The sequence below is a fragment of the Eschrichtius robustus genome, chromosome 10, assembly GCF_028021215.1.
Source record: "Eschrichtius robustus isolate mEscRob2 chromosome 10, mEscRob2.pri, whole genome shotgun sequence".
Taxonomy (NCBI): Eukaryota; Metazoa; Chordata; class Mammalia; order Artiodactyla; family Eschrichtiidae; genus Eschrichtius; species Eschrichtius robustus.
The window spans coordinates 650,965-904,123 of record NC_090833.1 but is presented as its reverse complement, the minus strand read 5'-3'; the positions used below and the strand labels follow the sequence as shown (position 1 = coordinate 904,123).

General features: G+C 63.1%; 28 protein-coding genes across 47 annotated transcripts; 13 read left to right on the top strand and 15 right to left on the bottom strand.

Moving 5' to 3' along the window:
* The first annotated feature begins 15,551 nt into the window (after positions 1 to 15,551).
* PTGDS (prostaglandin D2 synthase) lies at positions 15,552 to 19,123 on the top strand. The gene is given in 8 exon segments (XM_068552679.1): positions 15,552 to 15,684; positions 15,686 to 15,781; positions 16,727 to 16,866; positions 16,978 to 17,054; positions 17,605 to 17,721; positions 17,861 to 17,962; positions 18,585 to 18,610; positions 18,977 to 19,123. Coding segments are annotated over 7 exon segments (576 nt in total). The 5' UTR covers positions 15,552 to 15,666; the 3' UTR covers positions 18,977 to 19,123.
* A 9,839-nt stretch (positions 19,124 to 28,962) lies between these two features.
* Positions 28,963 to 30,609, top strand: PAXX (PAXX non-homologous end joining factor). Of its 3 annotated transcripts, none has more exons than XM_068553726.1 (7): positions 28,963 to 29,213; positions 29,294 to 29,354; positions 29,596 to 29,645; positions 29,729 to 29,919; positions 29,996 to 30,067; positions 30,224 to 30,308; positions 30,412 to 30,609. In XM_068553726.1, the coding sequence occupies exons 1-7, from the start codon at positions 29,089 to 29,091 to the stop codon at positions 30,428 to 30,430; spliced, it is 603 nt and encodes a 200-aa protein (XP_068409827.1). In that variant the 5' UTR covers positions 28,963 to 29,088; the 3' UTR covers positions 30,431 to 30,609. The 3 variants fall into 3 exon arrangements, with proteins under 3 accessions (XP_068409827.1, XP_068409826.1, XP_068409828.1); XM_068553725.1 differs by having other exon boundaries at positions 30,408 to 30,609; XM_068553727.1 differs by lacking the exon at positions 29,596 to 29,645 and having other exon boundaries at positions 29,769 to 29,919; positions 30,408 to 30,609.
* A 647-nt stretch (positions 30,610 to 31,256) lies between these two features.
* Positions 31,257 to 33,163, bottom strand: CLIC3 (chloride intracellular channel 3). Its single transcript, XM_068553724.1, has 6 exons — positions 33,114 to 33,163; positions 32,213 to 32,322; positions 31,992 to 32,117; positions 31,765 to 31,871; positions 31,509 to 31,684; positions 31,257 to 31,415 (listed from the first exon to the last, which is right to left on the bottom strand). The coding sequence occupies exons 1-6, from the start codon at positions 33,147 to 33,149 to the stop codon at positions 31,257 to 31,259; spliced, it is 714 nt and encodes a 237-aa protein (XP_068409825.1). The 5' UTR covers positions 33,150 to 33,163.
* Positions 33,164 to 36,045: 2,882 nt separating this feature from the next.
* ABCA2 (ATP binding cassette subfamily A member 2) lies at positions 36,046 to 56,576 on the bottom strand. Its single transcript, XM_068553723.1, has 48 exons — positions 56,448 to 56,576; positions 52,688 to 52,781; positions 51,518 to 51,629; positions 51,274 to 51,437; positions 50,852 to 50,979; positions 50,611 to 50,721; positions 50,071 to 50,289; positions 49,327 to 49,697; positions 48,941 to 49,100; positions 47,956 to 48,084; positions 47,699 to 47,866; positions 47,532 to 47,628; positions 47,211 to 47,384; positions 47,037 to 47,139; positions 46,843 to 46,957; positions 46,236 to 46,426; positions 45,986 to 46,136; positions 45,705 to 45,909; positions 45,427 to 45,591; positions 45,157 to 45,337; positions 44,846 to 45,058; positions 44,563 to 44,759; positions 44,292 to 44,474; positions 43,952 to 44,136; positions 43,448 to 43,568; positions 42,935 to 43,171; positions 42,650 to 42,856; positions 42,295 to 42,397; positions 41,874 to 42,193; positions 41,588 to 41,801; positions 41,392 to 41,497; positions 41,182 to 41,293; positions 41,044 to 41,104; positions 40,788 to 40,962; positions 40,537 to 40,652; positions 40,305 to 40,452; positions 40,016 to 40,139; positions 39,759 to 39,891; positions 39,502 to 39,619; positions 39,208 to 39,386; positions 38,995 to 39,136; positions 38,791 to 38,925; positions 38,162 to 38,265; positions 37,984 to 38,076; positions 37,781 to 37,883; positions 37,501 to 37,638; positions 37,220 to 37,426; positions 36,046 to 36,799 (listed from the first exon to the last, which is right to left on the bottom strand). Exons 1-48 carry the CDS (start codon positions 56,511 to 56,513, stop codon positions 36,764 to 36,766), a joined length of 7,314 nt encoding a protein of 2,437 aa, XP_068409824.1. The 5' UTR covers positions 56,514 to 56,576; the 3' UTR covers positions 36,046 to 36,763.
* Positions 56,577 to 59,087: 2,511 nt separating this feature from the next.
* Positions 59,088 to 60,424, bottom strand: FUT7 (fucosyltransferase 7). The gene is made up of 2 exons (XM_068553189.1): positions 60,291 to 60,424; positions 59,088 to 60,171 (listed from the first exon to the last, which is right to left on the bottom strand). Exons 1-2 carry the CDS (start codon positions 60,422 to 60,424, stop codon positions 59,088 to 59,090), a joined length of 1,218 nt encoding a protein of 405 aa, XP_068409290.1.
* Positions 60,425 to 65,445: 5,021 nt separating this feature from the next.
* On the bottom strand, positions 65,446 to 71,475 carry NPDC1 (neural proliferation, differentiation and control 1). Of its 2 annotated transcripts, none has more exons than XM_068552375.1 (9): positions 71,143 to 71,475; positions 68,152 to 68,298; positions 66,848 to 66,982; positions 66,589 to 66,759; positions 66,452 to 66,518; positions 66,274 to 66,358; positions 66,103 to 66,185; positions 65,886 to 65,982; positions 65,446 to 65,817 (listed from the first exon to the last, which is right to left on the bottom strand). In XM_068552375.1, exons 1-9 carry the CDS (start codon positions 71,252 to 71,254, stop codon positions 65,749 to 65,751), a joined length of 966 nt encoding a protein of 321 aa, XP_068408476.1. In that variant the 5' UTR covers positions 71,255 to 71,475; the 3' UTR covers positions 65,446 to 65,748. The 2 variants fall into 2 exon arrangements, with proteins under 2 accessions (XP_068408476.1, XP_068408477.1); XM_068552376.1 differs by having other exon boundaries at positions 66,103 to 66,182.
* Positions 71,476 to 73,767: 2,292 nt separating this feature from the next.
* Positions 73,768 to 79,080, bottom strand: ENTPD2 (ectonucleoside triphosphate diphosphohydrolase 2). 2 transcript variants are annotated; one of them, XM_068552943.1, is made up of 9 exons: positions 78,964 to 79,080; positions 77,410 to 77,527; positions 76,707 to 76,857; positions 76,367 to 76,526; positions 76,060 to 76,287; positions 75,348 to 75,602; positions 75,138 to 75,257; positions 74,073 to 74,207; positions 73,768 to 73,971 (listed from the first exon to the last, which is right to left on the bottom strand). In XM_068552943.1, exons 1-9 carry the CDS (start codon positions 79,078 to 79,080, stop codon positions 73,768 to 73,770), a joined length of 1,488 nt encoding a protein of 495 aa, XP_068409044.1. The 2 variants fall into 2 exon arrangements, with proteins under 2 accessions (XP_068409044.1, XP_068409045.1); XM_068552944.1 differs by having other exon boundaries at positions 74,073 to 74,138.
* A 9,099-nt stretch (positions 79,081 to 88,179) lies between these two features.
* SAPCD2 (suppressor APC domain containing 2) lies at positions 88,180 to 96,090 on the bottom strand. Its single transcript, XM_068553577.1, has 6 exons — positions 95,160 to 96,090; positions 92,647 to 92,759; positions 91,920 to 92,066; positions 91,509 to 91,616; positions 91,291 to 91,413; positions 88,180 to 91,218 (listed from the first exon to the last, which is right to left on the bottom strand). Exons 1-6 carry the CDS (start codon positions 95,737 to 95,739, stop codon positions 91,090 to 91,092), a joined length of 1,200 nt encoding a protein of 399 aa, XP_068409678.1. The 5' UTR covers positions 95,740 to 96,090; the 3' UTR covers positions 88,180 to 91,089.
* Positions 96,091 to 99,943: 3,853 nt separating this feature from the next.
* On the top strand, positions 99,944 to 112,239 carry UAP1L1 (UDP-N-acetylglucosamine pyrophosphorylase 1 like 1). Of its 5 annotated transcripts, none has more exons than XM_068553703.1 (9): positions 99,944 to 100,353; positions 101,022 to 101,226; positions 101,457 to 101,632; positions 101,951 to 102,123; positions 102,328 to 102,521; positions 102,972 to 103,112; positions 103,695 to 103,880; positions 104,981 to 105,183; positions 105,588 to 108,320. In XM_068553703.1, the coding sequence occupies exons 1-9, from the start codon at positions 100,065 to 100,067 to the stop codon at positions 106,061 to 106,063; spliced, it is 2,043 nt and encodes a 680-aa protein (XP_068409804.1). In that variant the 5' UTR covers positions 99,944 to 100,064; the 3' UTR covers positions 106,064 to 108,320. The 5 variants fall into 5 exon arrangements, with proteins under 5 accessions (XP_068409804.1, XP_068409805.1, XP_068409808.1 ...); XM_068553704.1 differs by lacking the exon at positions 105,588 to 108,320 and adding an exon at positions 109,554 to 110,013 and having other exon boundaries at positions 99,945 to 100,353; XM_068553707.1 differs by lacking the exon at positions 105,588 to 108,320 and adding an exon at positions 112,145 to 112,239 and having other exon boundaries at positions 99,946 to 100,353.
* An 827-nt stretch (positions 112,240 to 113,066) lies between these two features.
* Positions 113,067 to 125,612, top strand: LOC137770799 (endoplasmic reticulum mannosyl-oligosaccharide 1,2-alpha-mannosidase-like). Its single transcript, XM_068553709.1, has 13 exons — positions 113,067 to 113,316; positions 113,719 to 113,827; positions 114,533 to 114,648; positions 116,335 to 116,489; positions 116,772 to 116,881; positions 117,885 to 118,070; positions 118,789 to 118,937; positions 119,310 to 119,498; positions 121,627 to 121,817; positions 122,572 to 122,692; positions 123,174 to 123,371; positions 123,456 to 123,587; positions 124,336 to 125,612. The coding sequence occupies exons 1-13, from the start codon at positions 113,206 to 113,208 to the stop codon at positions 124,537 to 124,539; spliced, it is 1,971 nt and encodes a 656-aa protein (XP_068409810.1). The 5' UTR covers positions 113,067 to 113,205; the 3' UTR covers positions 124,540 to 125,612.
* Positions 125,613 to 126,595: 983 nt separating this feature from the next.
* DPP7 (dipeptidyl peptidase 7) lies at positions 126,596 to 130,392 on the bottom strand. 3 transcript variants are annotated; one of them, XM_068553494.1, is made up of 13 exons: positions 130,261 to 130,392; positions 130,077 to 130,190; positions 129,852 to 129,907; positions 129,605 to 129,768; positions 129,244 to 129,379; positions 129,084 to 129,165; positions 128,822 to 128,988; positions 128,575 to 128,635; positions 128,012 to 128,160; positions 127,728 to 127,884; positions 127,501 to 127,565; positions 127,101 to 127,171; positions 126,596 to 126,976 (listed from the first exon to the last, which is right to left on the bottom strand). In XM_068553494.1, the coding sequence occupies exons 1-13, from the start codon at positions 130,340 to 130,342 to the stop codon at positions 126,796 to 126,798; spliced, it is 1,485 nt and encodes a 494-aa protein (XP_068409595.1). In that variant the 5' UTR covers positions 130,343 to 130,392; the 3' UTR covers positions 126,596 to 126,795. The 3 variants fall into 3 exon arrangements, with proteins under 3 accessions (XP_068409595.1, XP_068409593.1, XP_068409594.1); XM_068553492.1 differs by having other exon boundaries at positions 129,852 to 129,991; positions 130,261 to 130,391; XM_068553493.1 differs by having other exon boundaries at positions 128,012 to 128,130; positions 129,852 to 129,991; positions 130,261 to 130,390.
* Positions 130,393 to 137,622: 7,230 nt separating this feature from the next.
* Positions 137,623 to 147,945, bottom strand: LOC137770479 (endoplasmic reticulum mannosyl-oligosaccharide 1,2-alpha-mannosidase-like). The gene is given in 14 exon segments (XM_068553186.1): positions 137,623 to 137,703; positions 137,706 to 137,855; positions 138,600 to 138,731; positions 138,816 to 139,013; positions 139,495 to 139,615; positions 140,370 to 140,762; positions 141,648 to 141,840; positions 141,977 to 142,086; positions 142,369 to 142,523; positions 144,210 to 144,325; positions 145,031 to 145,139; positions 147,323 to 147,439; positions 147,565 to 147,728; positions 147,792 to 147,945. Coding segments are annotated over 14 exon segments (2,178 nt in total). The 3' UTR covers positions 137,623 to 137,637.
* Positions 147,946 to 161,275: 13,330 nt separating this feature from the next.
* GRIN1 (glutamate ionotropic receptor NMDA type subunit 1) lies at positions 161,276 to 183,262 on the top strand. 5 transcript variants are annotated; one of them, XM_068552184.1, is made up of 21 exons: positions 161,276 to 161,533; positions 163,705 to 163,839; positions 166,389 to 166,565; positions 168,725 to 168,787; positions 169,555 to 169,655; positions 172,637 to 172,758; positions 172,829 to 173,003; positions 174,017 to 174,161; positions 174,259 to 174,342; positions 176,778 to 176,919; positions 177,012 to 177,139; positions 177,383 to 177,547; positions 177,623 to 177,741; positions 177,865 to 177,977; positions 178,062 to 178,210; positions 178,316 to 178,473; positions 178,703 to 178,864; positions 179,075 to 179,184; positions 179,291 to 179,436; positions 180,648 to 180,758; positions 183,194 to 183,262. In XM_068552184.1, exons 1-21 carry the CDS (start codon positions 161,276 to 161,278, stop codon positions 183,260 to 183,262), a joined length of 2,832 nt encoding a protein of 943 aa, XP_068408285.1. The 5 variants fall into 5 exon arrangements, with proteins under 5 accessions (XP_068408285.1, XP_068408288.1, XP_068408287.1 ...); XM_068552187.1 differs by lacking the exon at positions 180,648 to 180,758; XM_068552186.1 differs by lacking the exons at positions 168,725 to 168,787; positions 183,194 to 183,262 and adding an exon at positions 182,828 to 182,944.
* Positions 183,263 to 184,195: 933 nt separating this feature from the next.
* LRRC26 (leucine rich repeat containing 26) lies at positions 184,196 to 186,180 on the bottom strand. Its single transcript, XM_068553181.1, has 4 exons — positions 186,169 to 186,180; positions 185,891 to 186,025; positions 184,590 to 185,619; positions 184,196 to 184,497 (listed from the first exon to the last, which is right to left on the bottom strand). Exons 1-4 carry the CDS (start codon positions 186,178 to 186,180, stop codon positions 184,196 to 184,198), a joined length of 1,479 nt encoding a protein of 492 aa, XP_068409282.1.
* A 90-nt stretch (positions 186,181 to 186,270) lies between these two features.
* TMEM210 (transmembrane protein 210) lies at positions 186,271 to 187,242 on the bottom strand. Its single transcript, XM_068552001.1, has 4 exons — positions 187,155 to 187,242; positions 186,856 to 186,991; positions 186,624 to 186,653; positions 186,271 to 186,457 (listed from the first exon to the last, which is right to left on the bottom strand). Exons 1-4 carry the CDS (start codon positions 187,240 to 187,242, stop codon positions 186,271 to 186,273), a joined length of 441 nt encoding a protein of 146 aa, XP_068408102.1.
* A 2,782-nt stretch (positions 187,243 to 190,024) lies between these two features.
* ANAPC2 (anaphase promoting complex subunit 2) lies at positions 190,025 to 200,634 on the bottom strand. The gene is made up of 13 exons (XM_068552337.1): positions 200,462 to 200,634; positions 199,549 to 200,171; positions 198,456 to 198,588; positions 197,289 to 197,463; positions 197,000 to 197,119; positions 196,578 to 196,695; positions 195,717 to 195,898; positions 195,224 to 195,365; positions 194,784 to 194,859; positions 194,498 to 194,701; positions 190,916 to 191,045; positions 190,409 to 190,644; positions 190,025 to 190,322 (listed from the first exon to the last, which is right to left on the bottom strand). The coding sequence occupies exons 1-13, from the start codon at positions 200,570 to 200,572 to the stop codon at positions 190,110 to 190,112; spliced, it is 2,463 nt and encodes an 820-aa protein (XP_068408438.1). The 5' UTR covers positions 200,573 to 200,634; the 3' UTR covers positions 190,025 to 190,109.
* A 28-nt stretch (positions 200,635 to 200,662) lies between these two features.
* On the top strand, positions 200,663 to 202,359 carry SSNA1 (SS nuclear autoantigen 1). Its single transcript, XM_068552338.1, has 3 exons — positions 200,663 to 200,792; positions 201,267 to 201,466; positions 201,810 to 202,359. Exons 1-3 carry the CDS (start codon positions 200,741 to 200,743, stop codon positions 201,915 to 201,917), a joined length of 360 nt encoding a protein of 119 aa, XP_068408439.1. The 5' UTR covers positions 200,663 to 200,740; the 3' UTR covers positions 201,918 to 202,359.
* A 1,323-nt stretch (positions 202,360 to 203,682) lies between these two features.
* On the bottom strand, positions 203,683 to 212,031 carry TPRN (taperin). 2 transcript variants are annotated; one of them, XM_068552468.1, is made up of 4 exons: positions 210,176 to 212,031; positions 204,416 to 204,674; positions 204,213 to 204,319; positions 203,683 to 204,105 (listed from the first exon to the last, which is right to left on the bottom strand). In XM_068552468.1, exons 1-4 carry the CDS (start codon positions 211,997 to 211,999, stop codon positions 204,043 to 204,045), a joined length of 2,253 nt encoding a protein of 750 aa, XP_068408569.1. In that variant the 5' UTR covers positions 212,000 to 212,031; the 3' UTR covers positions 203,683 to 204,042. The 2 variants fall into 2 exon arrangements, with proteins under 2 accessions (XP_068408569.1, XP_068408568.1); XM_068552467.1 differs by having other exon boundaries at positions 204,213 to 204,674.
* A 2,330-nt stretch (positions 212,032 to 214,361) lies between these two features.
* Positions 214,362 to 215,902, bottom strand: TMEM203 (transmembrane protein 203). Its single transcript, XM_068552015.1, has one exon. It carries the CDS (start codon positions 215,656 to 215,658, stop codon positions 215,248 to 215,250), a length of 411 nt encoding a protein of 136 aa, XP_068408116.1. The 5' UTR covers positions 215,659 to 215,902; the 3' UTR covers positions 214,362 to 215,247.
* A 35-nt stretch (positions 215,903 to 215,937) lies between these two features.
* NDOR1 (NADPH dependent diflavin oxidoreductase 1) lies at positions 215,938 to 224,189 on the top strand. 3 transcript variants are annotated; one of them, XM_068552013.1, is made up of 14 exons: positions 215,938 to 216,166; positions 216,504 to 216,581; positions 220,221 to 220,318; positions 221,364 to 221,462; positions 221,545 to 221,646; positions 221,765 to 221,974; positions 222,193 to 222,314; positions 222,434 to 222,654; positions 222,731 to 222,838; positions 223,006 to 223,120; positions 223,247 to 223,393; positions 223,479 to 223,597; positions 223,664 to 223,758; positions 223,843 to 224,189. In XM_068552013.1, exons 1-14 carry the CDS (start codon positions 216,005 to 216,007, stop codon positions 223,985 to 223,987), a joined length of 1,821 nt encoding a protein of 606 aa, XP_068408114.1. In that variant the 5' UTR covers positions 215,938 to 216,004; the 3' UTR covers positions 223,988 to 224,189. The 3 variants fall into 3 exon arrangements, with proteins under 3 accessions (XP_068408114.1, XP_068408113.1, XP_068408115.1); XM_068552014.1 differs by lacking the exon at positions 215,938 to 216,166 and adding an exon at positions 216,173 to 216,344; XM_068552012.1 differs by having other exon boundaries at positions 223,479 to 223,758.
* Positions 224,165 to 226,579, top strand: LOC137770473 (ring finger protein-like). The gene is made up of 2 exons (XM_068553180.1): positions 224,165 to 224,380; positions 224,787 to 226,579. The coding sequence occupies exons 1-2, from the start codon at positions 224,165 to 224,167 to the stop codon at positions 225,693 to 225,695; spliced, it is 1,125 nt and encodes a 374-aa protein (XP_068409281.1). The 3' UTR covers positions 225,696 to 226,579.
* A 640-nt stretch (positions 226,580 to 227,219) lies between these two features.
* RNF208 (ring finger protein 208) lies at positions 227,220 to 228,155 on the bottom strand. Its single transcript, XM_068553682.1, has one exon. The coding sequence runs from the start codon at positions 228,153 to 228,155 to the stop codon at positions 227,358 to 227,360; it is 798 nt and encodes a 265-aa protein (XP_068409783.1). The 3' UTR covers positions 227,220 to 227,357.
* A 112-nt stretch (positions 228,156 to 228,267) lies between these two features.
* On the top strand, positions 228,268 to 230,846 carry LOC137770472 (proline-rich protein 2-like). Its single transcript, XM_068553179.1, has 3 exons — positions 228,268 to 228,351; positions 228,625 to 229,388; positions 230,447 to 230,846. Exons 1-3 carry the CDS (start codon positions 228,268 to 228,270, stop codon positions 230,844 to 230,846), a joined length of 1,248 nt encoding a protein of 415 aa, XP_068409280.1.
* Positions 230,038 to 232,977, top strand: CYSRT1 (cysteine rich tail 1). Its single transcript, XM_068553628.1, has 3 exons — positions 230,038 to 230,092; positions 231,948 to 232,039; positions 232,328 to 232,977. The coding sequence occupies exon 3, from the start codon at positions 232,336 to 232,338 to the stop codon at positions 232,735 to 232,737; it is 402 nt and encodes a 133-aa protein (XP_068409729.1). The 5' UTR covers positions 230,038 to 230,092; positions 231,948 to 232,039; positions 232,328 to 232,335; the 3' UTR covers positions 232,738 to 232,977.
* Positions 232,780 to 235,639, top strand: RNF224 (ring finger protein 224). Its single transcript, XM_068553178.1, is given in 5 exon segments — positions 232,780 to 233,029; positions 233,305 to 233,429; positions 233,731 to 233,948; positions 234,194 to 234,496; positions 235,168 to 235,639. Coding segments are annotated over 5 exon segments (1,368 nt in total).
* Positions 235,640 to 236,587: 948 nt separating this feature from the next.
* Positions 236,588 to 242,659, top strand: SLC34A3 (solute carrier family 34 member 3). Of its 3 annotated transcripts, none has more exons than XM_068553664.1 (14): positions 236,588 to 236,686; positions 237,215 to 237,304; positions 237,999 to 238,122; positions 238,399 to 238,488; positions 238,875 to 239,003; positions 239,085 to 239,228; positions 239,305 to 239,416; positions 239,488 to 239,683; positions 239,885 to 239,974; positions 240,071 to 240,158; positions 240,244 to 240,411; positions 240,484 to 240,600; positions 240,674 to 240,798; positions 242,080 to 242,659. In XM_068553664.1, the coding sequence occupies exons 3-14, from the start codon at positions 238,038 to 238,040 to the stop codon at positions 242,542 to 242,544; spliced, it is 1,809 nt and encodes a 602-aa protein (XP_068409765.1). In that variant the 5' UTR covers positions 236,588 to 236,686; positions 237,215 to 237,304; positions 237,999 to 238,037; the 3' UTR covers positions 242,545 to 242,659. The 3 variants fall into 3 exon arrangements, with proteins under 3 accessions (XP_068409765.1, XP_068409767.1, XP_068409766.1); XM_068553666.1 differs by lacking the exon at positions 242,080 to 242,659 and adding an exon at positions 241,547 to 242,059; XM_068553665.1 differs by lacking the exon at positions 236,588 to 236,686 and having other exon boundaries at positions 237,301 to 237,324.
* Positions 242,660 to 246,805: 4,146 nt separating this feature from the next.
* On the top strand, positions 246,806 to 249,294 carry TUBB4B (tubulin beta 4B class IVb). Its single transcript, XM_068553667.1, has 4 exons — positions 246,806 to 246,964; positions 247,250 to 247,358; positions 247,435 to 247,545; positions 248,077 to 249,294. The coding sequence occupies exons 1-4, from the start codon at positions 246,908 to 246,910 to the stop codon at positions 249,135 to 249,137; spliced, it is 1,338 nt and encodes a 445-aa protein (XP_068409768.1). The 5' UTR covers positions 246,806 to 246,907; the 3' UTR covers positions 249,138 to 249,294.
* On the bottom strand, positions 249,287 to 252,809 carry CIMIP2A (ciliary microtubule inner protein 2A). Its single transcript, XM_068553668.1, has 7 exons — positions 252,754 to 252,809; positions 251,117 to 251,331; positions 250,772 to 251,034; positions 250,549 to 250,675; positions 250,198 to 250,292; positions 249,787 to 249,904; positions 249,287 to 249,375 (listed from the first exon to the last, which is right to left on the bottom strand). Exons 1-7 carry the CDS (start codon positions 252,807 to 252,809, stop codon positions 249,287 to 249,289), a joined length of 963 nt encoding a protein of 320 aa, XP_068409769.1.
* Between the last annotated feature and the right edge of the window lie 350 nt (positions 252,810 to 253,159).

Sequence of the window (253,159 nt, the reverse complement as noted above, 5' to 3'; positions counted from 1 at the left end):
ACCTCCAACGACATGTATATAAAACAGTAATGGGAAGAAGGAAAAAATGTGAAGGAATCACACACGTACACAAGCAGAGAGACGCAGGCCAGGCGGCTGGGCCTCACTCTGGGCCTGGTCTGGGGTGCGGCCGACACGTGGGCCCTCCTTTCTCCTCTGCCCACTCCGCCTTCCCTGCCCGTGGCCCACCACATGGCCCCTGAGGAGGATGGTGCCACGTGGCTGGGACCCCACGTGCTGAGGGGCCAGTCTAGGTGTGACAGGGTAACCTGGCGAGTCCCTCTGTTCACCCGGGCCCGGGGAGGACGAGGAGATGCATGCTCCCAGTTCCCGAGGAGTCCAGACGCCTCTGCGGGGAAGAGAGAAGGGGAAGCGTGTGTGTGGAGGGGGCTCTGTGCACCTCCGGGGGGGCCCATGGGGCAGATTCCCAGGGACCGGGGCTGGGTGAGGCCTCCAGGGCCAATCTCGGCCTGGGAAGGGGCCCCCACCAAGCTGCCCACCTCTGCAGGCCCTCTGGCCTGGCCAAGGAGCCGGGCAGGAGGGGCTTGGATCCCAGCACAGAGGGGAAGTACGGGGGCTGACAGGCCAGGCTCCCCCCGCCCCGCCCCCCTGTCAGCTGACCGGTTCCCAGGAGCCGGAGGGAGGGACAGGTCCCAGGAGGAGGGACAGGTCCCAGGAGGGGGGACAGGCCCACCACCAGCCCAGCAGGCAGGGCCCTCCTGACCCCTGCCCTGGAGCACCCCAGAGCCATCACACCCCTTCTTTCCTCGCTGGTGACCTTGCTGGAGAAGGCTTGCGAGGCCAGGGTGCCCGGCGGCCAGAGCTCAGGCTGCACTGTCCCAGGCCTGGATGTCAGGGTGTCCAGTGTCACCCACCACCCATGGCTGACAGCAAGACAAGGGGCACCCAGGGTTCCTCCCGGGCAGCCATCCTGGGCACCACCTCTGGTGTCCTCCGGGCAGACTAGAAACGGGAGTGGGCTCGAGGGGAGGGGCTCCGGCCACCGTGGAACCGGCCTGGGCGCCCGCAGGACCGCGGGGAGGGTCTGACCACCCACCTCCCTCCCCCGGCGAGGAAGCTGCGGTCCCCCAGGCTGTTGTGGGGGCGGGAGTGGGCACTGAAACGCCGTCTCTACCGTGTTCACGCACACAGACGCACGTGCACACGTGCACACTGGCCTCCGACCCGAGACACGCTGTCTCTCGTGTCTCTTTGGAAGGCTCTCCCCGCGGGGCGGGATGCTTGGAGGCTCAGGTAGGAATGCCCTGGCGGGGGCTATTTTGTTTTGAAGGAAGTTATTGGATTTCTTAGGTCTGTGCGGATTAGCTGGGAGTCAGGTTTTTTCCACTCGGTCAGTTACTGGGCCTCCGAGACCCTAGACAGCACATGTCCCCTGGAGCAACTGCACCTGAGCGGGCGGGGTCCCCTGGCTCTGTCCCGGGGGGAGGGCCGGGCTGAGTGGCACAGTGGCCCTGGGTCTGGGCTGGGGAGGCCAGCAGAAGGCCGGGACTGTCCCAGAAGCAGACCCCACTCTGGCTTGTCCGACTGGCCTGATCTCGGGGTCCCCACAACGACCTTCCCCTGCGTCTCTGGGGCCTGTGTCAGGTCTCACCTCCCACAAGGCCCCTGGGGCTCGGGGGCGCTGGTGCCCGTTGTGCCGCCGGGTCCCATGGCGCCATGGGGTGGGACCCTTGGGAGGCCACCGTAGCATCCGTGCCTACCCTGCCCTGGCCTGGCTCTTCTCGGGGCCGAGTGGGCAGGGTGGCTCCGGGGCAGGGAGCTGCCCCCGCCCAGAGCCGGCCATCTGGAGACGGTTGTGGCGGAGCCCTGGGGGGCCGGGACAGGGCGTGGGCGCAGCACGTGTGTGGGGAGCGTGCGGCCCTTCTTCTCACCCTGCAGTGCTCGTTTTGCAGATCAAGATGCTCAGAGCCCCAACCCCCAGACCTGTTTATTTCTGGGGAGGGGGAGGGGCACCCCACGCCCACCCCTCCCCTGCCTGGCTGGGGGAGGAGCCACGTCATCCTTCAACAGGTGCCCGACAGGTGACCCCCACCTGGTGGTGGAGGGGAAAGGAGGAGGGGCGGGAGGGAGGGAGGGAGGGGGCCGGCCGGCGCTCCAGGGGAAGGGGCCGGGCAGGGACAGAGGGACGTGAACCCCAGGGCTGCAGATGTGGGTAGCCCTGAGTGAAGAACAAGTGGCCGTGAGCACCTAGGTGTGTGTGTGCAGGTGTGTGTGTGTGCATGCTTGTGGGGATGTGCATGTGGGTGTGTCCCCAGGAAGGGGGCTCACGGGCCACACCTAGGTAGGGGACGGGGACTGACACGGACTCGGTTCCGAGCCCGGGAGGAAAGAAGGAAGGACCAGCCTCCAAGCCCCCAGCCCCCGTCTGGGCAGAGATGAGGGTCTCGCTCCGCCCGGGCTCAGATAGGTGCTGTGGTCGCCCACACGGGGCGCTGTGATCTGGAAGCCGTGTCTGCGTGCAGCTCCTAGTGCTAGGGGACATCGTGGCCTTCCCCGGCACTTCCCGTGAGGGCCGCCAGCCGGGCCAAGGATGAGCCACAGGGGCTGTAGGCAGAGCCCCCAACGCCGCCCCAGGGAGCCCAGGCCAGCAGCCCCTCCCCAGCAGCGGGGCCCCGGCTGGGCCTGCGCAGCCGAGCTTGGCAGGAGCCGTGGGCTGGGGAGGCCGCCCTAGGCCCGCTGACAGCGACCTTGGCCACGGCCGGCCCCTCCGAGCAGTGCTCACCCTGAGGCTGTGGAGACAGTCAGTGCCGTCACCGCCCCGCCGCCAGCCCCGCCGCCAGCCCGGTGCAGCCCCCCCCCAGGCCCCCTCCAGCCCCGTCCTTCTCTAAGTCTGGCTCTGGATGCTTGTTACAGGCCTGGATCTGGGTCTTCAGAGCCCTGGGCAAGGTCAGCCCCACCGCAGGGCACGGGGAACTCAGGCCCGGGCCTGTGAGGAGGTGCTAGAGGCCGCCGTGCAGACCCCGACCTCATCGTCTGCCAGACAGCAGGGCAGCCAGCCCTGCCCTCCACCACGACGAGCTCCCGCCCCACGTCGGACCGGCCTCAGCAGGACGGCGCCTGCAGCCCTGCCGCTTGGCTCCCTGCCCGGTGCCCACGCCACCTCTTCCCTAATCCTTCCAGCCGGGGACCCTGGTCCATGGCCCCGCCGAGCTCAGGCCTGCCTGATGCCCAGAGGACCTCGGGGCTGAGGGGCCAGCTGTGGCCGAGCTGGACGGAGCCCTGAGCCCAGGTCTCGGCCATGGGAACCCAGCCTGGGCAGTGAGGCCCCTGCTTTGCCCACCTCTCGGCCCCTCCCCTCCCGACCTGTCCCGACCCCGTCCCCTAGTCAAGCCTTCATTAGGGCCGAGCGAGCATCTCAGCCTCCCTCCCCCACGGCCAGGCAAAGTCCCACGCACAACCGTCCCCGTGGCTCTGGGACAGTGTGGGGCGGTGCCCAGGGTTCTCACACAGGAAAGGACGCACCTCTGTCCAGGAGTGGGCAGAGCCTGGGTCCCGCCAGCCCACGAGCCCCGTTCTGGGCCGTAACCTCTGTGGCCTCCCTTGACCTCAGATCCCGGTGGCTGGTCTCCTCCCCCAGGCCTCACCCCACAGCCCTCCTGGTTCCCCTCTGGCCTCGCCTCTCTGCAGCCTCTAACGAATCTGGTTCCTCTGTGTCAGGGCCTCCAGGCACAGGCCTCCAGCCGCCCCTCCCTCCCCCTATTCTGTCACCACCTGTGACCACAGCCCTGTCCGGACTCTGGGCCTGGGTTTCCAACCACCCCTGGGACCCCACTGGCTCCTTCCCCACCTGCCACTGTCTCCCTTCTGCTCCTGCCGTGGGTCAAGGGAGCCCCAGCGCCCCACATCCCCACTCCACCTCCCCTCGAGATTGGCTGACTGTCCCTCTCTAACCCAGGGTCCCCCAGGTATCTCATCTGTGAGCCACTGAAGCAGGCCCTTGCTGACCCCCCTCCACAGTGGCCTGCCACTGTCCCACCCCGCCTCCGCCCAGTGTGGGGACCCAGCTGGCTGCTGGATGGGGAAGTTCTGCCCGGATCTCTGGCACGGACTAGCTGGGGGTCAGGGTGTGCCCTGGAGGGCCTGGAACCTGGGAGCCGCAGAGCCACGGCCCAGAGGACGCTGACCTCACGTGGAAGGAGAGGAGGGTCGCCCTGGCCTCCGGGCCTGTGCGGTGGCTGGACTGTGGGTGACTGGGGGGGTCGGCCACAGAAGACGGTAGACAGGGAGCAACTTCCAGGCTCCAGCACCAGCGGCTACCAGGCCAGCGCCTTCCTTTCCCCCCAGAGAGCACTCCTGGGCCCTTGTGCGCCAGGGCCTCTGTCAGCACTGCCGCTTCCCGGTGAGGTTGCCTGGCCCCTGCTCCTCTTCCACACGCGGAGGTTCCGGCCAGGACACCAGCAGCCATCGGGAACAGACACCTTGGCTTCAGGCTTCAGGTCTCAGGACTGTGAGAAGCTCCTCGAGACCCAGAGGACAGGACGTGGCTGGGGGTGGATGTGGGCCTGGTGCGGGGCCTGTGGCCACCGTCCTTGGGGAGGGGTGCAAGCTGCCTCCCCTTCTTGTCTGTGGGGCTCAGCGTGAGCCAGTGACACGGCCACGCGGAATGCAGACTGCGATTCCCGGCTTCCCAGGTAGCCGATCTTGGCCTCGCAGCTAAGTCTAGACAGCAGACGTGGGGTGACCTTCGCATCTTCCCGGAAGCCTTCTGAGAGAGGGGCACCCTCGTCCCTGTCCTTGGTGCCGGTGGAGCCAGCAACGTGGGGCAGAGGCTAGGCATGGTGGTGACACCAGCAGGACGGCCAGCGAGCCTCGAGGCCCCACGTGGGCCCCAGCCACCACCTCTGGGCTTTTACATCAAAGAGAAACAAACTCCCGTCTCATCTAAGCCACAGTCACGCCCGGCTTTTTTTGCCAAATCCCAGCAGAGGGGCGCTCTACGAGATCCCTGCCCAGGCCTCCAAACTGTCAAGGTCAGCAAAAGCCAGGAGCATTTGAGAAACTGTTACAGCCCAGAGAGCCTGAGAAGCCATGACGACCGACTGTCGTGCTCTTCCCGGATGGGGTCCTGGGACAGGAAAGGATATTTGGGGGAAACTGAGGAAATGGGATAAAGCACGGACTTCAGCTAATCATGTGTCAACATTGGTTCATTAACCGTGACAAATGTTCCAGGCTAATGTGACATGTTAACAACAGGGCAGCCGGGTGGGGGGTGTATGGGAACCTTCACAATTCTTCTGTAAATCTAAAACTAGTCTAAAATTTCCAGTTTATGTAAAAAAATCTTATCATTCAAACACTCTGCACACGTGCAGGACATGGCGAGTCAGCGACCCCCCAGGAAAACGGCTCGCGCTGAGGGCCAGCGGTGGGAAGATTTGTTGACGGACCCTGCTTCTGCTCAGACTTTTTCTTCTTGAATCCACTTCGGTGGGCTTGCTGGGAAGTTCCCCGTGTCTTTGTGGAGGTTTCCTCTCGTTATTCTTTGGATGTCTGTGGACTTTTTATTCATTCCTGCCTTGTTTCTGTGTCTTGATTAGTCATCCCAGGCTTCTACCTCTGTCACTAGTCTTTCCCGAACCTCAGCGCTTGCCTGATATTCTGTTATTTTACTAATTCTTGGTCTGCTGATAGGACGGCCCTTCGGAGCAGCCAGGTTGCCCCTCCCCCAGGCCCACGCCTCTGGCAGCAGCCTCCTCCTCTCTGCCCCGCCCCCACTTTAGCCCCCGAGCCCCGGGGTCTGAAATCAGCCACCCCCCCGGGGTTGTCTACAAGCCCCTGTGTGTTCCCCGGAGAAACGGGACTGATAGGATACGTGTATAGATGCCTGTGAGGGAAATCTGTTTTAGGAACGGGCTCACGCGGTTATGAGGCCGTGAAGCCCCACGGTCCGCCGTCTGCGAGCTGGGGTCCCAAGAGACCGGGGGGTGCGATTCAGTCCAAGTCCGAAGACCTGAGGAGCTGGGGACGGGCGGTGTAGACCCTGGTCTGGGTCCAAAAGCCCAAGAACCAGGAGCACCGATGTCCGCAGGCAGGGGAAGAGGGTCACGGCTCAGCTCCAGCGGAGTGACTTTGCCCCCCACCTCTTTGTTCTATTTGGGCCTCCCAGGGGCTGGATGGGGCCCCCAACCCCGCTTTCCTCTGGCCCCCAAATCACAGGCTAATCTCTCCCAGAGACACACTCCCAGACACACCAGGAATGAGGTTCTACCAGCTCTCTGGGTGCCCTTAGCTCAGGCAACTGGCCTGCCTGGGGCACGGCCGAGCCCCTCAGCCCCTAGCCGGGGGGCTACAGCTCCGCACACAAGCCAGGATTCCCAGGGACCTGGCTCCCGTGAGGATCCCAGGTTCCCAGAGAGCAGGCCTGGGAGTGGGTGTCTGAGGGCGGGGGCCTTGGGTGTGTGAGCAGAGACCCAGGATCCGTGAGAAGCTCTGGTTCTGCCAGTGCAGGCTGAGCTCCGGGTGGGGGCAGGGGACCCTTTGGACTGCTCAGTCCCAGGAGAGGAGAATACCTCCCGAGGCCTTAGGGGGTCCAGAAGCCCCCCAGGCCCAGAGGGAGGCGCCCAGACCCTCCAGCCTGCACCCTCCCCACCTGCCTGACACCTCTGTGGGCAGGTCCCATGCTGAGAGCCGGGTCTGCACATCACGGGCCAGGGCTCTGTGGGTGAAGGTGCTCTGCCCCCGCCCAGGGTCCAGGCACCAAGCCCTGAACCCAGAAACTCCGGTATCCCCCCAGGCCCCCAAGAATTGCCCTGCCAAGAGTCAATGGCCAGGCCGAGTTCTCTCTGGGGGACCCCGGGCCGGGTCCACCTCACCCAGGGGCGCCCATTCAGGACTAGGCGGGTGGAAGGGTGGGGGCCACCGTGGGGCAGCGGAGCTTGCCGTGTCCAGGAAAGAGGAAGTTTGCCTGCTCCTCCAGGTCTGGGGTCGGGGGCTGCCGAACACGGTGGTGGCCTCAGACGGCCCTGGCCCAGACCGGACCTGGGCACAGAGTGGGGTCAGTGGCCGGCCAGCCTGGCACAGACACTCTCTGTCCCTCCCTGCCCTCCCTCTCCACCACCCAGCCACCTGCCCCGGGACCAGAGCACGACTCAGCCGTCTCCCAGACCGGGCAGGCAGGGGCGGGTTCCACACTGTGGGCCCTCAGCTCGGGTGCCTGCATGACGCCCCGGGCCTGGCTGGGAGCTCCCAGCAGGTGTCCTGGTCCAGGAGACCCTGAGGTCCAGTGTGGGGTGGCAGCTGCTCGGACAGTGGATACAGGGGGCCGGGGACATGTGAGTGTAAGGCCAGGCTGGGGCACGTCCCCATGAGCTGGCAGTCTCAGCAGGTGCTCCTGCCCCACCCCCCTCTGGGGCCAGGGCCCAGAACGGGGCCGGATGGGCAAAAGGACCCACTGTCTGATCTTTGCTGGGCCAAGTCCAAGGAGGGCCCTCACAGCCTCCCCACCCCAAGCCCTCCTTGGACGCCCACTCTCCCACCGCTCCCCCTGGCCCAGTTGCACCCAGGAGACAAAGGGGCAAAACCTCACCCTTCCTGGATTTGGAGGAAGGTGAGCTTGCCCTGGGGTGGTGGCCAGCAGGTGAACCCGTTAACAAGGGCTCCCAGGCCAGCCCCTCTGCCACACCTCCACCACCTGCCAGGCCAGCGGCCGCCCAGGCCTCCCACCCCATCGCCTCAGAATGGAGCCCCTGGGACCCTTGCGGGTGGCATCATCCTGCTGGGAGTGCGGCAGACCCAGGCCCAGGGCCCCGAACGTCTCCCGGGGCTTCAGTCACCCCGGGGCCCGAACTGGCCTTGCCACAAGGTCTATCCCTGGCACAGCCTGGAGAAGGTGGGCCGAGTGGGCATCCGGGGCGGAAGGCCCGGGACCCGCCTGGACAGAAGGAAAGAGGGCGGGCGCGGCCGGGCCCAGGCCGACTCCAGCCCTGCCTTAGGCCACAGCCCTCGGAGGACCGGTGAGGCGGGAACACCTCAGGGCCTCTGCACAGATGGAGAAACTGAGGCTCAGGAAGGTCAGGGTCATTCTGTCCCTGCCACACCCAAGGGAGCCTCTGGCCCCTGTTAGTGCCTCGGGGCAGGTCCAGCGCGGGGACCTCCGCCCGGTGAGAGGGCCCCTGGCTCCTGGATGCCCGGGCGGTGTGGGACGGGCCTCCTGGGGCCTGCTCAGCCCCAGCTCCGCGCAGTTCCCGGGGGGCGGAGTTCCCTCCTTGGCCCAGCAGGCAGCACCTTCGGGGAGGACCAGTCCTGATTCAGGATGACCTCGACGATCTTCAAGCTCAAGGACGACCATCGCTTTGCCATCACCTCTCTCTCCTCAGGATGAGGCTGGACACCCAGAGCCCCTGCCTGGAGGCGGGGCTGCCTGTACAGACAGGTGGGCAGGCCAGCAGCCCGAGTGAGGGCGGCCAGCACGGGCCGGGCACCCGCTCCCTCTCCCCGCAATGGGGAAAGGAGCCAGGCAGGTGCAGCCAGAGCTCGGCTGGAAGGAGGAAGGTACCAGCTCCAGGCTGGTGGCAGAGAGACGGGCCTAGGTGACCTGGTGACTTCATCTAGGACACCCTGACTTCTGCATCCGCCAGGCTTCCCGCCAGGCTCCCCTGAGGGATGAGCTGCCATGGGAAATGTGTGGGAACAGGACTGTTCCGGAAGGACCCAAGCCTCCCCGACCCGGTTCACCCACCTGCCCCGCCCCCCGTCCCCAAAGCCCCTCCAACCAGGGGCCTCCTCCCTCCTCCCTCCGCCCAAGCACTCCCCACGGGGCCCCACCCTGCGCACACGGGGTCCACACCCTGTCCCCAGGGGCGGCCAGACCAGGACCCCTCGGAGGCCTGGAAGGTGAGTCTCCCACCCAGGAAGGGTCCAGAACTGCTCCTCAGGTCACAGGGCAACCAGGGGAGGCCTGGGGGGCACCCAGAGGGGGGCTGTGATCAGCAGCCCCCCCCCACCCCAGCAGGAGGAGGTGCACGGGGTGGAGACGGCTGTCAGCACTTCTCCTTGGTGCTCCACGCGGAGGTCGAGGGCAGGTCCCAGCTCGCCCGGCCACGAGGACAGAGGCGCCCAGTCTGGAGGGAGGCGCCTCCCTCCCTCACCCCTTTCTCGGTCACAGGGCCGAAGAAGGAGCTGAATTTTGAGCTGAGGGAGAAACTTGTCACGTTTGTCCAGACCCTGGGCATCACCCGTGACCACACTGCCTTCTTGCCCCAAACCAGCACCGGAAGGTCTGAGGCGGCTGGCGCGGGGCACCGGGGCCGACACTGGGGAGGGGGCCCAGGAGCCTGAGGGGCTAAGGTGCAGGGGCCAGGCTGCAGTGTCCACTGAGGAGGGGCTGCGTGCCCAGCTGGGACAGGTACCAGACCTCAGACACGCCTGTGCTGGCCCAGGTCCACCTGGTAAGGAGGTCGTCAGGACCCAGGTAGCAAGGCTGGGGCTGGGGCTCGGGGAGAGGCTCCCAGGCAGGACCAGTCAAGCAGCAGAAGGTCGCGAGGGCAGCAGCCAAGCCAGGGCACAGCGAGGGCGGCCCTGGACCAGGGGCACGGGGGAGGGGCCTGAGGGGGAACAGCTTGTCAGAGGGGGGAGGCCAGGGCAGGGGAGGGTCACCCTGAGGGCAGAGAGGACTCACAGGGGCCCGTCTGTGTGACCAAGGGAAGGAGGGGACAGGCCCGTGGGACTTGTGCTGGGGGGCTGGGGAGGGGGCAGTCCTGAGATGAAAGATTAAAGCTACAAAGACACAATTAGGTTCAGGGCCTCAGAAGAGACCCAGCGGGTGAGACAGGCCCTGACCTGGGCCTCCTTAACTGCGTCAGGAGCATGGCGCGGAGGCCGCAGGCCGGCACCAGGACCCCAGACCCAGGCACCTCCTTTGCCTCTGCCCAGACCTCTAGGTGCCCCTGCTCCGACCACCTCCTCCCCCTCCACATGTCCCCCCTACCCCGGGCCACCCCCTCCCCACCTAGGTCCCCCTGCCCTGGGTCACCCTGGCCCCTCGCTTCAGGAGCATTTCCCAGCGTCCCTTGTGTTTCCTGCCTCTGGCCCTTTACACGTGATAACCACACGCACACACGCACACACGCAGAGCTCACAAATGAGCATATACCACTTACACACCCACACACGCACACGTGTGCACAGGGAGGATGCCCCCGGGTGCACGCACGCTCACAAGCACGTGCACACCCACTGTGCCTGGCGGCCCGTTCTGCAGTGAGCCTGGGGCCCGCGGCGTTGCCTGAGGAGCCTGGGCCGGGGGCAGGGGCTGTGCAAACAGGCGCTGCTCCTCTGACCAGCGCTCCGTCCTCACAGAGCGAGGCCTGAGGGGGCTGTGAGGAAGGCTGGGGCGCTGGGGGCTTCCTGGGGCCCAAGCGGTACCCCCTGAGGTGAGGAGGGGGCAGCCTGAGGCCCTGCCCCTTTCCCTCCCTGCCCTCCAGGCCTCTCGCTCTCCCCGCTTGCTTCAGGGCCCATCTCCCCCTACTCCTCCCTCTCTCCAGTGGCTGCCCCGTTTCTGCCTGGCCTCCCCGCTCTCAGATGGCCCAGGCCGGCTCCTCTTGTGAAATGCTGGACCCACCCCCTCTGGAGCCCAGCCTGGCCCTTGGCTGACCCCATCCTCACAGCCGGTCAAGGCCTTGCCTGTGCCTCGTCTCCCGAGGCCACATCTGTCCCCATCACCCCTCCCGCACCAGGAATAAACATTTGGTGCCCGGATGGGCCAGCAGGACTGCCCGATGACAGTGGCGTCCTGGGGCTGCGGGGCGGACTGCGGGCGGCACCCAGAGCCCCGGGTCGCAGGCCCAGGCCGGGCAGCCTGAGTGTCCTCTCTGACGTTTGTCCCCACTTAACTCTCCGGCACCCCTCCCCAAGGGCTGGGCACGCTCCTGGCCAAGGTGCCCCCTGCCCAACACCACCCCTGCTAGGTGCCCCCCTGCTGCAGGCCCTGCTCAGAGCTGTGGCTCCCACCCCCCAGGGGTCACCTTGGGCCGTGAGTGAAAGGCAGGAGCGCCCACCGCAGGAGAATACTTAGGCCCAGGTCCAAGGACCTCAGGCCCGGGCCCAAGGGGTGGCCTTGCTTCCCCTGGCGGGACCAGGAGATCCTGCAGAGCCTTGGGCCAGCCTGACATGGTCAAGTCACAGGGGCGAGAAAACTTCCAGAATCAGGAGACTCCACTGAGGCCCTGGATGAGCAAGACCCCACAAGAAACAGTCCTGGCTTTGGGGTCCTTTCGGCGGGGCGGGGGTGCCCAGCCTGGCCGCAGTGACTCAGGAGGGTCCATCCGTGGGTGCCCCCAGGAGACGTGGTGCCCGCAGGCCCCTCCTACCCAGAGACCGTGCACCCAGCCTTCCCCAGGTGAGGGGACATGCTTCAGCTCCAACCACCCCCCATCGGGCTGGGTGCTTCTGGAAGCCACCTGTTCTGGTCACCCTAATCCAGAGTGTCACACCCGTGGGAGGCTGGGGGCATGCGGGTCGTGGTGGGGGGCAGGCTGCTCTCCCCGCAGCCCTGCCAGGCCCCTCTCTAAGGCAGAATGCTGCAGCACCTCTACCTCTCCAGAGGCAGCCAGCCGGCCCTGGGCTCCTGCTGGCCAGGAGTAGCCTCGGGTTGGCCATGACCATTCTTGGGCCCCTTGGGGTCTGGCAGCAATGCTTCATCCCATCCCCCTGGCCCTTCCCCAGCTTTGGCTCCTGGACCAGCCCAAACTCCTGGGCTGGGAAAGAAGACGCCAGGTGGAGACATGGTCATCACCAGGTGTTGAGAGTGGCCAACCCAAAGCAGAGAGGGGACGAAGAGACAGAGACCAGGCCAGCACAGGGGGAAGAGTGGGCCCCCTGTGGTCTGGGTAGAAACTCAGAGAGGGCCTCATTCGGGGACACTCCGCGTCTGGGGTGCCTCCTCAAACTTCAGAGCAGCCATCCTCTGGGGAGCCCGGGCGGGGGTGTGGAGAGCTTCTAGCACCCGGAGGCGCCCTGAGCTGGCTGCCCCGTCGGTACCCAGCCCTGGTGGTCTCACGCTGCAGACCCAGCACCCCACCCCCACTTCCGGCCCCAGTGCCCCACCAGGGAGCACGGCCACTCTCCGCTTCGGCCATCTCTCCACCGGGCTGCCTCAGGTCTTTCCCAGGGCAGCCCTGGAGGTTGGACCAGTCCAGGAGCTGGGAAAGCGGGCAGGGAAAGGGGATGAGGCCTTCGGTGATTTTCTGGAGTATTCTGCCTAGCAGCTTCTAGGTGACCCCGGGCACTGCCCCTCTTCTGCTTACAATCTACTGGTTGGGGATCCCCCCATGGGAGGAGCATCCTGGATGGGGTGATCTCCGGGGCTGTGAGCCACCTCTGGAGGGCGGGGGACAGGCCTGAAGGGTGAGGTGGGGTCCAGTGGGGCCTCCCCTGCCCACCAGCTCAGCGCTCCCTCAGAGCCCCTTCCCGCAGGCTGGGGGCACGGATGGCCAAGCAGCAAGTAGGTGGGGTCCATGCGGTCCCTGTGAGTCCCCCATCCAAGACCAGCGGACACTCCATTAGCCACAGGCCAGCGAGAGGCCACCAGGTGTTGGGAGAGCCTCAGCCCTGAAGGGCCAACCATCCCTGGGGGATACTGCCTGGGGACTGGGACCCGTCACTGCCCCCCAAGGAGATCAAGCCTGGGCCTGGGCCCGGGCTTGTCTCCGACCTGCTGGGCCAGAAGCAGGGGGATGGCATCAATGAGCTCTCAAGGTCCAGGCCAACTCCTGGCATCCCTGTAGCCCAGCAGCTCGCCTCCCGGGCAGATGCCCATCCCCCCTCACGCCTGGGCCTTGGGCTCCAGGGAAACTGCAGCCTCAGCTCCGCTGACTGCTGAGCCGCCACGTCTGCGGCTCACGTGCCCGCCAGGCCCACGGGAGGCCTGAGCCCAGCCACATCCAGAGCTGCCAGCTTCTGCGATGGGCCCAGAGACGGGGAGGAACCTAAGGCGGGAACCCCAGGTCAGCCTCTCGGGGGTCTCTCCTGATGCCAGGGCTGGGAGGGGGCTCCTGAGAGGCCAGGGTCTGGCTCCCAGGCTCAGGGCAGGCACCCTGCCCTCCCGGGTCAGGGACAGGTCCTCTCAGACACCCCACCTGCCTGTCCCCCTGAGACCCAGGGAGCAGCACCTGTTCTGCCAGGACCGGGCAACTCGGCTTTCAGTGGGAGGAGCCTCACCACCCCCACGCCCAGCACGTACCCACCACCTGGAGGGCAGAGATGGCGCAGCCGGCGCTGCTGACCACACGCGGGGCCAAGCTCAGAGCAGAGCGAAGGGGCCCAGAGAGCACAGAGGGGGTCCTGGTGCCTGTGGGATGCCCCCTCCTGCTCCCGTCCCCAGCCCCCATCCTGCACAGCCCCAAGGGAAGGGAAGAAAGGGGCAGAAGTCTTGCAGGAGTTGCTAGCAATGGCCCAACCCCACCTGGACCTGGCGAAAGGTGAATCATCGGCCCTTGGGGGGCTGATGTCAGGTGTCCCCATCAACAGGGCTCTCAGGGGGACCCCTCCCCCACCTGCCGGGCCCAGCAGCTGCCCGGGCACCCACTTCCTGGGCCCTGAAATCATGCCCTGGGTCCTCTGCACCTGGGCCAGGCCCAAGCCCCCCCTCAACCCCAGTCTGCTCAGGGTCCCCTGCAGCCCGAGTTCCAGGAGGACTGGGTAAGGGGCTGGAGGGGCACCTGAGGGAGAGCCTGGGGGGGAGGGGGGAGTCCAGGGCCCCAGCCTCAGCCCAGCCCTGCCCACAGAAGGCCCCATCGCTGCAAAGGGGTTCCCAGGGTAGCCCAGGGGCAGTGCAGGGTCCGGGCATCCGTCCCCACTCTTGCCTGTTCTGATGGACTGTCCCCGCACAGCCTAGAGCATGAACAGTGCCTGAGGGGAGGGAGCTGATGGGAGGCCAGGCCAGAGGGGTGGGGGTCTCGGGCCTGCCTCTGCCCCCCTCCCCCTGCACCGTTGCCCTTCTTATCTCCACCCCATCCCCCATCATACTCCCCCCCCAGGTGCCTCCTGTCTCTCTCTGCCCCACCCTTTCATGTTGCCCTCTGCCTGGTACACCAAAGGCTCCCACAGCCCCAGCACCAGTGAGAAAGCAGGAGGACCCTCTGCACGGCACTGCCCACCCAGCAGCTCCCCAAGGCAGCCCTGCTGATGGAGCTCCCTGGTGCCCCCCCCAGGAAACCCGAGTCTGTGCTCCCAGGCCCCTGGGCCACTGGGGAGGGGAGACAAAGGGCGGTACATGCCGGCCTCACAGCCCCAGGGAGGGGTCCAGCCAGGGCTGAGGTGCAGGCACCCCTGACCTCACCAGGACCCCCGTGGGCCTGATGCTCCCCCTCCTGCCCCCACCAGATGGGTGGCAGGGCCCATGCTGGTCCCATTCAGGCAGTTGACCTGACCCACACCTCCCCCGCGATTACTTCCGGCCAGCCTTGGGGCCATTCCAAAGCCCGAGGCCAGGGGTGCCAAGAATCCAGCTCCCGGGCGGAAGGTGCCAGGCACTGGGACAGGAGCCCGCACCCTGCAGGGGGCTGGGCCTGTGTCTGGGGATGACCAGCCCCTGTCCCCTCACTGGCCACAGCTGCGTCCCCTCTGTGTCTGCACCACACACAGGACCTCCTTCCTCAGCTTCATCCCTCCCAACCCCTACCCCAGATACTCGCACCCACCCCGCTCACCGTTGTTCAGAGCTGTTGACCCCACTCAGTCCTGTGCTGAGGCCCCGGCTGGCCTGGGGTGGCCTAGGACAGGACCAGGGGGACAGGTGACACTTGCCAGATTTGAACAGGGCCCGGGACCCCATCAACCCAGAGAGGCCTCTGAAGGGAGGCGGCCCTCTCTGTAAGGTGGGCAGGTACCCCTCTCATCCACTGCCACTGGGGGGAGGTACCAGCCTCAGCACCCCAGGAAACAGGACAGGCTGAGCTCCACAGGGTGGGCGGGACTGGTGCAGGCGGGGATGCGTGGTGCGGGGGATGGGCCCACGCCCAAGGTCAGAGGGGCCCCGGGCTGAAAGGGGTGCCCAGGGGGCCCCCAGCCAGAGCCCCCGACAGCTGGCCGTGGGCGGGGAAGCTGTGCCCAGCACACCTGGCCCTCGGGCTCCGCTTCGGGGGCAGATTTGGCTTCGTTACCTTGGCCCAAGTTTCCCGTCATCCCCGGGCCTGCTGGGCCTTTCAGGATCAAACTCATACGGTGCCAACGGGGCCCTCGCTTCCCCTCCCAGGGTCACCAGGCTTGGAGACGGAGCAGTGGTAGGGCTTGGGCGGGGGGCGGGGGGGTTCCCAGTCCCCGGTGGGAAGTGACCAGGGGCCCCAGAGGCAGGGCGGCACCGAGGCTCTTGCCCCCTGCCCCCCATCCAGGCTGCTGCGGCGGGTCTTTCTGGGACTGGAGAAAGGACCAGCCACGCAGGGGCCTCTGGCTGCCGCCCCCGCTCACCCTGCCGTGGACGCCCAGGCCTGTCCTAGTCAGTGCCTCTTACATAAGCAGCCCTGCGGGGGGCTCAGCTGCCGCTGGGCTCAGCTGCCCTGTCCTGCCCCCAGCATCACGAGCCTCCAGTGGGGCTGTCCTTGTGCCCTGGGTGGAGGCCAAGCCAGGCCCATAAATAGGGGTCTCCCCGGTGGCCTCTGCGCCTCCTGCCCGCCTCTCTGCCTGCGCTGCCTGCTCGGCTCTGGGAGAATGGCCGCTCTGAACACGCTTGTGGACAGGGCTGGCCCTGCTGGGGATGCTGGCGGTCCTGCAGATCCCAACCCAGGCCCAGGCCGCCCTGCAGCCCAACTTCCAAGAGGACAAGGTGAGGGGCTCCGTGCCTGGTCCCAAGGCGGGACAGGGCCGTGCAGGGAGCAGGGGTGTCCTGGGGCCCAACTTTCTCCTGGGAAGGGGGAGCTGAAGGGAAGGAGGGCGGGACCGGAGGAGGAGGCTGACCACGAGAGGCCTTCCCGGGCAGTTCGCCAGCCAAGATCCGGGTACATTACCCCCGACTGGCAGGGAAGAAGCTGGGTCCGCGAGCGCCCACACGGCACATGCCGACACGCGGGTCACCTGCGTGCCCGTCATCCCTGACCCAACATGGTTAGCCCAACGAGCTCACGACGCCCAGGGAAAACAGGCACACCCTTCCACACCTGGGTCCTAGGACACACCTCCGCGCGAGCGCCAAGACGGGGATGCTGCACGGGGCGGCGCCAGGGGACGGCCGCAGCGATCGAGTGCGCGCGCGCGTTCGCGATCCCCCCCCCACTCCCCGCGCGCGCACGCGCACACACACACACGCACACACACAGCCACACACACACACACACACACACACACACACACACACCCGCCGGCGGCGCGGCTCCTCCTGGGGGGGGGCTGCGGGGAACAGTCCGAGTGGGTCTCCCAGCCCCGCGCCCTGCTCCGACCCCTCCAGGGACGGCCCCGGCGCCCTCTGGCGCCAGCTCCACGGCCAGGCAAGGCCGGACCCAGTGGAGGGGGCGGGGCCGGGCTGGAGAGGAGGGGGAGGGGAGGGGGAGGGCAGGGGGAGGGGAGGGGGAGGGGGAGGGGCAGGGGGAGGGGAGGGGAGGGGAGGGGGAGGGCAGGGGGAGGGGAGGGGGGAGGGCGGGGGAGGGCAGGGGGGTGGGGAGGGGAGGGGGCAGGGGGTGTGGGGAGGGGAGGGGGCGGGGGGGAGGAGAGGGGCGCCCACCCTGGCGCGTCCGGGAGGGTCCCGGCCGACCAGGGTGGGGGCCGTTTGCCGCAGTTCCTGGGGCTCTGGTTCACCTCGGGCCTCGCCTCCAACTCGAGCTGGTTCCTGGAGAAGAAGAAGGCGCTGTCCATGTGCAAGTCGGTGGTGGCCCCCGCGGCGGACGGCGGCCTCAACCTCACCTCTACCTTCCTCAGGTGGGCGGCGGGGCGCGCTCTTTGGGGCCGAGAGCTCCCCGCCCATGGTCGCGGTCTAGGGACAGCCCCCACCCCCGCCTGACCCCTGACCCGAGGGTGACCTGCCCACAGGAAAGACCAGTGTGAGACCCGGACTCTGCTGCTGCGTCCTGCAGGCCCCCCAGGCTGCTACAGCTATACCAGTCCCCGTGAGTGGGGCCCCTCGCCAGACCCCGGGGTCAACTCGGGAGTGACACCTGCTGGTCGGGGGACTCTGGGTGACACCCTGCCCAGCAGTACATGGGGGGGATGATGGCTGCTCCGCCAGGGTCGGCCTGGATCTGCCCCGGGATGGAATCTCCCCAGCTCTCTGCTGCCCTGTCCTGCTGCCCCCAAGGCGTCCCCCACACCTTCCGCAGCTCTCCGCCCCAGGACCTCGGCCCTCCTCACTCCCTGCCTGGGAACGACCTCCCCACTGGGAATCTCTTCTCCTCCGGAGAGGAGTTTGGCTGCAGAGTTTGTGGCTGTCCCATGAACTGATTTTCTGAGCCTGTGTGTTTGCTGGGCCTCCAGGACTTCTGGTTTGGGGACGCCGGACTGTGCGAGGGCTGTGCTGGCAGGAAGCAGGGGGCTGGGGAGGGGCAGGGAAGGCAGCTAGACAGAGGGTGGAGCGTCCAGGGCCCCCTCCCGCGCCAGCCCACGGAGGGCGCCCCTCCCCAAGGGTCCCCGACCAACCGGGGCTGTCTCCTGGGCTCCCAGACTGGAGCAGCAATCACGAGGTGTCGGTGGTGGAGACAGACTACGAGGCCTACGCCCTGCTCTACACCGAGAGCTTCCGCGGCCCAGGCCAGGACTTCTGCATGGCCACGCTCTACAGTACGTGCCCCACGCCAGCTCCCACCGCCCGGCCTGAGGCCCGACCCACGGGGCAGCTCGGGGACTCCCCGAGCCTCGGGGGTGGGGGCCGAGCAGGGGTCTCCCGGACGGAGGCCAGCGGCTTCTCCTTCTGCCCCAGGCCGCACCCAGGCCCCCAAAGCTGAGATCAAGGAGAAATTCGCCACCTTCGCCAAGGCCCAGGGCTTCACAGAGGATGGCATTGTCTTCCTGCCACAGACTGGTGAGGGGCCGCTAATCTGACGGGAGGGGATTAAGGTCAGATTAGAGGCAGACACACAGTCTCCTGATTCGGGGGCGGCTGAGGCCTGGGGTTCATCCGGCCGACCGCCCACTGACCGGTACACGGCCTCCAGAGTGTGGGCGGTCTGTCCTCAACACCGTGACCTTGGCCTTCAGCCCCTGGGCCGGGCACAAGAAGGTACTCCTCCAGGAAACACCCCCTCCCCGGGTTCACCACGCACCCACTGTGTGCCAGGCCCCGGGTCGGCCCCCAGGATACATAGGTCCCCAGCCTGGTGGGGGGCAAGCCCTAGAAACAAAACCGGCGGGGTGGGTGTGCCCATGGGGACGCAGGGACAAGCGCACTGGGACTCAGCACGGGCTCCCCGAAGCCTCAGCGCCCACGGCCTCCCTGGGGCAGGCAGCCTGCTCTGGGCCCAGGGAGGGACGGGACCCCCTCTTTGTTTGGAGGAGCAGGGCCAGGGGTGGGGGGTGTGTGATGCAGTCAGCAGTTTGAGGGTCAGCCAAGATGCTCTCCAGGGCCGCGGGGGTTGGGGACAGGTGGGGCGGGGGAAGTGGCCCGGCCTGGGGCGCTGACCGCCGTCCCGGGCTTTTCTTGGCAGACAAGTGCATGGAGGAGAACACGTAGGTGAGTGGGGTGCTGGGGGCTGCCTTCACGCAGCAGTGCCCACCCATGTGTTCCTTCACTCACTCGTTCACTCGGTGCGCGCTCACCACAGCCCCACCCACCATGCGGGGCTGGTCCAGGCCCACGGGGCTGCTCCGAGGAGGGGGCTCCACCGGGGTTCCGCGAGGTCGCTGGGGTAGGAGGAGCTGGCGGCTGGGACAGGAACCGGGAGGGGAGGGGAGGGGAGGGCAGGGCGGGGAGGCCCCCATCAGGGGCTGGGGGCCCTGGGGCGGCCATTCCCCTGTGGCCTGCAGCCAGAAGGGGCCTGGGGGCCCGGGGCCGGGAGTGCGGTGTCTCCACACCGACAGGTCCTGCTCTCTTGGCCAGGTGACCCCAGCCCTCAGGACCTGGCCATGCTGCCCTGCTCAGCCTTTTCCTTCAACACCCCAAGACCCCAGCCCCGGCTCCTGCGCCACTGGCCCTGCCCCCTCGGGCTTTATCCCAGCTCTGAGAATAAACTCCGGAAGCAAGTCAGCAGCCTGGCCTCTGTCTGTCTGTCCTGCAGTCGTTGCCCCCCTGGGCCTGGCTTTGGCAGGCCCCCGGGACCCCACCGCCGCCCTCGTGGGTCTCCCTTCCCCCTCTGTAAAATCTTGGATGCTGGCTCTGCACGACACCCCCAAGGGGTGAGCAAGGGCCCGCTAGCCTTGCTCCTGGTGGAGTGGAAGACGCGGCTGGGTCAGAAGCCAGGACAGCTTAGGGGAAGCGCCGACGCGTCCCTCACCCGCCTCACTCGGGGCCCTGATCTCACCACAGCCTCTCGAGGCACAGCGGCAGCTGAGCCGCTTCTGGTCAGGTGCCCACAGCCTGCCCCCTGACCCCCGGCCAGGAGAGGCCCGAGGCCCAGGGCAGTTTCTGAAGGCATGGGATTAGTGCACTCAGGCTGGGCAGAGATACGGGTTTGCGGGGACAAAGAGGAAGGTGGCCGGAGTGTCCGTGCCCCCCTGGACTGGGACAGACTGACTGACTGGGCTGGAGACAGGCCACCCTCCCATCTCCCATGGCTACCTGAGAGCCCCCAGTCCCCTGGCCTCTGGCCTGGGCCTCAAGGGCACGGCCCTGCCCACTCTCCAGGCCTCTGGCACCAAAGCTGACCCAGAGCCCCGGAGCGTGGTCTCCCCTCTGCAGTCCCTCACCTTTGCTAGCCCCCAGATTCCCGGCCGGCGTGGCCATTCTCAGGCCCCTGTCCTGGGCCCTCCTGGCTCACAATGTGCAGTGCCCACTGCAGCCTGCCCACCAGGCCCCACCCAGGCAGACCTCAGCCAGGCCCTGCCCAGGCACCAAGGGTTGTGAGGCTCAGAGGTGAGGGTGAACTTCTGGGATGCTTCCTGGAGGAGGGGGCCTGAGGCTGTGCCTGGCCAAGGGCTGGGGACCATGTCCCAGAGGGCCTGCCGGGCCTTCGCCTCCCCTTGCTTCGGGGCATACGGCCCCTCCCCAGGAGGAAACACCTGGGCTGGCCGGGGTTGGCCGGAGGCCACCGGGCCAAGGTGCTCCAGGGTGCACCCCGATCGTGAGCCCATCACAGTGGGCTCTGTCCCAGCATGCCAGCGCCCCAGGGTGTCTTGGGGGCCTGAAGGCGCAGTGGGAGAGGCCACCCCAACTCTCCTACCCTGCTCCTGAGCCTGTGCGGTCGGCAAGAGACCCCCTCCACCATGCTGCAGATGCTGCGGATTGGCTGGACCCCCGCCCTGCTCGCGGCCTCCCCAGGCCAGGCCCAGGTCCCCGCCCAGGCCAACCTTGACACCAGCCAGGTGTGTCCAGACTTCCCTAGGCCAGACCTGCTCCTCACAGACAGCCTCTTTCTGGCTGCGTTCTACCCAGAGAGGCCGGAGGGCTGGGGCAGCCCAGCCCAGCCCTGCCCATACCCTCTCTGGCCCAAGCTTAGCTCACGTCCGGGGACAGGGGACAGAGCTCGCGTCCGTCTGCGCGTCCAGCTTGGGGTGGGTGTGCTGCGGGGGACAGCAGGCCCCTCAGCCCCGCCTCTGGGCTGTGCTCACTGCCCCTCCCCAGGCCTCAGACCGGATGAGTGGCAGCTGCCCCCGCCCCCCGATTCCAGGTCAGGGAGGCTGTGGCACAGGGGCGGCCCCCCAGCTCTCCCTGTCCCCTCCCTGCAGTTCCAGGGCATCTGGTACGTGGTTGGGGCGGTGTCGGATGACCAGGGCTTCCTGGACTCCAAGGACAGCGTGAAGATGCCCGTGGTCTTGGTGACCCCCTTGGCCAACGGCGACCTGGGCCTCAAGTTTGGGTACCCCACGTAAGTGATCCCAGGAGCTCCACCTCGGACTGGCCGTAGGCCCGGCCAGCGTGAGGTCATATGTGAGCCAGTGGGAGCCAGAGGTGTCCCTGACCCATCAGGGAGCCAGAGCCAGGCCCGACCCTGCGCCAGGCTGCCGGGGCCATTAAAGCAGCAGCTGCAGCTCGCCTGCTCCCCGGAGGGGCCCGCCTGAGGCCTGGGCGTGGAGGAGGAGCGTCCTTGTGCGTGTGTGCGTGTGTGCGTGTGTGCGTGTGTGTGTGTGTGCGCGCGCGTGTCTGCGTGTATGCGCGTGCGTGTGTGAGTGCGTGCGTGGGTGTGTGCGTGCGCATGCACGTGTGTGTGCGTGTGTGTGCGTGTGTGTGTGTGTCTGGAGGGGAGACCGGAAGGTCCCACAGACCCCGCGACCCCTGGCTGTGTCCCCCTGCCCCCCAGGGTGTCTCCTGACCTGTAAGTGAATTATAAAGCACCTGCGTGATTAAGCACCGATGTGACGGCGGGGACAGGTGCGCCCTGGGCAGGCTGGACACCACCGCCCACGCGCGGCCGTCAGCAGCACCTAAGTGGCAGCCGTTTGTGTCGTGGTCGGGCGGCGTCCTCAGGGGGCCTAGCGGGGGCCGCAACGGCCTGGCAGGGGCTGCTGCACAGGCTGCTGGGGTCCTCCTTCCCAGGCCCGATGGCGGGTGCCAGAAGATGGACGCGACCTTCACCAAGGATGCCGTGGACGGGCATTCAGCGGCGCGGGTGCGGCGGGCAGTGCCGGGAGGGAGACAGAGGGTGGGCAGCGGCAGTGCCGGCTCGGCCAGGGCCGTGAGGAGGGGACGGGGCGTCCTGAGCCAGCGCCCAGCTCAGCAGGCTCTCGCTTCCCCAGCCATGGCCCAGACCAACATCGGGGTGGCTTTCACCGACTACAAGCACTTCACCATGTTGTACTCCGAGACGCAGAAGGGGGACGTTAGGAACGTCCGGCTGCAGCTCTACAGTGGGTGGTGGGTGGTGGGTGACCCAGCTTGAGGGGCAGCACTCCTGATGCGCCCCTCAGCCCATCACGGCCTTCTCTGGGGGCCACATGCAAGGTTTGGTCTGTAGTGCCCACGTGCCCTTCCCAGCAAGCTCTGACTCGGTGGCAGGTGGAACCACCATCTCCCAGTGTCTCCTTGGGGTCCCTCCCCGCCCCCTGCTCCCCACTTCCCCCTCCACCTCCCAGCCCTGCCCCTCTGCTCACCGGCCCTCCCTGCTCTCAGCCCGGGCCCCAGAGCTATTTCCTGAAGATGCCCAGAAGATGCAGCAGCTGGCACCCCAAGCGGGCTTGAACCCCAGCGAGGGCGCCCTGCTGCCCAAGTCAGGTGAGCGCTGTTCCCCCCGCCGGCTCAGGGCTGCAGGAGCTGAAAGACCCTAGACCCTGACGGGGGGCTGGGGGGGAGCCAGGCCCCAAGGCTCACTCCACTGGCCCCGGACCCAGAACAGGAGGACCAGGGGAGGGTGGGCGGTGCCCTGGCCAGGTGCCCCTCCGGAGGGGGTCACAGGCCGGGAGGCTTGGCTACTCCGGGGAGGGTGTGGAGCCTCCGGCCCGGGGAGGGGGCACTGGGTGTTTCCTCGGGCCCTGCTCTCTTCCACAGACCAGCGTGCCGGCGCCCTCGCCTAGGTGAGTGCGTGGGGCTGGCCCGGACCCAGCGCCCTGCTGACCCAGGGAGGCCCCTCCCGGCCAGAGGGCTGCACTCTGGGGGTCCTCCGTCCTGGGGCAGCGGCGGGGAGGGACAGAGTGGGGCCCTGGGGTGGGCCCAGGGAGGGCAGGAGGAGGTGAGAGGACCCCGCCCCTCCCAACAGCTGCTGCCCGGTTGGTTTGCAGTGAGGGACCCAGCCCAGGGGTTGGAGAAGAGGGCCGTGATGCCGGGGCTCCGGGTACCCAGCCCTCCTCAAAGAGCGGCGGCCTCCCTCCACCCCCAGGCCCCAGCACCATAAACAGTCTCGAAAAGCCAGCGCTGTGCTTTTCTTGGGTGGGGGCAGGAATAGGGGGATGGGGCAGAGGAGCCGTGTGGACCGGGGCAGGGGCGCTCTGGGTCCCCCTGAGGCCTGGGACCCGCCCGGATAGGGACAGTGCGGGGCTCAGGCTCCAACCCCGCAGGGCGGCCCCTCCACGGCTGGTTCCAGGGGCCCAGAGGGACTGGAGCGGGACCCCTCGCCAGGGCAACCCTGCCCCGCCACCCAGGCAGGCGTTAGGCCTGGGAGGGGCCGAGGCTTGGCTCCACGGGTGGTAGGATCCTCCAGCGGTTGGACAGGGCATCACAGTGTCTTCTCTGGGTCCCCTGCTGACCCCGGGCGCCAGGCCAGGGGTGCTGCCCTCGCTCCGCGGCACAGACCTGCGTGCAGTTGCCAGACAGAGCCATGCCCGACCCACACCCAGCGCGTGCCTGGGTTCCTCGGGCCCTGGGGTCCTCCCAAACCGCAGCCCGAGGGGGGTCTGTGCTGCTTCTCACCCCAGGCGGCCTTCCGGCACCCCTTCTCCCTTGACCCCCGCCCGCAAGGCAGAGCTCTGTCCTGCCGTTGTGTTTATGAGGGAAATAGCGTGGTCCTTCACGGACTGGTCCTGAAGAATTCGAGGGTAAAATGGCATAATATCTGTCACGTTAACTAGTTCAGAAAAAAATCATACCAGATGTAAATGTGGCAAAATGTTGATCATGGTTCCATCTGGGTGACGGTTTGTTATACTACCATTTCTGCTCTTCAGTTGGTTAGACAGTTTTCCTTAGAAACACAGCCCTGTCCTACCAGACGGTGAGGTCACCGGGAAAAAGAGCCCCACATCCCAGGGACCGCAGACAGCCCCTCCATACCTGCACCCAACACCTGGAGGCCCTGCCGCTGCCTCTGCTGCCTGGCCGACCTGCCAGCCTCTGGCCCTCTGCAGACACTCCCCCCTCCCCCCAGCCTGACACCAGTCCCACCGTGTGGGAGCAGGCGGGAAGGCCCAGAGATCAGCGCCTCCCACCCAAGATGCCACCTGCCAACCAGCAGAGGCATCTGCGGAGAGAGGCTGGTGAAGAACCATTCATCTAGTCAACTTGCTTTTTTTTTTTTCTGCCCTTGGCCGCTGTGTGGCTTGTGGGATCTCTCTTCCCCAACCAGGGATCAAACCCGGGGCCCCCGGCAGTGCAAGTGCCGAGTCCTAACCACTGGACCGCCAGGGAATTCCCAGTTGATCTATCGATCAACTGATCTATCGGTTGCCATTCAGCTTCCACGCGGAACAAGAGAAGATGTGGTGGAAATTGCCCAAGAGCAGGGATTTAAGGCGGGGCGGGATGGGGGGAAGACTGACTCTCCAGCAGGCTCTCGGCCCCTTCCTTCCCCACTAACTCGTCCCTCCCGTGTACCCTGGGAAGGATCTGGAGTGAGGAGATGCAGTTTGCCCTTCACGGCCCATTGGGGGGCAGCCCCCCAGGGCCTCTCTGGACCCAGGAAGGGTCATGCCCCTGGCACCTGCGGATCAGCCCAGTCCTGCACGCCCTGCTCCGGCCACACGGGGGCAGACTTTATCCAGTTCTCCACCCGGAAGCCCAGGGCTGCGTGTGTAAGATCTGTCAGCTGGCACCCTCCTCTGCTCACAACTGCTCCAGTGGGTCCCATCTCACTGAGAGTAAAGGCCAAAGTCCTTAGGTGGCCAACAAAGGCCCCCCGATCGGCCTTCTTCTGACCCCACCACTATGACTGCAAAGAGCCGGGTCACTGGAAAAAAGATTGTCCCAAGCCTGGGTGCTTCGGGTGCCTCCAGCCCTCGGACCAGCCTTTCCAACGCCCTCCTGACCCCCAGAGATGGGGCTCCGTGGAACCACGGGAGCTCTTCCCAAACCTCCCTCTTTTTTTTTTTTTTTTTTTTTTCTTAAACTGTGTCTTTTCTTTCTTTCCAACCCTCCCTCTTAATCAGCTGAGGATGGTTACTGATTATTTACATTGACGAGAGGAAGAGACAAGTTTTGTTTGGGCTAAACTGAGGACTGCAGAGCAGGAGACCCAGATTCAAGAAGCACTTGAATTGTGTTCCCCAGGCTACAAAATGGGGGAGGCTTATACAAGCAAAAACTGCAAAGTTACATAAATTGTCAAGAATTAGGATTGGAACTGGCAATAAGGAAGGTGCTTGTAAAGCAAGAATTGGTTGGGCTCCAAAATGCATAGTTACCAGGAGAGATCTTGAGATTATAAGGTTGCTGGTGGCAGCGACTAGCAGATACTATTTTGAGAACAGTTGGTCATGACCTTGAGTCTGATACAGTTTAGAAAATTCAAGTTCCCAGTGATGCAGGAACTGTCTGAAACCACATCCGTAATGGCCACCCGGCTCCAATTTGGATGCCTGAACCACAGTTTAATAACTTGTCAGAACAACAAACATCAAACATGACAAGGGTACATTTCTGCAAGTTTTCAAAACAGATTAGCAGGTACACAGAAAGTCAGCATGACCTTGGCATCTGGGAAGGGAATCTCATCTTCGAAGGAATGCTGGCATTGGTGTTGCTGGGGAAGGGGCAGCAGGCAGCATTTATCCCTGTATTCAAAGTGGACATTCTAAACAATCAGGTAATGCATTTTTCTCCTCCTCCTCCTTATTTTTTAATGGTTAAAGCAGATATACAGTTTATGTTTGACAGGCCATAAGACAGACTGTTCTAATTAGCATAAAGTTCAAGCCAAAGTATGTATAATCCAGAATAACTTCCCCATACCTTAATATGTGAAAATTTCTTTCATCAACTGTGTCTCCCCAAAGTGCTTGTTTAATTATTTCTGCGTTGAGGGTGCTCTTGCTGTTTTCACTGTTTCAAGACACAAACTTTAGATGGGAAATTCCTGAGAGATCTCTCTCCTACCCCTCCTTGTTACGTGAATGTGACCTCAGTAGGTTTCCAATATGTGCACTCTCCCTTCCACATGCGACAGGACACCCAGGAAAGGTCCTCCCTGGCATCAAGGGACAAAAGTTGCTGAATCTGTAAAAAACCTGACCGTTGATCAGCAATGCTTTTAGAGAAAGCATGTAAAGATTAATAAACAGAAACCTTATTTAAAATAGAGTCAGGAGGCCACAAGGGGGAGACCTCACCCCCTACTGTGCAGCCTCAATTGCAGACCAACAGGAAGGTTACTACTTACTACCCAGCAGGAGGAAGGAAGATTTTTCTTCCCGCCCAGCAACAGCCCAGCCAATGAGAGACCAGCACAGTTCAGCCAATGAAAAGCCACCACACTTCCAACTCCCAGTTTCCTCCAATGGACTCTTCATTTAGAACACCCCCCCCTCCATTCCCTCTTCTCCTCTATAAAAGAATTTCCTGTCTTTTGGTCTTCAGATTTGCCTGTGGTTTCCCCTAGATTGCACGTACTGAATTGTGATTCTTTGCTGTTCCCAAATAAACCCACTTTGCTGGCAAAATAACTGGCTGTTTTATTGTTTTAGGTCAACACGTATAAGATAACCCTCACAAGTCCAGGGATTAAGGACCTGATATCTTTAGAGGTCATTAGTCAGCCTACCACATTCTACCTAGAAACAACTTCCTAGAGCCTGAGCACTGTGCCTGGAGGGACTAACGTTTAAGGCTGTCCCAGGGGCTGGTGACTCCACACTCACATCTCTGGGCCTGATCCTCTAGACTAGAGTCTTGTGTACACAGCAGCTTTCATTCATCTCCATCAGATATACAGCCATATCAAGAACTCATAAGACAAAGGAGAGGCCCCCATGTCCTCTCCAATCCTGCCTTAGCCCAATTATCTTGGAAAGGGCATTTCTTTTTTTTTTTTCGGCTGCGTCAGGTCTTAGTTGCAGCACGCAGATCTTTCTTTGCAGCGCACGGGCTTCTCTCTAGCTGTGGCGTGCGGGTTTTCTCTCTCTAGTTGAGGCGCACGAGCTCAGTAGTTGTGGCGCATGGGCTTAGTTGCCCCTCAGCATGTGAGATCTTAGTTCCCCAACCAGGGATCGAACCCGCGTCCCCTGCATTGGAAGGCGGATTCTTTACCACTGGACCACTGGGGAAGTCCCGGGAAGGGCATTTCTACTCTTCCTAAATGCAGGGGTCATCCATGATCCCTCCCCTCCTCCCCCACACCTCTCTCCAACTCCACTCTGAGCCCTTGGCCCAGTCTTCATCAGCTCTGTCCTGAGGAACTCAGCAGCCCTCTACTATTCTCCCTGCCCCCCTCATCTCCACTCCCACAGCCCTTCATCCCCTCACCTCATGGCATTCAACATGGGCTTTATACACATAAATCAGAAGTGCCACTCCCCACCCCACCCCCACTTAACCCCTCCAAAGGCTCCCCGCTCTGCATTCATTTATTTACATATTTATTGAATATCTCTATGTGACAGCCACTGTTTAGACACTGAGGATACAGTGGCAAATAAAACAGACAGAATGCCCTGCCCTTGTGGACCTCATGGGGAAAATTGGCAATAAACAGGATAAATAACTATATTAGTCACCTACTGCTGAAGACCAGATTACCCCAAAACTCAGTGGCTTAAAACAACAGCATGTATTGTCTCCCAGTTTCTGAGGGTCAAGAATCTGGTCCTGGGTGCTCTGGACCCTCTGGCACAAAATCTCTCGTGAGGCTGCAGTCGAGCCACTGGCTGGAGCTGTGTTCTCATCAGAAGGCTCAGCTGGGAAGGGGTCTGTGTCTCAGCTCTCTCACTGGTTGTTGGCCAGGCCTTGGTCCTTTGCCACAGGACTCCTCATGTCATGGTGAGCAATTCCAGAGAAAGAAAGAAGTGACAGCCTGTCCTCTCTGCCACATTCTATTGGCTAGAAGCTAGTTACTCAATCCAGCCCGCACTCAGGGGAGGGCTACACAAAGGTGCAAACGCAGGAGGCACATGGTTGGGGGCCATCTTAGAGGCTGCTGTCACAACACGTAAATCAGAATGTACTTTATATAGTGACAAGCTGGAAAACAAGTAGATAAAAGAGGAGAGAGGACATGAGATGTTGGGCAGGGTGCTGAAATTGGATATAAAACAATAGGGAAGGCCTCACCAAGAAGGTGACTTTTGAGTAAAGACCTGAAGGGAGTGAGTGACTCTGGGGAAAAGGGGTGCCGGGCAGAGACAACAGCGAATGCAGAGGTCCTGAGGCAGGAGCCTCGTGGGAAGGGAGCTGAGGGTTGTCAAATAGGAGACAGTAAGCAATGAGGCAGGCCTGGCTGCAGCCATACTTGAAATACATTAGCACAGCCTACAAACCCACCTGCCGCCCTCCTATGCCTCGGTGCGGGTACCCTGGCCTTCTTCCAAAGCCCTGAGCAGAACTGCTCTGTGTTCACTATGGGGCTTCTGCAGAGGCTGCCCCCTCTGCCTGGTACCCTCTTTCCTGGCATGCTCCATCCCTCTCTTCTTCCAGGTCACAGGCATTTGGCACGACCTGAGGATTGCAAGTTTCGTTTGTTTATTTGTCCATCCCATGAGCTCTCACAAGTTTCAGGAGATCAGAGACCTTGTCTCTTGATCAAGGTGTGCCCAAGGCCCGGGACAACACGAGGCAAAGAGGTGCTGGGTAAACATTGTGGGATGCATGAACGAGTGGCGGAAGCCTGTTGCACCGGTTACCGTACTTTATTCACTTCTGTATTTTGACTTGTTTCAGTTGACGATAGGAAACTGGGTGCGAGGGGGAGGCCGCAGGGATCAGCGAGGGGGTCAAAGCAGTCTGAGGCCAGAGCAGTGGCCGGCGCGGCCTGCGCCCAGTCAGGGTTTGCGCGAAGCGGGGGAACCCCGGACTCAGCGGGGACAGCGCAGGGGGTAAGGCTCAAAGAGACCCCCAAGTATGCGCAGGATCCCGAGTCCCGGACCGCGCCGCACAGCCCTCGTGCCGGGAAACAGCGCTCAGGACAAGCCAGCCCAGCCCGGGAGCCCCGCCCTGCGCACGAAGCTCCGCCCCCACCGGTGCAGGCACCGTCCCGTGACTAAGCCCCGCCCAGCTAGCCCCGCCCCGCGCAGGCCCCTAGTCACCGCTCGGCTCTGCCCCCGCCACCCCCAGCCCGCCCACTGGCAGGGGCCCTGTCCCCGCTCCGGAAGCCTTCCGCCCGCGCAGGCGCCCTAGGTCCCGAGGCGGCCCTAGGTTTCGAGGGGGCCCTCGGTCCCGAGGTGGCCCTGGATCCGCCGGGTCCCTCCGCCTGCCGAGGTGCCATGGTGCCGCCGCCGCTGTCGCCGCCGCTCTGCACGCTGCCGCCCGGCCCCGGACCCCCGCGCTTCGTGTGTTACTGCGAGGGGGAGGGCAGTGGGACGGGGGAACGCGGCGGCTTCAACCTCTAGTGAGTAGCGGGGTCCGCAGGGCTGCGAGGGGCGCGGGCAGCTCTGCGGGCGGTCCCGCCTGACAGCCCCTCCCCCGCAGTGTGACGGACGCCGCGGAGCTTTGGAGCACCTGCTTCACGCCGGACAGCCTGGCGGCCCTCGTGGGTAACAGGGCTCCTGGGCGGCCGGCAGCCTCCAGCACCCCACGCCTGCAGCGCGGACGACGTGTGGGATCGAAGGGGGCGGCCTGGGATTCCCCGGAAGGGTCAGGACACCCTTCCCACGGCTCTGTAGCTGTAGTCCTAAGATTGGTCCCGGGCGGCTCTGGGTCGGGCAGGTTTGGGGTGTCCCCAGTAGTCCTAGGGTGTCAGGCACCTGGTGACCAGTCCCTGTGCCCTGTAGAAAGCCCGTTTTGGCCTGAGTGCGGCTGAAGACATCACCCCCCGCTTCAGGTGAGCCCCTGAGCAGGGAGGCAGGAGGGATGGGGAGCGGCGAGTGGGTCTGGTCACAGCGCTCAGCCCGCCTCCTTTCCCAGGGCAGCCTGCCAGCAGCAAGCTGTGACTCTCACCCTGCAGGAGGACAGAGCTTCCCTGACCCTTTCAGGGGGGCCCTCGGCGCTGGAATTTGACCTCTCCAAGGTGCCGGGCCCAGAGGCAGCCTCCAGGTTGCAGGCACTGACACTGGGCCTGGCAGAGCGCGTGTGCAGCTTGGAGCAGCGGCTGGCAGGTAGGGTGGGGGGTAGGCATCTCACACCCTCACTGGGGTCCCCCCGCTGGGGCCTCCATTCCTGCTTTCTCCCCAGCTGCTGCAGAGGAGACAGCCACCAGCCCCAGGAAGAGCTCCCGGCAGGTGGGCCCTCTGCTCTTCTTACCGGGTAAGGCCTGTCACCTGTGACTTGGGTAGGGTGACTCAGTTTCCCCAGAACAAGCCTCAAGCTCCAGAGAGAGGATCTGTCTGTGTGGAGAAGGGGTTGTGGCCCTGGGATCCTGCTAGATTCAGGAGCCCCCCTCCCTCATCCTGTTTTCCCCAGACCCAGATGCTCAGAGAGGTGGCCCTGGACCTGGGGTCAAGAGGCGGTGTCCGGGAGAGTCTCTCATCAACCCTGGCTTCAAGAGGTGCCCACCCACTCCCCCGCCCTCTTGTGCCCAGGGTCCATCCCTGGACCCTGCCCGCCCTTCCACACCCCCATGGTGTCATTCCCTCTTCTCTCCCAGTAAGAAACCAGCTGGTGGTGTAGACTTCGACGACCCCTGAAGGTGCAGCAAAAAGTGTGACCGTCGGGAGGCTGCTTGCAAGGGGAGGGGCAGCCCCTGGGACCCTCCCGCTGGCACCTGCCCATCCCGCTGCCAGGCAGGAACAAGCCTGCTCCTCCAGCCCCTTCCCCATCAAATAAACATCTTCATCTGGCGGAGGTCACAGAGGTCCCGGCCAGGCTCTGGTTCCTGGGGGCTGGATCCAGGAGAGGGCTCGGGGATTGCCAGGCCTGCGGTCTGGGCGTGGGGCCGCATCAGGCTCTGCGCTCCATGGTGGAGCTGCCGACTCTCCCGACCCGCCCAGCTGTCCCTGCCTGGCCAGCCCAGGAGCCAAGAAGGCTGTGTGAGGTGGGGCTGGGGCTCTGAGAGTCTAGAACTCTGCTCCTGTCCCTCCGGGCACACGCCTCCCTGATGCAAACCCCACGTGATGACCAGGGAGATGGGGGTGGCCTGCCTGCCACCTGGGGCAGAGCTGAGGAATGTGGGCCCGCCCTCCGGCCTGGAGACCGGAGTTGCCCAGACGGGGCTCTGCTCCCCACCCTACCCAGCCATCCTGCCGCCCCGCCCTGGCCTGACTGGTTTGGGAGCCCAATCCAGTCCCGCCATCCCTGAGGAGTGGGGGAATGGACCGCGCCCCGCCCACTGGGCTCTCTGCCGGTCCTTCCTGGCTGTCATCTGGAGCTAAGCGTCTCACGGTGGGAGTTTGGGGGTGGCAGAATTGCGGGGCCTCTGGTCCTCGTATGTCCGTACCCGCTCACTGAGGCAGAGATGCCTTTCTGGGGCTGCAGACGGGCGGGGGAGGCGGGCGCGCTAGCGGGGGCGCACGGCGGGCCGGTAGGCCGCCAGGATCTCGGCGCTGTGTGGACACGTGTAGTTGAACTCCTTCTCCTGCAGGGCGTTGTCCAGGTAGCGGCGGACGCCGCACAGCTCAGCGGGGATGGGCGCCTGGCGGAAGTGCGCGCACACCGTCTGCGGGCGAGGGGCGCGGTCGGGGTCTCCTCGAGGGTCCGCCCCGCCCCGCCCCGCCCCGCCTCGCCTTGGCCCGCCCGGCCCGGCGCTCACGTTCACGATGTGCAGCTTGGGCAGCAGCCCGCAGTCGGCCAGCGTGAGCTGGTCGCCGTCCACAAAGCGGCGGCGTGACTCGCGCAGCTGCGGCTCCCGCGCCAGCTCGTGCTCCAGGGGCGCGCGCAGGTAGCTGTCCAGCTTGGCGAGGGCGCGCAGCAGATGCTGGTACAGGGCTGGGGGCGGGGAGCGCGGTGAGGAGCCGGCCGGGGCCGCCACTCCCCCCAGCCTCGCCGCGTCTCCGGACCCTCCTCACCATCGTCCAGCGCGGGCACCGGGTTCTTGATGAAGGCGGAGAATTTGTGAAAGACGTCATTGCCCGCCGCGGTGGACTCCCTGTATCTGGGCGCTAGGCTGGGGAATCTGAGGGTGGAGGGATTTTGGGTCAGACCCTTTCTGCCCCCTGCGAGGCCCCGGGCTCTGTCCTGGGGGTGTCCTGCCTGAGGGCCCCATCTTGCCCCTCCCACTGCACCCGGCCCTCACTCTGGGGGGCTTAGCGTCTCTTCCAGAAACTCCTCAATCTGCAGCGTGTCCGTTTTGGCGTCGCCATCATAGAGCAGGATGGGCAGCTGCGAACCCGGGGCAAAGTCCTTCAGCACATCTGGGGACCTGTGGGCACAAGGCAGGGGGCAAGCGGCTGGCCCGAGGAGGGCCAAAGCCAGCGAGGGGTTCCCGGGACAGGGGTTCCCGGGGCAGGGGCTCACCTGCGGGTGTCCACGGTGGTGAGTGTGAAGGACACGCCCTTGAGAAGCAGGACCATGAAGAGCCTCTGACAAGAAGGGCAGTGGCCCACGCTCTCACCGTCCTCGCTCGCCTGGGTGGGAGGCATAGAGGGGTGTCGGGGCAGGGGGCACACCCAGGACCCCCGCGGCCTCCCACTGCCAAGAGGTTGGAGCAAGGCCAGGGCTCCAGCTCAGTTGGGCATGGCCTGGACAAGCGGCCGCGAGGGCCCTTCACTCGGTCCCTGGGAGGCGGGGAGGGCTGCAGCACTGCTGAGAGCCTGGAGGCTGGGCCAGGGCACCGGGGTGAGGGGTGCAGAGGCGGGAGCCTGGCTCTGGGGCTTGGCCCCTTATCTTCAGAGCCTGGGCCGAGGCCAGGCCCCTGGGCACCAGGCCCTGCAGGCTGGTCGCAAGGGTGGGGTGGGACAAGTGAGCTGCTTTCGGAGTGATTCACCTTGCTGAACCGGGTACCTCGCTGCCCTGGGCCTCAAGGGTGGGAGGAGGCCAGGCCCTGGCAGCCCCTCACCGGGGTCGGCAGATCGAGGCACGGAGGGCTGCCTGGCACAGCTGCTCTTCTGCTGCACTGACCCCAGCCTCCACCGGGCCTCGGCCACTGCTCCCTGCCAGCTACATCCCCCCCGCCCCCCAGGGGCTTCTCCTTCAGGAGGGCTGGGCTGTGCCGGGGAGTCAAGGCTGGCAGTCAGGGTGAGGCCACCCCAAGCCCTTTGGGAATAGTTCACCGGCGCTACCCCCCCTCGCTGCCCCCACCTACGCGGCCTCCAGAGGACAGCCGGAGCCCAGCGCAGGGCAAGGGGTGCGGACCCTGCCGCGGAGACCCACCCTTCCGCCCTTCCCAGACCTCCCCGCAGCCCGGCCAGCCCGGCACCTTGACAAACAGCTGGAGCTTGGCGGTCTCAGCCATGGTGGGGAGCTTCGGACGGCGGCAGGGCCTGGGCGGGGACTTGCGAAGCTCCCTTTAAGGTTCCCTGAGCGCCCCGCCCTCCCCGGCCCGGGGGCCCGCCCAGTGGAGTCACCTAGAAGGTGCACAGGCAGCCAGGGCTCAGTGCCGGCGTGAGGGTGTGGCCGTGGAGAGCTGAGTGCTCGGACCCGGGGCGGGGGCGCCACGGCTGGGGGCGGGGGCGGGGGGGTGGAGGAGGCCAGTGCACTGGCAGGCGGGGAAAGAGGGGTGCCGACCTGGGAGGGGGCAGCTCTGGGTCAGGACCACCCCCACCGTGAGCCCAACAGCCCTCCGTGCAGTGGACACCCCCGCCGCCTGTGAGGGTTCCCAGCCCAGAAAGCCGAGGAGCGGGAGGAGAAATGAACAGCCTGGCCACAGCCTGTTTCTGCATCTGCGGACCAGGGCACTACAAGAGTGATAAGCCGCTTGGGAGGGACGCCCCCTTCCCACCTACTGATCTCCGTTAGATAGAGCCCCCCCCCCCAGGGCAGGGCCCACATTCCAAACGTGCCGAAGGGGGACGGGCCGGGCTCAGGTGTCTTTACCCGGCCGACCCCACATCCCTGCCCTCCTTGTGGGCTCAGGGCGGGTTTCTCCCTGCTCTTAACCTTTAGAAGAAAGAACCCTTGGGTTAGAAGCCACAATCTTCTGAGCCACGGGGACCTCGCCCCCCACCCCACCTCCCCACGCTGGACTGGAGGGAGAAGGCCAGAGGAGGCTGGGGGAGTTGGCAGCCTCACAGGTGTGCGCCTGCCGGCCCGCCCCGATAGGGACCACTCACCGAACTTCCCCCACTGGGGCCCAGCGCCTGCGGGGAGGGGGCTTAGGGAGGAGCCATCGTGGTGCAGCGCCACCTGGTGGCAGCCAGTGGGATCTGCACGGCGTCTTCCACTCCAAGCCCAGGGCCTCGTTCCCCTGTCCAGGCCCCCAGCCCGACAGACCCTCTCCGGAAGCAACAGTGGTCCGGGCTCCTGGCAGAGGTCCCCTGAGCCTGGGGCTGGCCTCGACATACTGTGGAGTTGGGGCCTGGGCCTCCGGACCACCTGCCACCACCACGGGGCTGCTCCTCAACAACTGGGGGGGTCACCCCACTCGCTTCCTGCTTCCCTGCCACACAAACTGCCACCCTGGAGAAGGACCAAGGCCCCTCCACACCGGTGCCTGTTCACCAGATGTCCTGTGTGTAAAGGCACCCTTACACGTCCGTTAGAAAAATGGTGACACGGACAAATGAACAGGTGGTTTAGAAAAAAGGAAATAAAACACCAACAGAATAAATGACAGTGTGTTTCATTGTACACGTATTCCAAGAACAAATCAGAACAAGATACATACGGTTTGTGGTTACAACGGGCAGAAATGTGGCCACCATATTCTTGGCAACGGTGTGGGGAAACGCACTCTGGGGGCGTCCCTGGTAAACAGCAGCTGCCATCGCGACGTCCCCATAAGTACACGAGGGACAAACGGGTGTGCAGTGCCCCAGGGTGTGGCAGAGTCCTGGTGCATCCACAGGAGAGGGCGGAGGAGGCGGGTCTCTAGCCTGAGATTTACTGGTGTTACGGGCTGAACTGTGTCCCCTCCAAATTCATATGAAGTCCTCCTCCCCAAGCCCCCACCCCTCAGAATGTGACCATATTTGGAGATGGGGTCTTTACAGAAGTAATCAAGTTAAGATGAGGTCATTACGATGGGCCCTAACCCAACATGACTGTGTCCTTATAAAAAGGGGAGGGACTTCCCTGGTGGTCCAGTGGTTAAGAATCTGCCTTCCAAAAGAGGGGACGCGGGTTTGATCCCTTGTCGGGGAACTGAGATCCCACATGCTGCGGGGCAACTAAGCCTGCGCGCCGCAACTACTAAGCACGCAGGCCGCAACTACTAAGCACGCAGGCCACAACTAGAGAGAAACCACACACCGCAACGAAGATCCTGAATACCGCAACTAAGACTTGACACAGCCAAAAATAAATAAATGTTTTAAAAATATATATATACATATAAAAAAGGAGGAGATGTGGACACACACACACACATACACAGAGAGAGAGGCCCTGTGTGGAGGCGGAGGCAGAGATGGGGGTGACGCTTCCAAAGCCAAAGGCCCCAAAGAAAACCACCAGCACCTGGGAGGGCAGGGAGCAGGCCATCCCTCACGGCCTCAGGAGGCTCCAATCTGCCGACACCTCGATCTTGGACTTCTGGCCCCCGGACGGTGAGAGTAAATGTCCGGTGTTTAAGCCGCCCCGGTTGTGGTACTTTGTTATGGCAGCCCTAGCAAACTAGGCCAAGTGGGAGAGAGAAACCCAGCAAACTGAAAAACTACCCATTAGCCTATGTCACTCTGAGCCTATGCTTGTGTGTATCCTGCAGGATGACCTCTGACATGTACAAACACAGACATTCAATTTGTGTTTTCTATCCACTTCCATTGTATGAAATTTCTACCATATTTTAAAAATGTCTTTAAAGAAGTGAGAACAAACCTATGGTCACCAACCTTAACCAGACCACAACCTACCCCAGCCACTTGGATTGTCCCTAACCAACCCTCCCCGCCGCCCCTGCCATATCCACAGAGCAGCCCCCGGAGGGCCCTTGGGGGCTGCCCACCCTCCTCCCTTCACAGTCCCTGCGGGGCAGGCTCGGCCCGAGGGCCCAGGGCTGCTGTCCTCGACCTCATCCCTGTGTTGGAAACTCTTCTCTCCTGAGCCCCGGCCTGCAGGGCGAGGAGCCCACCCCTCCTCCAGGCTGACCCAGTCACCCTCCCCCACCCTGAGCCCGGCCTACAGGGCAGGGGCTGTACCTTGGCATCCAGTGGGCCCACCTTCACCCCACACCCCACCCTACGCACGCAAGCTGGCGTGAACGTTTTTGTTTATTTATTGAAAACAAACACCTGTGCGCTCCGTACGGGTCTGGCTCCCGGGTGGGCAGGCAGGGGGCCAAGCTGGGTGGGAGAGCAATGACAGCCGGAGGGGGTGGGGAGGGGGTCCGGCCCCTCACCTGGCCGGTGGGGCCAGCTTCTCCGTTCCTGCTACCCGGCCCGCTGCCCCGTGGCAGCCCCCTCCCTGGCCCACGACAACGGCTCCCTGTGGGAAACCAGGGTGACGAGGCTCATCCTAAAGCAAAATGAACAGGCGCCTTGGGTGGCACCTAACCCCGCCCCCCAGTCCCAGGCTGGCAGCAGCCACCATCCAAACTGGGTGTAAGAGAACAGCCCTTTCAGGAGGGCAGGGGTCGCCAGGAGAAGTCGGGCGGTACCTGGCAGCCCGGGTCACCCCGTGGCCCTGGGGGTGGTGGGCAGAGCTGGGCAGGGGCGAGGGGCTGGCCAGACCCCAAGGCTTTAAGGCAGAGCAGGGTGAGGGTGTGCACAGCCCGGGGCCGGGCCAGCCTTTGGCACAATGAGGGGAGGGTGGCGCGATGGCCGAGGAGGGCGGGGCTGGAGGGGCCTGAAGCCCTTGGTCCTGGACCTCCCACTCCAGGGCCTGGCAGGCGGGCACTGGGGGCACAGGGTGGGACCTCAGCCACCGCTCGACTTCCGTTCCCACAGCGTGACCTTGACCCAGCTCCGGCGGTCAGCAGAGCGTGTCCGTGTTGAAGGAGAGCTGGGCCTGGGGGAGGGGGACAGGCCTGGCTCGGGCATCTGGCCCCACACCTGCCCCAGGCCGGCCCGCACGCAGGCTCTTCCACCTCTGTCTGCCCTGAGCTTCCTCTCAGTGGTCAGCTCCCCGTGTGGCCTGTCTCTGCCAGGCCGGTGGCTGCTGTCCCCAGGCTCTGCTCCCCCCACCTCCGCTCTGCCTGTCTCTGAAATGCCCTCCGTTTCCAAGCTGTTCTGGGGTCTGTGTGGGTCTGTCTCCTCTGCCTGTGCCCAGGCCTCCTGCGTCCGCTATAGTCCTGAGCATCACGCGGGTCCCTCTGTTCCCGTGAGCTCAGGACAGCAGGGGTCCCGGGGCCACCCCCCGGCCCCACCCGCATCCAGAGCCTGGGCTCTCTGGCCGGCTTGGCTGCCCTGACGTTAGGACCCCGCTCACTCTCTCCTCCTCGAAGCTGATGAGGCCCTCGTCCTCCGTGTCCAGGTCCTCGGGCTCGTCGGCCACGAGCGCCCGCAGCTCAGTGGTGGGGGGCCGAGGCCGGAACAGGCTGAGCAGGCGGCCCAGCGGGGACTGCAGCGCCGAGGGCGGCTCCGTCTCCTGCTGTTCCAGGTTGTCGCTCTGCTTCTTGGCGAAGTTCACGAACACCTGGTGGGCAGGGACGAGAGGGTGGGTGGGGGCCAGCCCAGGTGGGCCCGGCGGCCCCGGCCCAGAGCACTCACGTTGTCCAGGGTGGTCTGGCTGACCGAGTAGTCCTCGAGGCCCAGCACGCCCACCACCTGCTCCATCTTGCTGAACACCTGCGCCAGCGAGATGTGCTCCGACTTGAGCTGGTACTGCACCTTCGTGTGGTGCCGCTCCTGGGGGGGGCGCAGAGGTCAGAGGCTGCTCAGGCAGTGCCGCCCCGCCCCGCCCCTGCCCCTGCCCCTGCCCCTCGCCCCGGGGCCCCGCCCCGCCCCTGCCCCTCGCCCCGCCCCGTCCCCGCCCCTCGGCCCCGCCCACCTTGAGCACGGCCTCCGGGAAGTTCCTGTTGAAGAACCGCACCACGTCCTTCACGTTCTGGCTGCTCTTGGTCCGCACCGTGATCATGTAGCCATCCCCGAACCTGTGGGACAGGCCCTTGGCCCCAGCCCGGCCGCCAGGGGAGCCCAGCCTCCGCCTGCCGCGGCCCACAGCCCACCGTCCCTGCCGCCCCCGCTGCTCACCGGTTCTTCAGGTGCTGGATGCTGCCCAGACAGCGCAGGCGCCCGTTCACCATGATGGCCAGCCGCGTGCACAGCGCCTCGCACTCCTCCATGCTGAGGGCGAGACGCACAGGCTGGCACGGGAGGGGGGAGGGCCCGATGTGCGGGGGCGGGGGCGGGGGCGGGGGCGGGGGCGGACCTGTGCGAAGTCAGCACCACCGAGCGCCCTGTCTTGATGAGGTCCAAAATGAGGTTCCAGAGGAAGCGCCGAGCCTTAGGGTCCATGCCTGTGGTAGGCTCGTCCTGGGGGTGGTGCCAGGCTCAGCTGCTGTACCCGTTCACCCCAGCCTGCCCCACCAGCTGCTTCCTGCCCGGCCCCACAGGAAAACAAAAGGGGGGGGCACCTGACCCCCATCCCACCCCCGGACGCCCCAGAAAGACAAAGGCAGGGCACTTGACCCCCATCCCACCCCCGGGCTCACCAGGAAGACGTAGGCGGGGCCCTGACCCCCATCCCACCCCCGGACGCCCCAGAAAGACAAAGGCAGGGCACTTGACCCCCATCCCACCCCCGGGCTCACCAGGAAGATGTAGGCGGGGCCCTGACCCCCATCCCACCCCCGGACGCCCCAGAAAGACAAAGGCAGGGCACTTGACCCCCATCCCACCCCCGGGCTCACCAGGAAGACATAGGCGGGGCCCTGGCCCCCATCCCACCCCCGGGCTCACAGGAAGATGAAGGCAGGGCACTTGACCCCCAATCCCACCCCCGGGCTCACCAGGAAGATGAAGGCGGGGCCCTGACCCCCATCCCACCCCCGGGCTCACCAGGAAGATGAAGGCGGGGTACCCGATGAGGGCGATGGCTGTCGACAGCTTCCGCTTGTTGCCTCCGCTGTAGGTGCCGGCGGGCTTGTCAGCGTACTTGGTCAGCTCCAGCTTCTCCAGGGCCCACCTCACCACCTGGGAGGGAGAGCGATGTCAGGGGCCCACGCTACACACCAGCCCCCTCCCCCGCCGGGCGACCCTCACCCGGGCCTCATCCTTCCAGGGGATGCCGCGGAGCCGCGTGTACAGCTGCAGGTGCTCCCGGGCCGTGAGCTCATCGAACAGGGCGTCGAACTGTGGGCAGTAGCCCAGGCTCTGCTGCACCTGGAGCAGCTCCTTGAGCACGCTGGGGACACAGCGCCGTCAGCACCGGTCACTGCCGTCGCCCCACCCACCCAGACACCCGCCCGCCCACACCTGTGCCCGTTGACAAAGGCCTCGCCCCCCGTCGTGCTCTCGTCGCCTGTCAGCATCTTGAAGGTGCTGGTCTTGCCCGCGCCATTGACGCCCAGGAGGCCAAAGCACTCGCCAGGACGCACGCCCAGGCACAGGCGGTCCACGGCCAGGATGCGTCCGATCTTCCGCGACTTGTACACCTGGCAGAGGTGAGGGGGCGGCCCACTCAGCGGGGCAGGCGGGCCGGCCACCAGGCCGGACTCCACCTGGGCCCCACCCTACCCCGAGCCCCGCCCCCACCCGCCCACGGCCCACCTTGGTCAGGTTCTCGATTTTGACCATGTCGTTGTCAGCGTCCCCCCGCAGCACCCGCTGCCGCTCGCTGGCCACGTCCACGTCGTCCTCCACGGGCTTTGTCGACACGGGCATGCGCCTGGGAGGACAGGGAGGGCAGTGCCCGGCCGGGACCCCCGCCAGCGCCCAGCGCTCCCCCACACCGCGGCCACGGCGGGAAAGAGGGTAGCGCCCAGCCCGGCCCCCCACCGTGCGTTGCCCGGCGCGCCCCCACTCACTGCGGCTGCCGCAGGAAGTTGTACTGGCACATGATGGTGAGAAGGAAGCCCACGAAGCCCTCGACCGTCATGGCCACCAGGCCCCTGGTGACAATGTCCCACTCGAACGGGGACTTCATCTTGTCAAACTGGCCTGTGGGGCAGCTGGTTCAGGGCTGGGCCTGGGGCCTCAGGAGCCCCCGTTCTCCCCCAGGCCTGGAAGCCCCCTCAGCCTCCCCGCCCAGGGGCGCACGCTGTCACCCCCTGGCCGGCCTCACCGATCTTGGCGTAGTACTCGTTGATGTACTCGTTGTAGGCCATCTCCATGAGTCCGTGGCCCAGGTTGTAGTTGGGGAAGATGAGGAAGCAGCTTTTCAGGTAACTGTTGACAACCTTCAGGTCCTGGAGGGTCACGGGGGTCAGGGCACAGCCTCAGCCCCGCCGCCCCGCCATCCCAGCACCCCGCCATCCCATCACCCCGCCGCCCCGCCATCCCATCACCCCGCCGCCCCGCCATCCCATCACCCCGCCGCCCCGCCATCCCCTCACCCCGCCGCCCCGCCCCACCTTGTCACGCTCAAAGAGCTGCAGTAGGAAGGTGGCCACGGTGGCCGTGATGCCGATGAAAAGGTTGATGACGATGAGAAACACGTAGGCCGAGCTGGGCACCTCGAACCAAAAGGAGGCCGGGTACATGATGGGGGTGATGGACCACCTGCGGGTGGCAGGCGGGCGGAGGTCACTGGGCGGCCCGAGCCTGCCCTGCGCCCACTGCCCCCGCCCGCCCACTCCCCCTTACCCGTAGAGCAGGAAGAGGGAGAGCACGGCGGGGAAGTTGGTGGGTGACGTGTAGGCCGGCAAGTCAAACACAAATAGGATGATGACACAGCAGGTGGCCGGGACCAGGTAGTTGAGCTACCAGAGCAGGGGTGGCAAGTGAGGGGCCAGGGAGGGGGTGAGGCCCTGGGGCGGGGGTGGGGGGCCCGGGGGCAGAACCGGGGGCCCAGCAGGGGACGGGGGGACGGGACAGCCAGGGGTCTGGGGGCACACCATGTCCCACACGTAGTTAGCCAGCCAGTAGATGACAGGGTTGCAGCCGCTGACAAACTGCAGGTGCTTGGCCTTGGTGGACTTCTCGGCCACCAGAAAGACCACGAAGCTGGCCGGCACGAAGGACATGGCCACGATGATGAAGATGGCGATGACCACATCCGTGCCCTGCAGCCTGGGGGCGAGGCGGCCCTCAGCCCTGCCCGGCACGCAGTCCCGCAGCGGCGCCCCCGCCCCCGCCCACCCCCGCACCTACAGGTAATCCAGGGAGAGGCTAGCACTCGTCTTGTTCATGGGGTGGTTGGTGACGGTGATGCCTGTGGCACAGGGGAGGGCAGCCTCAGGGGCCTGCTCTGCGCCCAGCCCGGCCCGCCCCCCGCCCCGGCTCACCCACCATAGGCCGCAGGGCTGCCCTTGCTCTTGGGCAGGTTGGCACGCAGGATGGCATTGTTGAGGCTGTTGAGGTAGGTGGGCATGCTGTGGTAGCCCTTGTTGTTGTAGAAAACCTGCGGGGAGTACAGAGAGACCCCGAGAGCCACGTCGGCCCCTGCAGACCTCGGGCGAGGGCCGGAAGGGGCGGGGCCCGGGGCCGAGCGGTGCTCACCTGGGCTGCCCGCCGCACCGCGATCCTCCGTACCATGGCCGGGGCCCGGGCGCCAAACGAGGCTGGGATGGACTTCTGGACGTTGCCGAAGGTGATGGCCCCGTACCTGGGCGGCAAGCCGAGGACCGGTGAGCCAGGCGGGAGACAGGTGTCTCCTCCTCGCCCACGGCCGGCGCGCCCCTCCCGCCTGGCTCACCGGTGCAGCCGGAAGCGGTCGGAGGTGAAGAGCAGGTACTCAGAGACATTGTGGCCGGTGATGTCGGTCAGGATGTCACCCGTGACCACCCGCATCTGGGGCGGGTGCCCGCCCACACTGCCGGGGCAGGAGAAGCCGGTGCCCTGCCCAGAGCAGGTGCAGCGGACGGGCTCCCGCACCAGGCGTGGCAGGGAGGGTGCCGACGTCCAGTTCTCTGTGGGCGCAGCGGGCAGAGTCAGCCCAGCCCGTGCTGCCCCGAGCCCCAGGCGTCCCCACCAGCCAGTACCTGGCGAGGAGGTGGGCGGCAGGGAGGTGTTCCAGGCCTGCGGCGGGTCCTCGTCCAGGGACATGGGGGAGTCAGACGGGGCAGGCGAGGGTGGGGGCGGCACGAAGTTGGACAGCGGCAGCCCCTGCGTGAAGGACTCTAGGCACATGCTGTCGAAGAACCGCGTGGCCAGCAGGCGCGACTCACCGCTGCTCAGGTTCAGCGTGGGCCCCAGTGAGCCGTTAGCCGGAGACTTGAGCACACACGTGGCGCCCACGCCTGATGGCAGCCGGAAAGTGCTCACCAGCTGCTGGGGGCCGGCGTCGGGGGACAGCCGCAATCTGGGAAAGCACAGAGCCAGTCTGGGTTCGGGGACGGGACCACCCCTCCCAGCTCTCGCACCGGCCCCCGCCCTGCGGGGCAGCCCGTCCCACGGCCTCACCGGTACTCCCGGCGCTCCTCGTTGGCGTAGGGGATGAAGTTGCCGCGGGGCTGGGTGTAGTTGTGGTACTGGGAGGGGGACAGGACCAGCGGGGGCAGGTCACCTGGCGGGGTGCACGGGGAAGCCTGAGCAGGTTCCTATGGCCTGCCGGCATCCCCCAGGCCCGGGTCCCCTCTTCCCAGTACCCACAGGGCCCAAGCTTGGGGCCTGGACCCCAAGGAGGCAGGAATCCCAGATGAGCCTAGGCGCAGGCCCGCCAGCCTCAGGCGCAGCGCCCAGGCCCAGAGCACGTGTGGGTTCCCCACATGGCTCCCGAGCAGGGCGGACATCCTGATGCCTGGCCGGGCGGCCATACCGATCTCTGGGACGGAGAGTGCCACCGTCATAGCCACGCAGACAAAGAAGGCAGGGAGCAAGATCTGCGAGGACAGCGCCTTGGAGTTGCGTCGAGCACAGTGGAAGCGCTTCACCAGGAGTCCGTGGAACTGGCGCACCTTCAGCCACCAGCCCTCCAGCTTGCGGCTGCCCTGGCCGACCCGCAAGAGGGTCTCCGCCTCGGCCTCTGCACGGGAGGGGTTGCTGAGCAGGGGGCCCTCACCACCCTCCAGGGACCCTGCGGCCCCACCCGGACGCCTCCCACCTTGCAAGCTGACGTTGTCAGGGTCCTGCAAGCTGTCGCAGAGGGAGCGGTAGTCGCCGTAGACGTCGGTGTAGCCGGCCCCCTCGTCACCACGGGCAGAGCCCACCGAGGACGCAGACTGTAGCGACGCCTGTGACTGTGCCAGCTCTGCGCACCGGGCCAGGTTGCCAGCGTGACCCTCCCCCGACAATGAGTCCACGGCCCCAGGCAGCACATCTTTCCTGGACTCTTTCACGTCTGCAGCAGCAGAGAAGCCAGGGAAGGGGATATGGGGCTCAAGGCTGCCTGCCACCTGCAGGCCTGTCCGGGACCCCAGCCTCCACACTCACCCACCCACCCACGGCCCCAGACCCAGTCTGACCCTGGGGAGATCTGGATCCTTATTCCCACCTAAGACCCTTGGCCCCCACAGACAGAGGAAAAGTGAGCAGCCCCAGGCCCAAGTTCGGACCTGGTGGAGTAGGGTGGTGGGGGCAGGGGCAGAGCTGGGTCAGTAGCTGTGGAGCCTCTCACCTGCCTCGCTGTTCTCCAGCGACTGGTCCTCCTCCGATACCTTAAGGAACACCTCCTCCAGTGTCGTGTCCATCAGCCCAAAGCTGCTCAGGTGCAGTGCATCCAGACTGCGCTCCAGGTGCTGTGAAAGAGCTGGGTGAGGCCCACCTCAGGGTGGGAGGGGGGACCCCACAGGGAGGGTTGGGCCCACTTCCCCTTCAGCCACACCTCCTCCACTGGCCCCACCCCTGAGCCCAGCCCCACCTCCTCCAGCAGTCCCACCTCCCCTTCAGCCCCGCCTCCTCCACTGGCCCCACCCCTGAGCCCAGCCCCGCCTCCTCCAGCAGTCCCACCTCACCCTGTAGCCCCACCTCTGCTGGCCCTGCCCCCGAGCCCTAACCCAGCTCCGCCTCCTCTACCAGCCCCACCTCCTCTGCTGAACACACCTCCTGGGCAGCTCCACCTCCTACACTGACCTCTCCCCTGAGCCCCACCCCCTCCACCAGCCCAGCCCCACCCCCACACCTGAAAGAGGCGCTCAAAGGCTCCCTTCTTGGCGGCCTCGCTGGGCAGGATGTAAGAGAGCTCGGTGCTGGTGTCTGAGACCAGCAGGCAGGAGGCCACATGTTTGCGGATGAACTGGGAAACCTGGGGCTCAGAGCAGCTGCTCAGCTGGGCCCGACCTGGGGGGCTGGCTGTCAGCCCTGGCTCTGGGAGGGTAGGGAGGGCTTCACTCAGGGGCTGGCGGAGAGTGTGAGCCAGGCCCAACCAGCACCCTGGGCCCACTGGGGCAATGGTGAGGGCCCAGCCCCTCAACCTCATTGGTCTTGGGAAGGGGTCCGGGGCAGGCAGCCTCAGCACAGACCTTGGGGGTCCCCGGGCTCGGCAGGCCGCTTGACCAGCGTGAGGCGGTAGCCATCCCCGTAAGCACCCTTGAGAAAGAGCGGGGAGCCACAGCACTTGAGCTTCCCGTGGGAGATGATGGCAATGCGATCCCCAAGCAGGTCGGCCTCGTCCATGTGGTGGGTGGAGAGGAGGATGGTGCGGCCTGCGGGAGGTCAAGATGGGGGTCGGGGGGGGGGCGGCCGGGCAGGGCTGGGCAGGGGCTGCTCACAACCACCCCGCGCCCCGCGCACCTGGCTTGTACTTCAGGATGAGGTCCCAGATGGCGCGGCGTGCGTAGGGGTCCACGCCGGCCGTGGGCTCATCCAGGATGATGGCGCGGGAGCCGCCCACGAAGGCGATGGCCACGGAGAGCTTGCGTTTCATGCCACCGGACAGCGTCTGCACCAGCGAGTGCCGCTTGTTGGAGAGCTCCAGGTCCTCGATCATCCTGAGGGCAGGACAGGAGGGTGGGACCAGCCCTCGGGAGCCGGTGCCTCTGCCTGCAGCCTCGCCTCCCACCCGAGCCCCACCCACTTGTCCATCTCCTTGCGGATCTCCTCCTGGGCCATGCTCTTGAGCCTCGAGTAGAACCAGAGGTGCTCCTCCACCGTAAGCCGGTCGAAGAGCACGTTGTGCTGGGGGCACATGCCCAGGTTCTTGCGGATCTCGTCCATCTCCGTGCGGATGTCGTGCCCATAGATGGTGGCCGAACCCGATGTCGGCGGGAACAGGCCGGTGAGGATAGACCTGGGCGGGGAGGTGGGGTCACGGCCCCCACCTCCTGCAGGGAGCCCTCCCTGCCGCCCGCTCCGCCAGGAGCTCCGGGCCGACCCCCACACGCTCACATGGTAGTGGTCTTGCCGGCCCCGTTGTGGCCCAGGAAGGACACCACCTGGTTCTCGTAGAGGTTCAGGCTCAGCCTGTTCAAGGCCGGCTTCCTGTCGCTCTTGTAGACCTTGGTGAGCTTGTCCACGCGGAGCACCAGCGGCAGGTGGGTGGGCTCCTCTTCCATGCCCCGCATCTCCTCTGCACCAGGGCCGAGGGTCAGCGCCAGGGGTGCCTCCGGCCCCTAAAGCTCAGCCACTGCCCCTGTCCCCGCCTTGGTGCCCGCTCACCCAAGCGCCGGCTCTCCATGGCGCAGGCCTGGTCCTCCTCCATGACGCTGAGGCGGGGGGCGCGAGCCCACGGCCAGCTCCACTCCCACGCTTCCGTCCGCCCGCTGCCCAGCCAGTAGGACTTCTGCAGTGGGAAGTACCAGGGCCGGGGCAGCCCGTACATGCCTACGGGGTAGAGGGGAGGCTGACCCAGGGTCTGGGGTCACTGTCTGCCCCAGGCCACGGGTCCCCCTGGACACAGCCTCCTCCCCTCCCCCACCCCACCAAAGGGCTGGTACCTGGATGCACGGCCTCGATGTACCACGTGAGCACACCGTAGACGACCGCGTCTACCATCAGCATGGTGACAGCCAGGAGCAGGTTGAAGTCGTCCCCTTCCACGGGCGACTGGCTGAACGTGTGCCACTGGATGCCCACGCCCGCCACCTCGTACAGGGCAAAGTACTTGGAGCCCAGGCCAAAGGCTGTCGTGGACATCAGGGACTGAGGAGACGGCGGTGTCAGTGGGGGAGAGGAGGCTGGACACCCCCAAGCCCGGCCCACCCCCCGTGACCCTCACCGCGATGCACTTCTCGAAGGCGGTGATCTTGTCGTGGGCCACCTCCTCACGGATCGCCACGTACATGTAGGGCACGTAGCTCAGGAAGTAGATGATGCCGCCGCAGGCCGAGGCCAGCTTGGCCTTGGAGTACAGCACGGACACCAGGAAACTGGGGGCACACAGGGCCACGGGCTGTCAGCCACGCCTGAACCGCGGACCCACACTTGAGGCCCGCCCTCCAGCCCGCTGCCAGCCACACAGCGCTCACCAGAACATGATGGTGGCCACGGCGTAGACGGCCAGGAAGAGCCAGATGATGACCACGTGGCTGTGTGTGAGGACCTGGCCGTACTTGAGGATGGCAGTCAGTGCCGTCACCGAGATGGAGAGCTGCACGAAGCCCGTGATGAACCAGGCCACCCAGTGTACGGCGTTGTTCAGGCCCATGGTCTTCATCACCTGTGGGCAGGTGGGCGGGCACGAGGCCTTGGGACAGGGGCACCAGGAAGGAACACCCTGCCCCTGCCTTGCCAGCCCAGGTCTGGGGAGGGAGGGCTGCCCACAGCTACCCCCCTCACCTGTAGTCCTCCCCCTTCTCTAACCTCTATCTTTATCGCCCCCATTCCCCACCTCCATCCCTCCCCTCTTCTCCCCTCCCCCATCTCCCCCTCCATCCCCCCCTCTTCTCCCCTCCCCCATCTCCCCCCTCCATCCCTCCCCTCTTCTCCCCTCCCCCATCTCCCCCTCCATCCCTCCCCTCTTCTCCCCTCCCCCATCTCCCCCTCCATCCCTCCCCTCTTCTCCCCTCCCCCATCCCCCCCTCCATCCCTCCCCTCTTCTCCCCCTCCTCCATCTCTTCCGCTCCAGCCCCCCACCTCCTTCAGCCGATGCTCCTTCTCCGCCACAATGTGCTGAATGGTCATGGCCACAGAGTAGACCCAGGAGATCACCATGCAGAGCGGCATCATGTGCTCGATGACAAACAGAAAGCTGGGGGGGGGGGGAGGGGAGGGGCGTGAGGGTGGGGCTCCGCGCCGGCCCCGGGCACCCAGCACTCGTCCACACTCACTCATCCCGTGTGTAGCAGGGGTAGGGGAACATCTGCACGTAGTTGCCCGGCTCCACCACGTCGTGGCCCACGAAGGTGTCGATGATGGCGCGCTCCATCATGTCTGCGGTGGGGGGCAGCGGTCAGTGGAGGAGGCCGCGTCCCGCCCCCCGCGGACCCAGGGCCGGCCCTCACCCTGGATCCAGACGAAGCCATACAGGAAGTAGAAGCGGCCGCCGGTGTTGGGCCCCGGCCGCCAGTAGGCCCGGCGGATCTCATTGGTTTTCTCGGTGAAGCTGGAGTTCTGGCGGATCTTGTAGTGCACGTGGGGCGGCAGGGAGCCGTCCTTGCGGGTCTGGAAGATCACGCCTGGGACGGGCCGAGGGGCGGGGCCGAGGAGGGGGACGGGTGAGGGGCTGGCCGAGGACCGGTGTCAAGGGGTGTGGGGCGGGGAGGGACTAGGGGAGGGAGAGGCGGAGGAGCAGGGGCCGGGACCTGCCCAGGGGACTGGCTCACTGGCGAACACGGTGACGTTGTCCTGGTAAGCCTGGTTGAGGGTGTAGTTAACGATGCTCTCCTCGTCAGGAAAACCCTTGAAGATGTCCACACTCACCTGCGGGGGAGGGGGGGGTGTCCTCAGAGCCGACCCCAGGCACCAGCGGACCCGGGGCCCGCCCACCCACCTTGGACATGAACTGGATCCAGCCACAGGCCGCGTTGTCGATGGTGTCCAGCTGCCGCAGGAGGACCGAGCCATTGGGCAGCGAGAAGTTGTCCTGGCGCAGGGCAGGCGGCAGCTCCTCTGGTGACAGGCTCAGTGCCTCCGGGTGCAGCCGCAGCTCTGCCACATACTGGGGGGTGAGGGAGGCCAGCTCAGAGGGTGGCCTGAGGACAGAGCGGGCTCCGTGCCACCCCCACCCCAGCCCAGCACCCCCAGCACCTGCTGCAGCCAGCGCAGGTGTTGCTGCAGCCGGCCCTGCTCCAGGTAGCTGCGGATCTCAGCTGAGATGTTGAGCCAGACCTGGGCGTAGTGAGTCACGTTGCCTACAAGGGCGAAGGTCTCGTTGGCCTGCAGAGAGTGAGGGCAGAACATGGGGCTCATAAAAGGACCCCGGCCAGCAAGGGGGTTCTCACTCCTTGCCTCCCCCCATGGCTGGGGGCCAGCCACTGGCCAGTCCCCACCAACCACTAATCTTGGTCTGGCCAGATTCCACCTGGAAGCTCCAAGCCCTCCCCCCCTCCAGGCCTCTCTTCAGCACCTCCCCTGAAAGCCCCTCTGCCCAGCTACCAGGAAAGCACGGCCTCCGGTTCCCCCCACACACACCTTCCCTGCTCCTTTGGGGGACCCCCTCCACGCATCTCTTGGGCAGCCCTGACACTTGGTCCTCATCTTCCCCCATGGTCATCCTAGGGACCCCCCTCCACAGCCTCTCCCTTTCCTGAGCCATTTCCAGCCCTGGTTTCTACTTCTTCCAGACAGGACTTCTACCCCGGGATGGCCACAGACATCGTGCCCTCAGCTGGCCCCAAACCACCCAGCTGCGCCGCCCAGATCTCACCCACTGGCTGCTGCTCTGGACGGGTTCTGCACGCGGCCCCTCCTCTGTCCTCACCAGCACTGCCTGGCCCCAGCCGTGTCCAGCCAGGCCCGGACCCTGCACCACACCAGCCATCCAGTGTCTCCCCAAGGCAGCCTCCAAAACGTCCCTGCACCTTGAACCTGCCTGCAGGTCCCCTCACCCACAGAGCCAAGCCGGAGCTGGAGAGCCAGGGCTGCACCCCTCCCATGCCAATTCTACGAACCACACCACCTGCCCCCGTCTGCTCAGGGGTCCCCGGCCTGCAGAACCCTCTGCCCAGCTCCTCCAGTTCCTGTTCCAGACGACACATGCAGGCCAAGCACATCACACAGTGGACGCACGCACCTTGAGGATGACGCGATCTGCCTCGGAGCCCGCCGGCGCGTAGAGGATCTTGGGGTTGCTGGTCATGAGGTGCACGAGGAGGCCCAGGTTCCGCTGCTCCTTGCTCGTGAAGCCCAGGGAGCTCATGTTGCCCCTCCGCAGCGCCTCGGGCTCGATGGTGCTGGGGCGGCAGCGGGCGAGACCTCAGGGTGGCGTGGGGCGTTGGCGGGGAGGGGCGTGGGGCGGGGTGTGGGGCGGGGCTTCAGGGCAGGTGCCAGTGTCAATTGATGGAGGTGGAGTGGGGGCAGTGGACCGAGCCCAGGGAGGAGGCGTCAGAAGCAGGCCTGGGGTCGGGCCCTGCCCCCACCTGTCTTCCTCACCCCCCCCTTCTCCTGCCACCCACCTACCGGTTGTTGCCACACAGGATGGGCTGCAGGCCCGCCCAGAGCTGCACAAAGGCTGAGCACTGGCCCTGCAGCACGTCCGAGGAGGAGGCCGGGGCTGCAGCGGACGGGGCACCCTCCTCGGACGTGGTGTTGGAGCCCAGGCCTGCCCCAGCCCCGGTGGCGTTGGCTGCCCCGCCAGGGCCGCTGGCTGGGGGCCCAGGAGGCCGGCCCGTGCAGGCACCCTGAGGCAGCAGCAGGGCCAGGGCCGAGAGGAGGTCCACATCCTGCAGAACCTTTTGGGCGTCCAACAGGTCTTCCAGCAGCGCCTGCAGCCGCTGGGGAGGGGCTGGCTGCGGCTGGGGGGCGGAGCCGTTGGGGGCATCCAGGCCCAGCTGAGGGGAAACGGGGCAAGTGGGGAAACGCAGGCCCAGGGAAGGGAACAGCGTCTGGGGGCTGATCTGCAGATGGGTGACTGAGGTCAGGGTAGACTGAGGAGGACACCCCCAGGGGACACGAGCTGGGAGGAGGGGAGCAGCCTGGGGGTCAGGGGAGCACTGGCCAGGGGCCAGGAGACAGACCAGGGCGAAGGCCTGGAGCAGGGCAGGGGGCACAAGGCACAGCATTCGTAGGGCCACAGGACACCCAACCGCAGGCACACCCAAGCACAGCCTCAGGCCCAGGAGTGCCCTGTGACGCTGAGGGGCCCTGGCACCTCCTCCAGCCCAGGCAGCAGATCTGTGGGCCAGCTGGCAGGCAGGGCCTCACCTGCTGGGCGATCTTGGCCACATCCAGTTGGTTCCGGAGCTCAGCGGCCAGCCCAGAAAAGCGCTGGGCACGCACTGCATCCTGACCTCTGCAGATGGCGTCCCGGTAGCCCTGCAGCGCTGTCTCCTGACCCTGGGGCACCGTGAGGATCCGGCCCAACTCCCTGGAGCCTGGCGTGCACGTGAGCTGCTCCAGGAGGGCAGGGGTCAACAGCAGCTCCTGGGGCAGGGTGCAGGGGAACAGCTGAGAAGGAGCCCCAACCAAGAGGAAACCAAGGGCCTGGCCCAAGATGGGGACCTTACCCCACCCACTGTGCCAGGTCTGAGACCACCCAGGTTTTGCAACAACAGGCTGGGGGGGAGGGGGGGCGGGTGGGTAGGGATGAAGACGCATCACCATCCTGCCCCCTCCCTGTGCCAACCACAAACTCCTGGGGACTCTCCCTCACCCCCAAGGGGGCCCCTATCTTACCCACCCAAGCAGAGACACCCACCCAGAAGCAGGCAACATGTCTCCCATCCCACTAAAAGCCCCCCTCACCTCCATCCGGAATAGGGGATTGCTGCCCCGGCGGCTCCAGGGCTCCTGATCCCTGGGGATGCCTGACCCCGCATCCAGGGCAGGTGAAGAGCCAAAAAGCAGACGATACACCTAGAGCGTGCGGGGGTCGTGGCTCAGGCTGGGGGCTCAGGCTGGGGGCCCTGCATTCCCCACCGGAAACCAGGAGAGGGCAGAGTGGAGCGACCAGGGCTGGGAGCTTCCCCAGGAGCAGACACCTCACCTCGGGCAGGTCCACCTGGGCGGCCAGGAGAGCCTGGGCTGTGCCATCAGGCAGCGACAGGTTCTGCGTCAGGAAACGCCAGAGCTCCCGTGGGTCCCTGACCACCGAGTCCAGAGAGAAGGAGGACACTGGACAGGTAGAAGGATGGGGCTGAAGGCCAGCCCTGCCCGGGGCCGAGGTGCCCCAGACAGCCTCAGAGCTGAGCTCCCGGCATCACAGCTTGGGCACAGTGGCGGGCGGCTCGCCAGGCCCCAAGCACGTGCACCCTGAGAACTCAGAGCCAGGGTGTAGGTAGCAGGGCCCGAGGCACACGCAGGCCCAGGGCAGGAAGTGAACGAGCTGGGCTTCAAACCCAGCTGACACTAGAGCTCGGGGCTTGGCCACCCCCAGCACACGCACTGCTCCACCCACCCAGGGCGCACCTGCAGGTCGGTCCAGGTGGCTCTCCCAGGTGTCCAGGCCGGATCTGAGGGCCTCCAGGTGCTGGCGCAGCACCTCGAGCTCCGAGCCCAGGCTGGGCCTCGCGGGGTCAAACAGGTTGCCCTCCTCCACCACGCGGTTGAGACGCTCCAGCAGCTGCGTGACCCTGCACCACCACCACTGGACGTCATCCGCAGGTCACCAGGCCTGGGACGGGGGACAGCTGGGGTCCGAGGGGGCACTCACGTGGAGTTGGCGTACTGAAGGAAGCCGAACTCGTCCCGCTGGCCATCCGGGCACAGCGACTGCATGACGGGCAGGATGCCGGCGGAGGTGAGGGGTGCTGCTGTGTAGAAGGCTGGGGGGGCCGGGCAGGTGAGAGGGCCCAGGGCGGGGCGGGGAGGGGGAGAGAGGGAGGAATCAAGAAGGGGGAGGAAGACAGAGGCCGAGAAAAGAGATTTAGAGAAAGTCAGAAAGGAAAAGCAGCTTCAGGCAGCAGACAAGAAACAGAGGGCCAAGAGTTCTAGTGCAAATGACCCAGCAGGTCAGAGGTCAAAGGGCATCTCACCGTCCCTTCCCGACAACTCCCAGAGCGCCCCCCTTCCCTCAGCCAGTCAAGGCCAAAATGCTCTGACACCTTCCCCGAGAATTTGGATGCGGCACTGCCCACAGGGCCCAGGGGAGCACGGGGGCCCCTACTGGGCAGCGACCTCTGACCTCTCTGGCCAGCTGGTTAGCAGAGTGAATGCAGGAGCCCGCAAGGGTCTGAGTGGAGAGTGGCCAGGCGCCCCGGCCCAGCAAGGCGGGGCCAGGCAACCCCACAGACAGAGGGTTGACCCCGAGGAGCTTGACCTGGGAGCCACTGTGGTCCCGGTGCCTCCACCCTTGACCTCCCCCCACCCCCACCCACCGAGCGCCGGCTGCTCCTGACAGCGGGCAGGGGGCCCTGCAGGACCCAGCTGGCCAGGAGGGGCTGTTAATGCAAGCGAGCGGGTGGGGAGGGCTCAAGCTGCACCAGGAGGCCCCGCAGGGCTCCCGTGGCTGCTGCCCGGGCCGGCCGGGAGGCAGCGGCCACGCACTTACAGACTGCATGCAGGCCCGGGAGGAGGACACAGACCGTGCGGGGGAGGGGCGGAACAGAACAGAGGAGAACAGTGAGAACTGGGCGCCTCGGCCACTCACAGCCGCGTGGCCAGCCACGTCCTCCCGCCCGGCCAGGAGGCAGGGCCAGGGCCCGCGCGGGGGGACGGGCACTCAGACTGCACCGGGAGGAGCTGCGGGAGCCGGCTGACGCGCGTGTGGTCGCGTGCACACGGGACATGCGTGTGTGCTGCAGTGAGGGCCTGCCCTCCCCGCCCACCCAGCTGTGCCCCGGACCCCCGCCCCGCCCCGCCCCGCCCCCCCGAGGACCCTCACCTTCCTTCACAGAGATGGTTGGCTTCTTCTGCCGAAGCCCCAGCAGGATGAAGAAGAGGACCAGAGGGATGAAAATCTCGAAGGCCAAGACCCACTGGAAAGGGCAGGCGGAGTGAGGCCACCTGCCCAGAGCTGGACAGGACAAAGCCAAACCCTCCTCCCCCTACCAGACAGACACCACCCTCCCCGCAGGGCCAGCCCAGCCCAGCCCGGACCCTCCATGCTCCCCCAGGGGCCACAGAAGGTCAAGCCAGGCCCCCCAGGGCCACAGAGATCACAGCCCCTTCTTTCCAGGACCTCTTTGAAGAGTGAGAGGGTCAGTGTCATCCAGCTCAAGCAAATCAGGTCTCCCACTCCCAGCCTAGATTCTGCTTGTCACACTGAAGACCAGCAGACACAAATCAGCCAGCTTGCGGTCCACTCTGACCCATGTGTCTGCCCAGCTCATCTTCTCCCCCATCTGCAGGGGCGCCTGGGCAAGATCTCGGAAACAGTCTCTGGACTGGCCTGCAGCTCCCACACTCCCCCAGGGTCAGCCCTCCTTCCCGCCACTGTGGTGCCATCACACCCCCACGCAAGGGCCTAGGGGCGTGAGGCCTGGCGGCGGGGGAGGCCTGGCTGTAGCCCAGGACCCTGAGCCTCCCGGAGGACCTGGTCAGGGGTCTGACAGCCCCCAGTCCCTGAGACACAGGTCCCTCCTTCTGCCCTGGCCCCTCTCCCTCACGCCAGGTGGCTCAGGCGGGCGCGGCGGCCCTGCCTGCCGGGGGCATCAGCTCAGGGTTCGCAGGGCAGCTCTTGCCGCTCCAGGCTGGGTACCAAGGTGAGCCCTGCCGGGATCTGCTCGGAGTGGGAAAGAAGTACCAGGGGCCCAGGGGCCCAGGGGCCCAGGGGCCCAGACTTCTGTCTCACCTGGAAAACGGAAGGACTTCGCCATTCTCACCTCCACCTCTCCTGGCTCGGGCAGGGAGGAGTGCAAGGGGGAGGAGGACCTCGGGCCGGCTGCTCTTTGGGGGACCACCCCCCCGACCCAACCCTTCCCAGAGGCACCAGGGTTGCTTCACCCTCACCCCCCACCCCAGACTTCAGAGCCCCCAGTCAGTGGCGCTCCCTCTGGCCCAGGGCCCGAGCCCCAGTGCCCCGGGGTGGGGGCAGCTGCTGCCCTGTTTACTGGGCTTTGACAATAGAGCTCTGTGGTCTGGAACACCCCGCTGTGTGTCTGCGCCCCATGCCCGCGCCAGCCCGCGCCAGCCTCCACCCCCACCCGGAGTCAGGAGCCAGCCCAGGGCCAGCCAAGGAGGCACTGTGGACTGGGACGGGCGCCTGCCACACGCACACAGCGCGAGGGTGGCTGTGTGCAAGCGGCACACGGGAGGCCAGGGTCACGGCCGCGGGGCCGGCCCCAGCCGCACCCACCCGGCCACCAGGCCACCCGGCACCTCCACCAGTAACTGCAGCAACGGGCCTCGCTGCCTCCTCGTTGCTATAGCAACGGCCGCTCATGCGCTGCTGGGAGGAGGGAGGCCTGCTGCTGGGCGGGCGGGAGGCCAGAAGGGCGTCTGGTTACGGCAGGCGGTACAGGTTCAGCCCCACCTGGGCGCCCCACCCAGCGGCCTGCAAGGTGGTCAAACGTCTGTTCCTGGAGACCAGCCTGCTACCCCATGCTGTCCCACTCTGGGCCCCCTCCTCCTGCGTCAAGAGGAGAATAGGTGAGGCCTGAGAATGGAGGTGCTGCCCCCCACTCCAGGGACTTGGTGACAGTGACCTGGTCCCCCCACCAGGAGTAGCCTATGGCCCCAGGGTAGAACGATGTCCAGCTAAGAGGGCACAGGCCACGCTGACAGATGGAGAAACCGAGGCACAGAGCTTGGGAAGAGGGAGCAAGCAGGGCACAGAGATCCTTGGTTCCTACTCTCCAGACCAAGCTTTCCACAGAATACACACCCCCCCCCAAGCAAGGCACACAGCACACAGGGTAAAACCTCTGCCAGCCAAGCCCAGGGGTCCAAGTGTGAAGCCCAAGACCCTCCCAGAAAAGTGGAGGACTGTGCCCGACATCTAGCCAGCCCCAGCCCATGGCGTGCGTGGGCCCAGCAAGGCCTCAGCCACCCTGGAGGAGGAATTTCTGGTTTGCTGTGGCCACAAACCGAGAACCTCCAGACGCCTAACCATGCCCTGGGAGCGCTGCGGGGCAGGGGCAAGGAAGGTTCTGGGGGAGGTCCAACCTGGCATGCGGGGGCTACTCCTACTCCTGTAGGTCAGTGGGCACCTCCCACCTGCTTGCCAGGTACCCAACGAGCCACTGCTCCCTTCCCTGAGCCTTGGGGTCCCCAATGGATGCTGGGGCCATCATTGGAGCCTCTGCTCCCAGCCCCTGGGGGTCCTTCCTGCCAAGAACTCTGGGGCTGATACTAATGCATGCCCATGTCCCAATTCCCCTTCATCCCCGGATCCCCGCCCTGCTGTCCCCAGTGACCCAAAACCTGAGGTGAAGGAAGCTGCGCCAGAGGCTGCCCGAGGCTGCAGGCCTGATCCATGGAACCCAGTGCCAGCCAGCCCCAGGCGCCCTGGGCAGGGAGTGTACACAACCCTGGCTCCCTGCCAGGGCCAGGTGCCCAGGGGAATCCGCCAGGCCATGGTGATGATGGCCACCCTGCCCATCTGCAGGCCTGGGTTTCCCACTGTGCACTTTGAAACCCCTCTCGAGGAGGGACCCAGGCAGGAGCTGGTCAGCCCAAGGGGTCCCGGGGCCAGGGGGGACAGGAGCCTCCCAGACCCCAGACGGGCAAGAGGATGCCTCCGCCCCAGGCTCCATCTCCAGACCCTGACCTGCTCTGGGCCCCATCCTGGAAAATCCCCAGGGCCCAGCCAGGAACCCGAGCTGCCCAGGCCTCTCTGGTGCGTGGCTGCTGCCAGTTGGGCAGGCCAGCAGGAGACGCCCCTGTCCTTCCCAGGGCCAGAGCAGTGACGGTCAGCACGATGACATCCATACCACCCCAACGCCGCTCCTCACCAGGGCTTCTGCCCGACAGCTGCTGTGCCCTGCAACCTCAGGCACAGGGCAGAGAGCTGGGGTGGTCACAGCTCCAAACAGCAGGACCCAGTCCCCAGAGGAAGTTGGGTGGGGGAGATCAGAGAGTGGATCACCTTCAGGGAGGATGGCCCCAAAGGACAAAAGGATGCAGGGACTCGGGCTGCCTGAGGCTGGCACAGCAAGGACACTGCCGGTGGTGAGAAAGCAGGAGCAAGGGCTAGTGGATGTGGGCGGGGGAGCGGGGGAGGAGAGGTGCCTGCCCAAGGACAGAGGGCTGCTGCACGGAGGGGAGGGACAGGGTCCCTGCAGGGGCGCCAGGGGGCTGGGCCCAGAGACCACAGAGCCTCTGAGCTGGATCCATACCCCCAGCCAGCCTTCTGCCCCGGGAAGCAGGGCCTCTCAAGACCCCAGGGTCCCAGGGCCACCTCCCACCCCCGAAGCTGGCCCCGGAGAGCGCGCTGTGGAGGGCGCCCGCCCCGTGACTCAGCCGAGCACCACGAATGTCAGCGGACGCGGGCGGCGGGCCGGGCACTGCCGAGTCCCCTCCCCGGAGACCGGAGCGCGGGCAGGGGCGGGGGCGGGTGAGGGGTCTCCGGCCCTCCGCCCCGCCTGCCTGGGGTCTGCGCGTGCCCGGCCGGGCCGCCGCACGTGCTCGCGGGGAGCGCGCCGCTGGCCCCGGTGCGCGCAGCCTCCCGCTCCCGCAGGCCCGCGGCGCGCGGGGTCGCTCACCGGGCTCCGGCGCTTCAGCGTCACGTTCTTCCAGAGCAGCAGCTGCAGCTGGTGCAGGAAGCCCATGGCGGGGCCGCGCTCCGGCCGCCTCCGCGCCGCGGCCCGCTCCTCTGCGCGCCCCGCCGCCCGCCACCCGCCGCGCCGCTCGGCATCGCCCGCGCGGGGCGGCGTCTCGGGCGTCCGGGACCGGCTCGGCGCTGGCTCCGCCCCGGCGGCCGCGGCGACAGCCGCTCGCGCCCGCCCCCGCTTAAAGGGGCCGCCCGGTGCCCGCCGCTCGGGCCCCCCCGCCCGCCCCCGTCCGGGCCGTTCCTGGAGCTCTGACCCGTCAAGAGTGGCTTTCTGGTCGCCCCCCCCCCATCTCTCTAGGCGTTGAAGTGACGCGCCCAAGAGCCCACATCTAAACCGAGACCCCCTACTCACTCCCTTCCAGGGCGCTCTTCTCCCAGGGGCGCCAGGCCTGCGCGCAGCGCCCCACCCCCTTGAAATCCTCCTCCCACAGAGGCACCCCAAGGTCATCACTGGCCCTGGCCGAGGGCGCCCTGAGGGGATGCTGGGAGCGGTCGTCCCCCGCCAGGTCCCCACCTCCGCCTTGTCCTCGCCGCAGAAGGGCTGATGGCAGGAATTTCATCTGGACCTCAAAGACAGGTTCCAGTGCCCAGGGCACTTGGGGCCTGGAGGGAGGCAGCCGCCCGCACTTGGGGAGGGGAGCTCAGCCTTGCATGCAGATCCCACCTATGCACAGGGCGGGCCCTGCTCTCACCGCTTCAAGACTCAGCTTTCCTGCCCCACTGGGTGCAGCCCCGACCTGCACCCCTTACGAGAGGGTGGGGCTGGTGAGAGGGGCTGCAGGTGGGCTGCCCTACCCCCGTAAGAGTTTCTTGCGTTCCTTGTGAATGAGCCGCTTGGTGACCAGGTGGCAGGACTAGCCTGGCTGGGCTCGGCCAGGGCTGCAGCTCCCTGGGCCCAGCGAGGAAGGGAAGGGACCCAGAGAGAGAACTGCTCCCTGCAGGCGGGGTAGGCCAGAGCTCGGGGAGACTGAGGCTGCTCCCTCTGTGAGTGGCTCATTTTTCTCCCTGTATGAGAGGGTGAGTCTGACCTCTGCACAGGGAGTCTGGGGTCCAGTGAATTCCGCAGAGGTGGTTTGGTGCCTGCTGGAGCCAAGCGGCTGGACGGACGGAGGCCGGGTCTGAGCCGGGTGGGGCGGTCCATTCCCGGGGAGGCCAGCAGAGGGCAGCGGAGGACAGGCCGGCCCCTGCGGGGAACGGAGGCCTGGCGGTTGGTTCTGATGGCTCCTCCCAGCCTCAGTTTCCCAACTTGTGAACGGGAGGGGCAAATGGAGTGGTGTCCAGTGTCTGGGCTGCACAAAGAAGACGCACCCTAAACTGAGTGGCAGATCTGGGGGGCCGCACCTCCCCACCCCCTCCCAGCTCCTTCCGTACGGTGCGAGGCGAAGCAGTCCCGGGAGGAGGGGCAGAGCACAAGCCCCCAACCACCCCACGCTGCAGCCTGAGGACACTTCCTTCTCCTCGGCCAGTACCGGGGCTAGGGCAGGGCAGGAAGTCACCGGTGGGCCTTTCCCACAAGCCACTGCCAAGGGGGCGGGCAGCTTCCTGCCTCCACCTGCTGCCCACCCCACCTGGGGCAGGGGCGAATGAGCTCCTGGGGCCCTGTCAGCACCACCCAGAGGCTCACCGTCAGCCTCCCCTCCCCCCGCACAGCCTGCCACAAGGGCTCCCTTGGCTGCCGCAGTAACCTTGGTGCCTCCTCGATGCCCGTGCTGCCACCAGCCACCAGTCAGAGGGAACCCCACATCAAAAACCAGACCTCGTCACACCCCGGACACCCTGCAGCCTGAGAATGAAATCCCAAGGCCTTCGAGATGGGGCACCTTCCCCTGCCCCAGCCGCGTTTCTGTCCTTGGCCGCTGCTCTCCGCCGCCCCTCAGCCTTTGGGGGGTCAGGGAAGGCTCTCTGCTGCGGTGCCATTCAGTGTGGCTGAAGGAAGCTGGGAGGACAGAGGCCTGGGATGGAGAGGGCGGGATCCGGCCAGGACAAAGGCCCGTGTGGCCAGGGTGGCAGGGGGAAGCAGACTCGACACGTGCCATTCTTGTCCTTTGTTTCTTTATTGATTGGTGTCCCCCGAGGGGACTGACTGCAGACTGCCAAAAGCCCAAGAAGCTGGTTGGCTGTCTCGGGTCCGGCCACACAGGTCTGTACGCGGGGCTCCAGCCTGCACATCCCGGACGAGGGGACCGCGGCTACAGAGGTCGGGGGCCCAGGTTTTGCCCCCACAGACCTCAGGAGGACAGGCTTGACCGGCCCAAGGTATGATCAAGGTGGGGAGGGAGGGCCTCTGTAGCCTCTTATCTCTGATGGGCCCCAGCAACATGCACCCGCATTGCTCCCTCCCTGCTCACAACTCTGCCCCCAAATAGTGGCTCCAGTGCCCACCCGCCTCCACCTCCGGGCAGCCTGCCAAGGCTACCCCTGCTTCCTGGCCTCCGTCCCCAGCCCCCAAGTCAGCCTGTGGGTTGCCCATGGGGGTTGGTCGGATGCCGGTGGGTTGGATTTCAACACCCAGGCCTCCACCCACACCTCCGGCTCCCAGCCACCCTCCCCTGCCTCCTCCAGCCGGCGGAGTTCAGGCCTGGAACCAGCCCTCGAGGTCCTGGTAGACCTGGCCACGGGGCAGGTGGGGGTAGCGGGCGCAGATGGCGCAGAAGCGTTCCCGCCAGTCGCCGAACAGCCGCACTCGGAACCGGTCTCGCCAGGCGAAGTAGCGCTGATAGCGGCTCTCGTTCATGCCAGCGAGGAAGGCGGCCAGCTCGTGGGCCGAGCCGAAGTCGTCCACGTGCACAAAGGCATCAGGTGGGGCGAAGGCCTCGTAGGTGACCCTCGAGGGGCCCAGGACCACGGGCACCGCGCCGGCCAGCAGCGCGTTGCGCCAGAACTTCTCGGTGATGTAGTCTCGGTGCTGGGAGTTCTCGAAGGACAGGTAGAAGAGGTACCGGGCCACGGTGGGCAGCAGGCAGTCAGCGCACAGGGGCTGCTTGCTGGCGCGGCCGAACACGTCCACCTGCAGGTGGGGCGCCAGCTGCCGGTACAGCTGCACGCGCCGCTGCCTCTCCTGGAAGTTGCTGACCACCCAGGCGGCCACCCCGCTCTTGGCTGGCAGCGGCGGCGCAGGCCCCTCACGGGGCTCCAGGCGGCCGTAGGGCACAAAGATGTCTGAGTCACGCCGGTAGCTCAGCACCCAGTTGAAGACCCCACGGAGGCAGCCGAGGCCGCGGGTGTGGCTGGGCGACTCCATGGAGGCCCACACCCAGGGCTGCCCTTGCGGCCGCTCGGCCAGGGGCAGGCGGGCCTGCCGGGTCTGCAGCTCTCGGTGGTGGAAGACCACGGCGTTGGCGCTGGCCAGCAGGCTGCGGTCGGTGGTCAGGCGGCAGTGGGCCACACCGTAGCTGGTGCAGGTATTGCTGGGCAGCTCTGGGGGCTGGCTGGCGAAGGGCCAGTGCCAGATGAGGATGGTGATCGTGGGCTGGGGCGCCGGAGCTCCCCCAGGGGCCGACCTGAGCAGCCACAGGAGCCAGAGGGCCGAGAGAAGAGCCGCTACCGCCAGGGCCCCCAAAGCCCGAAGCCTCAGAGCGGGGCTGACCCCTGCACAGGACACAGGAAGAGAGGCTGTCTCCTCGGGCTCGCCCCAGGCCCCATCCTCCCAGCCCAAGCTTCCCCGAAGACCAGGCACTCACCGGCATTATGCATTGGCGGCTCCCAGATTAATTACTCGAGAAGCCGGAGGTTCTCAAATCACAGCCGCGGCTGCACGGGGATGCCCCGAAATCACGGCTGCGCCCCTGCACCCAGCGCCACCTGGAAACGCTGTCCTTTCATCTGCTCAGGAGGAGGCAACCAGGGTACCTTCCCGCTCCTGTCCCGCCCTCGCCCCCGCCCTGAGGTGACCTTTGGCGTCACCGCCATCCTCACCCCGTCTCCCCCTCTAGTCCTCTAGCTGCTGAGGGGAGGCGGCTACAGGAAGGGTGCCCAGCCAGGGTCCAGGACCGTGTCCCCCACCCCTGCTGGCCTCTGGAAAGGCCTGGAGGTGACGCACGGGGCAGGCACGGGAGGCAGGAGGAGGAGAGGGCCCGCGTGACCGCAGGGAAAGGGAGGCCATCCTGAGAGGAGGTGGCCCCCGCCCCAGAAGGGTGGCCCAGCCATTGAGCACCCAGCTATTGCCTGCTGCCCAGGCCTGGGGTGCCCGTGGAAAGCAGGCATGCTTCCCTCGGAGGCCACCCGAGCCCAGACCAGCACCGCCTCCCCCAGTGCTGTGTCATCACCCACTTCCCCTGCTCACCGCCCGCTCAACTCCGCCGTGGGCTCCCAGACCCTCTCGCTGCAGATGTGCTGCACTCAGCTGTTTGCCAGGAGGCTGAGGTCTTTCCTATCCTTTGCTTCTAATTGGGCCACTCCACCCCACCCCACCCCACCCCACCCCACCCCACCCCTGCTGCCTCTAGGACACCTTTGTCCTGGAACCCAGATTCCCAGAGAGGGGTTCCGTCCAGGGGTCCTAGGAGTGTCTGCCCACACAAGGCCCCAGCACATGCCCACGGTGGGCAGGTGCCAGGCTGGGCCTGGCCCCGGGGTGGGCTGCGAGGCTGCCACACCTTCTTTCCCCTCCCAAGGACCCGTGTCTGTGGAAGCCCCGGCTGCGGGGCCCCAGGTTCTGGCCAGGCTGGGAAGAGCTGCAGGAACCTGGGGTGGGAGGCCTGCCCTTGGGGGCTCCAGGTCTCTTCTTCCAGGTCCCACAGCCCAGGGTGGGAGTGGGGGCAGGGAGGGGGCTTTCCAGGCTGGAAGAGGAAGGAGTCGCTGTGTCCCTGACGTGGGCAGGGGGCTGGCACCCGCTCCAGGAAAAGGAAGGCTGAAGTCCAGAGTCCCTCTCCTCCCCCGCCGTCCGGCCAGCCCTGGAGGCCCAGGCATGGAGGTCCAGTTCCTTCCCCTTTTGCTCTGGTTCCTCGGAGCTGGACAGCCCTGGCTCCGGCCTGCACCCCACGCTCAGCCATCAGCTTCCTTCAACCTGCCTGGACATGGCTGGGCAAGGCCCAGCCCTCATGCTAGTGTCCTAAAGGCCTCAGGCCAGTCCAGTTCTTGGAGGCTGCGGGCTGGGTGTCGTGGAGGGAACAGCAACCAGGAACCGTTGGTCGGATCTGCCGCCCACGCCATCCTGGGGGCCTCCCATCACCCCGAAGTCCCTGTCCTGCTCCACTCTTGGCCTCCCGGGGCTGCTGGCCTCCCCCAACTCCTGCCCTCCAGTGAGGACCAGTCTGCCCTCAGGGCAGGAACTGGGGAGCTGGCAGCAGACCCATGGAGGGGGACAGAAGGGGGGCAGTTTGGCCCCTCTGCGGCTCCCCACCCCCTGCATAACCTCTGAGCTGCGGTGGGGCCTTGTGCAACATCAGCGGGGGGGCGGGGCGGGGGCTGCAGGATCTGTCGGAAACCATCTGGTGGCCCAAGGTGTGGATGCAGCCGCCAGGCCTGGCTCCCATGGGCCAGCGTCAGGCCCTGACCGGAGCGGACAGCTGCTGTCACCCCTGCCCTTCCGGCACCCAGCATTTAGGGAGAGGACCACAGTGGCACTGGGCCTTTGGTCCCACCTGGGCGTCTCTTCCCTGGCACGGGGGCCCCGGAGGAGACCACCCCCTCTCCCTGTGGCAGGCGCCCCTTGGGCAGTGGGGGAGAGCAGGAAAGAGCTGATCCCGCCACAGCCTGCCAGTGACCTGGCTCCTGGCTGCCAGAGCCTCTGCCCTTCCTGTTTGCACTGCCAGGCTGGCTGGGGCCCTGCCACCGGCCTCACCCACACCCGCAGCCCGCTCCCTTCCTGGGTGGACTTGAAGGAACCTCCCCCACCCTTACACGAGGTCTGCTGCTCCTAGGGGCCCCTGGCACGCCTGCCAGCTCAGGGTGGCTGCCGGGGCGCCCCCGTTCGTGAGAACCTGCTGGTGGGGAAATGGGACTCCAAGGTTGGCCCAGAGATGGGTCAGAACGAGAGGTTCTCAGGGGAAGAAGAAAAAGGTGAGAGAGTCTGAGTCAAAGGGAAAGTGGGGCCTCCTCCTGCCAGCTCAGCCCTGGGCCTTGGAGTCACTGGGATGCAGGCGGGCACCCACCTCCAGCTTGGCAGCCTGTGAGCATCTGGGACCCGGGAACACAGGGTCACTCCCACAGCCGGGCACAGGGCTGCTCCAGGGCCAACCTCCTGGCGGGCACCGATCGGAGGGCCCCCAACCTCCTGGCGGGCACCGATCGGAGGGCCCCCAACCTGTCCCCAGGGTCCCTGCTTCCCACTGCCCAGGGCCCAAGGGAAGAGGATCCCCCTTTCGGTGGCCTCCGCAATGAGAGAGGGGCCAGCGGACTGGGTCAGGGAAGGGAGGGCAGGGGCTTGGGGTCCCCCAGGGAGGAGGGCCTCCCTCAGCCCACTCACCAGGCGCAAGGCCCCGAGCAGTTCCATGCCCGCTCCCCATCTGGCTTTTTTGACTTCCACTGGCCCCAGGCGAGCTCACACAGAGCCGGCCCCTGCTCTTGGTCAAATCCTCGACCACCCTTCCTTTCACAGGCCCTGGGGTGCAGGGGGCTGCCCTGGGGCTGGAGCTGCTGTCCCCAGCCCAGGTGCCCTGTCCACGAGCACTTTTCCTGGTCACCCCACCAGGAGCCCTGAGCCCACCTGGGACTCTCACAGGCCCCGCCTCTGGCAGCCCTCACCCACCCCCACCCGGTTCTCACTAGAGGGCGTGGGGGGGGGGGGGGCCGGTAATGCATGTGTGCCTCCGCTCTTCAGAAAGCTTCCCCGGCCTGGTGTCCTCCCGAGTGTAGGTGCCAGAGGGTGACACCGCCACAGCCCAGCAAAGACCCTGGGGCTAAGACGGTGCTTGGCACAGACCACGGGGTGGGGTGGCCCCCTAGCCAAGAGCCTAGGCAGTGGGAACCTCACCAGCTGCAGACCCCGGGAGGAGATGTCCTCCTGCCAGCCTGGGTGGCTGGGCTGCTCCGGGGTTCCGAGTCCCCATCCTGCACCCCCCCCAGGGCCCTGGAGGAGCCCCCCAGCAGGTCCTGGAGCTCCCCCTGGACAGGATGTAGCCGTGCTCCCCAGCCTGGGCAGGAAGGGAAGGAGGGCTAGAGGGGCTGGTGGCCTCCAGGTGGTCCACCGGGAAGCTGAAGGCTGCCGCCTGCTGTGACCGCCCTCCGGCACTGCCCTCGTGCTGCTCCCTCAGCTGCACCCCCAACCTGGGGCGCCCTTGGCCACCTGCCAGCCTGGGCACCCACCTTCCCAAAGGCACTCCCTGAGCCCCTGCCTCACCCTCTCCCTGGGAGTAAAGGGTGCGCGGGCTCCCTCTGCTGCCTTCAGCCCACTCCTGCAAGAGCCAGTGGCTGGGAGCATGGCCACCAGGGGGCCTTCTGGGCACGTGTCCGGACTTGGCTCTGCTCAGGCCCACCCTTGGGGCAGAGAGCTGGGCAGCCAGGCTCTGGCCCTCTCTCCCTGAGGCGTCCCTCGGGCTGGGGCTGCGTGCTCCCCACTCCTGCTGCCTAGGTGCTGTTGTCTGGAAAGCGACAGTGGTAAGCACATGGGGTGGCCGCTCTCTGCCCAGGTCAGGCCAGCACGAGGTGGGAAAGGCAAGTGCCAGGAGCCCAGGGACTGACCCCAGGGCTCCAGGGGAACCTCCGGCCCTGGGTCTGCAGGGTCCAGCTGGCGAGACAGACTGGCCTGGGCCAGATCAGCCTGGGTGCCTTGCCCTTGAGTGAGAACTTAATCTCTCTGCCCCCCGTTTTCTTCGTGGCTATTTCCCCTCATGATACAGATTAAATGACAGTGGACAGCAGTCCTCGTCGCCCTGCCTGCATCCCACCCTACCCTCATTCCCAGCTCCCTGTACCCGGCCCCTTTCATCTCCCACACCAGTGCGTCAAAGGAAAACTGAGGCTTCCTGCTAAGGGCCAGCCCAAGGCCACGGCCCAGGAGTCAGGGGTGGGCTCTAGCCCCAGAAACACACCGCTTTAGGACAAGCCATTAGCTCTAAGCAGAGCCAACCCCATTTCCCCGGCCCAGCCCCACCTCAGGGACCTGACTGTCCCAAATTGGCTTTGTCCTCCCCATTCACGGCTGCCCCCATCCATCCAGGAGCCAGAGGTCCAGCATTCTCTGGACACCCCACCCTAGGAATCACTAAGGGACTTCTGAACCCAACCCATCCCTCATCCCCAGCCTTGGTGAGGCAGACAGGTCTGATACCCCCACACTGTCTGCACCAGGCCCCCGCTGCTCCTGGACCCCAGAAACCCCTCTGCCAGGCCCAGTCTTGGCACTTTTGACCACGAAGTTCGGCCACCACTCTGGGCCTTCAGCTGGAGGTCACCCTCCCCCTCCACTGGCCTCCTTGCTCCTTGGTGGGGGACTGGGGTGGACCAAGACCCAGCTCCTGACACTCAGGGCCCCTGCCACCTCTGTCCCCTAACCTGGCCCACCCACCTGTGTGCAGCCTGGGTCCCTCTGCCTGGCATGCCCCTCCACATAGGCTGCAGGGGCCCATAGTCAAGTCCTGCATGCCGTCCCTCCCCGCCCTCCAGACCACGTGGACACAAGGCAGGAAGCGGAGGCCTGGGGTGCCCGCTGCCAGGCGTCTGCAGGTGCCCGCTCCCAGCCCTTTTTATCACACAGAGAACGGGGTCTTGAAGGAGGGGCACCAACTTCAGACTGGCCTGGCCCGGCGCAGCACTCCTCCCCTCCCCGGCTCTGGGGCACAAGTGTTGGTGGGGGGAGGCCTGGAGGAGAAAGAGGTTAGGGTGGTCCTCTGCCTAGGAAAAATATAGCCTCTCTTCCCCAGCGGGCAGTGACAGGGTCTTCCCACGAAGGGCACAGAGATCCCGCCTCTCTAGGGGCGTGGAAGGAAGCCTGAGGCCCCGCTCCCGGGGTTGGGGGGGAGGAGGGAGGTCAGTCTCCAGCACACCCAGCCGAAGTTTTGAAATGTACTTTAATTGGCTTGTCTCCGGGATTCCCAATCCATGCCTTGCCTCTCGGGCTGTCTTCCTCCCCTCGACTGGGGGGGGTCCAGATGTGAGGGGCCGGTGCAAGGAGCAGAGAAGGCCCCTGGCAGCAGGGGGAGTCTCCCCGGCAAGGCGTTCCCGGCCGCCCCGGGGCCCCAGCCACAAGCACAGGAGCGCGTCAGGACACAGTCTCTGTAATGGGAAAGGCTGGGCCCTGCCCCTCCCCACCCGTGGGCAGCGCGTCCACAAGAGGGTGGGCACCAGCCTTCGGGTCACTGCAGCGGGGGCGCGGACAGCGAGGCGTGGTCGAACAGTGGGTTCCGCACCTCCATCTCTCCAGTCTGCGAACGCTGGCGTTAGGTGGGTCCAGGGCAGGGGAGGGACACCCACCGCCCACCCCCGCACTCACCGGGGCCAGGCCGGGGCACTCGTACACCGTGAAGTCGCCGTCTTCGTTCTCCTCGTCAGAGGAGGCAGAGTCCAACTCCTTGGGGGGCTCCTTATGCCTGGGTGGGGGCAAGATCGTCGGGTCCTCCCTCACCCTCCAGGTGCCAGTGGCTGGGAGCAGCGGGCCGGGGTAGGGGTGGCTGGGCCCGGGGTGGGGCGGGTCCGGTGGGGCTTCTCACCGCTCCAAGCACCGCATCTGCTGCCTCTGGTGCTGGTAGTGGTACATCTCCGCGCTGTGCGCCAGCCGCTGGTCCCCGGGCTGCTGCGGGAGTGGGGAGACAGGGTCAGGCCGAGGCAGAGGGGCGGAGCGGGACGGGGCGAGCGGGGCGGGGCCGGGCGCGGCCACGCACCGAGATCCTGGGCGTGGCTGGGGAGCTGGGCGCCTGCGGGGCCGCGTAGTCGGCCTTCTGGGTCAGGCGAACGTCTCGCTGCAGCCTGCGGGGAGTGGAGACACCCAGCACACCTGAGACCGGCGGGGTCACCGCCTGCCCGCCCGCCCGCCCGCCCCCAGCCCGGCCCCATGCTCACCGACACCAGCAGAGAACGGCCACGGCAAGGATGGCCGCGCCGGCCACGGAGCACGCCACGATCAGCACTGCAGGGAGGGGGCGCAGTGAGGGCAGCCTTTCGGGCAGGACCCGGCCTCCCCGCCCGGCCAGACTTACGGAGGGCAAGGCTGTCACCGCGCCCAGCCCGCGGCTCCAGCGGGGACATGTGCACAGGCCCAGATGACACAGTGGAGCGCAGGGAGAAGGTGCGGGGCGTGGGCGCTCCCCGCGTGGAGGGGAGGCCCAGGTTGGGGCCCCGGCCACGCTCTGAGAGCCCCAGGGTGGATGCTGCAAAGGGAAGGCAAGTTAAACGGCAAGACCAGGCTGGGGTCAAGGGGGGCGCGGAGTTGGACAGGGGAAGGGGGCGGGGTCTCACCAGCCTCCGGGAGCCGCTGTCGCCCCTCAGGCTGGGGTGGGGCCGTGAGCCTGGAGTGCCCCGCCTCCTGCCGGGCTAGCTCCTGGGCCAGGAAGTCGATCTCATCTTCCAGTCTGGGCTGGGGCAAGCCCTCCCCTGGGGAGGGTGAAGGGCCATCAGGTGGAGAGGCCCCCCGCCCCTCCCTGGCAACACCAGCTACAGGTGGCCTTCCCAGAGGGGGAGAGGGAGAGGCCCATCTGGGAGCCAGTCCCCAGGCCAAGGCCTCTTTCTCCCTACAGGCTCCTCCCCGCCACCTGTAGCCAGGGGACCAGGTACCAGCCTGCCTGCTCCTGGCCATCCCGGTTGCCATGCTGAGAACTGAGGGAGCTCTGTGTGAGCACCAGCGTTCCCAGGAAAGCGGGCAGGGGGTGGAGGTGCTATGGGAACGTGCAGAGGCCAGGAGAAGGGCAGGGGTGCTGCCCCACACCCCACCCATTACCCGCAAAGCGGTGGGAGGAGCGTGGGGACAATGCGTCACCCGGCCCACTGCCTCCGCTGCCAAGACGAGCAGGACCCCCCAAGGAATGCGGAGAAGCCCCATTCTGTACCCCCGCCCCCACCAGGTCATCAGGAGGAAGGGAGGGCAGCTGCTGGGGCGGGGCCGTGGCTGGGTCCCCCTCGTCCCTGCCGTGGGCACCAGAGTCCGGACAGAGGCTCCAAGTAGACACCGCGGCTGAGCACCCAGAGCGCAGAGCATGCGCCTTCTGCAGCAGGCCCCCGCCCCACTCGCTGCCAGGAGCATGCTCCTTCGGGAAGCCCCTCCCAGCCCACCCGACTCTTCAGCCCCCAGAGCACCCTCCGCAATGCCCCGTCACACCTGGAGTCACTCTGGCTGCCACCATCCCGACAGACTCTGGGCTCAGGCCGGCGGGCAGGGCACCGCCAGCGCAATCAAGCAGACGGGACGGGCGAGTGATGGAGAGAGAGGGGTCGCTGGGCAAGGAGCAGGGGCGGCCCAGCGGGTGGAGGAGTGGGTGCCTGAGGGGTTTGGGACCAACCCTGCAGAGACCCAAGCCTGGGGAACTCTGACCCTGCCTCTCCCAGGGTCACCCCAGCACTTCACACTGGATAACCTCTTGCCCTGGGAGGGGCTGGCTGCCCCAGGCCTCAGCCCACCACCCAGCTCTGGGCTGGTGCCATCTGGAAAGGATCACCAGGCCACTTGGAGGGTGACTTGAGAGTCCCTGGCACCCCACAAAGCGCAGGAGACCTGAGAGCTGAGGCTGGGGTCAAATGTACCAGGTGGAGGAGGGAGGAAGCCATACCCAGAGGCTGGCGCATCCTGGGCACACAGAGCCCCTGCTGGTCCTCCTGGAAGGGCTGAAGGCAGGGCCCACAGACACGTGCACCCGGGGAGCACCGGGCCCGCCTCTTCAGGGCACAGTCCAGACTCCCAGGACAGACGGCTGCATCTGAGAAGGAAGCAGAGACAGAACGGGGTCACGGCCAGCCTGACTCAGGCCCTGCACAGTAAGTAGGACTGTCCTGGCCACCCCAACCCCTCCCTACAGAGCTGGCCAAGCCTGGCTCCGGCCATTGTTCTGGGCAGGCCCTTCCCCCCCAGCACCAGGGCTCAGAACCAGGAAGACAAACAGTCCTAACACTTATCGGAACTCTCTTGCCTCACCCACTCCCCAGAGTCCACTTCCCAGGCCTGAGCCAGTTCTCCGCACAGGAACTGTCCCCTACCGTCCAGAGAACACCGAGCTCTCCCGGTTAGGGCCGTGCAGCGCTCCAAGTCCCACCTCCAGTCTCAACCTGTCCTAGAGCGAGTCTCTCACCCCTGCCCAACCTGGGAGCCCCAGAGGGCGGGGCCCAGGTCGCTCCCTCCCACCACCTCGGGGCTGTCTCCTATTTCAGGGCTGCCTCCCCCCCACCCCACCGCAAACCTCATCATGACATCCTACAGCCCTAGAGGGCCAAGCTGGGAGACAGCACGGGTCGGGTCACTGCCCCCACATCTAACCTCTGGCTTGTCGCCAGGGCACAGCCAGCCGCTGGGGCTGGGGATACTTGGGATGGAGTCTGCCAGTCTCACTTGCTTCGGAAACAGAAACCAGGCCGCCGGGGTCACTCCTGCAGCCACCACTGCCAGGGACTGGGGAGGGCCTGGGACTACAGGCCAGGCCATTTCTAATTTGGGGCCCAGACCTCAGTGTCCTGTACACGTGACCAAGGCTCCCAGCCTGATGCTGGGGGGTGGAGGGCGATGGCCCTCTCTGCCTCAGTTTCCTCTCTGGATGCAGAAGGTGAGTTGCCTCAAAGCTGGGGAATGTCTCAAGACCTGGGACACTAGCCCCAGTCACGGGACAGCAGAGCCAGTGGAGCCAGGGGGAGACCCAGCAGAACCGTCAGTGGTGTCTGGGGAGGTGGGGGTGAGCGCATCTCGGAGAACCAGGACCAGTCCCCGCTGCAGGAGGGTGACATGGGGCATCCGGGAATGCTGGCTCTGTCCTTCTCCAGACTTCGGCTGGCCTGGCTTGGTTTCCTTGGTAACCTGACACCCACAGCCTCTTGCCTGTACGCATCCCTTCAAGGAAGTTCCAGCAGCTCCTACAGCAGGTGGGCAAGTGGGCTGAGGTTCCCATCCCAGGGATCCCCCCTCCAGCACAACCTGGGTCGGCAGGCGCCCGTATCAGCGAGCTGGGCCCAGGGCTTGGGCTAGTTAAACATTAAGCCTGTGCCAGCTGGGCCGTCTGGACCCCACCCACCAGCTGGGCACCTGGGGAGCCAGGCAGTCCCGGCCCCTAGTGCAGAGAACCCAGAGTGTGCCAGAGCAAGGGTAGGGGCCTGAGTTCCAGAGCTGGCTCTGGGTTCTGGGTCCCAGGGGCCTCCCTCCACTCCCAGCCCCCCACCCCGGGAGGATGTGGCTGCTGCCCATTTAGCCCTGGGAAGGCCCCTGCTCCAGACTCACGGTGAGGGAGGAGGGCCCAGGAACAACAGCAGCTGGAGAGTGGCTGGCACCCTGCCCCGCATCTGGGCGCGCACAAAGCCGATGAGCAGCTGGGGCGGCACCTGCTCACCCCAGAGGCCCAGTACTGGGACTATAATCCATTTCCTCAGGAGGCCCCACCCTGTATGCCCTGGAGCCAGGCCATCAGCAGGCAGCCTCCACCATCCCTGGCCAGCCATGCTCTGGCCCTCAGGCCTCCTTGGGAGCCTCCCCTGGTGGTGCCAGGCCTCTGTCCAGGGGTGCTGTGCCCAGGAGGAAGCCTGCCCTGCTCTGGCCTCTTGAGGCCACACATGCAGACCACACGCACTGCCCAGGTTACCATCCTAGCAGCATCATATAGTGGTCACTTCTCTGTACCTCAGTTTCCTCATCTGTAAAATGGGCTAAGAACAACACTTCTCCTATGGGGCCGCCAGGAAAAATGAGTGAAGTCATGGGTACGAAGTCTCCCAATTCTGCCACCTGGCAGAGTGCATTTGGGGTTCTGGGTTCCTGCAGACCTTTGGAACCTCAGTGCCCATCTGGGGAGCCAAGAGTGTCTGCCAGGACCCTGGGCTCGTCCCTCTCTGCCTCAGTCTACCTTGGGGGGTGCCCTCCAACCCCAAGCACAGAAGACAAAATGGAGGGACCCTGCAGGGCAGAGGGTGAGTGTGGAAGCAGAGACTGTAAGCTCCTTCTGTCCCCACTGAAGCCAGAGCAAAATGCTAAACCTGGGACAAGCTGTTAGATGCCCAAGGAAACTTCAGACCCCACCATGGCAGCAAAGCAAGGGCCATGTCCACCACCCGAGGCATAGGGACCGACCAGCACTGCAACTCCGACTCCAGGACGGACACCGGCAGTAAGGCCGGCAGGCACCCAGGGCCGGGCCGCACCCGCGGTGCCCAAAACGCGCACAGACAGAAACGCCCACGGGACAGACTCCAGGCCGCGGGGCCACGCAGAGAGAGCCCTCCTGAGACACCAACCGACCAGGCTCACGGACCCAGACAAAGACAAGAAGCGAATCAACTTCAGGTTCGCCTCCAAGAAGCCGGGAGAAGCCCCATCCAGAGGAGCCCCTCGGCGGTCCGGTGCCGCGCCCTCCCCGCCAGGCCTGTTTACCCGACTCGGGAGAGGCGGGGCCGGCGCGGTGGCTCGCGGGCTGGGCCTGTGGGGCCCGCGGGGCCTGCGAGGCCCCGCGGGCCCTGGCGAGGGCGGCGGCGGGGAGGATGACTGCGGCGCCGCGCGGCCCGACCCCCGCCCGGCGATCCCCGGCCCCGGGGCGCCCCGCGCGCGGCCTGCGCCCAGTGCATTCGCTCACCCGGGCGGCGGGCGGCCGCACCGCGCAAGGCCGCGCCGAGGACGAGGCCAGACAGCAGCAGCCGCAGCAGCCGCAGGTGCCGCGGGGAGGGCGGAGGGACAGGCGTCGCCATCCTTCAGCGCCGCCGCCGGGGCAGCATGGCACCGCGCGGCCCGGGGCTGGGCACGGGCTCCGGGCGCCGCGTCGGCGGGGGAGGCGGCGGCGGAGGAGGAGGAGGGGGCGGAGGAGGAAGAGGAGGCAGAGGCCGAGGAGGCGGAGGATGAGGAAAAGAGGCGGCGGCGGCGGCGCTGACGCTGCGGCAAAGGATCCGGGACGGAGGCTAGGCAGCGAGAGGCGCGCGTGCCGAGAGTGCGCCTGCGCGCTCCACCTGCGGGGGCGGGACGGCGCCGTGAGGCTGCGCCCCCTCCCCCTCCCTCCAATTCTGCTCCCCCTTCCACCCAGCCAGCCAGCCAGTCCTCCGGGTGCCTCAACCTCTGCAGCCTGTGCTGCCGGGGATCTTCTCTAGGCTAGGGACTGGTTGGGGATGGGTTTCCCCGGGATGCGCTTCCCCCGGGCGCCGTCCCTCTCGGGCTGCTAACTCCCACCCCACCCCCACCCTCCTGGAGCGGAGGACCTGCCTGGACCCGGAAGGACACCAGGCGCACACAGCTGGACAGGTGCACAGAGATGCCCAGGTGTGCGCAAAGACCCACCGGGCATTCAGACACACTGTGAAGGCAAACACACACGCACAGAACTAGGTCGGTGCCGGTGGCCACTGTGGTTGCAGTGGGACGGCCGCTCTCAGGGAGGCCACCAGGGGGCAAGAGTGACCTGGAGCTACTGACGATAGCCAGCTGAGAGCTGTCCGCGGTGCCCAGGTGACAGCCTTTTAGCTCCGGGGTGCCCCACGACAGCAAGCACTGTGATGCGCCCTCTCACCCCCCACCGGCTGCCTCCTGCGAGCACCCGCACCCCATCCCACCTGGAAACCTCCCAGGCTCACGTTACTGAGAGAACAAGTGCGGGCCCCCCAGCGCGGTGCTTCCTTTCAGCCCTTTGTGTTTCAGAACTTCGAAGATGGGGCTGGCTGCCCTCATGTTTGTGAAGTGGCTGAGAAACCAGCAGAAGTGGACGTGGTGCGTGCGCTGGGCAGGGGGGTGACGAGCAGGACAAGGACCGCCACCCTCCCACACAAGGCACTGACCAGACAGAAATAGTGTCTGAGCTCACTTCCCAGAACAGGGGAGGTGGCGGGGAGATGCAGCCAAGACCACGCGTTCCCACGCTGGAGAAAACAGTGCTTAGGGCAGGGGGGCTGCAGGAGCGGCAGGTGGGGGTGGCTGATGTCTCTTGAGGATGCGGAAACCAGCACCTGGGCAGCAGGGACGCGACGTCTGGTGTGATTGCACGGCTTGGCGCCAGAGCCAGGCTCTTGGCAAGGGTCATCCTTCTTAGCAATGGGCCCTTCGTCCCTCTTGGCCCTGATCTCCACATCCCCCGACACCACCTCCTGTTGAGGGTTTGCCCCCTCACCCCAGCTCGTGAGCACTGCCTGCACCCAAGGCAGCTGCCTTGCCCACTCACTCTCCTGCCTGCCATCCGCACCCACACCCCAGGCCAGCTCGAGGCCGGGGCCCAGACCCCAGTCTGGCCTAGGTCACTGCTGCAGATCTGCCATTGCTGGAGGGGCTCTGCTGGCCAGAGAAGACTCAAGGGACTCAGGGACTCTTTTAGGCCAGCCAACTGGCAGCTACTCCAGGCCACAACCGTGGAGCAAGAGACCAGGGTCAGTCAACACCACCCCAGGTCTGGGCCCAGAGAGGAAGGAAGTAGAAACAACCGGGGTCCTCCCTCGGGACCAGGAGGGGGCCTGTGCAGCCAACACAACTGTGGAGAGGGCTTCCCTGGTGGCGCAGTGGTTAAGAATCTGCCTGCCAATGCAGGGGACACGGGTTTGAGCCCTGGTCCGGGAAGATCCCACATGCCACGGAGCAACTAAGCCCGCGTGCCACAACTACTGAACCCCGCGCGCCTAGAGCCCGTGCTCCGCAACAAGAGAAGCCACCACAGTGAGAAGCCCACGCACCGCAACGAAGAGTAGCCCCCGCTCACCGCAACTAGAGGAAGCCCGTGCGCAGCAACGAAGACCCAACGCAGCCAAAAAATTTTTTTAGAAACTGTGGAGAGGCAGGGCAGGCAACGGCAGAGACGCCCCACCCCACGAACATTCTCTCCACTGCTCTATGAAAAACTTTTTACTACAAAATTTTTACAAGTAGGCGCTGGGCTGGCTCCCAGCTTGTGGGCTCTGACCCTCCCCCTACAACCCAAGACTGGGGGTGGGAGGGGACGCTCAGGACTCCATTCCCTGGAGACCCAACCCTGGATTCACAGGCTGAGGGCTGCGGGGTGTCTGAATCCCCACCCCCAGGAAGAGGAGGAGGAGCGCTAGGCCTTGAGATGAAGCCGAGGCTGGAGTGGGCAGGAGGGGGCTGGATTCGGTTCCCTTCACCTCTCCGGGCCAAACGTGGGCGTGGGCGCTAGAGTCTTGCTCCCGGGCTTCATTAGGGACAGAGATGTGGAGAGTAGGGTGGGGTGAGGCATGGGGGACTTGGGGCTGGGGCAGCTGCCCCCAACCCGCCCCTAGATGGCGCTCGGCGACTCGGCAGAGCGCGCCCGGTGCAGCAGAAGGACGAACGCAGCCAGGGGCATGGCGGCGAAGAGCAGGAGGAGGACGACCCAAGAGCTGAAGTCTGTGCCCTTGCGCAGCCCGGGCGGGTCGGCGGGGATCAGGTTGGTCAGGTTCAGCATGTAGCCAAGCGCCCAGCCGACCGCGGTGTCCCCGGCCTACGGGCGGGAGGCGCGGCCTCAGCCTCGGCGCAGCCTGGGAGGCCCCGCCCCTCCGCGCTCGGCCCCGCCCCCCCGCGCGCGGGCCCACCGGCTCCCACCTTCTTCTGGAAGGTCACGCCTCCGAAGGCGCGCTCGTCGAAGCCGTAGCCGCGGCGCAGCAGCTGCTGCACGAATGTGGCCCCAGCGCAGTAGTCGGGCAGGCGGGCCCGCTCCCCCGGCGCCCGAGCCTGCAGCTGGAATGCAGGTGGGAGACTGTAGGGCCAGCGGCCACCGGGAGGTCTCTGCCCCACCAGGCACAGAAAGGCAATGCAGGGCTGGAGACCCCACCGCAGGTCCCAGAAAGAACGAGGCTGAGGGGGCCACCCCCAGGCAGAGCTCTTTCCTCAGGGAAGAACAGCGTGACTTCTGGATGGCAGCAAGCACCTGTGCCTGGGAGGGGGACCTCCAGGGGACAGCGGTGATGGCCGGGCAGAGGGCTGCAGCAAACTTGGCGATGGTCGGGGGAACAGGAGAAGCTCTAGGCTTGACCCCAGGCCCCTGGGCTTGCCTCCCGATCCCCACTTTCCCAGCACCCCCAAGTCTGTCTGAGACTAGCCACAAAGAGGACAGGATGGGGCCTCTGTCACCACTGAGCCCCACAGACACTCCAGTGCCTCTCCCGGAGTCACCTCTTCCTCTGCATGCCCGAACCCCTCCATCCTTCACCTGGAGCCAGTGTCCGGTCCATGGTGGCAGCCAGAAACCTGGGAGTTTCTCACTCCCCCACCCCCAGTTCTATCTGCTAAGTCTCCCCTGAGTCCTCTGCTTCTCCGCTGCTTGGCTGTTCTCCCCTACACTCTCCCAGCTACACTCCTCCCCACCCTGTCTACTCCATGCTCCCTGCTGCCCCAGGGCCTTTGCACTGGCTGTTCCCTCTGCCCTCCCGATCTTGGTTCTAGGGTCAGGCCTCAGGGAGGCTTCTGCAATCTCATCTGGCTCCCGGCCTCCTTGCCGTAGCCTGGCCACTTTTCAAGTCTGATTAACAGTGTACCCCCCGCTGCAGTGGGCACTCTGAGAGGCCTAAGACCCCCTCTACTCGTAGAGCAAATGCATGATCGGGACGCGTGACGCTGGCTGGCTGAGCCCCCTGCACAGCCCTGGAGGAGGGGGGGAGCAGGCCTCACCTCACTCCACGTCTGGTTGCAGATGGTGACCACGGCCGCCTCTAGTTGCTGCAGGGTTGCCACGGGCAGCCCCATCACAGTTCTCAGGAAGTCCACCGTGTAGAAGAAAGCAGAGAAGGCCTGCGAGGGGGGGACAGTCACACCGTGACCAGACCCCAAGCACTTCAGGGCACACCCCCATCCCCCCCACCCCCAGTCCTCTGGACTCACAATGAACTTTCCAGCCAGAGGGGGCTGGAAGATGCCGTTGAAGGAGCATCTAGAGAAGCGGCAGGAGGAGAAGTTAAAGAGCTCAGAGATGAGGCCACGGCACAGGGCAGGGTCGCTGCTCCCCGACAGGCTGACCTTGGTGCTTCTGTTGAAGGTCTGGGGCCGCTGGGCTGCAGTGCACGGCGACTCATACACATCCTGGAGCAGCACGTGAGCGGAGTAGCCCTTCGGCCAGCAGGGGTGGAAGCCGTGGGTCTGGGCAGATGACAAGGGTGTGTGTGGCAACACTGCCACTCCAAGCACTGCCCACCATCCCCACCCTAAGACCGTAGGAGGGCCTCCCCAGAGGACCAGCTGATAAATCTCCCGCAAGTTCCACTTTGGCAACATCACTTCTGAGCTCAGGAGCAATCCATGGCTCCGCCTTCTTGCTGGACAAAAAGCAACCCCCTTAGTCAGGCAGCCCAGGTCCTCTGAGATCTGGCCCTGGCCCTCCTTCCTCCCCAGCCAGCCACTCACCAGGCTCACCTCCAGCCCCTGGGCCTTTGCCCGTGCTGGATCCCTGCCCACCTGTCCTTACAGCTGATGAAAGCCCGACTTTGGTTCCTGGAGGAGCCCCCCCTCAGTATGGCTGCTGTGCAGGCTCTGCTCTGGGCCCTTGGCCCCCACTCCCCCTGGCTCCCTACCTCCAGAAGGACTCAGTGGAGGGTACCTGGAGTGCACTGGCCAGCAGCCTCCGGAGGACCTGGTCACGGCCATAGCAGAGGAAGCTGTGGGTGTAGACGCGGTAGTGCTGGCCGTAGAGCCGCAGCTGGACCTCACTGGCCGGATCCTCAGCTGGGCTGGCCGTCTCGAAGGTGATCTGTGTGGAGGCGCCCCCCAGGTCCATGGCCCCCAGCGTCCCCTTCTTTGGCCGGAACCACTGGCCCACCCAGCCGTACTGTGGGAAGCGGAGGTTGAGGTCAGGCGGTGGGTGGGCGCCCACGCCCCCGGCTCATCGGGCTGGCCACCGGACCCACCTTGATAAAGTTCTCCAGCAGGTAGTTTGCGGTCACCCAGCCAAACACCCCCTCATCCTGGGCCGAGAGGATGCGGGCACCACGGAAGTCAAAGGGATACTGGGTCAGCGTCTGCGTCGCGGCCGCGAGCACGTTGGCCGAAGCCTCTGGACTGGTTAGGCTGTGACACAGGGAGGACCCTGAGGGGCATCTTCCCCAGGTGGCCGTGATACTGCTGCTGGGGTGCACAGCCAGCCGAGGGGGCCCCAGCCCAGGGCTACTGCTGGGGACATGCGGGGCCCCCCCGTGCTGAGGCTGTCGCGGTCCCCGGGGCCAGGAGGTCAGGGGATGGCGCACTCACTGGAGCAGGCGCATGCCCGCCGTGGCTCCCAGGTAGAGGGGCGTGCCCGCGTGTCGCTCCTTGGGCACATCCCGAAGCGCCTGGTTCAGGCATTCCACAAGACTCTGCCCAGCCCCGGAAGGGCTGTCAGCATAGCTAGAGATGCCCCCACCTAGAGGGAGGCAGCAAGATGGGCCTAAGCCTGGTGGGCAGCCTCTAGGTGGACCATAGGCCAGCAGGGCGGGGGCGGGGGAGGAGGGGCTTGTGCTCCTAAACCAGCTTAGACCAGTTCAGAGACCAAAGGGCCTGCCCGTGTGCCACCCACAGTCTCTGAGCTGCCACCTGCCCAGTGGATGTGCACACAGGTGCCAGGACAAAGCACTGGCTATTGTCAACCCAGCCTAGCCTGCCCAGGGGCCTGCCTGGGTGTGCCCACTAGCTCCTCGGAACCTCTCCTGCCCTACCTGGGATGTAGAGGCCAGTCTTGGGCCAGGGAGGGCCCAAACCTTCCAACTGTTTCCTGGGGCTTCTTTTCTAGGAAGAGAAGGGGACCCAGCCTTTTCTAGGAAAAGAAGGGAGCCAGCCTGTCTTTGGGGGAGCTCCTGCAGCTCCTGCCTGGATTGGGCCCCACCTGGCGTAAAGCACAGGGTTCTGATGGCTGGTGTCTGCAAAGGCTAAGTGGGTATCCAGGCCAGGGGGCATCTAGTGCTCAGGGGACCCTTACCATGCACATCACAGGAGCTGTGCGGGCCCACGATGCCTGTGTCGTTCTCTTTGTCCGCTGGCCACTTGTAGATGAACATGGATGTGTGGGAAGAGCCAGCGTCCAGGACGATGCCATACTGGGGGTGGGGGGAAGGTCAGCCTCAGGAAGGGGGCGGGGGCCTGAAGCCATGCCCTTTGACTCTCTCAGCTCTCCAGCCCACCCCACCCCACCCTGTGTCAAGGGTGGAAGCTTCAGAATGAAGTTCTGAGGCTCAGAGAAGGCCAGGGACGATCGCTGTGACACAGCTTGGTTGGGGGGAGAATGGGAGTGGAGGTGGATGGCCCTCTGACTGCAGGAGCCTTCCTGGCAAGGGCAAACTGAGGGGCGGGGTCAGAGTCAGGGGTCCCGGGACCAGCCTTGGAACCTTGCCCGGGGGGGGCATGAGGTCCCCAGGCTGCAGGAGAAAAGCTAGCTTCAGGAAGCGCCCTTTCGGGCCTGCTCTTCCTTCCTCCCCTCTGTGCCTATCTCTCTGACCTCAGCCCAACCTGAGGATGTGGAAGTGAGGGCCTCAGGGGGAAGGCTGGACTGAGGCTGAGCTTGGGCCTGCGATAAGCAGACACCCCCTCCCTGGGCCTCAAAGGCAGGGCCAGAGAGAGCTGCCCCGGCACGGCATGGGCCTTCCAGGCAGGTCGGGCGGGTGACCGTCAGCACCCAGATTGCAAGAGCCACTTTCCAGCACCTGCCCCCAGGGGCCTGGATTCCAATAGGAGGAGCCAGGCTGGAGAGCATGCCCTCCTGAGCCGGGAAAGGGGCCGCTCTGGTCCTCCCCCTGACACAGGGAACTCCAGCAGCAGCAGGCCAAGTGGCCCGCCCCACCGCACCCCTACCGGGTGGTCGCCCTTGGCTACAGGGCACCCACCCCAGCGATCTCCATCCTGGGCTCCCGGGCCTTAGAGCACCCACCATCCACCCACGCACCAAGCCGGCCCACAAGCCCAATAGAGGGTTAGGGAGGGCGGGCTCCTGGAGGCTGAGTCTGGCGGGGATGCGTTGGGGGGGATGAGGCCTAGCCCGCTCCGACCCCTTCAGGACCAGCCAGGGCTGCCCCCGCACTGTGGGAGCCACCGGAGAGGCTGGGGACGAGTCCCTGGGCCCCAGCGCCTGTCGCACCCCATCTGGGCCAAACCCCGAGGCGATGCCTCCCTGGACGCCCAACGTGTTGGGGGCGCGGGCGGGGCCGCGGCCTGGGGCGCCCCGGGGGTGCGGAGAGACGCCCCTCGGCCGCGCCGCGAAAGGCTCCGCGGCGGGCGCGGCGAGCGGAGAGCTCCCGGGACTTCGGCCTCCCGCACCGCGTCCCCCGGAAGCGCCGCTGCCGCGCCCTGGACCGGGACCCGGAGCGCTGGTGAGGGGCCTGGGACCTCATCCCGCCGGGCCGGGAGCGGAGCGCGCGGGGTCCCTGCTGCCACGCGGGCGCAGCCTGGCCCTGCTCGGTCCAAGCCTCCCCGCCCGGCGCCCCGGCCCAGCCAGCAGCTCCCGGACTGCGCCGGGTTGCCAGGGCGCTCCAGCGTGCACCTTGAGGGCGGGCGGCTCCCGGATGTCGCGGGTGGGGACACACAGCAGCAGGAGGCCGGCGAGGCCCGCCGCGGCCAGCAGCAGCGGCGGCAGCAGCGACAGCGCCTTCCCGGCCATGCGGGCGCGGGGCGGACCAGGCGTTGACGGCGCGGCGGCGGGGAGCCGGGAAGCGGAGGTCCCGGGACCGCGGGGTAGGCGCCTGGGGCGGGGCGCGGACCTGTCCACGGCTGCCACGCCCACTGGCGGGCCGCCCCGCCCAGCTCCCGCTTGGCTCCGGAGCGCAGGTGAGAGACGCGGCGGCTGAGTCACCCGCGCTGCCCCTCCTGGCGCCCTGGTCTCAGCCCAGGCGCCCTGAGGCTGTGTCCCACCTTCCTCCTTCCTGTCCGCTCAGCCCCAAAGATTCATCCGTTCTGACCTGTCCCCCTGACCTGTAAGTGCCTGCCGACGACGCTCTGCCTCTGGGCACTCCACTCCAGCAGGACCTAGAGAACCCCCAGCCCCTCCGGCCTTAGGGCACGGCGGCAGAAGGCCTGGCCTGGGGATGGGCTGGGCTGCCTCCCAGGCGGGCACGTTCCAAGGGTCATGCCGCTGCAGAGCCGGCTTTCCCCCGGCCTGGTCCTGAAGCAAGGAGACACCGCCAGCCACAGGAACCAGGTGGGCTCCTGGCTGGGTCCCTGCCATGCCCTCCCTGCAAGAAAGGGCTGGCCAGCCCTGACCCAGTCCTGGGCTGCATGGCAGGGCACCGCCCTGGTCACCCCCCAGGACACTGAGCTGACCCAGGCTGAGCCTGCCCTGGAGGTGCTGGGACCTCAGAGCTGAGTGCCAAGCAGGGTGAAGCCAGACCTACCCCACACAGTTCCAAGGTGACAGATGAGGGCACAGGCAGAGAGAGGGAGAGGATGGCCACAGCCACACCATGCCCAGAAATGAGAGAACCCACGCTCAGGCTGGCCCACCCCCTATCCCGGTGTCCCCCTCTGCCTGGGGGGCCCAGAAGCTTGGACTGGGGAGGCCAGAGGCTTCCCAAGGGGGGAGGCGGAGCCTCTGCACACAAAGCCTCATCCTGCGGACGAGGGAGAGGGTCCCCCAGGCCGGGCTTGTCAGCACCCAGGTCCCTGCACACTGGGGTGAGCAAGTGCTCAGCTGGTCGCAGGACCCAGCTCTGCCCTTCCACCCCATGAAATGCCTGGCCGCTATGCTTGGAATCCCCATGGGCCCTGTGTGCCACCCTGGCCAAGCATCACCCCTTTCTCTGGCCAGGGGCCACCCCCATTTTGTGCAAAATGGGAATTCCAGCAGCAGGGAGCCATGTGGCAAGACCACCCAGGAGAGCCAGCAAATGGGGGCGGGGGTGGGGGTGGGGTTAGGGGACCAAAAGGAGAGCCTTTGATGCGCACAGGGTCTGGGCAATGGCCCGGCCGGCTGGAACCGGCAGGGACAATTGGGATCGCTGGGATGGCTGCCCAGGCTGAGGGTCTGGTGTCTCAGGCCCAGCAAAGGAGCCTTTCTTCCAGCTCAGGACCCCAGTGGGAAGGGTGGGAGACCCGGGACGTTGCTGGGCCTCCCCAGCCCCGCCGGGCTGGGCCCCAGCAGAGAGTCACTGGGTGCGGCAGGCCAGCACAGGGCTCCAGGCCCCGTTTTCCTGCCAGCTCTCCTCCCCCTCCCACAGGCCCTTTCTTCCACCCCAGAAAGTTCAGAGGAGCCAGAGGCCTGCAGTTTGGGCTGAAACGTAAGAGACAAAGGCGGCCCAGAGAGAGGCCAGCACATGAAAGGGCAGCAGACACTGGTGCTGCTGGCCGGCCCCTGCCCCCTCCTCACCCCTCTAGGCCCAAGGGAGCCCCGCCAGGCCTGAGAGGAGGGGCCCTGGGGAACAGAGAACTGGACCCTGCCCTGGTGCTCATGGCGGGGGCCCAGACTAGCCTGGGGAGAGAAGAAGGGAAGAAGGCAGGGGACATGGGACAGCCACGGCGAAGACTGGGAGTGAGTTCTCAGCCAGGGAGACCAGGGCGGGAATGCCCCTCTTGGCCCAGAGACTTCCTTCGACCGGACCCTGGAAAGGGGGCTGGGGGACAGGTGACAGGGAGGCCCTGGCAGGAGCCCACCGGCAGGAGGGGGCCCTGGCGGGGCAGCCCCAGGCCTCGGGCCTCCGGGAACCTCAGCAGGGGTGGGGCTCCAGATGCGCTGCACATGGCTTGGCCCTGGCTCCAAGCAGAGGCATGTGGCTGCAGAGAGGTGCCAGGAGAAGGGTCCTCAGAACCGTCCTCCCCCCGACAGGATCCAGACCTCCCAGGGAGGCCGGTTAAGGTCTTGGCTGCCCCTGGCTCAGTCTCTCCATCGGAAGCCACAGTGTCTTGTGGCTGAAACATCTCCTTCACTCACTGCGCCCTTTCTACACGTGCTCATCAAGTCATTCAACAGACGTTTGCCGAGCACCTCCTATGGGGCCAGAGGCATACCAGGCTCCGTGCACGCACAGTGAGCGAGGAATGCTCACAGCCTCCATGGTATGTGGGGGGACCCACCACCGGTCCAGGGGAGAGCAGGCTTGTCAAAGGCTCCCTGGGTCAGGGGAGGCCCGTGCTGCCTCGTGAGATGCAGCAGACAGACAGGAGAGCAAGTGCGGCACACATGCCCTGTGGAAAGAATCACAGTACAGGAACAGGCATATCAGAGAGCCTTCAGTGGTCCTGACCAGAGGTGTCTACTCTCTTGACTTTGGTACTTGCTACTCTCTTGCTTTTCTTCATAGTTTTCCATCTCTCTAAATAATATATCGTGCTGTTTCTCCTGTGTTTTTTTTTTTTAGAATTTTATCTTTTATTTATTTTTGGCCGCGTTGGGTCTTCGTTGCTGCGCGCGGGCTTTTCTCTAGTTGCGGAGAGCAGGGGCTACTCTTTGTTGTGGTGCGCGAGCTTCTCACTGCAGTGGCTTCTCGTTGCGGAGCACAGGCTCTAGGCACGGGCTTCAGTAGTTGTGGCACACAGGCTCAGTAGTTGTGGCGTGCAGTCTCAGTAGCTTTGCGGCATGTGGGATCCTCCCGGACCAGGGCTCGAACCTGTGTCCCCTGCATTGGCATGCAGATTCTTAACCACTGTGCCACCAGGGAAGTGCCTTTTTTTCTTTTCTTTTTTTTTTTTTTTATACTGGAATACTGTTCTGGAATTTGCTTCTTTCACTCCCATTGTATTTTTGAGATTCAGCACGCTGACTTGTGAAGCTGTAGATGGTCCGCCCTGTTGCTGCCTTGTCCTCTGCTGTGAGTGTTGCAAAGCTCACATCTCAGCTGTGAGTGTGTCGGGGGTCCTGGCTTCAGGCTGTTTTCACTAAGATTGCTCCTGTGCACATTTGCACACGGGCAAGCCTTTCCCTGGGGAATAGCCTAGGAGCTGGTGACCAGAGCGCACGTGTGTGTTCAGGTTCACCTGCAAATAACTGTATTGTTTTCAGGATGGTGGCGCCACCTGGCGATCTCAAGAGCACACACCACCATTTTGGTTGGTATTGTGCAACTCTTGGATTTTGGAGAAGCTGGTGAAAAAGAAATCTCTTTGAGCTTTTTTTTTTTTTTTTTTTGGCTGCGTTGGGTCTTTGTTGCTGCACGCGGGCTTTCTCTAGTTTCGATGAGCAGGGGCTACTCTTCGTTGTGGTGCACACGCTTCTCATTGCAGTGGCTTCTCTTTTTGCAGAGCACGGTCTTTAGGGCATGTGGGCTTCAGTAGTTGTGGTCTGCGGGCTTCAGTAGTTGTGGCTCGCGGGCTCTGGAGCACAGGCTCAGTAGTTGTGGCGCACGGGCTTAGCTGCTCCGCGGCATGTGGGATCTTCCCGGACCAGGGCTTAAAACCCGTGTCCCCTGCACTGGCAGGCGGATTCTTAACCACTGTGCCACCAGGGAAATCCTCTCTTTGAGCTTTTAATGTCATTTCCTTGATTACTAAAGAAATGGAGTCTTTCCTGTCTTCCATGAGGCATCTTTTCAAATCTTTGTTCATTCTCTAGGGATTGTTTATCTTTTCCTTATAGATTTGCAGGAATTCTTTATGTATACTGGGGACATGAGTCCTTTGCAGTGAAATCATGGAAGTGCTTTTTTAGTCCAGATGTATCCGTTTTCTGCTCTATCATTTGCTCCTTTTGGGTCCTGCGTAATCCACGTAATCTATGCGTAATCTACCATGAGGTATTTATCCACCGCTAATGGATTGGCATAATCTTGTTTAAAATATCCTGTTAGTGGGAATTCCCCAGTGGTCCAGTGGTTAGGACTCCATGCTTCCACTGCAGGGGGCACGGGTTCAGTCTCTGGTCGGGGAACCAAGATACCGCATACTGTGCAGCAGGGCAAAAAAAAAAAAAAAAATCCTATTAGCATCTGCGTAATTTCTGCAGCATATGTTGTTATTTTTTTAATTGCTAACATCATTTTATTTCTGCCTTATCTCTTTTATTCTTCACTAATCCAGGCAGATGTTTCTGCACTTTGTTAGTTTTCTCAATCAAGTTTTTGCCTTTATGGATGTTTTCTACAGCATGTTTGTTTTCTATTTCACTAATTTCTGCTCTAACCTTTATTATTCTTACTCAAATATAACTTTATGTGAGCAGGAGTTTTCGTGTCTCTTTTGTTCGGATATTCCCCAGCATCAAGAAAAGTGTCAGGGAATTCCCTGGTGGCCCAGTGGTTAGGACTCCACACTTTCACTGCCAAGGGCCCGCATTTGATCCCTGGTGGGGAAACTAGGATCCCAAAGCCACGTGGCATGGCCAAAAAAAAAAAAAAATTTTAGGGCTTCCCTGGTGGCGCAGTGGTTGGGAATCTGCCTGCCAATGCAGGGGACACGGGTTCGAGCCCTGGTCTGGGAGGATCCCACATGCCGCGGAGCAACTAGACCCGTGAGCCACAACTGCTGAGCCTGCGCGTCTGGAGCCTGTGCTCCGCAACAAGAGAGGCCACAACAGTGAGAGGCCCGCGCACCACGATGAAGAGTGGCCCCCGCTTGCCGCAACTAGAGAAAGCCCTCGCACAGAAACGAAGACCCAACACAGCCATAAATAAATAAATATTAAAAAAAAAAAAAGTTTTAAATAAAGTGTCAGGTACATATATATACTCAATAAAAATATTTTAATATAATGTGTTATAATTTCTTTCTTCTATATTCTTTGTATTTATTTCTGCTATTTCTTTTTCCAACCTCTGAAGTTCAATGCTTAATTCATTATTTACAAGGCTTTCTTCTTTCCTAATGTATCTAAGTGTCTATATAAATTTCCCTCTGGTCTCTGCCTTTGATGCACACTCTTTTTATTTTCATTTAGATAATTTTTTTTCATTTTCATTGTGATTTTTATTTGACATATGAATTGTTTAGATGTGGGTGTGGGTTTTTTCTTTTTTTAATTTATTTTTTCCTGTTTTTTGTTTTTTATTTTTTGTGCGTTTTTTCTTTTTTTCCCCCTTTTGTTTTTTGTTGTTTCTTTTTGCTTTTGTTTCTTTTGGTTTTGGTTTTTGGTTTTTGGTTTTTGGGGGGAGGTGTGTGTGCTTTAATATCCACAAGTCTGGGCTTTTTTCTAAGGTACCTGCATCCTGGTTACATCATGTAGTCTGCATGAGAGCAATCTTCTGATATTTGTTGGGTTGCCTTTTGGGCCCAGCATGTGGTCATAAATAGTTATAGATGCTCCCCGTGTGCTTGAGGAGAATGTGTATTCTCCAATTAGTGAGTGTCTTGGTCTGGATTTGTCCATTAGATCAACATTACCAATAATGTTCAAATCTACTATATCCTATGAATTATCAAGAGATATATGTTAAAATTTCTCATTGTGATGGTGAGTTTGTCAATTTTTCTTTATAGTTCTGATAAGTCTTGCCGTGTGTATATATATATATATATATATATATATATTTTTTTTTAACATATCGTACAATAGCAAAACCAAGAAATTGACATTGGTACAACCTAAGGGGCTTACTTCTATTTCACTGGTTTTACTTGCACTCATTTGTGTGTGTAGCTCTCTGCAATTTTACCACACATGTAGCCTTATGGAACCACCACGACAACCAAGAAATTCAATTGAACTAGCCCCACGAGACCCCTCGCACCACCCCTTTAGCCAACCCACACCCTCCATCTCCATAATCATGTTATTTCCCAGTTGGTACGTGAATGGGTCACACATAATGTATCCTTTTGAGATTGGCTCTCACCACCCAGCATAATTTCCCTGAGGTACATCCATGTTGTTGTGTTATCAATAGATCCTTCCTTTTCATTGCTGATTTGCATCCCGTGGTGTGGATGGACCATAGTTTGTTCAAACAGTCAGCCATAGAAGGAAGGACATTTGAGCAGTGTCTAGTTGGGAGCTACTACCAGTGAAGCTGCTATGAACAATCATGTACATGTTCCTGTGTGAAAATAAGTCTTCGTTTCTCTGGGATAAATGCCTAAGAATGCAATCGCTGTGTGTATGATGTGTTAGGGTACTCCAGAGAAAGGAAAGAGAACCAACAGGAATATATATATGGGGGTGGCAGGGAGGAGAGAGGGAGAGAAACAGATTTATTTTAAGGAATTGGCTCATGCGGTTGTAGGAGCTGGCAAGTCTGAAGTCTGCAAAGCAGGTCAGCAGGTTGGAACTCAGGAAAGAGTGAATGTAGCAGTCTTGAGCGCAAAAGCAGTCTGCAGGCCGACTACCTTCCTCTTGGGAGATCTTAGTCTTTTCTCTTAAGGCCTTCAACTGATTGGATGAGGCCCACCCACGCTATGGAGAACAATCTGCTTTACCCAAAGCCCACTGATGTAAACGTCAATCATATCTAAAACATACCTTCACAGCAACTTCTGTGTTTGACCAAAGGATTGGGCACCATATCCTAGCCAAGCTGACATATGAAATTAACCATCACATGTGGTAAGTCAGTTTTATTTTATTTTATTGGTTTTTTAAAAATTAATTTTTGGCTGCATTGGGTCTTCATTGCTGCGTGCAGGCTTTCTCTAGTTGTGGCGCGCGGGGGCTACTCTTTGTTGCGGTGTGCTTCTCATTGCGGTGGCTTCTCTTGCTGCAGAGCACAGGCTCTAGGTGGGCGGGCTTCAGTAGTTGCAGCATGCAGGCTCAGTAGTTGTGGCTCGTGGGCTCTAGAGCTCAGGCTCAGCAGTTGTGGCGCACGGGCTTAGTTGTTCCGCGGCATGTGGGATCCTCCCAGACCAGGGCTTGAACCCGTGTCCCCTGCATTGCAGGCGGATTCTTAACCACTGTGCCACCAGGGAAGTCCCTTATGTGTTTTCTGATTTTTTTCTTTTTTATTGTAGAGTTGAACTTCTTTTCCCTTTTCTCCCCCATTTCGCTGTCCCTCCCTTCTTTGGAAGGTATACACCAAAGAGCTGTTATTTTATCTGGTTCTCCCAGCTATTGTAACCTACATATTTAATAAAATAAAATATAAAGTTAATATCTTTTCCCTCCTTATGATCAATTATACTTTATTTTTTTAACACTTGATGAATTTTTAAAATTTACTAATTAATTAATTAATTTGGTTGCACTGGGTCTTAGTTGTGGCGGGTGGGCTCCTTAGTTGCGGCATGCATGTGGGATCTAGTTCTCTGATCAGGAATCAAACCTGGGCCCCCTGCATTGGGAGCGCAGGGTCTTAGCCACTAGACCACCAGGCAAGTCCCTGAACAATTATACTTTAGAATTGTTTATCTCCGATCAGTCCTATTTTTATGCCATTATTGACGTTATTTGGGTCCTGTCCTGCTCTCCTACAAATCATCATCATCATAATTATTGTTACAACGGAGACAAGAAACGGCAGTGTTTTGCCGACAGCCGTGTGGATGTGCTGTCTTGGAAGTGGGTCCTCCCTGTCAGTCAGCATCAGGGGAGACTGCAGCCCCGGCAGATAATCTTCACCGCAGCCTCACACGATTCCAGGCCAGAGCCACCCAGCTCCTAACCCACAGAAACGGCAAGAAAATATGTTGCCTTAAGCCACTAAGTTTTAAGTTGCCTCGTTCTGCAGCCACAGATAACTAACTCATCCCGGTCTACAATTCCTTCTTGAATTTTACCTTCTCTCTGAAATCCTTCTCTGGAATTTCCTTTAGTCAAGTGCTGTTGGTGGTAAACTCTCAACTTTGTTTGAACATGTTTTTATTTTGCCCTCACCCTCAAAAGACAGTTTCTCGGGACGTGGGCTTCTAGGTTAATAATTATGTATATAATCTCAGCCATTGAAGGCATTTCACTCTCTCTGGCCTCTGATGTCACTGTGGCAGCTCTTTTGTAGGAAATTGTTTTTCTGTTTCTGGATTCTTTAACAATTTTTTTTTCTGCTTATTTTTACTTTCTCTGTTTTCCATAACAAAACATCTATAAGCTACATAAAACACACATATGCAACCCAACTAAAATCCTTCCATAGCTCTCTAACAGAGCTCAGGAAAAAGTACAAACTCCATCCATAGGCCATCACGCCCTAGCTCTACGCCTACTGAACTCTTCCTCTTCCAAACCTCTCCATTCCTGGAATGGCCCATGTGCTCCCTTGCCTCTATCTTACTCATCATCTGAGGCTTGGTTCCGGTATCCATTCACTTTTCAACTTGTCCAGAAGAGGTTTTTCCCTGAACTGTCTCTTCACCCCTCCCCCAATAACCACACCTGCCCCCAACCCCACAGTAAAGGTTAGAGGTGTCTCCCTCAATGTCTTTAACAATCTTTTAAGAGAAAATGTCACTTCTTTTTATTCATCCTGGCTGGGATCCACTGGGATTCCTGGATCTGAGAATTGATATTTTTAGCCAATTCTGGAAAAACTTAAGCCAGTTTAACTTCATATATTGTCCCTCCTTCCCTAGCCTCTCTTTCAGGAAATCCAATCAGACAAGCAGCCCTCTCCCCCTTATCTTTCAAGATCCTCCTCTCATCCATATTTCCCAACTCTGTCTCTATGGGCCGTGTTCTGGACCATTTCCTAAGCTCTATCTTTCAATTCACTAAGTCTCCCTTCAGCTATGCTGAAATTTTCCATCTGAAGTCCATTTGAGTTTTAAATTTTTATATATATTTTAAATTCCTGGTTCTATTAGATTCTTTTTCATGTTATCAGTCACCTTTATAGACTAAAAGATTACACTTTTTTTTTAAACAGAATAAGAAACTATAAAGACTATTTCTTGTTCATATTTTCAAGGATCTCTTTTATTTCTTCAGGCATACAAAACATAGCCATTTTATGTTCTCTGATTACTGAATATCTGAAATGGCTACAGAATCTGCTGTTTCTGCTGGCTCTCGTGGTAGATTCTTTCCTTGTGGTGTTTGTGAAAAGTGTTTTAAGTTGGAGACGCTCATTTTCCTTGGAACTTGGTCCATAGGAAATCCTTGAGGCCTGGTGGAGTTGCATTGCTGTAGAGCAGAGATGCTCAGCTAACGGCAACTTTGCCCCCTGGGCACTGGCAATGTCCAGAGATATTTTGGTCATCACAACTGAGTGTGTGTGTGTGTTGCTGGCATCTAGTGGATAGAGGCCAGGGATGGTGCTAAACATCCTAAGGTGCACGGACGGCTCCCCCAAGACTTACTGCGGCCCCAAACATCCCCCGTGCATGGCTAAGAAACACTCACTGCTCTAGCGAGGATGTTTTGCTTCCGCCAGCCGCCTGGGCCCCGCCAACCGGGGGCCACTTACAATTCTCCCCTTGGGGTCTCTAGGGCCACACAGGCAGCCTGATTTCAGACTGCAAATGAAGAGGATGCACTTTCCACCCTGCGTGTAAAGCCAGCGCCACGAGGCCTCTCCCTGAGTCGCGGGTTTCTTCCACACTCACCCTGCGGCTGAAGGGTCCGCCTTCTGTGGGCAGTACCCCTGGGGCAGACACTGGGTTCTGGTCCTGCCTCCCAAGTTCCGTGAAGACCTCAGGGGGAAAGCAGACACCCTCAGGGCAAAGGCTACCTCCTTTGCCATTTCAGCCTCTGCAGGTTCGTTCCCTCTGTATCCAAGGTGCAGGGCTGGGCAGGAGCCAGTCAGGTGAAGCAGGAAGTGGGTGTTCCCAGGGATGGAACAGCATTTGCAAAGCCCAGAGACAGGAGAGCCCAGCGGCCGGCAGGGCTGGGGGCGGGGGATGTGGAGGCTGAATCCCGCTCGGGGCCTGGGTCTGCCCTGCGTCATGAGGAGGTGCAGGAAGGGCTAGGAGCAGGGGAGGCGCAGTTTTCCGTTCTGGAATTGTCCAGGGCTGTTTGGAGGGTCTGCGAGCAGAGGGGCTCCTAGTGAGGGTGGGCTCAGGGCCTGGCCAGGTAGGGGGGACTGGTCACGGGATTGCAGTGGGCAACGGGAGGGGGACCAGGAAAGGGGCGGCTTGGGGAGGTCCTGGTGGGTGGGCCCCTACCTGATGGCTGGAAGGATGCCTCCTCGGCGGGCACTGGTCCAGTCACCACACCACAGGTAGGCTTCGGTGCTGGAGGCCCGATCTGGCCCTTCAGGACCAGCTCCCCTTCCATCTCAGGGAACCTGCCCAGGAGGTCTAAGTCCAGGGGCGCTTGGGCCCGCAGGAGAACCCACCCCCATCCTCTGAGGGCAGCTTGTGTGCTGGGCGGATTGGGGTCTGACCTGGGACAACCGCGCACCCAGAGCCCCGCGCCCACTGGCCCCGAGTGTGGTGTGGGGAGGGGCTCCGGCCAGGTCGCTGCCGGTGTAGCGGAGCTGGGCCCGGCGGGGAGTGGCCGCCTGCACCTTGGACCCCTCCTCTGTGGTCAGGCCATGCCCCAACCCCGGGGCTGTGGGAAGCTGTGCACACAACCCCTCCAGGCCGCAGGTCCCATGCTCCATACATACACGCGTACACCGTGCCCAGGGCCCCTGACCGCTCAGCCTGCCTGTAGTGCCCGTGTACGCTCAGCTGGGGGTCGGCGGGGGACGGCAGCGGGGAGCATGGAGCCCGTCTTGGGGTGATCACAGGCCCAGCTGAGCAGGAGGTCTCCCTTAGAGCAGGAAAGGACCCCTGATGGGACCCACTGCCAGCCTCTTCCTAAGTCCTGTGGGACCCCCTTCCTGTGATCCAGATCCAGGGCCAAGCTGGGGTGGGGGGATAGAGGGTGTGCAGGTCCCCATACCGGGGGAAACTTGAATCTGGTGAAGGGCCTGGCAAGGCTGCTGGACCTACAAGGCCCCTTGGGGCATGTCTGGGAGGCCCAGGCTAACTCCCTTCCTGGGGACAGGGCCCTCCCCAGGGAGGGGCACACTTAAGCCACCCTGGTGACCACAGCCCTGGCCAGGTCACCTGGCAGGCCCAAGGCTCTGGGCCTGGGTCACAGGTTGCTCGGTGGAGTCTGGGCCAGGAGGGATGAAGGCCAACCCGTTTGTTTAGCATCTAAGGTCTGTGGGGAGGACCAAGCAAGCCAGCTTTGGCCCAGGCATGAATGCAGTGAATCCCCAACACCACGCCCTCGGGGCTCCCCTGGAACTGGACACAAGCAGACCCCCCTTCTTAGAGGCCACCCTCCATCTGCTCCCGGCTGAGGGACAGCCGCCTAACCTTGAGGGGGGGGAAGACGCCCTTGGACCCCCGGGGCCAATCACCCACTGGACCTGCAGGTGTCCCAGCCCGCCCGAGGTTCCCCTACTCCAGGCCCCATGTGAGACACCACAGTGGGGCCTCCAAGGCCGCAGTCATCAGTGCATGTGGCGCCCTCTGCTGGCCACTCTTGGGAACGCAGCCTTGTGTGATCAGTGCCTTCCACTGGAGACCCCAGGTGAGAGGGGAGACACACCAGCTGCAAACACAGGGGCAGGCCTGCCCAGGGCTGCCCAGATCTGGTGAACACGAGGGGGTGTCCCCCGCTGTCCACTGACGGTGGCAGGAACAGCTTCAGGTTGTGTGTTGGCATGATGGAGTCCCACCCCAGGTCAGGCCCCCGAGACCAAGATGGAGTCAACGTCTGGGGTCTCAGAACATCCTGGGGTTAGGGGAGCCCGGACTGGAAGAGAGGAAGGAGGGCGGTGCTCGGGTTGGCCAGGGTGCCTTCAGCCTCCGAGGTGGGGCTCAAGGAAGTGCCCGCCCGCCCAGGGCTGAGAGCCAGGCCGCGAGGCCCCATGGCAGTGCCTGGGGCTGGCTAGATGAAGGTGGAGTCCAGGGGCCCAGCGTCCTGCTGGCTGAGGGCACGGGCCTCAAACAGCTGCTTGATGAGGGCGGACTTCTCCTGCTCCAGCTGTGTGATACGCTCGCTCTTGTCGGTCACCTCCTGGGCGGCAGGAGGGCAGTCAGGGCCTGCCCAGCCTCCAGCCCCCGGCCACGCACCCGTCCCGCAGCTCACCTGGGTAAGGAGCCGGTTCTGCTCCTTCAGCATGAGAATGGTCTGCCGCTGCCAGCCGGGGACCGAGGGCGAGGCGGGGGCCAGGGCGGGGCCCAGGGGCCCTGAGGAGGACGAGGGCAGAGCCTACAGGAGGGCACGGTCAGGCAGGCCTGGCAGCCCTGCCACGGCCTCTAGGACAAGGGTGAGGGCAGCACCGAGCTGGTCTGGGGAGCACTCACCCTTCCGGCGCAGGCCGCGGCCAGCAGTTCCCCCAGGCACCGGGCCACCTCCTGCACCTTGGGCAGCAGCTGCACCAGCAGGCGGGGGCTCCCCTCAGCCCCGAAGCCCTGGGAGGAGAGTGGGGGGGGGTGGTCAGAGAGCAGGGCCGGCCGGGGCCAGCCCCAATGCCTCGAGGGGGGTCCCCACGGGTGGGGGGAAGTCACTGCTCAGAGCTGAGGGAGCCCAGGGGTGTTGCAGGTGGGGAATATCACGGGGGGCGGGGGGGGCCTGGCCCAGCACTCTGGGTGGAGGGTCAGCCGCTGTGCCCAGCTGGGGGTGCCCGGGTTTGGGTGGGTGATCACTGTATGTGTTGGGGGAGGGCCACTCTGCCTGGGGTGGGGGGCAGCCTAGCCCTGGGCAACATCACTCACGGCACTGGCCCTGCTCTGGCCCAGGTGCCGCTGGCGCTCCTGCACGCGCTGCAGCTGCTGCTGGTACCACTCCCGGCCCCGTGCCATCATCTCCAGGCCCTGCAGCAGCACCTCCTGCTCCTGTTCCAGCTCCTTCATCTGCTTCAGCTGCGACACACGGGCACGCACCATGCCAACGGTGTGACACTGGGTGCCGCCTGCACCTGCCCCCGTCCGCAACTCACAACCAGCCCGCACAGGAACGGACCCACCGGCCCGTGTGCACGCGCCCGTACTCGCGTGAGCCCTCCTGCGCTGGGAAGCACAGCCCCCCTCCTCCTCCGGGGGGCTCCTCCTCCGGGGGGGCCTGGCCTTCCTCAGGCCCTCCACGCAGCCCTCCCCAGGGGAACCTTCCCCTCTCTTTACGGCGAGTGGTAGGCCCCCGGCTGGTGGGCCGGCCTACCATAGCAAGGAAGCAGGCAGGGGCCAGCGCAGTGCTGGGGAGGGGGCCAAACGTTCCCCCTAAAGGACTTGCTGACCTGGCCGTGGGCCGTCCCGCAAGGGGATTCAAAGCAGGATGGGGAGAGAGGTTTAGAACTGCTGACGTTCCTGCCACAGAATCCCCCAGAACCCAAAACCAGGTGCTCCCTCCTGGGCAGAGGGGTGGTCCAGGAGGCCACATCTGGGGGCCAAGGCCAAACCCAGGCAAGACGGAGAGCCCCCCCGAGCCCCCCGGGCCCTTACTCACCAGGTCGCAGTCCACACCGTTGGTGATGGTGTGTCTCCGACGTTCCCCTCGGGCACGGGGACCCCACCGGGCGTCCCCCACGCCCAGCTCCCGGACCCTGCAGGCCACTGCATCTGCAGCAGAGGCGAGGGCCTGGCTCACTTCCAGGCCTGCCAAGTTAAGCTCGAGTCCCCCAGCCCCGCAAAGACCCATCCCGGACCCCCTGCCAACCAACCCCAGCCATGCAGAGCCAGGTGTGCCGGCCTGCATGCGTTGGGATTCCTCCCCCCGCCGGTGCCAGGCTGGGGTCTGGTCCTCACTCGACCTCCACGAGCTCCCCTCACACCTGCCTTGGGGACAGCCGTGTGGCCGCTGAGGCTGCATGTTTGCACACACACCACGCACGCCTCAGGCGTGAGCTCCCTGAGGGCAGGGGCTTCATCTGGCTCATCTGTGCACAGCCAGGACCCACACCTCACAGGCTCAAAGGCTGCTAGGTACGGAGCCAGCGAGGCGGCCTCTGGATTCCACTCCTCTCTCCTTGTCCGCCTGGGCCCTTTAAGGGTGACTGGAGTTCACGCAGGAGAAACGTGGGGCACGGGTGATGGAGACCTGACTTCTCCCGGGAAGGTGACTGCAGCATAAAGTTAGTTCCCTGCATGTGTGCACCAGCCGTGCCCTCAGCAGGCAACTCCTACAGCAAACGTGGCCAGCTGCAGTCGGCTTGGGGCCGGAAGGCCAGGTACTTCCCTGGGAGAGCCTCCTGGAGGGCCAGCAGGCTTTCCTGGGGGATGGGGGAGTATGTGCAGGGCTGCCCAGGAGGGGAGGAGTGGGGTGCAGGTGAGGAGGGCACCCTCCACTGGCTCCCTAGCCCTATGCCCCACCCGGCACAGGGGTAGGCGGGTGGTGCAAGAAGGGGGCACAGGTATGCCTGCTAGGGACACGTCCAGAGGGCTGGCACCAGGTGGCCACGCAGGCCACCAGCCAGCCCTGGCGGACAGGCTCCAAGCAGGCCGAGTTCACCTTCTAACCTGCCGGGCTGCCCGGCAAGCAGAGAAGGCACAGCGGGGGGAGGGGGACAGGACCCCCCGCAACACCTGGGCTGGTCTGCAGAGCAGCCCCGGGACCCCCAGATGACGGCACGCTGGACGCCCAGCGGCTGACCAGCAGGCAGAGACATCACCACCCGTGTCTGGGCCTGATAGAGCAGCTTGTACTTAGGGAGCTCAGGCCGGCCTGCACTCTGAGCCCCAAGAGGGAACGGCAAGCAGGACCTGGACCTCTGAGAGGGCTTGGGAAGCTGTGAACACGGAGGGCTTTCTCTTCCTGGGGTGCTAGGGGGCTCTTGGAGCTCAAGGTTTGGCACCCAAAGAGTATGTCACACGCCCTGGCTGGGCCTCTGCCTGTAAAAGGTGACAGCGAGAGCCCTGGTCTGAAGCCTAGAGAGGGACTGGTGTGAACACTGCCCTGTGGTGGGCAACAGCCATGTGCCCGACTCCGGACCTGGACCTCAAAGGGCTGCAGTAAGGGACCCCATGTCATACAGGGCACCAGGGCAAAGCCGGGTGGGACGACAGGCCTGAGGCCTCCAAACCCCAACCCCACGGCTGACTTCCAACTGTGTGCAGCCGCGTGGATTGCACCAGCCCTGAACTCAGGCCAACCACACCCAGAAGCCCACTCCCCCTGCGCACACCTTGGGCACAGGGAGGAACCTGCGTGCGGGAACCCGCAGCCTCGGGGGGGGGGGGGGCCGCTGGATTAGCTCACCAGGGAGGCTAGGGGGTCACCGCAGCTCCCACTGGCAGTCTTGGGCTGGGGAATATGTCCGAGCCTGAGCGGGGGGGTCCAGCGAAGCTGGCAGAGCGGTGGGCAGCACAGAAAGGGCTGGCAGCTGCCCGGGTGGAAGGCCTGCACCTGCACGGGCTGAATAGGCCGAGGGGCCCAGCCCCCGCCCACAGCCATAAAGCAGGTCTTGTTCCCAGGGCAGACTCTGGGGGACAAACAGGGGACCATTCAGCCATCTCCTGTCCCTGCCAAGTGGACCGGACGCCAGGCCATCCCCAGGGGCTGTGGTCGGTCCCTCCCAGGCGTCAGAGGTGCCACGGCTCCAGGCCTGGAAAACTGGGCTGGAGACCACCCACCCCTCTGCCTTTCCTGGCAGCTACGCCAGGTCCTCCTGCACCACCCGTCTGCTCGCAAAGGCCCAGGTGTCCCCAGGTGTGGGCAGTTACCGGAGGTGGAGAGCCCCCTCATACTGGACAGGTTTCCTGGTGCCCCGCTAGGATTTGGTACAGAGTGGGTTCCTGGTGGGGTTTGCTGAGTCACCCACCAGCCCCTTGGCCAGGGTCCCTGAGCACACCGGGATGGGGACGAAGCTTCTTCCCCTCCAGGCCGCCAGGTGTGTTCCAGGCTGAGAAGCCGACGAAGAGCTGCCCGCTCTCGTACCCCGCTGGGAGATGCTCAGGCAGCACCTCTCCGGTGCGCCGGCGAAGGGAGCTACGAGGCGGGGCCGGGCGCCGCCCCGCACTCACCAGCGTCCGTATTCGGGCTCCGCTCCAGCGCCGCGCCCTGGGGCCGTTCGGGCTCCTCCGGGCCGGGCGCCGCCTCCGCCGGGCTGCACAGCTTCTCTAGGCTCCGGGCCGCGCCGCCCGGGCCGGCCGGCGGGGGGCGCGCGCCCAGGGGCAGGGGCTTCCTCTCCAGGACCGTCCGTGGCTCGTCGGCCGGCGCGAACACCAGGCGCTGCGGCGGCGGCGGCTGCCCCCCGGGCCGCGCCGGGCAGCCTCCCCGGGCCGGGGCGCGCGCCGGGGCCCGCGTGCCGCCGTCGGCGCTCAGCAGTGAGGTGCGCAGGCCGGCCACGAAGCGCTCGAAGGTCAGGTAGCCGCTGGCCGGGGCCACCTGGCGCAGGCCCTCGAGCACGCCGCGGGGCAGCTCGCGCGCGTCGGCGCCCTGCCAGCGGGACTCGATCTCGCGCAGGTGCACGATGCCGCGCCGCCGGTCGTCCAGGATGTCGAAGAGGGTGCGCAGGCTCTGCAGGAAGGCGCGCGGCAGACCCTCCGTGCCGGGCGCGAAAGGCGGCCCGCGGCCGGGCTCGGCCATTGCGGCTCCGGCCATGGGCGCCCGCCGGCAGGCCTCGGTCCTCGGCCCGCCCCGGGCTGGTCCCCGCGTGGCCCAGGGTCCGTCCCCGGGCGGCCCGACGGCGGGCCCGGCGGCACGCAACCCGCCGCGACAATAGCTGCGACTTTTTGAATGGGCTTCCTCGCGGCGTCAGCGCTCATTAGCATTCGCGGCGGCCATTGGCCGAGGCTGGCCCATCTCCTCTCCGATTGGCTGAGAGGCCGGCAGCCCGGTTTGATTTTCGAGCGGAGGGGTCGGCGACTCGCGCGCTCCCGCCTTGCCGGGAGGGACCGGGGGCGCGCGGAGGCCCCCGGCTAGTAGAGGGAGGGGTCCCCGAACTCTGCCTCCCTCCCGACCTCGCGGGTGGGGGAGGGACCCCTGAGCGGCCCCTTTATACTTCCCAACCCCCACCACACCAGCCCTCCCGCCGCGGTTCCGCCCTTGCCGGGTTTGGCCGCCCAACCCACCTCTCCGAAGGGCGGGGCTAGGCGCCCTGCAGAAAACCTGTCCCCAGGTGGCCTCCTGGGATAAGGATGGGGAGCACAGCCCTCCAGACACCCACCTTCCCCCTCTAGCTCCCCTGGGCGCTCTTCGCTGAGGGTCCCCCGTCGCAACCCTGGGGCTCCTTTCTCTTGCGCCAGGCGGGCCCCAAGAGGATTGTGGGCTCCAGCCAGCTGGGCGCTTCCCCTCACAGAGGCCTCTCTGTCCCCACGGCTGCTAGCTTCTCCTCTGGCCCCTGGGGATAGCCTGGCCTTTCCTGTCGGCTGCAGGACAAAGCCACGTTTCCCGTGTCCCCAGATTCCCGTCTGCTCGCAAGATCCTCTGCTCTGGCCCCTTACTCTGGCTGGTCACTTCCTCCAGCTGCTCCTAGGGCTCTCGTGGCCTCCTCAGGCCAGCTAGGCAGCCGTGTGTACCGCCGCCACCACCGCCCCTGCTTCATTTCCAGCCGGGATGTGGTCACTCCGCCTGGTCAGTCTGGGAGGGGCCAGGGCTTAGCCTGCAGTCCAGCTCTGGGAGGCCATCTCAGGACCAACCGGTGGAACCCCTCCCCCAAACCAGGGAAGTACCCAAGATGCTGTCTGCCTGGGACCCCTGCCTTCGCCACAGCCTGTCCTCAGACCCTGCCCTGCTCCCTCCCCTCCCCTGACAGTTTTCTACACGCAGCTGGCACCTTGCCACTGAACACTGCACATGTGTTACTTGCTGCTTTAGAAGCAGACTGTCCACCTTCAGGGGTAAAACAGCAAAGAGTCGCCAAACACCTCCTCCAGACAGGCTGCTGGCACAGGGCTCGGCTCCACCCTCTGGCTGGCTGCCTACCTGGGTCTCTGTGTCCTTGGGCCCCAGGCACTGGTCTGTGTCTCAGGCTGTAAGGGCAGCTGCCCTGGCCAGGGAGTGTCCTGGGTCCATTTCTCCCCTGGGGTTACCCCTCAAAGTGAGGACTCTTTTGTGGTAAGGAATCTGGGGGGTACCTAGAAAGCTGTGAGCCTGGAGTCACCCCATGGAGACTGGTCTGTCCCTGCCTTCCCAAAGTGGACCAGCCAAAGTCCCAGGGGGCATTCAAGCCATTTGTCCTGCAGTTCATCTCCCCCCTCCTTCTCTGCTTCCAGCAACACCCACCCCCCACTCCACTCCCCTATCCTTAGGGTACCGGCATTCCCTCACCTCTGGGCCTTTGCACTTGGTGGCTTTCCTACCAGGAACACCCTTCCTGTTTGCTCCTGGCTGAGCCCTGTGCTCTTTGGAAGCAGGGCCTGGTCCACAGTGGTGCTCAGTGGAAACCGTCCTGGAGGTTGCAGCAGAAAGAGCATCTTTGTGTGGGATGCCAAGCCAGGGGGAGGCCTGTGTGAGGGGGAGGCCTGGGGACAGCTCTGTGGGGGTCAGTGTGGGTGTGGAGGCCGGCGGCCAGCGAGCGGTGCTGCTGCCTCTCAGGGCCACGTGACCAGCGGGACCCAGGCTAGACTGGGGCCCTTGTGAGCCTGCGCCCGCTGCGTCGCGGAAGCAAAGGCCTCTCAGGGCATCTAGGGCTGTGGGGAAGGTGGCCCCCGCTGGCCCTTGGTCTGTGGGCTTTCCGTGGCCCCTGGCTAGGCGCTGGAGGAAGGCAGGGAAGCAAGTGGAGTCAGTGCCAGCTCTGGGCGTGGGACTAAGGCGTGGCCCCTGTGTCTTTCTTATCCTGAAGTCTGATCATTTCCTCCTTCCAAGCTGCTTTCCAGCCTGGCCCACTTTCCCACTGGCAGCTTTCAGATTTGCTGTCACCTGGGGCGGTTTCCCAGAGCCCCGGGCGGGCGAGGCAGGTCCTCTGCGGCCCTTAAACTTTCTGAGGTAGCCACCTTAGTTGTACCTTTCACCGTGCCAGCCTGGAGCTCCTTGGAGTGGGCAGGGGCCCTGGGGCCCTCTGTCCCCACCCAGCACGGGGTGTGGGAGGAGGGACGGGCACCTGCCTCCAGTCCGGAGCGGACCCCAGGGCTCTCTGGCCTCCACTCCCACAATGACAACCAGGAACCTTGTTGGCCTTGGGGTCCTGCTCCCCCGAACCCTTTGGACTAAGCCCTAGGACAAAGGGAAGGTGGCTTCACGGCCACAAGCGTGCCCCTGGCAGGGGTCCGGGAAGTCGCCGCCCGCCTCTGCCTCCTTGCTACTCCCGCGTGTCTGCGCCCCCGGCTGCCCGGGTGGGTCAGCTCCCGTGCTCTTGGCCCTGCAGGTGCCTCTGGCTCCCCAGTGCCGATCGCCCCAACCCTGCTGATCTCAGTTTCACCCACGCCTTGAGGTGGGATTTAGGGGCTACCCTGACCAACATGGACCCCAAGTTGATGTTCTGACACCTGCCTTCCAGGGCACGTGTGCAGGGGCAGTGAGAGCTGGGTGGACTCTGGCCTGGGCTGTAGAGCCTGCTCTGCTCCCTGCTTCCCTGCCTTCCACGTCCAGCTCCAGCCTCTGCCCCGGGCTGCACTTCACTGCCACAGGCTACAGGAGCAGACCATCCACTCATTCAGCACGTGCTCCCGAACAGTTGTGTGGCCCAGTCGCTGCGCTAGGCTTGGGGTCCAACACGTTCGTTCCGTTAACAAACACTGACTGAGTGTCCACTGTGTGCCGGGCGTGGATCTAAAGTGAGGGACAGAGCAGTGAACCAGACAGCATCCGGCTCTCATGGGGTTTACTTCTCATGGGGAAGTCAGGCAGGGGAGAATGTAGAAAGGCACGAAGGAACAGAAAAGGATGGGAAGGTCTCCCCAACTGTGACTTGTGAGGAGAGATCTGGCAAAGTGGGGCAGGAAGTCACGTGACTTTCTGAGGAAGAGCCATTCAGGTGCAAAGGCCCTGAGGCAGGCTGACTTCTTTCAGGTCCAGGAGAAGGTACAGAGGGCCCCAGGAGGCTGTGAAGCGCCACCTCCTAACCCAGGAAGGGTAGTGGAAGGGGTGGGGCTCTATGGACAGAACCTGCCTGCCAGGACAGGCAACGGCCTTAACAGAGGTTCCCTGGGACAGGCTGGGGGAGATCTTACTTTTCATTTTGGGTCCTAAAGCACCATTTGAACTTGTTTTAACCATGGGCATGTATTACTTTCAGACATAATAAAACTAGTTTCTAAAAGAAAGTTTTGTCTTCAAGTGGCTGAAGCTACTCTTTCATATTTTTCACAAGGGAGTTTGTAAACAGCAAGATGTTTAAAACCAGATAGTTAAGTAACAAGGCAGGGCGAGGGGCAGCTCCTGCACGGTTCCGGTCACATGGCAAGGGGAAGGAGGAGGGATGTGAAGAAGGGAGCCCCCAAGGAGGCAGGGTGGCCTTCTGGGGGGCCTTGGTGACATCCAGACACCCGGCCCCTCTGGTGATCTGGCTCTGTCCTCCCCAGCCCAGCCGTGAGTCGGCTGGCCTCTTCACTGAGCCCCGGACTGTTGTCCCCAGCGCCAGGCGTCTTGGTAAATGCAAACAGGTCCACGGGCAGGGACAGACCCTAGCCTCTCCCTCAGGTGCCCCCCCCCCCCCCCCAGGGCTGTGGGCAGGGAGATGAATTAGAACTGAAGTCAGTCCTCCTGAGCCTGAGTGGGCAGGGGCGGGGCTCGGCGGGGCTTCCGGGGCCGAAGAGAGGCGGGGCGGATCGGGGGCGGGACCGGGTCGGGATCGGGGCCGAAGAGAGGCGGGGCGGGCGGGGGTCCGCGACCCGGCCGGGCTGGGCTTGGGCGGGGTCAAGGCGGGGCGCCTCGGGCCCGCCCAGCTGGGGTCGGCACCGCCCGCCGAGTCCCGTGACGCTGGTCCGAGAGCGCGGGTCACGAGTGCCAGCGCGGCCGACGGCGGTGGCGGCGGCGGCGACGACGACATGGCCTCGGAGCTGGACGTGCGCGCCCGGCTGCAGCGCGCCGGCCAGGAGCACCTCCTGCGCTTCTGCGCCGAGCTGGCGCCGGGGCCGCGTGCCGCGCTGCTGGCCCAATTGGAGCCCCTGGAGCCCGAGGCGCTGCGCGAGCACTGCCGGCGCGCGGCCGCCGCCTGCGCGCGCCCCCCGGCCCCCGCGCCTGACCTGGCCGCGCGCCTGCGGCCCCTGCCTCCCGAGCGCGTGGGCAGCGCGAGCGGGGTCGCCCCCCAGACGCGGCGGCTCTGGGAGGAGGAAGGTAGGCGGGGCGGGGGTCCAGGCGGCAGGCGCCCCCGGCCTCCGGAAGGCGGCCTCGCCCACAGAGCGGGGCGACAGGGGAGGGGGTACTTGGAGTTCAGTTTGCCTTCGTGAAATCGACGCTCTCACACGCACCAGCTCGGGGCCGGGGTTTGGAGCCCCCGAACGCTGCCGTGCTGGCAGCCGCCCCTAGACCTCACTCCCCGCGGAGAGTGCTTTGTTCTGGGCACGCCTGGATGGCCAGCTGCCCAGCCCACGTATTGACAGCAGGGGCCCCCTTAGACACTTGCACACGCTCCTTTTCACACCAGCGCCGGCGCAGCTGCCCTCTTTCCCTCTTGGCCTGGAGGTGAGGCAGTCGCTCCTGCAGGGGAGGCTGCCCAAGGCCCCTGCTGGACAACTCCGGCCAGGCCCACCCGGTGTTTCCTCTGAAGGACCTAGGTTGGGAATGAACCCAGGAGGATATCGTCAGTACCTTGGCGGGGTCGGGGCAAGGTTAGGTTTGGGTGAGGCCCAGGCCCAAATCAGAATGTTATCTGGATAGTTCTGTTCTGCGGCTATCAGATGGCTCACCGTCCCAGGCACAAGTTTGGTTTGGTTTGCTCTAAAATGCAAGGGTGGCTGTGTGACGGGTTCCAGGCATCCCCTCATGGCGCCCCATACCCCCAGGTTTCCACCAGATCGCCCTGAACAAGGTGGCCGTGCTGCTGCTGGCTGGTGGGCAGGGCACTCGCCTGGGCGTGACCTACCCCAAGGGCATGTATCAGGTGGGGCTGCCCAGCCAGAAGACCCTGTATCAGCTGCAGGCAGAACGGATTCGGCGGGTGGAGCAGCTGGCTGGCGAGCGCTATGGGACGCGCTGCACCGTGCCCTGGTGTGCCCTCCTGCGTTACCTTGGCCCCAGAGTGATCCCCCCCCCGTGTAGCCCTAGTCCTGCTCCACACCAAGACTTGAATCCCAACCCCAGCACAGCCCCGGACAGAGCCCAGCACCCACCCAGGCGGAGGCCTGACCGCTGCCCTAAGGCTGCACCCTGATGTCAGCCCATCTACCAGAGGGGCCAGGCCCTCCGAAAGCCTGGCTCAGGCTTGCCTCCCCTTGCAGGTACATCATGACCAGTGAGTTCACGCTGGGGCCCACAGCCAAGTTCTTCAAGGAGCATGACTTCTTTCACTTGGACCCCAACAACGTGGTCATGTTTGAACAGCGCATGCTGCCTGCTGTGACCTTCGATGGCAGGGCCATCCTGGAGCGGAAAGACAAGGTTGCCATGGCGCCAGGTACACCCCATCCCTGAGGCAGGGAGGGTCCGCCTGGCCTAGAATGTGGAGCTAGCTAGGGGTCAGGATGCCTGGGACAGACGCCAAAATATGCTGCCCAGAGGCCGCATGGTCCTGAGCCAGTGGCCTTCCCTCTCTGGGCCTTGATTCCCATGTGTCCGTGGAACAGCCACAGGGCTATTTGGATGGCGACAGAGAGCGGCCTCAGGCACAAGGTCCAGCCCCGGGGGATCTCGCCTGCCTCTAGTGCGCCCTCAACTAGCTGGCTGAGGCCGGCAGGAGCCCTTCCAAGACCCTTTGCTTTTTCTCCCTCTGCAGATGGCAACGGGGGCCTGTACTGCGCGCTGGCGGACCACCAGGTCTTAGAGGACATGGAGCGGCGCGGAGTAGAGTTTGTGCACGTGTACTGTGTGGACAACATCCTGGTGCGACTGGCCGACCCGGTCTTCATCGGATTCTGCGTGCTGCGGGGTGCCGACTGTGGAGCCAAGGTGAGCCTGCCGCCCCCTCGCGTCGCCCCGCCCCTCGCGTCGCCCCCGCTCCCTCGCATCGCCCCGCCCCTCGCGTCGCCCTCGCCTCTCCTTTCGGCCTGCCCTCCACGCCCCGCCCTCCTCCCAGCCCCTGGCCCCGCCTCCTTCCCGCACGCCGGGCCCCGCCCCAGTCAGCCGTCCCCGCCCGTCCGGTCGTGGCCGCAGGTGGTGGAAAAGGCGTCCCCCGAGGAGCCGGTGGGCGTGGTGTGCCAGGTAGACGGCGTCCCGCAGGTGGTGGAGTACAGCGAGATCAGCCCCGAGACGGCCCGGCTGTGTGCGCCCGGAGGGGGCCTGCTCTACAACGCGGGCAACATCTGCAACCACTTCTTCACGCGAGACTTTCTCCAGATGGTCACCAGGTGTGCAGGGCGACCAGCCGGGCCACAGGGACTGGGGGCAGACCTGAGCTGGGTGGGGCTGTGGGGTGCGGTACGGAAAGGGTCTTGCGCTCAAACAAGCTGGAAGCAGCAGAGCGCTCCAGTATCTGGTACAAGGCTCTGCGGCCGAGTGGGCGTGGCCCTGCTCTGGGGGCGGGGGGGGCCCTTGCCCGCAGGCACCACGTCCACCCCGTGGCTTGCCAGTCGCCACTGGGCTTGGGCAGGGATGTGGCCGATGGGGCCCAGCTCTCAGGCTGGGGTGCATGAGGATGCCTGGCCCTCCAGAGACAGGGCTCAGCCCCCACCGCCCTGTGCCTGCTGTGTCCATCTGCCCACCTGCCCCGGCTGGCCGGGCATGGGGGAGGTGGGCTGGGGCTCCAAGATGTCCTGTCTGAACTGTGTCTTTCCTCCTTTTGGCCTCCTGTCCTCCAGGGAGTTCGAGCCCTTGCTGAAGCCACACGTGGCTGTGAAGAAGGTCCCCTATGTGGACGAGGAGGGGAATCCAGTAAAGCCACTCGAGCCCAACGGGATAAAGATGGAGAAGTTCGTGTTTGATGTGCTCCCGTTTGCCAAGTTAGTGGAGAAGTCATTCGTTTTTTCCTCTTTCCCTTCTCTGACTTGGTGGTGGTTCTGAGGCCCAGCCAGGCAGGGAAGTGGAGGCTGGGGGCTTCACAGTGGGAGTGCCCTTTCGCAGGGGGGAGCTGGGGGGCTGCAGGCGGGTCTCAGGGCAAGAAGGCCAGAGGAAGCAGCCCCTGGAGTGGGAGCACAGGGAGCGTCTGGGGCAGTTGGAGCCCTTGGGGTTGTGGACGTTGGGGGACACCCATGTTCTCTCCTGAGCCCTCCATCTGTCCCTGGCTGGGAGCTAGGAAGCTGTTTCCAGGCGAGGTTGCTGGGGACTCCCAGGGTATGTGGCCCTCACCCTGGGGGGTGGGGTTGGTGGGAAGGGGAGGGAAGGGAGGACTAAGGGCAGCTCCGGGATCTCAGAAACAATCAGAAACAAAGACTCACGTGGTGCCCGGGGGGCCCTCCGCAGCCTGCTGCCTGCAGACCAGACCCCCACGTAGTCCTCGTCACCCGGCCTGGCCTTCACCTGCCCAGGACCAGGGCGTCTGGGCTGGGAGGTTGGGTCCCCAGCTGTCGTCCCCGCCTCCCCAGGAACTTCGTGGCCTTCCAAGTGCTGCGGGGGGAGGAGTTCTCCCCTCTAAAGAACGCTGACTCGGCTGAGAGAGACAACCCCTCCACGGCGCGGCGGGCCCTGCTCGCTCAGCACCACCGGTGGGCCCTGCAGGCGGGAGCCCACTTCCTGGACGCACACGGGGCCCGGCTCCCCGAGCAGCCCAGGTGAGTGTGGGCTGCAGGGTGCGACCCGAAGGACAGGATGTCAGGGTGTCGCGGCCCAAGTGCCAGCCCCAGGGCCCTGCTGGCTGTGCTGTGGTCTGAGCTGGGGTGGGCGCTTCCGCCCTGGCCCCACACCGAAGGCAGGTGGCTGTGTGCCCAGCCCTCAAGCTCTGCTTAGAGCCCCACGGGACATGGGGGTCACACCTTCCCTGCTCATCAGAAGCTCTGAAGCCAAGACCCAGGCGTGACATCCAGAAAGCGGCAGGCAGGTCATTTTTCGGGGTGTGGAAAGAATAAGACTTTAGGTGTCTCCTTCTGTGATTGTCAACGGCCGCCCCCTAAGCCTGGTTGCCTGGGCTCTGTGTGAGATGCCTGCGAGGGGCGAGGAGGGTTTTCCAGCCCAAGTCAGAGCCTGCCGCTCGGGTGGGGCGGTGCCCGGGGCCCAGCTGTCCGCGAGGAGGGCGGCGGGTGTGGTGGACAGCCTGGCCGGGCGGGGACTGGGCCAGCCAGCGTGGTGGGTGGTGCAGGGGAGGGCCCCGGGGTACGCACCCCCCGAGCAGATGGTGACAAGTGCACCCCCCAGCCCACCCGGAAGTGGAGAGCCTCCGGCCATCTGCGAGATCTCGCCCTTGGTGTCATACTCCGGAGAGGTGAGAGCCGCCAGGCCCATCTGGGGCTCTTCTGGGGTCGGGCTTGTGTGGTTGGAGGACGGGGGCGAGGTGGGAGCTTCGTGGGAAATCACAGCTCTGCCTCAGTCGACCAGCGGGGTAAATGGTCCCTTAGTTGCAGAGGACTTTCCGAGACGTGGGCTGCGGTGAGGTGTCGAGAGGCCTCGGGGGGTCAGGGAGGACAAGCCAGGTTCATCGGAGCCTGGGGTTTGGGCCAGTGGGAGCTTCGCTGGGGCAGGAGACCTGGCTCCCCTTTCTCTGGAGAGTTCTGGCCTGCACTGTGGGAGGGCTTGCCCTGACCTGAGATCTCAGGACATCCAAGCCTTGTTCCTAGAAGCCTCTCTATCCTGCCCCTCGCTGATTCCAGGCTGACTTGGCATCTCACCCGGAGCCCAGGGGCTGGATACCTGGTCATCATGACCTGCTTGTTTCCAGGGACTGGAGGTGTACCTGCAAGGCCGGGAGTTCGAGTCCCCGCTCATCCTGGACGTGGACACGGCCAGGACACTGCAGGCCTGACTCCCTCCTAGACCTGCCAGCTCCGGGGTCCCCAAGGCTGAGGACGCAGCCCCGGCCTGGGCTCCAAGGAGGAAAGCAGGCTGCTCTGAGTTTCTGGCTGCAGAACATGGACCACAGAAGTAAGCATGCTGGTTCACTCCACGAGGGTGGGAACTGTCCCGCCACCCGGTCCCCTGGACCCAAGTGACCCCAGGCCTGCTGTGGGCCCACTCGGCCTCTCTGGCTTTGCTCCTGCTGTGGGGTCCGGACCGCAGGCAGAGGGACTCAGGACCTTGCGCAGCGGGGCTCAGAGGAGGCTGATGGGGGGCCCGAGGGAGGTGTGGCGGCATCGGCTGAGAGCCGCGCCGGCCTGTCTGAGCTGAGACCTGACGGGGCAGGACGGCGTGGTGGCTCCTCGGCCCCAGGCGAACCCGCGTGGTGAGGAGGAGAAGCAGCCGCCCCGCGCTTTTCTGCAGAGATGAGGACGGTGTCCTCCCCTCACAGGGCGGCAGGTTTGCAGCGGCTGCCCCTCCCTCCCTGGCAGCTGAACCTGGGGGCCGCAGCCCAGCCCCCTTCCGCGCCCGGCTGAGACCGACAGCAGGTCGGGATGGCTCTCCGGAAGCTTGGCCTGCACGCCTGGCACTGAGTTCTCTGGAGTTCCGCCCGAGGCCTCAGCCCCCAGGAGCCAGTGGGACCCATGCCGATGCTGGAGGCTCCCGTGGTGGTCGATTAGTCTGGAGTTTAACCAGGAGGGGCGCGCCGTCCCCGCCCAGCCTGCCGGTAGCGTCTGACAGATCCCGGGGCTCACGCTCCGCCCCTGCTCTCTGGGGAGGCGTGGGGGGGCGCAGCCTCCGTATTTGGGGCCATGGCCCCCTTGCTGCACCCCCGCAGCCTGGCCAAGGCAGGGAGAAACCAGCTGGCTCTGGTCTCTTGCCCCTGGCGTGGCTGCTCGGGGTCCCAGTGCCCACTTCCCCGTCTGGAGGGCAGCACAGCGGCACCTGCCTCTTCCTGCTGATGTGAAGAGCATCATGAAACGCGGCCCGCTGCTTAGCCGAGGCCGCCTGCCCCCTTGCCGCCCCGCAGTCCGCGCGCAGCCATGCTTTCCCCGGGAAGGCTGCTGTCCGGCGGTGGGTCCAGAGGCGGTGATCCCTCCAGCGACTTGGAGTGGACGGGGGCTGCGTCCACGCCTCCCGGCCTGGGTGTGATGGCGGGGTCAGGGCCACGCCCAAGGCCCGCAGGACGACTTTGCATCCATCCAGGCTCTGCCGCGCTTTTCAAGCCTCAGAATCGAACCTTGTGCCTTAGTTTCCTTCTCCCCGCTGCTCCACAGGCAGGCAGAGGGCCTGGGGCAGAGGAGGGTCGCCAAGGGGGAGGCCGAGGTTGAGGCTCCCGCCACGGCCCAGGGGCTCCTCACTGCCACACCAGGACACCCAGCAACCTTTTTTCTACACAAGTAGAGCTAGTTGGGTAAACTGTTGAAGCAGCTCGCTTTCGAAAAACCTTTTTATTTTCACGTGAAGTTTCACACATAGCACAGAGGGGTCCGGGGTACCCTGCACCGAGTTTCCTGCAATGCTCGCATCTTCCGTGATGCTAGGACACTGTGACCAGGAGACCCTGTTTGTGCTGAGTCCTTTCTCACAGGTGAGGCTCCCTGTGCCCGCTTTGCACTCAGGGAGCAGCCCGGTCGGTGGGTCCCTTCGCCACAAGGGCCTCCCTCCTGCTCCCTTGAGGGCCACACGCCCCCACCATCTCTAACCCAGACGGCCGCTAGCGAAGCAATTGAGTTGAAAGACGGCAAACCCTCGATTTTCCACAGAATGTGGGGATTTCCAATAAACACGAGGTGCTGTGATGCAGCCCGGCCTGGTGACCGCAGTTTCTGACCAACACGTGTGGGAGCAGCACCGGCTGTTCCCAGGGCTGCGTCCACCCAGGGGCTGCAGCCTGCTGGGCCCTGTGGGAACAAGAGCCCACAGGCTGTGCTGACCCCGCTCTGGACTACCCAGGAGTCTCCCCCATGCTCCGTCTAGCTCTTTCCCAGGGTCTCAGGGGAGCCCGAGGGGACCTAGTGGGTCTGGCACCCTGGGGGCGGGCCCAGAACATGCCATTTGAACCAGCTCCTGTGCCCTCAACTTTGATAGCCTGTGACTCACCTTCCTGCACATGCATTCTCCAGATGCCACCGTTTCCCTGGTAACTCATTGTGCAGGGAGGGGTGCATGAGGACATCGCTGGAACTGCCAGCAGAGCTGTGTGTGGGAGAAGACACGAAGAGACCCCAGGGATGACCCCTAGAAGGGAAGGGGCAGGATGGGAGGAAGATCTTTCTGGAGCGGGTTCAGACAAGCCTAGGTGCTGAGCAGTAGGTGCGCGTGCGGGGGAGCCTCCTGAGGCCCAGAACTGTCACAGCTGAGAAGGCAGGAAGCAGTGGGCTCCCCACGGAGGGAGTGGGCAGCCAGGCCTGCAAAGCACCAGGGAGGGGCCCTGAGCTGAGGGAGGCCTGAAGGGGGAGCTTGCTTGCCCCTGGGTCCCCCACCCATCCCTGAACAGGAGGAAGGCGACAGCCCAGCCAAGGAGACTTGTCACCACCCTGAACTCTGTTTCCTCCCATGGACTTTCCCACAAGTGAAACGTCCCGTTTTCCTCCGCAAAGTAATGGTCCTGTGCTTCTCTGCACTTGGCTGTGGTTAGCCATAGTTTGCACGTCCTGAATTCTAATTCCTCTGCTATTCTCAGATAAACTCATTTTGCTGGTAAAATAACTAGCTGCTTTACTTGTAAAGTGGACGTTACTTGGTGTCCAGAAGTGGGGTCTGAAGGAGGCGAACCCTGGGGGCTGACGGCCCTGCTGCCCCATGCCCTTGGCCAGCCTACTCTGGTGTTCAGGCCCTCCTTCTGGTTGAGCTCTCTGGCTTTATTTGGGATCTATCTGTTCTGTTTTTTTGCATTTGGGGAAGGCTCTGTCCTTTTGCTGAATACTTGTTCGTTCTCCTTATTGGAAACGTGCTGGAATTTTCCTAAAACTCCTTTGGGATCGCGTTATTTAGGATCTTTTCTTTTGCTCTCGAGAAAACCTGAGAAATGCGGTCCCAGTCATCTCAATGCCGTAAGTGCGGCCCCTCTTCAGGAACCTCCGCTGGTTTCATGTTTAAAAACTATGGCCCCTTAACCAGAAATAATTCAGAACACTAGTGGCCATTGTGGGGAACTTTGGTTTTCCCCAAACTTGTTTGTCTCAGAAATCAACTCAGAAAGCCATGGCTCTGAAACTAAACAGACTGAGTGGGATGGTTTGTTTGTTTGTTTGTTTTCCCCAGCCTGTGGGATCTTAGTTCCTCAGCCCAGGGATTGAACCCGTGCCCCCTGCAGTGGAAGCACAGAGCCCTGACCACTGGACTGCCAGGGAATTTCTGGGATGCTTATTTTAATTTGTACCTTGAGGCTTCCAAACATATCCAGGACTCTGAAATTGCCTCTTTACAAAATAGCACTTCTAAACTAACTAATGGAGGCGAGCAAACACTTGAAAGAACACGAAATGGCTTCTGAGGCCTTTCCCCTCCCCTCCTTGTGCCCCCAGCCCCGCCTTCCCTTCACCCTCTGCCATCCTCGCCTCCTCTGGGCCTCCCACCCCCTCCTCTTAACCCTCCTGCTGAACTCCCCTTTTTCTCAAAACCTCTCCCCACTTCCCCCTCCCCTGAACTTTATTAAAGTTAAACCTTCTGGGGGTCCAAATGCTAAAGCCCTCGTTTTTTATGTTCCCCGAACTAAGTAAAGTTGAATTGTTAGCCATCCATAGTCAAAGATTTTCTGAAAGTACCTGAGAACACCCATAGGTTTGCTGAAGAATTTAACATTAGTGATTCAAACTTGTCAACCTGGCTTCTCAGATATGTATCAATTAGTCCACAGGCTTATTAGTGAAGGTCAGGCCCCATACTGAATGAAACCAAATGGGAATCTGGAAGGGATTTGGAAAAACAGACCCTGACTGTTGACAGGCCTGAGGACTTGCTGGAGATCTTTACTGAACATTTCAAAAGCTTTTCCTAAGCTTGTTGATGGGAACAAAATTCAAGCTGGCAGGCAACGACCTGATAAACGTGTTCACAACTATTATAGTTGACTTCAGGTTGTCCTTAAAGAAAATTCTGGTCTTCCTCTGGAGACTGAATCTGTAACCGAGCAGGACACTATGGGGCCTTCCCAGAACAGCCCCTCTCTCCCCCACCATGTCCTCCACCTGCCTCTTGTCTGTAGAAAACCTTCAGTCTCCCAGGCCTTCCCCGAGTTCCAAGAGTACATTTAATCAGAGAAGTGAGAAGATGCAGAAGAAAGGAAAACAAGCAATACCAAAAAACAATAGTTTAGCCATTAAACAAAGCCAAGGACCTTTAGTTCCTCCTCAAGGGCTATAGATAATATTCTGAGCCATGTTCTTGAGCTGTGTTGCAGATACTGAAAACCCCACCAGGTGGAAGAAGTTAACTGTATGCTGTCGCTCCAGCATGTAGACCCCAGACTGGTTGGAACCAGAAGGTTGATGATGCTGACTCCCAATAACCTCACCACCAACCGATCAGAAGAATGTCCAAACTTCCCACCAACCAATCAGAAGAATGTCCAAACTTCCCACCAACCAATCAGAAGAATGTCCAAACTTCCCACCAACCAATCAGAAGAATGTCCAAACCTCCCTCGTGGCGCAGTGGTTAAGAATCCGCCTGCTGACGCAGGGGACATAGGTTTGAGCCCTGGTCCGCGAAGATCCCATGTGCCACGGAGCAACTAAGCCCGTGTGCCACAACTACTGAGCCCGTGCGCCACAACTACTGATCCCGCGCGCCTAGAGCCTGTGCTCCGCAACAAAGATGAGCCACTGCAATGAGAAGCCCGAGCACTGCGTCGAAGAGTAGCCCCCGCTCGCCACAACTAGTGGAAGACCGCACGCATCAATGAAGACCCAATGTGGCCAAAAATATTTTTTTAAAAATCAGTAAAGTTATTTTTTAAAAAATGTCCATGAGCTGATCACACACCCCACAACCCTCCTCCCTCACCCTGTCTTTAAAAACCTTTACCTGAAAGACTTCAGGGAGTTCGGGCCTTTTGAGCACCAGCTGCGTGGACTCCTTGCTTGGCGCCTGCAATAAACGCCGCCCTTTCCTTCATCACACACTGGTGTCAGGAGATCGGCTTTACTCCATGGACGATCAGACCCAAGTTTGCTTTGGTAACAAACCACTCAGGTAGCCTTTAGCTCTGTGTTCATTAGCAGGCGTAACTGGGATCCTTCCCTTCTAGATGAAAGGACCAGGGTTGAACCGGAAACCACGTCCACTCCAGATTTAGCTAATTTAGCCACCAACTCATCTGCACTCTATTCAACTGAAAGGAAGTCCACTCAAACCCTTAACCTTCAACTCCAGCAAATGAAGGTCCCTAAACAAAACCCAGATCCTCCTAGTTCCTGCTATTATTGCAAAAAGCCAGGACTTTGGGAAAAAGATTGTCACAAGTGTAAGTGCCTCAAGTGCCTTCAGCCCTCTAACCAGCCTTTCCAACGCCCTCCTGACCACCACCAACGGGCCTCTGAGGAACCACAGGGGTTCTTCCCAGCCCTCCCTCTTCATCAGCTCAGAAAAACAACTCTCCAGATTGGGAATGAATCTCTTTTGGCACCAGAGCCACACTCTCAGTTCAACTGCGGTAAAGCAGCCCCTGCCTTGGAGCACGAAAGTGATCCAAATAGTGGGAGTCTCTGAGGAACCTCAACAGGGTCCTGTCTCTGAACCTGTTCCTTTTCGTTTAGGCCCCTGAGAGATACCCACACTTCCCTCCTTAGTCTCTCCGCCCCTATTCATTTATTGGGCCAAGACGACTCAGCAAATACGCTGGAATTTCTTTCTCCCAAAAGGGGAATTAACTAGAATTTCACAGTAACAGTCAAAATAGCCAACCAGGTGAATTAAGTGACCCTTCACTGTCTTTGCTTTGGTTTGTCTCTGATGGTCCTGGAGCTGATTCGGGAGACGCTGATCATTTGTCCCTACTGAGTCAGCTACCATCCTCTTTATGGGCAAAATCTCCAACTGATATTGGCAAAATCCACAGTACTCTTCCCATTAAGACTCAAATAGGCCCCTCGAAACCTCTCCCCAGAACTAATCAATAACCTATGAGTAAAGAAGCCCTTCAAGGTATAAAGCCCATAAGAGGATTCCAAGGCTCAGAGCCTCACTAGCCCTTGTGCTAGTCTCTGTAATACTATTAAATATAACCTGTGAGAAAGCCCAATGGCTGAGGATGGAGGTCTGTCCAGGACCTGCAGGCAATAATCAACGTTGCTGCCCCTCGACACCCTGTTGTTCTTAACCCCCATACTCTACTAGCATCCATTCCTACTGAAAGCAAATTTTTTCACTGTAATTAATCTATGCTGTGCATGCTTTGGACAGGCACACCTCAGAGAGATTGCGGGTTTGGTTCTAGACCATTGCAAAAAAGCGAGTATCACAATAAAGCAAGTCACATGAATATTTTGGTCCCAGTGCATATAAAAGTTATGTTCATACTCTTCTGCAGTTTATTAAATGTGCAATAGCATTGTGTCTAAAAAACAATATACATACCTTAATCTAAAAATACTTTATTCCAACAAATGCTAACCATCATCTGAGCCTTCAGCAAGTTTTAATATTTTGCAATAGTAACATCAAAGATCACTGACCACAGATCACCATAACAAATATAATAGTAATGAAAATGTTTGAAAAATTCCAAGAATTACCAAAATGTGACACAGAGACAGGAAGTGAACAAATGCTGTTGGAAAAATGGCGCCCACAGACTTGCTGGATGTAGGGTTGCCACAAACCTTAAATTTGAAAAAAACACAATATCTGCAAAGTGCAATAAACCAAAGTACGATAAAACGAGGTGTGCCTGAATTCCAGCTGATAAGGCTAGCTGAGACCTTTTCAGCCTTCACTTGGGAAGGACAATACATCTGGACATTAATGCCCCAAGGTTTCACTGAAACTCCTTCTTACTTTTCACAAGGCTAAAAGGCTTATCTGGATGATATGTTTCCTGCAGGCTCTACTTCATTACAACATGTGGATGATTAGCTGCTCTGCTCGCCTCCTCAAACCTCTTCACAGGAAGACATCATCCAACTGCTAAAACTTTTGGTTTCAAAGGAGCATTAAAGCCTCCAAGGAAAAACTGCAGTTGCTCAAACGCAGGATCGCTATTTAGGGCACCGGATCTCGGAACAAGGACGCATTAGGATCCAGGTAGGCTTCATGGCATTCTGAACTTCCCCAAACCTAACACTAAGCCCCACCTAAAATGGACTTTCATACACAGCAGCCCTTCCCAACTTCCCTTTTTTCTCTGCAAAGTATTATTCCTTTCCCTGGTCTCGACATGGCTATTACAGGCTATATTTGCACACCCTTAACTGCAATTCCTCTGCCATTCCTGAATAAACTCATTTTGCTGATAAAATAGCCAGCTATTTTTAAGGTTGATAGGTCAATGGATGAAAACTCCCAGAGCCTCTGACTCTGCAACGGGCCCCCCCGTCCTCTCGCTGACCCCGGCCCCCCCAGGCCCCAGCCCCTCCGGGTCAAATCCACCTGGTGGGGGAGGGCGGGGTCGAGACCTGGGGTCCGGGGCGCAGAGGCACCCCGCCGACATGGCGGAGCGGTGGCACACCTGCCCGGTGTCAGCGCCAGCCCGAGAAGGCCCGGCCCATCCCACGGCCCACAGGCCCTGCGGAAGCCGCGCGGGGCCGCAATGACGGGGAAATCCCAGGGGAACCGGCTCGAGCAAAAACCCCTCCGGCTGCACAACCACACCAGCGAGATGTGCTCAGGAGCGAGCAGTGTGGGCGTGACGTCAACGCGCACGGACGGAAGCGCGCCGTGGGACGTAAGCCCGCACGCAGGAGCAGCGACGGCGGGCGCAGGCGCAGTGGGACACCGAGGGCGCGGCAAAGGCGCATTGGCTCAGAGCGATGGGCGGGGAGTTGACGGCGCCGCGATGGCCGCCTACCGGCGTCGGACCTGTCGGACTCACGGCCCAGCTCGGAGCCGGGCCTCCTGACGACGCCGGAGGGCGAGGCTCCCCGGCCCGCTGCCGCTGCCGCTGTCATGTATCCGCCGCCGCCGCTGCCGCCGCGTCGGGACTTCATCTCGGTGACGCTGAGCCCCGGCCGGAGCTACGACGGCGTCCAGGGCCTGAGGCGGCGCTCGTTCTGGCGGGTGAGGGGCGGCCTGGGGGCCTCCCCAGGGCGAGCACACGAACGGGGCCGGCCCCGCGGCTCCCGGGGTCCCGGGCTGCAGGGCCGAGGCGAGGCCGGCGGAGCCTGAGCCAGCACACGCGGGCTGCCGGTCTTTCCCCGCTGCCCACGTGTGAGCCAGAAACGGTCTCCGCGTGGGTTTGCATTCTCCTCGATCGCGGGCCCGTGCGGTGTGTCGTCTGCAGCGGTATCATCCCAGCCTGCGGCCCCTGCCGAGAGGCAACTTCCTCCAGTTCAAAAGCAGCAGATCCCAGGCTGGGCCTCCGGAATTCCTCGTCGTCCCCACGGAGTGTGTCACGGTGGGAGAGATTTCCAGCTGTGCTCTTTTCAGTAAACAGTGTCCCTGTCTGTCTGTCTGTCTCAGAAATGGAAGCAGCTGTCGAGGTTACAGCGGAACGTGGTCCTCTTCCTGCTGGCGTTCCTGATGCTCTGCGGCCTCCTGTCCTACATCAGTGTGGCCGACGAGTGGAAAGGTACCAGCTCCACGATTCCGCAGTGATCCGTGGGGGTCCCTGAGGGCGGGCTAAGCGGCAGCAGCGCGATCTCGCAGCTGCAGGAGGCGTAGACGTCAACACATTGGCAGGAAGTGGAAATACAGAGAAGCCTAGAGTGTTCCCACGCCCCGGCTGGGAGGTGGCTGTTGATTTGAGGTTGTGTGACTGTTTCCCAAATGTCTGCTGTGAGGACCGGCATCTCACCCTCTCTGTCTCACAGTGAGATTCAGGTCCTGAGGCTGAATGCTGAGTCTGAACGCGTTGCGTGAATTTCCTAGCACGCGCTACCGGGGGCTGGGCAGGGCCGGGCAGGGTGCCAGTGAGGAGGTGCAGGGTCCCTTCTGAATTGCTCTAGGATGGCTTCTTTGAGGAGGAAAGCTAAAGAGCCGCTGTAGGTTTGCTCCAGTAAATGGCCCGTGTGCCACCTTGTGCCCTTCCCGAAACGGAAAACATAAAGGCAGAGTAACGGGCATGTGGGTGGGGATAAGGGCAGAAACTGCCAGGTGCTTTGGAAAAGGTGTGATTCCCTGTGGCCGTTCTGGAACTGCTTGAACTGCCCTCTTCGGAGGTCCCACCGCGTCCTTTTACACGGAGTCAAAGCTGTGTGCATGCTGTCTCGAGTGCACGTTGAATGTCCTCCAGGCCTTGTGGCGAATTTGAGATAAAGTAGATTCTCTTGTTTAGCCGTGGGCAGCAGGTCGGCAGAAGGGCCGAAGATGAGACCCGCAAATCCACCCGTCTTGCCAGCTCCTCGGAGAGCAGCTGAGAACCCGGAAACCTTCGCGGGGGCGTCCCCTCAGGTACTTGGAATAAACTCTCCGTGGAGTTGTAACCCGGGCCCGTGCCAGAAGCACTTCGGAACAGTACGTGCTGTTTCAGACAGACTGGGAAGGGTCCTGTTTCTTCCCATTTGTTTGAGGTTCTAACCTCACACTCCTTACTCTGGGCTGGTTGGATGAAGGAGACGGGGGAAAGGAGGAGGGCCATTCTGTCCTTCATCTTCTTTGCGCATCTGCTGTGCCGGATCCTTGGTAGGTGTGAACGAGACCCATCCCTTTTCTGTGGGAGGTACTGACGGGGGACGCTCAGGCGGGCGCTCCGCTCTGGACCTGCCCAGACCGAGTTGCTGGGGGCCCGAGCGTCAGTCGGGGCCTGGGGGAGAGGGTTGGGAGTACGCAGAGAGGGGGAGGGAGGGGCGAGGCCTCGTCCTGGGGCGCTTCCGGGGACGGGGGGAGGACGTGGAGACTAGAGGGCAGTCTGGGCAGCCAGAGAGCCAGGGAAAGTCCCCTGCAAAGGGCGGTGGCTCCAGGGGGCACGGCCTTGGAGAACCCGGGGTGCTCTGCACCTGGGGACACCCTCCACTGCGGGTTGGGGTGTCCGTCCATATGCGCCGAGGGCCCCCCAGGGAGAGGATCCTGGGACAGGTGCCGGCCTCACACCCCTGCAGGGCTGCCCCGGGGAGAGACAGGCGGCCGTTCTCCCCATGTCTTACTGGAGGGTCTGTGGGTGAAAGAGGGAATTTCTCCCTTTGGAGCCGTGAGCATCCTTTCTTCCACTTCTGTGGCTGCTCTTTTGCCTGTTGACCTTCAGAGTCCTGTGAGAGCAGAACGCGGCACATTCCCCACTGAGAGACACCTTCCCACACCTCAGCGTCCACGACCCCGTCTCTGGTGTCTAGGAGGGGCTGGAGGTGAGGGGCTGAACACCCGTGTCTCCTCTGGCACAAGTCCTGGGGCCGCTGTGCACCTGAAGGCCTCTCGGACCTTCTCTTCCGCTCAGACGCCAGCACTCGTCCCCAGGACCTGTTTGAGCGATGCAGCTTTGTTTCGGCCAGACCTGCGCTCTTGACCCGGGGGGCCCAGCTTGGTGGGGTTTGAATCCTTGGAAGGAGAATGTCTTCCGGGATCCTCCAGCAAGGTTTCCACGGATGCTGAAAAGCAGAGACTTTTCCATTCACAAGTCAGCGTCCTCACGTCCTGGAGGAGTTGCCAGCCACGCGCACTGTTGAGGGCTGGCTGGGAGCCAGGAGGGGCGCCGCCCTCCCCGCAGCGCTCTGTCACTGACCGGCCACCTCTGCCACACCCTTCCGAGGAGGGAGCTGGGGAGTCCGGGCGCGGGCCTGCGACAGTGCCGTCTGCGGCTCCGTCCGTGGGGCCGTGCTGGCTCTCACCCTGCCGGCCCTGCTACCCTTAGGGTCTGACAGCCGGAAACGTCCCTGCCAGGGGCTTAACCCGCTGTCCAGGGTGACACTCGCCCGTTGGCAGAGCCTCCATCCGGGTGGTCAGGGCCAGGAGCTGGCGAGGAAGGGGCTCCTCCCGGAGCTGCCTGTCGTAGGAAAAATGAAAATAATTTCCTGTGGGAATTGCAGCCGCTCCGCGAGTCCACAGCGCTCCCTGTGCGGGGCCGCGTCAGATGGGGGGCAGCGTCCCAGATGGACGATGGAATCATTTCACGAGTGACTCTTGTCTCTTCTTGTCTCTGCCCAGAAGCCTCCAAGGCATTTCCGACGGGGACCCCCCAACCTGCAGATTAGAGCCCCCGATGGAGACGCCAAGGACAGGAGGCAGGAAGAGGCCCAGAGGAGGGCAGAGGCGGTGGGCCAGGCTCCCCGGGAAGACGACGCGCAGGGAAGCCGCGTCAGGTACCGGCAGCAGCAGAGACGGGCTGAATGGGGGCGCAGAGGCCGTCGGGGTCTCTGTGGTGTTTCTTTCCCTGAACAACAAAGAGAACCAGCCTGACGCGTAATGGCCTTCTCGTTCCTGTTCCTCGCAGACAGCGTGTGCCCCGTGGGGGGTGGGAGGGCGGGGCAGGGCCCCCCGCGTGGAGGCCGAGTCTGAGCCCAGCTAGGCTGTGACCTCGACCTCGACCTCGGGCGTCAGCACCTCTGCCCGGGGTCTGAGCGCTCTCCCTCCTCCCTCTCCAGCCGGAGGGGCACAGGGCCCGAACCAGAGCAGGGCACCCAGCTGCCTCTGAGAAAGGCAGAGGCCCCCGCCAGGCCTTCCCCGCAGGCCCTCAGGACGAGGAACAGTCCAGGTGAGGTCCCGCCTGCGCCCTCTCTGGCCTGCCCCGGGCACTCTGAGGGAGGGGGCGTGTGGACACGCACAGGAGCGGCGGGGCGGCGGGGGGCTCCTGCCGTCCCTCCGAGCGCTGCTCAGCCTTGGACACCCAGGTGCAGGGACGCGCGGGTCTCGGGGTCAGGCACCCCTTGGAGCTCTGGTGACGACGTGGGGCTCCTTGGCAGCTGTCGTCCCGTGTCCGGCGCTGCAGCCGCACAGGAACGTGTGTGCGGGAGGCACGTTTCCCGCCTGTGTCCGGGCAGCCAGGGGCCTGGGGGCTGCGGTCCTCATGTCGCCCCTTGAGGGGTCAGTCTGTCCTGTTTCCATTCCACGGACAGGAGAACTGAGTCTGGGTCGCCGCCGGGACCCTCTGCTCTCAGTGCTGGAGCCCCCAGGGAGGACAGGAGAGCCCGGAGTGGGGACACGGGGCGGCCGTGTGGGGTTAGAAATGGACGGCAGAGCCGTGGGTGTCGACACTGACGGGACGTGTGGTGAAGCCGTGGGCACACGTGTTCCCCTGCGCGGTAGCCCCGTGTGTGCTCGTGGTCCCCCCACGTGTGGCGGGAAGCTGCCTCTGGACGCACCCCGAGGGCGCCCTGGGGAGTGTCTGAGCGGCCTTGGCGGTGTCTTCTCCCCGTTTTGTCCCCTTTGGAAGTGCCCGCAGCTGATCGGGCAGGACGCGGCACCGCCAGACGAGGTATTCTTGTCCGGGTCACCAGCGCCTGTCACGTTTGATGTCCCCAAACCAGACTGCACGTCGCAGCCGTAGTGGTCCTGCGGCCTCCGATCCTTTGCGAGTGGCCACTGCCCCCCGGAGGGTGGTCCCCGCTGGGCCCTGGTGGAGGCGGATGGGCCTGGGCCAGGCAGCGGTCCTGCGCAGACCTTCACTGCAGCCCACGGTACCCCACGTCAGCCTCACTCGCCGTGGGGCCGCAGGACAGCTCTGTCCGGGCGCCCACGCCCCGTTTCCCTCCTCGCAGCCTCGCAGAACGAGCGCCAGAAGGCCGTGGTCGCCGCCTTCCGCCACGCGTGGGCCGGATACCGCAAGTTCGCCTGGGGCCACGACGAGCTGAAGCCCGTGTCCAAGTCCTTCAGCGAGTGGTTCGGCCTCGGCCTCACGCTGATCGACGCCCTGGACACCATGTGGATTTTGGGTCTGAAGAAAGGTATCTGCTCGTCCCTACCACGGGGGCCGAGCTCTCGTGCGTTACCCTCGGGCCCGAGCGGGCCTGGCCCGGGAGGTGTCCACGCGCTGTGTCCCGCTGGGCTGCGCCTCCCCTCGTCCTGGGTGCCAGGGTGGCCGTGCTGGCCGTGGGCAGTTCCTTTGTCCCCTCGTCCAGGCACCCAGGGGATGCTCAGGACAGGCGTCCCCTGCGCCCCCTGCCGAGAGCTGAGTGAGGCTGTAGGTGGGCTTCCAGGGGCGTTCCCAGCCCGTGTTTCTGTTGCAGTCAGGCGGGGCCCGGTGGTGGGAGGTGACACGTGATCCGACGGAGCCGCCAGCGCCCCGAATCTCTCCCTAATGTCCTCCTGTGCCGCGCAGACGGGGCTAAGTTGGGATGGTGTGTCTCTAGGTGTTTCTAAACTGGCATTTTAAACATCTGCTTTAAGTCTTCTGATTGGGCTGAAGACCGCCTGCCACTCACCCTCGTGGTCCTCTGTAGCGTGGCTGTGATTGTCGAGCACTTGACCTCGTGCTGCATGGCCTTCCCCCAGCTGCACACTGGCTCGATTTTTTTTGCGGGATTGGAAGCCTTCAGGGTCCCCTCTTGCACTAGGAAGTGACGTTGAAACCCTGCAGGGGATGCATGTGGCCCCAGAGGGAGCAGTCAGGGAAATGCTTGGACTGTTAATTTGTTCCTGTATCTCTACTGTTTCACGTGATAGAATTTGAAGAAGCCAGGAAGTGGGTCTCCCAGAGGTTATTGTTTCAGAAAAATGTGGACGTTAACCTGTTTGAGAGCACCATCCGGATCCTGGGGGGTCTTCTGAGCGCCTTCCACTTGTCCGGGGATGTCCTCTTTCTGAAAAAGGCTGTGAGTGTCCCGGCACCAGGTCGGCTCACGTCCTGGGGGCACTGGGGTCTCGAGTGCTGCACGGTCGGTCCTTTACTCGTGGGATCGGGGTGGGGAGGCGTTTGTTTGCAGTCTGCTCTTCCCTCCACGCACTCGAGTCTGTTTCCGTGCACGTGCGTGGCTGAAGCGGCCCTGCCGCCTGCAGGCATGGTCATTCAGAGCTGGTTGAGTCCAGCTCGGCTTTTGCAGCTCTTCAGGGGTGGGGCCATGTGAAGCCAGCAAACTCATCTCTCCACTGGATTAGATGGAAACGGGTGACGGGTTAGTGTCATGCCATGGAGACAGGCCGCTCTGGGACAGGAATCATTGACTCATCGCTGTGTTGTGTATCAGGAGGATTTTGGAAATCGGTTAATGCCTGCGTTCCAAACACCCTCTAAGATTCCGTACTCCGACGTAAACATCGGCACTGGAGTTGCCCACCCACCGCGTTGGACCTCTGACAGCACGGTGGCCGAGGTGACAAGCATTCAGCTGGAGTTCCGAGAGCTCTCTCGTCTCACGGGAGTTACGAAATTTCAGGTACGGGGGGGCTGTGCTTCCAGCTGGAGCGGGTGTGCAGCGGGCTGTCTCTGGTTCAGTGGGGCAGGTGCAGGTCTGTGTGGCCATCGATCCTGGGCCATGAGACCAGTGTTGTTTTCGGTTTTGTCCCACATTTTTCCTGGTGAATCCCGTTATCTCGTGATATCAGAGGTGCAGGCATGAAAGGCATTGACTGGAGGGTGAGTCCTCTGCCCGGCCCCACCCCCGTGCAGCCCCGTGTCCTTAGGGTCCTGGCAGTGGACGTCTTGTCGTGCGGTGCTCTGTGTGGCCCCGGGTCCACCTGCTGTTGTCCGGGGCTCTCCTGAGCCAGTGAGGGCGGCCGGCTCCGTCGTGGCTGCTGCCGTGGGATGTGTGGAGTCACCGGGTTGTGTAGCCAGTTCAGTGCAGATGACATTGGGGTCACCCCAGCTGTGGCACCTGGACTGTGCCCACGCACGTGTCTGTCCTGGGTGGGCGGCTGGAGCGGTGTTGCTGGTGTGGCTGCTGCTGTGTGGCGGGACCAGCTGGTGCACGTGGAGGGCTGACGCTGACGCGTGTTTTTTGTTTTTGGCTCTCCATACGTTATTGCCTCCAGCAGTGTCTGCTCGCCCTCCTTAGGCAGGGCCCCGCCTGTGCACGATGTTTCTGCTTGTGGGCCTTCCTCTCAGGTTGATTCTATTTCTTCAGCTTTTCTTCTCCCCCCCTTTTTTTTTTTTTAAAGATTTATTTATTGATTGATTGCTATGTTGGGTCTTCGTTTCTGTGTGAGGGCTTTCTCTAGTTGCGGCAAGTGGGGGCCACTCTTCATCGCGGTGCGCGGGCCTCTCATTATTGCGGCCTCTCTTGTTGCGGGGCACAGGCTCCAGACGCGCAGGCTCAGTAGTTGTGGCTCACGGGCCCAGTTGCTCTGCGGCATGTGGGATCTTCCCAGACCAGGGCTCGAACCTGTGTCCCCTGCATTAGCAGGCAGATTCTCAACCACTGCGCCACCAGGGAAGCCCCCTTTTTTTTTAAAGATGGCATTTTATTTTTATTTATTTTTAAATTAATTAATTATTTTTGGCTGCATTGGGTCTTCGTAGCAGTGCGTGGGCTTCTTATTGTGGGGGCTTCTCTTGTTGCAGAGCATGGGTTCTAGGTGTGCAGGCTTCAGTAGTTGTGGTTCCAGGGCTCAGTAGTTGTGGCGCACGGGCTCTAGAGCACAGACTCAGTAGGTGTGGCGCACGGGCTTAGTTGCTCCGCGGCATGTGGGATCTTCCCGGACCAGGGCTCAAACCCGTGTCCCCTGCATTGGTAGGCGGATTCTTAACCACTGTGCCACCAGAGATGCCCTCCCTTTTGTTTTTAATTGAGATTTAGTTTATATATTGAGAAATCCTGTCTTTTGTGTACATTGCGTGTACTCACGTGTTTGTGACCGTCATCATTATGTAATTCCAGAACAATTCCCTCACCCAGATTGAACCCAGCACTGTTTGCCGACCCCCCTTGGCAGCCTCACAGGGCTGGGCTCTGGCACGGGCCCCATTCTGGACAGTTCGTGTCCCTCCTGCAGTGGCTGCAGTCTGGGCGTTGAGTGAGAGTGCAGTCCTCAAGGTTGCAGGACTGGTCAGAATCCTTCCTTTCCGAGCGCAGACAGGCTTTATCGTGTGGGTTGACCGCGTGTCTAGACGGTCACCTGCTGAGCTTTGGCCTGTGTCCCACTGGGGATCTTGACAACACGGCTCCTGTCGCGTCCCGTCCTGCACAGACGTCCTCGTGTGTTGTCCAGCCATACTTGTACCTCTTAGTGGGTGTGTGATTGTGTCTTGCTGGATTGATTTTTCTGACAATCAGTGGTTCGTCTTCTGGGTTTGCGTGTTGGGGTGCTGTGTATCTTCTGTGTATAAGTGCGTCGTCATGTCCCTTGCCCATCAGTGGACTGAAGGAGTTGTGTGCACGTTGTCAGGATGCATACATGCGCTATGGTGGCCACTTGCTCCTAAGATGTCCCCCAAGGGTGGGGGCTGAGAACCGTGGCGAGGGTGGGTTCAGCCCTGTGGTCTCGCCCGTCGGGGCGGCAGCGTCCAAGGAGCGCAGCCCTCTGTGCAGCCCGCCCTGCTCACTGCCCTGCCCTCCTCTGCCCCAGGAGGCCGTAGAGGAGGTGACCAGGCGCGTGCACTCCCTGCGCGGGAAGAAGGACGGGCTGGTGCCCATGTTCATCAACACCAACAGCGGGCTCTTCACCCACCTGGGCGTGTTCACCCTGGGCGCCAGGGCCGACAGCTACTACGAGTACCTGCTGAAGCAGTGGATCCAGGGGGGGAAGAAGGAGACACAGTGAGGCCCATTTCTCTGCCCTCGGGGCGGGCCCCAGCTCTCGGGGTGGGGGGAACCGGCAGCCGCGCCAGCCGGGGCCGGGCCCCTCCGCGGGGCGGGTGTCTCCTCACAGCCTGTGTGCCGAGCCAGGGCCCGGCCGGCCGCCGGGGTCCACGGCTCGCCAGTGCCGGGCAGCCGGGGTCTTCCTCGGGCCTGTGGCCGCCCCTCTGCCCGTCCGCTCCCGCGGCAGGCGGCCAGGGCCGCCTGGGCCTCCTCGAGCTCAGTGCCCTGACCCTGAAAACGCACGCTTTCCCGGGGAGCGGCGCTAGCTCCTCGTCCAGCTTAGAAAATAGAGATGAACCCTCACGAGGGTGCTGGGATCGCCTCAAGTCTCAGGCCAGGGGTGACAGTGACCCAGAATCAGGGGCAGGGGCAGCTCCAGGCCATCACCCACGGGTGAGACGAGGGTGTCACCAACTGGGGAGCTTGCGGGCTGGTTCAGAGAACCGGGGTGGGCGCGTCGGGGCCAGGGGCTCGGCAGAGACTGGTCTCTGGTGGCCCCTTGGGGCTGGTGGGGAGGCACGGGCCCTGGTGAGGGGCGGGGGCAGAAGCCCACGGGGCTGGCACGGGCCTCCACGCGGAGACTGGCGGGGCGCCACCCCAGACAGGGCAGCCGCGAGAATGGGGACGGGAGCTCAGGGTCGTGCCCTTTCCCGGAACACGGGGGCTGTGCGCCCGCCTGGCCCGAGCACACGGGCCCCGCTGGTCTGCACAGGCTGCTGGAAGACTACCTCGAAGCCGTGGAGGGAATCAAAAAGCACCTGCTGCACAGATCTGAACCCGGCAAGCTGACCTTCGTGGGGGAACTCGCGCACGGCCGCTTCAGCGCCAAGATGGTGAGCACGAGCGTGGTCTGACGCGGCCTAGCGGGGTCTTGGGGCTCCACCCTTTGTCCTTGACATCTGATGGCTCGTGACAGGGGGAGCTGAGGTCTGTGTGGTGCCGGGGCCCGTCCCGTGCTCCAAGCCCCGCCTTCCATGCTCGGGGAGCCCCGCCTTCCATGCTCGGGGGAGCCCCGCCCCCAGCTCTCCCTCCCCCTGTCCTCCTGCAGCTGGTGCTCCTTCGGCCCTCTGGGGCAGGAGGTGAGGGAGACCCGGGTCAGCATGTGCTCCCCGGGAGGTGGCGGTCCTTCTAGCAGCTTCTGCCCTGAGCGCGTGGGGCCCCCGGTGTGTGGCCTGCAGTTCAGTCCCCTGTTGGAGCCCTGCCGGCACTCAGGCCTGTTGGCTCCTGGGAACATGGGAGGCCTGATAACGCTGGACCCGTGTGGAACCCGTGAGGCCGCAGGTCCACGGTGGTGAGGTGACCCTCTGATTCCAGGACCACCTGGTGTGCTTCCTGCCAGGGACGCTAGCTCTGGGCGCCCACCACGGCCTGCCTGCCGACCACATGGAGCTGGCCCGGGCGCTCATGGACACCTGCTACCAGATGAACCGTCAGATGGAGACGGGGCTGAGCCCCGAGATCGTGCACTTCAACCTGCACCCCCAGAAGTCCCGTAAGGACGTGCAGGTCAAGGTGAGCCATGCTGGGGCCTTGGGGCCCGGCGGCGCCAGGGCAGGGGCGTGGCAAGGCTAATCCTGAGCCCGCGTTCCTCCCCAGGCGGCCGACAGACACAACCTGCTGCGGCCCGAGACGGTGGAGAGCTTGTTCTATCTGTACCGCCTCACGGGCGACCGCAAGTACCAGGACTGGGGCTGGGAGCTCCTGCGAAGCTTCAACACGTACACGAGGGTGAGGGCCCGCCCGCCGCCTGGTCCTCGTCCCCAGCTCCTCACCGTCACCTGCCAGGTGGCTGGATGGGGGAGGCCCCACCCTGGTCGCGAGGGCCCAGCTGCCTAGCACTGCCCTCGAGGTGTATATGACCAGGGGGCCATGGCATCCCTCCTTCCTGTCTCGGGGGGGCCAGCCTGTGTGGGGAGGGTCCCTGCCGTGGCCCGAGGTGCACAGAGCGTGTCCCTCCGGGGTTGTCTGTGTGGCCTGGGCAGCACTTTCCCACCCAGAGGTGACTTCCGGGCCGCTACTCCCCAGGACGGGTGCCGTGACCACCACCACCCTCGCTGTGCTCAGGCCCAGCCGCTCATCGTACAGCCGGGGCCATGGCTCAGAGAAGGTCCCGCCCTGCCCAGGGCCCACTGCCCACCCCAGCAGAACGGAGACTTGATCTTTGCCCTGTGGCACGTGAGGTGCTGGGTTGTACACCCCTCGGGTGACCTCAGGGCTTTTGCAAGACCTGTACAGGTTCTGGAGGTCGCACTTTCCAGCTGGTCACTTGCAGGCTGCTGGCATCGCCCAGGGGGTCCCTGGAGGAACCAGGGCGGCCAGTCCCCTTGTGGGCCTTGGGGTCCTCACCGCCCCAGACCCTGCCCTGGGGGGCCGTGTGTGCTGCGGTGGGGCAGGGTCTCGGGAGGGTGCCTCTAGCCTGCAGCCCTTGAAAGGGCTGAGCCTGCATCGTGACGCTGTGGCCTCGGCTCTCGTGCAGGTCCCCTCTGGCGGCTATTCTTCCATCAGCAACGTCCAGGACCCCCGCAATCCCCAGCCCAGGGACAAGATGGAGAGCTTCTTTCTGGGGGAGACGCTCAAGTACCTGTATCTGCTCTTCTCTGACGACCCAGACCTGCTCAGCTTGGACACTTACGTGTTCAACACGGAGGCTCACCCCCTGCCCATCTGGGCCCCCTCCTAGGGCGGGACGGCTCCCAAGTGGGTGCTGCCCGGGGGACTGATGAGTCCTGTCATCGAGGGTGCCTGTCGGCAAGACCCTGGCCCTGACCTTGGCTGTGTGGTGTCTACCCAGCCGGCTGGACGTGCTCCAGGCCGGGCTGATGACAGAGGCCAGCGGCAACTGGGCCAGGACGTTTCGGGGCCTCATAGCTGCTTGGGGTGGCCGCTGGGCTTCTGGTGCTCTGCCACTGGTTCTGGGCTCCTTGCCTGGTTCTCATCGGGGCACCGTTAGGCACACGTAGGAATAAATCAGCGCTGTGATTTAGGGAGGTCCCGTCCACCCAGGGAGCCTCTTCCTTCTTCCTGAGAAAATCAAATCGTGACTACATTCCTGAAACCTAAATGCCCTCCTGCTGGCCGTGCAGGGCTTCCTAGGGGTCCTGGGCCCTCTGGTCACCCTGGGCCACACTGGGTCCCCAGAGACCATGATGAGATCAGAGGTGCTGCCGGGACAGCCTGGGTACAGCTCAGCCTCGGGGCCTCACAGCCTGTGAACACGCCCCAACCCGGGGCTCTCAGGGCATCTGTGGCCTCATGGGGATCCGGGCCCCTGGCTGGCTGTGGTGGTTACACGTTGGATTCAGGGATCCTCCCCTTGCCCTTGCCGGGGCTGGGTGGGCAAGTTCACTGGCTCCCAGGCCAGCCCTGATTGATGGACTTTTCAGTGGCGATAAAAGTACATTTGTTCTAACTGGCACCCGCTGTGTCTTTGTTTCTGGAATCGCAACTGTGAAATAGGGTCGGCAGGGGCAGTGTTTGTTTGGGTCAGGTCTGACATGTGTCCAGAGGTCAGCTTTGCCCCTGCCCCTGGGGGGGAGATTTGGGAGTGTCAACTCCACGGGGCAGGTGCTGGCCACAGTGGCGCCCAGGGTGAGAGTATGCCTGTGACGGTTGCTGGTGCCAGTGAGCATGGCAGGCTCCACCTGCTCTGCCCGCTTCTCTGGTGTGTGGGGTGTCCGCACCTGGGGTTCCTTCTCAGGGTGCCTGGTCGCCCTATCTCATTCCTTTTTTAAAAAATAAATTTATTTTATTTAATTTTGGCTGCATTGGGTCTTCGTTGCGGTGCGCGGGCTTCTCACCGCGGTGGCTTCTCTTGTTGCGGAGCAGGGGCTCTAGGTGTGCGGGCTCAGTAGTTGTGGCTCACGGGCTCTAGAGCACAGGCTCAGTAGTTGTGGCGCACGGGCTTAGCTGCTCCGCAGCATGTGGGATCTTCCCGGACCAGGGCTCAAACCCATGTCCCCTGCCTTGGCAGGCAAATTCCTAACCACCACACCACCAGGGAAGCCCTCATTCCTTGTCTTTAGCCAGCAGCGCCCATGCCTTAGGGCTGACCCCCGGGGTGGCTTTCCAGAGAGGAGCCAGGATCCTGGGCCTCGGCTGGCCCTAGCTCCCAGGCCCTGGTGACCTTGTAGGACAGGCCAGCCCTTTCTCCGTGTTAAATGTGAGGAGACATCGTTATTCCTAGAAGCCTCTACACAGGCGCCAGACCCGGGGTCAGGCAGGGCCTGGCCTGCTGCTGTGGCCCCGCCTCCGCTCGCACCTTCTGCGCTCACCCTCAGGGCTGCCGCCCTCCACTTGCCCACGGGCCCTGCAGGTTCCGTGCCCGGCAGGTGTGCGGGGCCTGTGTCTCAGTCGGCCCCTTGCCCTGCCTCTCACGGTCTGTCTGCCTGCCTGGCAGGACCTCCCCAGCTGGAGGGCGCGCTGTGCTCCGTCGCTGCCCCGCCCCCCACACCCCAGCGCAGGAGCCTCTTGGGCAGCAGGGTTCCCACACGGTGGGGCCTGAGTCCGCTGAGTGAAGCAGACTGTCCCCCCGCCCCCGCCCAGGCCTGGCCCCAAGCAGTGGGACTTGGGGGCCGCAGGGCTCCCCAGACAGACACTACAGTGGTTGGGGACGAAGAGGATGAAGAGGACAGCTGAGAAGGGAGGGGGAGACTCACTGGGGTGGCCTCTCGTGGTGGGTGTGGACTGGCCAGCCACAGGCAAGGCCGGCATCCCCCGTCACCCAAGACACAGACGGGAACTGAGGACTGCTTTATTTATCAGCGGAGTTTAGAAGGTGGTGTAAGCATGTTCACTGCGTCCAGGGCCTCAAGACAGGACAGGACATGGGACAGGACACCAGTGTTTGTCCGGCCTCTCCCTCGGGCAAGGACCTGCCCACCCTGGCCGAGCTCCAGGTTCAGGAGGTTGGGCCGGGGCTCCTCCCCCCTGACGCGCCTCAGGCTCCCAGCAAGTCCTCTCTGGTCCTGCTAGGGGTGCACCCCTCAGCCTCTGGGCCCCCGTGCTGTGCCAGCCGCAGCCGTCGCTCATGCCTGGCTGCCTCGACCCACTTGCCGATGAGGGTGGCCTCTAGCCTGCGCGCCTCCACGACAGATGCGGGGTCTTCTGGGTGGGACGCTCTGAGGAGCGGGCGTGGGGGGTACTCAGCAGGGCTGGCAGGCCCCGGGCCTCACACCACCCTAGCCCACGTCCATCCATCGGCCCAGGCCAGGTATTGCACGCCCTCCCCAGGCGGGACTGCACCTGAGGTCCAGGTGATGCGCTGCCCCGTGGATGGTGATGGCGAGGACTGACGTGCTCAGGTTGCTCTGAATCTGGATCATTGAAGGAGCCTCCGTGTCAGGGCTGCAGACTGGGCTCTGGGCCTCAGCCTCACAGCACAACCTGCTGGGAGGCTGCATGTCCCAGCTTGTGGGGTGCAGTTAAAGCAGTAGTTTGAGGTGACTGCACAGACCTGAACCGTCCCATTAGAAATGAAAGGTGAAGATTAATGAGCCAAAAGTCAGGTCGCCGTAAGAAGTCAGGAATAGAACCAACAAAGGGAGAGGAGGGAACAATGAAGATTGGAACAAAAATCAAGGAGGTACAGAGCCAAGAGCGCTGGGACCCACACAGGGGCAGAGACTTCCTGGCCGTGACTCACCCCTCCCCCTGCCCAGGGGTCCAGGTCACCGTTGGAGAAGATGATGTTGCTGGCAGCTGTGAGGTCTGAAAAGGACAGAGCAAGCAGTGGTGGGGACGGGGTGGGGCCCCCCAAATTTGTGACCCAGGGGCTGGGTCAAACTCCAGCTATATCCAGGGAGTGTGGGAAACAGAGGCAGCTCAGCGCAGGGGGAAGGATGCCGCCCCCACCCCTGCCTTGAGCCTCACCGCCTCCCCCAAAGCTGGTCTGCAGCCAGTCCTGCCGGGGCCACACGCCCCACGTGTCCAGGCAGTACTGCTGGCGCAGGGCTTCAGTGAAGGGCAGGTCAGGGAAGATGTCCGACACGTTGTTGCTAGAAAACGTCAGGTTGATCTCAGTGCAGGCCTGCGGGACACCCGCACCACCATCAGGCCAGGGGGCCAGGACACCACGTGTAGCACCCCCTACCTGGCAGTCCCAGGCCCCCAACTCCCCCATACCTGGCAGTCCCAGGCCCCCAACTCCCCCATACCTGGTAGTCCCAGGCCTTGGCATCAGGGCCCAAGCCGCAGCCTGTGGGGTCAGCACAGATCTGGTACTGCAGGTAGATGTCATAGCAGGGCTCCGTGCCCGAGGAGTTGTACACCAGGCCTGAGGGAGAGGGGTGCTGGGGCTGGGTGCCTGGACACCCACCCTGCCACCTTAGACGGGTCCAGCAGGTTTCAGGAGTTCTGGGGTGCTATGAGCCCAGTGAGGAGTGGAGTGGCTGGGGTCTGTACTGTCAGCTCCTATCCTGGCTGCTGAGGGCAGCTGGCCAGCCCACCTTGCTGTTCCCCCTCCCAGCAGGGTGGGCTGAGGTGGGGTGTGCTGCCCTTTGCACTGGGGACCTCCCAGATGGCCCTTGGGTCCGCGCTCTCCAGGCTGGGCCACAATGGGGATGACCACCTCCTGCCCCAGGGGCCAAGTGGAGGCTTCTGTGCTCCCCGCCCCCATACGGCCCTTACTGCTGCCCGCCCGCTCCTCAGCCCACCTGCTCCCATGCCAACACTGGGCCCCTCACGCTCGACACCAGCCCAGGCAGGTGGGCAGACGCACCGGCCAACGATCGGAGCCCCTTGATCCTCTGGCTCTCACTCAGCAGCCGGTCGCAGCCAACCTGTGGGTGCCAGCAGAGCCCCTCAGCCGGCCACCCCCCTCGAGACCTTCCCTAGTCCCAGGTCCCAGAGTGGGTGCAAGGTCCTGGGGCTGGCCAGCTCTGACCACCCCAGGGCAGCCGGGCCCTTCCCTGTCCACAGGACACTGCCCTCCCCGGGTTCCCGCCAGCCAGGGGTGGGTGCCTCGCCTTGACGGGGTTGGCAGGAAGGTGTCCCACGAAGTCGACAGGGTACGGGTAGTCCATCATGGCCAGCAGGGTGAAGGCATTCCGGGCAAACCCGAAGAGTTGGGTCAGGTCCCCCGGGCCAGAGAGTGGCCAGCAGGTGCCGAACTCCTGGCTGACTGCGTCATAGGCTGCCAGGAGGAGCGGGACAAGGGCCTTTGGAGTCTTCAGGCACACGTGGGGGAGGGGGAATGGGGGGCAGGGAGGCAGGGGGTGGCCTCCTCACCTCCCTGTAGGAACAAGTCCTTGATCTGCCGGAAGGCGTCCCGCACGGCCTGGGCACACTCGGGACTCTGGCCCTCAAAGTCCTGGAGGAAAGAAGGGTGTGGCTGCACCCGCCGCCTGGCCTGCCTGGGGGAGGGTCGGGGGCCGGAGGCTTCACTTACTGCCGAGACGTCCCGGAAGAACTGGTAGGGGTCACCGAGGCCTGCCACCGCGACGACAGGTGCGCTGGCCGCCAGTGCCCCCGCCACGAGGTGGGGGTACTTTATCCTCATGTAGGCGCTGAGCATCCCGCCATAGCTGGGCAGGGGCGCAGGGTTAGCTGGGTGGCTCCGCAAGCCACCCCTGCAGCACCCCGCCCCCGCCGGCCCCGGTGCGCCTCCGCGACGACACCTGCCTCCTCTCTCCTTTCTCAGAGACCCCACCCCATGCCCCCAAAGGACCCCAAACTTCTAAGACCCAAAGAAATTCTGGCCGGGGCCAGGCTTGCATTTGTTCCGAGAGAGAAAAAAGACAAGGACGCACCTCCCGCCAAAGGCGATGGCGGGGGCGTCCCGGGCCCCAAGTTCCTGCCGAAGCGCCCGGAGCAGCCCCGCGTAGTCGGCCAGGGCCTGCTCCACCGTCAGCAGCTCTGTGTACCCGCGGCACCTGGACCGCTCACCGAACGGGAGAGACTTTCCGTAGTACCGCTGTGGGCAGGCGAACAGGGGGTCACTGACCCCGCGCCCCGGTCTGGCCCCCACTCCCACCCCCAGCCCCAGCCGGTACCCACGTGCTCGGCAAAGACGACCAGGGCCCCCTGCTGCGCCGCCAGCTCCAGGATGAACCCTGAGTTGTTGGCAAAGGACCACACGTCCCCCTCGTTGCCCGTGTAGAAGAATATCGGCCCCTCGCCCCTCTTCCAGAACTTCTCTGTCGGGTGGAGGCGAGGGGGCGGGTGAGGCGTGGGGTGCCCGTCCTCATCCGACAGCAGGAACTGTCCCCAGGGCGACCTCACCTGACAGCAGGAACCGCTGGCGGAAGGTCTTGTTCCCAAACCTCTCGAAGTTGAAATGGTCCAGGAGCTGCTCGAAGTAGGCCTCCTGAAAGTCAGGGTCCGTGGCTCTGTGGGCTGGAGGGCACAGCGTTCAGCGGGGCGGACCTGCGGGTGCCGGGTGGGGGGCCCGCGGGCCGGCACTCACCCCCGGCCTCCAGGCTGCGCAGCTGCAGGGCCAGCAGCAGGGCCAGGGCCCAGGACAGCGCCGGCTGGGGCGGGAAGCTCATGTTCACCTCGCCCGCCGGCTTCGGGTCAGGTGGGCGGGGTCACGTGACCAGCAGGAAGCCCTCACGTGACGGCCTGGGCGGGGCTGTGAGCAGCACCGCCCGCTCCTCCGGCGGCCAGCTTCCGGGTCCTCAAGCTTCCGGCACTCGTGTGTCACCGTGAAGATGGTCGCTATGGGGGCACAGGAAGTGGGCTGAGGGCTCGAGGGCCCGGTGCTGGGGCGGGGGACGTGCCTGCCCAGTCACCCGTCCTCTAGCGGCCACTGCTGAGGGCCGGGCGCCGTGCCACACACGCACCGGGCGGGAAGTGACTGCCCCCCTGCCCAGCCCCCTGCTGGCCACACGGCGTTGTCCTGGTCGGGCTCCCAGCGGGCGGGCCCAGGGGAGGCGCACTCTCAAGGGCAGGGCTGGGGAAGGCCGCCTCCTGAGCAGCTGCTCAGAACGACCCCTGAGAGGGAGGGAGCCTTAGGAGGATGGGGTGGGGGCTCCGTCGAAGAGGGTCGGCCGCCCTGAAAAAAGAACCTGTTCTGTCCGAGCAACAGTGAGGGCCCGTGTGGCTGGGCAGGGGGCGGGCGAGCGGGGGCCTCGGAGTCCCGGCAGGAGATTGGGCAGCTCGTGGGGGTGGAGAAGGCTAGGAGGCCAAGCCTGGGATCTGGGACCCTCTCCCCTCCCGCTCAGGCCAGCCCCCTCACTGGCTCCACGGTACCCAGAGGACGGAAGGGCCACCTCTCCCCGGGTGCCAGTCCAGGGCCTGGTGAGCGGCCAGACAGGCCAAGCTGGGCGGCCCGCTCAGCACAGGTGGGGCCGCGCTGACTACAGTCCTGCTGGGGGCGTGGGCAGTGAGCCAGGCCCAGAGCAGGTGGGGAAGGCGGCCCCGCCCCGGGCAGCAGCGGGAAGGGGAGCCACCCATTCCCACTCCCAAGACTGTCCCCGGCCAGCTCGACCCCCAGGCTCTGCCCACGCCTGGACTGTCTGGTGCTGGGACGGCCCAGGCTGGGCTGGAGTCCTGGGCTCTGGCCACAGCCAGGAAACCAGGAAACCGGGCCACCTGGCCCTTTGGCTTCCCCTCACAGTCCCAGGACTGTCGCTGTGGCAGTCAGCATGGTGACGATGACTGTCCATCACGTGACACCACCCTATGGGTGTAGTCACCCTGAGGTCACCCAGTGCCACACCACAATCGTCCCACAGTCTCTGTCCCCATCCCTATGTCCCTGTGTCCCCATCCCCATGTCCTCGTGTCCCTCATGTCTCCGTGTCCCCATGTCCCCACCTCCCTGTGTCCCCGTCCCCATGTCCCTATCCCTGTGTCCCTGTGTTCCTCACGTTCCCATGTCCCCGTGTTCCTATGTCCCCGTCCTTGTGGCACCATCCCTGTGACTCCATGTCCCCCATGGCCCCGTGTCCCCATCCCTGTGTGCCCACCCCCGTGCCCCCGTCCTTGTGTCCCCATGCCCCCTTTACCCCATCCCTGTGTCCCGGTTTCCCCATCCTCGTGTCTCTGTGTGCCCAGGTTCCCATGTTCCCGTGTCCCTGTTCCTGGGTCCCCATCCCCGCACCTAGGGATGCCTGTCCTGTGTTGAGAGAGCTACACTTGAAGGCGCCCCACGGCCTCTTCAGGGTGGGGGCCAGGACAAGACACAAGGACTCACAGCCCCTTCCCCTGGATGGCAGCCCCTCCCCAGGCTGCTCCCACTTGCATCTCTTCCTCTATCAGCTCAGGGGCCTGATCCCAACACCCCCACCACAGACCCACCACGTTTCCCCCTCCCAACCCTCTAGGCAGCTCCTCCATGCCTGGGGTGGTACTGAAAAGGCCCAGAGAGGTGCATTCTGATTCCCTCTGAGACTGTCCTGCCACACCTGGTGACCCTGAACACTCGGGTATGTCTGGGGGTCCAGGGCCCTTTCCCCAACTGCCCGGGGCCACTGACTTTGGGGACAAAGCTGGGGCCTGATTCCCCCTCCACAGCCCACAGATTTGGGGAGCCAGGCCCAGTCCCTCATCACAACCTACTCTGCCCTTTTCAGACCTCAAAGCTGCCAGGAACCAAGGGTGGGGAGGGGGGATGGATGGGAGGTACCAAAGTAGGTCCCAGGGCTCTCAGCTCTGGCCCATGCAGCACCTGCAGTTATGGCCATATTCGTGTGTGTGTGTGTGTGTGTGTGTGTGTTATACACTTTCAACCACGTTTAAATGCATTGGCTTTTTTCCCCCCCCAAACACAAATATTTTACTTACTTACTTACTTACTTATTTGGCTGTGCTGGGTCTTAGTTGCAGCCTATGGGATCTTTAGTTGCGGCATGCGGGATCTAGTTCTCTGACTAGGGATAGTACCTGGGCCCCCTGCATTGGGAGCGCGGGGTCTTAACCACTGGACCACCAGGGAAAGTCACTAAATGCATTGGCTTTAATGCATCATCATTATTTCTAAAACTAGTTCATTTTCCCAAACAGAAACCATTCACTCATTAAACAACAACTCCCAATTCCCCCTCCCCCAGCCGGGGGTGACCTCTATTGTCTGGTCTCTATGAATTTGCCTATTCTAGATAACCTCATGTAAGTGGAATCATACAGAATTTGTCTTTTTGCGTCTGGCTTATTTCACCGAGCATAACGTCTTCAAGGCTTATCTGTGTCACAGCATGTGTCAGGATTTCCTTCCTTTTTGAAGGTAAGTAATATTTCATTGTATGGATGGACCACATTATGCATATCCATTCATCCATCAGGGGACACCTGGGTTGTTTCCAACTCTTGACTATTGTTTAAAATGCTGCTGTGAACCTGGGTATACAAATATCTCTTCAAGACCTTGCTTTCAATTTTGGGGGGGTATACCCAGAAGTGGGATTGCAGGATCATATGGTAATTCTATGTTTCATTTTTGAGGAACCTCCGTACTGTTTTCCACAGCATCTGCATCGTTTTACATTTCAACCAGCAGTGCACAAAGGTTCCGATTTCTCCACATCCTCGCCAGCACTTGTTTTCTGTTTAATAGTAGCATCCCATGAGTGTGAGTGGTCTCTCATTGAGATTTTGATTTGCATTTTCCTGATTAGTGACATTGAGTATCTTTTCATGTACTTACTGAACATTTATAAATCTTCTTTGGAGAAATGTCTTGAATGGGCAAGGGGTGTCCCCAAGCAGGTCCCAGTGCTCTCAGCTCTGACCCACGCGGCACCTGCAGTTATGCCCACATTCGTGTGTGTGTGTGTGTGTGTGTGTGTGTGTTAAATTACACATAACATATAATGTACCCTTTTGACATTATAAAAGTTGTTTTCATTCTTCATTTTGTTGAGTTTTAGTTTTTTGTTAATTTGGGTTTTTGTTTTTGAGGTTTTGTTGTTTGTTGTTGAGTTTCAAGAGTTTTTGTTTTTGTTGTTGAGTTGTAGAAGTTTTAAAAAGTATATTCTGGTCATTAAACCCTTATCAGATTTGTAGTTTGAAAATATTTTCTCCCATTCTGTGGGTTGCCTTTGTACTCTTGATAGTGTCCTTTGGTGCACAAAAATTTTTACTTTGATGATGTCCAACATGTGTCTTTTGTTGCTTGTGCTTTTGGAGTTTTATCTAAGAATCCATTGTCAAACCCAAGGTTATGAAGATTAACCTGTATGTTTTTTTATAGGGGTTTTGTGGTTTTAGCTCTTATATTTAGGTCATTGATTCATTTTGAGTTAACTTTTTGTATATGGTGTGAGGTAGGGGTCCAACTTCATGTGGAAATCTAATTTTCTCAGAATCATTTGCTGAAGGCAAATTATTTCCCCCATTAAATAGACTTACTACCCTTGCAAAAATCAATTGGCCATAGATATATGAGTTTATTTCTAGAGCCTTACTTGTGTTCCATTGGTCTATATGTCTATCCTTATGACAACACCACACTGTTTTGAAAACTGTGCGTAGGAAGTTTTGAAATTGGGAAATGTGCGTCATCTAACGTTGTTCTTTTCCAAGATTATTTTGGCTATTCAGGGACCCCCTTGCAATTCCATATGAATTTGAGGATTGACATTTTAATTTCTGCAAAAAAAAAAAAAACAGAAAAAAGAAACACTGTTGGAATTTTGATAGGGATTGCATTGAACCTGTACATCACTTTGGGTAGTACTGACATCTTACAATTAAGTCTTCCTTGGACTTTCCTGGTGGTCCAGTGGTCAGGACTCGGTGCTTTCACTGCTGGGGCTGTAGTTCAATCCCTGGTCAGGGAACTAAGATCACATAAGCCGCGTGGTGCAGCCAAAAAAAAAAAAAATCTTTCTACCCATGAACAAAGGACATCTTTCCACTTAATTTAGGTTTTCTTTATGTCAACAATGTTTTATGGTTTTCAGTGTACAATTAAATCACCCCCTTGGTTAAATTTATTTCTAATTATTTTATTATTTTAGATGCTATTTTAAATGGAATTGCTTTCTTAATTTCTTTTTGAATTGTTCTTTGCAGGTGCATAGAAACATAACTGATTTTGTTGATCTAGTACCCTGCAACTTTCCTGAATTTATTATCTCTAGTAGCTTTCTTGTGGATTTTTTTGTGTATATCTTCTAGATATTTCCTTTGCTTACCAGGGAGATTGCACTTAACATCCTAAATTTATAACAGTGTACTTCAGGTGGACAACTTCACTCAATCACATAAACTATGCTTCTAAACAGTTCCATCTGCTTTATGTTGTCATTGCAAATTACATGTTTGTACACTGTGTGCACAATTACATGAATTTGTAATTATTGTTTATGCATTTGTCTTCCAAATCATGTAGTAAATAAAAAGTGGAGTCATAACCGAAAATACAGTAATACTGGTTTTTATACGTGCCCATGGTTTTGCCTTTACCACAGATCTTTATTTCTCCCTATGGCTTTGAGGTACTAATGTCCTTCCATTTAAACCTGAAGGACTGCCTTGAGCATTTCTCGTAGGCCAGGTCTGGTGGCAACAAACTCCCTCAGCTATTGTTTATCTGGGAATGCCTTAAATTCTCCCACATTTTTGAAGGTCAGTTTTGCTGGATATAGAATTCTTGGTTGACAGTTTTTCCCCCATCACTTTATTTTTAAAATTTATTTATTTTATTTACTTTTGGCCACGTTGGGTCTTTGTTGCTGCGCGCGGGCTTTCTCTAGTTGCGGCGAGCGGGAGCTACTCTTCGTTGCGGTCCGCAGGCTTCTCTTGTTGTGGAGCAGGGCTCTAGGCGCACAGGTTTAGGTGCTCCGCGGCATGTGGGATTCTCCCAGAGCAGGGCTTGAACCCGTGTCCCCTGCGCTGGCATGCGGATTCTTAACCACTGCACCACCAGGGAAGTCCCCCCACCACTTTAAATATACCACTGCCTTCTGGTCTCTATGGTTTTCTGATGAGAAAGTATCTGTTAATCTTACTGAAGACTGCTTGTACATAACAAGGCATTTCATGCTATTTTCAGGATTTTCTCTTTGTCGTTCAACAATTTGATTATTAAAGTGTCTTGGTGTGAGTCTCTATGACTTGATCCTTGGAGTTCATTGAACTTCTTGGAGTTGTAGGTTCATATATTTCATCAAATTTGGTAAGTTTTTAACAATAGTTTTTCAAATATTCATTTTGCCCTTCCCTCTCTTCGAGACTACTATAATGCACACGTGGGGCCCACTTAGGATGGGATCCCAGAGGTCCCTTGGTCTCTGTTCACTGTTCTTCATTCTATTCTCTTTCTGCTCGTCACACTAGTTTCAATAATCCTACCCCAACTTCACTTTCTTTCTCTTCCCTGCTCAAACCTGCTATTGAACCCTCTAATGAATTTTTCATTTTAATGTACTTTTCAGTATGAGACTTGGCTTGCTTTTAATAGTTTCTCCTTATTGATATTCTCATTTTGTTCATACATTATTTTTTGGATTTCCTTTACTTCCATGTGCATGTTTTCCTTGAGCTCTTTTAGCATTTTTAAGACAATTCTCTTAAAGTCTTTTTTTAATAATTCTGATGTCTGAAGTTCTTCAGGGATGGTTTCTATCAACTAATTTTGTTCCTTTGAGTGGACCATACTTTCCTGCTTTTAAATTTTTCCTTGTGATTTTGTTGTTGCTGTTGTTGAAAGCTGGCTGTGATGGTTCTGATTCTGTGTGTGTGTGTATGGATGTTTCTGTTGGGGGAATGAGAGCATGGCGCTGCTGACTCTGCCATGCGGCTGACAACCTACTCTCTTCTTTGGCTTCACTGATCTTTTCCATTACACCTAAGTTCTGTATTTCATTAACTTTTGTTCCCATCATCAATTGCTACACCCCTTTGCTGTTAGTTTTTGGGGTAAGCTAAGATGGCAACTACTTATTCCCAAAACAGGATATGTACCTGACATGATACCAGAAAAGTTGCAGGTGTAATAAACTCAAGGACTGAGGACAGCAGGATTGTCCTGGGTGGAAACATGACTATCAGTGGATGGAATGTGGAGGTGGGACCCAGAAAACTGGGGTCTCTCAATCTACACCCAGATGTTTCACAGTAACACAGATCTGCTTACCCACAGGGGAAACCTCACAGTTAGAGCAAACGTGCTTCTATCCCGACTGAAAAGTCCATCAATCAGAGCTGGCCTGGGAGCCGGTGAACTTGCCCGCCCAGCCCCGCCCAGCCCCTGCAAGGGCAAGGGGAGGATCCCTGAGTCCAACGTGTAAACACCACAGCCAGCCAGGGGCCCGGATCCCCAAGAGGTCACGGATGCCCCCTGAGAGCCCAGGTTGGGGCGTGTTCACAGGTTGTGAGGCCCCGAGGCTGAGCTGTACCCAGGCTGTCCCCGCAGCACCTGTCTCTGCTCATCATGGGCTCTGGGGACCCAGTGTGGCCCAGGGTGACCAGAGGGCCCAGGACCCCTAGGAAGCCCTGCACGGCCAGCAGGAGGGCATTTAGGTATCAGGAATGTAGTCACGATTTGATTTTCTCAGGAAGAAGGAAGAGGCTCCCTGGGTGGACGGGACCTCCCTAAATCACAGCGCTGATTTATTCCTACTTGTTCCTAACGGTGCCCCGATGAGAACCAGGCAAGGAGCCCAGAACCAGTGGCAGAGCACCAGAAGCCCAGCGGCCACCCCAAGCAGCTATGAGGCCCCGAAACGTCCTGGCCCAGTTGCCGCTGGCCTCTGTCATCAGCCCGGCCTGGAGCACGTCCAGCCGGCTGGGTGGACACCACACAGCCAAGGTCAGGGCCAGGGTCTTGCCGACAGGCACCCTCGATGACAGGACTCATCAGTCCCCCGGGCAGCACCCACTCGGGAGCCGTCCCGCCCTAGGAGGGGGCCCAGATGGGCAGGGGGTGAGCCTCCGTGTTGAACACATAAGTTAAGGCTTACGTGTTCCCAGGCTGAGCAGGTCTGGGTCATCGGAGAAGAGCAGATACAGGTACTTGAGCGTCTCCCTCAGAAAGAAGCTCTCCATCTTGTTCCTGGGCTGGGGATTGCGGGGGTCCTGGACGTTGCTGATGGAAGAATAGCCGCCAGAGGGGACCTGCACGAGAGCCGAGGCCACAGCATCACGATGCAGGCTCAGCCCTTTCAAGGGCTGCAGGCTAGAGGCACCCTCCCGAGACCCTGCCCCACCGCAGCACACACGGCCCCCCAGGGCAGGGTCTGGGGCGGTGAGGACCCCAAGGCCCACAAGAGGACTGGCCCCCTGGTTCCTCCAGGGACCCCCTGGGCGATGCCAGCAGCCTGCAAGTGACCAGCTGGAAAGTGCAACCTCCAGAACCTGTACAGGTCTTGCAAAAGCCCTGAGGTCACCCGAGGGGTGTACAACCCAGCACCTCACGTGCCACAGGGCAAAGATCAAGTCTCCGCTCTGCTGGGGTGGGCAGTGGGCCCTGGGCAGGGCGGGACCTTCTCTGAGCCATGGCCCCGGCTGTACGATGGGCGGCTGGGCCTGAGCACAGCGAGGGTGGTGGTGGTCACGGCACCCGTCCTGGGGAGCAGCGGCCCAGAAGTCACCTCTGGGTGGGAAAGTGCTGCCCAGGCCACACAGACAACAGGAGGGACACGCTCTGTGCACCTCGGGCCACTGCAGGGACCCTCCCCACACAGGCTGGCCCCCCGAGAGAGGAAGGAGGGATGCCCTGGCCCCCTGGTCATATACACCTCGAGGGCAGTGCTGGGCAGCTGGGCCCTCGCGGCCAGGGTGGGGCCTCCCCCATCCAGCCACTTGGCAGGTGACAGTGAGGAGCTGGGGACGAGGACCAGGCGGCGGGCGGGCCCTCACCCTCGTGTACGTGTTGAAGCTTCGCAGGAGCTCCCAGCCCCAGTCCTGGTACTTGCGGTCGCCCGTGAGGCGGTACAGATAGAACAAGCTCTCCACCGTCTCGGGCCGCAGCAGGTTGTGTCTGTCGGCCGCCTGGGGAGGAACGCGGGCTCAGGATTAGCCTTGCCACGCCCCTGCCCTGGCGCCGCCGGGCCCCAAGGCCCCAGCATGGCTCACCTTGACCTGCACGTCCTTACGGGACTTCTGGGGGTGCAGGTTGAAGTGCACGATCTCGGGGCTCAGCCCCGTCTCCATCTGACGGTTCATCTGGTAGCAGGTGTCCATGAGCGCCCGGGCCAGCTCCATGTGGTCGGCAGGCAGGCCGTGGTGGGCGCCCAGAGCTAGCGTCCCTGGCAGGAAGCACACCAGGTGGTCCTGGAATCAGAGGGTCACCTCACCACCGTGGACCTGCGGCCTCACGGGTTCCACACGGGTCCAGCGTTATCAGGCCTCCCATGTTCCCAGGAGCCAACAGGCCTGAGTGCCGGCAGGGCTCCAACAGGGGACTGAACTGCAGGCCACACACCGGGGGCCCCACGCGCTCAGGGCAGAAGCTGCTAGAAGGACCGCCACCTCCCGGGGAGCACATGCTGACCCGGGTCTCCCTCACCTCCTGCCCCAGAGGGCCGAAGGAGCACCAGCTGCAGGAGGACAGGGGGAGGGGGAGCTGGGGGCGGGGCTCCCCCGAGCATGGAAGGCGGGGCTCCCCGAGCATGGAAGGCGGGGCTTGGAGCACGGGACGGGCCCCGGCACCACACAGACCTCAGCTCCCCCTGTCACGAGCCATCAGATGTCAAGGACAAAGGGTGGAGCCCCTAGACCCTGCTAGGCCGCGTCAGACCACGCTCGTGCTCACCATCTTGGCGCTGAAGCGGCCGTGCGCGAGTTCCCCCACGAAGGTCAGCTTGCCGGGTTCAGATCTGTGCAGCAGGTGCTTTTTGATTCCCTCCACGGCTTCGAGGTAGTCTTCCAGCAGCCTGTGCAGACCAGCGGGGCCCGTGTGCTCGGGCCAGGCGGGCGCACAGCCCCCGTGTTCCGGGAAAGGGCACGACCCTGAGCTCCCGTCCCCATTCTCGCGGCTGCCCTGTCTGGGGTGGCGCCCCGCCAGTCTCCGCGTGGAGGCCCGTGCCAGCCCCGTGGGCTTCTGCCCCCGCCCCTCACCAGGGCCCGTGCCTCCCCACCAGCCCCAAGGGGCCACCAGAGACCAGTCTCTGCCGAGCCCCTGGCCCCGACGCGCCCACCCCGGTTCTCTGAACCAGCCCGCAGGCTCCCCAGTTGGTGACACCCTCGTCTCACCCGTGGGTGATGGCCTGGAGCTGCCCCTGCCCCTGATTCTGGGTCACTGTCACCCCTGGCCTGAGACTTGAGGCGATCCCAGCACCCTCATGAGGGTTCATCTCTATTTTCTAAGCTGGACGAGGAGCTAGCGCCGCTCCCCAGGAAAGCGTGCGTTTTCAGGGTCAGGGCACTGAGCTCGAGGAGGCCCAGGCGGCCCTGGCCGCCTGCCGCGGGAGCGGACGGGCAGAGGGGCGGCCACAGGCCCGAGGAAGACCCCGGCTGCCCGGCACTGGCGAGCCGTGGACCCCGGCGGCCGGCCGGGCCCTGGCTCGGCACACAGGCTGTGAGGAGACACCCGCCCCGCGGAGGGGCCCGGCCCCGGCTGGCGCGGCTGCCGGTTCCCCCCACCCCGAGAGCTGGGGCCCGCCCCGAGGGCAGAGAAACGGGCCTCACTGTGTCTCCTTCTTCCCCCCCTGGATCCACTGCTTCAGCAGGTACTCGTAGTAGCTGTCGGCCCTGGCGCCCAGGGTGAACACGCCCAGGTGGGTGAAGAGCCCGCTGTTGGTGTTGATGAACACGGGCACCAGCCCGTCCTTCTTCCCGCGCAGGCAGTGCACGTGCCTGGTCACCTCCTCCACGGCCTCCTGGGGCAGAGGAGGGCAGGGCAGTGAGCAGGGCGGGCTGCACAGAGGCCTGTGCTCCTTGGACGCTGCCGCCCCGACGGGCGTGACCACAGGGCTGAACCCGCCCTCGCCACGGTTCTCAGCCCCCTCCTGGGGACAGTGTCTGAAGGCCACAGCTGTGGCCCTGGACCACCTGCCCAGGATGGCTGTGTGCTCCCGCTTCCTGCAGGGGAGCCAGGCACGTCTGCTTCCGAGCCCGCGGTTGCTGCTGATGGTAACAGCTGCCCCCAGGTCCTCAGCCACCTAGAGAAACTCCTATACACTCCTCACGACCCAACCATCCTGGGCTCCCCTGAGCTCACCTGTCTGGCCCGGGCGGCACATGTGTCTGTGTCCCCACAGCTCGGTGCACATTTTCTCAAAGCCCTCAGGACCCAACACACACACTCGTGTCAATTCATACACTTCCTTGGGGTGAGCTGCTTGATTCCTCTTTGGTCTCTTGCAACTGCCAAGACACGGCAACATGGGTGCCTGGCAAGTGACTCTTACGAGCCAGGGGCTCATTTCAGGCAGAAGTGCAGAACCGCCCTCATGTGTGCGGGAACCTCACATGAATGGTGCGTGTCCCCTTCCATCGCTGACGCGCGCTCGCTGTCCTAGGGCGGCGCCTCAGAGGCCGCAGCTCAGCACAGGGACTGGAATTCAACAGAATGCAGCCCACGCCCCACCTGCTCAGTTGCCCTCTGTTCTCCCTGCTCAGATGGCAGCGTCCCCAGAACATTCAAGGGAGGCACTTGGGCACCAAAGAAGGCTTTGGTGAACAGAATTCACAACCAGAGGCGGCTTCCCGCCACACGCGGGGGGACCACGCTCACACACGGGGCTACCGCGCAGGGGAACACGTGTGCCCACGGCTTCACCACACGTCCCGTCAGTGTCGACACCCACGGCTCTGCCGTCCATTTCTAACCCCACACGGCCGCCCCGTGTCCCCACTCCGGGCTCTCCTGTCCTCCCTGGGGGCTCCAGCACTGAGAGCAGAGGGTCCCGGCGGCGACCCAGACTCAGTTCTCCTGTCCGTGGAATGGAAACAGGACAGACTGACCCCTCAAGGGGCGACATGAGGACCGCAGCCCCCAGGCCCCTGGCTGCCCGGACACAGGCGGGAAACGTGCCTCCCGCACACACGTTCCTGTGCGGCTGCAGCGCCGGACACGGGACGACAGCCGCCAAGGAGCCCCACGTCGTCACCAGAGCTCCAAGGGGTGCCTGACCCCGAGACCCGCGCGTCCCTGCACCTGGGTGTCCAAGGCTGAGCAGCGCTCGGAGGGACGGCAGGAGCCCCCCGCCGCCCCGCCGCTCCTGTGCGTGTCCACACGCCCCCTCCCTCAGAGTGCCCGGGGCAGGCCAGAGAGGGCGCAGGCGGGACCTCACCTGGACTGTTCCTCGTCCTGAGGGCCTGCGGGGAAGGCCTGGCGGGGGCCTCTGCCTTTCTCAGAGGCAGCTGGGTGCCCTGCTCTGGTTCGGGCCCTGTGCCCCTCCGGCTGGAGAGGGAGGAGGGAGAGCGCTCAGACCCCGGGCAGAGGTGCTGACGCCCGAGGTCGAGGTCGAGGTCACAGCCTAGCTGGGCTCAGACTCGGCCTCCACGCGGGGGGCCCTGCCCCGCCCTCCCACCCCCCACGGGGCACACGCTGTCTGCGAGGAACAGGAACGAGAAGGCCATTACGCGTCAGGCTGGTTCTCTTTGTTGTTCAGGGAAAGAAACACCACAGAGACCCCGACGGCCTCTGCGCCCCCATTCAGCCCGTCTCTGCTGCTGCCGGTACCTGACGCGGCTTCCCTGCGCGTCGTCTTCCCGGGGAGCCTGGCCCACCGCCTCTGCCCTCCTCTGGGCCTCTTCCTGCCTCCTGTCCTTGGCGTCTCCATCGGGGGCTCTAATCTGCAGGTTGGGGGGTCCCCGTCGGAAATGCCTTGGAGGCTTCTGGGCAGAGACAAGAAGAGACAAGAGTCACTCGTGAAATGATTCCATCGTCCATCTGGGACGCTGCCCCCCATCTGACGCGGCCCCGCACAGGGAGCGCTGTGGACTCGCGGAGCGGCTGCAATTCCCACAGGAAATTATTTTCATTTTTCCTACGACAGGCAGCTCCGGGAGGAGCCCCTTCCTCGCCAGCTCCTGGCCCTGACCACCCGGATGGAGGCTCTGCCAACGGGCGAGTGTCACCCTGGACAGCGGGTTAAGCCCCTGGCAGGGACGTTTCCGGCTGTCAGACCCTAAGGGTAGCAGGGCCGGCAGGGTGAGAGCCAGCACGGCCCCACGGACGGAGCCGCAGACGGCACTGTCGCAGGCCCGCGCCCGGACTCCCCAGCTCCCTCCTCGGAAGGGTGTGGCAGAGGTGGCCGGTCAGTGACAGAGCGCTGCGGGGAGGGCGGCGCCCCTCCTGGCTCCCAGCCAGCCCTCAACAGTGCGCGTGGCTGGCAACTCCTCCAGGACGTGAGGACGCTGACTTGTGAATGGAAAAGTCTCTGCTTTTCAGCATCCGTGGAAACCTTGCTGGAGGATCCCGGAAGACATTCTCCTTCCAAGGATTCAAACCCCACCAAGCTGGGCCCCCCGGGTCAAGAGCGCAGGTCTGGCCGAAACAAAGCTGCATCGCTCAAACAGGTCCTGGGGACGAGTGCTGGCGTCTGAGCGGAAGAGAAGGTCCGAGCGGCCTTCAGGTGCACAGCGGCCCCAGGACTTGTGCCAGAGGAGACACGGGTGTTCAGCCCCTCACCTCCAGCCCCTCCTAGACACCAGAGACGGGGTCGTGGACGCTGAGGTGTGGGAAGGTGTCTCTCAGTGGGGAATGTGCCGCGTTCTGCTCTCACAGGACTCTGAAGGTCAACAGGCAAAAGAGCAGCCACAGAAGTGGAAGAAAGGATGCTCACGGCTCCAAAGGGAGAAATTCCCTCTTTCACCCACAGACCCTCCAGTAAGACATGGGGAGAACGGCCGCCTGTCTCTCCCCGGGGCAGCCCTGCAGGGGTGTGAGGCCGGCACCTGTCCCAGGATCCTCTCCCTGGGGGGCCCTCGGCGCATATGGACGGACACCCCAACCCGCAGTGGAGGGTGTCCCCAGGTGCAGAGCACCCCGGGTTCTCCAAGGCCGTGCCCCCTGGAGCCACCGCCCTTTGCAGGGGACTTTCCCTGGCTCTCTGGCTGCCCAGACTGCCCTCTAGTCTCCACGTCCTCCCCCCGTCCCCGGAAGCGCCCCAGGACGAGGCCTCGCCCCTCCCTCCCCCTCTCTGCGTACTCCCAACCCTCTCCCCCAGGCCCCGACTGACGCTCGGGCCCCCAGCAACTCGGTCTGGGCAGGTCCAGAGCGGAGCGCCCGCCTGAGCGTCCCCCGTCAGTACCTCCCACAGAAAAGGGATGGGTCTCGTTCACACCTACCAAGGATCCGGCACAGCAGATGCGCAAAGAAGATGAAGGACAGAATGGCCCTCCTCCTTTCCCCCGTCTCCTTCATCCAACCAGCCCAGAGTAAGGAGTGTGAGGTTAGAACCTCAAACAAATGGGAAGAAACAGGACCCTTCCCAGTCTGTCTGAAACAGCACGTACTGTTCCGAAGTGCTTCTGGCACGGGCCCGGGTTACAACTCCACGGAGAGTTTATTCCAAGTACCTGAGGGGACGCCCCCGCGAAGGTTTCCGGGTTCTCAGCTGCTCTCCGAGGAGCTGGCAAGACGGGTGGATTTGCGGGTCTCATCTTCGGCCCTTCTGCCGACCTGCTGCCCACGGCTAAACCAGAGAATCTACTTTATCTCAAATTCGCCACAAGGCCTGGAGGACATTCAACGTGCACTCGAGACAGCATGCACACAGCTTTGACTCCGTGTAAAAGGACGCGGTGGGACCTCCGAAGAGGGCAGTTCAAGCAGTTCCAGAACGGCCACAGGGAATCACACCTTTTCCAAAGCACCTGGCAGTTTCTGCCCTTATCCCCACCCACATGCCCGTTACTCTGCCTTTATGTTTTCCGTTTCGGGAAGGGCACAAGGTGGCACACGGGCCATTTACTGGAGCAAACCTACAGCGGCTCTTTAGCTTTCCTCCTCAAAGAAGCCATCCTAGAGCAATTCAGAAGGGACCCTGCACCTCCTCACTGGCACCCTGCCCGGCCCTGCCCAGCCCCCGGTAGCGCGTGCTAGGAAATTCACGCAACGCGTTCAGACTCAGCATTCAGCCTCAGGACCTGAATCTCACTGTGAGACAGAGAGGGTGAGATGCCGGTCCTCACAGCAGACATTTGGGAAACAGTCACACAACCTCAAATCAACAGCCACCTCCCAGCCGGGGCGTGGGAACACTCTAGGCTTCTCTGTATTTCCACTTCCTGCCAATGTGTTGACGTCTACGCCTCCTGCAGCTGCGAGATCGCGCTGCTGCCGCTTAGCCCGCCCTCAGGGACCCCCACGGATCACTGCGGAATCGTGGAGCTGGTACCTTTCCACTCGTCGGCCACACTGATGTAGGACAGGAGGCCGCAGAGCATCAGGAACGCCAGCAGGAAGAGGACCACGTTCCGCTGTAACCTCGACAGCTGCTTCCATTTCTGAGACAGACAGACAGACAGGGACACTGTTTACTGAAAAGAGCACAGCTGGAAATCTCTCCCACCGTGACACACTCCGTGGGGACGACGAGGAATTCCGGAGGCCCAGCCTGGGATCTGCTGCTTTTGAACTGGAGGAAGTTGCCTCTCGGCAGGGGCCGCAGGCTGGGATGATACCGCTGCAGACGACACACCGCACGGGCCCGCGATCGAGGAGAATGCAAACCCACGCGGAGACCGTTTCTGGCTCACACGTGGGCAGCGGGGAAAGACCGGCAGCCCGCGTGTGCTGGCTCAGGCTCCGCCGGCCTCGCCTCGGCCCTGCAGCCCGGGACCCCGGGAGCCGCGGGGCCAGCTGCGCTCATGCCTTCCGCCCCTCCATATGTACAAGTTCCTTGGGTGGCATTAAAGAACTCCTGAAAAAAAAAAATGTCCAACTGAGAATTTCCTGGCAGTCCAGTGGTTAGGACTCCACGCTTCCAGTGCAGGGGGCATAGGTTCGATCCCTGGTCGGGGAAGTAAGATCCTGCATGCTGCCTGGTTCGGCCAAAAAAAAAAAAAAAAAAAAAGACCTCCTGAAAGGCAGGTTCACAACAAACTGAAGAGGACAAACTGACTGTGGTAGTTGCCCTGGGATACTCCTGACCCACCAGGCCTTGTACTATGACCACAGTGACTGCAGCAGGCACATTTAGAATTTTTTCTTTTTTTTAAATTTATTTCATTTATTTATTTTTGGCTGCGTTGGGTGTTCGTTGCTGCGCGCGGTCTTTCTCTAGTTGCGGCGAGTGGGGGTTACTCTTCGTTGCGGTGCGCGGGCTTCTCATTGCGGTGGCTTCTCTTGTTGCGGAGCACAGGCTCTAGGCGCGCAGATTTCAGTAGTTGTGGCATGCGGGCTTCAGTAGTTGTGGCTCGCGGGCTCTAGAGCACAGACTCAGTAGTTGTGGCGCACGGTCTTAGTTGCTTCGCGGCATGTGGGATCTTCCCGGACCAGGGCTCAAACCCGTGTCCCCTGCACTGGCAGGCAGATTCTTAACCACTGAGCCACCAGGGAAGCCCCCAGCAGGCACATTTATTGAAGTGAGGTCAAGTTCAATGTTCACAACTTAAGTTCGGCATCAGTGATGTGAAAGAAACTTAAGAACAAGAAGGGACCTGTTGCAGGGTCTGTCTGGGGAAAAGGCATAAGAGTTTTGTTTTTCCTTAATTTTTATGAGACCATGAGAGTCAGAAATTACAGAATGAAGGTAAGGAAGATCATATTAATTGTTTTGGGTTTTTGTTCCCCTCCTTTGGTCTCCTATCAGTAGCTGGACAAAAACCTCCTGATTCTAGGCAGAAGTAAAAGAAAAGCAGCATTTGGGACATACACCCGAATCAGAGGAAGAAGTCCTTATAAAGTTTTAAATGGTGACGGGGGCAAAGTTTATCCAAAGGAAATGGGTTTGAGAAGAAACCTTCTGAATGTCTTAGCTCAAGAGGCCAGCTTGAGGAAGGACAGACGACTGAAGACATGAGAAAGCAGACAGGCAGACAAAGCATTACGTAGCTGATGTCAGTGGCCAGAAAAAAAAATTCCACCTAATGAAAATACAAATCTAATCAGATAACCAAAACCCCACTGGGGGAGTTATTCCTAGAAACCCACACACACACTCAATGCTGAGGATGTCAATGAAATACCAGAGTTCAGTTCAGCGTGAACTTACTTCCCATTCAAGGGCAGGTGGCCCCTCGGACAGACAGAGGCACAGCGGGTCTCGGATGGGCCCACCGTTACCGAGCCCAGGGTCCCAGTCCAAGGTCCTTGTGCCAAACACAGACAACTGTGGTTAACAAGGTGGGGTCATTACTCCAGGCACCGTGGGGACTTGGCGGGGGGGGGGCTCGGGAGGAGGATGCCAAGAAGAAACCGTTAGGGGAGCGGAGCTCTGGTCGGGGGTCTGGGGAGGGTCTTGCTCTAGACCGGACGCCGGCGGAGGGTGGCGGCGAGCCTGACTGGGGTCCTGCGCGGTGCCAGAGCGGCCTCTGCGCTCAGCGGGAGTGGGAGCGCCTCGCCTCGTCTCCTCTCGGTCTCAGATGCCCGTGTCCGAGGCTGGGTCCCGGGCGTCCCGTCCCGGGGAGGCTGTCGCGGCCCGGCTGTCACACGCCAAGACTCGGGCCCGGCGCCGCCGGACGCTCACCCGCCAGCACCAGCATTGCCGCCAGCCGCCGCCGTCCGGGCTCCGGCCCGGGCTCAGAGTCAGCGCCAAGGCGCCCCCAGGCGGGGCGGGCCGCGGACACGTGAATGCGAGCGGGCGCTGGCGGCGTCAGGAGGCCGGGCTCCCGCAGATGCAGAGCGCTCGGCGGGCCTGACGCCCCCACGCGTCTATCGCGCAGCAGTCAACGACCAACCTTCGCGGGCGCAGCGCGCGTGCGCAGAAACGGGACCTGCGGCGCCTGGCGGCGGCGCCCTTCTGCGCATGCGCCGGCCGTTTCCTAGCTGGGCGGTGGCCAAGGCAACAGGAGGGGCTGGCTTCCGGTCGAGCAGGTCTCGCTGGGATCCGCGGCTTTGCGTCCAGTTGCGCCCCGGTCCGGCTCCCCCAGGGCCTGTGAGCGGTGGGGGTCGGCCACGCCTTCTCGGTTGGCTCTAACCCTGAGCAGGTGTCCCACCGCTCCGCCACGTCGGCGGGGAGCTCCTGTGCCCTGAACCCCAGGTCTCGACCCGGGGGCCTGGAGGGGCTGGGGCCTGGGGGGCCGGGCTCAGCGAGGACGGAGGGCCCGCCGTAGGGTCAGCGGCAGGCGGGCTCTTGGGGTCTTCATCCATTGGACCTGTGAAAAGTAATAAAGGGAACCCTCACTAAACTGCAGTCAGGAGGCCAGAAGGGGGAGCTCTCACACCCTACCGCGCAGCCTTAATTGCAGACCCAACAGGAAGGTTACTACTTACTACCCAGTAGGAGGAAGGAAGATTTTGCCCCCAGCAACAGCCCAGCCAATGAGAGACCATCACAGTGCAGCCAATGAAAAGCCACCACACTTCCAACTCCCAGTTTCTTCCAATGGATTCTTTGTTTAGAACAGCCCCTCGCAACTCCCACTTCTCCTCTATAAAAGAGTCTCCTCTCCTTTGTTCTCTGCACGTGCTTGTGCTTCAGCTTAGATTGCTTGTTCTGTTTCCCAATTCTTTACTGTTCCTGAATAAACCCATGTTGCTGGTAAAATAATTGGCTGTTATCTTGCTCCAGGTCAACAGTCAATTATGAACTACAACAGAAGAATCATAACAGGGAAGAATCGTCTATCACAGGCCCCAACAGGAAAAGATGTACATTGCATCTTGTACAAGAAATCAACTACCTCAGCAACTTAGCCAATGAGAAACCATCCTCACCCTGAACTCTCACTTTTTTCCAAAGGGCTTTCATAAAAAATAAACAAACCAAAAAACAACAACAGCAAGAAAAAACAAAACCCACACAAACCTCTCAACTTCCTCATTTTTCTCTGTAAAATAACCATTCCTCTCCTTTGTTTGTTGGACTTACCTATGGCTTTTGCTATAGCCTGATTGTCCCAAATCACAATTCCTCTGATGTTCCCAAATAAATCCACTTTTGCTCATTCTTAAGGTCAACAGACTCGATAGTCTTCAGGATGTACTAAAGATCACTGCACTGGGACTTCCCTGGTGGTCCAGTGGTTAAGACTCCTCGCTCCCAATGCAGGGGGCCGGGTTCGATCCCTGGTCAGGGAACTAGATCCTGCATGCATGCTGCAACTAACAGCCTGCATGCCACAACTAAAAGATCCTGCAAGCTGCAAAGAAGATCCCATGTGCAGCAACTAAGAGCTGGCACAGCCAAATAAATAAATAAATAAATATATTTTTTAAATACGAAGAAAAGACTTAAAAAAAATAAAGATCACTGCACTTTGCTGTGAGCATATTTCCCCTCAATAAACAAGGCAAAGCAGTTCTGTACTGCCCAGGATTGCTCAGCTCACGGCCCTACCCAGTGTTCTCTGCTGGCGAACCTCAAACATGGCCCCTCCCTAGGGCTTTCCAGGCCCCAACTGCCCACTCCCTCCGTGGGGAGCCCACTGCTTCCTGCCTTCTCAGCTGTGACAGTTCTGGGCCTCAGGAGGCTCCCCCGCACGCGCACCTACTGCTCAGCACCTAGGCTTGTCTGAACCCGCTCCAGAAAGATCTTCCTCCCATCCTGCCCCTTCCCTTCTAGGGGTCATCCCTGGGGTCTCTTCGTGTCTTCTCCCACACACAGCTCTGCTGGCAGTTCCAGCGATGTCCTCATGCACCCCTCCCTGCGCAATGAGTTACCAGGGAAATGGTGGCATCTGGAGGATGCATGTGCAGGAAGGTGAGTCACAGGCTGTCAAACCTGAGGGCGCAGGAGCCCCCCACCCCCGAGACCTGGTTCAAAGGGCATGTTCTGGGCCCATCCCCAGGGTGCCAGACCCACTAGGTCCCCTCGGGCTCCCCTGAGACCCTGGGAAAGAGCTAGACGGAGCATGGGGGAGACTCCTGGGTAGTCCAGAGCGGGGTCAGCACAGCCTGTGGGCTCTTGTTCCCACAGGGCCCAGCAGGCTGCAGCCCCTGGGTGGACGCAGCCCTGGGAACAGCCGGTGCTGCTCCCACACGTGTTGGTCAGAAACTGCGGTCACCAGGCCGGGCTGCATCACAGCACCTCGTGTTTATTGGAAATCCCCACATTCTGTGGAAAATCGAGGGTTTGCCGTCTTTCAACTCAATTGCTTCGCTAGCGGCCGTCTGGGTTAGAGATGGTGGGGGCGTGTGGCCCTCAAGGGAGCAGGAGGGAGGCCCTTGTGGCGAAGGGACCCACCGACCGGGCTGCTCCCTGAGTGCAAAGCGGGCACAGGGAGCCTCACCTGTGAGAAAGGACTCAGCACAAACAGGGTCTCCTGGTCACAGTGTCCTAGCATCACGGAAGATGCGAGCATTGCAGGAAACTCGGTGCAGGGTACCCCGGACCCCTCTGTGCTATGTGTGAAACTTCACGTGAAAATAAAAAGGTTTTTCGAAAGCGAGCTGCTTCAACAGTTTACCCAACTAGCTCTACTTGTGTAGAAAAAAGGTTGCTGGGTGTCCTGGTGTGGCAGTGAGGAGCCCCTGGGCCGTGGCGGGAGCCTCAACCTCGGCCTCCCCCTTGGCGACCCTCCTCTGCCCCAGGCCCTCTGCCTGCCTGTGGAGCAGCGGGGAGAAGGAAACTAAGGCACAAGGTTCGATTCTGAGGCTTGAAAAGCGCGGCAGAGCCTGGATGGATGCAAAGTCGTCCTGCGGGCCTTGGGCGTGGCCCTGACCCCGCCATCACACCCAGGCCGGGAGGCGTGGACGCAGCCCCCGTCCACTCCAAGTCGCTGGAGGGATCACCGCCTCTGGACCCACCGCCGGACAGCAGCCTTCCCGGGGAAAGCATGGCTGCGCGCGGACTGCGGGGCGGCAAGGGGGCAGGCGGCCTCGGCTAAGCAGCGGGCCGCGTTTCATGATGCTCTTCACATCAGCAGGAAGAGGCAGGTGCCGCTGTGCTGCCCTCCAGACGGGGAAGTGGGCACTGGGACCCCGAGCAGCCACGCCAGGGGCAGGAGACCAGAGCCAGCTGGTTTCTCCCTGCCTCGGCCAGGCTGCGGGGGTGCAGCAAGGGGGCCATGGCCCCAAATACGGAGGCTGCGCCCCCCCACGCCTCCCCAGAGAGCAGGGGCGGAGCGTGAGCCCCGGGATCTGTCAGAAGCTACCGGCAGGCTGGGCGGGGACGGCGCGCCCCTCCTGGTTAAACTCCAGACTAATCGACCACCACGGGAGCCTCCAGCATCGGCATGGGTCCCACTGGCTCCTGGGGGCTGAGGCCTCGGGCGGAACTCCAGAGAACTCAGTGCCAGGCGTGCAGGCCAAGCTTCCGGAGAGCCATCCCGACCTGCTGTCGGTCTCAGCCGGGCGCGGAAGGGGGCTGGGCTGCGGCCCCCAGGTTCAGCTGCCAGGGAGGGAGGGGCAGCCGCTGCAAACCTGCCGCCCTGTGAGGGGAGGACACCGTCCTCATCTCTGCAGAAAAGCGCGGGGCGGCTGCTTCTCCTCCTCACCACGCGGGTTCGCCTGGGGCCGAGGAGCCACCACGCCGTCCTGCCCCGTCCTGCCCCGTCAGGTCTCAGCTCAGACAGGCCGGCGCGGCTCTCAGCCGATGCCGCCACACCTCCCTCGGGCCCCCCATCAGCCTCCTCTGAGCCCCGCTGCGCAAGGTCCTGAGTCCCTCTGCCTGCGGTCCGGACCCCACAGCAGGAGCAAAGCCAGAGAGGCCGAGTGGGCCCACAGCAGGCCTGGGGTCACTTGGGTCCAGGGGACCGGGTGGCGGGACAGTTCCCACCCTCGTGGAGTGAACCAGCATGCTTACTTCTGTGGTCCATGTTCTGCAGCCAGAAACTCAGAGCAGCCTGCTTTCCTCCTTGGAGCCCAGGCCGGGGCTGCGTCCTCAGCCTTGGGGACCCCGGAGCTGGCAGGTCTAGGAGGGAGTCAGGCCTGCAGTGTCCTGGCCGTGTCCACGTCCAGGATGAGCGGGGACCCGAACTCTTGCCCTCTGGTGGCAGCCACGCCAGTGCCCATGGAGTAGTGTGACCTGGTGGACAGTCATTGTTACTATGCTGATTGCCACAGTGACAGCCCTGGGACAGTGTGAGGGCCTCCAGAGGGCTTCCAAAATGGTTAGCCTTCCCCACTCAACCCTAGCCTGGCCTGGGACCTTGGGTTTCCTGGCTGCAGCCAGATTCCAGGACCCCAGCCCAGCCTGGGCCATCCCAGCACCAGACAGGCCAGGCCTGGGCAGACACTGAGGGTCATGCTCACAAGGGACAGTCTTTTTTTTTTTTAAAGCCAGGACTAGGTTTTGTTTTTTTGTTGTTTTTTAGATGAATTTGTTTATTTATTTTTTGCTGTGTTGGGTCTTTGTTGCTGCGTGCGGGCTTTCTCTAGGTGCGGTGAGCGGGGGCTACTCTTTGTTGTGGTGCGCGGGCTTCTAATTGCGGTGGCTTCTCTTGTTGCGGAGCACAGGCTCTAGGTGCTTGGGCTCAGTAGTTGTGGCTCGCGGGCTCTAGAACGCAGCCTTAGTAGTTGTGGCACACGGGCTTAGTTGCTCCGCGGCATGTGGGATCTTCCCGGACCAGGGCTCGAACTGGCGTTCCCTGCATTGACAGGAAGATTCTTAACCACTAGGCCACCAGGGAAGTCCCAAGGGACAGTCTTCGGAGTGCAGTGGGTGACTCCCCTTCCCCCTGTTGCCTGCGGTGGGCGCTGGCTCTGCTGCTCTGGCCCCTCACCATGCCCTGGAGTGTACACTGGGGAAAAGGTGGCCCTTCTGTCCTCTGGTACTGGCACCCCTGGAGCCCCTCTCTCTCCATGAGGAACCAGTGAAGGGACTGGCCTGAGGGAGAGGGGAGGGGGTCCCAGTTGAGACTGTATGCTGTGCCATAAAACAAGTCTACATAAATTTAAAATGTTTGAAGTCATGCAACGTATTTTTTTTAACCACAATTGAGCTAAATTAGAAATAAAAAGAAGAAAGATTTTGGAAATCCAAAAATACTAGAGAAATTAAAACAGCACACTTCTAAATAAACCAAGGTTCAAAGAAGAAATCAAAAAGAAAATTGGAAAATATTTTGAACTGAATGAAAACAAAAAATAAAAATTTATAGGATGTAGTTAAAGCAGAGCTTAGGGGGAAATGTATAACTGTAAACATTTATATTAGAATAGATAACAGATCTCAACATTTAAAACCTAAGTTGGGACTTCCCCTGTGGTCCAGTGGTTAAGAATCCACCTTCCAATTCAGGGGACGCGGGTCTGATCCCTGGTCAGGGAACTAAGATCCCATGTGCTGTGGGGCAACTAAGCCAGCGCGCCTCAACTAGAGACCACATGTGCCACAACGAAGACCCAACGCAGCCAAATAAATAAATAAATATTTTTTTAAAAAACCCTAAATTTCTACCTTAAGGAGCTAGGGAAAAAAGGATCAAACTAAATCGAAAGCAAGCAAAAAATAAAACTTAGCGAAATCAGTGAAATAGAAAGCAGAAATTTAACAGAGAAAATCAATGAAACAGCAAGTTGTTTCTTTGGGAAGATCAACAAACATTTAGCTAGACTGATCAAGAAAAAATAAAATCAGGAGTAAAAGAAGGGACATCACAACTGACCTTACAGAAATCAAAGGGATTATCAGGGAATATTATGAACAACTTTATGTCAATAACTCAAAGTTTAGAAAAAATGGAAAAATTCCTAAAAAGATACAGGTTACCAAAACTGATGCAAGAAGAAATAGGAAATATGAATATACCATAAGGAAATTGGACTAGTAATTTTAAACCCTCCCCCCCTCCAAAAAGAAGCCCAAGCCCAGGTGGTTTTGCTGGTGAATTCTACCAAACATTTAAAGAAGAATTAACACCAATCCTTCACAAACTCTTCCAGAAAATAGGAGAGGAGTAAACACTTCCCACCTCATTCTATGAGGCCAATATTAACCTAAAACCAAAACTAGACAGAGGCATCACAAGAAAACTACAGACCAATATCCTCCATTAATATAAATGCAAAAATTCTCTACAAAATATTAGCAAACAAAATTCAGCAACATATGGAAAGGACTGTACATTATGATCATTTATTTCAGAAATATGAGTTTAACATCCAAAAATGTGTTAGTGTTATACACCATATTAACATAATAAAGAACCAAGGGACTTCCCTGGAGGTCCAGTGGCTAAGACTCCACACTTCCAATGCGGGGGGCCCAGGTTCGATCCCTGGTCAGGGAACTAGATCCCACATGCCGCAACTAAGAGTTCGCATGCTGCAACAAAGATCCCGCACGCAGCAGCTAAGACCCGGCACAGACAAATAAATGAATAAATAATTTTTAAAAAGCACCCAAACCACATGATTATTTCAATAAATGTAGAAAAAAAGCATTTGAAAAAATCCAGTACCTATTCACAATAAATATTCTCAACAAATTAGGGATAGAAGAGAATTTCCTCAGCCTGCTAAGGGTACCTATGAAACCCTATAGCTATCATCGTACTTGGTAGTGAAGACCAAATGCTTTCCCTCTGAGGTTGGGAACGAGGCACAGATGGCTGCTCTTACCATTTCAATCTTGGGACTAGAGGTTCTATCTAGTTCACTCACCCAAGAAAAGAAACCAAAGGCATCCAGACTGGGAAAGAAGGGAAACTGTCTACTAACAGACAACATGATCTTCTACAAAATGCTCAGGAGTCAACAACAAGCAAAAAACCTACTAGAACTAATAAGGTACAAGATCAATACTCAAAAGTCAAATTTATTTCTACATATTACTGACGAACAGGCCAAAAATAAAATTAAGAAAGCAATTTCATTCAAAATTGCAGACAAAAGAATAAAATACTTGGGAATAAATTTAACGAAATAAGTGCAAGCTTATGTACATTAAAATCCACGAAACATTGCTGATGGTAAAGATGATCTAAATAAATGGATTGAAAGACTCAATTTTGTTAAGACTGAAGTTGTCTTTTTTTTAAATAAATTGATTGATTGATTGATTTGATTTTTGGCTGTGTTGGGTCTTCGTTGCTGCGCGCGGGTTTTCTCTAGTTGTGGCGAGCAGGGGCTACTCTTTGCTGCGGTGTGCAGACTTCTCATTGCGGTGGCTTCTCTTGTTGTGGAGCATGGGCTCTAGGTGCGCGGGCTCAGTAGCTGTGGCTCGCGGGCTCAGTAGTTGTGGCTCATGGGATCTAGAGCGCAGGCTCAGTAGCTGTGGCACACGGGCTTAGTTGCTCTGTGGCATGTGGGATCTTCCCGGACCAGAGATCAAACCCGCATCCCCTGTGTTGGCAGGCAGATTCTTAGCCACTGCGCCACCAGGAAAGTCCCAAGACTGCAGTTGTCTTAATAATTGATCTATGAATTCATTGCAATCTCTATCAAATCTTAGCAGAAATTGACAAGTTGATCCTAAAATGTATATGTAATTACAAAGGACCCAGAAGAGCCAAAACAATCTTGAAAAAGAACGGAGTTGGAGGAGTAACACTAGTTGATTTCGAAACTTAATGCAAAGCTACAGTAACCAGGACAGTGTGGTCCTGGCATGACAACAGACATGTAGATCAATGGAACAGAATTCAGATTCTAAAAACAAACGCTTATGCTTATGGTCAACTGATGTTCTACAAAGGTAGAAAGAACATTCAATGGGAAAGGATAGCTTTTTTTTCAACAAATGGTGCTGGATCAATTGGATACCTAGACACAAACGAATGAATTTACACCTTGCCTCATATCATATAAAAAATTAACTCGAAATGGATCATAGACCTAAATGCGAGAACCAAAACTACAAAACTCTTGGAAGAAAACATAAAATAAAATCTCTGCGGCTTTAAGTTAGGCAAAGATGTTTTAGATATACCAGAGCACGATCAACAACAAAAAATCTGATAATTGGACTTCATCAAAATTTAAAACTCTTGCACTTTAAAGACAACATTAAGAAAATGAAAAAGCATGTCACAGACTTGGAGAAAATATTTACAAAACATATATCTGATAATATGGTTAATATGGGCAACAGATTTGAATAGACATTTCTCCAAAGAGAGTATACAAAAGGCCAATAAGCACATGAAAAGATGTTAAACCTAATCAGTCATTAAGGGAAATGCTCATTAAAACCACAATGAGGGGAGCTTCTCTGGTGGCTCAGTGGTTAAGAATCCGCAGGGGACACAGGTTTGAGCCCTGGTCCAGGAAGATCCCACATGCCGTGAAGCAACTAAGCCCGTGCGCCACAACTACTGAGCCTGCGCCCTAGAGCCCGCGAGCCACAACTACCGAAGCCCACACGCCTAGAGCCCGTGCTCTGCAACAAGAGAAGCCACAGCAATGAGAAGCCTGCGCACCGCAACGAAGAGTAGCCCCCGCTCGCCGCAACTAGAGAAAGCCCACGCACAGCAACGAAAACCCAACGCAGCCAAAAATGTATAAAATAATTAATTTTAAAAAACCACAATGAGAAACATTTACATTTATTAAAACACTACACCCAAAACAGAAAAATACACAATTTCCTCTAGTGCTCATAGACTATTCACCAAGAAAAACCATATTATGGACCATAAAATAAGTCTCAGTGTATTTAAGATCATACAACATATGTTCTCTGACCATATTGAAGTTAAAGTAAAAATCAATAGCAGAAATACAAGCAGAAAATCTCCAAATATTTGAAAATTAAACAACAGGCTTCTAAATAACCCATAAATCAGAGAAGAAATTACAAGGAAAATTAGAAAAAATATGTAACTGAACAAAAACAAAAACACAACGTATCAAAATTTGCAGGGTTAAAAGCTTAGTGGGAACTTTATAAGAAAATAAAAGTTTTGATTCCTTGATTCCTCCTGGACGCCACCTTCCCATTCTCAGTGGTGGTACTGCCATTCCCTCAGTTGCTCTGGAGTTATTCGTGACTCCTCACTTTCTCGTCCCACGTCTTGTCACCTCTACACCTCCTGCCTGGCACACGAATTATCCCAGTAACTTCCTGGTTGGTCACACTCCTCCTCCCTTGTTACCCACATAGCAGTTGGGTGGTCCTTTCTAAATGGTCAATTGAACAGTGTCACTCTCCCGGTCTAATCCCTCCAATCTCATTAGAATAAAGCTGGGGCCCTCTACACAGTCAGCCCCGTCCCACAGGACCTGGCCCATGACCCCTCTGGCCTCCTTCCTGTCTCCCCCTCCCTCCCTCTGCTCCATGCCCTTGCACCCCCCTCCCTGGAACACCCTTTCCTCAGATATTTGCATGGCTTGCTCTCTCATTTCATTCAGAAAAAAAGCAACCTGAATTGATTACTTAGTCATCTATTGATTCACATAACCATAAACATTCAGTATCTCTCACAGTTTCCACGGTCAGGAATTTGGAGCAGCTTGACAGGGTGGCTCAGGCTTGGGGTCTCTCATGAGGTGACAGTCAAGACATCAGCCAGGGCTGTCATCCCTTGAAGGCTCGAAGGGGGCTGGAGGGCCCCTGGAGTTTCCAGGGTGGTTCACTCCCATAGCTGGCAAGTTGGTGCTGGCCACTGGCAGGGGGCCATTGACAAAGAGTTCCTCTCCACACTGGCCTCCCCCAGAGCAGGTGACTCAGGAAGGACAGTGCCAGAGGGAAGCTGTTCCTTCTAGACCTCACCTCAGAAGTCACACACTGCCACTTCCGCCACGTTCCACTCAGTAGAAGAGTCATTCGGTCCATCCACATTCAAGGAGAGAGGAACTGGGCTCCCCTTTGAAGGGATGCATGTTAAAGAAATTGCAGACATGTTGAAATCACCACACAGTCCCATCAAGCTCTACCCTCGTATTCTGCTTTCTTTTTCCTTGGAGTACATAACGCGGCATGAATTGGTCTAAGGTGCTTATTTCTGCCACATGCTCAGTCGGGGATCTAACTTTTCCACTGCTGTACCCCAATCATTTAGAGGAGTGCCTGCCACACAGTGGGAGCTTGGTAAATGTCTATGAGTGAATTAAATGTCAAAGTCCAGCCTTGCATATGGTGGGATCCGTGGGGAGTTTGTGATGTTGGGAAGATGGGCTTCCAGGAAAGGTGGGATTTGGAAAGTCAGAGAGGGTGGGGACGGGAGAGGAGGAATTGTGTGGGGAGGCAGGTAGTAGAACCATGTGTATGAAGGTGTGCGAGTGGAAATCAACTTGAGGGCAAGCAAGATGGCACCACAGGTGTCTGCAGCTGTGGTCTGTGAGGGTCCTTGGGCTCCCCCAGATCAAGGATAGAGTCCTGGTGGCCAGGCCTGCTGACAGCCAGCCCCATCTCCCCAGTCCTGGGCTGGAGGTGGGCCCTTGCAGTGGGTGGACACCAGGCAAAGGCCCATCCTCTGCCCACTTGGCCGGCCACAGGCAAGGTGTCTGCACATAGAGCCTGCGTAATGGCTCCTCTCTGTCTGTCAGCTTCCTCCTGAGAGAAATGTGTCCACAGGTGGCTCAATTCTCAGAGATGCACTTCCAGAGAAGATGCAGAGATGGGTTCGTGTCGCAGTTTCTGATCTAGCCAAAATCTTAGGGAAAAACCCTGAGTGGTCTGCTTGGGTCATGTGACTACCTCTCGGCCAACAGACCAAGGCCAAGGAGGGGCTGTATCTATGATTGACAGCCCTTGCTAGAGCCCCTGGGTTGGAGTCGGGGAGGAGGTGAAGCAGTTCCCTCCACATGGGGCTGCAGTTCCCAGAGGAAGGAACGGGTTGGGAAGAATGAGTGAGCACTGAGGCAGCCCCCTCCCCATGGGGCAGACAGGGCCTCGCTCCCACCGAGGCCAGATGCAGCAACCCAGGTCTCCTTGGTCCTCACCACAGAGTTTGATACACCAGGATTCAGAGGGGTCCAAGTCCCGGTGGTATCTTTTTGTGTGTGTGTGTGTCTCACAGGTACGTTTATTCATGCATGAGGGCAGCGGCACTGCTGCAAGTCAACACGATGTCCCACGTTCCCACAACACAGCCAGACTGACGTCCCATCTGGTTAATGATGACCATGAGAAGGTGCAGGACTGGAGGCTTTCAAGGCTTTACTTCTTTTATCAGCACTCCTGATTTTATAAACGATGAAGCCCATCAACCGCATTCCTACCCAAATCTCCTGGTATTCTTGGGTATAGTAAGGCTTCATGGGGATCCAAACGTTCTTATTAAGGTTTCAAGAATCTCAACGCAGGACCGGGGCCTCAGGCAGCCCCAACCCATGGCGGTATCTTTCACAGCAAGACAAAGCAAGGTCGAGGCCTTCTGCAACCGCACCCCCTTTGCTGGGGGCATGGAAGAAGCCTACGAGGTGAAAGGGAGTGCAGAGTCCAGGAGAGATTCAAGCACGGGAGGGGCTGAGGCCTGGGACACGCAAGGGCCTCTGGACAGAAGCTTGAGCACCTCCAGCCTGGGGAAGGCGGTGGTGTGCTGGTAAACTGGCCTCTAAAGGGAAAAAAGAGGCCTGATTTGCAGGGTTTGGCAGTTTCCGTGGTATAAGTACTCCGACCGTGGCCAAGTTCAAGCTCCCAGCTGTGTAATAGCCAGCCCTCAGGTTTCTGACTATTTGGAAGTTCTTTTTCCAGGACCAGTAGGAGCTTCTCCAGCACCCCCGACTGGGGGATTGGGGTGGATGGAAGGGGCCTGAACCTCTGGCGGCAGCCCCCTGCTGAATCCCTCCCTCCCTGCAATGTCCTGGAGCTGTCTGGGCCACACCAGAGCTGGCAGCTGGTGGCTCCCCTTTCCCAGGCACGCATGCAGCCTCCAAGCTCTGAGCTATGAGAGGCCGCAGACCCTGTGGAGATAGGGCCCACTCTGGGCCCCTGAGCACACCCCATATGCCCTCCTGAGACTCCACAGGAGGAATTGTGTCCCCAGGACTGGTGCTCCTTCCACTATAGACCTCAATCCCAGAACAGAGAGAGTTGTGGGGCTGCAGCCGGATGCAGGCAGACTAGCCTCCAAGCAACGATTTTCTTGCATTGGGAGAGAAGGGGACAAGAAAGGGAGCAGGCCAAGCACTGCAGCCCCTGCCTCAGAGCCAGGGGGTCCCGCAGGGTCTGTTTTGGGCTGAGTGTGGAGAGGTAAGCCTAGTGGTGAGAGCTGCAGGGGGTGTGACCCTGTTGGGAGGGACATGGCTCCTCCCCTCTCCACTGCTTCGGACATCACTTAGGTGTGGGGACGACCCTGCTTTGTCCCCATTGGGGGCTTTTGCTGTTGGGTCTGCAGAATCCTCAGTTGCTATTGGAAACGGTGATGTCACTGGCAGCAGGCGGAGCTTCAGCTATCCTTTGAATTAGGGAGAAGGAAGCACACTGGGTGGGGGGGGGGGACGGTGAGGACAAAGAATTGGGATCACAAGGACCAGAAGGGTAAGGAGCTTCTGGAAAGGGGCAGGAGGGGGTGCTGGGAGTGAATTAGGAGAGGCGCTGCCAAGGGGAGGAGAGTGGAAACAGGGGATATGTATGGGATGTCTATCCTGGCATCAGCGAGTGCTTCCTGATGTCTAACCTTAGTCCCATCTGCTGCAGAGACGACTCCCTCTGGCCGTGGTCTCTCCACAGCTGGTTTGGTCCAGACCCTCAGACTCTCCTGGAAGATCCAGCTCAACAAGGGGCGGCCACTGTCACCCCTTCTATTCTTCTTAACCCTCTGGGGGGAGTCCAAGCCACATGGCCAGGCAGATGAGGTCTCTCCCCCGTTCTTGAGCGTTCTGGAGAAGAGGTCGCCACCGTCCCTCTCCCAGAGGCATGGTTTAGGGCCTCTCCACACGCCTTGGTTTCCAGCCAGCAGAGTCAGGCCCCGAAATATCACTGACTGTGGGTGAGGACTCGTGCATGCGCGTGTGCGCACACACACAAACTGGCACGACACATTCGGTCATGTTAAAGGACACGCAAGGCTGCACGCAGTGACGCGAACCCCTCTAACCTCTCCAAACTCGGCTCCCTGCAGGTTCGAGACAGCCCGGGTCACTGTCTCAGCGACCCCTGCACACACGCGCGCACACACGCCCGCACACACGCGCACACAGGCGTCCCCCGCTCGCGCGCGCTCTGAAAAATGCTGGCACGAACGCAGGCGCACACTCTGGCGCGGGAGGCGCCCCCGCTCCGGCTCCGTGTTGGGAAGCGGGGGCGGCGGGAGGGGTAGGAGACGTTGGTCCCGCTCGGCGCTCCGCAGTCGCCGCAGCCGCCGCAGCGTCGGGACCGGGACAAGCGAAGCCCGCAGAGGAGCTGCCGCCGCCGGGTCCTTTCGGCGCGGGGCTCCCGGAGCGGCGCCGAGACCCGCTTCAGCACCGCGGACAGCGCCAGCCGCCTGGAACAGAGCGCCCGGAACCCACGCGCACCCGGGACCGCCCGGCCGGCCGAAGGCTCGGTGCCACCTGCTCGGTGCAGACATCCCAGGACTAAGGCTCCCGGGGAAGACGTGGCGCCCTCAGCCCGCAGGATCGGGCGCGCGCAGGACGGCCGGGGCGTCCCTCTGGGGATGCGCCGAGGGCCCCGCGTTTGCGCTGCCCAGAGCCAGGGCGCTGCCCGGAGCCCATGAGCACCATGCGCCTGCTGACACTCGCCCTGCTTTTCTCCTGCTCCTTCGCCCGTGCCGCCTGCGACCCCAAGATCGTCAACATCGGCGCGGTGCTGAGCACGCGGAAGCACGAGCAGATGTTCCGCGAGGCTGTGAACCAGGCCAACAAGCGGCATGGCTCCTGGAAGATCCAGCTCAATGCCACCTCCGTCACCCACAAGCCCAACGCCATCCAGATGGCCTTGTCGGTGTGCGAAGACCTCATCTCCAGCCAGGTGCCAGCACCCCCAGGGCTCACGCTGTGCCAGCTCCTGCCCCTCCCCCACCGCCTCCCCACCATCCTCCCTCCTTCACCCGCCATCCCTCCCCCTGTCCCAGTTTCATTCCATCCTTTCCTAGCCCTCTCCCTCCCCTTGAGAGAGGACCCAGGGGGCTGGTCTCACTAGCAGCTAAACACCAGTGTTGGCCGGTTCCCCATCTTAGCCCCAGATCAATCACCTGCCACCGGGGCTTGTCCTCACAGGGTTTCCAGGTCTCGAGGTCCAGACTGGTGTGTGCAGACATGTGGCCGTTTGTCTGGTCCCTGTGTGTCAGGGTGGGGGCGGGCATTCCGGGCCTGCCTGAGAAGTGCCTGTCCCAGCCACAGGCGGGACTGCAGGGCTTTGAAATGGATGGGGCCTGGGGCCATCTTTGTTCCTGCTTGCAGGTCTCCTTCCCTTCCTCCCTCCCCTTCCCCCATCCACAGGTCTGCCTGAGATGGGAAATGGCCCAGGTGTTGAAGCAGGCTGTTCTCCAGGGTGGGAACGGGGACTGCGTATGTGAGAGGTATCAGGGCAGAGCGTGGCAGCCACTGGCAGCCAGCGCTGCGGGGGAGGACACGACTCCCGGGTTTCGCCTGTCAGAGCTGTCCGCCCCCGGGCTGCGCTGCCTGCTGAATCCCAATGAGGCCTCGGGATCACTGCAATGCAGCCTTTTATGTAACGGGCGGGACCGACACCGGTCCAAGTGCTGCTCACACACACTCACCTGACAGGCACGCCACACCCATGGACACACACGCTCACGTGTGCACACACATTCATCCATGTTTGTGCACAGAGATGCATAGACTTAAACTAGCACCCCTTCATGCACGTCATCATTGCACAGTCAATTGCACACGCGCATTCACACACAGGCCGACCCCCCATGCATATCCATGAGCACACACATTCCTGTGCCACACATGCAAACACGCGTGCTCACACAAGCTCAGTCATACATACACATACAGACATGTTGGGACATGCAGCATACGCACACATACCCAGCACACACTTGTGAGCACCTGTACGGTCACACGCTTGCACACACGTGCTTAGGCAAACACTGACCAGGCCCCTCTGGGTGCAGACGGTGGGGGGCAAAGGAGGGAGAACAGGTATGGCCCTTTCTGGGGATCCCTCCTCCAACTTACAGTTTTGCTGTCTTGGGCACTGTTCTCCCAGGGAATAGCCAGTGCCAGGAGCAAAGGTGACAGCAGCAGCTGTCACTCACTGTCACACGCCGTGGGCCAGGTGCCGGCACGGCAGCCATCGCCCCCACCACATGGGCCAGCGCACCCCCGCCCCATTTGCAAAAGCAGGTGGTCCTGTAGCTCAGAGATGGGCAGGCAGAATTGGGACTGACAGGTCCTTCTAATGTGAGGGCAGCACGGAACTGCCTAGCCATCTGCCTCATCTTCCTGCCTCGGGGGCTGAGCCACTGGTCCAGGCAGGAAGGCCAGGTTTCCTTGAGGATGTGGTCAGTGCCCAAGTCAGAACTGGGTCTTGTTCAAACCGAGCGGGGCTCAGCCTGCGCCTGGAAGACACCAGCAAGGGGCCCCGGGCCTCTAGGCGGCTCCTTGCCCAGCTTCTCCCTCTAATGCTCAGTCTGCGATGTTCGATGCAGACCTTCTGGAGCTGCCCTCCATCTCTGGAGTGTTGGCCTCCGTCCATCTCTGACCCAGGATGAGGGTCAGTGGGGGGCTTGGTGTGGTTCTCCCCAGCCCACGCTGGGGCAGCATGTATGGTCCTAGGACATGCCAAGGACTGGCCTTCACCCTGCCTCTCAGGGTCTCCCCACACAGCTCAGGGCAGCCCCCCAGGGTGAGGGGCAAGAGGGGAGGCCCTGGACAGGAGGTGGGGGGGAGGGGTCTGTCATCTCCCTGTGTGTCTTCTTGGTCCCAGGAGTCTTGCTCTGCCTCTGCCTCATCCCTATGACTCACTTACACTCAGAAGGTGGGGCTGGGGTCTGGTCCCCCTTCTGGGTGGCCTGCACTCCTGGGGCTGTGTGAGCACAGGCGGTGTCCCCCCGACACTACCCGCCCCCCGCCTTCTGTGTTTAGCCTCTGCTGCTGCTGGACAGCCAGCTCCAGGGCAGTGTCCCCGCTCCCCACTCGAGCTGACCCTGTCCCCTGTGTCCACAGGTCTACGCCATCCTGGTTAGCCACCCGCCTACCCCCAACGACCACTTCACTCCCACCCCCGTCTCCTACACAGCCGGCTTCTACCGCATCCCCGTCCTGGGGCTGACCACCCGCATGTCCATCTACTCAGACAAGGTAAGCCTGACCGCTGGACGGGGACCCAGCTGGCTCTGCTCCCGTGTTCAGACCCGGTGGCTCGCTCCGGCAGCCCAGGGCCGCCAGCAGCTGCTGGGGGAGAGACTGGGGAGCAGGTGCTTTGCCAGGATGGGGGGGCACAGGCAGAGGGGCTCAGACCATGGGCTCTGGGCTCCAGGTGCAACAGGGTGATACACTGAGGCACGCTCACAGCTCACGCCGGTACACACTCACAGTCTCACGGAGACACACAAACTCGCCCACACACAGGCACACCAGTACACACTCACAGCACACAAACTCACAGTCACACAGACTCACAGATGCTAACAAATCCATACACTCACACCTACACACACACAGTCACACACATTCACAGGGACACTCACATGCTCTTACACACACAGTCACACACATTCACAGGGACACTCACATGCTCTTACGTACACACTGACGTTCACACGCATACTCACACCATCACCCACTCAAACATTCATGCTCATGTGCACGCTCACATAATTAACATGTTCACTCCCCCACACTCACACTCCATCACATTCAGACAGGCCCACACTCACACACTGACACACATGCCCACGCACACTTGGGCACACGGCCCACTGACAGGTGACAGGTGCCAATAGCAAGCCCCAGGAAGCAGCAGAGGCCGTCGTGGACCAGAAGAAGGGACAGACAGGGCAGCTTCCTGGACAGCGGGACGGGGCACTTTGGAGGAAGGGGCGCCAGGAGGAGGAAAAGCCTAGAAGTGGCTGGGACACCAGGTGGCAGTGAGGGTGTAGTTACCGGCACCTCCCGCTAGAGGGCACAGCTGGAAGAGGATTCCAGGTGAACAGAGGAGGCAGCTCGTGGCTGGGGGGGCTGGCCAGGGGGTTTCGGGCCTCAGGGCTGTATCATGGCCCGTGGGCTGGGGGTCTGGTTGGAGTCGCCCAGTCGTGGAGCGTCAGCTTGGAGAGTCGAGAGGTCACCAAGTCGGTTTGGCAGGAAACTCACCCCCATAGCAGCGGGGACCTTGCACTAGTTTGCCCAGCCCTCCCGCAGTGTCTGCCCACAGCTCTGGGAGGACTGGTCAGCTGGGGGGGCAGCCTGCTCCACATCTCCCTCCAGGCCTGGTGCCACCTGCAGACAGGCCCGGAGGGGTTGCTCGGCAGGGGACTCCAGCTTGGTGCCTTAGCTGAGGGGCCAGAGGGCTGGGCTGTTGGGGGCTTCCCAGCTCTCCCCGTCTTCTCCAAATCCATCCTGCCGGGAGCCCCGAGTCCTGGATAACGCTGCCTAAGGCACAGAGGTCATCTCAGCCGGGCCCAGGGTGTCTGGGGAGGTCAGGAAGGGGTCCTCCTGGAGGCGATAGGAAAGCGAGGCCAGAGTGAGGGGTCCTCTGGGACGGCCCACAAGGGAGGAGGCCAGTGGAGGCCAGGACGGCCACCTGTTCCTGAGGCTCTGGAAACCCCAGCACACAGCAGAGGCACCCAAGCTGCTCAGAGGCACTTAACCCTCAGCCGTGAGAAGTGGAGGGCTCCTCCTAGGCCTTCCAGCCTCCTTCACCTCTCTGGGCACCAGGCCCCTCAAATGCAAATGGGAGAACAATGCCTCTACAGAGGAGAGCAGGCGGTGGAGCACAGGAGAGGCTGGGGTGGGGGGAGCCCTCTCCCAGAACAGGACGCCAGCCCATCACGTGCCCCCGCCCCAGATCCAGACTGAAGCCCAGCATGAGGGCAAACCTGCGACCAAATCTTAGAGCTCCACCGTGACCCCACTCCTGGTACAACCCACAGACCATCTGTGCCCAACACGTGGACCAGAAGGGCCTGGGTCAGAGTCAGTCCAGGACCCCAACCACAACTCCCTTGCAGCCATGTCACCTGCCGGAAGACAGAGGCAAAGGGGCATTCTTGCACTCTGATTCCAAGGCACAAAGAGGGAGCAGGTGAAAGAAGGATCTGGAGGGCTCAGAGGACCCCAGGATCAGTGTGGGTCCCCAGGAACACTGCTCCCTGGGCAGACCCAAAGGCCCTGTGCTGAGGCGGGAGGATCCTTCTCCATCCCCTCCCTGGCAGTTAGTGCACTCAGAGAAGCAAGGCGGGGTCAGCAAGCAACAACCCCTGGACTTGGTGAAGAGATGAAGTATTTCACCCCAAGAGTGAAGACTTCCTCTAAACACTAGTTATGTAAATTTGGGAAGGACCCAGTGGGGATCTTTGAGATGCTGCACGCCAGCGAGAAGTTTCTGATCTCAAGTGGCTCAGCAGCGGGTGGCTGCAGGGGAGGAGGGGAACCACCCCAGGAACAATTCCATAGACCGCCCCCCCCCCCAGCCCGTCTCAGTCAGGGTGCTGCTGGGCAAACCGAGCCTCCGGTTCTCAGATTAGATGATGTGGGGTGGGGAGAGAAGCCAGCGGTGGGACGGGAGGAGTGAGGGAAGCGGGGCTCCCGGGGTCCGGGGTCTGGAAGCCGCGAGGGGAGCGTCCGGCCCGCGCGCGCGCGCCCCCTGGCGGAGGCCCCGCCCGCGTCCTCAGCCACCCCGCGCCCCGCAGAGTATCCACCTGAGCTTCCTGCGCACCGTGCCGCCCTACTCCCACCAGTCGAGCGTCTGGTTCGAGATGATGCGCGTCTACAGCTGGAACCACATCATCCTCCTGGTCAGCGACGACCACGAGGGCCGGGCGGCGCAGAAGCGCCTGGAGACACTGCTGGAGGAGCGCGAGTCCAAGGTGAGGCCCGGGCCGGGGCGTCTCGAGCAGAGCAGGAGCCGGCGAGCCGCCGCTGTGTCTGTGGCCCGTGTGAACACCCTTCTCTTTCCATCGTGCATGGTCAGCACCACCACGTCTGGCGAGCGCCCGCCCCAGCCTGTCCTCGGCTCATTTCACTCGCTTTTGCCATTAGTCGAAATCTCCTTCGTGTCAGTCCCTGCGGGGCGAGGGCAGGACCACCTGGAGCTCCGCAAACACCCCGCCCCGCCCCCGCTCCCCTCCCCCCTCCCCTCCCCCCCTCCCCTCCCGGTCCGCAGCGCGCTTCCCAGCCCACACAGGCCCTAGGCTCAAAACTCCCTAGGGCGCTGCCTCTGCCCCCACACCGCCCCCTCCCAGCGGCCTCCCCTAGGGTGCCCCCTCAGTGCGGTGGCACCACTCACCGTGTCCCCCCCACAAAGGACCCGGTTCCTTCTTTGCTGTGACCCGTGCCCTGTCCTCGAGCCGGCCTCACCTCCGCCGCAGCCCTTCACCTCACAGCTGCCCATCACCCTCCCCAAAGCCCCACCCACAGACATCTGCCGCCCCAAAGCCCAGCCTGGGCCCTGCCCCTCTTCGCGCCCCCCGCTCTCCCCACGGAACCCCGCGCCCTTCCCCTCCTCACCCCCCCACCATGGGGGCTGGGCTCTGGACTCCTGGGGATCAAGTAGACACCTGGCTCCAACTGACCATTCTACCCAAGCCCGGCGCCCATGTGTGGGCTGTGGAGGGACCAGAGTGGCGTTTCTGGGGGTCCAGGCGACCCCCACCCCCTGCCACCCATCCCCACTGCCAGCCTGAGGAGCTGGTGCTCAGCAGAGGAGGCCCGGGGTCCCGCCTTCACCCAGCCTGGAGCCCTAGGTGCGCAGCACCCAGGCCAAGGCCCCCGGGGTTGGGTGGAGGCCAAGCTGGGCAGAGAGGGAGGGAGGCCCAGGCTGGGGAGGGCCCCGGGAGGCCAGACCAAGGGGCGGTGGGGAGCATGTGCTGTCTGCGAAGTCAGAGTTGGCTTCAGTAAGCTGAGTGCCAACCCGGGTCCCCCAGGGTGCCATAGGCCCCGAAGGGAAGAGAGGGCACCAGCTGGGGGTGAACCAGAGGGCAGACCCAGAGGGTCCTGGGGTCCTGCTGCGGGGGACTGGCTGAGTCTGGGAGGGAGGGCTGGCTACTAGGACCGCAGGCCCCACCCCTCCTGAGACAGCACCCAGCGCCAGGCAAGCAGGTCACCTCCTGGCGTGCCCACCTGCGGCTGCACGCACGCCCAGTGCACACTCACGCACACCCCTGCACGCCTAGCCACACATGCTCCCTCTCACAGGCACACGCGGCTGTTCCCACGACAATCCACTCACACGCTGCTCCTCCTGCCACAGACTCGCAGGGACCCTCCACACCTCCGCGGCCCGGGGGCTCGCACATGCGCACGCGCACACACGTACGCTCAGACGGCACTGGCCCTCACTCCCACCCACCACAGACTAACGTGGGCTGATGCTGCCATGCAGACGCCCACAGACGCACACGTGCTCACGAGCCCCTGTCACACCTGCTCTCCAGCGCACACGTGCTCACGAGCCCCTGTCACAGCTGCTCTCCAGCGCACACGCGCTCACGAACCCCTGTCACACCCGCTCTCCAGCGCACACGTGGGCTGACAGGCGCGCCCATCACACACCAGTCAGTGAGGGCAGAGCAGCTGGCCCTCTAAGAGAGGCAGAGGGGGCGCTGGGAGGGGTGGGGGATAGGGGGCAGGGCTGGGGGAGGGGACGTCACCCCATTCAGGACTGACGGGGCTGGGGTGGGTGCTGCTGGCACCACATAGCAGGTGCCTGGCGGGGGGCGGGCGGATGGGACCCCAAAGGGACGCGTTTGGCTTGGACGCAGACAGGGCCTCCCTTTCTCCCGAACGTGACCGCTTCCAAGAGCGCAGCTCCGTGGCAGGGAGCCTCGGTGGCCCCCACGCCCCCTCATCCCCCAGCACCTCCCCGGCCCCCAGCCCCACCCCGGGCCTAGGTGTTTGCGAGCTCCAGGTACGTGCCCGTCTGCAGACGTGCCGAGGAGGTGGTGTGATTGCTTTAGCGCCGTCATTTTCAACCGTTTATAATCTTCTTCTGTGTCTGCATATTTTCTCTGTGCACATTATTCATCAGAGTAAAAAAAGGAACTATGAAAACCTCGACCAACTGTCCTATGACAACAAGCGCGGACCCAAGGTATATATGCATGGACGTGCACGCCACCCACCGACTAGGGAGCCCCGGCCTCCGGCGCCTCGGCCGCGAGGGCTACTGTGGGCCCAGCCGCGCCGCGCCGCAGGCCCGAGCAATGAGGAGAGCGAGGTCGAGAGCAGGCAGCGTAGGCAGGAGAGGGCAGGTGCCGGCCGCCGGGTCCCCGCAGCCCGCCCGCCGGGCCAAGGGGCAGGCACGGCCGCAGGAGAAGCTGCTCTCTGGGAAGTGCATGCGAATCTCCGGGCGCCCCAGGGCTTCCTCGTGGAACCCAGGAGGGAGCCCGCCTGCCCGCCTGCCCTGCCTGCGGTCCGGGCTGCTCCTGCAGGGCCTGCGGACCAGGCCCCAGAGGACCTCCCGTGGTTTTGGAAAAGGCGGCCCAGTCTCCGCTCCCGATTGCATTCCAAAACTCTTTTCTGTTTCCTGTCCGCTGCACGCCTCTTTCTGAGTCTCGGTCCACTTCAGCTTGCATGCTCAGTGCAAAAGTGAGGCCAGGAGTGAGAGGTGGAGAGAGACGCGGAGAGCAGAGAGCGAGCACAGGAGAGCGAGCAGGCTGAAGAAAGGACGAGCGAGGCCAGCCCGGCCGGCCGGGCGAGGAGCCTGGAAGGCAGGTGGCAGTGCAGGTGGCCGGCGCAGGCCGAGGCGGCCCTAGCGGAGCTGCCTCGGGGTTCCTAGCGGCTGCGGCTCGACTCTGGCCCCTGAGGCGCTGCATCCCCCGCCCCGGCCACCTGCTAACCCTCCCGCTCACACCGCAGGCCGAGAAAGTGCTGCAGTTCGACCCGGGGACCAAGAACGTGACGGCCCTGCTGATGGAGGCGCGGGAACTGGAGGCTCGGGTCATCGTCCTTTCTGCCAGGTGCGGCCAGGCTGGTCTTGGGCTTTGGTGTCCTTGCCAAGGACGGTCCCCTCGCACATGTACACTGGGCCTCGGGGATGGGAGAGGGACAAGGCCCTGCCCTTAGGGAGGCAAACGCGGCCCAGGTGATAGATGGGGTGACACGGGGCTCTGGGAGCTGGGTCAGGGAGAGGGCCTGGGGAAGTGACGTGGGGTCTGCGTGTGAGCCTGCGGGGGGAGGACCACAGCAGGGAGAGGGCCTGAGTCCTAGGGCTGAAGGGTTGGAGCAGTTGGACTGAGCAGCACGAGAGGGGAACCACTTAGGGTGACCCGAAAATCAGGCGCTGCTGGATGGGCCTGGTCCCCACCATAACCTTGGGGCTGAGCCCCCAGTAAAAATCTCCCTTTTTGCAAATGGCTGTGTCCTCCTGGGAAGGGAAAGGCCAGGCCACCAGGAATAGGAAAAGGAAGAGCCCTGCCTCATGGGACATACGTGGGAGAGCCTGGGGAGACCCGCCCCACTGTCTGCCTGTCCCAGAAGCTCTGCAGGCTCCAGCAGAGTGGAGAAAAACAGCAGGGGTCACCCTGCAGCCGGCCAGCGGGAGCCAGCAATACCCTGAGTGGCAGGGCAGGTGTCCGTTTGCACATTCAGGCAACAAACCTTTGGCACAGAGCCAGGTGCACCCCGTCCTTGGGCAGAGGGCAGGGTGGGACCAGCTAGGGCTCCTCGGGCTGGAAGGCAGTTAGCAGGCACTGACGCCCACCGCCCTCCACTCATGCACACACAGCACAGGCACTCACACGCGTACACACGAACACGCATCACCCGCATACTGTCTACACGTGCACATGCCGTATACACACATGTGCACGCAACATGCTTCCATGCCCTCCAGCACGCATGCATGTGCCATATACACACCATACACATGTGCACACAGGCCATTCATATGCACACATGGGCACGCTGCTATATATAACACACACAGACATATGCTCACCTAGATACGTGTGCAGACACACCACACATGTACATGCTCCGCACCGACACACATTGTGCACACTGCTCTCGTGCATAGGTGCATACGCCACATACACACCACGTACTACACACATGCACAAACCCCACACATGTAGCAATACTTACTGTTCACAAAGGCACAGCACTTGTCAGCCACATGCCCACCTCTTGAATCCACGCAAGGCCTCCGGATTGTCAGGCGGGAAGGGACCCCTCCCCTCACACCCGGGGCTCCTCGGACAAAAGAGGCCAGAGTCCCACCACAGCGGGAGACCCGCCTGCCCAGCGTGCCCAGCTCCCAGAGCCTGGGGAAGCCGGCGGTCCCCTGGGCAGGGCAGACGCAGGTCTTCTTCACCCTGGCCCCTCAACCTGACACATGCTGGCTCCCCTCACGAGGGCTGTTGAGAGCGTTTTGCGGAGAGACCCCATTAAGCCAATCTTAATTTTTGACCAGTTTTCTACAGAGTGCTTCAGAGTTTCTAATTTATTTCCAAAACTTTTGTTTTTTAAATAATCCTCCTGAAGTCATCTTTACTGGGATCAGTTATTTCCATAAAACAGTTTGACGGGCCGATCAGGCTTTTGTCTGCAACTGCTTTACTGAAGATATCAATTTACACGGACACGAGCATAGGTGTGTGCTCAATCCCACCAAGTCCAACGTCACAGACCTGGATGGTGTCAAGCCGACAGGCCTCTCCGCCAGGCTTTGTGGGCACCCCTGACAGGGGCACAGCGTGCTCTGACACGCACGAATTGGTGTTGCTGGCGATTTTGGCTGGATGTTGCCTGGAGCACCTCTATTTTGTGTTGCTTTCATCCAACAGTAGCGTTCTCATTTAGAGCAAACACTGAAGATTTGCATTTCTTCTTTGAGAAAATTGGGGGCAGACCCCTTAGGGAACCTAGGGCCATCTTAGTTTTCAGGCTCAGCCATTGGGAAAATAACCCAGCGCTCGGACAATCTCCCCAACCTCCTTGTACCCCAATGCCCATGCATTAGAGAAGCAAAGTGCCTGTCGTGGTCCAGGCCCATCTGGGACCAAGTTCGGCCCAACAGGGGACAGAAGGTGGGAGTGCCACCAGGCCCAGGGTCCTTGTCCTGACCAGAGAGAGCCCAGCCCTAGGGGACCAGGTCCACAGAGGCTCACTTGTAAGGACACGCCAAAAACTCAGGACCACGTGTGCCTGCGAGGCGAGGCCTGTGCTGTGTCCTGCCAGTGGCCCCAGCCCTGGGTGGCAGAGAGAACACAGCTGCTTGTGCAGACTCCAAAAGGGAGAGCAGGTGCCCTCATCTCTCTCCGGTGGCTTCTGCTGTGTTGCTCAGGGCAGCTCCCTGGCTCTCAGTCCCGGAAGCATCTGACCAACCAGAAAGCCCCCAGCCCCTCAGGTCACAAGTTCAGGCATGGAGCACCAGAGGGGTATGGCTTGTCCGGGAAGTTGCAGGAGTACGGGCTCAGGGGTGGACAGTCCCGGCACAGACCCGACTCTGTCACTTACCACTTGTGTGCCCGGGGTGCCACAGTTTCCCCTCCTGACACAGGGGTAGTACTTCTGCCCGTCTCACAGGGAGGTTGTGAGAATTAAATAAGATGGTCCATGAAAAGCATTCAGAATAGTGCTTGGTACCTGGTGAGCGACTTATCAACCAGTAAGGATCCATCACCATCCCATGTCACCCAAACCCTGCCCACCAAGGGCAGCGGGCCAGCAAGAGATGTCTGGGAAGCTCAGGGGGTCTGGGCCCACCGCTCGCTTCTGTGGGGATCTCCTGGCCCAGGTGCAGTGCAGGCTTGGGGTGGCGGCCGCACCCCATCTCTGCCGTGTCTCCAGACCTCCCTTGGGGGGGGGGCAGGGTTGGGGAAGAGGCCACGTGGGTAGGCCACGCTGCGGAGGAGGACCTGGGAATGTGGAGCAGCCGCTGCCGGCCGCGGGTGGGGAGGGCTGGAATCCTGGCCCGTCACCCCGCTCTGCCCCACAGCGAGGACGACGCTGCCACCGTGTACCGCGCAGCCGCAATGCTGAACATGACCGGCTCGGGGTACGTGTGGCTGGTGGGGGAGCGCGAGATCTCGGGGAACGCCCTGCGCTACGCCCCAGACGGTGAGTGCTGGGCTCCAGGGTCCCGGTGGGCAGGGGTCCCCCACGGGCTCTAAGCCAACGCTTGCCCCAGGCATCATCGGGCTGCAGCTCATCAACGGCAAGAACGAGTCGGCCCACATCAGCGATGCCGTCGGGGTGGTGGCCCAGGCCGTGCACGAGCTTCTCGAGAAGGAGAACATCACCGACCCGCCGCGGGGCTGCGTGGGCAACACCAACATCTGGAAGACCGGGCCGCTCTTCAAGAGGTGGGCGGGGCCGCTCGTCTAAGATGGGCGTGGCCACTCGTCTGAGGTGGGCGGGCTGATCTCCTAAAGTGGGCGGGCCACCGTTCCGGCTTTGGGAGCAGTCGCTCTTCACAGGGTGGTCCAGCCCAGCCTGCTGTATCCTATAGATACCGCCATCTTCCCCAGTGTTGTCCTCTATTCCCCCCCCTCCACCCTCACCTCCATCTCCACGATGATACTCATCTGCCCCATTTCCAACACTCGGATGTCACTGAAGTCACGGCTGCTTCCATTTCTCCTGCCCCCGCCTTTTAACACTGCTGCCCACCCTGAGACCCCACCCCACTCCCCAGGATGGCTAACAGCCCTGGGGAGGAGGATCTTGCTTCAGGTGGGGACTGGGAGAGTCCATGGGCCCAGGAGGTCAGACAAGGAATCCAGGTATGGCACCCAAGCCTGTAGAGAGCCAAGGTTGGCCGGTGACCCAAGCGGATGGCCACAGCAGGGCAGGAGTTAACTCAGAGAACCCTGGACACCATAGCACTAGTGTGGGGAGGCCCAGCCCATCACCAACACCGCCACCCCCAAGTAGCATGTGCAGAGCCATGGTCCATGGGGCCCACGACAGGAGCACACACACAACTGCAGATACAGGCAGCATATGTGCACACGTGCACATGCGTGTGTACACAGGTTCAGAGAGGCACATGGCACATCACACATGTGCCACAAGTACATGCACAGGGTTGCACCCCACACAAAGATCTTGTGTGCACACATATATGGCCCAGTAGACGCACCGCGCACACACACACACACACACACACACACAGGCGTGCACACTCAGGAAGACAAGACCCCAACCCTTCTTCCCCACTGGCTGGTGAACAGCCCACCAACCCACAGAAAGCCCTCAAAACAGGGTCTAGAGGCCAGGAGTTGCTCGGCTGACGTAGCTGTGCTGTGCACCTGACTCACAGTGGGCGGGGCTAACTGCATGCCTGATCATTCTAACCCACACTGCCCCCCTCCAGAGTGCTCATGTCTTCCAAGTACGCAGACGGCGTGACCGGCCGCGTGGAATTCAACGAGGATGGGGACCGGAAGTTTGCCAACTACAGCATCATGAACCTGCAGAACCGCAAGCTGGTACAAGTGGGCATCTACAATGGCACCCATGTAGGTGGGGGTCATGAGGGGGTGGGGGCTGGGGCCTTAGGGTCCTGGGGCCAAGACCCCTGCGTGGCCACCCTCCATCTCATACTCCCACCCCCAGGTCATTCCCAACGACAGGAAAATCATCTGGCCAGGTGGAGAGACAGAGAAGCCCCGAGGTTACCAGATGTCCACCAGGCTGAAGGTGGGGGACCCGCCACCCTGCCCTAGCCTCCACACCCGGTATACTCCATCCTGCCCCTCCGGTGCAGAGGAGGGGACAGTGAGGCCGATGAAAGTGACTAAAGGAAGCGGGGACGGGACCAGCCCCTGCTGCCATTGCACACACCTGGCACTGCAGAGGCAGCAGGGAGAGTGGGTGGAGGGAGGAGAGGAAGCCGCCGGCCCCCCGTCTCATGGGCTCTCCCCAGCACCCCTTCTGACCCAACTCCACCTAAATCTGGGGAAGTCATGTGGGCCAGGACTCCCCTGGGGATGAGCTGATCGGGGACAGGGGAGCAGATGGGTGGACTTCAGCTCCAGTGCTCTCTGCCCTGAGTCCTGGAGATGATCGCCCCATGCTCTTCATCACACCTCCAAGTGGTCCTAGCCAACCCCCCACGCTTAGCCTTCCTGGCCTCCTGCCGTGACTCGGTCTCACTGTCCTTTTGAGCCCGGCCTCCCTACAGCATTCCCTGTGGCCGGCCGTCCCCTCCGTGATTCCCTGGGCCTCTGGGAGCTCCCTTCCCCGGTTGGCCTCATCCCTCACAGCTTCTCTTCCTTGGCCTGACTCTTCCATGCTCCTCTGGGCTCATCCCAGGGTGCCCTCCCCAGAGCCCCTCCCACACTGACCCACACCAGCACCGGGCTGGTACCTGAGCTCACCAAAGGCAAGGACCCTCAAGCACTGTGCTTCTCCCGGTGTCCCCCACAAGGTCCTCAAGTGTCTTTCAACCTTGTCTGCTTTCTGAGCTAGCTCCCCCATGGCCTCTCACCTGGACCCCTTTGTCCGCACCTGCCCACAGGTCACCACCCCCTCAAGGGGCAGAGTGGACTTTCCCAAAGCCAACGCTCAGGAAAGACACCTGGTATTGAAAAGTCTGAGTGTAAAACAGCCAAAACAGTCAGCCAGATGGTCCCACACAGGCTTCGAGAGCCAGATGGCTTTTTACAACTTTTTTTTTGTCTCACTGATTTTTTTGACACTACATTGTTTATTTTTTAATTAATTTATATTGGAGGATAGTTGATTTACAACGTTGTGTTAGTTTCTTCTGTACAGCAAAGTGAATCAGTTATACATATACATATATCCACTCTTTTTTAGATTCTATTCCCATATACAGGTCATTACAGGTTATTGAGTAGATTTCCCTGTGCTATACAGTAGGTTCTTATTAGTTATCTATTTTATATATAGTAGTGTGTATATGTCAATCCCAGTCTCCCAATTTATCCCTCCCGTCTCACTGATTTTTTTTTTTAATATTTATTTATTTATTTGGCTGCGCCAGGTCTTAGTTGCGGCACGAGGGATCTTCATTGCAGCATGCGGAATCTTTAGTTGCAGCATGTGGGATTTTTTTTTTTTCTTTTTAGTTGCAGCATGCAGGATCTTCGTTGTGGTGTGCGGAATCTTTAGTTGCGGCATGCAAACTCTTAGTTGCAGCATGTGGGATCTAGTTCCCTGACCAGGGATCGAACCCGGGCCCCCTGCATTGGGAGTGTGGAGTCTTAGCCACTGGACCACCAGGGAAGTCCCCTCACTGATTTTTTAAAAGCATGAGCATGTTACTTGCATAATAGAAAACCATGAGGAAAGTTTTAAAGGCAAATAAGCTCCTTCAGGGGTTCCCAATCTCCTGCCCTCTAGGCTGAGGCCGGGGGCTGCCCGCCCTGGAGGAGAAGGGTCCTCTCACACCAACCCCACGTCCCCTGGGACCCCTCGTCACATGCCGTGCTCGGTTCAGCCCCCTTTGCCTGTATCTGTCCTCCGCAACCCCAGGCTTCAGGCCCCTGAAGGACAGGGAGGAGAGAGCTCCCCAGCATGAGCCCCAAGGAGCCCCTGGATTGAAGAGGCCTCGGCAGAGAGGGCGGCATCAGCGGGGAAGAGGAAGGGAGGAAGGATAGATGATCAGACAAAGACCTGCCGCAGGGGAGGCTGAGGCCAGGAGAGGCTGGAACACCAGACAAGGGCAATCCCTGCGGGTCCCCGGACCTGTGCAGGCTCTGAGTGCACATGCCCCTGTCCTCATGGCAGGGGTGGGGGCAGGGGGCAGGCTCTGGGCTGGGACAGGTGTTTTCTCAGCCCTGAGAAGTCAGAGAAGGGGCCCAGGGCAGACTTTAGTGATGTGCAAGCCAAGACCCAAAGGAAAGTGGCCAAGAGCAGGCACGGTGTTTCAGGAGGCCAGGCGCCTTCTGAACGCTGAGGTGGCCTGGGCACGACTGGGGAGTCTGGGGCCCTTCCTGCAGGCAGCAGGCCGACCTACTTCCTCAAGCTCCAGAGGGGGCAGTGTGGGGCATTTGCAGGGGGCGGGGCGGGGGGGCGGTGTCCAGGGGAGTCTGGATGCTGAGAAGAGGACAGCACCCCAGGGCAGCCCAGGGCTGGTGGTCCAGGCTGGGTGTCCCCCTCCCCTCCAGATCGTGACGATCCACCAGGAGCCCTTCGTGTATGTCAAGCCCACGCTGAGCGACGGCACGTGCAAGGAGGAGTTCACCGTGAACGGGGATCCGGTGAAGAAGGTGATCTGCACCGGGCCCAACGACACGTCGCCGGGCAGCCGTGAGTGCGGGGCTGGGGCGAGCGTGGGCCGCGGAGCGGGCGGGACGGCGCACCTGCGAGCCCCTCACTTACCGCCCCTACCCTCCGCCCAGCACGCCACACCGTGCCTCAGTGCTGCTACGGCTTCTGCATCGACCTACTCATCAAACTGGCGCGGACCATGAACTTCACTTATGAGGTGCACCTAGTGGCGGACGGCAAGTTCGGCACGCAGGAGCGGGTACGCGTGGGTCTCTGGGAGCGGGCGCGGGACCCAGTCCAGGTGGACCCGGTCTGGCTAGGGCCAGGGTCTCGGGTGGGCGGGGTCTGCAGGCTGGGTGGAGCCTGGGTGGGCGGGGCCTTCGAGCCGGGGCGGGGTCTGGAGTGGGAGACGCCGAGATGGGTCAGGGCGGGAGCCTGTCCGGTCCGGGGAGCAAGGCCCGCCCGCGGTGGCCGCGTCCCCAGCGGCTGTGTCGCCCCACAGGTGAACAACAGCAATAAGAAGGAGTGGAACGGGATGATGGGCGAGCTGCTCAGCGGGCAGGCGGACATGATCGTGGCGCCGCTGACCATCAACAACGAGCGCGCACAGTACATCGAGTTCTCCAAGCCCTTCAAGTACCAGGGCCTGACCATTCTGGTCAAGAAGGTGGGCAGGGGCCCAGCAGGGCGGGGTGGGGTCCTGGGAGGGCCTGGGCGGCGCTGACGGCCCGTCCTCCCGCAGGAGATCCCCCGGAGCACGCTGGACTCGTTCATGCAGCCCTTCCAGAGCACGCTCTGGCTGCTGGTGGGGCTGTCAGTGCACGTGGTGGCCGTGATGCTGTACCTGCTGGACCGCTTCAGGTGAGCGCGGCCCGGGGGCCGGACACCTCCACCTGCGGGGCGGGCGGGGCGGGCGGGGCGGGCGAGGGGCGGGGCAGGGCTGCCTCTCCCGCCCTCTCCCGCCCGCCCTCTGCGCCCCCGCAGCCCCTTTGGCCGGTTCAAAGTGAACAGCGAGGAGGAGGAGGAGGACGCGCTGACCCTGTCCTCGGCCATGTGGTTCTCCTGGGGCGTCCTGCTCAACTCGGGCATCGGGGAAGGTGAGGCCACGCCCGGCCCGGGCCCCACCCTGCTCCGCAGCCCTCACCCCCCCACGCCGGGAGCTGACCGTCCTCTGCCCGCAGGCGCCCCCAGGAGCTTCTCGGCGCGCATCCTGGGCATGGTGTGGGCCGGCTTCGCCATGATCATCGTGGCCTCCTACACTGCCAACCTGGCGGCCTTCCTGGTGCTGGACCGGCCCGAGGAGCGCATCACCGGCATCAACGACCCCCGAGTGAGGCCCGGCCCGGCTGGGGGAGGGGGCGTGAGGTCAGCGGCTGCCTGGGGTGGGGCCGGGGAGCAGCCGCGAGCCGGGCCCTCTGACCCTCTGACCCTGCAGCTGAGGAATCCTTCGGACAAGTTCATCTACGCGACGGTGAAGCAGAGCTCCGTGGACATCTACTTCCGGCGGCAGGTGGAGCTGAGCACCATGTACCGGCACATGGAGAAGCACAACTACGAGAGCGCGGCCGAGGCCATCCAGGCCGTGCGGGACAAGTGAGGGGGCGGGGCGGGGCGGGGCGGGGCGGCGGACTGGGCGGGAGGAGTGAGAGGCTGGCGGGACAAGTGGGGGCGTCCATCTTTCCAGTCAAAGGCAGAGTGTCCAGGCTGGATGGGAACTACAGGAGGGGGATAGACAGGAGGTTGCCAGGCTGGCGGGAGGGATTGCAAGGGAGCCAGGGCGGCCCGAATGTGTGGGCCCCTGTGACCCTGCCCCTGCCCGCAGCAAGCTGCATGCCTTCATCTGGGACTCGGCGGTGCTGGAGTTCGAGGCCTCGCAGAAGTGCGACCTGGTGACCACCGGCGAGCTGTTCTTCCGCTCAGGCTTTGGCATCGGCATGCGCAAGGACAGTCCCTGGAAGCAGAACGTCTCCCTGTCCATCCTCAAGTGAGTCGGCCCCACTCCGCCCCCCTCCAAGAGCCCCACCCGAGGCACACCACCTCCCCCCACCAGCGCAGCCCCCAGACGCACCCCGCCTGCCGTGCCCCGCCCCGCCCCTCCTGCCGTGCCCCTCCCCGCCCCGCCTGTGCCCGCCCCGCCCCGCCCCGCCCCGCCTGTGCCGGCCCAGCGTCGGCTCACACGGCCCCGCCCGCCCAGGTCCCACGAGAACGGCTTCATGGAAGACCTGGACAAGACGTGGGTGCGGTACCAGGAGTGTGATTCGCGCAGCAACGCCCCTGCTACCCTCACCTTCGAGAACATGGCAGGTGGGCCCCCATGGCCCCTCGACACCACTGCTGACACTGCGTAGACTCCCCAGGGGGCCGGCTGCCTGGCCCGCCCACAGCTGAGGCACTGGCTCTTGGCCCACAGGGGTCTTCATGCTGGTGGCCGGGGGCATCGTGGCTGGGATCTTCCTGATCTTCATCGAGATCGCCTACAAGCGGCACAAGGATGCCCGCCGGAAGCAGATGCAGCTGGCCTTCGCAGCGGTGAATGTGTGGAGAAAGAACCTGCAGGTAGGGCAGGCCACCCTCCGAGGCCTGGTGCCCACGGCCCGGCCTGGCCCCGGCCCTCCTCCATCCCCGCAGGCCGAAGCGCTGGCTCTGGCTCCCAGGAGCCCGCGTGGCAAGGACTGGAGCTGGGAGCCACAGCCAAGGCCGCGCTGCTGGGGGCCACCCGCAGGGGGCCGCCTCTGCAAAGACGGGCTTCAAGCGTCCGCCTGGCCCCTCTGTCTCCAGAGTCGCCCACCGGCGCCCATTCCATAGGAAGGCAAACTGAGGCAGGGTAAGACAGGGACCCACCTGGGTGTAGCATGTGAGTCCAAGACGCATCCTGCCCTCGCCGCCCCGCGCCCCTCCTTGGCACCCTCTGGGGACCCCCTTCCCCGCTGCCCTGGTGTGTCCTGTGCTCCATATAACTCCAGTCTTAATTGGCCGGCTGCTCCTGCCTGGCACCCCAGGCTGTGTCTGTGGGAAGTTGCCGCCAGCAGAGGACAGGCTGCACGTGGGGTGGCCACAGCCCACCTGGGACGGGCTCGTGCCCCACAGTCCAGCCCCAGTCTGCCCCATCTCTTCTCTTTCTCTGGGTACCTCCCCGGAGCCTGTGCCCTGGGAGGAAGCTGGTGTTGCAGGGAGGGAGGGCCGGGGCGATGGGGTTGCTGGGACCCCACACCTCTCATCTGCCCACTCTTGCTCTTGGGACCTGGCCGCTGCTCTCACTGGCGGGCACAGGGCCCATCCTGACCATCAGACCCGAGGCCAGGGTCCCAGGAGCTGCCTCCGTCTCTCTGTCACTCCAGTGCATCTCGCCACCTGCCTTCGGCCCCTCAGCCCCTTCCTGAATCTTGGCGCGCTTCCTCGGGGGTCAGAGTGGCCGGTGGGGCCTGTGGGGCAACTCCCCCCGTGCTCGGAGGGCTCCTCCTCCTCGGGACGCCCCTAAACCAGGGGCACCTCGGAGCCAGGGAGCCAGGCGGACCTCCCAGGAAGAGAGCCAGATGGGACCCCCCGAGCCCAGCCCCAGCATGAGCGAGGTCAGGCCCGAGAGCCGGGCAGGAGCAGAGGCCGCCTGCGAGTGTCCGACCATCGGTCGGTCCATCCAGCACAGGGAGGCAGGCCGGAGTGAGGGCCCGAGTGGCCAGCCAGGCCGGGCAGCAGCCCCCAAGGAGCAGGCGAGGGCAGGTGTGGCCGCCACCCTTAGCCGTCTAATCACTTATACATATTCATTTTAGGATAGAAAGAGTGGTAGAGCAGAGCCTGACCCTAAAAAGAAAGCCACATTTAGGGCTATCACCTCCACCCTGGCTTCCAGCTTCAAGAGACGTAGGTCCTCCAAAGACACGGTAAGGGGAAGAGCGCCCAGTTCCACGTCTCCGACTCTTATCTCGCCCCTCCGTGTCTGTGTCCCGTGCATCAGGCGTGCCCTCCCCCCTCCCTCGCCATCCCACCCGCTCCCACCTCTGACTGCCGTGGCCTTTCTGCCCTCACCTCTACTCGCCCAGCACACTAGGTCTTCTCTCTCTGACTCTCTAGATCTTTCTCTCTTGGTCCTTTCTCCCGCTGGCCCTCACCGGGTCCTCGTCCCCCTGTGTCTCTGCGTTAGTCTGCCCCCCACCCATGCCATGACGCCATGCGCCATCTTGAAGCCGTGTCATGTTGTCGGTCAGTCAGTCAGCCTCACTGCCTCGGGGCTGTGCCCAGGGCCCCGGGAGCCCGGATCACCCTGTCCCAGGCTCCTCACCTGTCAGGAGGCCGCACCACCTCTCTGTTACGTCCGCTTCTCCAGCCTCTCCCACAGAGGCCCACCGCCCTCTCTCCCTCCCTGCGACGTCCGTGGAGGGATGGCTGTGATGTCCCATCCGCCCATCTGTCTGGCCGCCAGCCCTGCCACCCAGACACCTGTCTCACGTGTCTCACCAGAGCCATGCCTGTTGCATTCCCTCCATGTGGTCTCTGTGTGGGCCGGGGCTGGGGGCCGGGCCTGGCTCCATCTGGGTGGACGGCTGGGGCCTGGAGTTGGTACAGGCCCCTGGCCACAGGGGACGTCAGGTGGGGAATGGGTGGGACCAAAGGAGGCGGCTCCCACCCCAGGCCGAGCGGGGGCCCTGCAGGAGGCGTGCCGGCAGCACCCAGGGATCTGAGAACGGATGGAGGTGGCCCTGAAAGCCGTGGCCTCCAAGCCGTGGGCACTGAGGCTCCTAGACAGAGGCTCAGGAAGGGGAGGCCTCTACGGAGACCAGTGCCTCAGCGCCTGACCCCCCACCCCTTCAGAGCCAGGCCTTGCACCTGAGCCAGGGATTCCCTGCCCTTCTGCCTTGGGCAGCCTGTCACTGGCCCAGATGTGCGCGCTCAAACCAAAGGCCCCCCCCAGGCTGACCCAGCCTTGCTAGGGGCATCCCCAGGTGAGGAGGGGGCCGCGCAGAGCCAGCGCAGCCCTCAGCCCAGCGGCCTCCCTGCAGCCAGGGCTGGCTTGGCCTCCAGTCCGCAGGAAGCCCCTAACACCTGGGCAGCGTCACCCACAGAGTCTTCTGCTCCAGGGTGGAAGGAAGCAGGATTTGCAGCCGTCACCCCCAGTGCATGGGAAGAGGGGCAGACACAGGATACAGGGCTCAGCACAGAGCCATCTGAGCCCCGGGTGAAGCCACCAGCACGCCCCAAGAGGGGCCTGTGAGGCCTGGCTGCTCCACTTCCCAGAGCTCAGCACAGACAGGGTGGTGGGGGGCAGGGAGGGTCTGTGGGGCTGGGAGCATAGGCCTGGGGCTGTCAGGCCCGGGAAGTGGGTGGAGCCTGAGCCAGGGGACCCACCAGGGGGTGCAGGAAGAGGAGGATCAGACAGGAGCAGGGGTGGGGCAGTCGGGGGGCGGGGGGAGAAGGTACCCAGCAGACAGCGCTTTGGGGGCCCGCAGCTGAAAGGAGGAGCACGAGAGTCACGCAGGCAATGGGCCATTTTCTGAGGGCATCACTGAGTCCCACCCCCCGTCCCGGCCTGGAGCAGAAATGCAGGCCCCTTAGCTGGTCCAGGTGCAGCTCAGAGACCCTCACGGTGCCTTTCCAGGGACACGCTCCCAGCAGACTCCTTGCCCGAGCCTCCCCAGGGACCATCCTCCAGGCCAGCTCTGGTGCCACGTGGCATCTGGGGCTGGCCTGCCCTGCAGGGGTGACTGGGGACACTGCAAGCTGGGGACTGGGCGGGGGAGGGCAGCCTAGCTCCCACCGTTTCAGGCTGGGCGCCTGCTCGGAGGGAGGCCTGGGTGGGGGGCTCTGTCGGGAGGGGTGGGGTCAGTCCGGCTGCTGAGATCCTCTGCCCCTGTCCCGTGGCTGGTCTGGGCCAGGGCGGCACTGGGCGCTCAGGGCTGGGGTCCCTGGCGGCCGGCGGGGCCAGCGGGTATTGATTGTTGGTTCTTATTTATAGAGCACCGGGGGTGGACGCGGCGCTTTGCAAAACCAAAAAGACACAGTGCTGCCGCGACGCGCTATTGAGAGGGAGGAGGGCCAGCTGCAGATGTGTGCCCGTCATAGGGAGAGCTGAGACGCCCTGCCCGCCCTCCTCTGCCCCCCTCCCCCGCAGACAGACAGACAGACGGACGGGACAGCGGCCCGGCCCACGCAGAGTCCCGGAGCACGACGGGGTCAGGGGGAGGAGCACCCCCCAGCCTCCCCCAGGCCGCGCCCGCCTGCCTGCCGGTCGGCCGGCCGGCCGGTCCCCCCGTCCCGGCCCCGCGCGTGCCCCCGAGTGTCGGGCTAACGGGCACCTTGTCTGTGTATTTCTATTTTGCAGCAGTACCATCCCACTGATATCACGGGCCCGCTCAACCTCTCAGATCCCTCGGTCAGCACCGTGGTGTGAGGCCCCCGGAGGCGCCCACCTGCCCAGTTAGCCCGGCCAAGGACACTGAGGGGTCCTGCTGCTCGGGAAGGCCTGAGGGAAGCCCACCTGCCAGAGACTGCCCACCCTGGGCCTCCCGTCCGTCCGTCTGCCCTGCTGCCTGGCGGGCAGCCCCTGCTGGACTGAGGCTTGGGCCAGAGCTGCTGAGGACGGGTCAGAGCTGAGCTGGCTGGGCAGGGCCGCAGGGCACTCCGGCAGAGGCAGGGCCCTGGGGTCTCTGAGCAGTGGGGAGAGGGGCTGACTTGGCCCCGGGCAGAGGGGCTTGGAGCAGAGACTGAAGCCCCATCCTTCCCCAGCCACCACCAGAGCCACCATGGGGGCCCTTGGCCCTGGCTGGCTGGGTCCCCCGCTCCCGCAGCGCCGGCACCTCACAGCCTTGTCCCACCTCTCCCTTCTTGCCCACATCCCTTCTCCGCTTGACCCCATCCTCTGAGCTGGCCCTGCCCTTCCCGGACTGCAGACCCTGACCCCCCAGCTGGCAGCTGCCTCCCAGGGGCGCGCTCGGGCTCCCCACTGCCTCCCCCTTCTCCGGACTCCGTGAGGGCTGAGCCTTCTCTTCGCCTCCTCTGGCCCGCAGCCCAGGATGCGCTTCCCCGGACGCTGGCTCGGGACTGTCCTCAGCCCCGCGCGCCACCTTGTACAGGCCCAGCCCTTCCCGCGTCCAGGCGTGTGCCTTCCCCCGCTGCGGCCCGAGCGCCGCCGAGCGCTGCCCCTCCGCCCCAGGGGCCCGGCGCGCACCGCCCTCCCCCCGCCACCCCACCCACCCGGTATGTGCAGTGGTGATGCCGAAAGGAATGTCAAGAAAACTTCGATCTGTGTCGCTTGTTGACGCCTGCAGGGAGTGTGAAGGAGGGCAGGGGATAGGGGGAAGGTTCGAGGGCGGCCGCGGCCCGCTCAGGCTTGGGCGGCGGCGACTGCCGCAGGCGAGGCCATGCCGGCACCGGGATCCGGCAGACTCCTCGGCGGGCGGCGGGCGGCGGCGCGGCGGCGGCGCGTGCGGCAGGCGGTGAGCACGGAGCCCAGCGCCAGGCAGGCGGCCAGGCTAGCGAGGAAGGAGACGGGCCCGAGCGCGTAGACCACGGCCAGTTCCCGCGCGGCAAGGGGCCGCGCGCAGTGGCTGAAGGCGGCGTCGGGGAAGGCGGTCAAGGGGCTGAGCGTCAGGCGCCCCGGCGACACGCAGATCAGCGTCTCGGCCTCTGCGGGACACGGGAGCGGCGTCAGGCGACGGCGGCGGCAGTGGCCCGCCCCGCCCGCGCCCGCGCCCGCGCCCCCGGCCCCGAGGGCTCACCTGGCGCGGGCAGCGGGTGCCTGCGCAGCCAGGTGCAGAGTGGGCGCAGCGCGCAGCCGTAGGCCCAGGGGTTGCCGCGCAGCCGCAGCGTGTTGAGAGCGGGCAGGCCCGCCAGGAGCGCGGGCGCGAGGGCGGGCAGCTCGTTGTCCTGCAGGCTGAGCGTGCGCAGCAGCGGGAGCGGGCCCAGCACCGCGGGCTCTAGACGCGCCAGCCGGTTGCCGGCCAGCGAGAGGACGCAAAGCGCGCGCAGTGGAGCGAAGGTGCCGGGCACCAGCGCCTCCAGCTGGTTGGCGCTGAGGTCGAGCTGCTTCAGCGCGTCCAGGCCCCAGAAGGCCCGCGCGTGCACCCAGCGCAGTCCGTTCTCGCGCAGGTCCAGGCGTAGCAGCGCCCCAGCGCCCACGAAGGCGCCGGGCGGCAGCGCACGCACGCGGTTGTGGTCCAGCAGCAGCGCGCGCACGCGCTGGCTCAGGCCCCCTGGCACGGCGGGCAGCGCGCGCCCTGAGCAGTTGGCCTGGCCCTCTGGCGCGCACGCGCACGCCTCGGGGCAGTCCGGGGCGCCCGGGGTTGCTGAGGCGGGGGTTGCCGAGGGGGCGGCTGCGGGGGGCGCCTGGATCCAGACTGGCCACGGCGACAGCAGCAGTAGGAACAGCGGCGGCAGCCGCCGCGAGAGAAAGGAGGGGCTCCGCATGGGGGCAACGGTAGGAGGCCAGCTGCCCAGGCGTCCCGGGAGCCCGTCCGTCCCACGGCTGGTCCCGCGCCTAGGGCGGAGGCTGGGCACATAGCCAGCGCCCGCCACTGCCAGCCACCTGTCCTGAAGCCCTGAGCTCCTCTTGGCTCCGCGCCAGCAGCAGCACTGACAAGACGCTACCCCCTCCTCACCTGCGTGGTCCACCGCCCCGCACCCGGGTGAGGCCTGGGCAACTGGACCACACCGTCGACCCCGCAGCCTCACCCCCACTGAACTCATGGCTGCGACACACGGAACAGGACCCAGTGAGCCCTGCTCCTCCCCCGAGTCTCCACCCGCCTCCTCTCAGCAGAGTGACCCTAGAGCACATATACAGGAGCCCCCACCTAGGGATGGTCCCATCCCCATGGGGCACACGCACATGATGGGGGCCTGAACCCAGGGGACAGGCAGTGAGGTAGAGGGAGGGCTGCACACCTGAGGAAGGGGAGGCCACCACATCTGCCCCACCCTGCCCACCAAGGACTCTGCTGGAACTTCAAGGACACAGTGTGGGTGGAGCAGGGGCACCAGCCCAAGTCCTCCTGTCACGTGCTGCTCCCTCTGGACTCACCAGAGTTGCAGGTCCTGTCCCGGCATTTTCCTGGGGTGGGGGTGGGGGTGGGATGGGCAGGGGCTCACGGGGGGGCGGGGGGTGGCTGCCTGCTTCATGGGACAGAGCGGCAGGAAGATGCAGGGAGGAGCTGGGCTGGGGCCACAACGGCAGGAAGTGGAAACCCCAGGGGTGTGCCCCCTGCCCTGCAGGGTGGACAGCGGGAGCCCAGCATGGGCACTGGGCACCCCACTGAAGAGACAGGAGGCGACGCAGGTAGGTACAGACCCCTCCCCCACCCCAAGATGCATCTGCAGAAGGGCTCGAGGGGGGCCAGCAGGGAGGACAACGCAGACCCGCTAACTACTGTTTAATTCCCCTTCCCCCAGCTGCCCGAAGCCCTACTCAGGCGGCGGGGGTTGGGGGGGCAGCTCCGCTAGGGTCGAGTCCACAGTGATGGTCGTGAGGCCATGATCTTCCAGGGGCGGCGTCATGGTAATCTCCATTTCAGGGGCCATGAGGTGGGACTCCACGTGCACCGCGTGCAGGTCCATGTGATCTTCCTGAGCCCCGAAGTGCCCCACCAACCTGCACAGCGTGGTCCAGGTCAGGCCAGCTGCAGGCGGCCATCAGCACGGGCTCATGAGGCCTCAACCAGCCAGGGCTCCTGCCGTGTCTGTGAACCACACCTCCCGGGGGGCTCGGGGAGCAGGGGCACAGCTCGCCCTGGGGGTCCTCCCCTGCAGTCACTCACCTGTTGTCCATGTGTCCGGGGCATGTTTCACTGAGGGGCGGGGGGGAACAAAGGTAAGGCGTGAGTCTGGCCTCCAGGAGCCCAGCGGTGCTCCCCACACCTCTCTCCATCCCATCCTGGGAGACTCCATTCCCAAGTCCCTGGTGACCTCGCCCATCGAGGCCAAGGGCCCAGGGGGACGGCCTGGCCCCGCAGCCCTCACCCGCCCGCCCTGGCCCTGGGGCTCACGCACCCCTTGGCTCGAATGATGCCAACCGCCACGATGATGAGAGCGCAGAAGCAGCTGGCGCCGATGCCCGCCAGCACCACCAGCAGGGCAATGAGGGCCTCGCGGCTGAGGCCAAGGCTACACTCGCAGTAGGTTCCAGCTGCAGACACAGGGCCAAGGGGCTGTCGTCACCTCCCCATGGGTGAACCCCAAGCCCACCCTCCCACCCCCGGCAGCCACCAGAAGGACACGAGCGCGCCTGGCCTGCCTGGACCAGGGAGGGGCCCTGGCTGGGGACAGGGTTGGGGAACAGGAGGCGGCACCTGCAGCAGGGATGAGCAAAAGGGACAAACAGATCAGGCCGAGGGGGCTGCCAACCAGGCAGGAGTCAGGCTGGGGACAGGGGGCCATGTCCACGCCTCTGGACAGAACCCATCGGAAGGTGCTGACCTCACAATGGAGCTGTGAGGCAGGGCGGGTGGGGGCAGGGCCTCGCCTTGGGCTTCACCGCCCTCGGGCGCTGGGCTTTGAGGAGCCCTGGGCAGGCAGCCCCAGGGTAGGGCAGGTAGGGCGGCCGGGGCCTGGGAGTCACCCCAGAGTGCCCTGGCCAGATCTGAGGCAGGGGCAGCGGTGGGGCTGCCGCGGTCTTGGAAGGAGAGCGCTTCACGGCAAAGGGGCAGTGGCTGCACTTGGGCCCCTGGGGTCGCAGAGGCAGCGGCCTGGAAACCCAGAGAGGTCCACAGTGGGCAAGCCCGGGCCTCAGTTTCTCTGTTAGGATAAGGGCTGCTGCAGCTTAGGTGGGGCCTGGGCTCCAGCTGACTCATGTCACCACCCTCCCCCCAGGACTGGAACAAGCAGGGACCAAGGGAGGCCCGGGGGTGCACACGCACCCGCCGCACACGGGCCCCGGCAGTGTCTCGCAGGACACCCTCGAGGCCCAGGTGGCTGTGAAATGGCTGCAGGCGGCGCCCGGGGCTCTGGCGTAAGTGTGTCATCAGAGTTGGCGCACGGCCACCGCCGCAGCCTGTCCCCTGTGCAGCCTCTCGCAGACCAGGCGAGCGCTGTCCACAGGAGGCTGGCGCGGCTGGGGTTAACCTCAGCCTCCTCCCCTAAGGACCTGCCGAGCAAACCCAGGCAGCAGGAGCAAATACCTGCCCCCAGCCACGGCTAACCCCGCAGGGCACTGGGGGTGGGGAGCGCCCCGCTGGGCCGCAGTCAACCCCTGGTCACTGGGGACCTCCCTGACCCTCACACAGGTGCCCCCTCCTGGTGGCAGCTCCTGGCACACACCTACACCTGTTGAGTGATCCTATGACCTGAGACGCTGGGTTTTACCACACTCATCCACAAACTGAGTCCAAAGGGACTCAGAGCAGGTGTGTCCAGGCTCAGCGGCTGGCACTGCCACCCTGCCAGGCCAGTCCAGCAGGTCTGTATCCTGGTTAGGATGACGAAGGCATGCCCAGCCCAGTGCCAGGCAGGAAGTCCCTCTTCTTTTTTTCTTTAAGTGTCTTTATTACTTATTTATTTTTGGCTGCGTTGGGTCTTTGCCGCCGTGCGCAGGCTTTCCCTAGTTCCAGTAAGCCGGGGCCACTCTTCGTCGCAGTGCGGGGCCCTCTCATTGCGGCGGCTTCTCTTGTGGCGCACAGGCTCTAGGCGCGCGGGCTTCAGTAGTTGTGGCTTGTGGGCCCTAGAGCACAGGCTCAGTAGTTGTGGCGCACGAGCTTAGTTGCTGCGTGGCATGTGGGATCTTCCCAGACCAGGGCTTGAACCTGTGTCCCCCGCATTGGCAGGCGGATTCTTAACCACTGCGCCACCAGGGAAGTCCCAAGCCCCTCTTGTGACCACAGTGCAGCCCGCCTTGGATGGGGCCAAGCAGGTGGAGCCCAAGGGGGGGACCCACTGGCCTGTCACTCCTCAAACTGCTAAGGCCATGCAGCTCATCTCTCCAAACCTCACAGCAAACACCACTCCGTGGAGCAAGAAGGAAAAGCCCTAGAGGGAGTTCCCGGGCAGTCTAGGGGTTAGGATTGCGGGCTTTCACTACTGTGGCCTGGGTTCAGTCCCTGGGTGGGGAACTGAGACCCCAGAAACTGCACGGCACAGCCAAGAAACAAAAAAAAGCAAAGCCCCAGAGCAGGACGGACACTAGGGCCCTCGAGCAGAACAGGCCAAAGAGAGGAGCGGGGGCACTGGGCGCAGACTGGTGAGGAGCCGCAGCGTGTGTGGGGGCAGCGGGCACGGCTCCAGGCCTGGGAATGCACCGCAGGGAGGAGCAGGGCAGTGGAGACGTTCGTTCCAAAGGGCCTTTGTTGCCGTGGGGACGGCGCCACCGGGCTCGATCAGTTCCCGCTGGACAAGTGAAGGTCTGGGCCACGGAGGCTGCGGCACCGAGCGCAGCTTTGAAGGCCTCGGGCCTGGCAGAGCTAACAGCCTCCCCGCCTCCTGGGACCTGGGAGCAAGGGCAGCGCGGGGCCCCCAGTGCTGGCCTCGGACAGGACCCTGTGCTCCGGACACAACAGCCCTGTGCCGCAGCTCTGGGGATGGCTGGACCCACTGGGCCCGGCATCTTGTGCTAGGAACATCGGGGCCCCCAGGCGCTCCTGACCACACGCCTCGGGGCACGGGAAGAACTGGCCTTTCTGAAAGCACTCTTCCTTGGAAGCCCCCAGCATGGCAGCTGCCCGAGCCTAGGCGTGTCCCAGGCAGCACGTCATGCTGGAGACGCAAGAAGTTCTTGGCTTCACAGGGGCTGCCTGGCCACCCGCCCACCTCACGCATTCTGATGGAGCCCCCCGGGCCCCAGCAGCAGCCCTGGGGCTCTCAGCCCAGCATTTGGGCGCCAGACCCTCACGCCGGCAGAGAGAGGGGGACCCGAGGGCTTCTTTCAAAGGCCAGAGGGGTGAGGCTGGAGCTGGAGGTCCCTCAGGAGGGCGGCCCAGGAAGGCCCATCTCCCAGACAGCCCACCCCCGGTGAGCTCCTGCCCAAGCCACGAGTGACGGGGGCCTCTGTCAGCCACGGTGGCCCAGAGACACCACGTGCCAGGGCTCCCGGCCTGGAGCCCAAACCCAGGTGTGCAGCTCCCCGCCGACTCCCGGGAGCCGGGCTCTGCCAGGCTCTGTCGGAGGCCGGTCTGGAGGGGGAGTCTGACCGCGTGTCCACGAAGCCCACAGAGCCAGCAGGACAGGGAGGGAGGGAGAACCGTCTGCTTTACTCTCATTCGGGTGCTGGGCGGGGGCTGGGCGGGGGCTGGGCGGGGGCGGGGCCTGGCAGCGGCTCAGCCGCAGCTCTTGGGCAGGCGGTAGACGCCAGCGGAGTAGACGAGCTGCTGGTCGCGCACCTTCCTCTGCAGGAAGCCCTGGAGCTCCTGCAGGTCGATCTCGGCCAGCGCGGGGCCGGTGACCACGAACATGCGCAGCATGCTGTAGATGCGCTCCAGCGACAGGCTCTCCAGGTTGGTCAGCATGGCCTGGATGTACGTCCAGAAGAGCTGGGGGCACAGCGGCCGGGGGCCGGCGGTCAGGCCCCGCTCCGGGCGGCGCCCCCCCCGCCCCACCTGCCAGGCCCCGGGCGCACCAGCAGCTCCTCCTCCTTCTGGTCGGCCTGCGAGGCCATGCCCGAGTCGCTCTCGTCGTCGCTGTCGACGAGCACCATGCTGTCCCGGTCCTGGGGCCGCTCCTCCTCCACCACCGAGAAGGTGCCGGCCGGCTCCTCTCGCAGCACGCCCTGCTGCAGCCACACCGACACGCGCCGCCGCAGCAGCGCCACGGGCATCTTCACCACCTTGCTCAGCTCCTCCAGGGTCCAGCTGGCTGTGGGCAGGGCGGCCGAGCACACGGCATGCTGGGCGGGGCTGTGCCCCCGCAGCTCGTCGGCCCAGCTCAGCAGGACCGGCAGGACCCTCACGGCACAGCCAGGCCCCAGCGGGGGGACGGGGCGGGGGGGGGGGGCAGGTGGGAAGGGCCTACTGCCCGCATGGCTCTGGGCCGCCGGGGTCCTGCCCACCCTCCACCCACCCTCCACCGGGGACAGAACGGTGCCCTCCCGGGAGGCGTGGCCAGAGCAGGGCAGCTGGGGGCTTACCTTGGTCCTGGAAGTACAGCAGGACCACCGCCTGCACAGGGGTCACCGCCACAGACAGGGTACGGTCGGCCAGCTCCACATCCATGGTCACCAGGCCCAAGGTGTGCTTCCAGCTGAGCGTCCGCATGGCCTGGGGAGGGCTGGGGTCAGCACAGGCCGCCCGGCGGGTCCGGCTGGACAAGGCTTTGCTACCTGGGACCGGGTGAGGAAGGGCTCCCTGACCTGCCCCCACCCTGGCGGGCAGCGACGGGACCAGCACACGGCGGGACTCCAGTCCCCTCCCCCTCAACCGGCACCCCCTAACAGCAAGGGCCCCTGTGCCTCTGAGAGAAACGTCCACGTCCTGGCCTCAGGACCTCAGAAAGTGACCTGACTCGGAAACCAGGCCTTTGCAGATGTCGTTAGGGAAGAAGAGGTCGTGCTGGAGCCCCGTGAACCCTAATCTAACTCAATCAGGGTCCTCACGGGAGGGCAGACGGTGTTCGAGGCTTCAGCGACACAGGCCCCCCTGGAGGCTGGAAGAGGCAGGAAGGACTCGCCCGCAGCCTCCAGAAGGCCCACACCTCCATCTCACACCCCGGCCTCCAGAGCCAAGAGAAGTTCCTGTTTTAGCACCTGGCGTGCGGTACGTTGTTGCCACCATGGGACAGCGATACAGACTTCAGCCGGAGGGGAAGGTGCTGCCGTAGCAAATACCTTTTTAGAACACATGGATGTGGCTGTGGTGTTGGGGGATGGGGGGGGCTGGGAAAGTTTTGAGCTGCATGCTCATAAAATCCTGGGTTGCCCTGGAGAGACTATTGGCAGAAACACAGACAGGAAAGGCCATTCCAGTGAGGCCTGTTGAAGCAAGGAACACATCACCGGAGATGGGAGGAAAGGCGACCCGTCACGCGGCGGCAGAGACGTGCTCTGCTGGGTGGAAAGCAGAACTCGCGAGGGAGGAACCTGGACGTTAGGTTGAGATTTCCAAGCAAAGTATGGAAGGTGCAGCCTGCTTTCTCCTCACCGCTTCTAGTGACTTGAGAGGGAAAACCGAGGAAGGACCTGGTGAGCAGAAAGGAGCCAGCACCTGGCCGTGGGCTCTGCAGACAGAGCCCGTATGGCCCTAGAGGTGACCTGTGTCAAGGTGGCACCAACCAGCAGTGCCCAGGAGCCAGGACAGAGAGGGTCCAGGAGAGGTGTGAGAGCCCCCAGGCCCACGGACTGGACGCCGAGAACTGCATGCAGGCCAACAAGGTTCCTGAGAATTTAATAGCAGTGGAACCGAGGCCAGCCTGGGTGGAAAGGGAGGGACGGCCAAAGGAGAGCATGACTCTGAGGGCAGGGCCGTGATGCAGAGGCCTGGCCTGGCAGGGTGGGGTTGCCCCCCAGGGCAGAGAAGACTGGCATCCAGCCAAATGGAGGGGAACTTCCTCCAGTGGATTTCAGACTTGCTTAGGGCCTGGGAACCCTCCCTTCCTTCCAGTATCTCCCTTTTGGAGGGCAGGTGTCTGCCCAACGCCTGTCCCACCACTGGACTTTGGAAGCAGAGAGATATTTATTCACAGGTTTACAGCTGAAAGAGAATCGTGCCCCAGCTCTCACCCTGACCTGACTTAGAGATCTGAGACTTTGAGTTGGCGCCAGAATGGTTAAGACTTTGGGGACGGTAGACGTGGCTAAATGTATCTTGCACATGAGAAGAACGTGAATTTGGGGGGCCAGAGAGTAGACTCTCACAGGTTGAACTGTGACCTCCACAAATGATGTTAAAGTCCTTACCCCCAGTGCCTCAGAATGTAACCCTATTTGCCAGTCGGGTCACTACAGATGCAGCTAGTTAAGGTGAGGTCACACTGGCGTGGGGGGCCCTAAATCCAGTATGACTGGTATCCCCATAAGAGGAGAGTTTGGACACAGAGACACCGGGAGAGGCTGTGGGGCACGGTGCACGGGTCAGAGTGACGCCTCTACAAGCCAAGCAACATCTGGAGCCCCAGCAGCTGGAAGAGGCAAGAGGATCCTCCCCTGGAGCCTTTGGAGGGAGCGCGGCCCTGCCCATACCTTGGCTTTGAACTTCTGGCTGCCAGAACTGAGACAATAAGTTTCCGGTGCATCGATGGCCCCTGTCTGGACTACTTTGTTAGGGCCGCCCCGGGGGACACTGGTCACTCTGAGCTAAGCGCTGCTCTAACTCCTTCTTCACACCCCCAGCTCTGAAGGGGGGCGACAGCTAACCCCTCTACAGCTGGCAGCTGGCCAAGCTCATAACCACGCACTCTGGCTCCAAGGCCGTGACCTTTACCACCACTCCAGCCTGCAGCGGGCACACGCGAGGCCCAGCAGCAGATGGCACAGGCACGGCCACCCCCACGTGTCCAGCGCAGTCCTCGGGCCAGGAGCCCGGCTGGCGGGAGGCAGAGGCACCGTGGCCACGGGCCTGACCTCTTGGCACAGACCGGGGGCCTGCCCGGCCGCTCCAGCGCCGTCACGCCGGGTACACGGGCCTGAGAAGGAGGACATGCCTGAGCCACCCCCAGGCCCCGGGGGGGACTCCGGAGGAAGCCGGCGGGGCCTCTCCAGGCAGGGGAGCTGCGGCGCAGAGGCCAGCAGGGCAGCCAGAGCGGCAGGGGAGGGCGCCGAGCACACGGGCGGGCCACGTGGACGTCCTCCACCGGGGAGGGCCCCACAGAGCAAGCGCCACCCCCCACGCAGGGGCAGGAAGGGTCCCGGCCGGGCCCCACCTGCCGCCCTCCTGGGGCTCTGTCCTGAGGGCTCCCACCTCCAGGGGTGTCCCAGGTCCCTCCAGGGCTCAGGGTCTGCACCCTGGACACCTGCAGCCCTGTCCTCTGCTTGGGTGCCTGGCGTCTCCTCCAGCCGGTGGCCTCTCAGGCCCCACACCCCACTCATCAGACTGAACGCCCCAGAACCCACTTCTCCACCTGTCCCCTGAAACCTGGGACAGGTGTCCCAACTCCCTCCTCTCTCCCAACACGGCTCCTCTGAACCATCACCTGGAAGAAGGGTCCTCCGTGCCACGGACCCTTGCCCACGCCAGGCTCCACCTGCCCACACCTCTCACATGGACTCCCAACGCCAGGACTGGAGGGGACGAGCGATAAATTCTGCCAATCGGCCACTCCTGGCCCCCGGCCTCCTGACCAGCCCACACACCCGCTTCTCCTTGCCGAGCCCTGTGGCCCCAGGAACCTGACAGCAGACAGCATGGTCTGGGTCCTCCAGACAGCAGCTTCCAGGGAAACAAGCCAGGGAGGGGCAGGATGGCGGAGGATCATAGAGGTCAAACACCTCAAAAGCAACCTGGAGACTCCCTAGAGACGCGCATGGAGGAGACACAGCCCCCGACTCCCCCTGAGGCGATCACTGCAGCCCAGCCCCTGGTTCTGAGGCCAAGAGGGTGGACGGTGGAAGAGGCAGCCCAGGGGCACGCCCACTCCCAGCGCCTTGGGGGCACAGGAGGGCGTGCAGAGTGTGTGCACACCTGCACAGCCAGGCTGCCAGGAGGGGAGGGGAGGGCGCTGAGCGCAGGGCACAGACGCGGAGGGACTCGTCCGAGGCGCCCCGGCGGCGCGGCCATACCTTCAGCTTCTCGTACTTCCTGCAGTAGACCTCCAAGGCCTCCCTGACGTCCTCGGGAACCTCCAGCTTCTCATCCTTGAAGGGCGGCCAGAACTCGCTGGAGAGGATGACGGCGTAGACCCCAAATGGCGGCTGCTCCTCTGCGGGCCGCTTCTCGTCCTCCTCGCGGATGTTGGCATTGATGCGGCGCGAGTCTGCCATGTCCTGCGGGGGAGACGGGGCCTCCTGAAGGTCCGGACTGGCAGGGGTAGGGGCCAGGCGGTGGCGGGGAGCCCCAGGCACCTACCTTGAGCATGACCTCGCAGAAGTGCATCGGGGCCTCGCCAAAGCGCAGCTTCAGCAGCTCCACGTTGCGGATCTCCCTGGAAGGACGCCATCTCTGAGGGCTGTGGTGTGCCCCCGCCCCAACTGGCACCTGCAGAGCGACACTGTCCCCCCAACCCCCTCCCTGGAGCAGGGACGCCCCCAGCCCAGGAGGAGAGGTGGGAGCCCTGTGCCCACTCCACCCCAGGAAGGCCAGAAGCCCTGGGACCTACCGCCCCAGGCTCCTTGGCTGCCCCCAGGCCCCCGCTCCCCCGGGGGGCAGAGGCCAAGCACAGGTCAGTCCCCACCCAGCCTCGGGGACCCAGCGCATCCCCGACGCGCACCAGGGCTAACGGAGAGCAGCCACTGCGAGTGAAGGCCACGCCTCCCTGGGGACCCGGAGTGGCACCTCACACGCCTCACCGCTCGGGGCTGAAGCTGAACTGGTGCAGCAGGCGGTCGGCCAGCAGCGAGCGGTACTCGTTGATGAAGAGGTCCTTGCTGCCGTAGATGCTGACCAGCAGGCTGATGATGTCCGAGGAGCGCCGCTTAGAGCTGGACTTCCCTGCACGGCACGGGCACCACCGGCGCCTCTCAGACACGGAGGCGGCACAGACGGTGCCAGGCGGCTCCTGCCCGGCCAAGCCCATGAGGTGGGGATGCCGAAAACCCATTCCTTCTCTAGCTGAAGCAGCAGAAGCAGGTGGGGCAGGCAGGGCACCCCCCCACGGGTCTGGACGGGGACGCCACCCAAGCCAGGTGAAGAACCCTGGGGAACCAGGCGGGGTTACACTCTGACCATGGATCCCCTCGAGCTCCAGAGCCCACATGGCAACAAACTGGAGACCAGAGCGCCTGCCCGACTGGACCACCCCCCGAAATCCAGAGCCTGGCAGCAGGGCCGGCAGGTGCTGACCTGGATCCGCGTCCACAGGGTCGGGGACCCAGTCCTCTGGCTCGCCCGAGTCATCCTCGCTGTCCTGGCCGGTCTCCAGGCTTGCCGGGTCCGTCTTGGACAGCTCAACAGCCAAGTCCCCCGTCCCATCCGAGTCCCCGGTCAGCCCTGCCACGATCTGCCGCACCGTGTCCTCCCGCGTCCTGCCAGGCAAGAGCCCCTCACCGCCTGTCCCACCTGAACACGGGACCCCACCTGACCCGTGCAGCCAGGGCCGTCAGTCACGTGCTAAAGACAAGCCCATGAGACTCCCTCCCCCGCCCCGCCACCCCTAAAACTAAAAAGCTATCATTTTCTAGGAGTAGAGCTGAGATGACGAGACAGACCCAAGGCCAGGCCACGCATGGCCAGGAGGCAGCAGGCCTGAGTTAGGGCAGCTCCAGACGCTGCCCGGCCCCATGCCCAAGCCTCCACTGTGCCCTTCGGCGTTTCTGGGTGGCTGTGCACGGCGCCTGCTCAAACACATTCCCCGGCAGACAGCCCGAGAGGCTCTGCTCCTCGTGCTAGAAGGCCAGCGACACAAGGCCCGACCCTTCCCGCCAGCCCTGGGGCCAGGCTGGCACGAGGCAAAGCTGAGCAGGGGCGCCTGTCCGTGCTGGTGTGGGGCCCCCGGCCTGCACACGGGCCTGGTGACCCTGGGCTACAGGCGTGGGAAGCAGCACTGTCAGAAGGAAGGAGCCCAGCCCGGGAGGGGAGATGGAGCCTCCCCGGCTCCCCAAGGACCACACCCCTCCGGCTCTAGCACGACCCACGGGGAGTGCAGCTGCACGAGTGGGGCCGGGAGCTCCGAGCAGCTTCCTGGAGTCGGCCCCTGGTGCTCACCTCAGGTAGCGGCGAATGGGCTCACAGGCCACCTCCAGGACAACCATGGAGGGATCCAGCACACGCAGCGCCTTGATGGCGGAGATGTACAGGGTGATGATGTCGCACGTATTCACGCCTACGGCCGGGATGGGAGAGCTCTGTCCCAGAAGGGCCCAGGCAACACAGGGCCGCGCAGGCAGCCACCCGAGTCAGGTGACCTGCAGGTCCCACCTCACCCCCAGGAGACCCGCGTGATCTGCAGGGAGCTGTTTCCTCCCCTACCCCTGCGCTCACTTGCTTTCTCCCCTTGCAAAGTGGGGTCTGTTCTAAAGGGACCAGGCGCTGCCCCTGCCCCCGAAGAACCACACAAAACTGCCTCTTAGCCCACTCCCTCCAGATCCGGGCCCTGAGGGTGAATGGCGGGTGGGCCTCGGCAGCACCTGGGTGGAGGAGTCGTGTCTCCAGGGCAGCCTTGAGGGACACAAGAAGCTGCGGCCTCTGGTCGGTCCTCTCCAGGCAGTACTTGAGGTCTTCCACGGCCGGCCGGGAGTCCGGGAAGTCTGCAGGGAGAGGCCGGTCCTGGCACGTGCACACGTGGCGAGCACACACTGTGTGCGAGAGGCCTGGCTCTGCTCGAGACACCACGGTCCCAGATGTGCCCGCCGCCCCACCCTCAATGAGCTGAAGGGCAGAGGCATAGGAAGATGGCTCCCTGGCAGGTGGGCCGACCTCGGATGATGCTGAAGAGCTCCTCGATGCGCAGGCTGGCGTAGATGCGATAGAAGAACCTCTGCACGTGGCAGCGCCACCGGCGCAGGCTGCTCCCGGCCTCTGGGGACGCAGGCCTGCTGGGGCCGTCCTGCAGGAACACCTTGCCCAGCCAGCCGACCACCCTCTCAATCCACTGTCGGGAGGACACAGGTGTGGGACTCTGGGGGCCACGCCCAGAGCAGAGACGAGGAGAAGCCACACAGCTGCCCGCCCCGCTGGCTGGGCCCTGCGAGCCCCCAAGGCCACCTACTCTGGAGACCAGGAGCACATTAAATTCAGCAGGACGAGGGACCCAAAGGAGGCCTCCCAGGGCCTCCATCAACACACACCCAGGCCCCTTCCACACACACCAGCACCCGTGCTCATCCCCAGCAACAGTGGCTCTGACACAGGGCGCTACGTCTGAGCAGATGGACACACCCTGGGGGTCCCATGCACAACGAGACCCCCCCCAAGCACAACCCACAGCACCTAGCGGGAACACTTCCGAGCCCGTGCACGTTAAATCCACAGAACACCCTACCACATGGACCCGAGCGCGTACATGTCTTCCCACCGCCGCCCAGCCACCGGCAAGACCACCTGGACGATGTGCCGCCTAGGGACGGCACAGCTACCCGCCAGACCTCCAGCTTCACGCCACCCACCCCCGTGGCAGGGACGCTTGCTTTGAACACCACCCCTCACCCGCACAGCTTACCTGCATCCTCAGGAGATAGATAGCAGGAGCAGTGGAGGGGAACAGGCAGGAAGTGAGAGCAGGCTGAGGCCCCCCGTGGTTGGGCGCAGCTCTTCCTCAACTCTGTGCAGCCCAGAGCAGATCCCAGACCGTGTCCCAATAGTGTGGATGCCCCCGACGCCCCCCACTGGGACACCCGAGACCTTGGCGTGGCCTCCAGCCACGTGACCCTGCGCAGACCTCGCTAAGCCTGTCACAGGCTCTTCCTTGCTATCACCAGGATGGGCCCAGAACGACTGGCCTCCACCCAGCACCAAGACGACTTCAATCACCAGCAACGTCCTGATGCACCCGGCTCTCCACGCTCTGGCTGTTTCTAAAGCCGAGGTGTCAGTTTTGCCAGAAACCTCTAGTCCACAAGGACACAACCCGCGGGGGGTCCTCACCTTGTGGAACTCACGCAGGAAGGAGCGCTCGTACTCGCCCCGGCAGCGGTCCTCCATCCTCTCCCGGGTCACTTGGTGCAGGGTGGTGGTCACAGCCTCGGCACTGACCCGCTCCAGCAGACTAAGCCTGTGTCTGGAGAAGAGCCCTGCCCGTGGAGAACGCAGAGCACACGCACGCGTGCCCAACCCCACCCCAGCACGTGCCTCCCACAGCTCTCCCGTCGGGGGCACAACTGCACCAGAGGCTTCGAGGAAAAGCTGCTGCGAAAACAAGCACTGGCCAGTGACCACCCGCCCTCTCCAGCTGGCCTCTCTGCCCAGGCCGGGACACTGGCCTTCCCCACGTGATCAACGTGTCTGGCTACTGGGGCCAAGACCCATCTCCCAGAAATGGCCCTGAGACAACAGCTACATACGTCACTACCCTGGTCCCACAAACACAGATGCAGCTGTCTGTGCTCCTTGGTGCAGATGCCGATCTATAAGGACAAAGGCTCCTGAGAGAACGAGGCTTCTGTGAATCAGGCCACACCCTCAGTCCAGCTAAGAGACTCTCTAACAGCTACACTGCTACCACTTCACTCAAAGTGACAAAGTCATCATAAGTAGCCACAGAGAGTGGAGGAACCACATGACAGGACCTGGCTCTAACAACAAGATCCTTCCCTCCTCGAGAGACCAGAAGGGCAATCAGTTTGCCCAGCACGTTGGTCTAACCTCTGACTTGTTCTAGAGAGAAGAAAAAATAGTCGCACCTTCTGCAACCATAGGATAAACATCGTTCCTCTCCTGAGAACCTACAAACAGCACAGCAAAATTCTGCACAGCCCAGGAAATTCAGAATCACGTGGAATCTTAGCATAAGCAAAGCGTGAAATCCTGAGCTAGGGCGAATGACAGGTGCACCTGTGTCCAGGGCGAAAGGTATAAACTCACAACACACGGATCCTGGGGACCCTCTCTTTGGCTACCAGGACAGGTGGCAGAGACCCCCAGCCAGCTCAGCAGCTCTCTGCAGGGGCCAGCTGGACCCAGAGGGGCAAGCAGGAGCCAGGAGGAACAGGGGCACGGCCACGCAGGCACGAGTACTCACAGGACTTGGCTGAGCTGGTGGAACTGCTCCAGCGCCTGGCGGCACCAGCACTGCTGCTTGTCACTGCCACATCCCGCACAGAGTGGGCTCTGCAGAAGGCGGTAGTACCGGCGGCGGGCGTATCTGCTGTCCAGTTCCCCCTCCAGTTCGGGGTCGGTTCCTCCTTCTCCTTTTCTCTTACTCTGCATGTAAACTCTCAAGAAACGCCCATAGAGACGCTGGATCATCTCCTGAAAAGTTCTGGGAGTGGAAAAGAACAAGACGCCCCGCAATGTGGTATGAACCTTTTCCCGAAGCCCCTGAGCTCCGGTGCCCATAAGCAAGCCCAGGCGAGTCCATTTCTCCAGGAGCTCTAGACTATGCAGGTAGGGATCCAGGCGGCTCTCCAGGAGCCCGAAAGCATCGAGGAGCAGCAGAAGGCACTGGGGCTCGTCTGCACAGTTCTCACGTTGGGAGACGGCATTCCAGAACTCAAGGGATATGTTAGCCTGCAGGTCGTTCTGCAGCACCTCTGCGAACCACTCCTCCAGGACCGAGTGCAGACCGTGGCCCCTGAGAACCTCCACCGCCGCCCGGAGCTCCTCCTCCTTTGGAGGGACCGCACCGCTGGTCCGGGAGGATGCCTAGAGTACAGAAAACTGTAAGAAGAGAACACAGCGCAAAGGTGGAGAGAGCGGTGACAGATGTAGAGAGACAAGAAAGGGACAAAGCGCAGGGGAGCCTACGGAAACCCCGCTGCCCTTCGTCGCACGGATGCAGGGCCCACGCTTAGGGACAGGCTGTGGAACAAGAAAGGACTCTGGGGGAAACAGGCTGGACAGAAGCGGGCGGAGGGATCCGTATGAACCCGAGAGTGGACGCGCAGGGTCCCGGGAACCCCGCACGGGCCCGCCGCCCTCTTCTCGGGCCTCACCAGTCCCAGAGCAGCCGGCGGCACCAGTCCGGTGCTCACGGTATTCCAGGCCACCAGCAGCTCTTGGGCAGGTCCGGGGTCATTGTGCGCCGCCGCTTCCGCCGCCGCCATCTGCGCCCACCAGCTCCTAGAGCCGCCGGCGCGGCGCGCGGCGATGACGCAAACGAGAGGCGCGCGGCGGTGACGTGCGCCGTGGACACGCCGTCTGTAGGCAGTACGCAGGCGCGGGCTCCGATGCGGTAACGGCGGTTGGAGAGGCCGGGACCCCGGGCGGCGACCATGACCCAGCAGGGCGCGGCGCTGCAAAACTACAACAACGAGCTGGTCAAATGTGAGCGGCCGAGCGGTGGGGCCCACCGGGCAGGCTGGGAGGGCGTGGGTCTCGCCGGCCTGCGGTCGCGGGCAGTAGCTGGCCCGCAGCGCGCGGCCGAGCGTGTTGTACGGTCCGTGCGCGGCTTTCCGGGCCGGGGCGGCGCGGACGCCTTGCGGACCTGCCCAGCGCACAGCCGCGGTGTGGCTCGCCCCGAGGGCTAGGTATCTGTGGAGTGAGCAGAGGACGGTGGGCCTGAGTACGCACGGCCTCCCGGCCTCATGCCTCGAGCCTCGCGCGGTGCTTTCTTTAACTGAGACTCCTCAGACGCAGGACATTGGCCTGGCTCGGGCGAAAGGTGGCCCATCCGGCACCCGGGTCCTCCACTATCCACTAGCCTTCTCTCCTCCAGAGCAGGGGGCTCCAGAGCTGGAGGGGCGGTGCTGTCCTTCCTGCCCCGGGCCCACCGCGCCTGTTTCTCTCGGCCCACCCTAGGCATCGAGGAGCTGTGTCAGAAGCGGGAAGAGTTGTGCCGGCAGATCCAGCAGGAAGAGGAGGAGAAGCAGCGGCTGCAGAATGAGGTGAGGCAGCTGACAGAGAAGCTGGCCCGAGTCAACGAGAACCTGGCTCGCAAGATAGCCTCTCGGAATGAGTTCGATCGGACCATCGCGGAGACGGAGGCTGCCTACCTCAAGGTGGGGCTCGGGGGCCCGCGTGCTGGGCCGAGCCCTCCAAGGCTTTCTGGCCCAGGGGTGCCTAGACAGGCTGTAGGCCCCCCGTGGAGTGACAGTACGGCGCTCAGAGTGACCTGGGTCCTGTTGTTGGCACCATGCTCATCACCGCGTAGCGGGTTCCGGACTGTGAGCGGCAGAGCAGCGGCAGGAGCCAGAGCCGACCTCGGCCTGGCTTCCCCGGGTGCGAGGAAGGGGCTTTGGGCCAGACTCAGGGGAGAAGGGCCCTGGCCCGGGAGGGGGGCTGGGCTGTGGGAGCTTTCCAACAGGAGGAGCAGTGCTAACCGGCTGGTGTCTCTGTTCGCAGATCTTGGAGAGCTCGCAGACTCTGCTTAGTGTCCTGAAGAGGGAAGCGGGGAACCTGACCAAGGCCGCAGCCCCCGAGCAGAGGAGCAGCGGAGGCAAGGACAGCTGACGAGGCCACAGGCGGAGGGCCTGCCTCCACTGCGCCCCCTCTACGGCTCAGTCCCCGGCAAGTCTGTCTTCAAAGCATCTTTATCCTTCACAGCAGCAGCTTTTTTCTCTTGTTGTCTTTGGTGCCGAGAGAGGCAACTGCCAACCTTCACTGGCTCTGGGTGACCGGAAAGACCTGAGCGTAGCCCACCAGGTGGGGTTCCTGGCTCTGAGCTCACGCAGGCGCTGGGGAGGGCAGCTCTACTCAGGGTCCCACTGAGGCCTCCACACCAGCCTGGGGCTGTGGGGAAGGCCCGCTTCTGGTCTCAGCACCTTGGGAGTCCTGTCACCCCTCCCTCGCCCCGCAGGTGCCCAGGCAAGTGGGGCAGGGGCTGGGCCCCTCTTTCACCTCAGAGCTTGCCTGGGGCCTGTGACTGTCAGTAAAGACTGTTTTTGTAAAGATCCACGTCAGCCTGCTGCCTGTGTCAGGAGTGTTCGGCTGCCGGGCCCCCCTAGAGTCAAAATACGAATCCTTGCCCAGTTGTAATACGGCTCCTCCGTGAAGGGATGCCTTTCCCTGTGACCGGCCTTGCGTTCACAGCTAAGGGTGCTCCTAAGCATTTCGTGTGACCCCCGTCACCCACCTCTCCCATCAGGGCCACTGGTCCTGGTTTCTAGCATAAGGCCTGGCCCAAGGAGATGCTCTTCCCTGTGCTCAGGTCCCCTGGGAACGGCTGCACCCCAGCTCAGTGATTCCAGATTCTGCCGGACAGCAGCACCCCTGCTCCCAGTCTCTGGTCACAGGCCAGTCTCCCATGCAGCCCAGGGCCCTGCCTTCCATCCCGAGTCCTCCGTGGGTCCACCTGTCTTGGCCTGTCAGCCCCCGTGGGGTCCCTGCAATTGCTGTCCGTGGGGGATGGGGGGTTGGGAAGCATGTGTTGATTGAGAAGGTCTGCAGAAACCTGGGCCCACCATTCCCAAGAAAACGCCTTCCTCCCTCCCAAGCCTGGCCAGGTGGCATTTCCCGTGGGCTTGATGCTCCAAGAGGAAAAGACTTGCATCTGATGCCAGGATTGTGAACGGCCTGTCTCGGCACAGGTAGTCAGCCCAGCCGGGAGCCGCTCCCTAGTGGGCAGCTCTGTCTTCTGTCACCTTTCCAGATCCATCAGCTCTCCCTGCTGACATTACCCCAGGGGAGTGGTCTGCCTGCCACAGCCTTCCTGCAGGCCCCTGTGGGTCAGGGAACCTTCCAATCCAAACAGGAGGCAAGATCCCTGAGGCTCTGCCCACCACCTGCCCTGCACTTCGTCCACCCCCAGGCTCTGGCCCTTCAGGGAAACCACTTCGGACCTGATAGCTGCAGCAAACCCCCGGGCCCACAGAGTTCCAGACCCCAGAGAGTTTACCTGTCATCCCACCTCCCACCATAGCTCCCACTGAGCCGCTTCTGGGAGGCAAGCGGAGCCCCAGAGACTGGGGGTGCTCACAGGGTAGGCACAGGGAAGTCCCTCTCCCAGCCAAGGGGGTGGCTGGGGGGAGAAGCAGGGCAACTAGGGCCACAGGGGTGGGGAAAGAGCCTGGGGCACCAGGGCTGTGCAGTGTGGGCTGTTAACCCCGGACCGCCTCCCCCGGGCACAGAAACCCAAGCTGGGCCTGCATCACACCCTGGGTGGGTGGCCGCCTCCCCGCTGCCAGTGCCTCAGCATAGCCCTGCAGACCCCAGCCCCGCTCCCCATTTCTCCAGCCGAGGACCACGCAAGGAAGGTAGAGGCGGCCTCATCCAGGGCTGTTTATTGAGTCCATCATCAGAGGCGGGAAAAGACTTGCCGTTCATCAGAAACGGAGTGGCTGACATGGGGAGCATGGGCTGGGGGTGGTGTCAGGGTCCCGTCAGCCCCCACCCCAGACGCACCCGACAGCCGCTGGGCATGGCGTATAGCAGGACACCACCCCTCCCCCACAGGCAGTGCCCCCGAGCCGGGGTCGAGTGAGTCCCGGGTGCCCCAGGCTCAGGCCTTGAGTACCGGCCTACTTGGGAGGCCCCAGGGAGGGAGAGCGGGACGTGGGAGGGCAGGCCTGGTGGGGCAGAAGGTGTGCAGCTCCCGGGCACCTGGGGCTCAGCCTTCGCTGTCCTGGTAGGGCGGGGCTCAGAAGTAGAGGGCTGGCTCGCTTCGGAAGTCCGCGAGGTCATTCTGACCGGCAGGGGTGAGCTGAGAGAGGGGCACAGAGGCGGTGGATGGGGCTTGTCCAGGCGTTAGAGCACCCCCCGCCGTGCCCCGCTTCCCTGAGCGTCCGCCCGCCTGCCCCACCTGCTCACCATGACCTCCTTGGATGGGGGCTCCTCCGTGCTCGGCGCGCGCTCCAGCGCCCGCTCCTGCCACTTGCTGAAGGCCACGGAGTGCTTCGGAGTGTAGCTGGACAGGCCTGCGGGCCGACAGGCACACCGGTGGATGTGCGGCTGCATGACCACGTGGCCCGGGCTGCCCTCTGGGCTGCCCATCCCCACAGGCGGGCACTCACCGGAGCTGCCGTCCGGCAGCCGAGGGCTCTCGGGGCCCACGCTGTTCACGAACGTGGCTCGGGGCAGGAAGAGCACAAAGGGCTTCTCCGCTGCCGTGTCTGAGCCGGACTCCTCCTCCTCCTCCCCCTCCTCCTCCTCCTCTTCGTTCTCCTCTTCCTCTCTCCCCTTCTCGGCCTCTGCCTCTTCCTCCTGCAGGGAGCTCTCGGGGGGGTACTCAAACGTAGTCTGCAGGCTCTTGTCGTTGAAGGAGATCTTCATCTAGGGCAGGAGGCACGTCAGTGAAAGTGCTGTTCCCAGCCACAGGGCTCCTCCAGCTGGACCGAGCGGGTACCGTGCGGGTGTCAGACCAGAGCAAGAGCCGAACACTCCGTCGGTCCTTCAAAGGTTCTGAGAAGTGGGGGGCTGCCCCTCATCAGAGAAGTCCCCTCCGCCTGGACCCTGCAGGCTCAGGGTGTCCAACACCTGCAGCCCAGGTCTCACCCATCCCCTCCCCACCCCAGGCTCACCGCATCCCAAGTGACCCACCCCTCCCAAGGGCCAGACCCCAGCCAGCACCAGGAGCCCAAAGCCTCAGGGTCTCCAGAAGCCTCTAAGGCAGTTCCCAGGGTTGCAGGTCTGCCTTCTCAGGGGAGCAGGGCACCAGCCACATCTCCCAGCCAGAGGCTCCCCGGCAGGAGCAAGGTCCAGGTGAGGCTGCACCTGGGGAGCCCACATCTACGCTTCCAGCAGCGCCTCCTGTTGGCTGGTGCCTCTCGCCAGGGCTGAGTTCACGTCCCAGCTCACCAGGCACCTGGATGATCCTGCCCACCCAGCTCGGCACGGACGACCACTGTTGGCCAAGGGCCCGGCACGCCCAAAGCCAGGCCCCCAAGGGCCCGCATGGAAGCTGGGCGGCTGCCACGTGCCAGCCCCGGGAAAGTGGCACCAAGTGCTAGCACCCACTTTGCAGACTGAGTCAGAGGTAGCCTGAGGCTGCACCGAGTGGGGGTCAGTGACCCTTTCTTCCCACTCAGACTGCCCACATGCCCCGTGTCCACCCTGCCCACTCTGCAGGCTCCAGAATTTCATGCGTGGCAAATCTCCTTTCCTAGAGGCCTCCGAGGCCAGACTAGGCTGCCGGTTCTGAGGGGCTATGGGGACAGGCGCTGGCAGAAGCACTTGGGCACTGGGGGTCAGGATCCTCACCCTCCGAGACCGGGACTACGCTCCCCACAAGAGTCGCGCGTCCCCCAAGGCCTGCTCGGCAGGGCTCGGCCGGGCCCGGCAGGGCGGTAATGAATACGAGAGCTGCCCGCCTGCAGCAGATGGGAGCAGCCCTGCTGGAGCTCGAAATATTAAACTCCAGGGCACAGGACACCGCAGCCAGCTCAAGTTCCTCCTCTTCCCCTGGAAGGAGCCAGGGGCGGGAGTCGGGGCCCCCAGGCAGAGAACCTTGGGGCCTGGGGACAGCAGGACGGGGAGGGGCCTCGCAGAAGGGCCGGGCTTGCAGCCCTGGGCAGCAGAGGGACCCCGGCCTCGGAGTAACCTGCAGGGCCGGCCAGGAGTGGGAGGCACTGCCCTGCCGAGCCAGTGTCCAGAGAGGAGCGCAATGTGCTCCTGCCACCGCCCCACGGGCACACACAGTCCCGCACAGCCGTGGGCATCCCCGCCCGCCCCCTGAGCTCCTGGACTTGCCCATCTCAGCACGGCCCACACAGGCACTTGCTGGGCAGGTCCCGAGCCCTGTCGCTGCTGCCCTCGCCCCGGCCGTCCACACAGACAAGCAGTCAGGGACGCAAGCGGACGGGCAGACGACCACCAAAAACGGATCAAACCAGGATACAGATGTTCGTGACTGTCCCCGCATGGGCCCCACCCGGACCTCCAGCTGCCCCCGCCCCCGGAGGCCAAACAGAGCAGAGGCCTGGCACGGGGTAATCACCAGAGCCCACAGGTGCCCGCCCACTGCCCAGGGACCACTGGGGCAGGCCTGGACCCTCCTCCACTCAGCTTCCCCACTGGCAGGGGGCCTGCCCTGGGCTGGGGGCTGCCCTTGACTCAGGGCGTCCCACCTGGGCAGCTGTGTGGGGTGATCCTGTGGCCCCTATGGGGATGGAGTCACCTGGGTCCCCCAAGACTGGCTCCCTGAGACCTGGGGCCAGAGACCCCAGGAGGAGCCCAAGGCAGAATGGGGCTGCCAGCACAGGGGCCCAATCCTGGGCCCCGCAGCGAACGGTGCTCCTGGGTACGCGGCATTGTCCCTGATGACCCTGAGCCCTCTGGGCCCATCCCCCGCCACTGGAGACAGGGAAGGGCCACTTGCCAGGGCCCAGCGGATCAGCACGCCCTCATTAGTCCGCATGACCAACTCTGAGCGGGGAGACCGAGGGGGCTGGGTGCAAGCAGGCCCCGAGCCTGGCACAGCCCAGCCAGGCAGAGGCGGGGCTCACAGGCCTGTCGGCGCCCAGCTGGGGCCCGGGGCTCTGGTCACGTCCCACCTCGCCTTCGGTCTCCAGGCTCCTCGTGAGTGCGGGTCTGTGGGTCACAGGACACCCCGTGACTCATACTGCCCGGGCGGCGGGGGACACAGCCAGGGGCTGGCACTTGCACACACCTGGTCACCGGGCTCAGGGACTTTGCCCGCTGCACTGTGCAGCCAGCAGGTGGGTCCTGGCTCGGCCCACTTCCTGCCGCTCATGGGGAGAGAGCCCTTTGTCCCCCTCACCCCACCCTGCCCGGCACACCCAGCTCGGGTTACTGAAGGGTGTCCACCCTGCACTCTGGACTGGGAGCTGGGCTCCAGCCGCCCCGGCCTGGGGTGAGCACCCGCCCCACGCCACACTCCCCAGCACGCGCCATCCCCCACTCAGCCCGAGCTCCGGGGGCCACACACGGCCCCCAGGAAGTTCCCACAGCTGCCCAAGTGGGACGCCCTGAGTCAAAGACAGCCACCCCCCCGCCCCCACCAGTGGGGAAGCTGAGTGGAGGAGGGTCCAGGCCTGTTCCAGTGGCCCCCGGGGTCCAAAAAGACCACCGGGGGCGGCGCCTGCAGGGAGAGCAGATGAAAGGAGAGGCCGCGCCCGCCAGTGGAGGAGCGGGTGGAGGGGCAGGCCCCCCAGGGCAGCGGCGCCTCGGATCCGAGGACCCGAGCGGTCGGGTGAGGGTGGCGGCCACGCTGCAGGCGAGGGTGAGGCCGTGGGGACGTGGCACGCTCGGGCTGGGCAGGGGATCGGCGGGTTAGAAAGTGAGGGGGGCAGAGGGGAGGGGAAGGAGCTGCCAGACAGGCAGGAGCCCAGCCAGCTGGCACCTCACAAAGGGGAAAGGCCCACAGCGCCGACCCCCTGGGAGGCAGGTGTGCGGAGCTGCAGGCCGGCCCCACCCACTGGGACAGCCTGGGGGCGGGGGCGGGGGCGGGGGCGAGAGGGGGTGTGGCCGCGACGGCCTGCAGCGCCCCGGCTGGGCCAACAAGGGACGGAGAGAGAGGGCATCTGTGATTCCACCAAGAGATAACTAAGTGGGGACGCGTGCCCGGCCGGCTGGGCGCCCCCACTACCCAGGGCAGGGCTGCCGCCCTCCAAGGCCAGGTGAGAGCGCAACACCCTGCACCGGAGAGGTGGCAACCCGGGGGCAGGCGCCACGCCGTCAAGAGCTGCACCTCACCTGCCCCCTGGAAAAGGCACCAGGACCCCTGCCCTGGGAGGTCCCCAAGGTCCTGCTGGCCTCCAGGCCACCACGTCCCTGGAACGCGGGGCGGGGGGAGCAGGACAGTGATAGAACCACAGGCTGGCTGGAGTGGGCTGGGCGAGGACAAGGCCCAGGGGCAGCAGGCAAGTGGGACGACAGGGGGTGGATAAAGCCAGGGGTAGCCCAAGGTCATCCTGAAGGGCTGGGCAGCCCCATGCCTCTGTCTCACCCTACAGGCGTTCTGGCTCTTCCTGGACAGGGCAGCTAGTGCATGCCCAGGCAGAAGATCACCCCCAGCAGGTCGTGCTGCTCTGGCACGGCCCCAGCCAGGCCACTCGGCTATGCCAGGTACCATCCATCTGGACCCCCAACCCCTCAGGCTGGCACGGAGACGGGGGCCAGGCTGGCCCGAGCGCCAGGCCGGGCCAGGGCCCGCTTCCCTCCCATCACTTGTTCCTGCCTCGAGAGGCCCTCAGGCCCCCACCCTGCCCTTCTCACTCCAACCAAGCCCCAAGTGACCCCCACGGCTCTGCCCCCAGCTGGGGACAGAATGACCAGGCTCCGGGCTGCAGCCAGGCTCCCAGTATAAGGGCAGCCGGGTTAGGACAGGGGCTCTAACAGCATGCCACACTTGGTTCCCGCCCCACGAGCTCCGTGACCTCCACCGGCCTCAGTATCCTCTGTCTACAAAGCAGGGTGCTTCTGTCACCTCCACCGCCCCAGGCTAGCGTGGGAAAGGATGCCTCCCAGAGCAGCTGGGGTCAAGGGTCAGGAAGTAGGAGAAGGAGCAGACAAGGTGGAGAGGGCAAGCATGGGGGTTGGACTGGTGACCATGGCTACTGGATGACCACAGCGCTGAGTAGAGGGTGAGGCAAGGTCAGACGAGCAGGACAGGCGGGGGTTGGGGGCGCACCAGAAGCGCTGCAGGCCACGGGTGTGGATGCCTGGCCCGGCAGATGGAGCTGGCAGGAGGGCCGATGCCCTCACTCGAGAAGAAGAGGACGATGCAGGGAGGAAGGACAGTGCCAAGGCAGGAAGTCAAAGGAAGCAAACAAACAGAGAGGAGATGCCACATCTAATTAGACAGTGCCAGCGGGACAGTGGGTAAGGGGGCTCCAGTGACGCAAGGCACATCACCGTCCCCCATGGCCCCAAGGAAACTGAGGCTGGGGCAGAGGTGGCCTCAGGGATGAGCCAAGACACCAGCAGCCAAAGGAGAAGCCTGCCAGACACCATCGCGGTTCCGGGGGAGGGTGCGTCTGCCCAGCGCCCTGCTGATCGGAGTCACGTGGGGATGGCCTTGGAATTTGCCCCAGGGCCAGACACAGGTGCTCGGTGCTAGAATGACCAGGAAGAGTCTGAGGAACGTCTCCTCGTGCCCAGAGGGTTCCAGGCCACCAAGCAGCCCTGCCGGGAGAGTGAGGCTCCAAGAGGCTCCTGGCCCTGCACCTGGGTCTCTCTCCATCCTCGGTCTCTCCTCCCCAGTGAGGGGAGCGTCTTTGTCGCTCCCCAGGATCACACCCCAGGCTCAGCCCAGGCCTGCCACACACTAGGAGCTCAACAAACACTCACGCGAAGCCAAGTCCTGCTAAGCTCTAGGCCAGAATGCCTTCTGGAGAGCTGACAGTAGGTATCTGACCCCACCCAAATCAAAGGTCTCCTGCTTCTTTCCACTTCCATCCTGGCACCTGCTACGTGCATAAGCCAGGACTCCAGAAGAACATGCCAGGCCACCCTTCAAAGCCAGGCTGGGGTGGAGCCAACAGCGGGACCTACAAAGGGACAGTCCTGCCCAGCCAATTCCAGATAGAGCCACGAGAACCAACAAGCAGACGAAGCCCTGGCTGGACTGACCCTCCCCCCCAGCCTTTCAAGGTACAGAGCAGGCAAGCCGTCCCCGCAGCCCCAGGGTCATTAGGGTTCCGCTGGAACCCAGGCCAGGGATTCCCCCCCAGCTTGACCTCTCCTGGAGCTTACACGGCTACCCAGCTCCAGCTCTCCTCTGGTCCACGTAGAAGCCGTCCCACACCCAGGCCAGGTGTCCTGGGAACAAGACACATGCTATACCCACAGCTCCGTGACTCGCCACCACTGACCTTCTTTCTTGAAGAGCCGGCCTTGGTGAGACAGGACTTCTGCAGGGCCAGGTAGCCGCCAATCACCTCAATCTCATGCACAGTGGGGTAGCGCTTCTTCACTGAGGTCCCCAAGGCAGCAGGGGGCTCCGAAAGGCTGCCCGGTCCCTCTTCCTCAGCCTCCCTCGGCCTGGCCTCCCCGTTGGCCTGCAGGGCCCCTGGCTTCCTCTTGGGCACCACCGTGAAGGTGTTGCCACCTCGGTGCTGGAGCTCTGACAGGTGCCCAGGCCCAGTGGGATGCGGGTGGTACTGGGGAGGCGCAGCAGCCCTGGGGCAGGGCAGTTTGGCTTCTCGGGGAACCTCGTCCTCCGAGTCCACCTCATCAATGAAGGTGACGGGCAGCCCTGGCCTCCCAGGCTCCCTGCCATTCGTGGTCAAGCCAGGAACCCCAAAGCCCTGGGCAGGCTCAGCTTCAGTGGCGACCAGTGGGGACGGGGGTGGTGAGGACAGCCTCTGCCACCGAACGGTCCAGTCCACGAGGGCAGTGGCTGGCATGAGGCAGCCTCCCTCCTCGACCCCCGAGGGGCTCCTCCCACCGGCAAATACACCATCTGCTCCAGGCACCTGCTGGGCTTCACGCTCCTGGTGCTGGGAGGCCCAGCCAACTTCTCCCTCTGGAGGCCCCACGGACTGCCTCCCTTCCGCAGGAGGGGCCCGGGAAGTCTTGCGCTTGGGGATGAACACGAAAGAGTTTCGAGAGTTCATGCGAAGGCTGGCCAGAGCCCGGGCCTGGAGGTCCCCGGCAGGGATCGTGTCCATGTCTGGCTTGGAGGCCGGCAGTATCTCGAAGGAGTCGTTGGCGCTGGTGGCCGCGGAGACCCACTGGCGATGGCTGGGAGTGGCACTGGCAGGGCTGAGCGTGGGCAATGCCGGGGGCGCGGCTGGAGTGGCACTGGGGGTTCCGGGGCTGGGGGGAGGGTGGGCGGGGGCCTCCCCCGACTCCACCTTTGGCTTCCACTCGCCCGGCCCAGGCGCGGAGCCCGTGAGGCCGTTGGCAGCGCCGGCCCGGCGCTCAGGGGCCGCGGGCCCGTTGGGGAGTGGGCGAGTGCCCGCGCTGCGGCGCAGGCCCCGTGGATGGACAGTAAAGGAGTTGCTGCCGGTCTTGTGCAGGAAGTCGCTGCGCCGGGGCCCGGGGCCGGGGCCTGCGCCGCAGCGCTCGGGCTCGGGCTGGAAGCAGGCGGCGCGCTCGCCCACGCGCGGGACCAGGGCCGGACCCGGGGAGGGCGGCGGCACGGGGCGGCCGCGCTCCGGGCTCCCGCGGCGGCACGGCGCGGGCGGCGGGTCGAACTTCTGGAGCAGGCGGCTAACGCGGCCGGGAGGCGGCGGCGCCTCGTACACGAGCACCTCGGCGGCGCGGATGCGGGCGGCCGGGGCCGGCCCGGGGCCGGGACCGGGAGCGGAAGGGAAGCCGGGCGCCGACTCGATAATGAGGATGTTGTCGGCGCGGATGGTGCGCACGCCGGGCACGCAGCGGTACAGCTCCAGCAGCTGTTGCGCGGGCCGCGCCCCCGGCCCCGCCGCACCGGCGCCCCCGCCGCGCCGCGCCCCGTGCCGCCGCTCCGACTCGAGCCGCATGAACGGGTTCTCGCGCAGCGGGCCCAGGCTCTCGGCCAGCACCAGCGGCTCGGCCGCCGGCCCCGCGGGCTCCTCCGCGCCCGCGCCGGCGCCCGGCGCCGCGCCCCCGCCAAAAGCCGCCAGCTTGGCCCGCTTCCGCTCCAGGATCTCTCGCTTCCAGGCGGGCATCGTGGCGCGGGGCCCCGGGCCCGGCCGCCCCAGGCCTGCCATGCTGCGGAGCAGCCGCCGGATCCGCCGCCGGAGCCAGCGCGCGCCGGGAACTGCGGCCGCCGCCCGCCGCCGGCCTTCGCGCCGAGGCCACGCCCCCCTGACCGCCGCCCATTGGGGGAGGCCTGTTCAGACCCGCCCCGCGCCCGGCGGCCTCACCTATGGGAGGGAGGATGGCCTGCCGTGCTGATTGGAGAGCGCTCACCCCGACCCCGCCTTCCCGCGGGCCTCAGTGGAGCAGCGCCCATCGCGGGAGCCGGTCCCCATTGGGGAGGCCCCCTTGGACACGCCCGCGACGCCTCACGCCGCTCCGTGGAGGCCCCCACTTCCGCCTCTGCTCCCTTGGCCCGCCGCGCCCGCGGGGCGGAGCCCGGAGGGAGTGGGTCCTCGCCGGTGGGCGGGCCAGACCCCTGGGCCCCAGGTCGCGTGTGACCTTGGCCGGGTTTGGTCTTTCCTCATCGTGCCAGCACTCTGCCTGCCTGTTACCCCCGCGGAAAGCGCGGTGGAGGAAGGGCCAACCCGGGACCGGAAGGCTGTCCCGCTCCCGTGGGCGGTGTGCCGGCTGCACGCCAGCCTCTTGCCTCCCGGTCCAGGACCCTCCGGGTCCAGGGACTGCCCACCTGCGGTCCTCGGTCCCCTACGGGCCTTAACGGAGATGCCAATGCTGGAGCCCCAACCAGTGCTGAGGAACCGGTTTCTCAGGAATCCCAACTTTTGCCGGCCCCCAGAATCCACTCTGTGGCTCAGACAGGGGGTGGAAACTCTCTACCCGCACTTTGTCATCCAGGGCCCGGCAAACACGGACTGGAGTGCGGAAGCTGTGAGCAGGCACAGAGGCAGGGGACTCTCTCCTCGCACACAAGCAGGCCCACAACTCTCCAACGCAGACAGAGCCACAAAAGCCACAGCGTGTATTCCATTCACCCACTGAACCGGCCCCATCCCAAGGCTAACCCTGAGGGCACAGCTTCTCTGCCTACTTGCCGTGAGGAAGTTCACTCTCCGTGGAGGGCTGCACAGTGCCCACCACAATCTTTCAGGCCTGTGGGAGCCAAGGAGAGAAGGGGAAATTGGTGGGCACGGGCAAGGACAAATGTTACCTGCCTTTCCATCACCCGCCCTACAGTCAGCAGATGTTCAAAAATGACACTACTGCCTCCCACACCACTAATCTGTCAGGGACCAGGCTGCAAGAGCGCCTGGGGCTCTGCAGAGACCAGGGGCGGGTTTCAACCCAGGGCCCTTCTCAGCTTCTGGATCCCATGGCAGTCTGCAGCTACCACTACGTTAACAGTACTTTAACAGCCCTGTTTATTCAGCTGGAGAAAAGAAACTGGATTTCAGCCTTCCAGAGGTCAAGTGTTCCTTCAGGACTCTGCTCAAATCCTTTCCGAAAGAAGCTGAGCCTTCTCATGCTCATCACTTCTATGCCGACGGGATTACCTAATCCTGAACTACCAGAAGACAACAGGGGAGCAACAAAACACACAAACTAAGAATAACGTGAAAAGGAAACCCGCTCCCAACGGTCAGCTTGTATCTGGCTTTGACACAAGTTATGCCAATCCTGGGTAGGAGACATTTTTGTAGCTGTGGCACAAACTACACCAGCCTCCAACTCAAGCATATCGATGGTTCAGGCCATGCAGCATCTATCCCAGGACAGGAGTCATGAAGCTGCTTCACTAGAACAAGGGTCCAAAGACATGTTCTGTAAAGGGCCATACAGTAAATATTTTAGCCCAGTGGTTCTTACCAGGGACAGTTTTGTCCTCCAGGAGACTTGGCAATGTCTGGAGACTCTTGTGGTTGTCACAAGTGAGGGGTGCTATTGGCATCTAGTGAGTGGAGGCCAGGGATGCCGCTAAACACTCTACAGTGCTCAGAACGGCTTCTCCCTCTGCACACACAGCAATGATCCGACCCAGAAGGCCAACTGTGCCAAGATTGAGAGACCCTGTACACTGCAGGCCACATTCGCTTTCTGTCACATTCTTGTTTTTACAACCCTTTGAAAATGGAAGTTATTCTTAGCTGATGGGCAGCACAAAAACAGACCCCAGGCCACAGACTGCTGACCCCTGCTCTGCAGATCAGCAAGGCCCACAAAGACTCTGATGTCACACAAACTGCTTGGTAGGTCCTCAACACTGGTCCACCTGGGTTGTCTTCACCTTGGCTCCCTAGGCAGGAAGCAGGGATTCTCCGAGGGAACTGGCCCCAATCCACCCAGCACGCTCTAGCCAATTTCCAGCACCCCCCCACCCTTACAACCTCAGCTCTGTAACCAGCTACACCACACAGCAGGGAGCGTCTCAGCATTCATCTCATTTCACCCTCAAAAGGTCAGGCAACCACTGTGCATTTCAGCAAAACATTCTCTTATTTTATTTTTATCTCAGCAAATGTTCTCATTTGGCACCTGACTGGCATCAAACCAAAGCCCTTAGGCCAACAGGCATAGCCTGAGACCATCTGCAAACTTCCCATGTGTAGGTCTCAATGGCTATGCGCGTCAGAGCACCTGTTCCTCTCTCTGGTCCCTTAGGACGGCCTAAAGGTCTCAGGTGCACTAACAGTGCCAGCCATGAGGTGGTGGAAAAGTCGTGACACTACAATCTGCTGGGATAGGAAGCCAAGCAGCGCGTTGAAAGCAAGTTCTTTTCTCAGGCGACAGATATCCAGATAGGGTCCCGATCATGCTTATTCAACATACTCCTGTCTGCCTGGGCTGGAATGAAGAAAGAGCCATCCTCCCCAGTGCAACTGGGGAGGAGACACAAGCTGGTTTACACTTTTTAGAGCTCAAGCATCTAAGGAAGTCTTGTCCGGGGGGATGGGGCAGTAAGCTCTCAGGTCAGCACTGCTGGCCAGGGGAGAGCCCGAGTCCAGCTTTGCAGCCTTTGCACAGTGGGTACTTTCCCAGGATCCATGAAAATACTCAGAGCCCATCAGGACATTTTACTTATATGCAGTTTCCAACTGTCAGAGGAGTTCAGGACTGTCTGGCCTTCTCAGGATCCCAATGCAAGATTAGCTATTCAAAGCATGAAATAAGAGGGAATACATTTTAAGAATCAAGGCTGCTCTTTTTAGCCCTGCTGAGGGAACAATTTCAGACATGACTGATAGAGAGGAAGCTGGGCACCCAGCAGGGCACAAGCTGGCTTTCAGACCCAGACTTGTCCTCTGGTGCGGCAGAAGTGGGAGCTCAGCCTGGGGTCCCGCATTCTAGCTTATCTTCTGCGAGGCTAGTTGACCCGGCAGGCACGGATCATGAGCAGCTGCAGAAGAATGAAGACCGGAGACGTGATCAGGCCGAACCAGAGCTCCCGAGTCTGCTCCACCAGCTTCTGGCACAACAACATCTCGAAGACGAACTTCAGGCTAAGAACCGTGAGGACCCAGAAAAGGCGGAGCACGGCCAGCCGCTTCTCTCCATCCTGGAAGAGGCGCACGGAGACGATAGTGGTGAAGTAGGTGCTGAGCCCGTCAGCGGCGAAGAAGGGCACGAACACGTTCCACCAGGAGAGGCCGGGAGCCAGGCCGTCCACACGCAGGGCCAGCAGCACGGAGAACACCAACAGCGCCAACAGGTGCACGAAGATCTCGAAGGTAGCGAAGCCCAGCCACTGCACCAGCTCCCGGAGCGAGAAAAGCATCGCGCCGGTTGAGCGCGGGCCAGGGCCCGGCCGATGGTCCCACCCGCCAGGCTGCGCCGCCGCTCCCCACGGGCCTCGCTGGCGCCTGCCGCCGTCGCCGCCGCAGCCAGCGAGAGGCAGAAAGCGGACCCGCCTGCCCCGGCCGTCGGCCCCGGTACGCAGCCGATCCCCCGGCCCCCGCCCGGGACCCAGCACTGACCGCCAGCCGACGACCACCTTGCTCGGACGCCATGCCCCGCTGGGCGCGCCCCCAGGGCGTCACTTCCGGCCGACGCCGGAAGTCGGAAGTCCGAGCCGATCCCGGCCGCCAGGGCCAGCGGAAGCTGCCTGCCGGTCCAGTTTCTGAATGCAGGGGTCCCCGGGGCGCACCCCGATGCCGAACACGCGGCTTCTGGTGCTCTTCGGCAGCCAGACGGGCACAGCCCAAGATGTGTCGGAGAGGCTGAGCCGCGAGGCCTGGCGCAGGGAGCTCGGCTGCCGGGTGCAGGCCCTGGACTCCTACCCCGTGGTGAGGGCTCCCTGGGCCTCGGCGGGGAGACCCAGCAGGCTTGGGGTGCCGGCCCCCAGAGCCCTCGACCCTAGGGCGCCGCGTTTTGTCTGAGAGCGGGCCCTTCCGTTACGGCAGATTTAGGGGCCGAGAAAGCTCGGGAACAGCGGCCAGCTTAGCACCTGGAGGAGGCGGTGAGGTAGGAGGGTGGAGCCTGAAAGAGAGAGGGCAGGCCAGCCGTTCGCGGGTGCTAAGTACATTTGCCCCATCTCTCTGAGTGAAGGAGACGGAGCCAGGCTGCTGGGAGGATGCCTGGTCATTACAGCCCGAGGTCTTACATGTGTGTCTTTTTGTTGAGGTGAATCTGATAAATGAGCCCCTGGTGATATTTGTTTGTGCAACTACAGGCCAAGGAGAGCCCCCGGACAACATGAAGGTAAGGCTGACCTGAAGTGGCTTACTGTGCTTAGGAGCTCAGATCCCTGCCTTCGGCCCTCACCCCATTTTCATTGCCTGGAAAGTCTTGAGAAGCACAATAAATAGTTGCCCTACTATATCTGCTGCACGTCAGCCGTGGATTTGGGAGGAGATCTTTAGGTGGAGCTGGGGGCTCTGGTTGTCCTCCTTAGTAAACTCTTCACAGGCTACTACTTTAGCTCTTCATGTTTTTCCAGGACTATATATAAATCTGTTATGGGTCTTGTGTGTATTTCAAAACTGACCTTCAGGGAACATTCTTTGGTTCTTTGACTATCTTTTGAGCACACACTGTATTCCAAGCATAATCTAGTGCTGGGAATCTAGCTATGACCCCAGTAGTCACATTTCTACCCTTTCGGAGCTCAAAATATAGCAAAAGCAAAAGAGTTGAATGGGTAGTTACAATGCCAGGAAGTGCATGCTTCCAGGGAAAGTGCCAAATGTTATGGGAGCATTAATAAGGGCTATCTAGTTCATTCTGGGAGTTCAAGGAGAGCTTTCTGGAGGAAAGGAGTATAGGCTAAGTCCTAAAGGATAAGTGAGGGCTAGCCAGGCACCAGGAAAGAGGGAGCAGCCTCTGCAGAGGAGAAAAACAGCCCAGCCTCTGGGATGAGCAGAAAGCAGCTCAGGATGGTCGAGGTTGGAGAGGAGAAAGGGGCAGGCAGCCAGGTCGGATCCCCAAGAAGCCCAGCAGTCATAGGGAGGCAGATGGACTTGAAACAAAGGGCCATGGAACCCATGGGATGACGTGGTCACGTTCGTATTCTAGCAAAACTAGCACTTGTCTGCAGGGGGAACAGTCTGCAGGAGAGCAGGGACCATGGTGGGGGAGCAGAGCGCAGCCAAGAGCCTGGTGGCTTGAGCCAGGATGGTGGCAGAGTAGAGGAAAGTGGGCCCACTCCAGAGATGTTAAGGTAGAGTTGATCGAATGTGTAATCATATCTCAAAGATGAGAAAGAAGATGGAATCAAGACAGGAATTTGGGCTCAGGTAGTAGGATGGATGGTGGTTCCAGGCACAGAAGCAAGAGAATAGGGAGGGTGAGGTGCCTGGACATCATCCAAGTGGAGACGCGCAGCTGGTCTGGAGCTCTGGTGAGGATCCTGGGTGGAGGTGGATGTCACAATGACCAAAACGTGGCGGCGAGAGGAAGGGAGCACCTCCCTCCCCCAGGGCAGCTGCCCTAAGCACGAAGGGCGTGGAAGGTGGAGAAGAGCCTGTGAGGGGCGGGAAAGTGGCCCCAGCAGCAAGAAGAGGGAGCACACCGTCTCCAAGGTCAAGGGCAGAGAGTTGACTGTTTCCAGAGGATGGTCTCCGGCACTCAAAGCTGCAGGGAAATGAAGTAGGATAAGGCCTGAGAGGCATTGCTGGGGTTTGTCAGCAAGGGGACTGCTGGTGATCTCGGGGAGAGAAGCTTTGAAGAACGTCTGTACACTAAACAATTCAAAAAAGCTTACTGCTGTGAGTGGGGCTAAGGGATTAGAAAGAGGATACTCGTGAGATGGAGAAACCCAGGCCTGTTTAAATGTTGGTGGGGGAAAGGAGGCAGAAGGTGGAAGAACTGGGTTGGAGTGGGGTTGCTGTGGGAGGGCCCACACAGGAGCACGCACGGGAGAGGAGGCAAGTCTGGGAGATCAAAGGCAGGAGGATGGTGGATGCCAGAGACGCAGGGTGGGGCGGGGGAGGCCATGAAGACCTCCATCAGGTCAGCTGGCAGAGGTGCAGACTTCACGTCGGAATCCAACAGCATGAAGGTGGTGACAGTCACACTGGGATGAGGGTGGATAAAGGAGGGCAGAGTGCCGGAATGGACACCCTACGGAAGTGGTCAGAATGGGGCCCTCCCAACATAGCACGGACTGGAGGCTTCTTTGAGCGGCTCAGACCAGGGGCCCGGGGACCGGCTGCGCACTAAACAGGAAGACCCCAGCCTCCTTGTCACGGTCCTCTGAGGACACTGGCCAGGTGTGCCCTCCCAGGCAGCCAGGGCCTTGCCCCACTGGTGACAGGCGCGAACTTGGGGTTTTCTATCAGCTTTTTTTTTTTTTTTTTTTTAATAAATTTATTTATTTGTTTATTTTTTGGCTGCATTGGGTCTCCGTTGCTGCGCGCAGGCTTTCTCTAGTTGTGTCGAGCAGGGGCTACTCTTCATTGCGGTGCGCGGGCTTCTCCTTGCGGTGGCTCCTCTTGTTGCAGAGCACGGGCTTCAGTAGTTGTGGCTCGCGGGCTTCAGTAGTTGTGGCACGCGGGCTCTAGAGTGCAGGCTCAGTAGTTATGGCGCACGGGCTTCATCGCTCCGCGGCATGTGGGATCTTCCCGGACCAGGGCTTGACCCGTGTCCCCTGCATTGGCAGGCGGATTCTCAACCACTGTGCCACCAGGGAAGCCCTGGCAGGTGGATTCTTAACCATTGCGCCACCAGGGAAGCCCCCTCTATCAGATTCTTAAGTACACATAGAGCAGAAAGAATGACCACGCGCTCGAGGAAAGACCCCCGTGAAGGACAGTGGCCAAGAGAAGCACAAGCAGAGCCCGGAGGAGCCGAGGCAGAGCAGCCAGGGTTCCGTCTGCGAGAAGGGCGAGCTTGGCACCCTTGGGACAGAAACGCAAAACCGGGGCAGAGCTACGGATGAGGAAACACTGCTTAAAATGATACCAGATCAGAAGATAACATTGAGAAATTCTCCGAGAGAATATAACAAGAAGATAGGAAACAAGAAAGATAATATTAGAATTCCGAGATTATTCCAGTAGCCTCGAAACGGGAAGAGTGGTGAGGGAATTACCAAGGAAAGCAACAAGACTGAAGGACGGGTCTCCAGCCCGCGAGCCCGCCATGTGCCCAGGAAGGGCCCGTGGGGTGTGAACAGGGCTCCCACTGACACACGTCTCATGTGGGTTTCAGCTGTTGGGCACAGAGAGTGCCCAGGTGTCTGGCAGGGGACAGATCAGGGCACAGAGGGGCGCTGGCTTCTCAGCAGCGATCACCCAGTTGGACCAGCTCAGAGCAAAGCTTCAGGCTCTTGGGGAAGATGATTTCATCTAAAGTGTGCCCTGTTGTCTACCAGTCAGTGTGAGGGGAGGCCAGGCATTTTCAGACATAAGCCGTGGGAATTGCATCTTCTCTGGACCCATTCTCAGGAAGCGCCCTGGGAGGCTCCACAGCCTGCCTGAGACAAGGTCTAAGCAGGAATGAGCAGGGGGTCTCAGGAGGCAGAGCAGGCGTGGTCCCCAGCGGTGGCCCATGCAGGAAAGTCTTGAGAAGTTCAGGGAGCGGTCCAGGGCCAGTAGGCAGAATTGTGCCCCGACAGGCCCAGGACCCCTCCACCCCAGGGGGCCTCTGTCTGGCCAGGTACAAAGCAGAAGGGAGGTGGGCTGTGAGGCGAAGCCTGGACCGTACCCAGAGGGCAGTGTCTCAGGGCTCAGGTCACCAGTGGCCAAAGGTGAAGGGGAGCTTTGTTTAAAGCACTTCTGTCAGCCTGCAGGGAGGCCAGGGCAGGGCGTGGGACGGGATGTGCTCCTGCACGGGCTGCCCAGTGGGTGACCCTGTGATCAGGGAAGGAGAGGGACTTGGGCTCGGTCTCTCCTGCTGTAGAACTTCTGGAGGTTCATCTTCCGGAGGAACCTGCCATCGACGTCCCTCTGTCAGATGGACTTTGCTGTCCTGGGCCTTGGGGACTCATCTTACGCCAAGTGAGTAAGGGCGGGCAGGCTGCTGGCCCACAGGGACTGTCTTTGGGGTCAAGCACAAGGTGTCCTGGCAGAGGGCTGGGTGACCCAGCCCCCAGGGCTCCCACTTTGGGACGTGGCCCTGGCCACGCGTCCTCGTCCCACAGATACTCCCTGACGGGCACTTCCTCCGTGGCCAGAGACCCCAGGGCTCGGAGGGCAGGCAAGATCCATGCAGGAAGTGGGCAGGGCAGCAAGGTGGGGGCCAGGCTGGGGCCACGCCCAAGGCACCTTCCAGGGCAGGAGGTGATGTTTGGAGCCGGACGTCGCAAGGTCTGAGCCAGCATCATCTGTCACCGTGTGACGCAGGGCAACAAAGGCCTACCTGGCTCTTCCCCCACTTTTATAAAAAGCCTTTCGTGAGACATTCGGGCTTACGAAGAGCACACAGAACAGTGAGCTGCAGACAGGTGGCGGGCACAAAAGTCCCCAGCCCCTGGGAGCCGCCCTGAAGCCAGCACTTCCCTGGATGTGGCCATGTGACTGCCTGCCTCTGCTTTTTTTTCTTTCAACGTTTTCGCAACGTAGCCGTGTCCTAAGCAGAGAACGCTATTGCTTTGCGTTATTTCTTGGGGAAGTACAGAGGGCTTTGTGTTCAAGGGTATGCATGGCGTTAGGTTCCCGCAATGTTAAAACCGGTAACTGTGCAGCACAGGAACTGAGGGCAGGGTCACCAGGTACAGACACCTCCGGAGCCGGACGCAGCGTGAGGCCTGCCGTCGTCGCGGTGAAAAGGACAGGAAATGGGCGGCATAGTTGTCCCCGCCTACGGGGGCTCGGGGGTTTTGTTCAGTGCGTCACGTAGACGTCGGTGCCTGCTCGTGGGCACGCCCACAGGAGGGGTGAGAGACCCTTCCGTTGACAGTGGCCCCGCGAGGAGCTGCCCTTCAGGGAGCAGCGAAGTGACCCCAGGAAGACTTGGGACCCTCCGCCCTGCGCAGCCAGCTGGGCGCTTCCCTCCTGCCCCCGCCTGGGGCCCGGGTCAGCGCCAGCCTCCGTCTCTCCGTAGGTTCAACTTTGTGGCCAAGAAGCTGCACCGACGGCTGCTGCAGCTCGGGGGCAGCGCCCTCCTGCCCGTGTGCCTGGGCGATGACCAGCACGAGCTGGGGTGAGTTGCCGGGGGGGGGGACCCTCCTGCAGGCCCAGCCGGGAGCAGGGTCCCCAGGCCAGCATGTACGTGCTCTCTGCAGGCCCGACGCCACCATCGACCCCTGGCTGCACGACCTGTGGGAGAAGGTGCTGGGGCCGCACCCTTTGCCCCTTGACCTCAGCCTGACCCCGCCCGGAGTCCCGTAAGTGTGGCCTTGGGGCGGTGCCTGCAGGTGCAGCAGGCCTGGCCTGGCCACGGGCCTCCCTTGGCCGCTCATCCAGGCTGGCCAGTGGTCCAACAAGTGTCTTCCCCCTTCACAGTTGGCCCTCCAAGTTCACCCTGAAGTTCCTCCAGGAGGTCCCCAGCACGTGCTCTGAGGAGCTGTGTGTGACCGGGACAGACCCTCAGGGACCCCCTTCAGAGCTACAGCCCTTCCTGGCACCCATGGTCACCAATCAGAGGGTCACCGGCCCCTCACACTTCCAGGATGTTCGGCTGATTGAGTTCGACATCACGGGCTCTGGGGTCAGGTGAGGGTTGATCCTGGGGACCCGTGGAGGGCGCGGCCGCAGCAGGGGGGACTGTGGTCTGGGGTTCAGCAGGTCCTCTTCCAAAGCGGGCACTCAGCGGGGCAGAGAAGAGAGACGGCGGCCAGGGAGGGGGGACCAAGGACGCCCCCAGCCCTCCCTGGCCGCTTGCTTCCCTCCTTCCTCTGAAGTTTCCCCAGAGCCCTGGGTGTCCCCCACAGCTTTGTGGCCGGCGACGTGGTGCTGATCCAGCCCGAGAACACGGCCAGCCACGTCCAGCAGTTCTGCCAGGTGCTGGGCCTGGACCCTGACCAGCACTTCACGCTGCAGCCCCGGGAGCCGGGTAAGCCCCAGCCGCCGCTGCTGCCACCTGTGCGCTGTGCCCTCTTCTGTGTCCCCAGCCCCCGGGCTGCCCCCACCATGCGTCCCCAGCCACCCCCAGCCTCCCGTTCCCCACTGCAGGTGTCCCCTGCCCCGCGCGGCTGCCCCAGCCCTGCTCCATTCAGCGCCTCGTGTCCCAGTACCTGGACATCGCCAGCGTCCCCCGCCGCTCCTTCTTCGAGCTCTTGGCCTGCCTCTCCTGCCATGAGCTGGAGCGGGAGAAGCTGCTGGAGCTCAGCTCGGCCCAGGGCCAGGAGGATCTGTGCGAGTACTGCACCCGGCCCCACAGGACGGTCCTGGAGGTGCGGGCAGGGGCGGGTGGGCGGGCGGGCGGTTGTGGCCGTCCAGCCGCAGCCCTCCTGAGGCTGTCTCTGCCAGGTGCTGTGCGACTTCCCACACACGGCTGGCGCCATCCCCCCGGACTACCTGTTGGACCTCATTCCCCTGATCCGGCCGCGGGCCTTCTCCATTGCCTCTTCTCTGCTGGTGAGGGGCCGGCCTCGGGATAGCCGGGCCTGGGGCCACCAGGGTGGGCAGCGGGGCCCTGCGTGAGGACTCTGGGCCTCCTCCAACCCTCACCGGCCACCGGGACCAGCCGGGGGAAGTGGCTGGAGCCTGAAGCAGGGCAGGGTACCCACTGTCCCCTCCCCCAGGCCCACCCCTCCAGGCTGCAGATTCTCGTGGCAGTGGTGCAGTACCAGACACGCCTCAAGGAGCCCCGCCGGGGCCTCTGCTCCAACTGGCTGGCGTCTCTGGACCCCGGGCAAGGTGACCCTGGCTCTCTGGGGCGGGGGGCTGTGCGCAGGGCCCCGTTCCCCCGCGTGCACCACAGCCAGTCCTGGGCTAGGGCCCTGGGCCTCCGAGCTGCTTCACGCCGCCTCCCTCCCGCGATAGGACCTGTTCGGGTGCCCCTGTGGGTGCGGTCTGGGGGCCTGACGTTCCCAAAGACACCAGACACGCCTGTGATCATGGTGGGGCCGGGCACTGGTGTGGCCCCCTTCCGAGCAGCCATCCAGGAGCGAGTGGCCCAGGGTGAGACCGGTGAGCACAGAGTCTCGGGTGGGGTGGCGGCCGGGCTGAACCTCGAGGGCCCAAGTCCTGGCTCAAGGCCCCCATGCTTCCCCAGGAAACGTCTTGTTCTTTGGCTGCCGCCAGCGGGACCAGGACTTCTACTGGGAGGCCGAGTGGACGGAGCTGCAGACACGGGGCTGCCTGACTCTCGTCACGGCCTTCTCCCGGGAGCAGGTGGGTGTGGGGGGGGCGGGGAGGGACGCGGGGGGCGCAGACTCACCGCCTCGCCCCGCTCTGCAGGAGCAGAAGGTGTACGTGCAGCACCGGCTCCGGGAGCTCGGGCCGCTGGTGTGGGGGCTGCTGGATCTCCGGGGCGCTCACTTCTACCTGGCGGGGTGAGCCCGGGCGCAGGTCGTGGTGGGGGGCCAGCCCCCTGGGGACTCCGCCCGTGCTGAGCCCTAGCCTGCCTCTCCCTCCAGCAACGCCAAGTACATGCCAGCTGATGTGTCGGACGCCCTGACGTCCATCTTCCAGGAGGAGGGCGGGCTCTCCGGCCCCGCCGCGGCCGCCTACCTCGCCAGGCTCCAGCGGACCCTGCGTTTCCAGACTGAGACGTGGGCCTGAGGAGCTGTCCCGCCGTTGGCCGCAGCCACTCTGACTGCTGCTCTCTGGAGGCCACTGTTACCTCTCTCCCTGTCCAGTCCCAGCTGGGAGGACAGTCAGCTCTCCTTCCTGCACAGTCCCCAAGCAGCAGGAGGAGACCCCCAGGCAGCCCCCACCTTACAGCCTGAGCAATAAAGGATGGGCTCTGGGTGGCCGCTTCTTACCTGCTCTTCCTTGTGCCGTCGTGCTTCTCAGGTGGTGGGTGGGCCCACAGCTCGTCCCGATGGAATAGCCCGCCCTGCTGGGCACGAGGGCACCGTTGCTCAGCCCCACACCTCGGTGCCCGATTCTCACGCGGTGGGTGCCAGCTGTTTGCCCACCTTGTACAAGCTCTGCCCTGGCCCTGACGGCCCAGTAGGGGGAGGCCTGGAGAGTCACCCGGCAAGGCTGGCATCGACCATCCCCTCCCAGCCCAGGGCAGAGCAGCCCAGGGCCCTGGGAGGGAGGGGGCGCGGCCTCGGGCGGGAGGGGAGGGGCGTGGCCCAGGCCGGTGGGGGAGGGACGTGTGCGTGGTGTCCCCGCCCCGGGAGTGGAATTCCTGCTGGAGGAGTTAGGCTGGCCTGCCCACAGCGCCGCCGCCTAGATTACAGCTGGCTGACACAGGGATCGCTGCGGCTGGGCCTGGCAGACCCTCTTGGGGACGGGACGGCACGCTGGGCCCAGGAGCTGCCCAGAGCTGGCACGGCTATTGGGGCCCGAGTGAAGTTTACTCTGAGTAGGGCCTGGAGCCACGAGGAGGTGACAGTTGCTGCCAGGTCAGTGCCAGGCCGTGCCCCAGCCCCAGAGGGCCACACTGACCTTCACAGCCCCAGCCTCCCCCGTCGCCGCCCTGGGGTCCCCACCCACCCGTCCCGACCCCTGCCCTGGAGTCACCGCCCCTGAACTGTGCCCTGGGGCCCCCACTTATGGCCCTGCTGACCTCAGCTCTCGGCTCACCAGTCCGCCTTTGGCCTCCCTGGGCCCTGAGCGCCTGGACCCACTGCGCCAAGTGCTGGTAGATGATGGGTCGGACAGTGGGGCCCTTGGGAGCCCCCAGGGTCCCAGGACTCCGGACAGTGAAGCCCTGCTGGGGGCCGCAGCCACGGCCCGCCCCTGGGCCGGGCCCACAGAGGACGAGGAGGAGGAGCGGGAGGAGGAGGAGTGCCCCATCTGCACAGAGCCCTACGGGCCCGGGGAGCACTGCCTCGCCCTGCTGAACTGCGGCCACGGCCTGTGTGCGGGCTGCCTGCACCGGCTGCTGGGTGCAACCCCCAGTGCTGACCTGGGCCGGGTGTGCTGCCCTCTGTGTCGCCAGAAAACACCCATGCTCGAGTGGGCGATCTGCCAGCTGCAGGAGGAGCTGCTACAGGCCGATGGGCCCCAGCGCCCTGCGCCCGCTGCCCTCCCCGCGCCCCCCCGCCGGGGCTCCGGGCCCTGGGCCTCCCTAGAGCACCGCTACCAGCTGCGCTTCCTGCCGGGGCCTGTGGGCAGCCGAGGCTGCCTGCCCTTCCTGCCCTGCCCGCCCTGCCTGGGGTCCCGGCTCTGGGCCCTGCGGGAACGGGGGCCCTGCGCCCGCCGCCTGGCGCTGCTGGGCCTGCTGGCCCTCGAGTTGCTGGGCCTGCTGCTCATCTTCGCGCCGCTCGTGCTGCTGGGGCTGCTCTTCGTGCTGCTGGACAGCTCCCGCCGCTAAGCAGAGCCCGTCACGTCTGCCACCAGCACGGCCCGGGTCTGGGACAGCCATGGCCGCCAGCGGACAGGAGGCCCAGGCTGGCCCAAGCCTTGGTGCCATGGGGCCTTGGGAGCACCTTGCCCTGAGGCCCGATGACCAGGCTGAAGAAGGACCCAAGGTTGACCGGGGCACTAGCCTTCAACCAAGACCCAGGACCCGGGCAGGGCCACCCAGGAGCCTGTGTTCAGCATCTGACCCAGCCAGAGACTCCAGACTGCCCTGCTGCCCGGACATGAGCCACTGGTGCCCAGGACAGCACTGGAGGAGGTCTGTGACCAGGGCCCCAAGTGCCCCTTGATGGACAGAGAGGCCCCACACTGCTGCTGGGCTGTCTCCGCCCTCCCGCCTGGCCTGCCTGCAGGAGGGGGACGGGACGGGTGCAATGGACACGAAAGTGAACAGAGGCCTGAGTCCTTGGAGTGGGCGGAGCCCTGGGCTGGGGCTGCAGGCCCCCCACCTGCCCACGTTCCAGATAAGGGCCAGCGTGTGTTCCCTGAAGGTCAGGGTAACCGAGGGGAGGGCCCCTGCCACACAGGCCCAGCCCACAAAGGGCCTGCTCACCTGGCCAGTCAGGATCCGAGTGGCGGCCCTGAGCAGCCCGAGGGTCAGCACATGCCCCTCAGCTTCAAGGGACGTGGGCCCAGCCAGGTCCTGGAGACACAGAGCACCAAGCTGGGCCCCAGTTCTGCCCCTGCCTCCTCTGTGACCTCCCATCGTGGAGCCGGGGCCTTTATCTGAAGGACAGGCGCCGTCACAGCACCACCTCCTGGGCTCGTTGGTGACATGCTGAGCCCTGTGCCCAGCGCGCGAGGTGGCTCTCGGTAATAAACGGTAGCTGCTGCTGATACTGTTGTTGCTACATCGCTGTCATCTTTACCCTGCCTTCACCAACCAGGCGACAAAGTTCCTTCTCCAAATCCAGGTCGTCCCACTGCCAGACAGGAGGCCCTCCGGTCCTCATACCTGATCGTGACTGCGGCCAGCCTTTGTCCCAACCCCAGCCCAGGCTGGCCCCAAGGCCATTCTCACACAACCTCAGAGGGTCAGGTAGGCACCAGGGGCCAGCTGGACTGACTTGTCCCCCCGTTGGCTGCACTCACACCCAGTGGCCAGTGCAGAGGAAGCGTCCTCCCTTTGCCCAGCTGGGCCTGCTTTGCACACCTGCCCCCACAGTCCTGCCTGGCACATACAGGAGGCTGGCTCCACACAGAGGTATGAGGCGTTCACACGTGTGCACACACACACACACACACACACACACACAGAGTCAGGCCCAGCCCTCCTGAGCAGCGTGCCTGGACCAGACTGGCCCCCAGCGAGCAGACCAGGCTGACCCCAAACAGCGCTGGGCCTCCCTCGGGCTGCTCCAGCCTGGACCCTGTCGGGGCTGCAGCCCTGGGTGCCCACCCTGGCCCAGGCCTGTGCGCAGGCCTAGGCTTCAGTCCAGGGAACGAGGTGCAGACTTTGGCAGAGTTTTAATGGCAAAGTTGGCTGCAGCGACAGTGCCACGTGGGTGGGGGCCAGAAGCTGTGGTGGGCAAGGGGTCAGTGGGCAACAGGGCAGGGCCAGATCCCCGAAGAAGCAGCGAGCGAGGACTGGTGGGCGGTGGCGGGCGGGCGGGCACTACATGATGGAGCAGGCAGACAGTGGGTTCCGCACGTGGCAGGTGCACGCGGCCCCGCAGTACTGCCGGAAGGTCTGGTAGCAGCTGCCCTCAGGCTCGCCCCCCCACTGGCCACCGGACGGAGCGGTCAGTGCCTCGGGTGGCAGGCGGCTCAAGATGGACGTGTTGACGGCCAGCGCAGCCAGGCCGTAGTCAGTGAAGAGCACAGTCTCGCGGCGGCACGTGGGACAGGAGATGAACTTGTACTTGGGGCAAGACTCGTAGAGAATCTGCAAGCACTGCTCACACACAGAGTGCAGGCAGGACAGCACACGGGGCCGCCGCTGCGTGACGTTGTACGTGTGCCCGCAGGTGGGGCACTCCAGAGGCTCTCCTGCAGCCGCTGCCGCTGCCGCGGAGGCCCCTGAGGCCGCAGGGCCAGGCCGAATCACGTACTGATTCACGATGACCTCGTCCGCCGGCGCCACTCGGGGGAAGCCCAGCTCCGCGCTGCCCTTGCGGGGCCGACGTGGCAGTGGCGGGGTGCAGGGCGCCCCTTCCAAGGCAGGCATGTCCCCCCCACAGGCCTGGTTGACGATGATCTCTGTGTCTGAGGGCCAGGCTCTCTTGGGTGCCAGAGCGGGGGTGGGCCGGGGTGCAGGTGGGAAGCAGGGGGCGGCCACCTGCAGCTCGGGGAACTTCTCAGGGTGGACCATCTTCATGGCCTCCATCTTGAGGATGACATGGGGGCCCTTCAGGCAGGACATGAGGAAGCCCGGCCAGCCACTGCCCACCTCGGGCCCAGGGTCAGCCGGCATCCGGCTGTCTCCAGTCAGACTGGGTGTTCGGGTGGGTGGGGGAGTTGGGTGGGGCCGGGGGGGAGGAGAGGGGGCAGCATCCTGGTCCCGCCAGGCCTGGTGGGGACCCTGGATGCCCTGTGGACTCCTGGGGGAGGCTGGCAAGAGCTTGGGGGGAAGGGCCCCCCCCAGTGGCCACAGTGGCTTCTCAGGTCCAGTCCGAGGAGGAAGAGGAAGGAGCGGGGGAGGAGGAGAGGAACAGGGGCAGGGGGGTGTGGGAGACTGCCCTGGGCTGGAGGTCGGGCCCAGGGGCTCACCCAGGGTCTCTGGCTGCTGAGGCTGGCGAGGGGGCGTTGGGGGGTGTCCCCCTGCAGCCGAGATCAGCCGTCCCGGGGCCGGGACATCCGGGCAGGCAGGGGCTAGGTGGGCCCCATGGCTCCAGGACAGGGCGCCCAGGGAAGGCAGCTAGCCTGAGCCCTGGCTGCGGAAGGACCCGGGCTGCAAGCTCGGCGGCAGCGGCAGCGGCGGCGGCGGCGGCGGGAGCAGAGGAGAGGCCTGCACCGGGCCCGAGCTGCAGGTGAGAGACAGCGTGAGGGCAGCGCCCGGGCCCACCCTCACCCTCACCCTCACCCTCACCCTCACCCTCACCCTCACCATCACCCTGCACAAAAGACAGGGCGCCCGACCTCTGACCCTTACCCTCGCCAGACTCGGAACCCAGCCCCCTCCCCAGTCCCCGTTCCCGAGGCCCGACCTCTGCCTAGGAGTGGAGGCCGGCGAGCGGCGACCCCGCGCTGTCCCGCCCCGCCCGCACTCACCTGCCCCAGCCTGGCGTCCCCGGCCGGGCCGCGCGCCGCCGCCGCAGAGGTTGTCTCAAAGGCAGGCCTGGATGCGGCGCCCGCGCCTTGGCCCGGCGGCTCCGGCGGCTCTGGCGGCGACCTCGGGCGATGGCCGGGCCGCGGCGGCTCCCGGGGGCGTGGGGCGCGGGGCTCGGCTCGGCGCGGCGGCGGCGGCGGCGGCGGCGGCGGCGGCGGCGGCGGCAGGTGCGTGCCGAGCGTGGCGCGCTCTGCGGCGGAGGCGCGGGGACCGCAGTGCGCGCGGCGCCCGCCCGCGCCCGCAGCGCCACCCCCCCGTCTGGGGACCCGCGCGGGGTCCGCGGGGCGGGGCCAGTGTCTCTGCCGCCCCTCGAGCCAACGCGGGCCTGGCGCCCGCTCTCGGGGTCGCCCTCCTCCTCCCCCCGCGGGCCGCGTGGGGGTCAGGATCCCCGCGGCGCGCCCCCTCCCGCCTCCCCTTTCCCCGTCCCCGTCTGGCTGAGCCTGGGTCCTAGTCAAGCCCCCCGCCTCAATTCTGGAAGGGAAAGCCTGCTTTGAGCTCTCACAATGCCAGAGGGAGGAAGGGGAGGAGAGAGCCCGGGGTTGGTCATGAAAGCTGGTTCCCAGGACCCCACCGTGGGACTGCCTTGTGTCCCCCCCCAGAGTCAGGGTCTCTGCTTGTCCTTCCACTGGACCCCCAGTGGGAATGCCTCCAGGGTTTTCTGGATCACAGGTGCAGCAGGCTGTTTCCAGCGCTGGCAGGCTCACAGACCGCGATGTGACAGAAGAGGGTGAGCAGGGGCGGGCAAGCGACGACCAGAGGAGTGAAGGGAGGGAGGAACGGTAGTTGGGAGAATGCTCCAAGGACAGGACAGTTGGACAGATGGGTGGTGTGAGGGGTAGGTGGAAGGTCAAACAGACAGCTGGACAGGCCGCCATGGGGCAGCTCAGGGAGGACACGCACCTACACAGGGTGGGGTGGCCCTTTCCGGCATCCCAGCAGGTCAGCACGTGTCCCGTTGTCACAGAGTTGTGTGCTAACCTGACCGCACCCAGCACAGAGGCCCCATTCCTTTCTGCTTCTTCCTCAGGCCAGGCTTCCCTGCCCCCCCTGTGATACGCCCTCTGCCTGTGAGGAGCTCTCAGGTGAGAGAGAGGACAGAGGACATGCTGACAAATACAGGGCAAGGGACCAGGGCTGCATGGGCCTCCAGAGAGCCTTTCCCTAACCTGCCAGGGCCACCACGTGGCATGCTGGCACTCCTTTGATCAGCACTGGGCCATGCACCTAACCCTGGACAGTCCCAGCCCCTTCTGGCCACAGCTCCTCTGCTCTGTACAGGCCAGACTGCACCTGGCTATAGACCTAGCCCCAAGTCCTGCAGGCAACAGAGCCCGGAAAGGTCGGCGTTCCTGATAAAGGGCCCCACGCGGGCAAAACAGGCTGGAGAGGCATCCGTGGCCCATAGGCCTTGACTTTGCCGCTCTTTGCGATCTCAGGCTAGCGCCTGCGCCTCAGTGTCCTCCACCATTCAGCGAGAGCATGTGTGCTAGTGAGCAGGTGCCCCGTGGGAGGGGCAGCGGGGTGCTTATGGGGCCCTGGCGCGAAGGCAGGGTAACTGCGGCAGCCCCGGCCAGGGGAGGACTGGGCGTCCAGCCTCGGCAAGGGCTTTACTCATCTCCCCACCACCTCCCGAGGCGCGTACCCAAGGTGGTACCGGCCACTAGGTCCCACCCCCTACCCGAGGCCCCGCCCCTAGAGCTGAAGTCCACCCAGTGCAAGGCTCCCGCCCAGAGCCCGCCGAAACCCACGCCTCCCGAGCCGGGCGGCTCAGAGCTGGTGCAGCCCAAGCCGGGTCCTGGACAGATGAGGCCAGCTGACCCCGAACCTGGTGTTTAGGAAAACCCTTGAGCGCAGAGGCTTCTGGGAAATATAGTTCCCACCGGGCGCACCTCCACCCCTGCCCTGTCAGTCCTGTTTTGCGCATGCGCCAGCCTCCTCTCAGCAAGGGGCAGAATCTGTAGGGGCTGTGGGCGGGGCTTCTGGCGCCTGCGCACTGGGCCTCTGTTGTCTGCCTCCCAACTCCCGGTCTTTGGGCCTAATTCTCCCCACGTCTGGTGCCGCATCGGTACTACTCATGTCCGGACCGGTCTGACCGGCCCCATGCAGGCCACTCTGGTCAGCTGGCCTCTGGGCCGTGTCTGATTTGATCCCGCCCTTCCTGGGGGTTCCCCCCGAGCGCCAAGGACTAGGGGTGCGTGTCCAGGCCACACCCTACTGTCCCGGTTGCCCCAAGCGGAGCTCACCGTGCCAGGCCCAAACCCAAGACCCCAGTGCTCACATCCACCCCCCACATACAGCGACCCTGTATGGCAGGTGCTATGTGCCACCTCACAGATGGAGGGGATGCGAGGGCCAAGGATGGGGACGCTGAGGGATCGGGGGCTTGTGGCCCACGAGGCCACCAACCAGAGGGAAACTGTAGTTTCAGAAATGAGCTAGAAACGTCACTTGTGTATGAAGCCCACGTCGCCAATCGTAAGATAAGTAAGTTTTATCGGCAAAGGTGTGTAAACCAAGCATTTCTTATCAGTTAAAAAAAACAGCAAACCTCCAAGCCGTGTGTTTGCAAACATCTTGGTCTCTGCCTGCGGGGTAGAGGCTTGGGTCACAGTGAGGACCTCTGCCCTCTGCTTCAAAGCAGAGGCTTTGAGACGTGTGAGTAATGGCTGGGCCCCCAAGACCACCTGCAGGCCTGACCCCAGACTCGCCTCCTGTCCTGCGTTCCGGTGAGCTGCAGGTCCCTGGAGGGCCAGGACATGCCCCAGATGCATTGAGGCTGAATCACCCAGGCTGGCAATGTCCCTGGGAGGCCAGGCCGCAGTCAACGCCCATCCAAAAAAGGAAGGGTGGGTGGCCGCTGTGCTCCAGGAGCTGGGGCCTCCTGGGATCCTGGGAACCCCATCTTTGAGCCCCGCCCACAGCCCCACCCCTCCCCAGGAGGGAAAAGGCAGCTGCCAGTCGCTCAGCTCACAGGCACTGGGACCCGGCCCAGGGAACAAGAGGACAGCTTGCTGCCGTCACCACTTCAGGTGGGTCCTGGGCTGAGGGGCTTCCGCACCCCCTGTAGGACCAGGTTAGCTGCATCTCCCAGGCCCCCACCCGACTCCCAGCTCCATCACAGGGCACTGTCTCTCAGGGAGGGCGGGGGACACCTGGGGGCAGCTAGGAGACGCTGGCCCTCACTCTCCCTACACTCCGCTACCTTGCACACGCACTGACACATAGGCCTCACACACACTCAGGCGCTTCCACAGCCTGGCTTTTCTTGGGTTCCCCTCCACTGAGCTGATTTTGTCTCCTCTGCCCACCCCTGCCAGGCCAAGCCATGGACCCCCCTGAGATGCTCATCAAGGACCCGTATGCCCACGTCAGCATCCCGAGGGCTCACCTGCGGCCCGAGCTGGGGCAGCAGCCGGAGGCGGCTCCATCCTCCTCGGAGTCGCAGCCTCTGCCCGTGGGGTCCTGCACCCTGGAGCCTACCGAGGAGGCCCCAGGGCCCAAGGGCGCCGAGGGGGCTGCCTCCATCCGGGGCCAGCAGGCCTGGCAGCAGCCCTGCACCCCCGATGGCAGTGGGCAGCAGCAGCAGGCAGGACTGCCCTACGCTGGCCTGCCGCCGGTGGGGCGCAGCGACGCCATTGCCCATCACTGCTGGTGCTGTCCCTGCTGCTCCTGCTGCCACTGCCCCCGCTTCTGCCGCTGCCACAGCTGCTGCTGTGTAATTTCCTAGCCTGGCCCCTGGGCCGCAGGGCCTGCTGCGGGACGGCCCCACATGGCAAGCCCGGGCCTCTGCTCAGGTGGCCACAGCAGTGCCCGGACAGTTGGAACAGCCACTGGCCTGTTGTCATGGGTGTTGGCCGCTCCCCACCCTGGACAGCGGCACCTACCCACCGAGAAGGCTGACAGCTCAGCCCCCGCCCCTGAAAACAGAGCCCTGGGCACTGGCCATGATGGCAGCCCCGGGGACACCCTTGACCACCTCTTCAAGGCCCAGGGCCAGGCAATAAAGCAGAGCGAGCTTCGTCCCGGCCACTCTTCTCCTTTGCTGCTACCCGCTTCGGGAGGGTCCCAGGCTAGACGCCACCACAGGCTGCCAGCCTCTATGGGACATTCCGGGGTCGGGCAGCCTCATGACAACCTAACCTGCACTGCACTCTCAGGTTGGCCCAGAGGCTGTACAGGATGGCTGGTCAGGCCTGGGTTTGAGCTGCCCTGCATTCCCTGGGGCTGAGGGTGAGCCTGGGAGACAGGAGAGTCTGCGGGTCAGACAGCAGGAGCTTGCTGTGCCTGGAACCAGGAGTAGAGCCCGAGAGCGGCCTCCAGGAGGAGGACCGCGTTGGCAGCACAGTGGTGGGTGGGCCCAGCGCGGGCACGTTTCCAGGAGCGGGAGCCCAGGTGGCCAGCACCAAGCCCTGCCCGCCCGTGAGTCACTGCCCTGCCTCGGCCGGGGTGTTTTTCTGGTTTCCCACAGAACACCCAATTCCTGAACACCTGCTGTGTGCTGCTTCCCGCCGTCCTGCCTCTGGGGCCTGGGCTTTGTGGAGGTGGGCAGAGAAGGCGCCGGGCCAGACCCATCTCCCCCCGTCCGAGCAGCACAGCACACCCGCGTCGGGGGCATGTGGGGAGCTGAGCCATTTGGCACGGGGGTGAGGCCAGGATGTCGGTGTGAAGACTGAGCAGCGAGGCCAGTACCAGGCACACTGATGTTTCCGGGACCGGGCAGAGAGAGCCGGAGGAGGAGGCCAAGCTGGCCCCGCAGGATGGACGGGTCCTGGTGCCAGCCCTCCCCCGACCCCTGGTGACTGGCCACACGGCAGGACTGGCCCCTGGGCGTGGGCAGGCGTGTCACCGGCCTGACTCCATGGGGCTCAGGCTCCCAGCCCTGCCCCATGACTGGCCCGCACAGGAAGATGACCCCACCCGGGCCAGCCACCAAAACCCGTCTGACCAGTCCAGGAGGCGGGGGCCTGCCAGGATGGCAGGAGTAAGGAGGGGACCCTTTGGGCCTGGCTTCCACTAGCGGGACAGAGAGGGTTCTGGGGTCCTGACCTCAACCCGACCCTTCCCAACACACCCCATTCTGCTATGTCACTGGGCTGGCCCCAAGGCTTTGACCAGGCAGATGCCAGGGGGAGATGGCCTCTGAGAAGGGCATCCGGAGCTGCCCACGGTGCCCTGCACCTCAGAGAGTTTCTGGGTGGTCTCTGTGTGAGTGCGGATCTCCACTCCTGTGCTTGAGGGCCTCCTTGGAGCCTTATGGGGCTGGCTTGTGATGGGAACATGACAGGCCCAGCCCAGACAGGGACAAAGGCAATGGGACAAATCAACATGGACACACACACTGTGCTCGAGCCACAGAGCAGAAGGACCCCGCAGAGCTCTGAGCTGGTGGGGGTCCTGGCAGGCTTCCTGGAGGAGGTGACGCTTGAACTAAGAGCTGAAGAACAGGCATCACCCAGGTCAAAGCCAAAAAGCTTTCCCATCATGAGGTGGGGGTGGAGTATGAGAGTGCGGGTGGGGTGGGGCAGGTCTGGGTGGACGAGGCAGGAAGATGGGCAAAGTTGAGTGGCAAAGCCAGGCCTGGGTGAGGGGTTAGTGGAGCCGGGTCTGCGCATGAAGGGGGCGGGGCAGGCAGAGTGGGGGGGGGCCCTTATCTCCTCATGAGTTGGTGGTGCTGGTGGATCCAGTTGCAAGCTCTTTGTGGCTGAAAGGGGAGCCCACGCCTGCCCACAGCCACCACCTGCCTCCCTGCTGCCTGGTCCGTGGTAGGCCAGTAACGCGAGCCCCAAGGAGGGAGCCGCAGGGCGCCCTGGGTCCCCCCTACCCCCAGCCACCCTCTGGCTGGACATAGCCACCCAGCAGAGCGGATGCAGGTAAGAGAGGCCTGGGGCTCAGGCAGGCTGGGGTGGGTTTGGGCCTGGGATGGCACACGAGGGCCACTGAGAGAGACCAGACAGCTGCCACAGGGACCCAGGCTGTGCCCAGAGCCTGGTGTCCACCAGCCCACTGGCCACCACCCACCCTCCCGCGTCTGCAGAGGCCTGGGCTCCTGGGCTCCTGTCCTCCGGGGGGGCTTCTGGTGCTGAGGCCCCAACCATGCAGGACAAGCATGGGCAGCCTGGGATGGGTAGGCTGCAGCCCCCCTGCATGCCTCCCCCAGGATGCTGCCGCCAGAGGGTCCCCGGGCCTCCGAAGAGGGCACAGCCGCTGGGACCCAGCGAGGCGACTGCGTCATCTGCTACTCGGCCTATGACCTCACTGGGCACCTACCCCGCCGCCTCTACTGCGGCCACACCTTCTGCCAGGCGTGCGTGCGGCGGCTGGACACGCCAGCCCACGAGCAGCGCTGGATCCCCTGCCCGCAGTGCCGCCAGAGCACACCCACGCCCCGTGGAGGGGTGGCCATGCTGGACCTCGACCTGGCCGCCTTCCTGGCCGTCAGGGCTCAGCGGGAGCTGCCTCGCACAGAACCCCAGCCCCCCACGCCCCTCAAAGGCAGCACCGCCATCACTCAGCAGCCAGCCAGGCTTTGCCCCGCCTTGGGCCCCCAGCCCCACTTCCCACAGCCCAGATGCTGCTGCTGGGGCTGCAGCGGCCTCTGCTGGGACCCCCCAGGCAGCCCCGAGGCCTGAGCTCCGGCCGGTCTGCAGCACGCCTGCCCAGAACCTCTGGCACACCTGCCCAGAACAGCCTGGCGGCAGAGTGTCCCGGGTGCCACTCCGCGTGTTCACCCCGGGGCCACAACCTAAGGTCGGGAGCTGTGTCCACAGTACCAGTACCATAAGCCCCTGTAGGAGCTGGAATCCCAGCCAGGATTCCCAGGCCCCGCGCTGGTCTGTGTGCAGGGGAGGGGTGCTGCTGTCAGAGTCACCTGCAAGCCCAGCCCGGGTCCAGACCCAGCTCAGAGGGTGGCTCCTGAAAGGGTCTGGGGCCCAGACCCCGGGGACTGGGCTGCAGGCCAGAGCGGCAGGGCCCGGCAGAAGCTGTTCCCGGTCCTGCGGGAGCAGGTCTCCCCTCCTCTACAGAACGGCTCAGAAGCGTGAGCCCGGAGGGAGGGAGGGCCTCTCCCTTCACCCCTGGCCTGTGAGGCAGCCCTGCGATGTTCGGGAGCTGTTTGGGGAGGGTCCCCCGCAGGCACAGTCACTGCTGCCACAGGTGTCCGAGGAGGTCCAGGCCCGGGGTGGGGGGACCTGCCTGAGGGGCGGCTCAGGACAGCCGCTCCCATGCCAGGCCCTCAGCTTCCTTCTGCCTCCCGGTGGCCACCAGACAGACCCTTCGGAGGGACCAGAGCACGTGCTGGAGACAGTGGACGCAGACCCCACCAATTGGGCTGCAGCATCCCCGCCCCCGCACAGGAAGGAGCCCCTGGGAGGGCCCGCGGGGCCCGCCCCGGGCAGCGGGCGGCAGGGGCGGACAAGAGAATGTGCTGAGAGGACACTCAGAACCCTCCTCCTTCCCGGGGACAAAGTCCCCCTGCACCAGCGACCGGTGGGCAGCAAGCAGGGGGCCGGGAAGACCAGGCCTGACGGGGAGGGGCCGGCCCCAGCTGGGCAGCTCTTCCTCCCCACATCCCAGGCGCAGGAAGGGGACTGACCCCAATAAGAGGCACTCCACGAGCAAAGGGGCCGGTCAGGGCTCAGCTGGAGGGAGAACGGGATGGGCCGAGTCTCCTGGTCCAGGTGAGCCTGGGCAGTGGGCTGGGCAGCAATGTGGCCTGGGGGAGGAGCCTCGCCCACCCTCCCCCTTGCAGATGCAGGCATGACACCCGTGACCGTGACCATTGCTGACCACCACTGGGGCTGAGCCCGCTGGGAGCTCTGCCAGGCCCAGCCCTGCCCCAAGCCCAGACCTGAACTGGATGACCTCAGGGGCTGTTGCCTTCCCCGCCTACCTGGTGCAAAGGGCTTCCCTCTGGCCATCTGACCGGGGTAGGAAAACCACAGTGAGGTCTGTAGAGCTCAGGGCAGACTTCCCAAGGGGTCCCCAGGCTGGCCAGCCAGAGCCCCAGCCTTGGGCAGGCAGCATGCAGCATCCGGTAGTGTCACTGAGACATCCATTCATGGAAGTCCAGCACTAAGGGCCACCTGCCCAGCCCCGCAACACCCCTGGGTGACAGTGGGGCCTGGACAAGGCAGGTACTGGGGCTGCAATGGTACCCCTCGGGGGCCTCGGCTCCTGGGTAAACATTAATGGGGCTCAGTACACAGCAGGTCATGTGTGCGCCCAGCGGATCTTTGACCTGCAGCTGCTCCTGGCCTGTGTCTCCTCCCCGAAGGTGCCCCTCACTACCCACACAGGTAGGAGCTTCTAGAACCAGGTGGGGACCCAGGACACTGGGGTCAGGGCTGGGTGACCTCCAGGCCCAGGGCTTAGGCGCCCCCCCCACTCTCTAGGAGCTGAGGGTGAGAGAGCAGCTTGGGGGCAGCAGGAGGGAGGGGGGGCAGCAGGCTCCCCAGCTCCCGGGCCTTGGGCACTGGGAGCCGAGGTAGGGGGCTCGATGGGGGCTCCAGACCCAGCAGGCTGAGGAGGGAGCCTTGAGGTGGGGTGGGGGCGACCCAGCCCCCTGTCCCGCTCCCCATCACTGGAGGTGGGGCCCTTATCAAGCGGAGATGTTGCCGTTTGGTACCAAATGCCAAAGTCTCAGCAGCGACTGGCTGCAGTGGTCTCTGTGACACCTGATAGGAGAGGTCCCCGAGTCCCCGGCTCCCGACCACTTCCGGCCACCCCCCAGCACCCTAGGCCACCCACCAGGCCTTCTTCCAGCAACGGAGCCAGGGCTCCCTCAACTCTGTCCCCCCAAACTGGACTGGGCTCACGTGACAGCCACTTGAGGTCACTGTAGCCATCCCCCTGCGGACGGAGGAAGGGGAAGGTCACCAAGGCCAACAGCGGGTGGGAAGGGAGGACAGCGGTGAGGTCTCAGGCCTGGGGACCCCAAGACCTGGCGGGCAGGGGGAGGAGCTGTGTCTGAACTGCCCTTCCCCCAAGCAGATCTAGACTTGGGCCTGGGCCTGTCCCTGCCCAAAATCCATGCCGAATTCCCTCACCTGCGCCCAGGCCCCTCCTGCCACTCTGGACACAGTTGGCCTGGTGGACCAGAGGCTGGGAAATGCAGGTACCAGGAGCCCCGGGGTCCCGGAGCCTCGGCCTGCCTCCCTGCCCACCCACCTGGCCCCTGACCCATTGCTCTGGGGAAGCTGGGAGAGGGGCTCCAGCCCATCCGTCCCCAGGAGAGCCCAGGGGCCAGAACAGTGAGGGGCCCCCCTCCTTCCCACTCTTGTCCCTCACCCCAAGCCCCTGTGCCGCAGTCCCCCCACCCCCTTTTGCCGCCACCTAAAGGTGTCCAGGAAACAGCTAGGTTCCTGGCCCTACCTGACCCTGACCCCTGCAGGGACCTCCGGTTCTTCCCCCATCTTGGAAGACGGGGATGTGGACCCCTGGGCCCTCCCTCAGCTGAAGGACGCTGGCCAGTCCTGGAAAGGTAGGTCTGGAGAGGCTGGGTAACCGGACAAACGAGGCTCCGACTCGCCAGGGCGTGAGCGTGACAGGCTTCTTGGGGAGAGAGAGCAAGGAGGGGGTTTGCCCCAACAGGCCCCACGGAAACCCGCCACGCAGACCACCGCCAGGGCGCCCTGGTCCCTCGGCTCAACGGCCTGCCCGCCCACCTGCTCCCCCTCCTCCCTGCTGCGGGCAGTGAGGCTCCCCGGAGGCCCGAAGGGGCTGTCTGCTTGGCCATTCTGCAAAGGAACAGAGGAGCGGGACCCTGGCCCTGTCCTGGGAGCAGGGAGAAGAGGAAGGGGCCTGGAAGGGGAGCCGGGGAGGGCAGGGTGGGGACTGGCTGAGGACAGCCCTGCCCTCTGTCCTCAGAGCTCAGCACGGCCGGCAGGGTGCTCCAGGTGGTTGCTGGCTTCCTCAAGGCCTGTGGGCTCCTGGGCAGCCTCTACCTCTTCATCTGCTCCCTGGACACCCTCAGCTCTGCCTTCCAGCTGCTGGGCAGTGAGTGACCGGCCAGGTGGCTGGGGGTGGGGCAGCCAGCCAACCCTCCCCAGCCTCAGGGCACCTGTCTCCCGGGCGTAGGCAAAGTAGCTGGAGACATCTTCAAGGACAACGTGGTGCTGTCCAACCCCGTGGCTGGACTGGTCATCGGCGTGCTGGTCACGGTCCTCGTGCAGAGCTCCAGCACGTCCTCCTCCATCGTGGTCAGCATGGTGGCCTCCAAGCGTGAGTGCCCCTCCCCCCCCCCCCGGGATGGTGGTGGCGGGGCGAGGGGCGAGAGGCTGATGCAGCGCCCCTACAGTGCTGAGCGTCCGGGCATCTGTGCCCGTCATCATGGGCGTCAACGTGGGCACATCCATCACCAGCACCCTGGTCTCGATGGCGCAGTCGGGGGACCGGGACGAGTTTCGGAGGTGAGTGAGGTGCGGGGGAGGGCAGGGGCTGAGGCTGAGGCTTCCGACCACCCAACTCCGTGTGGCCTCAGGGCCTTCGGCGGCTCAGCCGTGCACGGAGTCTTCAACTGGCTCACGGCGCTGATCCTGCTGCCGCTGGAGAGTGCCGCGGCCCCCCTGGAGAGGCTCAGCGCCCTGGCCCTGGGCACTGCCAGCCTGCAGCCCGGGGGGCACGCGCCTGACATCCTCAAGGTGCTGACACGGCCGCTCACACGCCTCATCGTGCAGGTGAGGCCAGCCGCTGCTTCCGGCAGGACCCACATGCCAGGCCTGGCGGGGGGGAGGGGTTTCTTGGGGAGGTGGCGACAGCCGAGGCAGATCTGGGCAGGGCGTCGTCGGTTGGGGGAAGAGAGAGCGCAGTGGGCCGGGCTGCGGTCCTCGGAGCCCCCGGGGAGTCCAACACCAGACCCAGACTCCTCTGTCCCCCAGCTGGACGCTGATGTCATTACGGGCAGCGGCAGGGGCAACGCTACCAACAGCAGCCTCATTAAGCGATGGTGTGGCACCAACGGGCAGACGGTGAGGTGCCTTTGACCCCTGACCTCCGACCCACTGAATTACCCGGTCCTGGCTACCCGGAGCCTGTCCTGAGCCCAACCCGCCTTGCCTCCCCAGACTGCAGGGAACCGCAGCAACTGTGGAGCGGCCGCTGGGGGCCCCTGCCCTGAGAGGGACAGCCCTGCCGCCGAGGAGCCGCTGCCCTGTGAGGCCCGGTGCCCACCCCTGCCCCGCCCCCGCCCCGCCCCCGCACGCTGGCTGCCGCTCACCCTCCCCTGCCCTGCCGCCAGGCCGCCACCTGTTCGAGGGCACAGCGCTCGCGGACCTGGCCGTGGGCTTCATCCTGCTGGCCGCCTCCCTGCTCGTGCTCTGCACCTGCCTCGTCCTCATCGTCAAGCTGCTCAACTCCACTCTGCGAGGCCGCATCGCCCAGGCCGTGAGGACCGTCATCAACGCCGGTGGGCCTCGAGGAGGCGGGGAGGGTGGGGGCGAGGAGGCCCGGCTGGGGCTGACCGGCTCCGCCTCCGCAGACTTCCCGTTCCCCCTGGGCTGGCTCAGCGGCTACCTGGCCATCCTCGCGGGCGCCAGCCTGACCTTCGTGCTGCAGAGCAGCAGCGTCTTCACCGCAGCCATCGTGCCGCTCATGGGTGAGCGCGCCAGGGGGCACCTGACCGAGGGGGCGGGGGCTCCGGGGCCCGTGACGACCCCCGGCTCCCCCAGGGGTCCGGGTGATCAGCCTGGAGCGGGCGTACCCCCTCTTCCTGGGCTCCAACATTGGCACCACCACCACGGCCCTGCTGGCTGCCCTGGCCAGCCCTTCGGATATGCTGATCAGCGCCGTCCAGGTACCGCCCTCCCGCACCCCTCCCCTGCCCCCAAGCCCCTCCCACTCCCAGCACAGGCCTTGGGCTTGCGCTCAGGCTCAGTCCCCTCCTGTCCAGCCCCGTGGGCCAGAGGTGGGAGGCCTGCCCTGGGGCCTCAGGCTCGAGCTCTCCTGGGCCCCACCTCTGACTGCCTGCTCAAACCTGCGGCCTCCTCATCTCCTGGGACCCCAGGGGCCCTGTGGGCATTTCTCAGGATCCCAGGCCTTCTCCTCTTCCCCTGCAACCTTATCGTTTCCAGGATCCTGTAGTCCCAAGGTGCCTTCTCCTCCTTTCCAGCTGGCAGCTCCCCCCCCAACCTCTCCCGAGGGACCACTGCATACTGCTGGCTGTGTCCCTTGGAGGCCTCCCGGCCCTCGGGGGCCTCAAGCCCCTCTCTGCCAACACCTCTAGGATGTCCCCCACCCCCAGGCACCTAAACCCCACAGGTCTCTACATGGACGACTCACCGTCTTCCTCCGTGCACCCTTGCCCGGTCACAATTCTGCCTCCGGGATGCCTCCCCCAGCTGTGTACCCCACGCCCAGTCCCATTCAGTCCTGCGGATTCTCTCCAGATCATCCCCTGTGCTCCACTGCTTCTGTCCCAGCACCCTAACAGGTGCAGCTCCTGAAAGCCTGGATCTTGCTGGGCTGCTGCCCACAAGAAGAGATGAACCCCAGCCTTCCCCGACTCCCACCTGCTCTCTTGCCTTGGCTCTTTGTCCATTTAGAACCTCCCAGTGCAGGGCCCTGATCCACCCCCTCCAGGAAGCCCTCCGGACTGCACCCACCACACCGACTCCTCGACTTCTTCAGCAACCCCTGGAGGGAGTTGTGTTCCCTCCACGTGTGGCCCTGCAACTCCTCCTCACAGGAGCCAGGCCAGAGCCCAGGGCTGGGTGGCCAAACCCGCTCAGGGATGACATGAGCGGGGTCACCGTGGACGACGCGTTGGCAAGCTAAGCCAGCTCAGGGGAAGGTCGAATCCACGGGGTCATCATAGATGCAGCTACCACATGGGGATGCCGTACTAGGGTCCCAACCCTCCAAGTGTTGGGGGGTGCAGGAAGAGCGGGCCCAACACAGCTGGCCAGAATTTGCCCTCCCAGGCGGCTGTCTCGGCTAACAAGCAGGACCCCAAACTGCCTTTGGGCTTAGTGCCCTTTCTGCCAAGAAAGGGAGGGGCAGGCGTCCTGGGGAGCCTAGGGGACCCTGTACCACAGAGCCCAGGCTCCTGAACCCTGCCTGCCCTCCCTCCCTCCAGGTCGCCCTCATCCACTTCTTCTTCAACCTGGCTGGCATCCTGTTGTGGTACGTGGTGCCCGTCCTCCGGCTGCCCATCCCACTGGCCAGGCGCTTTGGGGACCTGACTGCCCGCTACCGCTGGGTGGCCATCGCCTACCTGCTGCTCAGCTTCTTGCTGCTGCCGCTGGCCGCCTTCGGGCTCTCCCTGGCGGGGAGTATGGCGCTGGCTGCAGTTGGGGGGCCCCTGGTTGTGCTGGTGCTACTCACCATCCTGGTCGCCATCCTGCAGCGGCACCGGCCAGCCTGGCTGCCCCGCCGCCTGCGCTCCTGGGCCTGGCTGCCCCTGTGGCTCCGTTCTCTGGAGCCCTGGGACCGCCTGGTGAGCCACTGCTGCCCCTGCATGGCCTGCAGCCCCCCTCAGGCTGCGGCCAAGGAGGCCCACTGCTACGAGAACCCCGAGGTCCTGGCCTCCCAGCAGTTGTGAAGGGCGGACGCCCCCAGCCCCGTTGATCTCTGGGTACCCTGAGGGATCCTAGTGGCTGCGGACATCTGCGTCACCTGGATCACCTTCTTCGCAAATAAACAAGCCCGTACCCAGGTGTGGGTGGTCTTCTCTCCCCAACCCGGGGCTGCATGGGCAGCGCCGTTCCTGCCCCCCAGCGGACACCCGGGGCCCGCGTTGAGCCCTCGTGGGAGCTGGCCTTCCCCGGAGGTGCGGCTACACAGCTGATCCCCGAGGCCCAAGCTGTGACTCTGTTTCTCTCCGCGGCCACCGGGGACAGAAGGCCCTAAGTAGTGGCCAATCCAGAGCGTGGAGACTTCCCGCAGCAAGAGGCTCAGGGTCCAGGGAGGCTGGAAGCGGCCGGGGCCTTCCCTGTGGGTGCAGGAGGGAAAGGGCGACCGGCTCCCACGCACCGCCGCCGCGGAGGACGCGCGCGGGCAGCTCCTGCGCCGTCCAGCCCCCCTGTCGGCGGTCGGGCTGGAGGACGTCACGTGGCCGCGGCAGGGCCCCGAGTTCCGCAGCTGCGTCGGGGAGTGGGGAGGGGACAGGTAGGCCCGGGTGGCCCCAAGACCCCCTACTCCTCTCCGTTCCCGTTCTGCCTCTATCTCTCTTTCCGCAGAGCGCGGTGCGGCGCTGCAGAGCACGGGGCTGCGGGGTGGCGCGTGGCCGGAGCGGGGGGGGGGGGGGGGCGGGGGGGGGGGCGGGGGGGGGGCGGGGGGGAGGCCCTGCGGGGAGGGGAGTGGGCGGGCGCGGGGCTTCGGGCGGGGGCGGGCGCAGGGCAGGCGAGCCAGTGCGCGGTTTCCCGGGTCCGCCGGCCTACAGTTGGCCGGCCGCCAGGGGCGCCACCCCGCCGGCCTGGGCAAAGGGGGTGCTCAGTGCCCCCCACCCCAGGAAGTGGGTCCTGCCCGCGACGCCCGGCGCCGCTCGCACCTGGAGGCCCCCACCTACGCGAAACACCTCGGCCGCGAGGCGGTCGAAGGCCTCTGGGCCAGGTGCCCACCTGGGGGTGGAGCGTGCGGGAGGTGGCCGCTCCCCGCCCGCCCCTGCTCCTCCCCGCAGCGCAGCGGGTTTCCACACAGGACCGCTTTTGTCTGGCGGCCGGGCGGTAACCGGACACCCCTGCAGCCCAGGGCTGCCCACAACCCCAGCCCGACCTCACGCCTCCGCCACGAGAGGAGGGCATTGGCGGATCACGTCTCCCCGCATAAGTCGCGCACGGAGAGGGGTGCGCACGCGCAGACCTGCGGGCCGCTCGGGGTCTGGTTTGCCCCGTTAGCTGCTGCGGCCAGTCACCGCCTCCCGGTCCGGGATTGCTGCCCTGATGGGGGCCACCTTCCTTCCCTGGCCCCCAGGTTTACCTAGCCAAACCCGGGGGGACAGGTGTGAATCGTCAGGAAGATGAGACCAGGGGACCCTAGGACCAATTATTGTCCATGATCATGTCCTTTCACTTCTTCTCAGGTCCCTCCGCCCCCCTCCGTGTCCCCTAGTCCCTCTCAGCCCCTCCAGGTCTCCTGTCCCCCACAACACGCTCCTAAGTCTCCTGAGCCTGGGGCTCACCCTGGCCTCGGAAGGAGCTAGCCACACGTTCTGAGAGCCACAGGGGCCTCATGGGAACAAGACCCCTGGGGCAGGCTCATTACCCCCTTTTGGCTTCCCCCCACTTTTTTAACCTCAGGACACACTTGTGGTTCTGACATCAACCTCACTCCCATGGAAGTCCCCTGAGGAGGGACTGGGCCTGGCTGCTTCCCTGGGGACATGGAGGGGGCAGCTCCCCCTCCCCATGGTGGGAAGGCAAGTGAGAGGGGAAGAAAGTACCCCATGCACCTCTCCTTCCGGGGGCGGGTGAGGCCGCCCACAAAGGCTGACTGCTGGGTCCTTTGAGGCCGTGAGGACTGTCTGCCTGCTGCTCCTGACCGGCGGTAACGCACCCTCCCGCTGGGACCATGGCCACCGGTAAACAGAGCCGTCGTTGTGGATGCCTCGGACAGCTGCAGGCTGGGGCAGGAGGGCCAGGCGCCTAGCACTCCCACAGCCCCTGCCCACTCTGCCCTGCGTCCCGCTGGGCCACAGATCCGCACTGGGCCCAGACTGGCCCCCCAGCCCAACCTCTCCACCCTGCAGCAGGAACACCCTTGGCTGAGGGTGGGGACCTGCAGGGCTTCCCCCCGCCAGCCCTGGGCAGCAGTGGCAACTGTGGTCCTTGGCCGAGGGCCACGGGGAGCTTCCTGCTGTCTTGTTCCCAGCCAGTGTTCACTTTGGGAGGGCAAGGTGGACAACCTGGTGCCACGGGGGGCTCTGGGGCTCACACCTGGGTGGGAGACACAACCTCTATTTTGTTACCTGTAAAGTAGGGGTGCCACGCTGAACTCCCAGCCCTGTGGGCACTGGTCACAGGAAACAGGGACCTTTGCCAGTGGAGATCTCAGCCAAGGGTGGGGGGCAGGGAGAGAAGGCTTTGACAAACATCTCGAAGAGCACCGCTCACTGGCTCACTTGGAGGAAAATCTGAGCTTCTCCCTTTCTCACCAATTTGTGGGTTTGTGACAACTCAATGCTACCAGGCCCCAGAGCCTCCCTGCTGCAGGCCCAGGGCCTTGCAGACTGCTGCTTGGGCAGCTAAGCTACCTTGCAGGGCACCGTGAGAACCCCAGATGCCAGGCAGTGACCCTGCACACCCCACATGCCACTGCCTGTGGCCAGCAGAAGCCGGGCCCACCTTCCTGGACTGGCGTGGAGGAGGGGACTGACCAGCACTTTGACATGCTGACTCACCCTCCAGGTCAGGACTGCAGCTGCAGACCACTCTCAGGGGATGGAAAGGCTAATCTCTATGCCAGCATGCTGCTTGCCCCAACAATTCCATCCACAGATTAAGTATAGCATGACGTGTCCTAACGCTGCAGTATGCCATGATACCGTAGTGTCATGTATTACATAGTGAAGAGGGCAGCGCATTCTCTTTAGGTACAAATAACCAGGTATTGCCCCCAACACCGTTGGGTTGGTGAGCAAAGGTGGGTAAGAACCGCACTGAGAAAATCAGAATCTAGAGAGGACCCAGTGGCCACGGCAATGGAGGCTGTCCAGGGCAGACGCAAGGGCGTAATTCCTGGTTTCTTAAATTTTACGAAAATATAATGCAAGTGTACTGTTTTTAAAAGGATTGATTAAAGGTGTGACCACGTGTAATTTAACTGTTTTTCCTTCATAAATTTTTCTTCCCCCCAAACAAAAATCAAGGACGAGTTAAAACATTTGTCCACCCAGGTGTACTGGTCCGTGGTTGCCCAGAGGCCTGGGCGCTGCCCTCGTCTCCACGCAGCTCCGTTCTCTCCTGGGGCCAAGGCCTCAAGGCGACAGGCGCAGGGCCAGCGCAGTCTCCACAACAAGCCGCTGCCAGGCAGGGCCCCCTCCCGCCCTGCCCTGCCCTGTCCTGCCCTGCCCTGCCCTGCCCTCCTCTCCCCTCCCCGCCCCACCGGGCCCACCTCTCCCCTCCTCTGCCCCCTCTCCCCGGCCAGGCGCAGCGGCCCCACGTGCTCCCCCACCTGCTCGCGACGCGTGTGGACCAAGGAGGGGAGCAGGGAGCCACAAGGCCTCCGCCGCTCTGGGGGGAGGGACCGACTCCACCGACACACCCGCCCCGCCTCCGCCTCCGCCGCCGCTGCCCCTTGGCCCCTGAGCCCCGTATGTCTCTGTTATGAACGGCCCCGCGCTGCTCCTCGGCTCGGAAACCCCGCAACCTGCGCTCGGCCGCCCTCGAGAGGGCGCAAGGTAGGCCCGGGCTTGTACGCTCGCCCACGGGGCGCGCCCCGCCCGCCTTCCCCGGGCCTCGGGCCGGCCCTCCCCCGCCCTCCCCCCTTGGCCCCTCCCGAGCCCGCGCCCCCGCCCGCGTGGGTCCCCGCGGCACTGCGGCGGTTACCAGGACGCTGGCCCAGCGCAGCCAATAGCGCCGGCCTGTCGGCGTGCTCTCCGGAGCCAACCAATGAAAGGACAAATCAATCATTTGAAACACCCAATGGACAGAGCACCGCAGAGCGAGGGGGGTATTTTGATAGGGAGAGCAGAGGCCGCGGCGGACCAATAAAGGGCCAGAGGCGTTGGGAAGGCGGGCGTTAGGTGGATCGATTGACGGAGCTGCAGCCAATCAAATGAGGACGCTTGCCAGCCTCGCTCTGGAAGCCCAATACGAGGCTGGCGGGGGCGGGTGCGGCGGGTATATAAGCACCGGCGGCGAGTCGGTTGTACCACTCTGCGCGCCAGCTCTTCGGCTCTCGTTCTTGATCTGCCACTGCCGCCGCCCCCCGTCGCCGCCGCCGCCGCCGCCGCCGCCGCCGACGCCATGAGGGAGATTGTGCACCTGCAGGCCGGCCAGTGCGGCAACCAGATCGGCGCCAAGGTGAGCGGGGGCGTCGGGGCCGGCGCAGGTCTTCCGGGCGGGGGGAGCGGGCGGCGGGAAAGATGGCGGCAGCGGGCGGGCGGCGGCGGCCCCGCATTGCGGCCCCGCGCGGCGCCCGAACCGGAACCGGGGCGGGGGCGGCAGCGAGGGCCCTTGGGGACGGCCCGGCGGCGGCGGCGGCGGCGGCGGCGGGGGAGGGGAGGGCCGCGCCGTCCGGGGTGGGGCCGGCTCCGGGCACCTCAGGCGTGACTCAGACCCGGCCCGGCCCGCCCGCGTCTCCCGCAGTTTTGGGAGGTGATCAGCGATGAGCATGGCATCGATCCTACTGGCACCTACCACGGGGACAGCGACCTGCAGCTGGAGCGGATCAACGTGTACTACAACGAGGCCACGGGTGAGACCCCTCGCCCTTTCCCCACCCCCCTGCCGCCCCGCGGCCCTCCCCTCGCTGACGCTCTCCCGCCCCCCAGGTGGCAAGTACGTGCCCCGCGCCGTGCTCGTGGACCTGGAGCCGGGCACCATGGACTCCGTGCGCTCGGGGCCCTTCGGGCAGATATTCAGGCCGGACAACTTCGTCTTCGGTGAGCCGCAGATCGGGCTGGCGGGTGGCTTGATAGCCAGGGTGGCTCAAAGGTCAAGGGGTGCCCAAGGTCACCACCTTTAGAACTGTAGAGCCGAGGTCCTGATTCACTCTGCACTCCCAGTAGAAGCGGGGTTCAAGGACACTCTCCTTCTCTCCCGAGTCACTCAATCCCCTCTCCTAAAGCGGCTTTGGGGGGAAGGCCCAGCTGTCCGCACGCGCGGAAGGAGCAGGCAGATGTAATCTGCCAGCCGTGCAGGCTGAGTCACAGGCAGTGGCAGTTCATCTGCTCTTGGGAATTGGCGGAGGCTGCCCGTGGGAGCAGCTGGCTTGTTGTTCAACTACTTTAGCTTGAACTTTTGATTTTTAATCGGGTATGTCGTTACCTTATCAGTTTGGGGGTCCACCTGCTGTACCTGCGGTGGGGGGGGTTGTGTGTCACCTCACGCCGTGTCATTTGGCCTTTTTGGCACGGGTGACCAGTGGTGACCACATGCCTGGCCGAAGAGTGACTGGCTGCTCTCTTTTGCAGGTCAGAGCGGTGCCGGGAACAACTGGGCCAAGGGGCACTACACAGAAGGTGCGGAGCTGGTGGACTCGGTGCTGGATGTTGTGAGGAAGGAGGCGGAGAGCTGTGACTGCCTGCAGGGCTTCCAGCTGACCCACTCGCTGGGGGGCGGCACCGGCTCCGGGATGGGCACCCTCCTCATCAGCAAGATCCGCGAGGAGTACCCCGACCGCATCATGAACACCTTCAGCGTGGTGCCCTCGCCCAAGGTGTCGGACACTGTGGTGGAGCCCTACAACGCCACCCTCTCCGTCCACCAGCTCGTAGAAAACACAGACGAGACCTACTGCATTGATAACGAGGCTCTCTATGACATCTGCTTCCGCACCCTGAAGCTGACCACGCCCACCTATGGTGACCTGAACCACCTAGTGTCGGCCACCATGAGTGGGGTCACCACCTGCCTGCGCTTCCCAGGCCAGCTCAATGCTGACCTGCGAAAGCTGGCTGTCAATATGGTCCCCTTCCCGCGTCTGCACTTCTTCATGCCCGGCTTCGCCCCACTGACCAGCCGGGGCAGCCAGCAGTACCGGGCGCTGACGGTGCCCGAGCTCACCCAGCAGATGTTTGACGCCAAGAACATGATGGCGGCCTGCGACCCCCGCCACGGCCGCTACCTGACCGTGGCCGCTGTGTTCCGGGGCCGCATGTCCATGAAGGAGGTGGACGAGCAGATGCTCAACGTCCAGAACAAGAACAGCAGCTACTTCGTGGAGTGGATCCCCAACAACGTGAAGACGGCCGTGTGCGACATCCCACCCCGGGGGCTAAAAATGTCTGCCACCTTCATCGGCAACAGCACGGCCATCCAGGAGCTGTTCAAGCGCATTTCGGAGCAGTTCACGGCCATGTTCCGCCGCAAGGCCTTCCTGCACTGGTACACGGGCGAGGGCATGGACGAGATGGAGTTCACCGAGGCCGAGAGCAACATGAACGACCTGGTGTCCGAGTACCAGCAGTACCAGGACGCCACGGCTGAGGAGGAGGGGGAGTTTGAGGAGGAGGCAGAGGAGGAGGTGGCCTAGGGCTGTGCGATACCGGGTAAAGCGTGGAAGCCGTGGGAACTCTTTATTCACTCACAGCCTGTTCTCTGATAGCCCCGTCTTACTGTGCGTGTATTTGTTCTTCTTGTCTTGACATCATATGCTGTACAGGTACCACCATTAAAGCGTTTTCATAGTGTCTGGCTGCGCCTCTCCAGTTCCTTCTGATAGGCCTTGCGGGTGCTGTTGCCGAACGTCAGTGCGTAGTTGTCCTGCGTGGCTGCGAGGGGCACCACTGCAGCTGAGCCCGTGGGCTCGCCACGTGCGCAGGGTGAGCGCGCGAGTGGCTGCTGGAGGGGTCCGCTCGGCCTGCGAACACGCAGACTCTTGGGAGCTTGGGGCTGCCCTGGGCACCTGCCTCCTGAAGGAGGGTCCGGCCTGTGCACAGGAAACCTCTAGCAGGCCAGCGTGGAGGCAGCTGGCCTCTGACTTTTAGTGTCAGGGCTGTGAAACCCTTCTACACTGGGGAAGAGGGGACATTGGGTAGTCCTGCCCCAAGGGAAACTTGTGGTCACACAGCTGGCCTGCCTGAGGTTCAGCACGGGTAATGGGGCCCAGCGCCGGATGCCTCCCCACTGACCTGTCACCATGACCTTGTCTGGGATGGGGGCCGGGAGCCTACTGCACTCACATGGTATGAACCCCATGTAGAAAGGTATCAGGCCTTGGCTTCTGTAGATGGTGTTGCTAGGCCACTGCGCTCTGGGCAGCCTCTCGCCCGGGGCACGGATGGGATTTCTGAGCAGGAACTGCGGAAACAGGCAGGCGCTGCCATGTGCTGCCACCCGCAACTGGTAACCAGTGAGCAGAATATCCCGGTGGGTGCGAGGCTGACATTCTCCTGGGAATGAGTGGCTCGGGGTCTTTCCCCATCTGTCCACAACACTCCGGAGCAGGGAACCAAGACCTAGTCAGAAAGACGTTTGGGGGGCGGGGGCGGGCGGAGGGGGAGCAGCCTCTTTGGGCCAGGCAGAGCCTCCTCCCTCCAGGGAAGCCAGAGCATGGAGACCGCTGTGCTCGCCCAGGGATGGTGTCTGCATACCTGGCTCTTGTCGAACTCATCCGTGGCCTGTGCGACCCCATCGCGAAAATTCATCCCTATCACCCAGGCAAACCGAGGAACAAAGCCAGCATAACCTGGGGAAGGAGGAGCCAGGGTCCCGCTCCCAATCATGTCCATCTCCCCCCACCCGGGCATTCGCACCTGCTCCCAGGGGGGTTAGGGAAGTGTGTCTGGACTCCTCTCTCTCCCTAAACAGACAGGAATGGGCCTGCAGGAGCTCCCAGTCTTGGGAAGGGCCCATGGGCAGCCACCTCACTTGCTCTCCCCAGGTCCTGCCTGGGCCCTTGGAGCCTTGTGGGGGCGTGTCGTGCCCCGGCCCCAGGCACCCACCTGAGATGGCCTTGCGCTGGATCAGGTTGGGGTGGTCCAGCTGGGGCAGCCTGTGGAAGCTGCCCACATGTAGTGTCTCCTGCTGGTGCACTGGGGGCAGGGACTCTCCCCTCCTGCAGGGGCACAGCTGGAATGGGGAGGAGCAAGTCGGCGCCCCAGCCCCCACCGGGCTCTGGCTGGGGTGAGGCTTGATCGCAATGCTCCCAACGTGTCTCTCAATTACCTGGTACCGCGTGGGGGCCTCACGGGCAGGGGTGGCGCTCTTCCAGGCCTCTTCCCCTAATGCCAACCACAGGCCCGGGTGTCCAAGGTCCCTGGAGTGCCCCTTCCTGCCCGATGGGCAAGGGGAGTAGGGGGGGTAGGGCATGAAGCCTGCAGGCAGTGGGACTTGCCTGGATACATTCTCTCCTCCCAGCGGCCCCTGGGCATCCACCTCCTGGGGTGGGAACTGGCCCAGGATCTCAGAGTTCTTGTAGGGCTTCAGACCTGTATGGACAGGGCAACCTTGAGCCACAGCAGGCACGGGGCGTCCCGGGGCTGCAGGGCCGGTGGGCGGGTGGCGGCTTACTGGTGTACTGGGAGACATAGGGCTCTGTCAGTTCACGGCAGGGCGTAAAAGGCGGCTTGGACTTGCTGAAGTCCTCGATGAACTTGGGCTTGGCTATGGGGGACAGCACGGAGCACGGGCTCTTCTGCACGCTGGCGTCCGTGAGCAGCTGTGCCGTGGTGCGCCCATAGGTGTTCCCCACCTGGTAGCGCAGCTGCGGGTAGAAGCCGGCATAGCTGTGGAGGAGAGAGGAGCAGGTGTGGATCCAGCCTACCGGCCACAGGCAAGATCCTCGACCCCGCCTACAGAATGGGGTCACAGCAGCACCTGCCGTCCGGGGCTCTTGGGGCTTGAATGGGCAGCACAGGCCAAGCCCTGAGAACAGGGCTGGCCCACGGGAGGGGAGCTCTGTCATCACCACCATCGGGGTGCCATCCACCCAGCCATCTTCCAACAACAAGGGTCTTAAAGATGAGGGAACGGGGAGCTCTGCCTGCCGCAAAGCCTTGCAGGGGTGGTGACAGGGTCTGGGCCTCGGGCTGAGGCACAGGGGAGCCCACTATACACGAGTCGGTCCCGCCAGGAAGGTATGGTGGGCATTGGGCCCAGATGGTGGCCACCCGGGAGACTGGCGGTTGAGCCGAGCGTCACTGAGGCCTGTGGGGAAGTGGTGTGGGCACCATGGCTAAGCCCTGAGGGGCAGCTGGTGTCCAGTGCTGCCCGGGGGCCTGTGTAACATCCAAGGGGTGTGCGTTGCTTTCCTCTTAAAAACTGCTCAAGAGAATGCAGGTTTGTCAGTCAACAAGCTGAGCGAGGCTGGGGCTGAAGGTGAGGGCCTCTTCAGTGTCACCAGAGTTGGGTCTGGTTCTTCCCAGCCTTTTCCTTGTACGTGGTCTGAGTGTGTGTTGGTGCGCACACGCACTCTGGAGGCCTGTTTCTATTCTTATTTATTAGGTTGTGCCGCACAGCATGCAGGATCTTAGTTCCCTGACCAGGGATCCAACCCGTGGCCCTTGCAGTGGAAGCTCAGAGTCTTAAACGCTGGACTGCCAGGGAAGTCCCCCGTTTCTGTTGTTGACATGCGGGACACCTAGCAAGGTGGCCTGGCATCGGTGCCCATCAGTTTACTCCGGATGCTCCTCTCCTCTTTATGTTTTTAATTTTTTTTTTTTGGCCGTGCAGCATGCAGGAACTTAGTTCCCCAACCAGGGATGGAACCTGTGCCCCCTGCAGTGGAAGTGCAGAGTCCTAACCACTGGACCGCCAGGGAAGTCCCCAGCTCATCTCCTCTTTAAAGCGCGGAGTGCTGTATGGAAGGAGAGGCCAGCCTCCCCAGCTGTCGCACCGTCCCCAGTTTCTGCTCTCGACAGACGTGCTGGCCACCTGGGACGGCTGCACCAGCAGGGCAGGTTGGCCGGGCCCTCTCGAACTCGCCCCAGCCCTCCTGCCCGGCCCCTCCGGCCCTCGGCCTCACTCCCATTTCCCTGGCCTTCCGGGTCCCCAGGCTCCTGCTTAAGGGCCCCACCCTCTGGCCTCAGCTTCCCGGAGACCCAGCTCTGGGACTCCCCTCACAGCCGAGCAACCTTCAGCCCTTAGGCCCCGGCCCTGCTCCCCCATCCTCGGGGACCCCAGCCTCCCCCCAGGGCTCTGGCACTTACCCAGGGATGTAGTGAGGTTCCGGCGAGAAGAGGTTGTGCTTCTGAGTAGCTGTCATCGCGCCTCAGCTCTGCCTGGGCTGCCTTCAGCCCCTCGCATGCCTGCACCTGGCTCCTTCCAGAGAGGAGTCCTTGTTGCCTGGCAACCTTTGTGAAGAGGCCCAGCACTGGCATTGTTGGGCAGCACCTGGGCCAGGCCCCTTTCCACACCCTGTGAGTACTCCCGTTTTATGGGAGGCCCGGGGAGGCGTCTCACTGAGGACAGACCTAGAGCTTGGAAAATGGGGACTGTAATTGCAGCTGAGTCGGTCCTGCTAGGTAGTGAGAGGCAGGGTTGGGTTTGAACGCTTGCTACCCACAGGAGGCCTACGTAGCCAACTGAAGGACAGCCTCCCAGGGTGAGGCTAAG

Coding starts and splice junctions, on each gene's coding strand:
- PAXX (XM_068553725.1), top strand. CDS start 29,089: ATGGTGCCGCCGCCGCTGTCGCCGCCGCTCTGCACGCTGCCGCCCGGC. Junction 29,920..29,995: donor CTTGGAGCAGCGGCTGGCAG/GTAGGGTGGGGG, acceptor CTTTCTCCCCAG/CTGCTGCAGAGGAGACAGCC. Junction 30,068..30,223: donor CCCTCTGCTCTTCTTACCGG/GTAAGGCCTGTC, acceptor TGTTTTCCCCAG/ACCCAGATGCTCAGAGAGGT.
- CLIC3 (XM_068553724.1), bottom strand. CDS start 33,149: ATGGCTGAGACCGCCAAGCTCCAGCTGTTTGTCAAG. Junction 32,118..32,212: donor ACCACCGTGGACACCCGCAG/GTGAGCCCCTGC, acceptor TTGTGCCCACAG/GTCCCCAGATGTGCTGAAGG. Junction 31,872..31,991: donor GAGACGCTAAGCCCCCCAGA/GTGAGGGCCGGG, acceptor CTCCACCCTCAG/ATTCCCCAGCCTAGCGCCCA.
- ABCA2 (XM_068553723.1), bottom strand. CDS start 56,513: ATGGGCTTCCTGCACCAGCTGCAGCTGCTGCTCTGGAAGAACGTGACG. Junction 50,290..50,610: donor ATCCCCTATTCCGGATGGAG/GTGAGGGGGGCT, acceptor ACCCTGCCCCAG/GAGCTGCTGTTGACCCCTGC. Junction 40,140..40,304: donor AGCTCTTTGAGCGTGACAAG/GTGGGGCGGGGC, acceptor GTGACCCTCCAG/GACCTGAAGGTTGTCAACAG.
- FUT7 (XM_068553189.1), bottom strand. CDS start 60,424: ATGGCGGTGACGCCAAAGGTCACCTCAGGGCGGGGGCGAGGGCGGGAC. Junction 60,172..60,290: donor CTGGGTGCAGGGGCGCAGCC/GTGATTTCGGGG, acceptor TCTTCGGGGAAG/CTTGGGCTGGGAGGATGGGG.
- NPDC1 (XM_068552375.1), bottom strand. CDS start 71,254: ATGGCGACGCCTGTCCCTCCGCCCTCCCCGCGGCACCTGCGGCTGCTG. Junction 66,983..68,151: donor CAGGATGCGCCAGCCTCTGG/GTATGGCTTCCT, acceptor CACCCTCCCCAG/GGGAGGGCTTGCCCCAGCCC. Junction 65,983..66,102: donor CAGATGCGGTGCTTGGAGCG/GTGAGAAGCCCC, acceptor GCCCCCACCCAG/GCATAAGGAGCCCCCCAAGG.
- ENTPD2 (XM_068552943.1), bottom strand. CDS start 79,080: ATGGCCGGGAAGGCGCTGTCGCTGCTGCCGCCGCTGCTGCTGGCCGCG. Junction 77,528..78,963: donor GGGAGCCGCCCGCCCTCAAG/GTGCACGCTGGA, acceptor CCCCACCCCCAG/TATGGCATCGTCCTGGACGC. Junction 74,208..75,137: donor GCAACCAGACGTGGAGTGAG/GTGAGGCCTGCT, acceptor CCTGCATTCCAG/CTGCAGGCTCGGGCGCCGGG.
- SAPCD2 (XM_068553577.1), bottom strand. CDS start 95,739: ATGGCCGGAGCCGCAATGGCCGAGCCCGGCCGCGGGCCGCCTTTCGCG. Junction 91,617..91,919: donor GCCAGAGCAGGGCCAGTGCC/GTGAGTGATGTT, acceptor CTCTCCTCCCAG/GGCTTCGGGGCTGAGGGGAG. Junction 91,414..91,508: donor CCGCGGCCTGCGCCGGAAGG/GTGAGTGCTCCC, acceptor GCCCTCCTGTAG/GCTCTGCCCTCGTCCTCCTC.
- UAP1L1 (XM_068553703.1), top strand. CDS start 100,065: ATGGCCTCGGAGCTGGACGTGCGCGCCCGGCTGCAGCGCGCCGGCCAG. Junction 101,633..101,950: donor CAAGGTTGCCATGGCGCCAG/GTACACCCCATC, acceptor CTCCCTCTGCAG/ATGGCAACGGGGGCCTGTAC. Junction 105,184..105,587: donor GCAGAACATGGACCACAGAA/GTAAGCATGCTG, acceptor CCTCCCTGGCAG/CTGAACCTGGGGGCCGCAGC.
- LOC137770799 (XM_068553709.1), top strand. CDS start 113,206: ATGTATCCGCCGCCGCCGCTGCCGCCGCGTCGGGACTTCATCTCGGTG. Junction 118,071..118,788: donor GATTTTGGGTCTGAAGAAAG/GTATCTGCTCGT, acceptor TTCACGTGATAG/AATTTGAAGAAGCCAGGAAG. Junction 121,818..122,571: donor GGGGGGAAGAAGGAGACACA/GTGAGGCCCATT, acceptor TGGTCTGCACAG/GCTGCTGGAAGACTACCTCG.
- DPP7 (XM_068553492.1), bottom strand. CDS start 130,342: ATGAGCTTCCCGCCCCAGCCGGCGCTGTCCTGGGCCCTGGCCCTGCTG. Junction 129,992..130,076: donor CCAGCGGTTCCTGCTGTCAG/GTGAGGTCGCCC, acceptor TCCACCCGACAG/AGAAGTTCTGGAAGAGGGGC. Junction 129,166..129,243: donor TCTTCCGGGACGTCTCGGCA/GTAAGTGAAGCC, acceptor TCTTTCCTCCAG/GACTTTGAGGGCCAGAGTCC.
- GRIN1 (XM_068552184.1), top strand. CDS start 161,276: ATGAGCACCATGCGCCTGCTGACACTCGCCCTGCTTTTCTCCTGCTCC. Junction 169,656..172,636: donor GTCATCGTCCTTTCTGCCAG/GTGCGGCCAGGC, acceptor TCTGCCCCACAG/CGAGGACGACGCTGCCACCG. Junction 178,474..178,702: donor ATCCAGGCCGTGCGGGACAA/GTGAGGGGGCGG, acceptor CCCTGCCCGCAG/CAAGCTGCATGCCTTCATCT.
- LRRC26 (XM_068553181.1), bottom strand. Junction 185,620..185,890: donor GGACAGGACCTGCAACTCTG/GTGAGTCCAGAG, acceptor CTCTGCTGAGAG/GAGGCGGGTGGAGACTCGGG. Junction 184,498..184,589: donor GCACCCGCTGCCCGCGCCAG/GTGAGCCCTCGG, acceptor CGTGTCCCGCAG/AGGCCGAGACGCTGATCTGC.
- TMEM210 (XM_068552001.1), bottom strand. CDS start 187,242: ATGGCCCCCTGTCCCCAGCCTGACTCCTGCCTGGTTGGCAGCCCCCTC. Junction 186,992..187,154: donor TTTGCTCATCCCTGCTGCAG/GTGCCGCCTCCT, acceptor CTGTGTCTGCAG/CTGGAACCTACTGCGAGTGT. Junction 186,654..186,855: donor GGCATCATTCGAGCCAAGGG/GTGCGTGAGCCC, acceptor CCCGCCCCTCAG/TGAAACATGCCCCGGACACA.
- ANAPC2 (XM_068552337.1), bottom strand. CDS start 200,572: ATGGCGGCGGCGGAAGCGGCGGCGCACAATGACCCCGGACCTGCCCAA. Junction 191,046..194,497: donor GGAAGTACGAGAAGCTGAAG/GTATGGCCGCGC, acceptor AGCCCTCCCCAG/GCCATGCGGACGCTCAGCTG. Junction 190,323..190,408: donor AGAAGGAGGAGGAGCTGCTG/GTGCGCCCGGGG, acceptor CTGTGCCCCCAG/CTCTTCTGGACGTACATCCA.
- SSNA1 (XM_068552338.1), top strand. CDS start 200,741: ATGACCCAGCAGGGCGCGGCGCTGCAAAACTACAACAACGAGCTGGTC. Junction 200,793..201,266: donor CAACAACGAGCTGGTCAAAT/GTGAGCGGCCGA, acceptor GGCCCACCCTAG/GCATCGAGGAGCTGTGTCAG. Junction 201,467..201,809: donor CGGAGGCTGCCTACCTCAAG/GTGGGGCTCGGG, acceptor CTCTGTTCGCAG/ATCTTGGAGAGCTCGCAGAC.
- TPRN (XM_068552467.1), bottom strand. CDS start 211,999: ATGGCAGGCCTGGGGCGGCCGGGCCCGGGGCCCCGCGCCACGATGCCC. Junction 204,675..210,175: donor CCGGCTCTTCAAGAAAGAAG/GTCAGTGGTGGC, acceptor CTCCTGCCCTAG/ATGAAGATCTCCTTCAACGA. Junction 204,106..204,212: donor CCCCATCCAAGGAGGTCATG/GTGAGCAGGTGG, acceptor CCCCTCTCTCAG/CTCACCCCTGCCGGTCAGAA.
- TMEM203 (XM_068552015.1), bottom strand. CDS start 215,658: ATGCTTTTCTCGCTCCGGGAGCTGGTGCAGTGGCTGGGCTTCGCTACC.
- NDOR1 (XM_068552012.1), top strand. CDS start 216,005: ATGCAGGGGTCCCCGGGGCGCACCCCGATGCCGAACACGCGGCTTCTG. Junction 216,582..220,220: donor AGCCCCCGGACAACATGAAG/GTAAGGCTGACC, acceptor CTCCTGCTGTAG/AACTTCTGGAGGTTCATCTT. Junction 222,655..222,730: donor CCCACAGGACGGTCCTGGAG/GTGCGGGCAGGG, acceptor TGTCTCTGCCAG/GTGCTGTGCGACTTCCCACA.
- LOC137770473 (XM_068553180.1), top strand. CDS start 224,165: ATGGGCTCTGGGTGGCCGCTTCTTACCTGCTCTTCCTTGTGCCGTCGT. Junction 224,381..224,786: donor GCCCTGGCCCTGACGGCCCA/GTAGGGGGAGGC, acceptor CTGCCAGGTCAG/TGCCAGGCCGTGCCCCAGCC.
- RNF208 (XM_068553682.1), bottom strand. CDS start 228,155: ATGCCGGCTGACCCTGGGCCCGAGGTGGGCAGTGGCTGGCCGGGCTTC.
- LOC137770472 (XM_068553179.1), top strand. CDS start 228,268: ATGCCCTGTGGACTCCTGGGGGAGGCTGGCAAGAGCTTGGGGGGAAGG. Junction 228,352..228,624: donor ACAGTGGCTTCTCAGGTCCA/GTCCGAGGAGGA, acceptor TGGCTGCGGAAG/GACCCGGGCTGCAAGCTCGG. Junction 229,389..230,446: donor CCCCCGCGGGCCGCGTGGGG/GTCAGGATCCCC, acceptor TTGCGATCTCAG/GCTAGCGCCTGCGCCTCAGT.
- CYSRT1 (XM_068553628.1), top strand. CDS start 232,336: ATGGACCCCCCTGAGATGCTCATCAAGGACCCGTATGCCCACGTCAGC.
- SLC34A3 (XM_068553664.1), top strand. CDS start 238,038: ATGCCGAATTCCCTCACCTGCGCCCAGGCCCCTCCTGCCACTCTGGAC. Junction 239,975..240,070: donor GTGGCACCAACGGGCAGACG/GTGAGGTGCCTT, acceptor TTGCCTCCCCAG/ACTGCAGGGAACCGCAGCAA. Junction 240,799..242,079: donor TGCTGATCAGCGCCGTCCAG/GTACCGCCCTCC, acceptor CCCTCCCTCCAG/GTCGCCCTCATCCACTTCTT.
- TUBB4B (XM_068553667.1), top strand. CDS start 246,908: ATGAGGGAGATTGTGCACCTGCAGGCCGGCCAGTGCGGCAACCAGATC. Junction 247,359..247,434: donor GTACTACAACGAGGCCACGG/GTGAGACCCCTC, acceptor CCCGCCCCCCAG/GTGGCAAGTACGTGCCCCGC. Junction 247,546..248,076: donor GCCGGACAACTTCGTCTTCG/GTGAGCCGCAGA, acceptor TCTCTTTTGCAG/GTCAGAGCGGTGCCGGGAAC.
- CIMIP2A (XM_068553668.1), bottom strand. CDS start 252,809: ATGACAGCTACTCAGAAGCACAACCTCTTCTCGCCGGAACCTCACTAC. Junction 251,035..251,116: donor CTATGTCTCCCAGTACACCA/GTAAGCCGCCAC, acceptor CTGTCCATACAG/GTCTGAAGCCCTACAAGAAC. Junction 249,376..249,786: donor CTACATGGGGTTCATACCAT/GTGAGTGCAGTA, acceptor TGCCCCTCGCAG/CCACGCAGGACAACTACGCA.